The following is a 288,358-nucleotide window of genomic DNA, read 5'->3' on the forward strand; positions in this document are numbered from 1 at the left end:
AAATTCAGTGCCTTAAACCAACAGAACTGGTTATTTTTCAATCCTGTAGATCAGAAGTCCAACTTAGGCTTCCCTGGGCTAAGATCAAGGTGTCAGCACTGAGTAAATAGTAAGGTGTTGGCAAGGCTACATTCTTTTCTGGAGGCTCTCTGGGAGAATCCATTTCCTTGTCTTCTCAAGCTGCTATAGGCCACCTGCATTTCATGGTTTATGGCCTCTTTCCTTGTCTCAAAGTCAATAACTATGGGTCAAGTCCTTCTCAGACTACAGCTTTGACCACAGCTGGGACAGCTCCCTGCTTTTAAGGGCTCATGTGATTAGACTGAGTTCACCAGGCTAATCAGAATCATCTCGCCAGATCAAAGTCTGTAATTTTAATCACACCTGCAATGTCCGTTTTGTCATGTAAGGTACCATATTCACAGGTTCCAGGGATTAGGACATTGACATCTTTGGGGCACGGGGGGCATTATTCTGTTTACCATACCAATTTATGGCATGGATCGCCTGATCAAGAACTTTAAATGATTGCCTATTACCCATTAATATGAAGTTTATCTTCTCAGTATGGCTTTGAAGATCCTTCAAACTAAATTCTAAACTATTCCCAAATAGAGATCCTATACTATTGTCAGGGTAGTCTCCCTTACATACCTTCAACATGCTATGATTGTCCTGATTATTCTTCCATTTGAAATGTCCTACCGTCCCTCCTTTGCTTATCAAAGTCCTGTCAATCTTTCAAGTCAAGTTAAAGTCTCACTTCCTCAATAAAAGCTTCCCCATTGACATCACCTTTCTCTAAATTGTTTGATCTGATACTATTTAGTATCTATGGTGGACTTCTGTTGTTTGCCTGTTCAGAATTCATTTATTCTTCCTCTAGTAATAGCTCTCTGATTTTCCCCTGTGGGAAAAATTTCTCCCATTAGATACAAACTTGGTGGCTTTTCAACTACAATGTACTGGTCGCCTGGCCAAGAGGTGAGCCTGTGATCCCAGCTGAGTAATCAGACGCTGTCTCCCTTGACCACATGCAGCCAAGAACTAAAAATAGTTGGAGTTCACACCTTCTAGAAGCAGTGCACTGCTAACTAAATCATTAGAACTTCTCTGATTCTTTGGCTTTTAATTCTATCGAACCCCCTATAGCTTTCTCACAAATTTCTTCTTGGTTAAGCGAGAGTTGTTTTTGGTCCCTAAAAACCAAAGAACTCTAACTACTAAAGCCTTGCGTTATTCTTTATATGTCCCCATAACTTCAAATTCCTCTTCTAAGTTTCTTGAAAACCACAGTACATTTTATACTTCTTTTGAATACTCTATACCCCTTATACATTACTAGATACAAAAAAAAAGATTTTCAATAAATATTGACTGATTCATAAACTATTAAATTTTATCATTTTTTCCCATAATGTGAATTACTCCTGATGGCAAGTTGAGGGCCAGGAATATGACATATATTTCCTTGCTATCTATCCTGCCATCCAGAGGAAAAGAGAGTAAATAGAAAATCATTGCTCCCTTCTGATAGATTGACTGGAAAAGTCACCATTCCACTGATCTTTTAATGTATATTTTCTGTATTTCCAATGAGTATAACCACGCCCTTACCCAAAGCTTTGTATCATCCTGTCACATGGCCTCCATTTCGCATGTGTTGGATCCATTAACAATACCTGCATTATATTAGCTTTGGCTGTGCTTATTTCTTAATAGGCACATGGCACTAAAGGCTCATACAAAATTTTTGGAAGACTTTTCCAAAATATTTCTCTGAATTCAAATAAACTGAATGTCGTACCTGTGTTTGGTTTTATATGATGGGTAGTTACCATTAGCTGGTTATCAGACAGGATATTTTTAAAAGATCCATATTTTAGGGCTTCCCTGGTGGCGCAGTGGTTGAGAGTCCGCCTGCCGATGCAGGGGACACGGGTTCGTGCCCCGGTCCGGGAGGATCCCACGTGCCGCGGAGCGCCTGGGCCCGTGAGCCATGGCCGCTGAGCCTGCGCATCTGGAGCCTGTGCTCTGCAACGGGAGAGGCCACAACAGTGACAGGCCCACGTACCGAAGAAAAAAAAAAAAAGATCCATATTTTATGTCTCCTCCTTAATGAATCCATGTTTGGATCCTAATGAACAGCACTTATGTTTTATAATGTCTTGTGACCATTTGGGGAGAAATATGTTCTAGAATTGACCAAATTCAGTGCCTACAGTTTCTTCTTTTTAAAAAGTTGTGATAATCGAAGTCTGGTTTTCTGGAATTTTTTTTCCTTCTGCATAATGCCTTCAAAATGGCCAATTCTGTCACTGTTGTAAAAAGTTTAGGGTAATCCTCTCTGAAATCACTTGAAAGTGAGCCATTCTGCACCTTCCAGAGGATGACACCAGATTTTTGGCCTGAGATACAAGAAGGATGGAGTTGAATTTAATTGAATGGAAACATTGTGGAAGGAAAGACTTTTTAGGGGACTGTCAGTTATTGAACATGTTATGTTTTAATGTCCAGTGTATATCCAAGTGGATGGGTAGTTTGATAGGTCATTGGATAATGAAGTTTGGAAATCAGGGAAAGTATCTAGCTTAGGAATAATCAGTATATAGTTGGCTATTAAAGGCAGAAGACTGTATGAAATAAAGAAGGGAGTGGATACACAGAGAAAAAGTTCTGAATTTGAGATCTGCGGGCACTCCAGCATTTACAAATGAGTGGTGGGGGATGGAAGATATTAAGGAAGATCCAGCATGAGACTGAAAACAGGTGGAAAACCAGAAGAGTGTGACATCCTGTAAGCCGAGTGAGAAGTGTTTCAAGGAGTTCTTTTCCTTAATTAACCCTCCGGGTGCTCAGACTTCAAATAGAGTCAGTCTGATGGTTGTGAGATCCCAAGAATTTCATTTTACAGGAATTTCTGTTTCTCCCCCACAAAATTCCAAACTAAATCTCAGACTAACTCCACATGATGGTTTGTTCTGCTGCCCTGACATGGCCAGGGCTGTGGTAGAATCGGGGATCAGAAGACCCTGTTTCTCATGCCAACTTCATCTTTTACTACCACTGTGACCCTGGACAAATTGGTTTACCTCCTTGGAAAATGGTCATAGCTATGCCTCCCTGCCCTATCCACAGGCTAATGAAGTGGTCCAAGGAGCTAATAAATGGGCAAAGTACTCTATAGGTTTTGAAGTATGTACTTCGGAAGCCATTACTGTGATGGCGGTTCAGAGGAATGATGTTTCCTGCTCTGAAGGCTTGGGAAAGCCAAGCCTCTTGGTTGGCAGATGCTGAGGGAACCATGGGACATGCTTCTGGCTGATGTGTCCTTCCAAAAGTTATTTCTCAATACAATATTTATTCTTTTTAGAAATATATATATATATATATATTGTGTGTGTGTGTGTGTGTGTGTGTGTGTGTGTGTGTGTGTGTGGTACGCGGGCCTCTCACTGTTGTGGCCTCTCCCGTTGCGGAGCACAGGCTCCGGACGCGCAGGCTCAGCGGCCATGGCTCACGGGCCCAGCCGCTCCGCGGCATGTGGGATCTTCCCGGACTGGGGCACGAACCCGTGTCCCCTGCATTGGCAGGCGGACTCTCAACCACTGCGCCACCAGGGAAGCCCCTAGAAATATTTTTTAAAATACTCTTTAAAAATATTCTTTTAAAAAAATACTAACCCCCAGAATTTTATAATTAATGTGACTCCTTATATTTCAAAGAGATTCTTCACTATGGTAGGCCATAAAATATGATAAATTTATATAATGCTTTCCCAAACTAAAACCATATGTCTTTATGTCTAAACACATTATAGTCCTGTCACTGCTTTTAACCCTTTAATGTAGTATGGAAAAAAAGAAAAACAAAACAAAAAAAAGAAAGAAAGAGACTAAACTTATCAGTGACATTTTTAATGCAAGGTGTTTCATTTTTATTTTTCAATTTTGTTTTTTTCCAGTTTCCAACAAAAATAAATAAAAATTAACATCCTGTAAAGTATCTATATTCTCCTTCAATATCTTAAGGTACACTATTATCAAAGCTGATATTGAACACAAACAAATTGATACAATTCAGTACTCTGATAAAATTCATTGTCAAATAAGTTACTTTAAACTGCATGTGATACAACTTTATGTTCCATGGCATCTTTCACATAAACTCTATACCAAAATGGCTCATCAAAGTGCAATTACAGAGTGCAAAAAAAGCAGAGAGAAATTCACTATCTTACATTTAACCTCATCCAGTTTGAACAACAGGTATGTTTTAGATAAAATTATTCTTCAGTCAAAACATTAAAACGTACTCCAGCAGCACTGCATATACCAGTTGTTACTCCCCCTTTTCCCATACAAATAAGAGTAGAAAAAAATCAGAAAGTATTGGGCAGCAAATTAAACACATTTTTTCCAAAAGTCTACTGACAGACTATTGCAGCAAAAATGGCAAAATGGATCAGACATAAGTTTTTTAACTAAATTCAACAGAAATTAGAAGCTAGTATCATGTACTTGCTACATAAAAATTGATTTGATACCTCACAGCAGTTGAATTTAGCTAATTCTCTTCTCAAGGACTCAAAAATAAAAATCTGTCCTACCAGTGCACCATTTCTCCCCTTGCATTGACTTTGGCAGAGAGATAAGAGCAAAAGAATGTCCAAAAGAATAGTAGCATTTGACTGTATTTTAAATATTTAATATATTACACAAATCTTAATTATGAGGTTCTATCTTTAGTACCACTATTAGAACTTTACCTATTTGGTTATAGAGTATGTCTACTGGGTTACTTTGTGGCCTTGGTGGGAAGCCACAAACTATGGATTTATGCATTGGATTTGCATTTATTCTCAATACGGAGGGTATAGATAGCCCTTTCTAGGAATATATACAGTGAGAAATCTGTAAAATAAGGAAGATAGACTAAATATGAGCCAAAATGTTTCCATTGTTTGCAGGAAACATGAGTTGCTAGCAATCTTTTTTTTTTTTTTAGCAATCATTTTTTTATGTTTGTTCAGCATCAACCTCATTAAAACAATAATTGTTTTACTAATTTTCTCCCATAAAAGCAATCTGTGTCATACCTTTTTTATTATTTAATATGCATTTATAAATAAAAATTTAACTTTTACAGGGGTTAGTTTTTAAATAAAGATTAAAAAGCACCCCAAACTATTATCTACAATTAGTTATGTAATATGAATTGAGATGCTTAAGATAAACCAATATGACTCCATTTTGTAACAAAATCAATGGATTGCAGCTGATTTCTTGGTTAGTCAATACATTTTCTTTGAAGCACTCAAGGTCACTCAAAATATGCAGACCTCCTTTACATACAGTAGATATCAATAAGTATGTGTAGGATTTAAAATGTATTTTTACACAGCACATTTGACTTCAGCTGTATTAGTGGGAAACAGAAATATCCTTTTAGATCTCTTTAGACCATATATAGACTTATTGTCTTATATCACACTTTAAAATAATAATTAGTCCATCAAATTTTGGACTACAATTTAATCTTAGAATTCTTCAGCCAAGTCCCTACAGAAATAAATAATCTTGAAAAGAAGCACAAATTTTGGCTTCACGTGTGGATTTCTGTAATTGCCTCATGAGCAGTTACCTAGCATAAATGTCATACTAAAAAAAAGAACATTGTGAAGCTATAAATTATCTACTATTTACATAAAAGATGGTATAAAATTAAGTTCTCAATTCATTTTCTTAAGGAGACTCTGTTAGATGGATGACAAATAACGTAGGAGTTGTGGTTGGGAATAGGGAATCATGCACCTTCTCTCCAGGCAGACAAACAGCGAGTTATAGCTAAGGATGTGTGTGGAGGGAGCAGAGCCCTCCAGGTTTTAGTTTGTTTCAAATATGTAGTGTTTAGCACGTGACCTATATTTGCTTCTCCCCAATTTCCACAGCATTACCGTTTTGACACATGGCACAGTGGTGCCAACTCATACATCAGACTATGATATAGTCAAACCAACTATCATTGATTCGAGGAGTAGAAATATATACTTATTAAATTGATTTGACCATATATTTAGGCTTACAGAAACCTGTCACTTGCTGACACTTCCTGAACAATGAACTGGGCATTGCTCACTCCTATGCATTGTACAGCAGGCAAAAAAGCTTTCAATAAAGCACTTAGCCCAGGAAATGATTTCTTACAAAAATATCCATTTTCTTTCTACAGTAAATATTTTGTGTACATTATACATTAGCAAACAGTCTGTCAAAAAAAAACAAAAATAAAAACTCTTCTTAGTATATTAAAATACATCATTGTTGACTTAACACATGACCCCACATAAATATTATTAATAAAATAGGAGTATTAACATAACCAGGTATGCAGTTCATCCCTGCCCATAAGCTTAATGGCGCCATTCAGACTTGTGGCAATGCTGGATCCCCTGAGGTCACTCTTTCATATTCCTTCTTTGGTTCTTTACTTTTTCGATATCTGTACCTAGAAATATTCAGAAATTAAACCGTTAACACTGAAGTTAACAGTAATAGGATCAAAGTATGTTAACAAAAGAAACAAATATATGGACGCTAAAGGTACATTAGCATAGTGTTTCCAAAATGACAGAGGTGAATAGGTTTAGGTTGGATGCTAGAGAAGAAGGAGGGAGGAAGGGGTAGTTTCTCTGAACAAATAATTTTGGGAGGAAATGGTGAAATGCTGTTAAAGGACTTCTCAAAGGCTTTCACATGATCATGCAAATTGTAAAATTCCAGGAGAGCATGTGACCACGTTTAATCCTGGTCTGTTTTATCCTTTTTTTTTCCTCTGGCTTTTCTTCCTTCCTTCCTTCCTTCCTTCCTTTCTTTCTTTCATTCTACCCATCACATTGATATAATGCTATCACCAATAATAATGAAAATAAATCGGGCACTTATTAAGTGACTGACAATGTTCTAAATGCTATATATCCATTATTTATTTTATCCTCACACTTACCATTATCATCCTCATTTTACAGATGAAGAAAATGAAGTACAAATGGGTTACATAACCTGGTCAAGTTCTCCCAGCTAGGATTCATAAATCTATCGCGATTCAGAATCTTCATTCACTCATTCATTAAAGCTATCTTCCTAATATTTTGAGTTCATTTTCTACCCATTTTGAAGATGAAGCATGTAGCCTTAAGGAAACTGCATAATGTTTTCGCTTAGTGGAAGAATATGATTAGAAAACCTTTGTTTAGCCTTGATTTAGCTACTTGTCAACTAGATGAGCCAGGACATGTCAATTTACTTCTCTGGATCTTACTTTCCCATCTTTATAAAAGAAAGGATTGTAGTCAAAGACCTTTCAGGTGCATTTCAGTTTTAATAATATTCAGTTATGTGATCATAACCAATTAAAAAGGCATTATAATTTGGTGAATACTTAAGACTCAAGCATGGACCAAATAAATTTAATCTTATAAAAGTAACACTTTTGGAGCTTCAAAAGTTGGAGTGCATTACTGTCAGCAAAAATAAAATGAAATTCACTCAAATCTACACTGAAAAATCTGCACCACTTCCAAAATAAGAAGGGTTTCATGGAGGCATTTTAAAGGCAGCTATTATTAACTAAGTCATTCTATTCCTATACCCTGGTCCTAAGCCTAAAAAATGGCCAATCTGATATACTGTCAGTAGTTTGGTGCCCACTCTATATTTTCTCAGTTATTAGCATATATCAGTACAGCATAGTACATGAAGATGGAGTGTTGAAGATGGAACTTTGGGGGACTGACATGAACCAGTTTTTAAAAGTCAGCTCTTATAATTATCTGGACACTCATTTCTACTAGTCCAGATGTTCCACTGCTAAAACTTCTTTATAAATATCATTAGTGCAGAGTCTATCTTATCCCACTAAATAATACTTTGCCATATTTTTACCCAGTTTGTAAGTGTGGATTGTATAAAGGTAATTTACAAAAGCAGAGTGTTAAAAACAAAAACAGTGGCTTACCATCTGCAGAAATAGTATACAGAGCCAGCAACTACGACGAGGAACAAGATAACAAGAATCACAGTCAAAGCCACATATTCTTTGCTCAGAGGCTTTTGGACGGTTAAAAAGAAGTGCTCACATCGGACACCAGTGTAACCCACTTCACACCTAAAGGACAATGCAAGAGAAAGGTCAGTTATTTAAGAAAGAAATCATGGTTCTGAATTAGTTTTGTAAGAGCTAATCTTACAATGTAATGCAAGATACTGACAAGGTTTGCCAAAAGTTGTAAAGATGAATTCAAAGACTGACCTTAAAGCTGGCCCAACTTGGATAAAAGAGGCCCACACTGCTCTCAAGCTCAACTGCTGTATTAGAATGATAGTCTGGTTCACCTGCCAGGGTGGCTGACAGTGGTGGTTTTTAAGTCTGAAGTGCTTTTTGTCTAAGTCAGTGGAATCGATTCTTATAACAATGGCTGACATATAAGTCCAGATTCAAGGCTAAGCTACTACTGCGGTAAGTATGAGAGGAAGGCATGTGAAGCCCTGCCCATTCTGCAGCCCTGAAGCATCCGTACAATTTGATAACTGCTGTTTGTTCTACTATTCATTCCCTAACTTTAAAAAAACTCACTCAATAAAGTTTCTAATAGTACATATAAACTGCATGCTGATAGTACATATAAACGGCAGCCCATGGAAACAATAGAGTAATTATTACAAAAATAAAAAAGAGAAGGCGGGTTTTTAAAAAACTGTTTTTGTTTGCTTGTATTTGGCATATTACCTGCAGTGATTTTCACTCATGTCTACCAGGTAGATGCACTGTCCATGAAAACAGTAGCCGTTCATGTCAGAGCTACACTTTGATATTGACACTTGAGCCACACGCGGATTATCTTCTGTCTGAACTGTGAAAGAAATAGAAAGTGGAATATAGTCTGTTGCTTTCTTTGAAGAATCAATCACCCTTTCATAATAGTAACTACTGAGCTACTGGAACAAAGCAGGTCAGGTATTTTCAGGACAAAAAGTCACTCTAGTTGTCACGCTCCCTAGACCAATAAACAAACACTGAACCCCCAAAGGAAAACGGCCAACAGGCTACACAAAACAAAACAAAATAAAACCTGGGGGTAAAATTCTCAAACGACAATGTTTAAGATAGAAAAGGTAAGCTGAACACACACACACGCAATCATGATCCTTCACAGTTATTCACTTATCCAAACAAAGTGTGTATAATTTTTTCAAATCTCAAAATAATTCTGACATTCATTACTCCCAAAGCAATTGCAAATTGAATCCATTGATTAATTTAAGAGAGCTTAAATCTATAGTGGGTTTTAAGCCAGCAAGGCTTGTTTTGGTGTGCATTCCCAAACTTCCGGGTTCGGGGAAATCAATCACAGTCGCTAACGATGAGACCTGGACATGAACTAGACAAACCTTGAGTTATAAATGCCTCGGTTACACAAATACAACAATGAAAATAGTAGTCTCTTTAGAATAGTGTTGCAACCTACAGATAAAATTCACTTTAGAACGTTTTAATTACTAAAATGTGACGGATCTTTATGAAATAACCAAACAAATCATCTTGATTCTAACACTCTTGTTCGAATAGCCAGAAATAGGGAGTGAAGCACACCAAACCTCTAGAGAGCACAAAGAGGAAGGACAAGAAACGAGGTGAAGTTGTTGCAGGAAATGCTCCAGGGAAGCCCGCACCACTTATCTTTGTAACCCTATGCCTAAGCACGGTGTTTAGCATGTATTAAGTACTCCGTAGATTTTTCTGAATGAATGTTGTAACTCAAAATAAAAGACATCATTTGCTCCTTTTACAAAAAATAACAACAGGGGCTTCCCTGGTGGCGCAGTGGTTGAGAGTCCGCCTGCCGATGCAGGGGACACGGGTTCGAGCCCTGGTCTGGGAAGATCCCACATGCCGCAGAGCAACTGGGCCCGTGAGCCACAACTACTGAGCCTGCGCGGCTGGAGCCTGTGCTCCGCAACAAGAGAGGCCACGACAGTGAGAGGCCCGCGCACCGCGATGAAGAGTGGCCCCCGCTTGCCACAACTAGAGAAAGCCCTCGCACAGAAACGAAGACCCAACACAGCCATAAATAAATAAATATATTAAAAACAAAACAAAACAAAACAAAATATGTTGACTGTCTACTGTGTAAAAAGTTTAAATTTTCCTGTTTTGCCTGGGATCCAACTCCTCACAATGGTTTCTCAGCGACGCTCTGAAATGACCAAAGGGAATCTGATTTTCTTTGTTCTCTATCTCTTTAAGATCAAATCTTTATATATATAACTAGGTGCTCAGTCCCTCTGCCTCCAGTTATTCCTTTATATAATTTTTCCAGATCCCTAGTTCACTGGGTTCTTTTGTTAATACAGCAGCTATTTCCCCCCCTTTTTTTCCACTATCACATATTTATAGTCTTTGAGTTACATTTCTGTTAAGAATGTATAATTCTTTGATGCAACATTGACAAAGTTGGGCTTACCTAAAGCTGTGCAGTTATCTTCGGACTCTCCTGGGATACATGAAGGAATCACAGTTGTACTGAGAACTGCTTGTAGAAGATGGAAACCTATTTATGGAGAAAAATCAAATATATAACTAATGCTTCAAGGAAAGAAACCTTAGTCAGATTTCCACATAATTACAGTATTTATAAAGTTCTTTTAATTATTTCAAGAATTTGATCCATCGAAACCATAAAAAAAATAATTCATGGAAACAGGCATATCATTGAAAATAAATGAACCCCCAGCTCTTCTGTCCAAGGGTAAAAGCCCTGGCATTACATTCAGAGTTACAGATTTGACCTACTCTAAACATTTCACAGTAACCTTTTCAGAGACCTGATTTTAAAGATTGATTTCTTAAGAAGCTTAGCCAATGGAAAATTGGAAAATTTCCACAGTTTTACATCATGATGTGTTCAGAGCAATGCTCCAAGGTAGAAACTATCACAAAGAAGGCTTCAAATAAAACTCAGCTTCTATTTACGGTCACAACTAAACAGGACTCTCAACCTAAGATACATCAGTTGTTGATTTAAGTACCTAAGTTACTCTTTGCATTACACATTCAAATCCATTTTAATGAATGAAATGTAATCTAAGTAAAGTCGGAATATATCTTATCTAATATGGAAAGGAACACACATGCTAGATGAACCACACTGTGCCCAAGAATCCGGTTTCTGTCAGCCCAGTAAGAGTTTAAACAAGGCGTTTCGTGGTGTTTCGCCACTGAAAAGATAAATGTTGGGAAACAGGCACCAGAATGATTCAAGGAGTTTTCTGAATTGCGTAGTAAGAATAAGAGAAACCTTTTAATTGCACGGATGTTGACTGAAGAGAGTTCTACTCTCCTTAGGAGTCATGTAGTTGCTCTTCACTCTTCCAGGCTATAGGAGTAACTGTTATATAAGAAACATTACTCGTGATGGTGAGAGTAGTAGGTAGCAGTTAACATTTCTTGCCCACGTACTGTATGTGGGCATGGTTCTACCCTCCTTACCTATACTATCTAATTTAATCCACTCACTGACTCTTTGAAGAAGATACTACTGTTCTCCCCATTAGACATAGGAGAAAAGTGAGTTAAGTAACTTTCCCAAGAGTACATAGCAATGTTGTTAATGGGCTGCATTACAGAATCTGGCAACAGGCAATAACACTCGAGTATAATGGACATCACAGGGAACAAACTCAGATAAATGTAACTGAAGCAGAGTATTTAACCCCATAGGGAGGCAACAAAGTATGCGGAAAGGCAATCTGGGAGAAAACTTGAGCTATGTAATTTTGGACAAATTAATTAAATTCTCTGGATCTCCATTTTCCCTAGTTTATAGAGTTTTGGGGAGAATTAAATGAAATTATATTTTTCTGAAACATCTAACATACCAGAGACTCATGAATGTTCCATGCCACTCAACATCTAGCCTCTGGTTTTAGCAGTAGTATATGTGGGTAGTGCCCTCTACTGGTCTATAACAATGTTATAAATCTCTCTGTACTTTGGTATTTTAAAGGATAATTAATCCATGTAATAGAGAATTTTATTTTTTCACAATCAGAGGAGTATGTGTATGTTAAGCAAATTGCATATGATTTGGGTAAAACTGAAATTAAAAACTAAACTACACATAAGCATCAGAATTTGCAATTTCTTAATGTTTCAAACTTGACACATAACAATCCTGTGAAGTAGTTATTAGCCCCAAACAACCTCAGTGTTAAATTACATGTCTGGTCCAAGACCAATTATCTAGTGACCATAGAAGATAAGAGTTAAGAGTCCATCTTTGGACATCAAGCCTCATAACCTTTCAGTGATTTGAAAATGTCTTTTGAAAAGTTTAGAACTATCTCCTCCCCACTCCATAGTTCTCCTACAATATAAATGACGTGTCAATTGCGCTTATTGGGAAACAAAAAGCTTCTTTCTTTCTTTTTTTTTTTTTTTGCTGTACGCGGGCCTCTCACTGTTGTGGCCTCTCCCGTTGCGGAGCACAGGCTCCGGACGCGCAGGCTCAGCGGCCATGGCTCACGGGCCCAGCCGCTCCGCGGCATGTGGGATCTTCCCGGACCGGGGCACGAACCCATGTCCCCTGCATCGGCAGACGGACTATCAACCACTGAGCCACCAGGGAAGCCCAAAAAGCTTCTTTCTTAAATGACAAAAAAGTGGCTAAAGTTTGGATTCCATCGTCAGTTGGACAGAGATGGAAAAGGATAACTTTGTCCACATAGCTTTCTAGGGTGAATTAGCTAGATTCTCATCCAAGCCAATTTTGTTCTACTTCTCAATATAATTTTGCCATACACATTCACTGCTGAAGAATTACCCCCTTTAATTTATACAGTCTGCTCAACACAAAGTGGAGTTCTAGATGTGTGTTTTTATATCCCTGACACTCCTATGCCTCCATACTTCTTCAACTAATGGGAAGAGATATTATCGATTCTCCCACTGCAAAAGGGCCATTGTGCAAATGCACATTTCTCTCTTTGCAAAGGATCGTTTCTTCATCCTTTCCAGAAATCAGATACTAGCCTTTCCTGTTCAGAATTGCTTACAAATGCAACCTGCGACTATTACAGAATCCAGCTAATTGCTTTGAGGTGTTGTTTATTAGGCTTTTTTTTTTTTTCTCAAAGATTTTTCGTATTGTTAGTTTTTCCACTGTTGGAAACTTTGTTCCAGTTAGTCAGGCCATAAGTGAAATATTTGCCTTTGTGAATTAAAGAATATTCAGGGCAGGGCGTGCCTCCACAAAAACTGGGCTGTCCTAACCTATGACACTCTCTTGGACATAGTCCATCGCTCAGGATGGTTTCTGTGAGACTTGGTACATTAATCCAACATTTGGGTATTTTACAGATGGAATTGTAAATAATTTTAAATGCTATTCTCAAATGAAAGTGTTTACACTACAGTTCCATCAAAGATGCATGTAGCCAATAAACTATCAAAATTGGTTCTAAATCGTGTATCCAGCTGCAAAGCTCTATTGCCTAAAAGCAGTGGTCCTCAGGTTTTTCTCAACCTCACCTCTGGCCCAGGGCTTTGCAAAATCGGGTAGAGGAGTAAGCGGGAATGATCAAAAGATTGAAAAAGTCCACCCAAGGAGAATTTTGATATCCAGCACCCTGTCACCCTTATAAATCTCTACTCATTACAGTCATACAGGGAAGGAATAGATGCTAAAGTCCTATCCATTTATTTCCTTAATCTTTCAGTTGTTCATGACTTTAGTGTTATTTGAACATAATGATCTCTCAGTAATTCAAATGCAAATCTTATATTTGAGTTTTCACTCTTGACCATGGGTCCCTGCTAAGAAAATAATTCCCTGTGATATTAAAGATTTTAGACAGGGTCAGTGTGTCAGAAAACAGATCTGGTAGCAAGCTCTACATTGGTAACTAAGATACAGAGGAATTCCGTGCTAAATGATAATCTGTAAACTCAAAACTGGCCATTGGAACTTCTGTTTCAATAATGTTATGAAAACAAAACTCCCTTTGGAGGCCATTATTCCTGTCAAATTTCCAGATGGGTTTCAGTAATGTAAAGCTCACCTGTTCATCTCTCTACCTTCATCTTTCAGAGATTTGTTTCCATGAAACCTCAAATATGCCAGCAGGAAGTGACACCGGTGACTCACAGCACACATACCACCTCTACTCCGCGGGTCAGGGCCGAGCCTACACCTCCCACGATACTGGGGACAGCGCGTGGGAACGGTGGAGTACCATCACCCCAGTGGGGGGAGCACTAAGTAAGAAGTGCTCGCCTGAGAGTCAGGAGGAATGCCAGATGTAGAAAGCACCCATTTTATTGTATATGGTTTCTTTTGTCCTTGCTTCCTTATGGCCACACTGAGGGGCCATCTCGAAGGAGGCTGAGATTTGGTGACTGGCTGACCAAGCCTATTCCTCAATAATCAACTGCTATTCTCAGAGATAAAACGGCTTTCCTGAATAACAATCACGTAAATAAAAACGACCCGAAATAAAATGAGATAGGTTACAGAATGAAAAGAATGCACCTTATTTTCCCAATTGCACCTTTTAGGCTATTTGGACTGGAACAGCAAATCATAATGAATCGTAGTATTTGCCCAACCCCCAAACAGGCAGCAAAATCTGCTTTGTTCACACTTCTGCTGTGGTCACATGCCTACCTATTTATGGACTGTTAGTTTTCTACCTTCTTCCAGGGCAGTCTGTAATTCTAGGATTTGTCTGTAACATAGTAGGCTTGTTAGGTCTTGTATACTTTCAAGGAGTGAATATGCCTTTACCACTTCCAGATGCCTTTTTGTCTCAAATCCACTATTAGATAACGTCCTGCTTCACTTCATTAAAATAACTGTAAACTATCACATCAGACACTGAAAATAACTATTGTCAGTACTTTCTAGTAACAGCCTATGTTTTCAGAGAATAGAATATATATATATATGTGTGTGTGTGTATACATATATATCATAATATATATCTATATATCACAAATCTTGCTTCCTACCAGCAATCATTTTCTTCCTACAGTTTTTCAACATTAACCTTATCACTAAGCTTCATTAAAGTAAAAGCCAACAACTATTTGAGATAAAAACAGGATAACAGGATGAAACCAGAGGTTGATGTGATAATGGGTTACTAATAAGTCTTTAAGTTTGAGTTTCAAATATAGCCATAAGATCTTCCTTGTCAAGTGTCAAGAAAAGATTTAATACGCCGTGTTTTTCAGTTCAGAGACATTAAACTAAACTCTTCAATTCTGGTAGTAATTTCTAAATCATACTTCAAAGTGCTCATATATTTTAGTGATCATACAATACTTAATGCTCTCATAATGCAGGAGAAATCGTATCAACTATTGTATAAAGGATACACTTTGTACTAATCTGGGTGTTTTGGAATTTTGTGACTAAAAGCTCTAAATATGGAACTTGCCCCTCCTAAAACCAAAGATTCATCTCTATAGTATTATTTCAAATGATCTATTGAAACTGTATTTTTTTTTCTTTAAGATAATGTTACACAGGAAGGTCTTTTTAGAACCTTTTCTGTCTTCACTCCCTTCCATCATGCTTCTCACACTATCCCTATTGATCCAATTCAGAAATTTAAATGACTATTACATTATTGTCTCAAAAAAATCTTCTAAAGGAGCAACAGTTTAGATTATAAGCGTTTGTCATTTGCCTTTTTTTCATTATGGTCATATTGTGTACTACAGCTTTGAAAACTTAACGACATTTTTAGAAGCATATTGCCTATCATATCATTCATTCTTTATAGAAGCCTATTGCCAAAAACGAATTTGCAAAAGGATAGAGTTTTAATCGGTAAGCATCAAAAAAGAGGAGAAAATTAGTACATAAAAGATGATTTTAAAAGCCTTAAAGTTAATTACACTTCATTCCGAGAATCTATGTAATGCACCTAGCATAATGGAAGGTGCTAAGAAACTTTATTTTGTGAAAATATATAGTTTTTTGGTTAACAGTGGAGACTCCAACTTTCGTGAGAAGCACAAGTTCATCTGTAGTATGATGGTAGGGTGGGAATGGCTTAATTATGCTTGATAGATGGGAAAGGAGGAGAGCAGCTTAGCTCTCTTATACTTACTTTTAGTAACTACATGTCTCTAAGAATATTTGTTCAATAAATATCTACTGAGATTTTTCTATATGCAAGATACTGAACGAGCTGCTGAAAGGAAAACTGATGCAAAGGACATAGCTCCTGTTCTAGCTAGAGTTAATGAGGCTAGATTCCAGGTGGTGGCGAGAGAAAGAGAGAATTCATAGATGACACCAAGTTTCTGGCCAGAAAATACCAAGGAAGGTGGTGTCATTAAAAGAGTCAACAACATAGGCAGGGCAGCAGGTTTGTGGTGGCATCTGCAGCTAGTAGACATGAAGGAGGACATAATGAGAGAAGGAATTTGAGTTTTTAGTTCATATATCATCTGTTTATATTTATGAGGCACTTGGGAAAACACATCTGGAGTAAAACAATAAGAATGGAGTTGATGGAGTCTATTTGAAAATCAAATGAGGAAATATCACCTTTAAAGGCACAGGAGTCATTCAAATGTTCCACGGGAAATAGTACGCAATGGAAAATAATGAACTTTGGGAAATAGGTGATAAGGAGTGGATAGAAATGGCCAAGGAATTTGGGGAAAAAAGGAAGTTCAGTCTTGCGGGAGCCAAGAGAGCAGGGTTACAAAAGGAGGCATGGAGATATACAGACTGCCAACAAACACATGAAAGAATGTTCAACATCATTAATCATTAGAGAAATGTAAACCAAAACTACAATGAGATATCATCTCACCCCAGTCAGAATGGCCATGATCAAAATATCTAGAAACAATAAATGCTGGAGAGGGTGTGGAAAAAAGGGAACACTCTTGCACTGCTGGTGGGAATGTGAATTGATATAGCCACTATGGAGAACAGTATGGAGGGTCCTTAAAAAACTACAAGTAGAACTACCATATGACCCAGCAATCCCACTACTGGGCATATACCCTGAGAAAACCATAATTCAAAAAGAGTCATGTACCAAAATGTTCATTGCAGCTCTATTTACAATAGCCCGGAGATGGAGACAACCTAAGTGCCCATCATCGGATGAATGGATAAAGAAGATGTGGCACATATATACAATGGAATATTACTCAGCCATAAAAAGAAACGAAATTGAGCTATTTGTAATGAGGTGGATAGACCTAGAGTCTGTCATACAGAGTGAAGTAAGTCAGAAAGAGAAAGACAAATACCGTATGCTAACACATATATATGGAATTTAAGGGAAAAAATGTCATGAAGAACCTAGGGGTAAGACAGGAATAAAGACACAGAACTACTAGAGAACGGACTTGAGGATATGGGGAGGGGGAAGGGTGAGCTGTGACAAAGCGAGAGAGAGGCATGGACATATATACACTACCAAAAGTAAGGTAGATAGCTAGTGGGAAGCAGCCGCATAGCACAGGGAGATCAGCTGGGTGCTTTGTGACCACCTGGAGGGGTGGGATAGGGAGGGTGGGAGGGAGGGAGACGCAAGAGGGAAGAGATATGGGAACATATGTATATGTATAACTGATTCACTTTGTTATAAAGCAGAAACTAACACACCATTGTAAAGCAATTATACCCCAATAAAGATGTTAAAAAAAAAATAGATAGATAGATAAAGGAGGCATGGGGTGGTCAGCAATGCAATGATTGAAGAAAGTATGAGTGACTCCATCATAAATAAGATTCATCATTATTCAGGGAAAATAGTGTTAAAATCAGCAATAAAAATTGCTAAGTTGATTTTTTTAACACTAGAATTGGTTTTATATTTGCATACAGCTTACCATTAATATGAATTTTATTTGTCTTGGTAACTCAAGCACTGATTATTCAAACTGTGAATTATGAGTGGCAATGTGTTATAGCAATGGAAAACACATTAGCTAATGCTTCTCACCCTGGAGTAATTTTGTTAACCAGGGACACTAAAGCAATGTCTGGAGACATTTTTGTTTGTCACAACTCAGGGTGGGTGGGGTGCTACTGACATCTAGTGGGTAGAGACCAGGATTGCTGCTAAACACCCTGCAATGCATAGGACAGTCCACAACAAAGAATCATCCAGTCTGTAATGTAAATAGACCCAAGGCTGAAAAACCCGGCAGTAGACCCGTGAGGTATGGAGTACAGTTCTAGCTCAGATACTAAGTTTATCCCTCTGAAGCTAGGTTTCCTTATCTCTGAAAATGTCACCTAGGCTTGGGGTGGAGTGGAGGCGGAGATGGAATTTAGATTAGATTACTCTAAGGTTCCATTCATTTCTAAAACAATACTTTTCTTTTCCTTACTGACTATCCATCATTTAGTCATATCACTGCCCGACCTCTCTCTCTCTCTCTCTCCCCCTCTCTCTCTCTCTCTTTCACACACACACACACATACACACGTACACACACACTGTGATATACTTAAATTTTGTTAGGCATACCATCAGTGAATACAGACTACATTAAAGATAGAAATGGGAAAAATAAGGAAGAAAAGGTATTCAACTTTATTATTATTATTTTTTAACATCTTTATTGGGGTATAATTGCTTTACAATGGTGTGTTAGTTTCTGCTTTATAACAAAGTGAATCAGTTATACATATACATATGTTCCCATATCTCTTCCCTCTTGCGTCTCCCTCCCTCCCACCCTCCCTATCCCACCCCTCCAGGCTGTCACAAAGCACCAAGCCAATATCCCTGTGCCATGCGGCTGCTTCCAACTAGCTATCTACCTTACTACGTTTGTTAGTGTGTATATGTCCATGACTCTCTCTCGCCCTGTCACAGCTCACCCTTCCCCCTCCCCATAACCTCAAGTCCGTTCTCTAGGAGGTCTGCGTCTTTATTCCTGCCTTACCCCTAGGTTCTTCATGACATTTTTTTTTCTTAAATTCCATATATATGTGTTAGCATACGGTATTTGTCTTTTTCTTTCTGACTTACTTCACTCTGTATGACAGACTCAACTTTATTATTAAATAGAACTGAATTTTCAAAAACTATTGCTCAGTCATAATATTTTGCTTCTCAAGCATGTTTTCAAAGAACAGCTGGTTGAGTCAAAACATAGTGCTGAGAACTCTAAATAAAATACCATTCTAATCACCCATCCAACAACATTTATTGAGTGATTAACGTAAGTCTGTTACAATGTGAATGATAAAAGATAAGTACAGCACCAGTTAGGAGAGACAGGGCCAGATACACACTTACAGGGTGACGTGAAAAGGGTAGGACCGAAGGATTCAGAGGGATGCAAAGGGGTGGGGGGAAGACTGCACATTGATTTTCCAGTGGTGAGGGAAAGATGAAAGGGGCTATCAGAGAAGGCTTGATACTTTTCTTCAGTCTTAAAGGATGGGGGGAACTTTCACCGAAAGTGAAGAGTGAGTTGGGAGCATCCCAGTAGACGATACAGCATATTCATAAATGGAGACTTACACTCTGGGTAACTCACTTCTTTTTAAGTCTGTTTTCTCATTTGTAAACTGGGAATAGTAACACTTTTCCTGGCTAAAAGAGAGTTATTATAAAGATCAAATGAGGCATTTGTCTAAAAAAGCACTTGCTGCTACTGATAACAGCTCTAATTTCAAAAGTGTTTTTTAGTATTTTAATATTATGATATTTAAAATGTCCGTATATAATAACCTGATGACATAGTTATTATGATCTCCATTTTACAGATGACAAAACTGAGGCCCAAAGAGGAATAAATCCTTCCAAAAGTATGAAATAAAAGAACTGGGGTGTGAAATCTATATTCTGTATACTATGTCTCTTGATTCAAAACTATACAGTTTGACTAACACACCATAGTTAAGCAATTATACTCCAATAAAAACGTTTAAAAAATATACAGTTTGACACACATACGTGTGCGTGTGTGTATATATAAACATATACATATATGTGTGTGTGTATATATATATATACACACACACATATATATTTATACATATATATGAGGAAGAGAGGCTTTTCCCCTTATCCTGAGGACTTTTAAGAGGATTTGTATTTAACTCACTTTCAAGCCTCAAATTTAAAATTCAGGATTTTTGACCTAAGTAATTAAGGGTTAACATTTTTTTCTGGACAATTATCAAGTTGTCTTGTGTGTTATAAATATAATTCTAGTTAATTAAATCATTAACCTAGAATATCACTGAAGCTTTATTTGCCCTATAACCAGACAGGCACTCTTACATAAACTGCATTGCCAGAGGACACTGAGTCTGTCGCATTACTTCATTTTTCCAAAGGTTCCAGAATTGCCATACCAAGGCAATCGTTTTCAGGGTGCTTCTCCTTGAGGACCTCTCCTATTACAGCTCTACGGAGTCTTCCTATTGTCTTCTGAAGGAATGTTCTCAACAGTAGTTACAGCCATATGAATTAGACAATTTGCATAGGCCTATATTCAGGGCGAAGACTGACAGATGAGGAAGCCACACCTTAATTTTTTTTTTTTTTTTTTTTTTTTTTGCGGTACGCAGGCCTCTCACTGTTGTGGTCTCTCCCGTTGCGGAGCACAGGCTCCGGACGCGCAGGTTCAGCGGCCATGGCTCACGGGCCCAGCCGCTCCGCGGCATGTGGGATCTTCCCGGACCGGGGCACGAACCCGTGTCCCCTGCATCAGCAGGCGGACTCTCAACCACTGCGCCACCAGGGAAGCCCAGCCACACCTTAATTTACAGTCTTTTTAAAAAGAATTCCTTACTTGACATTTGCATCTCCTGGGTGATTATTAACCAGGAAATGGGAGATTCTTGGGCAAAAATGAACAGAAGACATTCAAATTCAATTTTTCCAAAGTGATTATGTGAATATTACACTTTTTTTTAACCAAAGAACTATGTCTATTTCCTCACTGTTAATAGAAGTGTGCTGTAGATTCCAACTTGACCCCTTATCAATACTACATTCAATTCACAATGTTGTGAATGATCCAGGGAACAAAAAGGATGTGGGTTTCCTTCTCCTTGATTTCTTTACTTACTATACATCTAGGAAAGTATAAAAATAGAAACAAAGGCCTCAGTCAACTGATGTCAATGATGGCTTCATAATAAAAGTCATTTCCTGGGTATTAAAAATGCTGAAATAGGTTAAGTAAAAATTTAACATATTTCAGCTGAGCTTAAGGAAATAATTGTATCTTTTCTGTGCTTGATTTTGAGTGATACCATAAAGTACCATTTTTGCACAAATACCAGTCCCCATAACAGATTCTAAGCCCTGGGGCAGTCCCCAGACTACTCTGGAACTTCTCTACTAGAACCTGTTACTTTTATTATGCTTCTGATAACTCTGAGAACCTCTGGCTCTTTACACATTGCTCCAGAGTGACCTTGACATTTGCCATCTCTAAATCCTTGTAAGGTACCTGATTCACTGAGCCTCAGTTTCTTCATTTGTCAAACTGGTCTAATCATACCTACCTCCTATAGTGTTTTAAGGAGCAAAGGAGATGCTAACGTGGAGAACACCTAACACACGACATGGTCGGCTCACAGGAGGCATTTGGTAACTGTTAGCTCCCTTCCCAGCTCCTGGATTTGGGCCTCAGTGCTGAACCACACACCCCAATTGCCCAAGTTGTTCATGTGGCAAGACGATGCGGAAGGCAGCTAGAATACCTAGACCAAAACCCAGACCGGAGAGGCCTGTCATCCTGTTTCTACCTATGATGTGTCATCTCAGGCTGTGCCAGCACCAGACAGCTCATAAACTCTCAGGGTCAAAGGAAAAGATCTGAGGTGAGCCATTGCCTCATTGAGATCCACGCTTCTCAGGTTTCAAGAAAGAATGTTTATTCTGCTCAATTCTCTGTCATTGTGCAATGAAGTGGACATCAGTTGTCTTGGATCTGTCATTCAGGAACACGCTCAAAAGCCCGTTTGGTTAAATGAACATGTCTGACTTTTAGATCAAGAGCCCCTAAACGTTAATTGCAGAACTCAAGAGAAAAATTTCTCCTCTTCATCCTGCAACAATCAAAGATTAGAAGTGATAATTTAGGGCTTCCCTGGTGGTGCAAGTGGTTGAGAGTCCGCCTGTCGATGCAGGGGACACGAGTGCGTGCCCCGGCCCGGGAGGATCCCACATACCGCGGAGCGGCTGGGCAAGAGAGCCATGGCCGCTGAGCCTGCGCGTCCGGAGCCTGTGCTCCGCAACGGGAGAGGCCACAGCAGTGAGAGGCCCGCGTACCACAAAAAAAAAAAAAAGATAATTTAACTCTAAAATTATATATTATTTAGAATGCATTATCTAGTTTGAGGTATCTCAACCCTTTTACTTAACGTTGAGTAAGCTAAAAGTGCCAGCAAACCTGGGTGCGAACTTTTTCAGCGTAGCTTTGCTTTTCTATGGGACACCGGGTAACAGTTTCCCCATATATAAAGCAAGAACATCAATATCAAATATTTATAAAATGTAAAGGTAACCAAATGATTGTGGGGTGTGTGTAGCAATTTAAATCTGCATGTGTTGGAGATAGAGGATGGAAATGAAAGTGTCTGTATTTTTTCCACAGATATAAATACATGTGAATTCCACAAAAAAAAGCGAAAATAAAATGCTGAAATCTAAACTGTTTCCTTCTTCTGAAGGCTAGACATTTGGGAAAAGTATTTCTAGGTAATATTTTGTCTGGGGGGAAAATGGCAATTTCACAAGTAACCGGTGGCCTTGCCTTTTTTCCATGTGCTTTGGAAAAAGACTATTGAACTTGCATACCTGAATAGAGTACAGAGATATGATATAGAACTTCAAACAGGAACTTTCTAGTGGCAGGGAAATATCTAAACAAACTGGGAAAACAGAAACTGACCTAGCTCATTTGGAAATGGGCTTGGCCGCTTATGAAATAGGTGAACTATAATTAAGTAATGCAATAAAGGAGTTAAGCACTTTTATGGCAACAAAAACACACACGACACATATGCTAGGTAGGTAGTAACCAGGTTATTCAGAGGCTCTTGCTGTCTCAAATTAGCATATTCAATGAGTGGCCCAGAACAGACACTCACTTGCATTGTTCAGAGCAACCTTACAGGTGGAAAAAAAAAGCGCTAAGCTATTCTGATCTCTAGGTTAATTTCTAACTTTAGGAAGACTGTCACCTTTGTAAATTCATTCTTTTCACGGAGACTTCAAAACAAAGATAGCAAAGCCACATTATTTACTGAGAACCTTCTAGCACGTCGTTCTTAGTACAGTTTTGGTAGAAACCGCAGATCCAGTTTCCACCTATGTCCTTGAAGTTGGACGACTATGCATAGTTGTTACAACTATGCATAGTATGCATTTCATTAGGTTTCCCAACCCGTTAACATAAGGCGTGTCGAAATAATAATTGAACAGTCACATCCTGCACAGGTAGCGTGAGTTAGGGGAATTCGCCTCATTGCAACTCCAGAAAAAAAGCGAGATTGACAACCTTTATTTCCTTATTAAAATTTTCATATACAGCTCCAAATTCCTCTTGACGTTTAGGAATTCACAATATATATTTTTAAACCAGTTAAGTTAAAGATTTTTTTTCCCTGTCCACAAGAACTAAATTATCTCAAATAAGAAGCATTAAAAGTACGCTCAGCCACTACAGAATACAAGGGTGCAAGTAGCAGCGAGCGAAAAGAGCCCGACCAGCCCGCGGGGGGAAACCGGAAGCAGCAGGTGTTGGCGTCCAAGGGCCTCCAGGAGCACCCGGACCTGCGGTGTCCCTCCCGCTCCGGGTACGCAAACAGCCTTTTCATTCTCTGGAGCTTCAGCGAAGCTGGCACCGCCGCACGCCAGCGCCCCCAGACGCTTAACCAGCCTTGATTTAGAAAACCTAAGGCAAGACAGGCGGAACAGCGCTTCTCTCCAAAAGGTCTTTCCTAGGCGCGGGTCTTGTCCATACTCCCGCCTCCTGTCCCCGCCCCCAGCCCGGTTTTCCCCCGTCTTTTGGATTTCTAGAACCGTCAGATTTTCAAAAGGAAACAACGAACCCGAAATCTTTTCAACTTTTTATTTCGCCTAATACGGAGCTATATTACTTCATGCAGAACACACAGACCAAGTTCATCTATCCGTGCAAGGTATTTTAACACCAGCCCCTTCCCCTACCCCACCCTCTTCCATCGCCTGCTGGAGGGAAAGACGGGCTTGCCTAACGAGAGACGTCGTTCGAAACGGAGTACACCTGAGTCTGGTGAAAAGCGCGGTACTTGTGAAAGGACAGCTGCCCCGGGGCCGCGCAGTCTCGTCTTCCGCGGCGGGAAGGGGCGGGGGACTCACCCAGGCAGAGCAGCGGCGCGGGGACCCAGGGGGCACGGCGCGGCTCCATCCTCCTCCCCGCGTCAGCGTGTGCGGGGCGCGGGCGTGGCCTGGGCGGCGGGCGGGCGGGGACCGGAGGGGCTGCGGCGGAGGCGGCAGTGGCGGTGGCGGCGGCGGGCGCTGTGGGAGCTGCGGCGGCCACGCGTCACTTAAGCAGCTTTTCCCTCCGACACCCGGTCTGTAGGGCAAGTGAACTCCACAGCCCGCGCCGAGACCTTTATAAGTACGGGGCGGGGCCTGGCGACTGAGGACTAACTGCGTGTCCGGAGTTTCATAATCGCCCCCGGGGGAGGAGTGGCCGGAGGACTGTCCGGATGTCATCCTCCCTCTCTGAACACCTGCGAGTGGCTGAGGAATGAAACAATGCTCTTCGGGTGAGCCGGGGACTACTCCCCACACTTTTGCAGCTCCCTCTCGGGCTCCTGCGGGCGGAGGTAGGGAGCGTGGACCAGAAGGGTTGGTTTGCGCTGTGGGACCACCTGCTGGATAGTGGGCGGTTTTAGTTGCTCTGGGTGACAGGCGTAACTTGAGTCAGCCAGTCTTCCTGCCAGGGCTGGAGTTCCCAGTACGTGCATTTGGAGAGCTGTGTGTGTGTGAGTGACTTACGGAAGTTCTTGAAACTTGTCAGTGGCTCAAGGACTTTCTTTGTGTTCACACCCACCGCTGCCCAGAGTTGCTTTTTGTGTCTACACCTTCTTTCGAAGCCCCTCGGCTTCCTACGTGGTACAGGCATTTATGGCTTCAAAATCTAGTGATTATGAAGAAATAATCATAATTATTTCTTCATAATCATCATTTCTTCCCCTAAATGATTTAACTTCCCTGAACTTTGCCTTAATCCTGTCACTCCGCTGTACAGAATCTTTCAGTAACTTCCCCGTTGCCTTTTGGACAAGGCCAGACACAAACGTAAAGCCAACAGTCTTTTCAGCCTCAGCTCCCACTAGTTCACCGGACAAAGTTTCGCACCCCAGCCAGGCTGGGAAACTCACTCTGCCTTTGCTTATTCCCACTTTCCTCCCTGTGCTGGTGGAGTGACAGTTTGGGGAAATGGCTGCGTTTTACTGGAGCTGGTCAAATCCTACTCACTTTCCTGGTTCTCCTCAAGGGCCTGGATTTCTTGACCCTACAGGGATCTCTCTCCATTCTGATCTCTTACAGCTTGTATTGTTTATCTTTCCCCTAGGCTCAGAATTCTAGATCTGGTACTTCATACCTGATGAAACTACTTTGATTTGTTTAACTTTTCTTGTTTGTCAGTCATATGTTCAGATCTGCATGAATACATAAATTGCCTTACTTGTTGTTGTATTTCCCCTGTAGGGCCTGAAAACAGTGTGTCAATACAGCAGTACTGACAGCATAGTTGAATGGAAAATGGAATCTAATGGATGTTGGTTAACTCCTTACCTTTCTACTTTTTGTTTTCTTCTTATTATTCCTTTCCTTTTCCTCCCTCCCTCTCTCTCTCTTCTTCCTTCCTTTCTTTCCTTCTTTCTCTCTTTCCTTCTTTCTTTCTTTCTTTTTCTCTTTCTTTCCCTCTTTCTTTTCTTTTTCTTTCTTTTCTTTTTCTTTCTTTCTCCTTCCCTCCCTCCCTTTGTTTCTTCCTTCCTTCCTTCCTTCCTTCCTTCCTCCCTTCCTTTCTTCCTTTCTTTCTCCCTCTTTCTCCTTCACCAGAACTCTCATGTTGGAAACAAACACTTTGTCTTTCCCTCAGTGGTTAAGATCATGGGTTCTGGATTTAGATTGTCTGCATGTGAATCCTTGGACAAGTTGTTTAACCTCTCTCCATTTCCTCATATGTAAAATAGGGATAATAATAGTATCTAACTCATCGGAAGATAATGAAGGTGCTTTCTGTAATGCCTAGTACAGAGCTGGCACTCGTTAGAAATACCTGTTGTGATATGTAAACACATGTTAGGATGATGGTACTTAATAGGTTGGCAGTATTCATGAGCTAAATGAATGAATGCATGGTAAGGTAGAGGTAGGATTATGGGTTCCTAAGTCTTAACTTCTGAATCCAGAGGGAAAACAAGCAGTAAGTAACTTGTCACTTAATTGCTCCTTTGTAAAAGAATAAATGGAACCAAGAAAGATGATCCTGGCAATGGGTTAGTTTTATGGAACATTGACAGGGATCCCAAATTTGGTAAATTAGAATTAGGAAAAGGGACTGCTGGCTCGTAATAGTTTTTGTTTTACAAACTGGATCTGGAAAAGAAATAACTCAAGTGTCTGAAAAATTAAAGCCGAATTCATTGGAAAGAATGAGGGGTCAACTGGGAGCATTTCCTTATTTTGCACGATGGCCTGTCATTGACCTACGAGGAGTGACAGGAAGAAGAATGTCTTAGTCCTAATTAGTGTCTTATTTCAATAAATACAGTGTTGTGGTTTGTGCTCAAAAGAAGGATGGTGTGGGAACACCTTGGGGAAAATGGGGTCATGCAGCAACAGTCAACTCTTTGGTATCGATATGTGAAGAGGAATTTTTTGGTGCTTCGTAGCTAATGCCTGCAAGCATGAAATATCATCATCGTGAAAAAAATCCTTGTGCTTATCCCAAAATTTTCCACAGCAAGGACCTCCTCTACGGGTTAAGTTCACATGGTGTGAAGAAATCTTTTCTTTATTGGTTCTATGTTTACTCAATTTTCTAGCCATCAGTTTTCAAGAATGACTCCATCATGATACATCAGGGAAGATTTGCCACTGCCTGTGCGAAATAGCCGTCTTCTTCTTTTTTCTTTTTTTTAATAATTGGAAACAGTTTTCATTAATCTTTCATTTAAACGTATCATTGTATGAAGTACAATCATAATTCCTCTTAAAGGCACAAAATATATTTGAAGATAGGACAGTTTGGGAAGAAAATAATCAAGTCATAGAGAATTTTCCAACTAGGAAGTGACTTAAAGACATCAACCAGATCAGCAATTCCCAATCTGAGAGGTTTGGGGATCTTCTTTGTCAAATGGTTAGTAAATATAAATAATATTTATAGTCTAAATATCTATCTAGTACATTGAGTATTGTGATTATTAAAATGTATTCATTTTAAATTGATAATGAATTTAAGGTGGCTTGGTGGCACCTGTAGGTTAATTGATACATAACAAACATGTAACCTCTGTCAGGTGGGGAGATGTGGCAAAATAATCTTTTTACATTATAAGAGGTCTTCTTAGGGGACTTAGGAAACCCTGGGCTGGCAGCATCCACATACAGGCCTGAATGGGTATCAGCAATAAACCTATTACAGACCATAGCCAAATCCAGCCCTGGGCCAGACCTAAAAAACTAGCATCTAGCCTCAGACAAGAATGGATAAAACCTCACAATTCTTCTTCCATCTCTTGCTTTTCTCCTCAAGTCAGTCCTTGGGACTGCAACGGGCATTTGTTTATTATGAAATTACTGCTTTTCAAACTGACAACAGATAATACCTGCTTTGGTGAATTAGCTTTTATATAACACAAAATGTTTAAAGTCTTTTATTAGCTAATCCTTAGCAAGAACTGCTACAGTGGAGTGGTGCCGGATTACTTTTTTTTACAATGAAGGTGTTGAAAAATATAGGAAGGTGTTCAAGATCAAGTTATTAAATTTGATATTCAAAATATGAGTCCTAGAACATGAATTCTGTTCTATCAGATGCTAACTTCTGAAAAAAGAAAACTGATTTTATTCTAAATTTAGCCAAATATTAACCATATGGGAACTTTTTAGCAAGTTCCACTTGAATGAAGAATTTATGTCCTTCAGGATAATTTTTAAACTGTGTGCTAAATAGTGTCTTATAAACTACAAATAAAACACAGATTTCCAAGCAAAATTCTGGGCTCTCTCTATCCCCATATATCACCTTTATGGGAAAGTGACTGCTTTGCTTTTCTCCTTGACCAAAAATCAACAGACTGCCATGCCGTCTTTCAGTGATTTATTTATTCATATCATATACAGTTAGAGACAAAAATAAAGAAGGGAGGAATATATATTGAATGTAGTGATCCTCCCTTTTTTTAAATAACCTTTACCATAGACTTTTTTTAAAAAGTCATTTTCCTCTGGACTAATCCATTCTTAATTGAGAATTAGTATAAGAATTCAAAAAGGAAAATTTCCTTGTTTTTCTTTCAGTATATACAGAGGTAGAGGAAAGTAAAAATTTAGAAAGCTTTGAAGTCTAATAAATAGTAAGTTATTCTTATTGATTGACTTGATAATTTGAGGAGTTTTCTGAAACCAAAAATGATTCCAAAACATTTAAAAATTTACGTACCATTTGAATGTTGACTGAATGGTGTGGATGGCCGATTAACTGATTAGATCAGTGAATTCACTCAAAGACACTATCTTCTGTTTGTGGTTCTGTTTAGATTCAGAACCATAGGTGGAAAGGGACATGAAAGTAGTGGATATTTGTTCTTAAATCTAAATGTGGATGGATGTGCCTAATAATAATAATAATAATGACAACTACTATTTATACCTAACATTTTTAACTCACTAGGTAGTTTAAAATATAATGGCTTACTTATTCCTCTAAATAACCCTGTGAGGTCAGTACATTTTTATTTCCGTTTTACAGATGAGACTAAGGCAAAATAGTAAGGAATTTGTTCAAGGCCCTTCAGCTCATAAACAACAGAGACGGGATTCAAACCAGGCAACCTGACTCCAGGTGATACCAGACTCTTTCACCATCACACTGTATTGCTTTGACCCATAGCAACACCTGGTTCACTGAAAGTGCAGTGCTTGTTATATGTGCGACGCTCTCACATATTTTCATTAAAATCCACGTTTCTGGAGTTTTCTACTCTCAGTTTCTTTGCAAAGAGCATTCACATCCCTTTGCAGATAGTTTTTATACTCCTTCCTTAAGACGAATGTCCTATGTTGCTGTTATCCTATTAAGAAGAAAATCAGGTGTGTCAGCCTTCCAGCTTCCATTGCCAAAGCATTTGTTAATCTTACTATTTTATGGTTCATTGTGCCTATGTAAAACATTTTATTCTACAAATGTCCCATCAGAAATGTCACCTGTGAATTTCATCAGCAGAATCCTCTGAAAAAATCATTCGGTAATCGCAAAATGTAAGAAAAAGACAGATACTACGTGATATTAGGAACCGGATATCTGACGCTGCTGCTGCTTGTACTTGCCGTGAACTGTACCCTAGTAATAGAAGAGCCTCCCCTTCCGTCACTTATACCCACAGAGCATTAATTACACACGTAGTGATGATGAATTAGGAATGCAGCTATCCCTATTTAAAGCACTGCTATTTCATGTTTAGCTAACTCCTAGTAGGATGTGATCATACATTGCCTACGTTGGTGCTTCTACTCCTTAAGCAACATTTTACAGTTAAAAGGTTAACTTTCAGAGTCACTGATTCAACAATCATTCCATAAGCATTTTATGTCTCATACAACCACACATCACCCTTTGAGAAACTTTGCAATTCATTTCTAAATCATCTGCATGATTATTGCATGATTGCTTATGGATTTATGTAGTTTCGTAAATATTTAATGTTAATGTCATTATCAGGTGTGGGAAAAGGACAAAACATACACAATAGATACTTAAGCTTGAAACTTTCTTGTCTGTCAGTCTCTTCAAAGATATCTGAATTACTTTCTAAATCTATGTCTCAATAAACATTACCTAGGATTGCTTAATTGATGCAGACCCTGGGGGTAAAAATATCTAGAAGATAGACTGCCACAAAAATCCTAGGAATTGTTTTATGATTAATATTTTTTCTCAGTTTAGCACTACCACTAACAGGTTAAAAACCTGCTAGTGAGAGCAATAAAACAATAGCTATTAAAGCCTTCATTTTTATTGCATTGGCTATCGCTGGTAATATCTATTTGACTTAGAAATTATCCCCAATAAAATTACACACAAATGAGATTGTATTCTATCTTGCAATGCATCTTACTCTGTAAGAAATGATTTGTGTAATTGCTAATAATTTATTGTACGGCTGGCTAGACACCAATTCTCACCCATGGCTGCACTTTAAACTCACTTAGTCAGTTTCGGAAAAAATTCCTGAAGTCTGGGCCTTACTTTCCCAAAGGTTGTGATTCATTTGGTTTGGGAAGGGCTTCAAATGAATGTATCCTTGTAAGCAGAAAGCTTGATGTTTTAACTAAAACATGGAAAAAAGAAAGAATACTGAGTCACATGGTTTAGATCCAAGTTCTAGTGCTGACTGAACATAGACTTTTGTGTGATCTTGTATAGGTCATTTAACAGCTCTGGGCTAGATTTTTTTCATTCTTAAAATGCAGGTTTGAACCATATGATCTCCAATGGTATAGCTTTCTATGACTTCTGAATCTGGTACTGAGAAGATGGAAGCCCAGCTTTTTATCTCTTGACTGTATGTGCTTTAAGCATTGAGCAATTTTAGGCATTGGCTAAAATATCCTAGAGTGATAGCACAGATAATGTCCTCAGGATTTGAAAAAGTAGTTTATCTTCCAAACGGGCTACTCCAGTTCTCTAAATCTTGCCTTCATCTCCCGTAGTATTTTTGCTTAGGTGTTTTGGTCATTTTCTTCCCCTGGCTTACAACTTATAAATCATAAACTCCACAAAAACTATGTGGGGTTTAGAAACTTGAAAATCTTGATCCTGTTGCAGATAAAGAGGACTGTATTGTAGTATAAACCAAATCACATTTATGACAAAAATTTCACTTTTTCTGAGAGAAAAAAGGGTATATGATAAATGTGCCAAAAATCAGGAAAAAAAATTTATGGAAAGAAAGAAGGAAGGAAGGGAGGAAAGAAGGAAAGAAAGAAAGAAAGGGAAGGAAGGAAGGAAGAGAAAGAAAGAAAAAGAAAGAAAGAAAGAAAGACACTAAATCAATAATAGTTAGAAGCACTAAGTTGCAATCCTGGCTCCTATCATTCGTGAGTCTTTTGACCTTAGGAGCTTGTTTATACTGTAGTAGCCTCATCTGTAAAACCTGGAAATAATTGTTCCTTGCATTCATCTCAGATATTTATTTAGTGCCAAGATATATAAGAGGGTCAAAAATTTAAAAGGGCAACCATGATAGTGCTGGATTCCCAAAGCAAAAGGTGGGCGTTCCAAACAGGAGGCATAGGTACCAGTAGCAGGTGGAACAATGAGGTCAAGACAATAGGAATGGAGGAAGAAGTTTGGCAAGAATGAGGTCACTGGTAACCTTTCAGGAGAAAGTTCAGTGGAATGGAGAGGACAGAAGTCAGATTACAGGCACATAATGTCCTGTATTTCTTCTGATACTAAATATTACTAGCAGAGGAGTTGTCAGTGAGCCTCAGCATGGGAATATTCATAGCACAGGCCTCCCAATAAGTCATCAAAACTACGTGTAAAACTCATGTAATAGAGATGAGTCATTCTTCCAGGCAGGCCTCTGGTATTCAAATGAACAAGATAAGGAAGCTGCGTATGGTGGGCCTTACTAGAACATGCTTTTCTTATCTTTTGCTTATTTAATTTGGAGGGAAATATCAAAAATAATTTTCTTCACCTCTACATAGCTCTAAGAAGGTATCCTTATATATTTTAATAGAGGGATTAGGGACAAAGTGATCTATACATACATATTGAGATTCTATACATACTATCTCATTCACTCCTTATTTAAATGTTTTGGTCTCTCCTCTTATTCCTTTCCTACCTATCCCTATTCCACTATTTGTATGTGAGGGTGAGGGGGTACAGGGAGATATTGGGTTGGCCAAAATGTTTGTTCAGGTTTTTCTGTAAGATGTTGTGGGAAAACCCAAATGAACTTTTTGGCCAACCCAATACATACAACAGGTACTCTCTCTATAGAGAGTATACATACATACATACACACACACACACACATATATAGTATCTGTTGTATCTGCAGTGAGGGCAAATAGCTGACTCTAGAGAAACAGACATGGATCATCATCTTCAATCTTTATATGGTGCTGTAGAACTTAAACTGATCTGGACTTCAGAATAGCATAAGATCAAAAAAATAAGGGGCTTCCCTGGTGGTGCAATGGTTAAGAATCTGCCTGCCGATGCAGGGGACACGGGTTCGAGCCCTTGTCAGGGAAGATCCCACATGCTGCGGAGCAACTAAGCCCGTGCACCACAACTACTGAGGCTGTGCTCTAGAGCCCGTGCTCCTCAACAAGAGAAACCACAGCAATGAGAAGCTCCACAATGAAGAGTAGCCCCCATTCGCCACAACTAGAGAAAGCCTGCGCACAGCAATGAACACCCAACACAACCAAAAATAAATAAAAAGTAAATGTATTTTTTAAAAAAATGACGTGAAAGGAATGCCAGTCCTACAACTCCTAGAGTCTCCTCTCAAGTTACTGTGGCTCTTGGACTGTAAATTCAGACTCAAGATTCTTCAAAACTCCCATCATCTCACCAATCAACTCCCCAAACTCCCTGTAACAGCATTAATTTTCCTTCCTCTAAAGATGCCTCTTAATACATACCTATTTGTAAAATCTAGTTATCTTTCTAGCTTTGTACCAGAGGAAATAGTTCTTCAGATCTATTGGTCCTGGGTTAGTGTAACTGCATTCCTAAGAATTTAAGAAAAATAAAGGAAACCCAAAATCTCACCAGAAGGAAACCTGAGTTTTACATGAATCTTGAACCAATTTCCTAGAGGCCTCCTGTACCCTACCTAGATGACAGAGTGTGTCTCTGGATTTGGAGAGAAGATCGCCCAGGTAGCTGTGGGGCTCCACAAGGAATGATTGTAAACTGCCCTTCCCTTTGCAGTTACCCTGTGCTGCCAGTCTTGTAATGGATATCATGGCATCCTAACAGGAAACCTTCCACTCTTTGTTCTGGTGTCTGTTGTACCAAGGTCTCTGGTGGCTCTGATAAGTCCTTGACTCTCCAAAATCACAAGTCAATAAAAGATATTCAAAATCAAGCTCAACAATGGATAGGGATAGGCTGGGATAGGCTAGGGATAGCTTTTGATGTTAGAGGATAAATTTAAGGATGGAAGCTTCGATGTTTATACATTTCTGCTTTTGTGACTTTTTAGTTCAAAATAGTTTTATGACACTTGAGCCACAGGTTCTTGGCAATTTTGTTTAATTTTTGTCCTGGCTCACATTCAAATGAGTGTCAACTTTATTATTACTTCCTCTGGGAAACTTCCCTCATCTTTCTAGACCATATTAAGGACTTCCAGTGATGGCCTTTATTACATCCTGAACTTTCTTCATCATAAAACTTATCAGTTCTTCATGTATTTGCTTCTTTGCTTCTCTCATGGAAGAATAAGCGCTATGAGGAAAGGATCCATAACTATGCTTTTGAGTAACTTGAAGTTAAAATTTTTAGAACATTGCCTGGCACATAATAAGTTACACAATAAGTATTGACTTTTATTATTGTTAGGGGTGATTTAAAAGTTGTATTCTGAATACCAGATTCTAATATTCTTGAAGCCAAAGTAATGCCTTACTTGTGTTTGGATACACTGCTATACCTAGTGTCTTGCACATAGTAGGCACTAAATACATAGTTGTTGAATGAATTTGTTGATTACCAAAGCTGAACTCCATATTATAAATTATAAGAAGAGAAGGAAATTACATTGGGACTCAGTTGTCCTATATCTGGCAGTGATCCAACATGACAATGTTAATAATTATTGCCAGTATAATCCTATTACATTAACAGTGTGCATTTTATCTCAACAAGCTCCTAGACCAGTTTTGTTAGATATATACGAATCAAATTTAGGGCCAATGGTAAGGAACACTTGCCCATTAAGCAGGCACTTAACACATTTTTGACCAGAGACGTATTATGGCCGTAGGCGTTCGTTTCTGCAAAAAATCCCCCGGTCAATTTAACAATACTTCTCTGCACTGATCAGTACCACTCACAAGTCACAGTGTCACAGGATGGTGGACAGAATCCTGTCCACACAGGATGTGGACAGCCAAAAGCCTGTTGAGCAAAAGAAATACTTGAAGCAATCTCCAGAAAATGCTGCTTGTTAAAGACTATAACATCTTGAATCATGCTGAGAACTGGTCAGAGATGAGATGAATCATTTTGAGAAAATCCTACAGCTTGAGGAGCCAAGGGACTCCTTCTGTTGGTAACCCAGCAATTAGGAGCCCAACAACACAAGACTCTTGTGTTCCACATGAAAAAGACAAATATGCTTATCATATTTGGATGCCCATCATTGTGAAAATTAATACAGGAATGATACTGAGGCCTGAAAGATAAACACATCTGCATTGTTATTAAGAGAAGTGGCATCAGCCAAGTTCATGGATTGACCAAGTTACTGCTATTGCCACTTTATACATTTGAAGTATTTGAAATACCTTTACATCTATATCCCTGATGTATGAAGAACTTAGCAACTATGATAGAAGGCATAAGACGGCCCAAGTTATTCAACAATCTTAGGTTTAACTAAACAGTTTTTGACAGACAGGAAAAAATAGCATAGTACTTATAATGAATAAATTATAAATACATAAATAAAAATAAACAGCTAAGAAGACCAAATTACTTCTTTTTATTACTAACAAAATTCATGCCTCCAGATTCTTCATTGATTGGCCTGTACGTGTGTTCAGTTGTAACTTTTTTTCTGAACGCAGTTCCATTACGTATATTAGAGTTGGCAGTTTGTCGTTTCAAAGTTATTTTAGCAAAATTTAGCAAATTTATTTTAGCAAAGTTATAATTTTCATGAGGTTTCCTCAACCTCATGAAGTAGTGTGGGGTCTGTCAGACTTTTCTTGGTTGAAGCTTAAAACCATTTTACATTCTGATGCAGCATACCCAGGAATATATAATTACATCTTTCCGAAATAAGTGTCTTAAAAGCAATATTTTATCTTGTTGAAATGTGCTGTGATCTCTTCTATTTTATCTCATATGAAAGATGGAATAGGTGAGAATCATTAAAATGTATTTAATTACACACTAATTGGTTGTGATACACAATTTAGAAAAAAGAAACACATAGATCGGTGATGCTTTAGAGCGGTGGTGAGTCCTGTGGGACTTAAAGCCATAGGGGCTATACGAGTGGATGGGGGCTCAGAGTTTCTGTCATGGTCAGAAATGGGAGCGAAAATGTGTGTTCTTGGAGTGGATGGATTCCAGGTTCTCACTCCCACTTTTGCTACATTTTGCTCTGTATACAGGTCTTCCATAGAAAATTTCATTTAAGGAAACATGTCATTGGGTAAAAAGTTTGACAACTGTCTCTGCACATAATAATTTCCTTAACTTATAGGTCAAATCCTCTTATGACAAAAACGACTATTCCTGAAGTCACTATATAAACTAAAAACTTTCTTATATGTTGTTCTGTGTATTTCAAGCAATACTTTAGGCACAAAGTTGCAGTAAAACTGAAGTATTTGTTCGGGTCCTTATATTTTCTTAGAATGCAGTTTTTCTTACATCTTTTAAAACTGACATCAGAAGTTTGGAATTTATATTACGGGCTTGTGTTAATTTGGTTAGGTAATTTACACGAATTTTAACCCCTTTGCTCAGAATTCAGTGCTAAGTTTTGAGGGATTGCTGTTTTTGTTTCTGGTAAGTGAAGACATTCTCTTCTTTAAGGGTCAAGATAGTTTATTTATTGCTTTACTCTTCGTGCCTGTTTAGATAAAGACCATTTCATTTCATTCAAAAGAAAAAATAGAATATTTCTTTAGATTTTATCAGTCTGTCAGGAATGGGAACAGATTATTCTCAGAAAGATAAGTGGTATTTCAAGCACAAAGGTGACATTCCATTGTTTTAAACTAATTAAGAAGAATTGAAAATGGTTATTAGAACTTCCTAAAATCACATTTGTGTAATATGGGGACACAAACCCAGTTTATAAAAATGACTCAAATTGGGATGTGGATGGTGGAGGGGGAGAGGAATAGGAAGCAAAAGAAGGGAGAGAATTTGTGTTTATTGAATATTTGCTGTGTGTGAAACATTAAGTCTATTACACATATTCCTCCTTTTAATCCTCACAACAGTCCACTGGTAGACGTAATGATTCCCAATTTACTGATAAGAACCTGAAGGTTAAATAACATTTACAAGGTCAAGCAGTGATGGAGTTGGGGTTTGAAACTTGGTTTGTGAGATTTTGAATCCCTGGTCTTTCCCTGTGTTCCTTTGGCTCCCAAGACGGTCTGTTTGGGCATGGTTCCTGTAAATTGCCCTTCTCACTCCTGCCCAAGCACCTGGTTCTCACTGATCAGGTCTGAATCCCCAGCCACATTCCATCCTGTTCTCCATCTCCTGAGTCCTCTAAAAGCCAATCCCTTTGTGGCTCCTCCTCCCATTTGGGGGCCCATCTCACCCTTCAGACGCAGCACTCTTTGCTCCACTTGTTCCTTGGCTTCCACTTGACCCCAGGTTAGCTTTAACCTTTAACTACACAACATTAGGCTACCTTAGGTTAATAAGCCCCTTGGTTTAAAGCAATACCAGAGCCCCACTTTTCTTTCTTGCAAGAAAGGCACATCTCCTCAGTGTAGTATGTACTTCAAAAGTATAAGATTAACACAGGTACAGACACTTTGCCTCACAGTAACTCAGGCTTTGGAGAGAAAGCCTTTAAGTTCAGGATCTGAGGGTCTATTTACATGAGAATTAGAGGAGCTGGAGAATTGAGAGGCCCAAAGGAGTAAACTATTAGAGGTCAGCAACTGGTTCCCAGACAAAGCCACTGGAGGCTTGCAGAGCCAAGAGTCAACCCTTTCCCCAGCACAAACAGCTCATCAGATAAGGAAGAGGGTCACTCAGAGGGGAAGACAGTTGAGGGTCATAAGCTTGAAGTAGAAAAGCAGTAGTGGTTGGGGACGAGAAATGACTGGGTGCGTGGAGGGCATAAAACTCGGAATGTTTTCTAGCCAAAGGCTGAACAAAAAGGCTGGAATTATGAGTAAGTCAAGCATGAAGCTGTACCATCTGGTTTTGTAGAAAATGAACAGTAGAGACACGTAGTTTTTTGTTTGTTTGTTTCTTTTTTGTTTTTGTGTGTGTGTGACAGAATGTAATGCTGTTGAGGAAAACGGGATTTCTCCTTACTGTGAAACCTGAGTAGCAGAAAACAATCAAGAGCTTTTTCTCAGGTGACTTATAGATCCTTAGGAATAGAGGTTTCTTGCACGTGGGATCCTACTGACAATCTGGAGAACTCTGGTGTAGAATTCACAAAAGACCCTCCTCTTTTGTAGGTCAGAGATGGATGTGGGAGAAGGATTGAATTTCCCCAGACGACTCTAGAAAGCTTTGAGGAACTTTTTAAGTTTCTTTCCTTTTCCCCATGGTAAACCAGGCACCATGTGTCACATTTCTTTCATATCCTCCAGCTCCTGGCTCTGTACATGGAACATAAACAGTGCTCCATTAACGTTCTTTAGGGGAATGAATGGGTTTGGCATCAAACAGGATGATATATGCAGAAGTACTGAAGAGGGTGGAAGGTAAAAAGAGTGCTTGGAGCTAGATTGCCTGGTTTCAACTCCATACAACCCAGTTTACTAATTGTGTGACTTGGGGCAAGTCACTTACGCTTTCTGTGCCTCAGTTTTTTGCCATTGATAAAGAAGAAATTATAGTATTACTATCCCTTAAGGATGCTGTGGGTCTTAAATATGCATAAAGTATTTAGAACTGTGCCTGGTCCATAGTAAGAGTTCAGTAACTTAGCAACTTGAAAATTACAAACCATACCAGGTTCTTATTGTTTTTTAAATGACCAAGATTGGATAAAAGGCTAATGCAATACAGTAAACCCATGGAATTCAAGTGTATAATATTTTAAGTTTGTTTATTCTCAGCCTTAATGGTTGTAACTTGGAGTAATTTGTAATTTTACTTATGCATGAATTTAAATTGTCAATACTGTTAGACTTGTATGCAAGATGAATCTTATCTCTGATGAATCTTATCTCTGAAGAGTGTGCCCCCCAGATATTGCACCTGACACTTCTTGAAATCACATATTCATTATCTATTTTCTTAATAAGCACTATGAGCACAAGGACTATGCCCGTCTTATTTTTAGAGCCTAACACAATAATAAATGTAGCTAACAAATATGGTACACTTACTATGTGCTAGCTACTAGGCTAAAAGCTAACATAACTTGCATCAATTAATATCTCATCCAATACAACACTTTGAAATTGGCACAATCATTGTAATAGATTATTCAAATAGATTATTATTCATAAATATTCACCCTCCTACTGCCACTCCCCTACCTCTTGATTCTGGTTTCTGCCACCTGACTTGCTTAGGCCAATGGGACGTAAGCAGATGTAGTGCAAGCTAAGGTTTAAGAAGTACCTGCGTGGATGGGCTTGCTTTCTTGCATCTCTGCCATCATCATGAAAAACACTGCCTGGACTAGCCACTGGTTCCAGGAAAAGGATGAGAAACATGTGGAGCAGAGCTAAGCCCTTAGCCCAAACCAGTCAAGATCAGCCCACCACCAGCCAAATTCCGGACTCATGAGGAAGCCCGTCCAAAATCAGCAGAGCATCCCAGCTCCTTCTAGGCACTGCTTCATCTGTATCCTACAGATTTTAATAAGATGTATTTTTATTTTCATTTAATTGAAAATATTTTAAAATTCCACTTGAGACTTCTTTGACTCAAGTGTTGTTTAGAAGTGTGTTGTCTTATTACAAAATATTTGGGGATTTTTTCCAGCTATTTTTCTGTTGTTGATTTCATGTTTAATTCCACTGTGCTCTGAAATCAGACTTTCTATGATTTCTATTCTTTTAAATTTGTTGAGGCTTAAAATATGGTCTATCTTGGTGAATGTTCCATGGGAGCTTCAGAATAATGTGTTTTCTGCTGTCGTTGGATGGAGTATTCTATAAATGTCAATTAGGGCATGTTGATTTATAGCGCACTTCAGTTCAACTATATTTTTACTTATTTCCTGCCTTCTTGATCTATTAACTACAGAAAGAGAGGAGTTGAAGTCTCCAACTTCAATGGGTTTGTCTATTTCTCCTTTCACTTCTATCAGTTTTACCTCACTTTTTTTTTTTTTTTAATGCTCTGTTACTAGGCACATACACGTTTAGGACTGTTCTGTCTTCTTGGAGAATTAAGCCCTATTCATTATGTAATGCCCCACCTTATCCTTCGTAATTGTCCTTATTCAGAAGTATGTTCTTTTGGAAATCAAAAAACTCCTCCAGTTTTCTTTTCATTAGCATTAGCATGGTATGCCTTTCTCCATCCTTTTACTTCTAACTTTCTGAGTTTTTGTATTTAAAGTGGGTTTCTTATGGGCATCATATAGTTGGGTCTTCTTATCTATGACCTCTGACAATCTCTCTTTTAGTTGCTATATTTAGAACAATTCTTATTTAAAGTGGTGTTTTTCATATAATTGGATTAATACCTACCATATTTGAAACTGTTTTCTATTCATTGCATTTGTCCTTTGTTTCCATTTTTGGCTTCAACTATTTTTCTGCCTTCTCTGGTTTTAATTGATTGTTTTATATGATTTTCTTTCACCTCCCCTTTTAGTGTATCAATTATAATACTTTTTTAAAAGTTGTAATGCTTGCTCTAGAGTTTGAAGTACACATTTTAAACTAATCTAAAGCCATCTTCAAATAACATAATACTGCTTCACACGTAGGGCAAGTATCCTATGACAGGGTATTTCCAATTTTTTCCTCCCATCCCTTATCACATTACTGTCATTTATTTCATTTACCCACATGTTACAATCATCCAATGCATTGCTATTACTGTTATTAATTTAAGCAGCTATCTTTCAGTCAGTTAACAAGAAAAATGTTTTATTATTCCTTCTTCAGTGCTTTTTCTCTTCTGTATGTAGACCCATGTCTTTGATTTATACTGTTTTCCTTCTTGAAGGACTGCTTTTAACATTCTTAACAGGGCAAGTCTGCAGGCAATTACTTCTCTGTTTTTGTTTTTCTGAGAAGTCTTTATTTCTCTTTTACTTTTGAAGGGTAATATTGCTTGATATAGAATTCTAGGTGGTCGTTTTTTCTTCCATCACTTTAATTATGTCACTCCATTCTATTATTTGCATGGTTTCAGATGTGAAGTTTACTATAATTCTTACCCTTTTTCTTCTACAAGAACATGCTTCTCCAGCTTTTTTCAAGTTTTTCCTTTTGTCTTTGGTTTTCTGCAGTTTGAATGTAATTTGCCTAGTTGTAGATTTTTTGTTATTTATCCTGCTTAATATTCTCTGACCTCCCAGGATCTGTGCTTTGGTGTCCATAATTAATTTCAGAAAATTCTCAGCCACTATTACTTCAAATATTTCTTCCGTCCTATCCCCTTTCTTTTCCTTCTGGTATTCCAACTGTGTGTGTGTGTGTTACACCTTTAAAAATTTTTCCACATTCTCGGGTACATTGTTCTACTTTTGTAATCATTTTTCTCATTACATTTCAGTTTTGAAAAGTTTTAGTTGATTTATCTTCAAGTCCAGTGATTCATTCTTCAGCTGTGTCCCCTCTATTGTTGAGCCCATCAAAAGCATTCTTCCCTTGTGTTACAGTATTATGATCTTTAGTATTCCCTTTGATTCTTTCTTGGAATTTCCATCTCTATGTTTATATTACCCATCTGTTAAAAAACAAAATTCAACCAAGTAAATTTGAAGATCTAATTGGCTTTAACCAATGATTCATGAACCAGGCAGCATCCCGTCTAATAAATTAGAAGGGCACTCCAAGGAGTTGTACAAAAGGAAGGCTTTCAAAGACGGAAAGGTGGTGGCCCAAGGAAGCTATTAGTAAAAGAAAAGAAAGGATTATTTCAGGCCAGGTCATTTCTTTTGGGGGAAGTGTGAGGATCAATCATTCGGATTACCTCTTCTTCCTTAGGGGAATGGAGAGGACTCAGGTGACAGACTACCTTATTGGTGCTGATCAGAAAATTCTAGACTGGCCAATTAAGATTACATTCCTGGGGAAGGTCAAGCAATTAAGTCAAGTGTTAAATCTAAGTTTGGTATCATGGGCTTTAGCGCATGTGATATTTTGTGCCTGTGGTTTTCTCTTTAACACATCTGTTCTTGTGTGTTGTCTACTTTTCCTATTAGTGTCCTAAATATATTAATCGTAGTTATTTTAAATTCTTTATCTGATAATTCCAACATCTGTGTCCTGTCTGAGTTCTGTCACTTGATATGTCTGTGTTTTTTCTTGCCTTTGAACATGCTTGTGATTTTTGAAAATTGGACATGACGTATCAGGTAACAGAAACTGAGGTAAATCGGCTTTTAGTGTGAGGTTTTATGTTAATCTGGCTATGAGTTGGGCTGTATTCAATGTTTGCTGCAGTTGTAGGTTTGAGAGGCTTAAAATTCCTCTAGAGTCCTTGTTTTCAGTCTTCCCTCATTACTTAGGGCTTCTCTAAGTACTCCTCCTCAAAGAGTCTGTACGACTTACAGCTCTTTCGGCTATAATCTACTCTATTATACCAGAGCCCCATGTCATGGTGATTAGGTGTGGGAAGAGAAGTGTTCTCTAATCTTATGATTAAATCTGCCTTTTAATCAGTCTGTGTCCCAGGGATGTGAGCTTCGAAAGTGTGCCTTAGCTTGTTTTTGACTCCCTTATATGAACTAAGAATAGAAGGGGCTGGAGTTGGATAAATGTCCTTCTCCTAGATGGGATAAGGCTCTGGTAAAGTATTTCCTATGGAGAATAGGCTTCTGTTATGGAGAATGCTCTGTGCATATTTTATAGGGTTATGCTTCCCCTCCTCCTGCCCGAGCCAGGAGGTTTTCTTGGGTCTTCTCCATGAGAAACTAATGGATTCCTGGACATAAAACCCATGAAAGTATGGGAGACTCCCTAAGATGACAACCCCCAGGGGTTTCTTACTTCCATACTACTCCACATTCAGCCTCTAACAATTCATCAAAATTACCATTTAAATGTGCCGACCAGTTTATAGCTCTAGCGACTTCTGCATTAGATAAGCAGGTTTCAGCAGTGACTCTCTGAATTCATCTGTCCTCTAGATTTTTGGCTGACAGTTTGTCCTGTAACCTCAGTTCTCTGATAGGTACAAGGAAATCTGTTGATTTTCAGTTTGTCAGCTTTTTTTTTATTCTAAGGATGGGAGTGATATCTTCTAAGTTCTTTGCATGTCAGAACTGGAACCGGATAGCCATCAAATCATTTTGTTACATTTTGTTACCAAGTCCAAGGTCTCTCTGCTCTCCTTACAACAGGCCAATAAATAGGAGACGAGGTGTTGAGGCAAGGAACACGACTTTATCCGGAAAGCCAGCAGACCGAGAAGATGGCAGACTAGTGTCTCAAAGCAACCATCTTATCAGGGTCTGGATGCCAGTTTCTTTTATAGAATCAGAGAGGGAAGTAAATTAAAAAGGCAGAATAGAGAGGGAGAGGCAGGGAGGAAGTAAAGTAAAAGGGGCCCTGGGTCTTACAAAACATTTCCTGGAATGGCCAGCCTCTGGGAGGGGATGTGTTAATATCTTCTTTCTTTCAGCCATTCACAGGTGGGTAGGGTTCCCTGAGGCAGGCCATTAGGTATGGTTATAATAACAAAAGCAACGAAAAGCAAAGGCTAAAGTCAAAGAAACAGATCCAACATGGAGTCAAAATTGGCTCTTCCCTGTTACAATTTTTTAAGTAGGAAGATGTCAGTCAGAAATTACATTCTTACTTCGAATAGATTAACCTCATTCTTAACAGCATTCCTCAAATAAGATCAACATATGTATTTTACAATTTGTAAAAAAAACAGTCCATAAAAATTATCATGAGATGAAACAACTTTGCCATTGAAAAGCAGAGGTTTAGTTAACCTCTATCTGTGAACTCATTTTCCCCTTGGAGTTTCTCTCATAGCCAGTACAGAACCTATGAATTTATTTGGCTTGTAGAATTGTATAGTAACATCAGAGACCTGATAAAGACAGTATCTAGCAAAGAGGTGCCTATGAATCTACTGTTTGTAACTGGAAACAAAGACAACATTGGATACACAAAAGAACCTATGTGATAACTATTATTATTATATTCATTTAAGAATGAGTAATAATTATGGCATAGATATGGTCATAGAAATGTACGTGTAAAAATATAGGTAAAACTCATTAGATTTCTTTTGTTTATCTATTTGGGAAGCTTGGAGGTATTTAATTTATCCCATTACTCCTATTGATCTCCTTGTTGAATATGCAGTTGTACAGGTACTTAAGATCGCCCGGGTAAGCCCTAGGAGATCTAGCCCAACTCAGAGCCATTCCCATTTGAAATGAAAACATGGATTAATGCTGGTGATTAGTCTGTTCATGTAAGTTACCAAATGGACTCCAGGAGTTTACTTGAACTTGTGATTTGGTGGCAGGATTGCCCTGGGAACCCAGGGTGAAACATGAGAACAGACTCAGATCAGTGTCTATGCTGGAATCTCTGGGCTGAGCAGTCAACTGAGAACAGCCACAGGAATGGGGTGTGTTGGGTAGAAAGAAAATCTTTCAGTTTTGAGTGGTGGTGAACAGACTTTCTCTCCTTTAGCTGAGATAGTGAAGCCGAATCCAGCCTCTGTACCCTGACACTGAATTAAATCTCAGAGACAGAGTTTTGGGTGAAGTAGAAAATAATAGCTTTATTGTTTTGCCAGGCAAAGGGGGCCACAGTGGGCTAATGCCCTCAGAACTGTGTGTCCCAACCTGGAGGGGGTGGTGAGAAGTTTTACAGTAATGGTTCAAAGACGGTGTGATCAGCTCGTGGACATTCTTCTGATTGGTTGGTGGTGAGGTAAGTGGGAGTCAACATCATCAACCTTCTGGTTCCAACCGGCTGGGTTCCGTTAATTTCTCCCACCTGCTGGGGGTTTCAGTATCTGCAAAACAGCTCAAAGATATTGTTGTGTATATCCCTCGAGGGGGAGCCAGGACCCTAACCTAAGGCTGCACTATTGTTTCTCTTGACTGTTTCTCCCTTGTCTCTGAATCCCCTCTGTTCCCTAACTAGCAACTGTTTGAGCCTTCCCCTTGGAACTCAAGGAACGTCCTGGAGGCTGAATGAAGCCTATTTGCTGTAATCAAGAAATGGGAGATACAGAAAGGTTTTAGTGCCCAGGAACCACAGGGGTCCTGCGTGGTATCAACAGGACAAATCAGAATGTTCTTAAAGGATTAGAGGCTTCCAGGAGGTACTCTGGCAGTTAAGACTAGAGACTGGAATGGACCACAAGGGATTGGTGTAGAGTCTGGTCCTTGAAGCTTTTAAGGGGGGGGCAGCAGAGGTGGAGGGCAGACTGCTATCTATGTTTTAAGTGCAATTTTGTCCAAAGACAGGAGAATGGACTAAGTAACTCCGTGGGGTAATGACTCTGTTAATGATGATTTTTACTATTTTTAAACTTCATTCTTGGATCCCAGCCCCTACACTTATTACCTTGAAGTGGTTTAGCAAGCTTGAATCACAGTTTTATCTGTAGAATTGAGTTAACATAACATGCATCAGGGGATACTTTTGAGGTTGAAACAATTTCACATATTCAAAATGTTGAAAATAATCCCTGGAACATAGAAGGTACTCAAGAAATAAAGTGTCAGTTCCCCCTGAACACATACGCGAATGCGCGCGTGCGCACGCGCGTACACACACACACACACACACACACACACACACACACACACACACAACTTGTGCGTGACCACAGTTAGAGATAAACCATGCCAAAATGTCAGAAAGGGTCCTTTACTTTTATTATTAAATAAATAAAAGTTTAACAGATATAAACTTCCTCAGTGAGGAGTGTTGCAATGTTGTGACAGTTTAAGCAATATTTTCATGTATGCGCAGTTGCTGGATACCTGTAGGATACTTAAATTATAAACAATGACTCTTCAAAATATAGAGTGAATAGGATCTTTGTCTTTCACAAAACAGAGTTGAGTGATAGGACATATTTTTTTGAATGTCTAAACTTTGGGAGGATAAGTAATAAAAAAAATAGGAGTACTTACCATTAGGTACAGTATGAGAACTAATTTTACTTTCAGCTGTTTATATTGTACTACATATTCAAGAATGAAGGACAAGAAGAAATAATTTAATGTGATTCCTTCCTCTAGTTTTTGTTTATTTATAAATGTGATGTCTGTCTTCATTTTGGTTCCTGAATTGATATCAATTTTATATTCTAAATGCTATAATATAAACTTGGAAAGGCTCAGCTTAATTTTTTCTTTAGAATTTTTTTCAGAAAGCATAAACATTACAACAGTTTTGAAATAGTTGCATATTTGAAGTCTTATTTTGTTCAAGGATATAGCTAAGTTATTTAACAAGACTAGATAAACTTTGGAGTAGAGGACTCTTGAAAGCATACATTTTATTGATCTAAAGTTACAAATAATCATCGTTAAACAATAGTGACATTGTAGGAAATCTGAAAGTTTCAGTAATGTATAAATTCTGTAGTTATCTATAAAAGTACAGGTTAACTGAAATTTGCTACAGATACTCATAACATTATTTATTCATTTCAGCCTTAGTCATGGACCACATGATTTTATTGCTGGCATTAAAATATAACAAATTTTACAAACAATTTTTTCTATTTACAGAATCACTATTTTTTTCATTCTTTTACCATTCCTTTAAACTAATTATGTTGATTTCACCAGTCTGAGTGAGAATAATTTTGCACTATCAAGGTAAAAAATTATCATTTGAAATAGAATGGACAATGATTTGTGTTATGGGTTGAATTATGTCCCTCCAAAACTCATATGCTGAAATCCTAACCCCCAGTACCTCAGAATGTGACTAATTGAAGATAGAGTCTTTAAAGAAGTGATTAAGTTAAAATGAGTCCATTAAGCTAGGCCTTAATCCAATCTGACTGGAGTCTTTATAAGAAGAGGAATGTTGGACACAGGCAGAGACATCAGATATATACACGTGCACAAAGAAAAGAACATGTGAGTATACAGCCATCTGCAAGCCGAGGAGAGAGACCTCAGAAGAAACCATACCTGCTAACACCTTGATCTTGGACATCCCAGCCTCCAGGGCTCTGTTATTTTAACTACCCAATCTGTGTATTTTTTTATGGTAGCCCTAGGAAACTATACAGATTTGATTCTTACAAACCCCTATGAAAAGGGTATGACTATTAGTCTCTTTTCATTTATTATTTTATACAAAAGAAAAAAGAAAAAAACTAAGGCACAAGGAACCAGGGTTTGAACCCAGCAGTAAAGAATCAGAGCTTTGCTTTTGACCTCCAAACTTTTATGCTTCCCTTATTGTATATTATATACAATGCTATTAAAACTATATTTATATTGTACATATTTCTTTTACTGTCTAATTGAGTACATTTTTAGTGAAAACAAACTTTTTTTAAAATTGAAGTATAGTTGATTTACTATAGAAATGTGTCAATTTCTGCTGTATAGCAAAGTGATTCAGTTATGCATATATATACATTCTTTTTTTAATATTCTTCTCATCATGGTTTATCACAGGGTATTGAATATAGTTCTCTGTACTGTACAGTAGGACCTTGTTGTTTATCCATCCTATATATAATAGCTTACATCTGCTAACCCCAACCTCCCACTCCATCTCTCCGTTGGTAGCCACAAGACTGTTCACTATGTCCATGAGTCTGTTTCTGTTTCATAGATAGGTTCATTTGTATCATATTTTAGATTCCACATATAAGTGATATTATATGATATTTGTCTTTCTGACTTACTTCACTTAGTATGATAATCTCTAGTTGCATCCCTGTTGCTGCAAATGGCATTATTTTGTTCTTTTTATGGCTGAGTAGTATTCCATTGTATGTATGTACCACATCTTCTTTATCCATTCATCTGTCAATGGTCATTTAGGTAGTTTCCATGTCTTGGCTATTGTGAATAGTGCTACTATGAACATATGGGTACATGTATCTTTTTGAATTATAGTTTTGTCTGGATATATGCCCAGGAGTGGGATTGATGGATCATATGATAATTCCATTTTTAGTTTTCTGAGGAATCTCCATACTGTTTTCCATAGTGGCTGCACCAACTTACATTCCCACCAACGGTGTAGGAGGGTTCCCTTTTCTGCACACCCTCTTCAGCCTTTGTTATTTGTAGACTTTTTAATGATGGCCATTCTAACCGGTGTGAGATGGTGCCTCATTGTAGCTTTCATTTGCATTTCTCTAATAATTAGTGATGTTGAGCATATTTTCATGTTCCTATTAGCCATCTTATGTCTTCTTCAGAGAAATGTCTATTTAGGTCTTCTGCCCATTTTTTGATTGAGTTGTTTTTTTGTTGTTGTTGGGTTGTATGAGCTGTTTGTATATTTAGGAAATTAAGCCCTTGTCAATCTCATCATTTGCAAATATTTTCTCCCATTCTGTAGGTTTTCTTTTCATTTTGTTTACGGTTTCCTTTGCTGTGCAAGACTTGTAAGTTTGATTCAGTACCATTTGTTTATTTTTGTTTTTATTTTTATTATCTTGGGAGAATGACCTAAGAAAACATTGGTGCAATTTATATCAGAGAATGGTTTGCCTATGTTCTCTTCTAGCAGTTTTATGGTGTCATATGTTTAAGTCTTTAAGCCTTTTTGAGTTTATTTTTGTGTATGGTGTTGGGGTGTGTTCTAAAGTCATTGGTTTACATGTGGCTGTCCAACTTTCCCAACACCACTTATAAATTATGACCAGAAAAAATGAGAAAAGAAAAAGAGAAAGCATGGCACGTTTAGAACACTTACAAGAAAGATATTTCCACTGAGCAGATACAAACCATGACAGTACATTGCCATCAACTTGCATGGTTCAGAGTATTAATCAAAGTTCTCTTAGATATCATTGAAGATCTCAGGGCCTTGTGATGAGACGGTAGAATGACCAGAGGCACACATTGTCAGATCTCAAGAAAAATATAGAAGAAAAGTAAAATTTTGTATAAATAAACACCTTTTTGAAATAGCAAAACAAGACAGTAGACATTGTTTAACACACAAGAGGGGACATAGAGGACAGAAGTAAGAAAAGCAAGTAAAATAATAGATATAAACAAAAGTAAAATAATTACTGTAGCCAAAAATCTTAGTTTGTTTAGGTTTTAGACTGATTATAAAAAGTGGGGAGACTGTGGTATTTTGGATTAACCTTTCCACTGAGAATACCTAGAAAAGATGGAGCAAAGTAAAAGAAAGCATTGATCTGAAGGCATCAGATAGGTAGCAGTAGGTATTGAGGGGTCCACATCTGGGAGAGAGTGTGGTGAGCCCCACAATTTGGACTTTGGATGATTCTCAACAAAGAAAGTAGTGGATGATGGACGGAAAAACTGAGCAGAGCTATTGACAGACTTACAAGGATGGGGACAAAAGTTAGAGTTTAAATCCTATCAAAAAGAGAGTCCTTCATGGAAAGCAAACTTATGTTTACCAAAGGAGATAGCGGGGGTGGGGGGAGAGATAAATTAGGAGTTTGGGATTAACGGATACATTCTACTATATGTAACAACAAGGACTTTTCTATAGCACAGGGAACTATATTCAATATCTCGTGATAACCTATGATGGAAAAGAATCTGAAAAAGAAATCATATAGGGCTTCCCTGGTGGCGCAGTGGTTGAGAGTCCGCCTGCTGATGCGGGGGACGCGGGTTCGTGCCCCCGTCTGGGAGGGTCCCACATGCCGCAGAGCGGCTGGGCCCGTGAGCCATGGCCGCTGGGCCTGCGCGTCCGGAGCCTGTGCTCTGCAGTGGGAGAGGCCACAACAGTGAGAGAGGCCCGCGTACTGCAAAAAAAAAAAAAAAAAAAGAAATCATATATGTGTGTGTATATATATATATATATATATATATATGTATGTATGTATAACTGAATCATTGTGCTATATACTTGAAACTAACACAACATTGTAAATTAACTATACTGCAATTTTTTTAAAAAAGGGCAAAAACATTGACCTTGCTGGCAAATAAAACGTTATACAAGAATGTCATTCATTACCCTATGTTGAAGCAAACTAAAGTGTAGGATGATGCTAAGCTGCAAATAAAGTGTAAACTTTGATATCAAGGGCATAGTAGAAATGAAAATGTAATGGCTGGACAGTGAACAAAGTTTACATAGTTATTTTTAAAAAAGGAGGGTCCTTGTTACCACATACTTAGCCTTTCATTTGGGACTTGAAGAGTTACATCCTAATAGTAAGAAAGAACTAGACATACAGAGAGGTTGGATAGTTTGCCCAAAGTCATACAGTCACTAACAGCAGAGCTGATTTGAACGTGGCTAGTCTGGCTTCAGGGTTCATGCTTTTTATCATCACAGTTCAGTATTCAGCCTCCATGATTTTGACACCCAAATCCAACAAAGCACAAATAAAAACTTTAAAACAATTTCACATATTAATTTTGACATAATAATAATCTTGAAAAAAAGAGAAAATAAAATTCAGCAGCAAATTTAAAAAAATAGAAAAAATAAGAGCAGGTGTGATTCATACCAACAGTGTAAATAGGACTTACCATGAAGAAAATTATTAATTTAATTCAACATATTAAGAGAACAAGGGCAAATCATAACAGTCTCCATAGATGATGAAATTCTTTTGATAAAATTCAATATCCATTCTTGACTTTAAAAATACTTTTACTAAAATATAAATAATAGGATTTATTTTTATTATACATAGATGGAGTCAAGAGTCCATATCATGTTAATGGAGAACACTAGATATATTCATAATAAACCTGGGAATAAGATAAATTATTATTAACTAGTATACTTGTCAGCATTAGATGAGAGAGAGAAAGAAGGGGCAAAAATATTTGAATAGTAGGAGGTAAATTATCATTCTTAATAGAAGAAATGATTTTATATCTTTAAAAAACAAGGGAAATTACCTTATAAACTATTACAATAAAATAGATACTTCAGGGTTTCCCTGGTGGCGCAGTGGTTGAGAGTCCGCCTGCCGATGCAGGAGACACGGGTTCGTGCCCTGGTCCGGGAAGGTCCCACATGCCACGGAGCGGCTGGGCCCATGAGCCATAGGCCCATGAGCCTGCGCGTCCGGAGCCTGTGCTCCGTGACGGGAGAGGCCCCAATAGTGAGAGGCCCGTGTACCGCAAAAAAAAAAAAAATAGATACTTCAGTAAGATGGCTGAAATATTTATATACAAAAATGATGGCCTTCCTATATAGAATTAACCACCAGTTAGAATTTAAAGTAGAAGTTGATCCATCTTACAGTAGTACCAGAATGAATTTTAATAGCTATGAATAAATTTAACAAGAAATGTACAAGAGTTCTATAAACAAAATATTAAAATGCTATTGTGAGAGGTAAAAGAAGACTTGAATAAGTACCTAACCTTGGACAGAAACACTGAACATCATGATAATGTAAATTCTCTCTAAAGTAAGGGTATGCACTTATTATAATAATAACAAAATAACAGCATGTCAATTTTTGAAATAGACTAGGTAAATTGATGAAACGAAACAGACTCCAAACACAGAGAGCAAAATGGGAGTAGTATATCATATTAAGGTAGTATTGCAGATCAGTGTGTAAGAACAGGTATTATTCAATAAATATTGTTGAAAAATTGGAATAGGCATTTAAAAAATAAACAACTTTATTTGCTTACTCTTTACACTAAAACAAGTTTTTAGATGGATCAAGCATTTACATTTTAAAATGAAGCTATGAAAGCATAAAAGTATTATGGAAAAGATGGTTGTATTCAACTACATGAAACGTTGTAGGCATCAAAAAGCAGCATAAATAATTCAAAAGACAATATTTGTAAAGCATCTCTAAAGCAAAGAACATTCTTTTCTTTATATAAATGGTGCCTTATTTCTAACTAATGGCATGGGCCCTTGGGTTGATAAAGAAATGGAAATATTAACATTTTAAATACAGAAAAGAGATGTGTCTTTGAAACAGCAACCCCATGTTTAGGAACTAGCAGTCCTATTTCTAAGAACTTACCCTTATAGATATATTTTCATATCTGCAACCTGATGTACATGTAACAGTGTACTCCTGACAGTCTTGTTCGTTGTAATTAGAGACTGGAAGCAATGTAAATCTACCAAGTAAAGACCAATCAATTAATATGGTGCATGGAGCAAGGCAATACAATGCAAGTCTAAAATAAATGATGCAGCCTGGATGCACTTGCATTAAAAAAACCTACAAAAATATAACATTAGGTAAAAAGCAAAAGCTAGTGTATATAGTATAATAAAGTTTTGGGGCAAACAAGCTTATAAATGATTATATTAGTTTACGTATAGAATATCTCTGAAGTGGTACAAAATAATTGTTACCTCTGAAAACTGTAAGTGGTGGTTGAGAAACAATAACGGAAAAAATAATTACTAGTCTCAATTTTTTTTAAATTCTCTATATCGTGTTTATATAAAACATTAAAAGTTGTTTTTTCAAAAGCTTAATCTGGAGAAATAAGCAAGAATAGCCAATACAATTTTGAAAAATCAGCTTTATAATGAGGTTCTAACTTTACCTGATCTTTAAGCATATTATATAGCTACAATTATTAAAAATATGTGTTATACTGGTGCTAGAAGAGGAAAAGAGATCAATGAAATAGAATTGTAGTTTGGAAATATAAATAAATATTAATTAAATATACATATAATATATAACTTTTGTATTATATACAATAACTTGATAAATGATGAAAGACTCATCACAAATTAGAAAAAGAACAACTAAGATTTTCAGCATTCTGTACCAAGAATCTCTAAAAATAAAAAGTTATTTCTTGTGTGAATGAGAAACTTTCTCAAGTGAAAACAACTTTAATGTAGAGAAGATCTTCAGATATGAAAAATCACTTTTCAAGTTCCGTATTTCAAAGAGAAATATAGACAAAATAAAAATGGAAAACAACTTGGAATAAACATTTGCAACCCAAATGATAAACGGTTAGTATTTGAACTTTTTAACATTTTCTATGTCAATAAGAAACTAAAACAGCCTAATAAAAAAAAATGGGTTATGAAGATGAATAGGAATTTCACAAAAGTAGAATTACAAATGATCAGTAAACATATAAAAATATTCAGTCTTACTCGTAATGAAAAAAGCTAATTTTGTTCCAGCCTGAGATGGCAATTTCACTTCATTTTTTCCAGTCTATAATCTTGCAACATAGATATGAAGAAACAATTCTCAGAATGTTTCGATTTTATGACGAATATTTTTCGTGGTAAATTAGCTAGTTATTACGCCCAGTGCATGCCTTGATGTAAATTCCTCCCTCTGAACCCATTTCCTCTCTGAACAGCTTGGGCTCAGGGCTGCTCTCAAGCAGTGAATTTATGTCACATATCAGCAATTTAGGGTAGGCAGGGAAAGGAAACTGGGCACATCCATGGTCACATAATCTGTGGAGGAAATTACTCAGATGGGTCAGGGTTTGCCTGCCCCAGTCCGGTTCCTGGTTTGGAATTCTTTATCTCTTCTTAGATACTGATTTTGGTAACCCAGCACATCACATATATAGCCTGGTATACTTCAGATTTTAATTTAATCTGTAATGTCTTTCACAACATTTTACCACTTGAGTAGATTTAATGAGATTCTTATTTGCAAAACCACCACACCAGTTTTTGTGGGATTCTGTTTTCCTATGTGTTTTCTTTTATTACTTGTAACCTTTACCTCTCTGTCAGGGAGATTGGCTGATTATTTTAATGTATTCTTTACTTTCACAGTAAAGTAATGGGGACTGAAATACTTTGAGTCTGCAGGATAAGTGTCTGAAGAGAGACAGAGCCCAGGGGTCCAAGTGAGCTTGGCTACAACATTTACTAATTGTCCATTGTAGACAAATTACTTCATTTCACTGGGCCTCTAAGACCTCATCTTGTAAAACGGGGTAATAACTCATACTATTATTGTAAGAATTAAATGATTAATATATGTAAATCATTTAGAACAGAACTTAGCACAGATTGAATGCTCAATAAATATTATATGTTGTAATTTCATGCAATATGCATTTTAGCAAGCATGTTCTACATCATTTCAAGTCTTTTTTTTCCTACAGTTGCAATTGTACTCTATGACTGTCTTTCATAGCAATAAGCTCACAACATGTCTGTCTCCAGGTATGAATGACTAAAATAATATACCACAAAATCTAACTTTAGATATGTTTTTCTATTTTTCAAAATTATTGATAAGTAGCAGTAAGAATATTGATTAAATATGAATTGTACCTGCATTCATAATAACACTAAGAGAAAATACCTTTTTAATGTTTGAAAAAATATATATAAATTCTTCTTAATTTTAATTTTTTTAAAGATTTATTAATTTTATTTATTTTTGGCTAAGTCAGGTATTAGTTGTGGCACGCGGGATCTTTGTTGAGGCACGCAGGCTTCTCTCTAGTTGTGGCGTGCGGGTTTTTTCTCTTTAGTTCTGGCGCACAGGCTCCAGGGTGCATGGGCTCTGTAGTTTGTGGCACGTGGGCTCTAGTTGAGGCGCGAGAGCTCAGTACTTGTGGCGCATGGGCTTAGTTGTCCCACGGCATTTGGGATCTTAGTTCCTTGACCAGGCATCAAACCCGTGTCCCTTACATTGTAAGGCAGATTCTTTACCACCAGGGAAGTCCCCTTAATTTTAATTTAAAATAATTTTAGCTTCATCTGACTAAGATACTCAACTACCTGAAATCTTTTTCTGAAACAAGGTGCAGTTTAAATAAATTCTTGAAAACAAACTCCAAATTTCTTCAAGAAATAATAACCCTGTGATACTTTCTGAAATTAAAAAGTAGCCCCTGATGATTTGTTTCAAGTTTTCCTTATAAAAATTTGAAAATTGTCTCCGTTAGAACTACGTTACTTATGCTATACTTGTAAACGGGGAAACAAATACAGTGAACTTGCTTTGAAGCCCTTGTTCATTCATTCCTTCATTTGCAAGTATTTATTGAGGTCCTACTATTTGTACCAGGCACTGTTCTAGGTGTTGAGAAGAATCAGTGAAAAAAATAGACAAAACCCCTACGCTCTGAATTTACAGTCTTGCAGAGGGAAAGATAAACAATAGACATCATAAATAATCAAATTGCATAGTATGTTTGAGTATTATAAACACTATGGAAAAAGAAAAAATATGATACAGGGTAAGGGTGATAGAGGGTGAAGACATGGGTTGAATTTTATGAATTTGAAGTGTGTTGTTGCATAACTTCCTCTGAACGAAGTGAATGGCCTGATACTTTCATTCAATTTAAGAGCAAAAGTTTTAAGAGACAGGTAACTATAATTGGACATTCCTAGGTGATTATTCTCCATTTGGCAATATTCTCCGTACAACTGTTACTTAATTATGTTAATATATTTCTATTTTATTTAAAGATAATCTGCATTTTACTAGACCGCAAGAGATTTTAGGCTACAGGGAAAAGATTATCTCCTGTCTTTTGCTCCTTCTGCCTTGCCACCTGAAGTTTTCCTTTCCCATTTTTCCTAGTCCTGTTTTCATTCTTTCTTCCTTCCTTCCTTCCTTTCTTTCTCCCTTCCCTCTTCCCTTCCTCCCTTCCTTCCTTCCTACAATTTTTTAAAATAAATCTTAAAAATTTATTATTTTTTCCCCATTTTTTTAACATCTTTATTAGAGTATAATTGCTTTGCAATGGTGTGTCAGTTTCTGCTTTATAACAAATTGAATCAGTTATACATATACATATGTCCCCATATCTCTTCCCTCTTGCATCTCCCTCCCTCCCACCCTCCCTATCCCGCCCCTCTAGGTGGTCACAGAGAACTGAACTGATCTCCCTGTGCTATGCGGCTGCTTCCCACTAGCTAGCTATTTTACGTTTGGTAGTGTATATATGTCCATGTCACTCTCTCACTTTGTCCCAGCTTACCCTTCCCCCTCCCTGAATCCTCATGTCCATTCTCTAGTAGGGCTGCATCTTTATTCCCGTCTGGCCCCTAGGTTCTTCTGACCATTTTCTTTCTTTCTTTTTTTTTTTTTTACATTCCGTATATATGTATTAGCACACGGTATTTGTTTTTCTGTTTCTGACTTACTTCACTTTGTATTGACAGTCTCTAGGACCATCCACCTCACTACAAATAACTCAGTTTCTTTCCTTTTTATGGCTGAGTAATATTCCATTGTGTATATGTGCCACATCTTCTTTATCCATGCATCTGTTGATGGACACTTAGGTTGCTTCCATGTCCTGGCTATTGTAAATAGAGCTGCAATGAACATTTTGGTACATGACTCTTTTTGACTTATGGTTTTCTCAGGGTATATGCCCAGTAGTGGGATTGCTGGGTCATATGGTAGTTCTATTTTTAGTTTTTTAAGGAACCTCCATGGTTCTCCATAGTGGCTGTATCAATTTACATTCCCACCAACAGTGCAAGAGGGTTCCCTTTTCTCCACACCCTCTCCAGCATTTATTGGTAGATTTTTTGATGGTGGCCATTTTGACTGGTGTGAGATGATATCTCATTGTAGTTTTGATTTGCATTTCCCTAATGCTTAATGATGTTGAGCATTCTTACATGTGTTTATTGGCAGTCTGTATATCTTCTTTGGAGAAATGTCTATTTAGGTCTTCTGCCCATTTTTGGATTGGGTCGTTTGTTTTTTAGATATTGAGCTGCATGAGCTGCTTGTAGGTTTTGGAGATTAATCCTTTGTCACTTGCTTCATCTGCAAATATTTTCTCCCATTCTGAGGGTTGTCTTTTCGTCTTGCTTATGGTTTCCTTTGCTGTGCAAAAGCTTTGGAGTTTCATTAGGTTCAATGTGTTTATTTTTGTTTTTATTTCCATTTCTCAAGGAGATGGGTCAAAAAGGATCTTGCTGTGATTTATGTCATGGAGTGTTTTGCCTATGTTTCCTGTAAGAGTTTGATGGTGTCTGGCCTTACATTTAGGTCTTTAATTCATTTTGAATCTATTTTTGTGTATGGTGTTTGTTAGGGAGTGTTCTAATTTCATTCTTTTACATGTAGCTGTCCAGTTCTCCAAGCAACATTTATTGAAGAGGCTGTCTTTTCTCCACTGTATATTCTTGCCTCCTTAATCAAAGATAAGGTGACCATATGTGCGTGGGTTTATCTCTGAGCTTTCTATCCTGTTCCATTGATCTATATTTCTGTTTTTGTGCCAGTACCATATTGTCTTGATTACTGTACCTTTTTAGTATAGTCTGAAGTCAGGGAGCCTGATTCCTCCAACTCTGTTTATCTTTCTCAAGATTGCTTTGGCTATTCAGCGTCTTTTGTGTTTCCATACAAATTGTGAAATTTTTTGTTCTTGTTCTGTGAAAAATGCCAGTGGTAGTTTGATAGGGATTGAATTGAATCTGTAGATTGCTTTAAGTAGTAGAGTCATTTTCACAATGTTGATTCTTCCAGTCCAAGAACATGGTATATCTCTCCAACTATTTGTATCATCTTTAATTTCTTTCATCAGTGTCTTATAATTTTCTGCATATAGGTCTTTTGTCTCCTTAGGTAGGTTTATTCCTAGATATATTATTCTTTTTGTAGCAGTGGTAAATGGGAGTGTTTTCTTAATTTCACTTTCAGATTTTTCATCATTAGTGTATAGGAATGCAAGAGATTTCTGTGCATTAATTTTGTATCCTGCTACTTTACCGAATTTATTGATTAGCTCTAGTAGTTTTCTGGTAGCATCTTTAGGATTCTCTATGTATAGCATCATGTGATCTGCAAACAGTTACAGCTTTTCTTCTTCTTTTCCTCTTTGGATTCCTTTTATTTCTTTTTCTTCTCTGATTGCTGTGGCTAAAACTTCCAAAACAATGTTGAATAAGAGTGGTGAGAGTGGGCAACCTTGTCTTTTTCCTGATCTTAGTGGAAATAGTTTTAGTTTTTTCATTGAGGATGATGTTGGCTGTGGGTTTGTCTTTTTTTTTTTCTGGTACATGGGCCTCTCACTGTTGTGGCCTCTCGCCTTGCGGAGCACAGGCTCCAGATGCGCAGGCTCAGTGGCCATGGCTCACGGGCCCAGCCGCTCCACAGCATGTGGGATCTTCCCGGACCAGGGCACAAACCTGCGTCCCCTGCATCGGCAGGTGGACTCTCAACCGCTGTGCCACCAGGGAAGCCCTGTGGCTTCCTGTGGCTTCTCTATGCCTACTTTCTGGAGGGTTTTATCATAAATGTGTGTTGAATTTTGTCAAAAGCATTCTCTGCATCTATTGAGATAATCATATGGTTTTTCTCCTTAAATTTGTTAATATTTTGTATCACATTGACTGATTTGCATATATTGAAGAATCCTTGTACTCCTGGGATAAATCTCACTTGATCATAATCTATGATCCTTTTAATGTGTTGTTGGATTCTGTTCGCTAGTATTTTGTTGAGGATTTTTGCATCTATGTTCATCAGTGATATTGGCCTGTAGTTTTCTTTCTTTGTGACATCTTGGTTTTGGTATCAGAGTGATGGTGGCCTTGTAGAATGAGTTGGGGAGTGTTCCACCCTCTGCTATATTTTGGAAGAGTTTGAGAAGGATAGGTGTTAGCTCTTCTCTAAATGTTTGATAGAATTTGCCTGTGAAGCCATCTGGTCCTGGGCTTTTGTTTGTTGGAAGATTTTTAATCACAGTTTCAATTTCAGTGCTTGTGATTGGTCTGTTCATATTTTCTATTTCTTGTGGATTCAGTATCAGAAGGTTGTGTATTTCTACGAATGTGTCCATTTCTTCCAGGTTGTCCATTTTATTGGCATAGAGTTGCTTGTAGTAATCTCTCATGATCCTTTGTATTTCTGCAGTGTCAGTTGTTACTTCTTTTTCATTTTAATTCTATTGATTTGAGTCTTTTCCCTTTTTTTCTTGATATGTCTGGCTAATGGTTTATCAATTTTGTTTATCTTCTCAAAGAATCAGCTTTTAGTTTTATTGATCTTTGCTACTGTTTCCTTCATTTCTTTTTCATTTATTTCTGATCTGATCTTTATGATTCCTTTCCTTCTGCTAACTTTGGGGGTTTTTTTGTTCTTCTTTCTCTAATTGCTTTAGGTGTAAGGTTAGGGTGTGTATTTGAGATGTTTCTTGTTTCTTGAGGTAGGATTGTATTGCTATAAACTTCCCTCTTAGAACTGCTTTTGCTGCATCCCATAGGTTTTGGATTGCTGTGTTTTCATTTTCATTTCTATATGGGCATTTTTTGATTTCCTCTTAGATTTCTTCAGTGACCTCTTGGTTATTAAGTAGTGTGTTGTTTAGCCTTCATGTGTTTATATTTCTTACAGATTTTTTCCTGTAATTGATATCTAGTCTCATAGCATTGTGATTGGAAAAGATACTTGAAACGATTTCAATTTTCTTAAATTTACCAAGGCTTGATTTGTGACCCAAGATATGATCTATCCTGTAGAATGTTCCATGAGCACTTGAGAAGAATGTGTATTCGGTTGTTTTTGGATGGAACGTCCTATAAATATCAATTAAGTCCATCTTATTCAATGTATCATTTAAAGCTTGTGTTTCCTTATTTATTTGCTTTTTGGATCATCTGTCCATTGGTGAAAGTGGGGTGTTAAAGTCCCCTACTGTGGTTGTGTTACTGTCAATGTCCACTTTTATGGCTGTTAGTATTTGCCTTATGTATTGAGGTGCTCCTATATTGGGTGCATATAACAATTATATGTTATATGCATATATAACAATATAACAATTGTTATAGCTTCTTCTTGGATTGATCCCTTGATGATTATGTAGTGTCCTTCTTTGTCTCTTGTAATAGTCTTTGTTTGAAAATCTATTTGTCTGATATGAGAATTGCTACTCCAACTTTCTTTTGATTTCCATTTGCATGGAATATCTTTTTCCGTCCCCTCACTTTCAGTCTCTAGGTGTCCCTAGGTCTGACGTGGGTCTCTTGTAGACAGCATATATACAGGTCTTGTTTATGCATCCATTCAGCAAGCCTGTGTCTTTTGGTTGGAGCATTTAATCCATTCACGTTTAAGGTAATTATTGATATGAATGTTCCTATGACCATTTTCTTAATGGTTTTGGGTTTGTTTTTGTAGGTCCTTTTCTTCTCTTGGGTTTCCCACTTTGAGAAGTTCCTTTAGCATTTGTTGTAGAGCTGGTTTGGTGGTGCTGAATTCTCTTAGCTTTTGCTTGTCTGCAACGCTTTTGATTTCTCTGTCAAATGTGAATGAGATCCTTGCCGGGTAGAGTAATCTTGTTTTTAGGTTCTTCCCTTTCATCACTTTAAGTATATCATACCACTCCCTTCTGACTTGTAGCATTTCTGCTGAGAAATCAGCTGTTAACCTTATGGGATTTCCCTTGTATGTTATTTGTAGTTTTTCCCTTGCTGCTTTCAATAAATTTTCTTTGTCTATAATTTTTGCTTATTTGATTACTGTGTGTCTCAGCATGTTTCTCCTTGGGTTTATCCCGTATTGGACTCTCTGCGCTTCCTTGACTTGGGTGGCTATTTCCTTTCTCATGTTAGGGAAATTTTCAACTATAATCTCTTCAAATATTTTCTCTGGTCCTTTCTCTCTCTCTTCTCCTTCTGGGATCCCTATAATGCAAATGTTGTTGCATTTAATGTTGTCCCAGAGGTCTCTTAGGATGTCTTCATTCTTTTCGTTCTTTTTTCTTTATTCTGTTCCACAGCAGTGAATTCCACCATTCTGTCTTCTAGGTCACTTAGCCATTCTTCTGCCTCAGTTATTCTGCTATTGATTCCTTGTAGTGTATTTTTCATTTCAGTTATTGTATTGTTCATCTCTGTTTGTTTGTTTGTTTGTTCTTTAATTCTTGTAGGTCTCTGTTAAACATTTCTTGCATCTTCTCGATCTTTGCCTCCATTCTTTTTCCACAGTCCTGGATCATCTTCACTTTCATTATTCTGAATTCTTTTTCTGGAAGGTTGCCTATCTCCACTTCATTTAGTTGTTTTTTCTGGGGTTTTATCTTATTCCTTCATCTGGTACATAGCCCTCTGTCTTTTCATCTTGTCTTTCTGTGAATGTGGTTTTTGTTCCACAGGCTGCAGGATTGTAGCTCTTCTTGCTGCTGCTGTCTGCCCTCTGGTCTGGAATTGCATAATTTTAGTATTTGCTACCAACTCTTCTTACTAAAATTAATAAGATATGATAGATAAAAATAGCTGACCTTGTTTAGCATTTCTTTTGTGTTAGATGCTGTTCAGTGTGCTTTCTGTATATTAACTCAGAATTTCTTATGTTAACTAATATGAACTCATCTGTTAACTAATCCTCACAACAATCCTATTAGTTAGCTTTTACTATTACTCCTATTTTATGGATGAAGAAACTGAGGTATAGAGGGATTACGTAGCCTGCCTAAGGTTACATAGCTGGTTACCTAAGTAACCCAGGGTGCCTGGCACTGGGGTTCATGCTCTTACCCCCAAAGCCATATGCTTTGTTTCATTCTCAGCTTTTTGCTGTTAATTTCTCATTCATTGCTTTTTAATCAAAGGACATTTGTATAATTTCCCTTTTAGGATTCTCATTGAGGAGTCCTGTTGTGGTGGACTCTTATAAACATTCCTAATGTGTTTGAAAAGAATGTCTGGACCTTCTTTATGGGATAGTGTGCATATCTTTTACATTGAATTTATTAATTGTGCTATTCAACTCTTCTTATTCATATTAAGTTTTCGTTTGCTTATACAAGAAGTTGTTGAGAGACATTTTAAATTCTCCACCTATGAGCATATACTTGTCCATTTCTCCTGGTAATTCTGCCAACTTTCATTTTATAGATTCCAGGTTATTATGTAGATATGTGTTCAGGATTATTACAGCTTTAAATGCATCATTATTTGTATCTATATCTCAATTCAAACTTTTTGCCTTAAACTTTATTCCAATTAATATTTTATGTCAGCTCTCTTTTCATGAGAGGCTTCTGTCATTTGGTTTTGTGTGTATCTTTTGAAAGTAACTGAATGCCTGCGTTTCATTTTTTATCCCAGTTTCAAAGTCTCCAACTGTTTACAATTATTATAATTCATAATATAGTCCACCTTATCATTACTATCTCATTTTGTTTTCTATTTAGTATGATTTTTTTCCATCTTTTACTTTTCCCTCTCTGACTTTTATTGGTGAAAGTTTTCTCTGGTATATTTTTATTTGTTCTCCTATTTTAAGAGTAATACATTGTGTTCATCCTTATGCTATAAATATTTAATATTATTAATGGTTTACCATATTCTTTTCCACTCATTTTTTTTGGATAGTATAATGATTCCATATATACTCATCATTCAGCTACAAAAATTACCACCATTATCAACATTTTGCCAGTATTGTTTTATCCATCCCCCCTGCTATTTGCACTGAATTCTTTTATTTTTTAACTTTTTTTAAAATTTCATTTTATTTTTTCCACTTATTCTTAATTTTTATAATTTTATAACATAGTCTCTTTTTAGTCAATATTTCTATCCTTGTTTGAACAGACGAGGACCTTAGTACAGTTTAACTTCTTTCTAAATTCCTTCTCCAATATCCTTGTTGTGCTCTAGTGTTTAAGTTTTACATCATTTTCTAACTGTTGCCCCAGGTTAATTAACCAGAACTCAACGTTTATCTCTGTTTACCAAAACATATCTCTGATTTTCTTGCTCATCATTGCTACTTGCCTGACATTTTTTCCTGTGCGATCTTTTTTCATCTTGTTAAAATATATTCATTGGCAGTTCTTTCAGTGATAATTTAGAGATAGGAAACTCTTAGTATTTTGCAGAAATAGAAAATTCTAAGCCCAATTTCTTTAATTTAGACTTTCCTAAAAAGAATGGTCATAGGTTTTAAGCCTTTATTGAGTTTAATTAGAAATCTTGAGAATGAGAAGATAGTTACCATGGTCTTTAGAATGGTAGATCTCTGATTAAATCATAGATCGCAAAAATAACAGGTTAGCAAATAATAACTGGTGAGTTACTACAAAATTGCATTAAACTTCAGTTTTTTTATCTTATCATCATAAAGTTGAGTATCTCTTTAAGTTTGTTTGCTAAAGACAGAGAAACTTGCAGCTTGACTTGTAACCTAGAAACCAAACATGTTTGTTTTAAAAAACTGTATTTGTTAAAATATTTGCTTCATCAAACTGTTCACCTGAAGTTGTAAACTATGTATGTAATAGGAAAAAAATGTGAAATGAAACCATTATGTAGGATTTCACTGAATTTCTGTAATCTCAATTATATATCAGTGGTTTGAGTACTTTTGTTGTAAAGTATTAATATCCTTTTTGGCTGAATGTCTTTATTTTGTTTTGCTCTTAAATGGAGGTAGAATTCTATAGTAACATTGACTTTATTTAAATATTTTGAAAATTATTCGTTTGTATAATAATAATGTGTTTTTGCTAAGAGGAAATATGCTGTCATTCTGACTGATTTTTTTTAGAAGATATATATTGTTTTCTTGACAAATCTTAAACGTTTTTAATCCTTCATGTTCTTCAGTGTCATTGTGATTTATTTAGGTGTAGACTTCTTTTCACTCTCTTTCTCAACACTAAGTATATATCTTCAATTTGAAGATTCATGTCTTACTTCAGTTCTGAAAGTTCTTAGCTATTATTTCTTGAATATTTCCTCTAACCTATTCTTTCCTTCTGGAACTCATATTACACTTATTTTGGAAGTTTTCATGCTTTACATCTCTTTATTTCTCTGAGCTACATTCTAGATGATTTCTTCAGATCTTCCTTTCATTTCTCTAATTCTCTCTTTGTTGTGCCTAAGCTACTGTTTAATCTATCTAGAGGATTTAGTTAATCCTAAAGCCTGTCTATTTTCCAATTCACTGCTCTTATTTTATGATTCCTTCTCTCATCACTTTGAACATTTTAAGCTACATATTTTAAAAAGTGTTTTAGATCACACTTCCTCTAATTACTTAGGTGTCAATTCCACATTTCTTGGGTCTGTGGACTCTCTCCTATCTGAAATTCTTTATGTGTTTTATAATTTTTGTTTATGAGACCATCTTCAGTGGGAAATATGTTCTCTGGAAAGCTGTCACATGCCGTTGGTTATGGAGACCTCTCTATAAGGCGTTATGGTGAACTCTGCTTACGTACAATGAGGACCATAGGTTCTGAATCTTTCTTTTGTCTTACACTCAATTTGCCAGCTTGAGATGCTTATGCAATATGAATAATGTGATTTCAGGCCCCTACGTCTTTGCTTGGTATATCTTCAAGCTCTGCTTTCTTGAAGTTGATTGTGTTTCTATTCACAGCCTGGGTTGGGTATTTTTCCATCTACTGAGATCTTGACTATCTGGTGGAGATTTTCTAGTCCTTGTGCATAAATAGAGTAGAGCTTTCCTAGTTCAGGGCTCTAAACATGTGCCCATGAGATCTTAACATCCTAAGCCCTAAGACATACATCTATTACACATCCAACCACCTATCCCTTTCTTCTCATTATAGCTTCACCTTCTGCTCTATGACTCTGGGATCACTCTTTTTGATATCTGGTGAGATCCATTTCTTTCTTCTGAGTTTAGTCATGCAGTAGCAATTTGTGACACAAAAATCATTTTCCAAGTTAAATTGTACACATTAAATGGTGCAATTATGATGACATCAGAAAGCATAGGAAAAGAACTTTGCAAAGGTATGTTTTGAACCCCATCAGATGATGGCATCTGATTCTGCTGCTGTGCTAAGCAAATCTATAGTACATAGTTTTTCTGTGACAGAGTTGTGTTAGTGGTAAGTGAACATTCTCACTGATGTGATATTATTGAATTTCAACCTGTCTCACTTTGAACTTCAAAGTTTTCAAAGTATTTCAAAATAGAACTGATAGTTGAATAGTCATTTGTACTATTGAAGATACAGCTTGGATAGCATGATAGGCAATGAAAGGCAAATTACAGAAATAACTGTGTTGAAAAGGTACTAATGCAGCATGAATGAAAGTGTAGAACATTCCTAGTGCCAGCACAAAAGGATTTGACATCAGTTGACATGTCAAAACATTTTAGACCTATACTGAAACAGACTTTTTTTTCCTCATTTATTCTGGTGAGAGTGACTCTAATCACATTTTTACTTCTGCCTGACAGTTTCACGTTAATAAGAATTAACATATGAAAAACTTTACATGGATAACACATAAGAAAAGCCATGACACATGATTTAGCAGCAATTAGATTTGTGTTTCCTGTTTTATTCATGCTGCTGCTCAACAAGCTAGAACAAATGTACTCACATAATTTTGAAGCCAAAAAAAATCTTGTGGCTAAATCCTACATCAACATCTCTATCCATGTACTCTAAATAAGAGGTTTTAAAAGCAATCTGTTTGAATATCTCTGGTGCTGAATATTTCAGGTTTTTTTCCCCATCTTTTAAAAGCATAAAGAAAAAAAACAAACAAACAGCAGAGTTAGGAGCAATATTCTCCTTGCAAAGAAAATTATTGTATTGCTTACTTTTCATCTCTGCCAAGAAAGATCTCCAATGGTGTGTTTCTATGACTTTGGGATTGGAGGAGGTGTATATTACTATTTAGAATATCAATTCCTATGCACTGACTCTTGGAATTCTGATTCTCTTGATCTGTGTTGGAGTCCAGTAATCTGCATTTTAATAAACACCCCCTCCACATGATTCCTATGCATACTAAATGTTGAGAACCATTGATACAGAGGCTAAATTAAGAGCATGGTAGTAAATACACCAAGACATGTATTCAGAGTACTGGATTTCTGTGGAAGTTGGTCATTTTCTTTGATTACTGCCAGGCCATGCTAATTTATAGAAGAACTACTGATACTAACAACTCTGCAAACAGTTCATCCAAGCTACATATAGCAAAGGCAAGTGGAATTGAAAATATGTCATCCTGTGGTTTGGAATTCATACACTAGATCTGCTGGATTAAATTAAGAAAAGACCAAGAAGAGTTTTCAGAAAGAAGTGGCACCAGAGAGAAGTGATTAAAATGTGAACAAATAAAAAGAAGAATTTTCAACCCATAGGGATTTCGATAATGGAGCCACTCTAATATATCTGATGGGAATAACTTACAATTTTCTAAGGGATTAGGTAAGAAATACGCAAATTACTAGAATTTGTAATTCAAGTAAACTGATCACTAGAATATCATTAGTAGAAATAAGCCATAAAATAATTGGCTAAAATTACACAAAATCAAATTTATTATTCCTGGCAGCATTTATATTAGTTGGTTGAGCAGTCTTAAAAATATTACTTGTTATAAGTAAGCCAACTTTTAAACTTTATGTTATTAAGATAAGCCATGGACTCATTTTCATTTTTTAATCAAAAATATCAGTGTTGCAATATTATTACTTTTTAATAATTATTTTTCGTATAGAAAACAGTTATCCAGTTCTCGGTTTGAAGCTTGATGAGCACCTATGCTTCTCTGTACTACCATATCAGTAAAACAAGTTTTTAAAGTCTTCTTATTTTTTTACTTCTTAATTACTTGTTATTTTATCACACATTTGTCTAAAACAAAACATTTCAAGCTACTGTAATTTTTATTTTGTTTTCTTTTAATAAATGTTAACATTTGTACCAACCCATATGACAGACTGAGAAAATCATGAAGCAAATTTTTGAGGTAAGGAGAACCCAAATACAGTGCACAGTAGCTCTGATGTAGGCTACACCCATTAGAAATTTTGTGTCATAAATTTTACACATACATGTAAATATTGCACTTTAAAAAATATCAGTACCAAGGATACCAAAAACTCTTTAAAATGTCTTCAGTCGTTTTACCGTAAAGCAGTTCACAAATTTATGTTATCACAAACATTGTCCATAAATTCAATAAAAACAGAATATTCAACGACAAAATTCTCTACTTTCATCCAATTTTAAGGTTAAATAAAATTGAATTGAGTTCAATCTTTCAATCATTTGTTTAATATTAAAATGTAACTTGTTTTATAAAGACACATACTTCAGCTTGGCTTCAGCTTGTGGTTGCATGAGCAATTCAGGGCTTCATAAAATATTCTCTAGTTATATCCAGTTTACCCTCTAAGATGATTCTAAAATTGACTCTGAAGGAAACTTTGAACAATTTTAATTTGGTCCTGTGATGGGGTTCTCCATTCTACCTATTTAAGACATCTCTGTTTGAAGTTGCAAAATAGACTGATGATTTTCTTTCAAATGTGTAAGATAGTTTTTAAATATACTTTAACACTGATGATTTCACGCTTTATATCTTGGCGGTTTCTCGTCAATGAAACACCACTATTTTGGATCACTTGCAGCTTCACAACAATAAAACTGATCTTTAATTAAGCATCTAAGTATCTCTGAAAATTTGTAGATCTGCTGCTCCTGTTTGCCACTCCTGGTCCACTATGTGAGGTTGAGAGCCTGCTCTCAACTGCTTTACTTTCAAGTTCAGTTCAGGGGACCTAAAGGACAATTACTTTATTTCAACACGCTTCATGATTTTAGGTTGTTCTGAATTTATCTCACCATGAACATTTTCTCTATAAGCATATGAGTAAGATTTCTTATTTTAAGTAAATGAAGAACAATATTTTTAAAAAATGGAATTTTCAATTATTTGTGTTATTTGGGAACTTATTGCAGAACAATGGAGCTGTGTATATAGAATAGGAGAATAGCTCAACTCTGATGGTGAAACTGATTTATGGAAGCCAGTGGTTTATATAATCAAAAGATATAAATTTCCACGAATTTATGAAGTTATAAACTAATTTTTCAGAAAAGCTCTCTGTGCAGGACTCCTGAATACATCTAGGAAACACACTTTCCAGCATAGCCATATGGGTTACTGGCTGTAATGTTAAAATCCAGATCCTCCCAAGCTTTAAAAAAATGTCATATTTTTCTGTCTCTCTCTGCATGCACAAATTTTTGTCTTTGAACTTTCATTTCTTAAAGAATGAGTTGGTACTGTATGGAAAAGTGAGACAACATAATGTCTTATAAAAACTAAAGGAGAAAAAATTCAGAACTTTCTACTTTAATCTTGGAGTAAATTTCATAGTTTAGGAAGATGGTCAATAATGCTTAAGCTAGCAATGACATGTATTGATTAGCTTTATTTTAAAAAGTCTAGGGACAGAGTTGGAACTCCAAACATGGCTAAAATCAGGGCCTCAAAAACTGTCATCAGGAGTTAGAATCTCTTCCATGCTTCTCATTTTTTTCTCTCTGTTGTAATTTCATTCTCAGGCAGGCTATTGTCTTGTGGTGGCATTGATGACCTTTAGAAAAATCTAAGATTTCATTGTGCTAATTTAGCAAGGCAATCTGGAAAAGAGAACTTTTCCTCCCAGACAATTCCCGTAAAAATCGCAGGGCTGATTTTTATTGGTCTGGATTAGATAGCATGCCTGCCTCTCAGTTAATAGCTAGTATTGGATGATGGAATGCTCTGATTGCCCCTGGGGTCAGAGGTGAGGTAAGTACACCTAAACCAGGTACAATGAAGGTGAAGGAGGATGATATTCCAAAGCAAAAGTGAGGTGCTATTTTCAGAAGGGGCATGGATGCTGGCAAGGCAAACAAATGAACTGTTACTGCATTTTACTACATACCATATATTTCCCTAGCCATGCAAACACAAACTGTCTGAAGGATAAATCAATTTTGATCAGGTGTGAGAAGCAGCTGAATGTGTGCTCACTCAGAGAAGGCTCCTTAGTCCCTCAAGCAAATGGACTTCAATCTATCCAAGGCACCAATCTGTAGACACACGTTTTTGTCCAGTCCACCTAGACAGGCCTGAACCCTGATGGTAACATGTGTTAGGCTCAAGCTGGGAACCCTAGTATATACCAAGTTTGACTCATCTTTCTTATTGACTTCTTTTTGCTTAATGGCCCATTTTTTCTATTAAATGCTTTGTTAATTCCTAAGTAAGTTCTTGCTGCTCAAAGGTTTGCAGTTTGGCATAATTTATTGCCTAATATAGACTGCTGAAGGAAGTCAAATTTTTTTTCTGCTGCACCACTTAAAGACTTTTGACCCTCAGAGAGTAAAAATAAGAGGAAGGGAATAAATCATGATGAAAGAAAGAAGAATTGGGACTCTTCACATTAGACGGCAAGTCGATAATATTTGGAAGAAATCCATCTTAGAGTGATTATGATTTAAGAAGGAAAATATAATCATGAGGTTTTCTGTCCATTTATAGTTTGATAAGGAAAAGAACAAACACGATGATAACAAGTCTGCCTGAGAGAACTCGAAAGCCCAGTATTGTGGGTCCTTGGAAATATGTCCTTGACACCCCTGTTAAAATTTAGACTGAGAAATAAGGGTCGTCATAACCCCCAGCCCTCAAGGTCTTGAGTGTCTAATATAATCAGAATACTTCAAGTGCCTAATAATAATAATTAAGGTTTAGGTTGAGATACAAGGGTTATGATCATTTCAAGACACAGTCAGTTTTATTTGAATGCTTGTTTTGAAAATGTGCATTTATTCCAACATAAAGGAACAGTTTGAGCATAATAAGAATTCTGTGTTTGCTTACACATGGTTTCACTTGAGAGAAGCACTAGATGAATGCACAAAGCTGTTGATCTGAACTTAGTAGACTACACCAAACACACACACATGCCCAAATCGCAAATGTGTGCCAGCTACATTGGTTCAGGTTGGTGTTAAGAGCATCTGCTGTTACAACTTTCTATCCAGTTTCTATAATCCTTCCCCTATCATTTCACAAGCAAACTTCAGGTGTTTTTTGAGATAAAGTACCCTACATACTGAACTATTTACATATTTAATTATTTCTTTGTGTATCTTTAATCATTTAAAATGTACAATAAGACTATGCTACTGTTTATATTGAAGTATAATTAACTTACAATATTATATTGGCTTCAGGTGTGCAACACAGTGATTTGATATTTTTGTACATTATGAGATGATCACTGTGATAAGTCTACTTACCATTTGTCACCATAAAAAGTAATTACAATATTATTAACTATATTCCCTATGCGCATTACATCTCTGTGACATTTATTTTGTAACTGGAAGTTTGTACCTCTTAGTTCCCTTCCCCCCCACAATGCCCATTCCCCCACCCACCTCCCCTCTGGAAACCACTCATTTGTTCTCTGTCTCTATCAGTCTGTTTCTGTTTTGTTGTTTGTTGATTTCTTTTGTTTTTAAGATTCCACATAAAAGTGAAATCATATGGTGTTTGTCTTTCTCTATCTGACTTATTTCACTTAGCATAATACCCTCTAGGTCTATTCGTGTTGTCACAGATGGCAAAATTTCATTCTTATTTATGGCTGAGTAATATTCCATTGTATGTGTGTGTGTGTGTGTGTGTGTGTGTGTGTGTGTGTGTATATATATATATATATACATATATATATATATATACACCGCATCTTCTTTATCCATTCATCTATCCATGATCACTTAGGTTACTTCCATATCTTGGCTCTTATACATAATGCTGTAGTGAACATCAGAGTTCATATATGATTTCCAATTAGTGTTTTCATTTTCTTTGGATAAATACCCAGAAGTGGAATTTCTGGATCATATCGTAGTTCTACTGTAAAATTTTGAGGAACCTCTATACTGTTTTCAATAGTGGCTGCACCAATTTACATTCCCACCGACAGTGCACAAGGGTACCCTTTTCTCCACTTTCTCGCCAACACTTGTTATTTGTTTTCTTTTTGATGGTAGCTATTCTGACAGGTGTGAGGTGATATCTCATTGTGGTTTTGATTTGCTTTTCCCTGAAGATTAATGATGTTGAGCATCTTTTCATGTGCCTGTTTGGCCATCTGTGTGTCTTCTTTGGAAAAATGCCTATTTAGATCCTCTGCCCATTTTTAATCTAATTCTTTTTCTTTTTGCTATTGAGTTGTATGTGTTCTTTATATATGTTGGATATCAGACATATCATTTGCAAGTATCTTCTCCCATTCAGTAGATTACCTTTTCGTTTTGTTAATGGTTTCCTTCCCTTTTAGTTTGATGTAGTCTCATTTGTTTATTTTTTCTTTTGTTGCTTTGCCTGAAGAGACAGATACAAAAAAAAAAAATACTGCCAAGATTGATGTCAAAGAGTGCCTATATTTTCTTCTAGGAGTTTTATGATTTTAGGTCTTACATTAAAGCATTTAATCCAGTTTTAGTTTATTTTTGTTTATGGTGTAAGAAAAATTATTTCATTCTTTTTCAGGTAATGGTCTAGTTTTCTCAACACCATTTATTGAAGAGACTGTCTTTTCCCCATAGTGTACTCTTGCCTCCTTTGTCATAGATTAACTGACCACATAAATGTGGGTTTATTTCTGGGTGCTCTATTCTGTTCCACTGATCTATGTGTCTGTTTTTGTGCCAGTACTATACTATTTTGATCACTATAGCTTTGTAGTATAGTTTGAAACCAGAGAATGTGATGCTTCAAGTCTTATTCTTCTTTCTCAAGAACACTTTGGCTATTTGGGGTCTTTTGTGGTTCATACAAATTTTAGGATTATTTGTTCTAGTTCTGTGAAAAATGCCATGGGTATTTTGATAGGGATTGCATTGAATCTGTAAATTGCTTTGGGTAGTATGGACATTTTAACCATAATTCTTCCAACCAATGAGCAAAAAATATCTTTCTATTTGTTTGTATCTTATTCAATTTTTTTTCATTAGTGTCTTATAGTTTTCAGAGTACAAGTCTTTCAACTCCTTGGTTAAATTTCTTCCTAGGTATTTTGTTCTTCTTGAGGCAATTGTAAGTAGGATTGTTTTCCTAATTTCTCTTTCTGATAGTTTGTTATTAATGTATAGAAATGCAACAGATTTCTTCATATTAATTTTGTATCCTACAACTTTAATGAATTCATTTATTATTGTTAATTGTTTTTTGGTGGAGTTTTTAGGTTTTCTATATAGAATATCATGCCATCTGCAAATAGTGACAGTTTTACTTCTTCCCTTCCATTTCAGATGGATTTATTTCGTTTTCTTGTCTGATTGTTATGGCTAGGAAATCCAGTACCACGTGAATAAAAGTGGTGAGAGTGGGCATCCTTGTCTTGTTCCTGATCTCAGAGGAAAAGGTTTCAGCATTTCACCATTGAGTATGATGTTACTTGTGGGCTTGTCATATACAGTCTTTATTATGTTTAGTTGTGTTCCCTCTACACCAACTTTGTTGAGAGTTTTTATCACATCTTGATGTTGACTTTCGTCAAATGCTTTTTCTGCATCTATGGACATAATCATATGATTTTATCCTTTGTTTTGTTAATGTGGTGTTTCACAATAACTGATATGCAGATATTAAATCATCCTTGCATCCCTGGAATAAATTCCACTTGATCATGGTGTATGATCCTTTTTATATATTGTTGAATTCGGTTTGCTGATATTTTGTTGAGGGTTTTTGCATCTATGTTCACCAGGGATATTGGCCTGTAATTTTTCTTTTGAATTTTATTTACTTATTTTTTATACAGCAGGTTCTTATTAATTATCTATTTTATATATATTAGTGTATATATGTCAATCCCAATCTCCCAATTCATCCCACCACCACCACCCTGCCAGCCTGTAATGTTCTTTCTTTCTCTTTTTCTTTCTTTTTCTTTCCTCCTTTCTTTCTTTCCTCCTTTCTTTCCTCCTTCCTTCCTTTCTTTCTTTCTTTCTTTCTTTCTTTCTTTCTTTCTTTCTTTCTTTCTTTCTTTCTTTCTTTCTTTCTTTCTTTCTTTTCTTTCCTTCCTTCCTTCCTTCCTTCCTTTCTTTCTTTCTTTCATCTTTTTTCTTTCTTCTTTTTTGTGTGTCTTTGATTTTTGTATCAGGGTAATTCTGGCCTCATAGAATGAGTTTGAAAGCACTCCCTCCTCTACAGTTTTTTGGAATAGTTGTAAAAGGGTAGATATTAACTTTTCTTTAAATGTGTGGTAGAATTTTCCTGTGAATCGATCTGATCCTAGACTTTTGTTGGGAGGTTTTGATTACTGATTCAGTATCATTACTACTAATCGTCTGTTCATATTTTCTATTTCTTCCTGATTTAATCTTTGAAAACTGTATGTTTCTAGGAATTTATTCATTTCTTCTAGCCTGTCCAATTTGTTGTTGTATAGTTGTTTGTAGTAGTCTCTTGTGATTGTTTATATTTTTGTGGTATAAGTTGTAACTTCTCTTTCATTTCTGATTTTATTTGTTTGGGCTCTTTTTTTTTCTTGATGAGTCTGGCTAAAGTCTGGCTAAAAATTTACCAATTTTGTTTATCTTTTCAAAAAACCAGCCCTTAATTTCGTTGATCTTTTCTACTGTTTTTTTATTGTCTCTATTTCTATTATCTTCACTTTGATCTTTATTATTCCATTCCTTATGCTAACTTTGGGCTTTGCTTGTTCTTCATTTTCTAGTTCCTTTAGGTGTAAAGTTAGACTGCTTGTTTGAAAATTTTCTTGTTTCTTGAGTAAACCTGTATTGCTCTGATATTGCCTCTTACAATTGCTTTTGCTGCATCCTGTAGATTTTGCAAAGTTGTATTTCCATTTTCATTTGTCTCAAAGTAGTTTTTAAATTTCTTATTTGGTTTCTTTGTTGACCCATTCGTTGTTTAGTAGCATGTGGTTTAATCTCCATGTGTTTGTGTTTTTTCCAGTTTTTTCTTGTAATTGATTTCTAGTTTCATAATGTTTTGGTTGGAAAAGAAGCTTGATATGATATTAATCTTCTTAAATTTATTGAGATTTATTTTGTGACCTAATGTGATCTATCCTGGAGAATGTTCCATGTGCACTTGAAAAGGAAGTGTATTCTGTAGTTTGGGGATGCAGTGTTCTGTATGCATCTATTAAGCTCGTCTGGTCTAATGTGTCATTTAAGGCCAGTGTTTCCTCATAGATTTTTTTGTCTGGTTTATCTATCCTTTGATGTAAGTGGGGCGTTAAAGTCCTTACTATCATTGCATTACTGTTGATTTTTCCTTTATATCTGTTAATATTTGCTTTATATATTTACATGCTCCTATGTTGGATGCATAATTATTTACAAATGTTACATCCTCTTCTTGGATTGATCGCTTTATGATTATGTAATGCCCTTCTTTGTCTTTTGCTGCAGCTTTTTTTTTTTAACTTTATCATATATGAGATTGCTGCCCCCGGCTCTCTTTTTGTTTTAATTTGCATGGAATATCTTTTTTTATCCCTTAACTTTAAGTCTGTGTGTATTTAGATCTTGTAGGCAGCATATAGGTAGGTCTTGTTTTTTAATACATTCAGCCACTCTAAGAGTTTTGATTGGAGAATTTAGTACATTTATATTTAAAGTGATCATTAATAGGTATGTTCTTATTGCCATTTTGTTAACTGCTTTCTGTTTTATAGTTTTTCTCTATTCCTCCTTCTTCTCTTTGTCTCTTCCCTTGTGGCTTGATGATTTTCTTTAGTGTTTCTTTTTTTTAATGCGTCACTGACAAAGTTTTTGAGTATTATACCCTTAGCCTTAGTTATCTCATAAGACTTGTGGTTTTTATTGCTTAAATTTGCAGTGTGATAACTTTTTTAGGAAGGCATATGTCACGTTATAAAAAGAAAAATGTGACTGTATTAAGTATCGATAAGAATTTCAACAGGAGTTTCAAATGTTTAATAATTGTAAGTAAAATTTATTGAATGAGTACTGTGTTCTAAATATTTTACATACTTAGCTATCAAATTTAACTTAATCCTAAAATGACCACATGGGTTAGATGTAATTATTATCCCCATTTTATAAGGGAGGCAACTGAGATTTAGAGGGGTTAAATAATTTATTCTCCATCGCATAGCTAACAAACAGTTGGGGCTTAAAACCCAGCCCTCTGAGATTTCAGATCCTGCTTTAGACAACATTAACCAAGTGACAGCCATGGTCAAAGTACTGTGCTAAGTGAAGTAGGCCTCAGAACTGGACAGCCTTGTGGTAAAATCCAGGTTCCACCACCTACTAGCTGCATATCACTGAACAAGTTACTTAAACTTTCTAAATTTCAGTTTCCTGATCTGAAAAATAATCATAAAATAGCTAATATTCATTAAACACTCACTATTACTCTCCAAACAGCTCTAGCAGATAAATATTATCCTTTTTCTACAAATGACAAAACTCAGGCTTAGAAAAGTTAAGAAACTTGGTCAAGGCAGCACAGCTGGTAGGGGGTGGAGCTGGGATCTAAGCCACAGACTTTTCAACTCCAAAGACTGGTATTTTTAACTGCTATTCATCACAGTTCCCAATAATACCTTCCTCCAGGCTGTCTTTGAGGACTGAAAGAGTTGCTGTATAGAAGTAACTTAGCACTGTGCCCAGTCTATGGTATGAACTTAATGAAGTCTATTATTATTATTATTATTACCACCACTGGAACTTAGCCAAGAACAAAAATCATTATAACACAAGGCAGAATGTAAGCACTATTTGAGAGGTTAAAGAAAATAATAATCAAGGAGTTCAAAGGAAAGGAGAGATATTTGTAAATAACATAATTCTTCAAGGAGAAGGCAGGATTTGAAAAAAATTGCATAGGATCTTGACACACAGAGATGGAGGAGGGTAATACATGTGGAGGAAAAAGCAGAGACCCTAACACAGAGATAGGAACTGTGAGGTCTGTTCAGAGAGCAGAGGGCAGCTGGTGGCTGCAGCTGATGGTCTGAGTAGGGAGCCTTTGGAGGGTACATGAGAAAGAGACCACCAGAGCCTCCCTGTGGAAGGCCTCACACTACTGGGAGGGGAGCCTTTGTTAAACATGGTGCGCAACGGGGAATCAGGTTTGTTCTTGAGCAGGGAGTTAACATAAGCAGGATTGAACACTGAGAAAACAAATCTGACAAAGATTGTAGCAGAGAGTGACTGAGGGCATGGGCAGGGCAGAGAGTCTGAGTCATTGGATGCTGCCCCTGCCAGCTTCCAGGTGAGTGTGGGTTCTCCTAAAGAATCTGAGATTCTTTTGTGGCTTGAGTGGTTTTCAGTACAACAAGGCCCTCTGCAGGTACTCTGATGACTAGACTCAGAGGAATTTAGATGAGGCAGGATCTTAAAATTAATCCAGTCAAAGAACCATGGAGGCAGACTTTAAGGTCTATAGGAACTCTGAATGGGAAGCATAGTGACAGAAGCAGGCTGCATGTCAAGGGCTCACTCCTTCTGATCAAAGCTATGTAAGAATACAGGGTCAGAGCTCTATCTCCTATTTTTCTAGGACATCCCCTATATCTCCTATTTTTCTAGAATCTAGAAAAGCTGGATTTTTATACTAAAACATCTTGATTTCTAAATATGGGCTTGATTTAAAACAAACATCATGAAAGCCAAAGGAAATATGCCTGTGGACTGGATCTGCCTTTTAGGCTGCACATTTTCAACATATGACTTTCGACTAGGAAGGGAGTGTGGAGGTCATCTCTAGAGTGTAACTTCTTCACTTAACAGACAAGGATAGCCTTGTCCAAAGGGCCCCAGCAAAATTAGACAATCATACAGCCAGACTAGATCACAGGTCCTTGAAGTGCCCATCCATTGCAGATTTTTTTTAATGTTGCTTCCAGTTTTTGCCCCAAGCTGGACCACTACCATTGACTGTTTTTCTCTAAGGTATATATGGCACTAGGGTAGGATTGAGAGTGATGTGTTGGAAGGAGGTTGATGAGATTTTCCTATAGATGTGAAAAACACTCACTCGTCATCTCATTACCAAACTGAACCAAGAGTGTCCCAGTTAGGATAACACTGGTACCAGCAAACCCTTGTCCACAAACAGGGATCAAGTGTTCCCAAATGACCACCTCATTCTCTATGTCCTGAGGATAAACCAGGGTTCATTTACAGTCTAAAGTCTCTCCCCAGACTGTACATTCAACTGTCAACAGGTACTTGACGCTTGTTCTGGCCCCACCCTAAGGAAGATCTGCTGCATATTTTAATAATCTGCAGATGACAGCAGGGAATTTTTGTGGTTGATCCATGACAGAGGTCATTACTTTATATATTTTAAAGAAAAGAACTTTTTTTCATTTGTATACAAATCTCTTGGGTGTATCTCCAAGCTCATCAAGAAACCAACCCCCAACACTAGTATTTCTCATAAAATATTGGGAAGCATTATCATCTAGGGTTTAGATGAGGGACTTTGGCATTAGATCTATCTGGTTCATGTCTAGGCTCTGCCACTTAAAGGCTATGTGACCTTGAAAAAGTGAATTGCCTTCTCTAAGCCTCAATTACATATAGGTGTGGATTAATTAAAACAAAGCTAGGGCTTCCCTGGTGGCGCAGTGGTTGGGAGTCCGCCTGCCGATGCAGGGGACGCGGGTTCGTGCCCCGGTCCGGGAGGATCCCACATGACGCGGAGCGGCTGGGCCCGTGAGCCATGGCCGCTGGGCCTGCGCGTCTGGAGTCTGTGCTCCGCGGTGGGAGAGGCCACAACGGTGAGAGGCCAGCGTACCGCAAAAAAAAAAAAAAACCAAAGCTAACAATGCTTTTCAAATATTATAAGTGTTTATAAATGATAGCCATATTACACTATTACTTTAACTTGCTTTGTGAAGGGACTTAATATTGAATCAATATTTTTGTGCAATTAAAAAAATCTGTATATGCCATTTTTTTCCAGAAAGATGGGAAGCCTAATTAACACTCAATCTTAACACTGCTAGTTTGATACCTGCTTGCTTATGGTCTTAACGGAATTTCAATCTAAATGACTTCTGCTCCAATATTATCTGAGACATAAAAATTACCAAGAAAGGCCATGAAGTATAGAGATAAGACCCGATTAAACAACTGAAGTCTTCTTGTTACCATATCATCACATTCCTAATCTTTAGGAGATGCTTCTCTGGAAGCTGTGGGTGTTGTCCACAATCTATAACAGCCCTCGTGTTTAGTTTTGGCAGAGGAGTGAAATGTCCAGATGGGACACATTTATTCATGTGGGTATTCTCAAGGAGTCTAGCCTTTGAATTCTTAGGATATTGACTACTTAGGCCCTTGCACTCTGAGTTGTGCATTCATTGAACATCTCACAGAAATTTGGAGCTGAAGTTGGAAGATATGCTTCTGAATATGCTACTGACTAGAGCTGTGCCAAAAGGTTGGACAGAAATGTGGACTCATGCAGATTAGCAGCACCAGGCTCACAAATTAAATTTCAACACTTCCAGCTCATCTTGGCAACTGCTAATATCCTGATGTCATGCAATCATGATGTAAGCCAGAAAGAGTGGTATTTTGCAACAGAGAGATTCTGGTAACCCTTCCCATGAGTATGAGTTGTAGGATATCAATATTTATATCATACCATAGAATGTGTTACAGTTTGTAAGACAGAGAAGTTAAATTGTTTACTCATGTCCTCTGTGGCAAATCATCCTATGTTCAACATCAAAAGGTTAAATTAGTCAGACTTTTTTTTTCAATTACGTGTAATGAATAGAAATCTTCTTGACATCATCAAAATAGATGTTTCATAATTAAGGGTTGTACTGTGCCAGGAAACACTAAAAGATGGAATGTGTTATGATTTCATCTACTTTCCAACATTATAAAAACATAATTATACAAAAAAGTAATTTGGAGAAAGAAGATACAATAACAAGCAGTTATAATTCCCTTTTTGTAAATTTACTCACTCAAGCACGACTGAAGTTATAGTGTTTGCTCCCACAGCCATTATGCTCCAAAAGGCTAACTAATGACTCACTCATGAATATCGATGACCTAAGAATGTGTTCTCAAGAACTGAAGGGCAGAAACAGGAAGGAGACAAAATGGGAAATAAAAGAAATTGATGAACCCCTTGGCCCGTTTGATTTAGTCAAAGATGCCAGAAACATGTTCTCATTTCTTTCCTAAATGACCTACCTCACCTAATAGCTGAAAATGTAGTTCTGATGCCAGGGCTTCACTGGTAGGCTTTTTTCAGGGTCTTATTGCATATAGGAAAAATTAGAAAATGAAAAATTTGCAGAACATCTTATACTTATGCATTTTCCTACTTAAGGCCTGCTTACATGTGTAAATATTACCATAGGAATGCCAGGGATTCCTTCCTGGAAAAATGAACTCTAGGAGTTTATCACAAGATTGTTTTGTATGACGGACCATAAACAGATAGCTTCTCGTTAGCTACACTGTAAATTTCCGTATACTTAGGGACTTCCCTGGTGGCGCAGTGGTTAAGAATTCACCTGCCAATGCAGGGGACACCAGTTCGAGCCCTGGCCCAGGAAGATCCCACATGCCGTGGATCAACTAAGCCCCTGAGCCACAAGTACTGAGCCTGCAGTCTAGAGCCCACGAGCCACAACTACTGAGCCCATGTGCCACAACTACTGAAGCCTGCACGCCTAGAGCCTGTGCTCTGCAACAAGAGAAGCCACTGCAATGAGAAGCCCGTGCACCTCAATGAAGAGTAGCCCCTGCTCGCTGCAACTGGAGAAAGCCTGTGGGCAGCAACGAAGACCCAACACAGCCAAAAATAAATAAATAAATTTATAAAAATAAATAAATAAATAAATTTCCATATATGTGGTCTCACTGGGTGGATTTTATAATGTTAATGTATACTCTTCCACAGGTGAAAAAAATTGAATTTCTATTGGTTTTATGTTTTGGTTTGGCATTCTGGGAATTTTAATTTGTTGATTAATATCAATTCAATTATGTTTACATTTTAGAAATATTTATAGACAGCAAATGTTATAACTTTTTAGGTTATCACCTCCCCAGACTCTACCCTTACTTCCTCTTCTTTTCATCGGGAGGCAGTCCTTAATTAAGCTTTAGTGTTTCTTCTTGGACTCTACCCAGCTTTTTAACACCTTTTTGAAATGCTCAGGAAAAGCCCAGCTTTCTAGGTGCGGTCACTGGAGTCACTGGGAGGAACCTTCATCTCCCCACTCCTTGGTATGATGTAACCTCTGCATACTTTGAGAGGTCATGCAGAAAGTGCTGACATGCAATTCATCTGCATTAAATTCCTTCTGAAGGAAAAACAAAGCAAGTGAAATGCCTTCTATTCAAAGGAAAGCAGAATATAGTTTTGTTTAGAAGTGAATGAAAAGTCACAACTTGATATAAGAGAAAGGCTTGCTACTAGGCTACCATTGTAAGAATATTCATGTTTGATCTTTTTTTAACCCATCTCATGATCAAAATTATTTTGCTTATCTACACCACAATAGAAAAAAAAGTCCATAGTCTTAGATTGAATCTAAAAGAAAAATGGTAGATATTATTATTTTTAATTTCATGTTTTACTTCCTTTAAAAACAAATTCTTAAATTATTATTTTACAAACCAAATAATAAAATATACACCTAAGATGATATCCAGTGGGGTGAGAGGTGAGATCAGGGACAGAGATGGAGTTGAGAGGTGGAAAATATTCTCTCTTCTGTCACAATCAAATTTTAGAGTTAGAAGGACATTGTACAAACTGATCAAAGCCCAAAGAAATTAAGGGACCTGAACAAGACTATTCGAATTAGGTGGAAGAAATATGATTAGAGAGGAAGGACCCTAATTCTCAAATTGTTATTTCTACCAATATTCCGTTTTCTCTCCCTCTGTGCAAATCTTCTCTCCGGTACCCAGAAATGGTAAAGAAAATGTCCACCCGCTGTTGGCTGGTGAAAAATTCTTATGTCAAGTTCTTCAGTTTCTATTTCAGAGCCAATTGTAGAATTTTATTTGTTAGTAGAATTTTAGAATTTCAGTCCAAATAGATAATCGCCAGGTAATTCCACTAACAATAGGAGAAAGTGATGAACATAAGCATTCGGGGACCAGTGAGTCCAACACAAAATTTTATAATCCATGCAGAAACAAAACCTTTTTGCCTCCTCAGGGCTCAATATCCAGGTAGCTTTCAGTCATCAGAAACTCTTTAGCTTATTCCATATTTCACAGTGTTGTCACAAGTTGGGTATCATTATGTTTGCCTTGGACATTCCGTTTCTTTTCTGTAGCTTAGACTTTAATCATAAGTTTGGTTCACTGGAGGTGCCATAATACGAATGTCATCTGAATAGCTGACATCGCATTCTTTTAGACACCATGAAAGCATCATGTTTGGGATTTGGTCCGTAGAGCAGTGGTCCAGAATCCTGGTAGCAAGCATAGTGAAGGATCCAAGCTTGGCATTGCTTTGGCTGGCTGCAAGGTTGATAATTATTCCCATGAAATTTCACATCTGACGTAGTCAGAAGCACAAAACTCAGTCTCTCTGCAGTGAGAACAATAATCACACAACAGCAACAAACCCAGAGTAGGACTGTGAACTTGACCTCTGTCACTGTACCTTGTTCCCTTGGCTCCCGTGGCACTTTAAAAATGGCAAAGCCAAAGGACCAATGTTGAAATTTATTCTCTTGTTTCATCGTGATCCCAACTTTCTAGTCAGCTTAGGAAGTTTTGTTGTTTCACTTGAAAATTTCAGTTTTGGGCCCACTGATTTTCACCAATGACTCATGAAAATTTCTTACAAAGGCCTCATAGTGGTCTTCCTCCGGAACAGACATTGTAAGGTGATTTCAGTTTTAGACACCTGAAACAGAGTATTGGTTTTCATATGAATTTGCTGTTTGTATAGCTTATTGAGGATTATATAAATGCTCTGGTGTAGCAATTGCTCTTGGTATCCCACCCATATCCTCTTTACCCACTGGTATACCCATCCCCCAGCAGTTGTGGGTGTTAGTTAATAAGGCTCACAGTACCATCCTTCTCTAGAAGATTGTCCTCAGCCAAGAGAGGACTTTGCCTGAAGATTCCTAGGAGATTCCAAGCCCCTGTCAGGAGCACTCTGACACCCATGCCTGATGATGCTGGGTACTACAACCAAGATCCCTCACCTTCTTGGGATGGGTCAGCGATGCCAGTCATGTTCTAGGTCTCCCTTTGGAATCAGGCTGAGGATAGACTTCAGCTAAACTACATCTTTGCTTACCTTCTTCCTCTGTTCTAGCTTTCCTACTTCATTACAGATTTCACCTTTGAGCATTCCCTTGACCAGTCATCACTCAGTCAGGAGTCTCTATCTTAGGTTCAGCTTTTAGGGAACCTGATCCCAGACAGCTATCTTGTTAATATTAAAAGGTCTTACTTCCTTTTTTATTTTCTTTCTTGGTCTCTTAGGCAACTGATATAACAGATTTTATATCAATTGATCCACAATTGATATTAACAGATTTTATTCTAAGATGCAATTTTTTTGTTGTTGTTGTTTTTTGTTTTTGCGGTACGCAGGCCTCACTGCTGTGGCCTTTCCCGTTGCGGAGCACAGATTCCGGACACGCAGGCTCAGCGGCCATGGCGCACAGGCTTAGTTGCTCCGCGGCGTGTGGGATCTTCCCGGACCGGGGCACGAACCCGTGTCCCCTGCATCGGCAGGCGGACTCTCAACCACTGCGCCACCAGGGAAGCCCTCTAAGATGCAATTATTAAGCAATTTTTTTTTAATGTTGTATAATAATTTTTGGTCATTTTAAAAATGACAACTTAGTTAATGGAGTACAGCAAGGGAAATGTATTTATACCTTTTCTTTAATGTATATCACATTATTTCTTGACTTTTCCCTATACATGGATTGAAGGAAAAATTGCCAGTGTGGAAAAGCCAGAAATAATGATTAATAATTAGTGCATGAGTAATTTATACTTAGTGGATCAAATTTAGCTTGTTTAGCTTTTAACAGTAGACAGTATCTCCTGAATATACCCTCAACTAATGTCTGGGAAGAAAATGGCCCACATTTATCACACATTTTCATTCATTTAACACTCATGTTTTGATTTGTCCATTCAACAAATAATTACTGAGTGTCTATGGTGTGCCAGACATGGTATTCGACACTTCATATAATTGTGCACAAAACACATTAATCTTTACCCTTGTGGGCCGACTGTCCTACACATTTATAACTTTGATGTAGGCAGACAGAGTTGGGGATGAAGGGAAACTGTAAATTGGAACTATCCTATTGCAACTGTGGGTAAATTTTTACCTCTTGTCTGGGTTTATGAGAAAAGGCATCAAAACAGATATGCAGAAACTTGCCAGATTTACAGCCATATTTTCACTAAAAAATTACATATGTCGGGCTTCCCTGGTGGCGCAGTGGTTGGGGGTCCGCCTGCCGATGCAGGGGACGCGGGTTCGTGCCCCGGTCCGGGAGGATCCCACATGCCGCGGAGCGGCTGGGCCCGTGGGCCATGGCCGCTGAGCCTGCGCGTCCGGAGCCTGTTGCTCCGCGATGGGAGAGGCCACGGCGGTGAGAGGCCCACGTACCGCAAAAAAAAAAAAAAAAAAAAATTACATATGTCAGTGCCTGGTACATTGTAGGGGCTCAGTGAATATTTCTCAAATGAATGAGTATCTAGTGACTTCATAATTTGTATTTTTTTCATACCTCTTTTTTATGTAGCAGTAAAAAATAACAAGAAAACCACTTAATAATAATCCAACGCCAATCCCAATTGCAATGTATTTTTCATAAGGATCCACAGCATATGAAGTTAAGGTCAAGTGCTCACACCTTTCTCCAGTATAACCAGCAAAACACCTTTAAAAAAAGAAAAGAATGTATAATTTTAAAACTCATGATAGAAACACAAGTGACAAATTTCGAAGAATGAAAAAATTTAATAAAAAGTGATTTTAATTAAAGAGGCCAATACCAAATGAAAGCCAATCTATTAAATGTATTGAAGAAGCCATGTATTTTACAATAATCATTTGATTAAGACCCCATATTAATGCAACTTCCCTCATTGGTAGGAGGGAAAGGTAGGACCCTTGCATGAGCTGATCTAGAAAATTGTTAACCTACTCCTTCATAGGAGGATGCTGAGCCAATCAACGATCATAAAAATGGTATCTCAGTTGATCTAGAACTTTATATTCCTGAAGTGTTTTTGCCATAGTCTGTTTCATTTTATCCTATAATCTATCCATAAAAACTTGGAAACTTCTTAGCATGTTGTTAAAAGTTGATTTGGATTCAGTAGTTTTGAGGTACGGTGTGAGCTTCTTCATTTTCAACAAGCTCCCAGGTTATACAGATGCTGCTAATCTAGGAACCATATTTTTGAGTAATGAAAACTAGGTAGGTTAGAAAAAGACCCCTTAGATATTCAAATACAAAGAGAATTGGTGAATCACGTTCAGATCATGTACCTTTTTTACTAGATAAGATGGAGGCGTGGGGAAATGTACTATGTGAAACACCATGTGAAACGAGGCATACCTTCTCCTTCTCCCATCTCTAGGGCTTGGGAAGTTCTTTGCAATTACCTGCAGATGGCTTTCTCCAGCTCATCGTGGAATGCACAAACACCATTGATGCAGTAACTATGGTGGTCTTCCAGGCAAGGATGTGAGACCCTCAACGCTATGGGTCCTTCTGTGTAGCCAGCTAGAAAAAGGAGATACAGTATTAACAGATGAGGTGGGTCACACTTCCACAGTAGATTTGTAACACATATACAGAAAGGCCTTTAATTTTAGGAATATTCTTTGAGTGCTCTGTCATTTGAACTATTGATTGATTCCTTTGACAGGTTATATTTACAAAGGTTGGGTTAATATCATCTAAGACATATTAATGAATTAGGGGCTGGAGGTAGATTGATGATCATTCCATTCTTTGGAAACTATGTAATAAGATATAGATACAAGTTTGCCAAAAGGTGGCAGCATTGATTCTAGTCTTAGCATGCTGTCCTGGGCAAGGCTTCCTAAATATATGCCTGGATACAAATATATGCCTGGAAACAAATGAAATAATACAATTTTTTTCATTCTCCCCTTTACACCTGAGAAGTAAGCACTTAGGAAGATTTGGATTTATGGTTGGGAGATAATGAACTTGATTTCTTTTCATTCCCCAGAGAAGAGTGAGATGAGAATCCCCCCTTCTTCTTATGCAGACTACCTTAAGTAGCTAATGGAAAAGGGATTGTTTTCCCTGATTTCAGAAGAGGTATTGTTATGACGTATACATGAAGCCAGAAACAACTTATGGCTCAGGCTTAACATAGCTAAGACAATAACTTCAGATGTTAATTAGAAAATTTACTCAGTTAAGAGGCATTATGAGATTGTGGGAAAAGCCATGGAGTTGGAATTAGAAAACCTGGGTTTTGATTTCTAGCTTTAACACTATGCAAATGACCACACTTGGCGAAACCTTTGTGGTCAAGTGTCCAGAAGCCTCTTTATGGGAAACTTCCCTTTGGGAAGCTGTACTGTGGCAAAATACTTAGATTTCAGGCTGCTTATCCTTCATTCCTTGATGCACTAAAGACATATACCTATACTATCCTTGAGGTTTATGCAGTGGGAATGACAAGACAGCATAAATGAGTCCTTTTTAGTATACTTTAATTACTGATTCTTAAATTCTTCTCAAGAAGAATTAGTGGCATTTTATTTTTGTCACTGTTATGAATAAACATATCTCCTCAACCTTAGTTATCATATTATATTCACCTTGCTAAGTAGATTAAGAGAATCATACTTATTTGTTTTCAGGAGAAAAAGATCTAAAAAGGCATACTTATTTATATTGAAAATACTAAATCTTTAGGTACTAAGTCACCAACAACATACTGTTATATAACTTCATTTTGGTTGAGAACACACATTACCTTAAAATTCATATTCATTTTGTTAACTGTGGTATGGTAAATCTAATTTCTCATCTTGATAATTAATTCTAAGGGAGTGGGAATTTCTCATTATAAACTGTGGTAGATTCTTCCTACTTCAAGATTAAATAAGTTCAATTAACCAAGCCTGAAGCAGGACTTACTAGAAAATGTGAGAATTGAAAGAAGACATTTCCAAAGAAAGAATATACTAGAGACTCATCTTTCCTCTAAGGAGAAGAATATTAGTTATAACTTCATGAAACTTTCCTGAGATACTGGATTCAGATTTTTAAGTTAAATGAAAAGCAGGGAACTAAAATTCACCCATCAAGAAAGCAAAGAAAAAACTACTGAAGTGATATATTCAATCCCTTTTGTCCATAATTATTACCTGTAACTTGGAGAATTTGACTTGCAGTTCACTATTAGGGAAGAGAAAAGGTGGTGATGGACACACTGTTATGTCACTGAGAGGAAACTGTACTTCTTTAATTCTCTACAGTATTATCTCTCAACAAAGATGTTTCCTCTTTGTTTAAAGGCTCAAGACATGAAGAATTTGGCTAAAAGTTATTCTAAAAGCCTCACTAATTTTATTTTGCAAATTGATATATATGCAAAAACTCAAATGAGCAAAATATTTTAAGCAAATTTTTTTTTTTTTTTTTTTTTTTTTTTGTGGTACGCGGGCCTCTCACTGTTGTGGCCTCTCCCGTTGCGGAGCACAGGCTCCGGACGCGCAGGCTCAGCGGCCATGGCTCACGGGCCCAGCCGCTCCGCGGCATGTGGGATCTTCCCGGACCGAGGCACGAACCACCAATAATTTTAAATTAAAAAAAATTTGCTTAGGGCTTCCCTGGTGGCGCAGTGGTTGACAGTGCACCTGCCGATGCAGGGGACACGGGTTCGTGCCCCGGTCCGGGAAGACCCCACATGCCGCGGAGCGGCTGGGCCCGTGAGCCATGGCCGCTGAGCCTGCGCGTCCGGAGCCTGTGCTCCGCAACGGGAGAGGCCACAACAGTGAGAGGCCCGCGTACCACAAAAAAAAAAAAAAAAAAATTATTGGTGAAATGAAGAATACTTAAATATTACTACCTTTCATATTCAGAAACAAAATATTTAACTTGATCTTCTTTTACTTGCGTGGCTCTGAGAGCAAGATATGGTGTTTCTTTGGTCCTAAGTCACAAAGCTCATCTTCACATCAGGGGGTGGTATGTGATTTGTGTGAGAATCACAACCACCTGATACACAGGTCTTGGCAGGTAAGTTTCCCAAGGTCACCTCTGAGAGTTCAAAGAGTTTGGGAAAACGCTGCTGCTCAAAAGTGGCCAGAAGCTATTTTAATAACAATAATAAAATATATCATCACCATCAACAACAAAAATTGGATACAAGTGGTTGGGAGGTATAGCATATACTAAAGCAACAACAAAAGCTCCCAATGACAAGAAGAAAGATCTTTCCAAAGATGAGGGAAAGTGGATTAAGGCTTCATCTGGTAGCCATAATTTATTTGGCTGCAAAGCTCACAATCACAGATCAAACTATAACGTCACTCATCAAGAATGCCAAAATAGGGACAAACTGCCTCTGGAAGCACATGGGTTATTGGGAATCCAGCAGGAATCAAGCAGAAAGGGTGGCATGTTTCACATCCAGAACAGTAACTGAAAACAACGTTTTCTCATCTGCTTCACTTCCTCCTTTTAAAAAGAGAATTCTTTGCTGACACATTTACCCGTCACTTCCATTTAACAACATCCTGATAAAAGATCGTCTAATGATAAAATATATATTTAAAAATTTCCAGTGTTGCTTTTATCACAATCCAAATTTCTCTCAAACATTAAAAAAAAGTCACTTAAAAAAAAAAAGTCACTTGAAATACAAAAGTGTGAAGAAAATACCTTCTGTTTTGTTAATGGTCCAGTCACTTTGCTGGGTTGTGATTGGGGGTGTTACAGTCCTGGCTGCCTCTTCAGTCAATGCTGTCACAGCTGTGTGAAGGGGGGGGAGGGAAGGCATCTTTAGCAGGTGAGCCTCCTTCTACATACCAGCAACAGATCAAAAGTTATTCTATCTAGTCCCACATCTGTTCTATTTTTAATTCATTTACATTTGAAATCCATAACCTGACAAGGGCAGTTTCTTGATAGTTTCTCATGCATATCAATTCCACTCACTACAATATAGTTAGAGAAAGTAGAAACACATTAATTATTAAGAGGAAATAAATTTTATAAACTCATAAGATAAATTTTATTACATTTTATAAACTCATTCAATCACAAGGACACTATCAATCATATGTATCAACTACTCTTCAATTGTATAGAACAAACAATATAAAGATCTCAGAAAAGGAGGTGTCAAAATATGTTAAAAGAGGAACATACATTACATAAGAAACTAAATTAATTCACAAATTCCTTGCTTGGATCTTTGTCATGAAGAACAACTGCTAAAAGCCAACTCCTCACTAATTCAGATAAAACAAATCCTATTCACATTTTACAATGACACAAAATTAACACAGCAAAAAGAAATGACCTACCATTGAATAAGATATAGACTGATATTGAAACTCCGAAAGCCATTTCCTGCACTTGTTAACAGTATCTTGCTGTTATCCTCCTAGAATGACGGGTGGAAGGCTTTTATTGAGCTCTCTCGGAGGCTTTCTTGCATTTATATTTCATGAAGCGTCATCTGGCAGTTCTTACCAATCAAAAAAATATGTCTTTCTGGCAGCAGCTTGAAGCCTTGAGGCATTCGTGTACTCGTTTAGGATACCTGTGTTATCTAGCACTGTGATCAAATTTTCTTTTGAAACACTGGTTTCCTGTTACCTGTGGGCATAATCGCGTCTGTAAACATACTGAAAACAACAAAAAAGAATCTGAATTCAGGAAAAGCCCCCTTGGTGTGAACAGAATTATCCCAGCTCCAAAGTCGATAGTGACCTATAAATGATTCCAAGAAAGGGGAGTTTTGATATTTCCAAAGTCGGAAACATCTTAACCTGTTCGTAAAAGAAATATCCCTGAAGCTGCAGTCAGTTACACTACTTTTCAGTACAGATTGGGTTCCACTGCAAATCAAGATATTTTGTAATTTATGGGCAGGAGAGAACAATTAAATGTGTGTAAAAATAAAGGTTTAATATTCCATTTTGGTTTTTGCTACTTAGTTTTACTATTTCAATTTCTGTAAAAATAATTGTTTTTAAGAGCATAAGATTTACATTTATGTCATTCTGCCATTTATTATTTTTCTGAGTAAATGGAATAGGCTACCGAGTTCTAGGAACTACAGTTCTTAAGTATATGCCCTAATGATTAGGCTCTAGAGAGAACCAGTAAAGCACTAAAATAATGATGATGATAATGATAATAATAATAGTAATAATAATAATAATGTCATCTCCATTAAGATAAAATTAAAATATTTATGTTTGGCACATCTAATGAATAGAAAGCTTTTAGTTTAATACAACATTCAAATTTTTCTTACTATTAATCTACTTATGATTATTAAAGTACCACTTTTAAGGCCAAAATATGTAATTATTGCTATTACTTTTTGTGACTATAGGAACTTCCATAAATTTTTCACTTGCCCCAAGTTATTACAAGTAATTTATAAATATGTTTTGCTGAAGTATTGCAACTTTCGACCAGTAATTTCAATTGCTAATATTTTCTGTACCTTAAAAACCTGTTTAAGTCAAGATAGGTTGTCATTTGCATCATGTCCACCCAGAAAATTCAGTTTACCGGAAAGGATCCCTTTCACTATTCAAATATGAAGTTGGCTTTAGAAATCACACAAGAATGAGCTTGTTGAACTCATTATACCTTGGGCAATCACTTGCCACAGAGTCATCCTTTTAAAGTTAAAAGACTATCCTTGGCTTCCTTTAAATGTGCCTACAGTTCATATTCCTACTTTCGTAGAGTTTTAAACAACTATTTATTATTAAGACAAGTTCTGGATACTGTTTTTCCCAAGCAAATCATATTTGAATTATAAGTCAAATAATCATCTCTGTATCACTGGTAAGAATTTAAGGAAAAATCATTTACAAAGGATTAGATAAACCACAGCCAACTGCAGTTCCAGGAGGAAGATGCTAGGTCTAATGTTAAATATGTTTATTTCTAAGACTGGGACATAGTACCACAACCATCTTTATAGTGACTGTTAACTGGCACTTGACAGTGCTTTGCATTTTGCGGAAGGTTTTCATACATATCTCAATTCTGTCTTCAGTAATCCCGGCCCCAACAAATCCAGTGCCTAATATATAGTGTAGAGTATACTCAATCAATCTGTCTTGAGTGAATAAAGAAATAAACAACAGGCCTTATTTTTATTTCCATATGACAAATAAAGAATGAAGACTCAAAAGAATTAAGTGACTTGCCAGAGGACACACCCTAGAGTCAGGACTTGAGCCCATGTTCAGATTCCAGATCATACGCCCTCTCCAGTTCCCCAGCTGTGTCCTCTGGTAGGAGTCAGTATACTGACCTTAGAGAAATTCAGATTATCTCCTAAGATCAAGATTTTAGTAAATTACCTTACCATAAGAATCTAAACAAATGAATTATGGCTTTTACACATGTTTGGGCTGAAAGAAGTAGACCACTGTCTCTCTAGATGTTTCTCCACTCTGGTGAATTAAGCCATATAATATAGAAACTCACCTACCACTTGAGCTTAAGAAAATAGCTCCAAGTCATCCCATATGCTTCTTTTCCTCTGGGACTCATGATGGATCCCACTTACACTCTATATAGGAAAACCTCCTATCTTCACATCTTCAATCCTCTCATCAGGGAGTCCTTCCGCAATCCTGAAGAATGGGAGAGGTGGGTACTGTAACATGGCCTCACGGATACTCGTATTCATTCTTGATACATGTTAGAGTCAAAAAGAAGGCTAAGAGCTGCAGCACCCCACTATCATTTTTCCCTCCGACCATTTTTCATCTTTTTAATTTATTCATCTCTCTATAGTTATAAGCATCTCTGGAAGTGTCTTCTCTTCCCTTCCCTTGCTGTTAAGTTTATTTTTTTCCTTCCCTTCTCCTACTTTCCCTTTCTTTCCCCTCCTTTCCTTTCTTCATCTCTCCTCTCTTTTCCTTCCTTTTTTCTTTTCTTTTTTTTTTTTTACTTATTTATTTTATTTATTTATTTTATTTTTGGCTGCATTGGGTCTTTGTTGCTGTGCGCAGGCTTTCTCTAGTTGCAGCGAGCGGGGGCTACTCTTCCTTGTGGTGCGCAGGCTTCTCATTGTGGTGGCTTTTCTTGTTACAGAGCATGGGCTCTGGGGCGCATGGGCTTCAGTAGTTGTGGCACGTGGGCTTAGTAGTTGTGCCTCTCGGGCTCTAGAGTGCAGGCTCAGTAGTTGTGATGCACAGGGTTAGCTGCTCTGCAGCATGTGGGATCTTCCCGGATCAGGGCTTGAACCCGTGTCCCCTGCATCGGCAGGCGGATTCTTAACCACTGCGCCACCAGGGAAGCCCCCTTTTTCTTTCTTGCTCTTTCACTAATAGCCAAAATTTGTTGCTGGACATTGGCAGGAAATGGTCATCAGCCCATTGCTTATCTCTCTCTAAACTTATTCTGTAATTCTCATGAATTCAGTTGCCTTTCATCCATTCATAAACCATTTTATGCCTGTAACATGTAATGTTTGTAAGACAAATAGAAAAGTCCTGCATAGACTCTGACCTCAAAGAACTAGAGGGGGCTAAGGAAAGTACATACATAACTACAGTGCTGGGTAGAGACGGATGACTGCCATGAATGTGTACATAAATGTGTATAAGAGTTCAGGGGTGGGACTTGGTCAAACTCTCACAGCATTTCTCATGGATGAGTTTCATTTGAAGTGAATCTTAAATAGCAAGTAGAATTTAGACATACAGTGATAAGAGAAAGGATTCTAGGTGGCAGGGGAGGTGGGCACTGAGGGAAGGTAGAGTGATAGAATGAAAAGAGAGTGGGTTCCAGTTCACATCATCCTAACAGACCTTTCTTTGAATTCCAGTTCTACCTTTGCTATCCATTTGGCCTTTGCTGAGACTTTTTAATAACCTCAAGGGTTGATTTCCTCATATAGCAAATGTGGATCGTCAGTAACAACAATAACAAAAAAGTAGAGCATTTAGCACATGATAGGTGCTCAATTAAAGATAGCTGTTACTATCAAACAAGTGTAGAAAGATGCAGGGTGTATATAGTGGTCAATCAAGGTTAGGAATTTAGCGGTTAACACATGTTGATGCATCTTAAGTTTTCATCATTAGCCATGAATTATTCTCATACCAGACTGATACTATGTCAGGACTTTTATTTATGTATTATGCCATCATCACCTCAAACTCAACATGTCAAACTGAACATATTATCTCTTCTCCAAAATAAGCTCCTCTTTACAACTTCCTCATGATAATCAGTGATAACGTCTTCTAGGCTTTAACTACAACTCTCATCACTGACTAAATATCGTCTAAATTCTGATTTATCCAGGCTTTCTCTAATCTACTTCTGCTGTTTTCCAGCTGTATTTCCACCACTCTGCAACACACACTTTTCATTTCAGTCTGACTGTAGCCCTTGCTTTCATATATATATATATATATATATGCTAAGCTCATTCTCACCTCCATATCTTCATGTTATTGTTCAATCCTCATTAATTCTTCAGGGTCCTTTTTACAGATACGTGTAGAAGAGAACTTACTTCTCCAAACCTCCTCCACAAGACAATCATATGTCTTTTATAGACCCCAAATATGCATAAGTAAAGTCATGATAACAATGAACCGACTTTATTTCCTTTATGTGTTGACAAAGGCTCCCTTCTTGACCAAACTTTAGACTTCTCCTACTCCTTTTCTCAACTAGGCATCAACTTAGCCTGTTGAGCCCAGTTTTAGCAAAGAAATCTGCTTAGTTTCTGGAGAATCCCCCTGCCCTGCTCTTTGCACCCTTGTCCCTGCCATATCTGATCAAGTTCCCTATCTCCCACCCTTGATATCTGGCCTAACTGTAACAAGAATCCTGGTAAGCTAGTTTACAAGAATCCCTCTAGTCTTGTTATCTAATCAAGTTCCTCTCAGTAATTTTCCATCTACTGATCCCCTCACTCTCTTCATTGCCTATAAATCCATTGCTGTCTCAGCTATATTTAGAGTTTTCAATCTCTTCTATTGTGATAGTCTCGACCCCATTGCAATAGTCCTGAATAAAGTTGTCCTTATATTTTTAACAAATGTTAGATAATTTTTCCTTTATAGTGTTTTAATTGGTCTCTGGAAAGGCTCACTCCTGAATTTTAGCCTCACCAAAGGGGAAAAATATTTCCAAAAAATAACTCCTCCTGCATTTGGGGGTGGGGGAGGAGGAAGCTCAGAATTACAGACTGCACCTTTTCCATGTAAATGTATTTTGGGTCATTATGTTTGTTTTGCGAACGTGGGGCACTTAAATATTAAAAAGAGGGTCTTTCTGAAATGTTTGCTTGGGAGCTTTAAATTTAAACTTTTATCAGGGTTATTAGACAAAGACTGATCTGGAATGGGCTATAGAACCTTTTCTTTCATGTTTGAGGAACTTATACATTTCCCCAGCATGCTCTGAAGAAACAGATAACAAATATATGAACAAAGAAACTTACAGATAGCTTAAAGAAAAAGAAGACAGGTATTCCTTTCCAAACTGGTTTTATTATACAGTTGAAATATTAATTATAAACATCTAGTCTATTTTCACACAAATGATCAAGAGTATACACTAATAACGACATGCATTGGGTAAGAATCATTACTGGTACATAAACAGACTGGGATTTGGACCTGAAAGCAATACAATTATATGCCCAGGGTAGTCTCAAAATAGCCTCCAACGGACAGTCACATGTTTTTTCTAATTTAAATTGTGTTAGAAACATGACATCTACTTTGAGAACCAAATGCTATAAGAGAAGAAGGAAGAACTGTGAGGAACAAAGCAATAGATTTTTAGTCATATCCTAAGGCTTAGCTTGGGCACATTGTGTCATATTTTTCTATTAGATTTCTAGATTTGTGAACAAACATAACTTCTATTCTTTAATGAAGTCCTCATTCATACTATATTGTGTTTTCCTGATATTTGTGGGAAAATACAACCTTAGTTTTGTTTTGTATATTTGTTTGGTTTTGGAGTTTCCATTATTCTTCAAGGAAGGTATTATCCAAATATTTTTCTAGAAGAACAAAGGAATTGCATGTAAACCTAACACATTCTTATTGCATTTTTACTTGGCAAGTAGTAATTCACCATTTGAAATAATCAATACCTTTCCAAGTAGCACTGCATTTTTTGCCTTCCTTGCATGTTTTTCTTTCTTCGAATGGAGCATCATTTCTCATTAGTATGCCTCGTAGGATGCATTTGGGAAGTATATGAGATCAAAATATTATTTTTAATATTTTATCTTTCCTTTAGCAAATAAACTCTTTTTCATCATATGATATAGTACATAAAATATATAAAAATTGGCCATAATTATGGCAAAACCTAAATCACATTTTACAAGGGAGCTTATTTGTCTGACAAAATGTTTGTTGAAAACACACTATTTGTGTCAAAAATATATGCATTTATTATGAGCCCTTTATTAGTTTTAACGTTATGAACAAATATTAATCACAAAATAAACAATTGTTACCAAAGTTTTCATTGCAGTTGTTTTGTTTTCTTTTCCTAAAACTCAATATCCACTCAAAATATTCAGTAATTATTAGCAGGAAATGCATAAGATTGTGTGAATCATCTGATCCACAATGATTCCATCTGTGAAAAAATAAATACAATGTAGAAATAGCTTTGTAGTAAAATATAAAGGTTTTTGCCTTTTGTCAAATAGATACGTAGCATGACTTCAGTTTGCTTTATTCTTTCATGTGATCTAGTAAATGATTTTTTTAGCTGCCAGAAGGGTGTTCTTGAGAAGCATTGCCACTGTCATGGGTCCCACGCCTCCTGGAACTGGAGTGATAAAGCTAGCCTTCTTCTTAACAGCTGATGGAGGAAACAGAAAGGATTCTTTATTTTTTTCTGAGAATTTCATATTTTTAAACATACTGAACTGTTAAACCTGAAGCATTTCAAAAATGTAAGAGTTTATCTGAGCAAAAATGGAGTCTAATCGGGCAGTGCCAAACCTGAAGTATAGCTAGGAAGGCTTCCACCGACAGGAGAGACCTACAGAGAAAAGGTGGAAGCAAAGCAAGGAAATCATTGATTGGTTATAGCTTTAAGCCTAGTTGGCTGTTTGTGATTGGTTGTCCTTGGGTTTTGATTTTGTAACCTTGAGGCAAAATCTACAAGCCAGATTTTGGTTTGCTTACATAGGCAGCCAGGGCATTAGAGCCATCTCAGTCGAATGGCTCCCTTGTTTAATTAACAGAATACAGTGGATTTTTCTGCATTACACATATAACCCTAACATCCTCAAATCATTTTTAGAATGAAGTAGACTATAACACACACACACACACACACACACACACTTCTGTGTATGATATCTAATGTGTATAGAAAGAACACAAAGAGGCCAACGCTGTAGGATGAATCTCTACGCAGCTCAGTTAGTTTTACATAATGAAAATCTATAACCCATGATTTATCCAACTACATGTAATTCCAGTTAACTACTTCTAAAATACATGATATTGGTCACAAAGGGGATACAGGATATAGATAGTTCAACACACATCATCCGTTAAATTAGAATAGTCCTGTTATAAAAGCAGTATCACGTATATGTGGATAATACATTCCACTGCAAGTCTAATAAAAATCATTAAACATATTAAAATTAACTGAGCAAATACACATAGTCCTGTTCTAAGGTATGAATGAAGACTTCGTATTCAGTGAATATACTCAAAGAAAATGGCAGAGAATTTTTATCAAGTTTTATTTAAGAATGTTCTCACACCCACAATATTACAGGTGAATGGTTTCATGAATTGACCTACTGGTTTAGTGTTCCACCGTGTGCTTAAGAATAATGAACTTTTCCCAGATAACTCTTTTAGTACAAAGTTAGCATAGACAATACTTCTTTAATGCATACTCTGACCTTATCAATCACATGCTATTTAGATGTATTGCCTTTACAAGTTTGCTCGTATACGCTTCTACATAAATGAAATCAGTAGATGTCCCCTAAATCTTAATTAAGCATTACTTTTGTACAATTTATATTGCCTTCTTGAAATATGGTTTGTAAAATTTACATTTACCTTATTTTAAGTGTATTGGTATAATGCAGTATTTTTTAATAATAGGAAAAGCAAAGGAATAATATTCTTTTACTTGAAGAAAACTCCAGATAAGCTTGAAGGCATCACACACACACAAAATCCAGCTAGTGTATATTCATGAATCTTCTCATGGCATATAACAAAGAAAAGATAAGAATGCTGTGATCTAGAAGGTAATATGTTAGTTTTCCAAAATGTGCCTCTATACATGAAGCATGTCCTTTTCCCGCCATACTTCTATCCAATGTACTCTATGCTGTAGAAACACTAGGCTAGGTCAACAGCTATTTCATAAATAGCTACAAATTATCATTCCTTTCTTCCTTTGCTCTCGTTATTCCTTCCACCTGGAATACGCTGCTACCTTATCCAAATAAGAAATTCCTTATTATTCTTTAAAAGCCAATAAAATGTTACCTGTCCATCATTTTTCTCAAAAATTCACCCCTCCAGCATTGAATTAAAAGTGCCACCATCTATGTTTCCAGTCATTTTATACCAAACTCTCTTATGGAATTTACCACACTGTGCTGTTCCTTTAATTAGACACGGGCACCAAGAAGGCAGAAACTAAGTCTCGTGGTGATTATTGTTGTCATTTTTAATCTGAGAACTTCTCCATACACAGGTGAGGCATTCAGTAAATTATGATAATGTGAACTAAATAGCCCTTGAAATTTAAAATCTAAAATCAATTTGCAGGAATGTGTCAGTGCTTTTGACTAGATACAAACAACATCAAAACAATTTAGTTCAAGTTAATTTACTGAAATTCTCAAACTACATATTTTGCATGATGGTGACAAACTGCATTTTTCATTTTCCAATAAGCTGACTTGATGGCATGAACAATGCCTTCCAGAACCTTTTCTATAGGATTAGAGAAGTAATGCCTTTAAAAATTTCAGCAGATCTCTAGAAGAAATATACTATACTACTATTATTTACACAGATAGTATGTAAAATCATATATTTGTAGAGCACTTTGAAATATTAGATAAAAATAGAATACTACTGAATAATACGGCAAATTAAGAAGTACAAACTAAATCTTCAATGAAAAATAAAATGGTTTATTTCACAATCAAAAGTTAGATAAAATTGGGAATCCATTCTGGGTGTTCCATAATTTTTTCTATAATTTGGTTTTCAACTTTGAAAAATGAAGTGGCTTGGAATTATGTATGTATGGAAAAATAGTCGTAACCATAGCCACTATCAGTTGACTACTTGCCACGAACTTTATACACATCATTTTAATAATTAATATTTAATTATTATTTCATTTTAATAGCTGAAGAAAGTGGGGGGGGAGTTCTAATATAGTAATTTTCCTACAATTTTACTGTGAGTACTCATAGTTCATCATCTTTGAATTATATCCAGCACTTCAAATTTCAGCTGGCTGAGCAGTTGTTTTTTTTTTTTTTTTTTTTGCTGTACGCGGGCCTCTCACTGTTGTGCCCTCTCCCGTTGTGGAGCACAGGCTCCGGACGCGCAGGCCCAGCGGCCACGGCCCGCGGGCCCAGCCGCTCCGCGGCACGCGGGATCCTCCCGGACCGGGGCACGAACCCATGTCCCCTGCATCGGCAAGCGGACTCTCAACAACTGCGCCACCAGGGAAGCCCTGGATGAGCAGTTTGAGTTGCTTTCTTTTTTGGGTGAGATTCAGATCAGATAAACCACTGATCCGGTATTATACCCTCCTCTTTCAAATTATGTTTTTCACAACATGCTTACTATTGCATTCTTTTGCTCAAAAAGTGAGGTTTGAGGTGGAGGAATAGGGAATGAGAATAAGCTGTTGCATGAAATAATACCTACCCGAAATTTGTAGCTCTGTGTCTGTAGTTTTGCATACTTTACTGTGGAAGCTAACACACATTTATCTTGTCCTGTCTATCACTTCATAGAATTAGACTATGTGATAGTCTTTACCTGACCTGGGCGAGGACTTCTCTGGACATTCATAAGCATTTAGTTGCATCAACAGAGCCCTGTAAATTACTCACTAGGCAGAAGTTTATGACATCACTGTGAACACACCTGGTTATATAAATACTTGTTTCAAATATTTTTATCTTTGAAATAAACTGGGCAGATGTTAAGGAGAAGTTTGTACACAGTCATGAGAGGCAGGTTGTGATGAATCTGATTTAAAAAATGTAAGATCTCTATTCCTTTTAATTTGATTTTCATTAGGTTCTACATCTGAGAAAGAAATGTTACATTTTTCTGCTGCTGGCTAGTGTTAATGTATTCTTCGTCTATTTACATAAGGACCAAGATATGGAAGTGACTTCTCAAGAGAGATGAGAAATTATCATTGGCCAATACCAACGGGTACAGATGCCAATGCTTAAAAGAAATTCTCTAGTCTAAGGATTTTGCATAACTATTTGAAGGCTGTCCTAAGTGACATGTTTATGAAGTACCAGAAGTGGCTTATGAGCTAAACTCAGTCATGTGAGAGTTAAATTCAATACATGTTTGATGCTCTGAAGAGCATCTTCCCCAGTCATGTCCGAGAGATAGTTAACAAGCATTACATCACCAGAATAACTTCTCATTGGCTGGTCTTTCCCGAGGGCAGACAAGGGTTTGCACCTGTTTGTTGAAGATGATGCTATTAAAGATTAAACCTATTATGTGTGAGGAAAAGGTGTACTACATGCTCCACTGAAAACAATTACAGAAGAATTTTTAGGCAGTAGTTTCATTCAGAAATTTATTTACTGTGAGGGAGTGTGTGTGGGTTTTAAGGAAAATACTAACAATTCTGTATATATGAGAATCAGGTATTAGATCTTGATTGATATCAATGCTTTCAAGAGAGACTCATGAACAGGTATCTCAAAACCAGAGTTAGATGAAATTTCATAAAGTCAACATGATTTTAGAGTTACTGAAACTGACAATGGAGGCAAGTAAAATAATCACCAACTCCTATTGTTACCTGTGTGGAACTTACTCTAGGGAATGAGATTTAGATGGAAATGACTTGATAATGTTTGAAGCAGTTACCTGATAATAAGAATATTTTGAGGAAAGGTGACAATTATGATAATTTATCTGAATGACCTCTCTGTAAACTCTTGACCCTGCAAAGTATATTCTATAGATTTACTTAAAAATAATGCTCTACCAGCCAGATTTAGACATTAGAGAGTGTATGTTCAATTGTATAGAAAGGAAAGAAATTACCATTTAAAATCAGTCATTTTGGACACAAGATTTGCCTTTGTACATACTATTTTCTTTGACATATACTCCCTGCACTTCTCCATCTGATGAATACTTATTCTTCCTTTTCAGATCTGGCTAAATGTCACTTTCTTAGTGGTACTTGTTAGCTCCCCAGGCTGCGTAAACTGTTCATTCATTGATCCATGAAACTTAGTAGAGTGATTTTCACTTTGTAGTCATAGAGTATGTTGGAATCTCCTGAGAACTGTAGTCAAATTAGATATGCCCCCTCCCACCACATGATTCCAGTACACACCACTGAGAATCACTGCTGAAATGAGAGATGCTTCTAACTGGTGGGGGTAGGGGGGAGTATTATACATATAAACAGCGTAGAGTAGATTTAAAACAAGGTTAAAATTCACTGCTTCAGTGAAGCTTGCTTCACATGGTGGCCACAGTTTTCCCAGTCAGGTCCCAGGCAAACCCCAGTGTGCAATACTTGAATGCCCCATTGGTCAACGCAAGTCACATGGTCAAGCTCAAATTTAAAGGCCTGGAATAGGAAGAATGGCAAAGTCACATTGCCAAGAGGATGTGCTTATGAGAACAGAAGATAGTGTAGTCATTTTTTATAATCTACTATAATCACTCTCTTGGATTTCAGTCTCTACCTTATTAGCCATATAACCTGCTGCCAGATTTATTCTTTAAAACACAGATTAGATCATTTCAGCTTATAAACATTTGATGAATCTTGACTGTCATGGCAATTAGGATCTTTTATGATATGGCCTACATCCACGTTTGCATTATTGCCTAACCCTGGCATATTTTCCTAACCTCATTATTCACTGTTCCCACACATGCTAAGAACTGCCCTGGATAAATTTACAGCAAAAGTTTCATGAGAAAGACATCCATAGTCACTGTCCCTTGGAACTTACAGTCTAGTTGGGGGCTATATATTACAAATATAATTACCTAAGTAGTAACTGAGCTAAGGCTATGAAATATCCTACAAACAAAATGTTTCCTACAGTTGTGAACGTGTTGGGAGGACCTAACTGAGCCTGAGCACATGTGGTGTATCTCTGCCAAGTCCAGAAATCAGAGGATGAACCAATCTTTTCCGCGTGAAATGGAGAGGTGAGGAGTAGACAGTGTTCTTGGCCGGGGAACAATGTTTGCAAGGAGGTGGAAATAACCTTTCCCCCAGGCAGAAAATGGCGTGAACTCCTGGAAACACTACAAGAAGGCCAGCAGGGCTGACATGTAGAAGTGAAGAGTGCAGAAGATGACGTGAGTCTAGCTCATGTAGAGCCCAGCTCATGTAGAGCCCAGAAGTGAAGAGTGCAGAAGATGACGTGAGTCTAGCTCATGTAGAGCCCAGCTCATGTAGAGCCCAGCAGTCTAGCTCATGTAGAAGAGTGCAGAAGATGACGTGAGTCTAGCTCATGTAGAGCCCAGCAGTCTAGCTCATGTAGAGTCTAGCTCATGTATGCTAAAAATTTGGGGCATTTAACCTAAGAGCAATGGTTAAAGTATTTTTATTTTTATTTATTGAAGTATAGTTGATTTACAATGTTGTATTAATTACTGCTATACAGCAATACAAAAGTGATTCAGTTATACATATATACATACTTTTAAAAAATATATTCTTGGGGCTTCCCTCGTGGCGCAGTGGTTGGGAGTCTGCCTGCCAATGCAGGGGACACGGGTTCGCGCCCTGGTCTGGGAAAGACCCCACATGCCGCGGAGTGACTGGGCCCGTGAGCCACAACTACTGAGCCTGCGCGTCTGGAGCCTGTGCTCCGCAACAAGAGAGGCCGCGGTAGTGAGAGGCCCGCGCACCGCGATGAAGAGTGGCCCCTGCTTGCCACAACTAGAGAAAGCCCTCACACAGAAACGAAGACCCAACACAGCCATAAATAAATAAATAAATAAAATTCTTTTCTATTATGGTTTATCATAGGATATTGAATATAGTTCTCTGTGCTTTACAGTAGGACCTTGTTTATAAAGTATTTTTAAAATTTGGAAAAAAAATATTCTGAGGCAGGATAAGTCAGATGGGGAAACTACCTATTCTGTGTACATTTTTCTAATGAGATCAGTTTATCACCTGGGACAGAAAAGGGAGAACACAAAAGTATCAACAGCTACATAAAGTGAGACGTGCTAAGATGGGAATAAATTCTGGTTCTTGTGGGAGCACTCCAAATCAAATGGGTGTCAGAGAAATATCTGTAAAGTGACAGAAAATCTTCAAGATTTTATGGATGTGTGAGGGGGTAAGAAAGGAGGAGAGAATGCAATGCAAACATCAGGAATAATAAAAGCGAAGGAACTTTGGACTTGACAATGAAGCTGATGCAATGGAGGAGCTCAAAGAAGTTCATTATGACCGAAGCACATGGTGGAAACAGAGAGTAGAAAGAGATGAGGATAGGAAGGTGGTCAGGGGCTGCATGACCCCGAAGTGAGGGGTCAGGAAACTTAGATTGGGTGATGGCAGCTGTAGTTACTGTGTTCAGGATGAAAGAGCTTTTAAAAAAATACCTTTTGTGAATGAACCTAGGCATTTATATATTTAAGAATAACCAGTTTTGCAAGATAAGAAATTGGAGAGAAAAATGTATGCTACTAAATAATTTTCAGAAGAAAATTTAAAGGAAAAATTTATGTTATATTTTCATAAAGTTTCAGGTTCTTGAATGCTATTAAATTATCATTCAAGAAATCCTTTTTCAACCTGGAATATATATCTAATCTGCTGTGCTCCCTTTTCTCCACTATAGAGACATCTACTTTTTATCATGTTATTGGCTTCAGATTCCTAAAGGGAAGAATTAACACAGGTTTCGCTTGACATAATTTCCAACATTTCTTACTTGAAGTCAACCATCTTTCAATGTCATGATAAGAAGAATAGGTATGGAGCAGAAGATATTCAAGTTTAAAATTTGAGGTGATGAGAGGGACGATGAAAGAAACTGTGTTCAGTGTATGTGTGTGCCTCAAAAAAATCCAGGGGTCACACAAGGTGTGGAAATATTACTAATGAAGGATACTTATAACAACATAAGACATTAAAATGCCTTTTAACAATTATGGTAGGAATAAAGGAAGAAGTATGTGATCATTAACCTTTTGGCACCAGCAACCCATGCTTCACTACAGGGTGTCTCTGGCTTGTGTGTTCTGTGTCATTATTTCCTCTGGAAAATTTACGTTCCCAGGTTCCCAGGGCCTGAGCTTAATAACGCTCATCTAAAATACTTTGTTAGGAAGACTCACTAATTCTTAGGCAGATAGTGAATTTCTGCTATAGTACATGATACACTACTCCAAAGTTCCCAAATAATGGAATCTCCATATGTACCTAAACAGAATTTAATTTTGCTAATACAGTTTGGAAATTGTATATTCTGGTAAAGTCAAAGAATATATTTGTGCTTTATAAATCTGTTTTTGGGTGGAAGAGGAGGAATTGCTATCTCAAGTTCCTGTAGTATTGTTTTATTTCCCTTTATATTTTGTCCATTTCTCTGTCTGTTTCAAGGAAGTACTCTATAGCCCATGTCAGATTTCCAACAATGCTACAACTAATTTTTAAAACCAATCCCCTTCTCCAAAAGGAAAAAGGGATGATTCCTTATCTGTGGCAACTGAGCAGCAGAAGAAAAACTCCTCATTCCTTTCATGTGAATTTCAGCCTCCTCCTATACATGTGCAATTGCCTAAATTAAATGCTTGGAGATTCCCCCTTGCGTCTAAATGCAATCCATTTAGGCATGACGTCTCAAACATATCCACTGTAATGAAGGGGAGACACGCTTCAGGAAAATGAAGTGCATGAATAACAACCAGAAAAACCTGACTGGCATAAGACTGGAGAAATAGTATGACTCAGGAGACAGTATGGAAAACACTCTACTTTCTCATATGGTTGATAAAAAAATGGCACTTGAGAGCATGATGAGCCAGACAGAGTAAAGGGCTCCTTGAGAAGTGAATGGCTCGCCACTGACTTCTTGCAAGGCAGCGAGGAATCAGGTGCCCCAGAGACAATTTACTACGCTTTCTCTTACAATTACCTAGCTGCCTGATTCCTGGGGTTTCTACAAGGTTTTTTTTTTTTTTTTTACATATATTAAGATATTCATTATCATGGCACCCAGTGGGGGTATTAATGGGACAGACAGGGTTAACGCCCTACTGGGGACAAGAATATGAGACTCTGGTCACATTTCTATAAGTTGTACTTACAAAGACTTCCTTCACCTGTTTACTGTATTACCTGAATGGGTAAGGTGGCTAAGCCTTTTCTTTCTTTTTTGTTTTTGCTTTAGTTACTTTTCTCCTTATGTTAAATCAAATCTACGTATATCCAGCTACTGTATCATAGATAGGAATATCCAAAACTGCCACTCATACAACTCGGAAGGCTTTCAATGGAGCCAAATAGCAAATCAATCACCCGATATGAAAATTTGAAATTGTTTTCTACAAACTCTGTCTATGACCCACCAGAGGAACCTCCTTTCTGACCATGAATGGTATCAGCCACCACTGCCAGTTTCTATTTTGGTGGGCAGGAGTAGGGAATCACTGCTAGGATATTTCTAGTACTCTATCAACATAACTAAAAATATCTTCCTTTCATGACTTCCTTTACAAAAGATTATCATTTACTCCTGTGATTCTCCCCAATCCTTTTACTTTCCTACCCAATCCTTTTCCTCAAGCTTCTGAACATCTGTACAATAGAGTGGCAAATCTGTAAACTAGATAGGCTGTTTGGAGTCTTCTCAAAATCTCTTGGCAGGGTCTTGATCCCAGTAGTCTGTCATGATCAACCCAAGACACTAGGAGATAAAATTTCCCTTCCATAGATATTTTTATTTTTAAAAGGTCCTGAGAAACAACTACAAAAAAAAAAAAAGAAGAAAGAAATCTCATCCTTCAGTATAAAAGAAGAAGAAAGACTTGCAGAGGCATCAGGCACTTCTCCTGTTCTGGTAGACGGCCTTTTTGTGCTTCAACTTTCACTCTTCTCTAAAAAGATAGATCATTCAATGTCAAATACGTTCTACTAAAAAGTAGGTTTCTAAAGGTTGACCTGATTTCAAAGACATAGACTTCACAGTAAGCATCTTGCCCATGTTGTAAGTAACAAGGTGGCAACTGGCTCACTGGTAGGGGTTTCATAGTGACCATCAGTGGCTCTACCTGCTTTCTGAAATGACATATGTAGCACTATCACCACAGTATTAGTAACAGTCTCTCTAACAGAGGCTTTTGCCAATTTCCATCAGCTTTTTAAAAAATGACTGGAAGAGATCACCTCTGGGCTACAGTGTTAGATCTTCTTTTATACTAAAGCTGAACTTTTGAGCTACCTTGTAATCATTTACCACAAAAAGTTGATATTTTGAGTTGGACTGATCAACCATATTGTTATTGACTGAATATTTGTGTTCCTCAAAATTCATATGTTGGAATCCTACCCTCCAGTGTGATGGTATTAGGAGGCGGGGCCTTTGGGAGATGATTAGGGGTCATGAGGGTTCCAACCTCATGAATGGAATTAATACTCTTTAAAAAAAAAAGACCCCAGAGAACTCTAGCTTTTTGTGCCATGTGAAGATACAATGAGAAATTAGCTGTCTGTAATTCAGAAGGGTTCTCACCAGAACCTGACTGTGATGACACTCTGATCTTGGACTTCCAGTGTCCAGAAGTGTAAGAAATAAATGCTTGTTGGTTATGCCACCCAGTCTATGGTCATTTGTTATAGCAGCCCAAACTGACTAAGACACATATCATCAAATTAAAATGATTAACACGGAAGCTGAGTTGGTAGAGAGCCAGTCTAATTCTGGTTCTTTACAATGTCATCACAGATTAATAGTTCTCTAAAAGTGATGTCATTCCAAAACAGTCTTACTTCCTTAGAAACTGGTAACATGCTCTTACTTTCCCATCTTGTAGAACAGCGGTCCCCAATCTTTTTGGCACCAGGGACCAGTTTTGTGGAAGACAATTTTTCCACAGGGTGGGGGATGTGTGTGGGGGTGGGGAATGGTTCAGGTGGTAACGGGGGTGATGATTCAGGTGGTAATGTGAGCAATGGGGAGCGATGGGGAGCGGCAGATGAAGCTTCGCTCCCCCGCCCGCCGCTCACCTCCTGCTGTGAGGCCCGGTTCCTAACAGGCCGGAGGACTGCTACCAGTCCACAGCCCAGGGGTTGGGACCCCTGTTGTAGAACACACATTTGGAATAAGTAGTACCAAAACCATTTCCAAAAGAAGCTTACCTTGACATATAATCTAGAGAATATACGTTCCGTGAGAGCAGGGACTTTGTCTCTCTGTGCATGGCTATATCCCTAGTACCTGGAAGGTGTGTTGAGTGAGAAATATGTGCTGACCAAATCAATGTATGACTCAATGGATGTATCACTACTGAATCTGGGTTGCTGTAGATTAATAATGTGTTGGATGCCACCTTGAGTGGGAGATTTTGTTCCCATTAGGGCAACTATAAGGAATTGCTTCTGTAATGTAAGAGTGACACAAGAGATTTATAAGTATCGAGGATGATCATACAAATGACCAATGATATGACTAAGAAGGCTGAGGCCTGGTATGGGATGGAGAGACAAAAGAAATGTAGGACAAGAAGCTTATGTTACAGAGGCATACAATTTAGTAGGGAACAACTAAATAAAAGTGCAAGGTAGTATAGGATTAAAAGCAAAAAGAATAGAGGCAGACTGAGATCTACTACAGGAGTTTGGAGAAGATGGGGATAAGCATGAGTGCTTTAAAGTTATTCATATGACTGCTGGGTGAAAACATACCTGATCAGAAGAGAGCTGAGGCCAGAAAAGTAATGAGGAGCTGGGTGATAATTGAAATGTGAAGTTACATTTTTCTGGATTAGTACTCTAGTGAAGGGGTCCCCAATCCCTGGGCCGCAGACCGGTCCATGGCCTGTTAGGAACCAGACCGCACAGCAGGAGGTGAGCGGTGGGCAAGTGAGTGAAGCTTCATCTGCCGCTCCCCATCGCTTGAGTTACCGCCTGAACCATCTTCCTCCCTTGTCCATGGAAAAACTGTCTTCTACAAAACTGGAACTGGTCCCTGGTGCCAAAAAAGTTGGGGACTGCTGCTCTAGTGGGAATGGAGAGAAAGGCTGAACAACGTGCATGTACACAAACACAAACATACACTGTTTTCTGCCAGGTATTATGCTCAGCAAGTCACATACATTAGCTCAGGTGAGGTGATTATTTCATTTGATCTTCATAACAACTCTATAAGATAGGTATTATTTATCTCAGTTTTTCAGATGATAAAATCAAGTCTCAGAGAGGTGAAGTGATTTGCCAAGATCGTAATTGTTTTAAGCAACAGAGCTAGAATTCAAACCTAAATCACCCTAACTCCAAATCATAATCTTTTATGAAAGCTTGTATATAATATAAAAACAGCATGGAGTAAAAGGTAACTCTCAGGTTTTGAATGTACAGTACTATGCATAAATAAGACACCTGCAAGCAACTGTAGTAAAAGAAGAGAAAATACAGACGAAAAGCTGCTTTAAAAGCACTCTGGGAGGGCTTCCCTGGTGGCGCAGTGGTTGAGAGTCCGCCTGCCGATGCAGGGGACACGGGTTCGTGCCCCGGTCCGGGAAGATCCCACATGCCGCAGAGCGGCTGGGCCCGTGAGCCATGGCCACGGAGCCTGCGCGTCTGGAGCCTGTGCTCCACAACGGGAGAGGCCACAACAGTGAGAGGCCCGCGTACCACAAAAAAAAAAAAAAAAAAAAAAAAAAGCACTCTGGGAGTTTTATACTAGTTTCCTTTATAGTAGTTTCTCAGAAGAATGGTACCTTCTATGTAATTCTAGATCCTCTTCTGTCCTCATATTTTGACTATTGGGTTGGAATTTTGAGGAATAATTTTGACCAGATGGAGTCCCAAATTATAGGGTTCTTTTTGCTCTAGGAGAGATTTGTCCAGTGGAGATTCTTTTGAAGAAATCATGGTAAAGCTACAGCTATTCGGGGCCAAATCACAATTATTTAGACTATCATCCCCTTAGTTTCAGTCTGTATGTGTCTCTAGGTCTGAATAGACATTTCTCCAAAGAAGATATACAGACTGCCAAAAAACACATGAAAGAATGCTCAACATCATTAATCATTAGAGAAATGCAAATCAAAACTACAATGAGATATCATCTCACACCAGTCAGAATGGCCATCATCAAAAAATCTGGAAAGAATAAATGCTGGAGAGGGTGTGGAGAAAAGGGAACACTCTTGCACTGCTGGTGGGACTGTGAATTGGTAGAGCCACTATGGAGAACAGTATGGAGGTTCCTTAAAAAACTACAAATAGAACTACCATTTGACCCAGCAATCCCACTACTGGGCATATACCCTGAGAAAACCATAATTCAAAAAGAGTCATGTACCAAAATGTTCATCGCAGCTCTATTTACGATAGCCCAGAGATGGAGACAACCTAAGTGCCCATCATCGGATGAATGGATAAAGAAGATGTGGCACATGTATACAATGGAATATTACTCAGCCATAAAAGGAAACGAAATTGAGCTATTTGTAATGAGGTGGATAGACCCAGAGTCTGTCATACAGAGTGAAGTAAGTCAGAAAGAGAAAGACAAATACCGTATACTAACACATATATATGGAATTTAAGAAAAAAAAAATGTCATGAAGAACCTAGGGGTAAGACAGGAATAAAGACACAGACCTACTGGAGAACGGACTTGAGGATATGGGGAGGGGGAAGGGTGAGCTGTGACAAAGCGAGAGAGAGGCATGGACATATATACACTACCAAAAGTAAGGTAGATAGCTAGTGGGAAGCAGCCGCATAGCACAGGGATATCAGCTCGGTGCTTTGTGACCGCCTGGAGGGGTGAGATAGGGAGGGTGGGAGGGAGGGAGACGCAAGAGGGAAGAGATATGGGAACATATGTATATGTGTAACTGATTCACTTTGTTATAAAGCAGAAACTAACACACCATTGTAAAGCAATTATACCCCAATAAAGATGTTTAAAAAAAAAGAATATCATACTTTCCTCATTCAACAATGTTGGACCTATTATTGAGTACATAAGGCCTTTTGTAATTTTTCCTCCTTGCCTTTGATCTGCTGTTCCCTCCACATGGAAAGATCCCCTTTTTCTTCTCCCACTTTCTGCCCTATATACACATAAATAGATGAAATTCATTGATCCTTTCAGACTCATCTCAAAAGGATTCTAGAACAGGTACCTTCACTCTTACCTATTTGAAAACTCTTAGAGTCATAAATAATCCTCCTCTTCCTTTTATATCTAATCATTTAGCCAACCATTCTAACTCTCCTTTTAAATTTTATCTACCATCTAACTACCTCTTAATACTTTCACCCATTACCACCATGGGCCATACCCCATCTTGGATAATTTCTTACCTGGATAATTACAATGGGCTCTTAACAGGCACCCAATTTATATCCTCACTTCTCTAAGGTCTATTTGCCATTCAGAAAACCAGGGTTATCCTGTTAAAATGCAAAAATACCATGTCTTTGGCCCAAATCCTCCAATGGCTTTCCATTGCACTTAAAGTAAAATTCAAATTCCTTTCCATGGTCTGTAAGGCCAGTCATGATGTGGCACCCCTACTGCTACCTCGTTGAGTTTATATCTGAGCATTCTTCCCCCTATTTATTCTGTCCCAGTTACAGTGGCCTTCTTCAGCTTATTAAAACCAGCAGCCACACTGCACCTCAGGGTTTTTACACGTGCTGTTCCATGCATCTGGATTGTTTCTCCCCCATATATCCACATGGCTCTCTCCCTCACTTTGTCCAGGTCAGCAGTTAGCTTTCTCTGACCACCCTTTCTAAACAATCTCACTCCATAAATCTGTAGCCCCCCTTTTCTTGTTTTATTTTTGTAACATTAAATGCTGCCTAATATAGTATATGTATAATTTGTTTATTATCTGTCTTCTCCAACCAGAATGTAAGCTACTTTTGGGGAAGGACCTGGCCTATTTCTGTCACTGTTGCATCCCGAGTGCCTATGACAATGCCTGACGCATAGCATCTCCCACCCCCTCCTGTATCCCATCCCACAGTTCCTCTCTGGCCTCCAGGAATTCCTGAGAGGACCCTGAGCAGCCCCTCCTCTTCCCACTGTCCTCCTCAGCATTTTTTAGAAAGGGTTATTGTGAGGGGCCAGAGAACCCCTAGGCCTCTACTGTGCAGGGAATTGTGGGCCAGAGAGAAATCACTGCCAGGGGTGGGCTCAGCTGTTGTCTCCCCTCCAAGGCTGGACGTGTCTCGTTCCTGGGGCAGTTTAAGAAACGAGTGGGTTATAGGCCTGGAGTAGATGGACAGACCAGCTCAAGGTTTGGCCTTCTCTTTCTTCTTACTTTCCCAGGGTGGCTGGGCTAGATACCCCCTCTTCCCTCCCTCTCTAGGACCAACCACTCTTCATCCACAAATCCCTCCCCGAGTTCAAGCACAGACTCCATCATGAAAACTGTTTTCCTTGGTAGCTTAGTGAGCTGGTGCTGGTCCTGCCTCCCTGTGAAGCTAACCCAGCCGCAGGAGGGCACTTGGCCCCACTGCCTTCCCAGACTGTTCACAGGAGGGTACCCAGCAGGGTAGCACACAGGACCCCAAAGGAGGATCTGAAGGGCGAGCAGGGCACTGAGGAGCAGAAGCCCAGGTATGAGAGTCCCTGTCCCCATCCCTGCCTGCACTGTGCCTCAGGCCGAACCTAAGATCCTGCATGCCGTGTTCTTTTAAACAAAAACGTATTGAGATATGGTTGACATTGTGTAAGTTTAATGTGTACAAACCTGTTAATTTGATACATTTATATATTGCAATATGATTACCACTGTAAGTTTAGTTAACACCTTTATCACGTCACAGAATTATAATTTCTTTTTTTGTGGCGAGAACAACTGGTCTTTTAGCAAGTTTGAAGTTTATAATGTAGTATTGTTGCCTATATCATTATGCTGTGCATTAGATCTTCAGAACTTATTTATCTTCTAGTTGCAAGTTTGTATCCTTTAACATCTCCCCAATTCTCCCACCCAGCCCCTAGTAACCACCATCCAACTCTATGTCTATGAGTTCAGCTTTTTTAGATTCCACATATAAGTGAGAGCATAGAGTAATTTTCTTTCTCTGTCTGGCTTATCTCACTAGCATAACGCCTTCAAGATCTATCCATGTTGTTGCAAATGGCCGGATTTCCTTCTTATGGTTATATAGTATTCCATTGTATATATATCACATCTTCTTTATCCATTAATCTATTAAGGGACACAGGTTATTTCCATATCTTTTGTGAATAAAACTGCAATAAACATGACATATCTTTTTGATATCTTATTTTCATTTCCTTTGGATATATACCAGAAGTGGGATTGCTCATAAAATAAACATACGGAAATCAGTTATGTTTCTATACAATAACAATGAAATATCTTAAAATGAAATAATGAAACTATTCTGCTCACAATAGCTTCATAAAACAATAAAATACTTAGGAATAAACTTAACCAAGGAAATGAAAGATCTGTACAATGAAAACTGCAAGACTTTGAGGAAAGAAATTGAAGAAGACACAAATAAACAGAAAGATATTCCATGTTCATGGACTGGAGGAATTAATATTTTTTAAATGTCCATACTACCCAAAGCCATTTATATATTTGGTTAAATCTCTACCAAAATTTCAATGGCATTTTTCACAGAAATAGAAAAAAAAATCCTAAAATTTGTATGAAAACACAGAAGACCCTGAGTAGCTAAAGCAGTGCTGAGAACAAAGATGGGGGCATCACATGCCCTGACTTCACACTATATTACAAAGCTACAGTAATGAAAGCAGTACTGTACCAGCATAAAAATAGACACACAGATCAATGGAAGAGAATTGAGAACTCGGAAATAAACCCCACATACAGGGTCAACTAATATTTGACAAGGGAGACAAGAATACTCAATGGGAAAAGGATAGTCTCTTCAACAAACAATGCTAGGAAAACGGGATAACCACATGAAGAAAAATGAAATCGGGGCCTTTCTCACAGCACTCACAAAAATTAACTTGAAATGGATTCAAGTCTATTTAAGACCTGATACCATAAAACTCCCAGAAGAAAACATAGGGAAGAAGCTCCTTAACATTGGTCTTAGCAAGAATTTTTTGGATATGACACCAAAGCACAAGCAACGAAAGTAAAAATCAACAAGTGGGACAACATTAAACTAAAAACCTCCAGTACAGAAAAAGTAACAAAATGAAAAGGCAGGGCTTCCCTGGTGGCGCAGTGGTTGAGAATCTGCCTGCTAATGCAGGGGACACGGATTCGAGCCCTGGTCTGGGAGGATCCCACATGCCGCGGAGCAACTGGGCCTGTAAGCCACAACTACTGAGCCTGCACGTCTGGAGCCTGTGCTCCACAACAAGAGAGGCCACGACAGTGAGAGGCCTGTGCACCGCGATGAAGAATGGCCCCTGCTTGCCACAACTAGAGAAAGCCCTCGCATAGAAACAAAGACCCAACACAGCAAAAATAAATAAAATAAAATTAATAAACTCCTAACCCACATCTTCTTTAAAAAAAAAATGAAAAGGCAACTTACAGAATAGGTGAAAATATTTGCAAACCACATATTGCATACGGGATTAATAACCAAAATATATAAAGAACTCATACACCTCAGTAGCAAAAAAAAACCCCAAACAACCCAATTAGAACAATGGGCCAAGGAACCAAATGGATATTTTCCCAAAGAAACCATACAAGTGGCCAATGGTACATGAAATATTGCTGAACATCACTAATCATCAGTGAAATGCAAAGCAAAACCACAGTGAGATACCACCTCACACTTGTTAGAATGGCTACTATCAAAAAGACAAGAAATAAGTTTTAGCGAAGATGTGGAGAAAAGGGAACACGTGCACTGTTAGTGAGAATGTAAACTGGTACAACCACTGTTGAAAACAGGATGGATTTCCTCAAAAAATTAAAAATAGAGGGCTTCCCTGGTGGCACAGTGGTTGAGAGTCCGCCTGCCGATGCAGGGGACACGGGTTCGTGCCCCGGTCCAGGAAGATCCCATGTGCCGCGGAGCGGCTAGGCCCGTGAGCCATGGCCGCTGAGCCTGCGTGTCTGGAGCCTGTGCTCCACAACGGGAGAGGCCACAACAGTGAGAGGCCCACGTACAGCAAAAAAAAAAAAAAAAAAAATTAAAAATAGATCCAACAATCCCACTTCTGGGTATATATGCACAGGCTGTGTTCTAACAGCAGGTATCTCACCTTGCCTGGCTGGGCATATGCAAAAAATCTTAACACGTGAACCAGGAGAAACATGGGTCTTTGGGACCCTGTGCAGCCCTGGGCCCCAGGAACAGTAGCCAAGAGCTTTCTCATAGGCTTGTCCCCAGTTCCTACAAGTATGACCCAGGCCTTCTCGACTCAGGCTGCCTTAAAGTACCATTGCCCCCACGACTGGGGTCTCTGTAGGCTATGCCCAGGCCTGGCCCTTGGTCTTCAGAAGAGCCTCGTGGCTATGGCAATAGCTCCATCTCCTGAGGCCGGGGGCCCTGAGTCTGAGTCAGACCCCTACACTGTGGCCCCCTGCCCACCTCTTGGCTGACATGGCCCAATTCAGCCTTGGCTAACCAAATCTCTGTTGCTATCCCATTTATCTGGTGTCCCAGCTTTACCCTTAACCTGGCCTGGGACACTCTGGGAGCCCTTTCTCAGTTTGTGTGCCACTGTGAGACCAGCAGGGGCAGAGGGAAGCTTGTGGACCTGAGCCACCTGGCTTTCCTCCCAGCATACCACCCTGAAGGCCTCCTGCTCTCCTGCCACATCTCACTTTGTAGGTTTCTCTTTCTTACCAGTCAAAATAAGTAGTAAGTCATGGGCCTTTCCTTCTCAGGACATGTTGGAGATGGTCCCTGGGCCAAGGACTATCTCCTGACCTGCTCCCTTTGTTATTTTTCCAACTTCTGGACATATTGCATGACATACACTTCAATAAAAAGTATAGCCTAGTGAATTAGAAGGGCTACTGAAGACATCAGTAATAATCAAGAGCCTGAAAATAAGGTCAGTAAAGGTGGAGTTATGAAAAATGGAAGCCCCAAAAGGTCTTGATATAATTTTTGACATTGCATGAAGTAGTCAAAAAGTGTCTAGTCTCTACCAATGATTGAATAATAAAAATGAGTGTAGTTAGAACCAGATAGTTTGATGAGGCTATCCTGACTATACACATTCTGTTGCAAATCTACATATCCTTTACCTACAGAGAGATCAGAGTTAATCCTGTAAGAACTGAGTCAAGACATAACTTCCTGACACTAGGCATCCACTAACCCCCTAGGGAAAAACCAAGCAGCTCATGCTTTGAAACTGACTGAAAAGCAAGCAGATGATGATGAGATTGTCCCTGAGGTTTTCATAACAGAAAGAATTTAGGATAGACTGAATGGTATATGGATGCTGGATGAAGAAATCTTTTTTTTCCCCAAGTAAGAGATTGGTCTTCAAGTTCTTATATACAGAATGGATTGTCATTCACCCAATATGGTGCCCATCTAGAGACTATAGATTCCACATCTTTTTTACTCCCACATAGGAGCAGCCATGTGACTATGTTCAGGTCAATAGGATGCTAGCAGAAATGATACGTGCATCTTCCAGTTCAATTTCCTCAAAAGTGAAGTCACTTGCCTTCGTCTCTCTTTCACCTCCATGGAAGGAACCACGGATGAGGAGGCAATTCAGCTGTGTGGATAACAATGCTCAAGTGGAATAGTGTTACGGGCTGAATGGTGTCCCCCCAAAATTCATACGTTGAAGTCAACCTCAGTACCTCAGAATGTCACTGTATTTGGAGAGAGGGTCTTTCAAGAGGTAATTAAGTTAAAACAAGGCCATTGGTGTAGGCCTTCATCCAATATGACTGGTGTCCTTATAAGAAAGGAAATTTGGACATAGGCATGTACAGAAGGAAGATGATGTGAAGATACAGGGAGAAGATGATCACCTATAAGCCAAGGAGAGAGGCATTAGAAGAAATAACCCTGGCCACACCTTGATTTCTGACTTCTAGCCTCCAGAATTATGTGAAATAAATTTCTGTCGTTTAAGCCACGCAGTCTGTGGTACTTAGTTACGGCAGTTCTGTCAAACTAATATAAAAAGTAAGATGGATGAAACCAGTATCCCTGAGTGAAGCAGAGCTGATTGTCTGCCTAACTCTGGACTTTTATGAGAATGAACTAAACTATTCTGTTGAGTTCATGTATTTTGGTGTCCCTTTGCTATAGCAGCTTAAGCTATACTCTAGTATAATACTTAGAGGGGGAAAAAAGGGAAACAAGCATTTCACAAGAGAGAAGGAGCGAGGCAAACCATGATATATTCACTGAACATAACCATGAACTAGGACCTCAGCATGGAAAATGACTGATAAAAATTTAAGTGCATAAGTCATATATTCCTCAAAGTATGTAAAATATGCATACACAAAATGTCCAGAAGCAACTGTAGTTATAAAAAAAACTATTGGTTGTGTTAGAGGATTAGACACATCAAACGTGGCTTCTTTATTCTGATAATTTAAATCAGTTCCATTAACAATATATGTACCTTTAGACTTACCTCTATAATTTCTATTTACTATCCTATAAGTTTAAGTCAGCAAAGAGAATCATGCTTAGACATTAACCCCGCCTATTCTGATTCTGAGAAAAGTGCTACACACTGTTCCTCCTGCCCATCTCTTTGCTTTCTTCTCACCAGTTCTTCCCAGCATTGTCTTACTCCCTGCTTTCTTACAGACCAGTAAGTGGAGCAGAGCGGTCAGGGATGGAAGAATTGAAGACAAGGAAGAGAGATGGGCGGAAATACAGAGCAGACATTTCAGTTCCTTTCGTTCCACCTCAGTCCCTGCAGAATTCATCACAAAACTGAAGCAAAGCTATTGAAGCTTCCACAGACATATCTGTGTGTTATCTACAAGGTGTAAATGAGGCATATGACTGTTCACCAATGTGAACAAGCTTAGCTGAAGTAACAGCATAGGAAGTCATTAATTAGATTGTTCAGCTGACCAAATCCATTCAGTGAATGGCTGTTATAAAAGCATTGTAATTATGCGCTTCTGAGTCCTGGCCCATAGACTGTTTTCCAGCTCATTATTCAGAAGAAGCAGTTTACACCTCATACCACATCATCTCTTATTTCTGTTTCATGAGAATACAGCCTTCTTTGTTAGGAATGTATGAATTTCCTTTCAAAGCTACCAACCAAAATGATTAAAAGAAATTCCAAGTGAAAGTGGGTATGCCTCATTGTTTTGTTTTGTTTTAAATCTATATTAGCAAATTTAAGGTTTTCAGAAGATTATTTATTTTATGATTGTTTGTAATGAAAAACAATTTTTCAACATACCCAGTGATCTTATCACTGATGTTTTCAAATACCGTTTCTTCTTGTAATGTCTTAAATTGAAGAGGGGAGGCATGTTCAAGTAATTGAAAGGTAGCAGTAAGCACCTGTCAGATGCTGGAAGCAATGATGAGCTATCTTGAGTTCTATAACTGAGGTTCAATACAAAACAAGATAGCACTTTAGTCATAACTTTAAGGCTTTATTAATTCCTCAGAGCACCCAGAGAGGAATGGTGTTGCACAGAGGCCTAACTTGGATCTATTTTGAGCAAAAGCACGAGTGTGGATTTCCTAGAAAAGGTGCTAAGCAAACAATGCCTCCAACACTGAATAACCTCCATGGGTAGTAATACTGAGAAACTGTAATCAAACACAATTGAATAATCGTGTAGTAGAGGTGATTATGACAGTGGATATGAATTTGAACTATATGACCACTAATTTCATGAATTTTATTGAACATAGAGATAAATGCAGGGAGGGCTCACTTTTTACAGTAATGTAAGATCATAAAAATGACTGTGCAAGCTGAAACAGTGCCATGTAATCTTAATAATCAATGGGGGGATATTACATTTGCTCAACGACCTTTAAAAATTTTTTGTCAAAACACTAAAAAACTCTCTTACTGTGGTTTGTAAATGTGTAGAGAATTGAAAATTATAGTAAAACTAGTATTTATTTATTATACCATAATTTAAACATTAGAAACATTGAGAATCCAAGTGTTTTCTTTATTTGTAAAAATCTTATGAAGAGTAGTTTGAATACTGCTTCTCTTCCCCTGGTCGTATACCTTATAACACAGAGCTAGCACCTCTTTTATGACTTGATGAATTGTCAGATTCCTTTCTAAGTTTGGATCCACTTCCAACATTTTGTCTTTGCCCTTTCTTATGTCATGAAATATCTCTGAGAGTTCCTTTAATGTAGAGTTTTATGCCAGTGTCACTTCCTCTGGGACACTGTCATCCTTTCAGTAACAACCACTTTCCTCATTTATGTCGATAAGTTCATCTGGCTGTATATCTAGAGTCTCAAATGGCAGACAGTGGCACTGTCAACATCCCATGGTCAGCTATTTCAAATTTCACTTTCAGAATTATCACTTTTCATTTCTTTGCTGGCAATTCTCTCTTTGCATGATCTATTTTTGCAAAATGTTACGTGGTTTTTCACAGTCAACAGAACTACACACTTTGCTGTCTGAACTGAATAACAGATGTGCCATGACCAATCGCCCACAGACTTTGAAAGAAGTGGTATGATTGGTCACAGATCATGATGCACATTTGTTACTGACATAATGATGTGTGCCCCAAAGAGCTAGCAGAGAAGTTTGCACTTGATGCAATTACTAACTGAAATTCACATCACTCTATTGGGGGACTGGTGTTATTTAGCTAATCCGTGGTCATTGAAATTTGTGTATATCAGAACCATGCAAAGTGAGGACTGTTGTACACCAATACTGTTGTTTAGGCACTTTAAAACCTGCTATTATACATAAGGTGGGCGGGGGATAAAAGAAATAATTCAACGTCCTGAAAGGAAAGTATTAACCAAGTGAAATATAGGATAGTCGAGAAAATAGAGGGTAAAAATGATGAGTGGCTACAAACCCACAGTGCCCCCTGTGCTATGTCCTCTCAGGCAAGATGCCCAGGCTTTGTGTGCCTCTGCAAAGTGCGGCATAATAACTGTCAACTGAAAAAAAAATAAACAACGTGAGAGTTGTGAGTTAAGTTTTATTTGGGGCAAAATGAGGACTATAGCCCAGGAGACAGAATTTCGGAAAGCTCTGAGAAACTGATTTAAAGAGGTAGGGGGGGAAGGTCAGTGATTCTGGTGAAGGGGTAGTACATGCAATCAAGCACATATTGTTTGCAGAAGGTCGCTGTCAGTCTCGTGAAGGTTACTGCTAGTCACGAGCAGGCATCACCATGAAGGGTTTTAGTGCTTCTCTAGATACGAGGAGATGCAAGAATTGGGCTCATAAAATCTTCTCCTGCAAATCTCTATCTGAAGACCTGTTCTGCCAGTTTTTCCCAGAGTACAGAGTGCCTCATTCCTGATCTCCACCCTGAACTCCTCTCAGGGGGTGTTGAAGGTCAGCAACTGCAGCAGCTCTTGATTTAATCCTTTAGAGGCAGATGGCAAGTGCCAATTTGTAGTTGGCATAACAATACCTACCTTATAGGGTTGTCATAATAACTGAATCAACATTAAACAATTATAGGGTTATCATATATAAAATGATAGGGTTATCATAGGGTTATAGGGTTATCATATGTAAAAGCCTGAGAACAATACCTAGCACACTGTAAGCACTACAGAAACACTAGCTATGAGAGCAGGAAATAAGAGCAGGAAACCCTAGCAGGTGAAGGAAGAGGTGGTCTAGAGGAAATTATATCTCAACCAAAACAAAAAACCTGTCCTTAAAGTCAAAAGGAAATATTTAGGGTGTTTTTTTATTTCCTTTTGTCAAGAACTGTAGTAAGGGTGATGTAATCTTCATGTTGTATTTGATATAAAGTATCACTCTTCTTAGAGAGAAGACTGATTTAAAATTGAAGCTAAAATATCTAATAATGAAGAAGAATACAAATAGGCATCTATATTTTCTTAGAAATAAAATAGATTAAATGACTCCTGGCTTTATAAATCATTGAATTTGTAAAATAATTTGCAGTTATTTACATATTTCCAACAGTGCCCAAATGAGGTCATGGATGAAATCTTTCTTTAAAAATCATTCCCATCAAAGTAATCTACTTGAAATAGGCCATGTTGTTTCCTTTATTAGTGAGCTAAAGATTTCTGCAAGGACAAGTTACTTCAGCACTGGATTTTACCTGTATCTGTTTTATCTGTCTTGGCTATGGTTGTAGTGAAACTTTCACTGATACTCACAAAGCAGCCACACTCCCTGTGGCAATTTACAGCCAAACACTACCTGTAAGTTTTGCATCAGAACCCACGTGAAAGCTCCTCCCTCTCAGCTGCAGGATCATCCCACACCTCAAGTTAAGTCCTGATCAACGACCTGAAGAGCAGCATGTCAAAACCTATCACTTGCGTGCTCCTCTGGGTGGCTGAGTCATGGCCTCACCGACAAGGCTTTCTTTACCAAGTCCAGGTCTTCCTTAGGGCTCTGGTTCCATAAACCAGCAGGGCAACAAGAGTAATATTATCAGTCACATGGGCGTCATTTATGATAGGGTCAGAAAAACCGGACTTTCTGAAAGTTGCTGTGTTTTTACACAATCATGTGGTAACACTCAGCTGAATGTCCAAGATGCACCAAGTGTTAGAGCTGGAAGGAGCCGTTGCCAACACTGTTATCATTTAACTGATAACAACACTGATGGCCAGAAAGGTTGCAAAATTATCAGGTGGCCATACTAGGTCTAAGAGCATCTCTTCAGTCTCCCAGCCCAATGCTCTTTCCTGCTCATCTTATATCTTTGTCTCTCGTGGTCATTTCCTTTTTTGTTTCATTATATACTTAGATACACATAACTGAAATGTAATTGAATAGATACTACCAAGAGATTGCATATCCATGTGTGACTTAGCATGTGCACCCACCCCAAAATGCTCATTTTTAATGTTTTCATAATACCCTTACAAGCAAAAAAAATTCTTAGCTAAACATAAGAATGCATGGAAATGATCTGAGACCAATGAAACATCATATAAGAGAAGGGTCTTATAAAACATTGCCAACTGCTGAGTGAGCGTACCCCACAAGCACAGTCAAGGTTGTGAGCTGTTAACATCCCTGCTTTTCTTGCCTCGAGCTGGTTATTATGTGCTGTCTGTGCCATCTGGGTGCATCATAAGTGTGTGGCGATTTTGCAATAAACCTGGTAACTAAAATGTAATCATGAAGCAGAACGACAGTGCAAAAGAATAAGAAATAAGGTCAGAAATAAAATACATTTTAAAATGAAATGTACCCTTACTCTTTCAAGTTGAGAAATTCAGATATATTATTGACATCTGACATTAGTGATTGAACATGAAAAAATGAAATAAAGAAAAAAGGTCATTTCCTAAAGAGTTCAACACGTACACATAACACACACACATACAGACAGACACGCATGTTCACTTGGAGAGCCACCCTGCCAGGCTGGCAGCGCCCTGCGAATGACAGCCTATGAGGGCAGCAGATGATAAGGTCCATCTGTACTTTGCTCTCTTCACCATTCTGTCCCCAGAGTATTTTGTTCTCAGGTTTTCTTTTTTTTTTTCTTTTCTTTTTAGCACCAGGCTCACCTTGCCTACCTGAACCTGGTCCCTGACGCACCCTGGATTCTCACATACATGGGGCCAATACCTTACTCAGAGGACACTTCTGAGTCCCTGCATATTCATTTGTATTCCACACCATGCTAGGACTCAGGCAAACCATCAGCTGATGACTAGATTCCAAGAGAAAATGTAAAATTTGAATTATTTTAGAAAGAGCACCATTGTTCCTTTCAATTTGTCTATAAAGACACACCTATAACTTAAGGAAGTTCTCGCATGGCCCTGATTTTTTGGCCAGAATGATCAATCGAATATATAAAATATTTCTAATATGAAAATATCTCCACTTTATTATATGCCTGTAGTATTAGACATCTAAGATTCCTAGACTATACTGAAAACCTGAATGCAGGTAAGTATCTGACAAAGATATTGGAAGTAAAATTGGATTGGGGGATCAGGCACCTAAAAATATATCTATCTTGCAGTTGGTTTCCTCATCTGTAGAGATACAGCATCGGGTTGGAAATTTTTTTATTACTACACAATGGGTGCTTTATCTCCTTCACTGGCCATGGAAATGTTAGCCTAGCTCCTTTTTCTCATCCTCTTTAAAACACAAGAGAAGAATGTTGACTTGAATTATCCAGGTAACTGTCTAGATCTGAAATATAGAGTTAGCAAACACATCCTAAGATGTCTTCTCGCTCCGAGAGTGAATGGCTGAGTATAGAGCATGGATGATGAAGTATAGAGACACACTCCCAAAAGTCAAAATAATGCTCACTATAAAAGGCCGGCTGAATTGTTTCATTAAAAAAATGCACTATAAGGAATTTCATCTTAAAACGAAATAATCATGGTACAATTATATTTTTCTCCCAAGGAGGGAAAGGAGGAAGGGAAGGATAGAAGCAAGGGCTGAAAGAAAGGGGGAAGGAAGATAGGAAGAAAGCAGTGAAGGAAGGAAGTCAGGCAGAAGGAAGGAAGGAAATATGTAATTGTCATTAAACTCTTTTCCCTCAGAGGAAAGATTAATGTAATCGTTGATAATAATGCCCCAATCGAAGGGAAAGTTTCTCTTTCTACTATCAAAACATGCAGCATAGAATCTTTGTTTTTCTTCACTTATCAAAAGAGATGTAGTTAAAAAAATAAAAAAATAAAAAAAATAAATTAAAAAAAAAAGAGAGATATAGTTTACTACCTTCAAAGTCCACGTCTCCAACTAATTTTGTCTTTCCTGTCATTGGGTCATGGACATAGTTGATACCCACATCAATTACAGCAGCACCTTCTTTAACCATATCAGATGTAATCAACTTTGGAATACCTGAAAGCAAAACAGAGTGGTAAAACACTGGAAAATACTTAAGCTTTGTCCTTGAGTATAACAAAATTTATACATTAGTTTATACATCTAATGTTTTTATTGTCATGGAAAGGTAGCACATGGGGGCATCTCTGGGTGAAATCCTGCCAGGATTTACCCTTTCACCTTAGAGACTGCTTACCAAAGCAATTTCTTACCAAAGCATTTCTCCAAATGGACACCCACTTGAGCAGCATCCTTTTGTATTTCACGTACTATAAATAGCATGGGAAGATTATGGAGATGAAACAGGCTCCTGCTGAGGGTGAGTGGAGTGAAAACAACTTGGAAGATGGAGGTGGAGAGAAGGAAGAGAGGGAGGGAGGAAGGATAAAAAGAAAAAAAGTGAAAATGCTAATAATTCATATTCCTCAGGGTTGTGGTAAACTGTAAAGTGCTGAATACAAAGTATTATCTCATCCACTCCAAACATGAAAGGCTATCTTGAGCTTTATATTTATTTTTTTCTTGGTTTCTTTGATTCATTATGTCTGTATATGACTTGGAATGGTGTAAGAAACAGTCAGTTCTACTCACTATTTCTCCATTCAAGTTTGAAAGATAGCTCTACAGAGATGTTATGTCATCATCTATATTTTATAACTCTTTTCAAATTTTATTTCAGGCACAACAGTACCAGCTAACAATGGCTAGTGTTCCAATTTTTTTTTGTTATAAATTAACAAACCATTCCCAAACTTCGTGTCTTAAAACAACAACTAATTATTATGTTCCACAGCTGTGTGAGTTGACTGAGCTCAGCTGGATGGATCTTCTTGTGGCTGCGGCTGAAGTCATCTAAAGCTGTGATGCAGCTGGTTGTCCCAGGTGGCGCACTCGCAGGGCTACGGCTGATGCTCATGGTGGCTGAGCTCAGCGGGGGCTGTCCAATGGAGCACGTGGGTGTGGCCTCTCCATGCAGCGTGGGCTTCTCACAACCTGGCAGCTGGCTTCCAAGAGTGAGTGTTCCAAGTGATAGGAAACAGAAGGCGCCCGTCACTTAAGACTGGAACCTGGAAACTGGCACAGTGTCACTTCTGTCATATTCTATTGGGCAGGCAGTGACAGAATCCACTTAGATTTAAAAGGAGGGATGGAGATGCCATTTCTCAGTGGGAGGAGAATCAAAGAATTTGAGTGTCCATCTTTACTCCACCAGAATGCCTCTGGTGGACATTTTGTCTGGTCGGTGATTTACTCACTTTCACTTGCTACATCCCTTGCTGGAAAAGGGTTACCTGTTGTTGTGTTGGCAGACGCTTTCTTCTAGCATCTGAATATTCATTTAAGCATTCCAGATGGTTTAAATGTCACCTTGTGGCATATGATTTTTACTACTAGTAAGAACTGAAAGGCTATAAAGAAACAGTGCCAAAATAGTTGTAGCTAGCTGATAGGTTCCTCAGCCACATAATGATACAACCAAGATGGCATCAATGTTTGAGATATATTTTTTCTCTTGCTTTCCTATCCTATCCCATAGAACTTCTTCCTTTTTACCAGTTCTAGCATCGATATTGAGTATTGCTCTAAAGATAGTCATAAAATCCTGTTTCTTCTTGGCATTCAATAGAAAAAGAAACCATAATTGATTATGACTGCAGGAAATATTTTTAAAATCAAAATGTTGATGAAATAGTTATTAAAATCCAGCTACTATGCTTTTGAGAAAGATCCAGATCTCCCTCCTAATTAGAATTGTTCAGTACAATATCTCAGAAAATATCAACTGGGAATGGTCAAGTGCACAATTTTCAGAAAAGAGGGGAATGTGAGCTTGATTTTAATTCCCAGGAAAATTACAAAACAGAAAAAACCTGAGTGCATTTTTTTCTGATGATGATGTTACATATGTCCATTGCAGAAAATCTGAAAAATATTTAAAAGTTTAAGAGTAAAACAAAAATCATTATAATCTTGCCATCCAAAGACAAGAAGTATATTTTTATTGTATTTCTTTCTAGGATTTCAAAATACTTCTACATTAGATATAAAAGCCTGTAATTTTTTTGCACCATGCTTCATTGTATATCTTACCACTTTGCATTAAAATTAAATTGTGAGCTTTTTCCTATTTTATCAATTATTTGAAATTTTAAAACTACATGAAATAATTTATTATATGAATTACCATAAGTCATTCATTCCTGCACACTCTTTCCAATATTTTGCTATTATAAATAATGCAGTGATGATCATTTATGTTCAGAAAACTATGATGATTTCTGAACTGCAGCATCACATTTGACAGAATTTTTCACTGAACCCTTATTAACATGACGGAAAAATGTGGGCTGTATAAAAGCTCTCATTGGTACAGTCATGACTGTTTAAATAACATATTCTGAAATGGTTTATCAATGCATCCGTTAAAAAGGTCTATTGAGGCCTTCCATGAAAACTATTTTTCAGTGCCATTTTCAAATTTTGTATGAAGAACTTCGAAGAACACACTGGCATTATAATGTTTGCTTTATCTTTGTCTTCCTCCAGGTCCATTTTCCACCTTTCCCTGCTTTACTTTATGGCAGAGATGGGACTGATCCTCACAGAGGTCTCGTGTGCTTCCTGTCTTTTTTGGAACCCTGTCATAGCCTGAGAACAAGTACAAGCTAACCAACTGGCAGGTTCAAATCCTGTGAAGAGAGCTGAGTTGTTTCAGTGGAGGCCATTTTCAATCAGTCAACTAGCCAACCACCAGCTGAAGGCAGATGCTTGAACAAGCCAAGTCAAGGTCAGAAGAAATGAGCCAAGGTCACCATAATTGACCAGCCGAACCAGACTCATGAGACATTTTTTTTAAAAGGTGGTTGTTTTAAAGTGACTGAGTTTGGGGTTTTTTTTGTTTTTTGTTTTTTACACAGCTAAAGCTGCATAGCCCATATTAGCAAATGACACAAAATTGGATAGAATAGCTAATAGGTAGCCACTTTGGAATAATGGACTATAAACAGCAATAAGAATTAGAAAGGGGTTACATGTACAATTCTGATCAGTTGCTTTACTTGATTAAAAACTCATTAAAAACTATTAGGCTATGCTAAGACAAATAGTGTCCAGATACAGGGATGTAATGTTTTCCACTATATTTTCAGCAGATTCTCTCTGGAAATGTTGGTTGTATTCTAGAGGCTGATCTAGAGAAGAACGATTAGAATGGATCTAGAAATCATGTCATATGGAGCCAGTGCTATCAAATTAACTGGTTCAACTGTTTACCGTCAGTCTTTGATAAGATGAAAAAGCTTGTGCCACAATGTAAAGCAACTGTTTCACTAAACAAGCTGTTGAATTCAGCTAGCTTTATTTTTTCATAGCAAGACTTTTTCAATGAAGAAAGCAGTATGTTGACTTATATTCTGCCACATTTCTTTATCTTGTTGTGGACCTATGATTATAGTTCCCAGAGGGTAAGAAAAAGTCATGGATCAGTACTGGTCCACACGCCGAATATCTCTGAAATAGAGGAATGGTTGAATAAACTCAGGCTGCCTATCTCAGGGGAAGAAAACCAAAAAAACTAAAAACAATCAAAACCCAATAATTGCGGCAATGTCTCCAATATGTTAAACTGAATAGGGAGTAGATTTACTTTGTATATTTTCAGAAGGAAGAATGAAGGGACAAAGGAAGGGAATAGATTTTAGCTCAATATAGAGAATTTTAAGAGTAATAAAATAAGCCACAAAGAGAAATACTGTCCTTATTCCTCATTAGAAATATTCACAATAGGGTAAGGAAGAGATTGAATTGGTAAGGTTAATGAGGCTTTCCAGTTCTATGATTTAAACATTCTCTTTTGTCTAGAAAAATATTAAAAAATTTTTTTCTTTCTTCTTTAACATTCATTTCTGAACCCTTGTAGACTTCTGACCTTTTATTCTACTAAAGAAAAGAAAGAAATAATGCAAATTGTACTTAGTTGAAATGATAACGAATAGGCATGTATGATGTCTACTTCAGATATGTTAAATACTCTAAGTTGTCCACTTATATTGTTGTCTTCTAGAGACAAATGCTTGGACGTGTAAAGTTGCTCATTAATTGTGTCTTTAAGGACACTGAAAAGAAATTTCTTAGACATGATGTATTTATTTCCCCAAATATACAATTGCAACATATTTAAATTATCGTTTGATAAAAGTGAAATATCATTAAAAACTATTTATATATTTGGAAAAGAAAAGACATTAGATACCAGTAGAATGTGAAGTCAGAAAAAAAATTTTTTGCTTTTTGTTAAAGTTGAAAATGAATAGTACCTTCAAGTGAACATTTCCTATGAGCTTTTTTTTTTTTGATGTGATAATTCCATAGAAACCTATCCTTAATTCTTATATAATTTGAAGGCTCAAGCATTATATGTGAGAACTGAAACCATCCACACCCACATAGCTTACTGTATACATTAATATGATTTTACTATTTCACTGTCTTCATCAACATGACTTTATTATTCCATGACTTTTATCTTGCTCAGAAAGATAAAAGTTTCAAGTAATTTTATTGTCTCAAGAACATATTGAAAGACTCATTTTAATTAACATCAAACTGTTTGACTTTTCAACAGATAGTATCAAAATTTTCAAGACTCTTGGAAATCCTTGCTTTAATTAAATTCTCTCCTTGTTGTGTCTGCCAATCCTAAACTTTTATATTATGATCCTTACCTAATCCTAATCAAACTTTCACATTAAGAGACTTGCCTTAAAACAAACTTCAACATCTCTTAAATATCCCAACTTTGCTTCCACACCCCAGATGTTACTAAGGTAAAGTGGCTCCCTGCGGGGGGCGGGGGGGGGAATCCCTGATTTGTGGAATTTGATGATCTCTGTGGTATACGTACTCCTACCATGGCTGACTTCAAGCTACTGAGGTGACATCACTGAACATAGAATTGGGAAGAGATGTTCAGGATCCTTCACAGGCTGATAGAAGCTAGCTCCAGCATACCACTGCTCCTATGCGACTGTCAAGACAGTGTTCTCCCATGCTTCTGTAACCTAAACTCAGATTTGTCTTATCAATGGATTGTTTGGGTGATATTTGGGAGAAGCCAAGTATTCAACAATACTGGGGACCTGTGAAAATCTAGTCAAGAACTTCTCTTGGCCATGGTCCAGGACCTCAACTTGGAAACCATGGTTGCCTCTGTGGTCCCTTGAGCCTCTTGCTGGTAAAGGGAGCTGCTGGCCTCTGTGACTGGGATGATGAGGTAAGTTTTGCATTGAGTCCAAACTCTGATTTCTTTTCATTAAAGCTCCTCAAATGCTGAGTTTATTTTGTCTTCTTTAAATAAGAAATTCATTTTAGGAATCCTTTGATTATTTGTTCAGTTAAATAACTTTTGTCCTTGGTGGAAATCAGTGTTATTACTTACAGCACAATTTGTCTCTGTCGCTGTCATCTTTTTCTGTATATCTATAAGGGAAGAGTTCACAGGGAGGGGATGGGAGTAAGCTGGATAAATCCATTCCTCAAAATGACCCTGAGGACTGAAAAATTGAGAAAGTGTCTCTTGAATTTTGGAAAATCCTGTGGAAAATCTTTGCCTCAGGTCACTTAGCAACATTTTATGAGAACTTGGCCTCAGTCTTCTCTTGTTTTGTTGGTGAAATCTCTCCAAATCTTTCCATCTGCAGGGAACTGTAAATTAGTCAAGTTTGCAGCTGGAAACTGGCCAGCTACTAGGCCAAGGTGGGGGCAGGGTGCTGAGGGACCAGGGAAAGAAGCAGCACTTTCAACCTCTGATGTAGACTCCTGCTTCTTACATGTATTTGCACAATATCCCAAATTCTTATACTTACCTTTGTAAATGGCATCATTTAACCAAGGATAATTTAGAATTATAATAGACATTTTGAGGAACTTCTGATGTGAACAAGTGTTCTTTTGAGAGGTGCCATAGAACATAATGGAATATTATTCCAAACATCTAATGGTCTGCATTATATATATATATATATATATATATATATATATATATATATATATTTTTTTTTTTTTTTTTTTTTTGCAGTACACAAGCCTCTCACTGTTGTGGCCTTTCCCGTTGCGGAGCACAGGCTCCGGACGCGCAGGCTCAGTGGCCATGGCTCACGGGCCCAGCCGCTCCGCAGCACGTGGGATCTTCCCGGACCGGGGCGCAAACCCGTGTCCCCCGCATAGGCAGGCGGACTCTCAACCACTGTGCAACCAGGGAAGCCACATTTTTATATTTTTGAGGAAGTATCCAAAGGCATTTAGATTCCAAAATTGTTCCCTTAAAAGATGTCTTGGCCAAGGCAAGCAAAAGGTGAAAAACTAAAAATAGTCTCTCTTTTAGATTCCTCCAAATCTCAGTACAAATCTAATAGCTTTTATCCTATTATTTCTCTTCCCCCAGCCTATGTTTCTCCATTTCCTCTGGCTTGTTCCTTTTACCTCCTGGCTAGCTAGAAAAATCCCCAAAGTGCAATTACTTCATAAAATTAACTACGCCCCCCCCACCAGAAACATGGAAAGTTGAATTGGTTTTAAGATCTAGTCTCATACTGAGCCGAAAGCTGTGTTAGATTTTTTTCAAAGCCTAGAAAGATAAAATTTGCAGAGGAATTAGGAAATTTCTAGCTTACAAATAAAATTATATACTAAAGCCCAAGGCAGGTTTATAGAGGTAGCTTGTGGTTTTTTCCTCCAAGCCAATTAATCCATCTATGAAGTTATTTCTAGCAGAAGAAAAAGGTCTTTATTAATGCAGATTTTCAAAAATAATTGGGATAACTATTTTAGAGTGAAATATTCTCATCAGAAAATTTAGTAAGAAGATTTATGATTCATCTAAGATTTCTCTGTTGTGGGTGAAATCTCTTTGATAAGTAAACTAACCAATAGATGGTCTATACAGAATCACATTACTTCAAAGGTTATGACTTTCTTGTTAAGCGGATGCAAATCTGTTATTTTGTGATTACTTATATGACAAATATGAAATAAATCACCAAAGCTGTCTTAGCAAAATATACTGAATAGACATAATATTTAAAAAACAGTATCAATACTTAAAGTACAAACAGGACATTATTCTAGACCTTGGGAGCTAAGTTTACTTTTATATGAAGGTATAACCAATACCCCCTGAGCACATAGAGGCTATATCCTTATTCTTATCATTTAGAACACCAACTAGGTATTTTCATATGCTTCTTTGACAATCTCAGAACTCAGTTCACATGAATTTTTTTTAAAAGTAATCCTTTCCCTATGAATCCTCCTATCATAGTCATCTTTCTTCATGAAATGGCTCAGTCAAGCCATCCTGATAAAAGGAAGCACCATATTTACACAACAATTTAATTAGTAGAGTTCAAAGGGCTGTGAAAACATCTAATTAAACTTCACAACAATTCAGTGAAGCAAGAGAAGGTTTACCCATTATCCTCGTTCACAGAAGGGAGATTCTGAGGTGCTGAGAGGCTAAATGATTTCTTGGTTTCACAATGATGAGTCAGAGGTGAGGCTGGGAACAAAACCAGAACTCTTGCTCAGATATAAAAGTAACACCATGGAAATGCTTTTTCAGGTGGATCACTCCTTCAGCTGGAAGTTGTCCTACTACATAAATAACAAGAGTAATTGCAATGGAATTTGTATGAATGTATATGTTTCTGTCTAGATTAGAAAAACTTTCTTCAACAGTATTTACTTTGGAGACAGTCATATGATGGCTAAATGCATCCTAGCTAAATAGAACCAACATTAGTAGTAAGAGTACTTCAGTGTCTTCCCCAAAGTGTCCTCCTGTTACTTCTAGGAATCCTGAAGAAATGTTTATAAACCAGTGAGTCAGTGGCAATGACCACAGAACATACCCTCTTTTTTCTCTTTTTCTCTGGCTTCCTTGATTCCTATCTGATACGTGTTTGACTATGATGCCTGTCATGAGAGTAATGTCTATACGTAGGACAACCTCCAGCTGCTTCCAAAGCTTGTAATCCTTGGGGTGCCAGACCAGTACTAAGTTCCTTACAGAGCTGAGGGCCAGCAGGGCCCTGCTCTGTGCCCTACTTGATCATTTAGGGGTATGGAATCCTTTGTTTTCAGAAATTCATAGGATCACTCTTGAGTAGTTCTTTCAGCTTCTTCCTTGAACCTTTTCTCTGCAAAGTCCAGTGGACCTTTGGGGCAAGATGCATGTTTCTCTTTTCTTCCTCCCATTAACAAAACTATGTTCCCTTCAAATAGACACTGGTGCACTGGGGGCATCGGTGGAGGTTGGAGGCCAGTGGGGGTAATAGGTAAGGGTCTACATTATCAATCACCATGTTATATACAGAGCATATATATACAGCATACAAATGGAATGGGATTCAAACATTTTTTCACCCTTTCTTTAAAGGAAAAACGTTTACCAAGCTCAGTATGTAAAATGATCAAAGCAAGGACAGATGTATTAGTTGAAAAGAGAAGGTAGGGTTGGGGGAGCTCTGCAGGCAGTCAACAGCTCCTTAGGTTCCCAAGAGTCCAGTTTGAAAACCAGTGAGTCTAATTCCTTTTGCTTAAAAATATAGCTCCTGAAGGCCAGAAAGTCTAAATAATGTATGCAAATAAGACCGATATTTAGGAAATACAAACTATTTTTTCATAATTCTCTTATTTCCTTTGTACTTATTCTTAGACCTTCTCTTCTTCCACCTTGTTGCCTGCTGGTCTCAGCCTATTCATAACCAATGTTGTGGCTGGACCTGCCCTGGTGATTCTTATTATGAGTGCAAGATGCTCTCAGCAATAACCATCAAGAAACTTAAAAAAAAATCCTTATTGATTACAGGACCTGGAAATTAAATGGCAAACCTGGGGCCACAGAGCAAGGTCACAGGTAGAGAGAGAGAGAGAGTGAGAGAGCATGGGACTGGGGTTCTGCTTTTTATTGGGGCTGAGGGGTGTCTAGGGTTTCAAAGGCTCACTCCTTACTGGTGAATTTAAAACATAAGAATGGGAATTAACAGCACAGGAAGAGAGAAAACAAGCAGCCCAAATCATCAGTTATCAAAATCAACCAAGATCTCTAAAACAGAGAAGTCTGTTTAGACTTCTCTAAAGTCTAAAGAGGGGATGGGTAGCTGGGGTCTTTACTGGCTGACAATGTGTTTATTCAAGATAGCCATCTTTGAAGTGGATGCCTCTTTGAAGTGGATGGTTCCACAATTTAGGCACTTGCATTATAAAAAGAAAAGCCAACTGTCAGGGCTTGCACTATGCACCTCCTTTAAGTATTCAAGCATCAGCTAAGACAACCTGTGTTTATTGACTTAGAGAAGTGACACAGACAAGAAAGAGAAGCCGAGAAGAAAGAATTTGCTCCCTGGCTCCTGGATTTCAAAAGACTAGCACTTTAGAAGTGGTGGGGAGGAAGAAATTTTCCTTTACCCTTCTAAGTTCATCTGGCTGGTCTAAGAATTAAATTTACATGAGACAGATTAGCAGAAGCAAATCACACAAAAGTTTAATAACTTGTATACATAGGAGAGACCCAGGAAAACTAAGTAACTCACGAAAATGGCAAAACCCCTCACTTAAATATCATCTTCAGCTAAAGACAAAAGTGGATGCTGGGAGTTTGGGACTTCAAAGAAAAGAAAGGCAATTCACATGGAGATGGAAAAACAAATGTTTGGTAAACAAATGTTTGCTGGGCCATGCACAGATGATGGGACAGAGTGGACTCTGATCTCTAGGTCCTGCCAAGTTTCCCCCATCACACCTAGCCCATTACTTTTTGCTGGTGATAGCTCTATTCTGGGAACAGGCCCTTCAACTAAATTCTTTTAGGCAGTTAAATAGGAGGTAACAAGAAAAACTTCTTGAATCTTCTGTTTCTTAAAAATAATCAACCTAAATTAATCCTCATGCCAGAGAAACACATTTTGGGGTGGCAAATTTTGCTCCCCTGCAGAAGAGTAGAGAGACTTAAACTAGAAAATCGGAGTGCCAAATATGAAGAGTCAGGAAATTTGGAAGAAGTGATGAGAGCTTAGACTTAAGAGGTTCCCAGGGACAGGTTGCTAGTCAAATTGCCTAGAGCTGTGTCTTGGAGAACTGGCAAAAAATCCAGCATATCCAAAAACAAAAGGACATTTTCCTCATAGCCTGTGTAGAAGTTGAGGAGGTGTCATGGCCCCAAATAATTAAATGGATGCAAGGAGGGCCTAGGAAGATGCTTTAGATACTTTTTTAGAGTTTCCTGTAGCAGAGTGATAAAGCCACTAGAAAGAAATTGACCAGCATCTGTGCAGATAGCTGGCAAGGACCAAATAAGGTGAAGGACATCTTATTGGATACCAATTTAGAAACATAATATTGAGAACTAAATACCCCCACCATGCCTTGGTACTTACATGGCAACCTCAGGAAAGAGGGAAGTGTTTAATAGATGCTTAAGTATACGGTGGTTTGGATAACTGGCCACCAAATTACAGAAATGTTTTTAGAATTAAATCAGGTCTACAAATATCAGAATCTCAAGCATAAATAACTGACTTTAACATGTTTAAGTACTTTGGAAGGACAATTTAACAGTGCTTTGCTTGCTAAAAGAAAAACAAATAATGAAGGCTCCGTATGTGCAAATTAGGCAAACTGTATTTCTTCATCTACCACACAACGTATTGCTCTAGAAATCTTGCTGTACAAATCTGGATATAGAGAATATTAAACTTAACAGATTGTACGATACACCAAATTACTATTTTACTAACTTATATATTTAGAATTATCCATAACAGAAATCCTAGCCATGGAAAATTTTAAGTGCTTGTCTAGTGTCCTCTGTTCCCTGGCCAATATCTAAGACTCGGATTCAGACTCAGGCTTTATAGTTTAGTGCCTGGGTTACCTTGAAGAATTACCTGCCTAAGCCTTAGCTTTCTTACCTACATATTTAGAATAATTATAATAGTTACTTCATAAGAATGGCTAGAAAGGTGAATGAAATAATGTATATAAAGTGCTTAGCACATTGCCTGCTGCATAGAAAATATCCAATACATACTGAGGATATACCAGTTATTCATATATTATCCTGGACAAAACATGTGGAAAAAGAGAAAGTTACTGTACATGCATATATTATGTTATAATCTACTATTTTTCAAACTGTGTGGGTTTGAAACAATGCAGTAGCAATCAGCATTTTTTTCAAAGGAGTAGCACAGCATAACGTCCATGGCATAAATCAAAGAGCAAGACATATGGTAAAGGTAAGTATTCTTCTGTAAAAATTTGTCCTAATTAAACTCAAAAGCTTTTGCACAGCAAAGAAAACCATAAACAAAACGAAAAGACAGGGAGTTCCCTGGTGGTCTACTGGTTAGGATTCAGCGCTTCCACTGCCGTGGCCTGCGTTCAATCCCTGGTCGGAGAACTGAGATCCCATAAGCTATATGGCATGGCCAAAATAAAAAACAAACAAAACTAAAAGACAGCCCACAGAATGGGAGAAAATATTTGCAAATGATGCAACTGACAAGGGACTAATCTCCAAAGTTTACAAACAGCTCATGCATCTTAAGATCAAAAAAACAAACAACCCAATCAAAAAATGGGCAGAAGACCTAAACAGATATTTCTCCAAAGAAGACACAGAGGTGGCCAAGAAGCAAACATGAAAAGATGCTCAACAGCGCTAATTATTAGAGAAATACAAATCAAACCTACAATGAGGTATCTCCTCCCACCAGTCAGAATGGCCATCATCAATCAGAAAGTCTACAAAAAATAAATGCTGGAGAGAGTGTGGAGAAAAGGGAACCCTCCTGCTGTGTTGGTGGGAATATAAATTGTTACAGCCACTATGGAGATTCCTTAAAAAACTAAAAATAGAGCTATTATATGATCCAGCAATCCCATTCCTGGGCATATATCTGGAGAAAAACATGGTTCAAAAGGATACATGCACCCCAATGTTCACTGCAGTGCTGTTTACAATGGCCAAGACATGGAAGCAATCTAAATGTCTATTGACAGATGAATGGATTAAGAAAATGTGTTACATCTATACAATGGAATATCACTCAGCCATTAAAAAGAATGAAATAATTCCATTTGCAGCAACATGGATGGACCTGGAGATTATCATACTAAGTGAAGTAAGTCTGACAGAGAAAGACAAATATTATATGATATCCTCATATGTGGAATCTAAAAAAAATTGTAAAATGAACTTATTTACAAAACAGAAACAGACTCACAGACTTAGAAAACAAACTTATGGATACCAAAGAGGAAAGGTGGGGGGAAGGAATAAATTGGGAGTTTGGTATTGACATATACACTATCATTTTTAAAAGAGATAACTAACAAGGACCTACTGTATAGCACAGGGAACTCTGCTCAATATTCTGTAATAACCTAAATGGGAAAAGAACTTGAGAAAGAATAGATATAAGTATATGAATAACTGAATCACTCTGCAGTACAACTGAAACTAACACAATACTGTAAGTCAACTATAGTCCAATATAAAATATATTTTTTTAATTTTGTCTTATTTTATGAACATATATGTAAGTATATATAGCATTATGAAATATGTTATATAATGCATTAAAGGCTAATTTTTATCCCCATTCCCCTATATTCAAACTCCTTACCATGTGACTGTAAAAAATTAATAAACAGAAACATTAAATAAATAGAGTCAGGAGACCAGAAAGGGGAGTTCCCATGCCCTATACTGATAGCAGAGTCCAACAGGAAGGGGAAAGACCTCCTCTTCTTTCCTGGCAAGAGCTCAGCCAATGAGAGACTGTCACAAATCAGTCAATATAAAGCCATTTATATTACTCAGTCTTCCCAACTTCCTTTTCCCCTCTATAAAAGAGTTCTCTCTGTTTTTTTTTGCTGGGGATTTGCACATGGCTCACCATGGTTGCAGACCCTGAATTGCAATTCTTTGCTGACCTGGAATAAATACATTTTTGCTGGAGAAATAACTGTCAGTCTATTTGTTTTAGTCAACGTGACCTTGTAGTTCCTTTATTTAAGAGGTGGAGTCTTTTTTCCAGTGCTTTGAATCTGAGCCTGGCCATGGAAATCAATCTAACCAATAGAATAGGGCAAAAATGACAGAGTGCCAGGAAAAATGGAAGAAATAGTTGTTTTCTATGTTTCATCCTTAAATTAAAGGGAATAATTCTAGTATTTAAAAATTGATTATATTTCTTCTATTTATTTTCAATTGATAACTTTCATTAGATTAAGAAAATTTCCTTTATTCGTAGCTTTTAGGATTATTCCTGATTTTTTAGAAATTTGTTTCTTTGTTGTTGTTTTATTAAATCATGAATAGGTATTGACTACTATAAATTGCTTTCTCTGCATCCATTGAGGTTATAAGAGTAATAGTTATACAGTTTTAAAAATTTGAATTCTTGTCTTCCTTTAGTACTGTTGTTTTTAATTTACTAATATTCAGAAATAAGACTAGGCTGAAGGCTTTTTATTCCCCTGTCACCTTTGTCCTGTTGTGATATCATTATAATAATCTTATAAATTAAATTGGGTAATGTTTCTTCTTCCTTTCTGTCACCCTTCCTCTACCTATCCCTCTCCTTGCCATCCCATAACTAAGTTTGTATAAAGCATAATTATTTATGTTTTAAAGAATTAATAGAAATTATCTCCAAATCATCTATTACTTATGTCTTTTAATATGAAGAACTCTGTTTACCATTTCAATTTATTTTATACTTAGTAGCTTAATCAGATTTTCTATGTCTTGGGCCAATTTGGTCATTTTTCCCCCCTGGGTTTTAAAATGTTATCCAGGTTTTAAGTTTCAATCTAGGTTTTAAAATTTAATGGCATAAAATTATTTATATAATTTTAAAGTGTTCCACTGTCTCAGTTATATTTTCTGATTTTACTTTTTGTGCCATCTCTTTTTCCTTTTTTCCCCTAATTTTGATCCTAATGACTACATACAACCATGAAAATTTTGGTGTATTCTAATACCGATTATGAATTTATCCTATTGAAAATATGAACTCCATCAAATGATCCATACCATTAACTGAGATATTCCAAATTTTAATTATAGAATTTAAAAATTAGATGTGTATACAGCTTTTGATAGCTCACATTTAATTTTTTCTATTTATTCTTTGAGTCATAAAGCTATATTTCAATAAATTAAGGTTTGTAATAAATGCAAATAAGTGCAATAAAACCTGCAGAGTCTTGGTATTCCATTCATTGAATACTTAAATTTGAAATTTCCAATTGATTTTGAATAAAATGCAAATAAAATTTAGATGATTCATTTATAAAATTTCAACTCCACTCTAGTACACTTAGTTTGACTAAAATATTATTTAAAGGTTCAAAATTTCTATAATATCAATGATGAGGAGAAAAGAAATATATACACATATATGTATGCATATGTGTATGCATATTTTTAAAAATTGCAAATTTTGACAATGACTGCTTCTGATTCAACTGATACAATATCTCATCTCATTTGGAAGAAAGTCTGAATTATGTGTGTACCACAATTAATCCCAAGTCATTTCTGTCCATAGCATTATTTTCTTAGCAGCTTTATTGATATATGATTCACCTATTTAAAAATCTACAATTCAGTGGCTTTCAGTATTCATCACCACAATCACAAAGTTGTGCATTTATCACCACAATCAATTTTTTACTATTTTCATCATCCTCAAAAGAAACCTCTTATCCATTAGCACTCCCCATTTCTCTCTTCCCCTAGTCCAAATCACTAATCTATATTTCTATATTTATGGATTTGACAAGTCTGGTCATTTTATATAAATGGAATCATACTATGGTGCTATATTTGTGTACTAGCTTTGTGTGGGGTTATGTGTTCTTTTTCTTGGGGTATATACCTAGGAATGGAATTACTGAGTCATATGGTAACTCCATGTTTAACATCCTGAACTGCAAAATAATTTTCTGAAGAAGCTGAACCATTTTATACTTCCATCAGAAACGTATGAAGATTCCAATTTTTCCACCTCCTTGCAAACACTTGATATTATTTGCAGTTTTGATTACAGCCATCCTAGTGGGTGTGAAGTGGTATCGTATTTGGTTTTGGTTTGCACTTCCCTAATGATAATGATGGTGAGAATCTTTTCATGTGATTTTATTGACTATTTGCATAACTTCTTAGAGGAACCTCTGTTCAAATCATTTGTCCATCTTTTAATTAGGTTGTTTTTTCACTGCTGAACTGTATGAGTTTTTTGTATATTCTGGATAAAAATCCCTTATCAGATATTTGATTTGCAAATATTTTCTCACATTCTTCGGGTTGTCTTTTTACTATCTTGATGATATATCCTTTGAAGCAGAGCGTTTTTAAAATTTTTTATGACCTTCAACTTATCTATTTTTTTCTTTTGTTGATTGTGCTTTTGGTGTCATAGTTAAGAAGGTTTTGCCTAGCCCAAGGTTATGAAGATTTACTGCTATATTTTCTTCAAAGAGTTTTATAACTTTAGTTCTTATGTTTGGTCTATGATCCATCTTGAGTTAAATTTTGTGTATGGTATGAGGAAGCAGTCCAACTTCATCCTTTTGCATATGTGGATATCCAGTTGTTCCAGAGCTATTGATTTAAAGAGACTTAATATCATTGAGATGGCAATACTCCTCACATGTTCTACAGATTCAGTGAAATTCTTGTCAAAACCCCAGCAGACTTTCTTCAGAAATTGACAACTTAATCCTAAAAATCATATGGAAAATTATGAACATGGGATGAATGAATATAGGACATCTTTCTTTTTATTTATGTTGCCTTTAATTTTCTTTGAAAATGTTTTGTTGTTTCTCAGAGTAGGATATTTTCTATTCTTTTTGTTAAATTTATTCCTGAGTATTTTATTATTTTTGGAATTGTTTCTTAATTGTGTTTTCAGATTATTCATTGCTAATGTATAGAAATACAATTGATTCTTATATATTGATCTTGTATCCTGAAACATTGCTAAACTCATTTATTAGTTCTAATAATTTTTAGATTCTTTAGGATTTTGTATATACAAGATAATGTCATCTGCAAATAGAGATCATTTTACTTTTTCCTTTCCATTATGAATGCTTTTTATTATTTCTTCTTGCCCTGGCTAGAACCTCCAGTATAATATTGCATAAAAGTGGTGAGAATGGTCATCTTTGTCTTGTTCTTCATCTAAGGGAAAAACATTCACTCTTTCACCAATAAGTATGATTTTAGCGATGGACTTTTTTAAAATGCCTATTATCAAACTGAGAAAGTTTCTTCTATTCCTGGTTTGTTGAGTGTTTTTATCTTGAAAGAATGTTGCATTTTGTTGAATGCTTCTTCTACATCTATGGAGATGATCACATAGCTTTTGCCCTTTATTCTCTTGATGGTGTGTATTACATTAATTGATTTTGTATGTTAATGCAACCATATATTTCTAGTATAAATCCCACTTGGTCTTGGTATGTTATCCTTTTTACTTATAGCTGGATTAAGCTTGGTAGTATTTTATTGAGGATTTTTGGATCTATATTTATAAGGAATATTGGTCTGTACTTTTTCTTTGTCTGTTTCAATATCAGAATAATATTGGCCTTGTAGAATGAGTAGGGAAATGCCCCCATCTCTTCTATTTTTGGAAAGGTTTCTGAGGAAGTGGTATGAATTTGCCTCTAAATATTTGGTAGAATTTATTAGTGAAGTTGTTTGGGCTTGGGCTTTTCTTTGTGAGAGGAAGCTTTTAAATTACTGATTCAATCTCCTTACTTGTTAAATGTCTACTCAGATTTTCTATTTCTTCTTGTGTCAGTTGTGGTAGTCTGTCTTTCTAGGAATTTGCCCATTATAGTTTTTATAGTATTCCCTTACAATTTCTTTTTATTTTGGTAAGGTTGGTAGTCATATCCTCTCTTTCATTTCTGATTTTAGTAATTTGATGTTTCCCTTTTTTTTTTTTCCTGGTCATTCTAGGTATCAATTTAGTTGATCTTTTCAAAAAAACAAATTTTGGTGTTGTTTATAATCTTTATTGTTTTGTATTCTCTATTACTTTCATTTATGCTGTAAACTTTATTATTTCCTTCCTTCTGCTTCTAGTGTTCCAAGTTGGAAGGCTAAGACATTGATTTGATACATTTTTTCTTTTTTAAATACAGACATTTGCAGCTATAAATTTCTCTCTAAGCACTGCCTTAACTGCATTCCGTAAGTTTTGCTGTGTTATGTTTTCATTTCCATTCAGTTTAAAGTAATTGCTAATTTTCCTTGTGATTCCTTTTTTGACCCATTAGTTATTGAGTGTGCTGCTTAATTTCCACACATATGTGAATTTCCCAAATTCCTTTCCATTATTGCTTTCTAGTTTCATTCCATTGTGGCCGGAGAACATACTTTATGTAATCTCAATCCTTTAAAATGTATTGAGGCTTTCCCTAAATCCTAGCATATAGTTTATCCTGGAGAATTTTCCATGTGTTCTTGAGAAGAATGTGTATTCTGTTGTTGAGTGGAGTGTTCTAAAGATGTCTGTAAAGCCTAATTAGTTTGTAGTGTTGTTCAAGTGTTATATTTTCTTGTTGCTCTTCTGACTAGTTCTGCTATCCATTGTTGAAAGTGGGATATTGAAGTCTTCAACTATTGTTGTTGAATTGTCTATTTCTCATTACAATTCCATCTGGTTTTGCTTTATAGATTTTGGGGTTCTGTTTTTAGGTACATAAATGTTTATAATTGCTATATCTTCTAGATAGGTTGACAGTTTTTTCATTATAAAATGTCCCTCTTTATCTCTAGTAACATTTTTGTTTCTTAGTTTTAAAGTCTATTTTGTCTATTAGTATAGCCACTCTTGTTTTTTTATCATTGCTTTTTGCATAATGTATCTTTTTGCATTCTTTTTACTTTTTAAACTATTTGTATTTTTGAATCTAAAGTGTGTCTCCTACAGACAACATATAGTTAAATCTTGCTTTTATACCAGTCTGACAATCCCTGCCTTTTGACTGGATTGCTTAATCAATTCATATGTAGTGTTATATTGGTAGGGCTGGACTTACGTTTGTCATTTTACATGATTTTTTGTACATATTTCATGTGTTTTGTCTTCCTCTGTTTCTCCTTTACTGCTTTACTTTTTAATTAAAGAATATTTTCTAGTGTAACATTTTAATTTCTCTATTTTTTTTCACTTTATTCTTTATTTTCTTAGTGGTTGCCCTAAAGTTTACATACTAACTTATCAGAATTGACTCTAGATTTATCTTAATTTAGTGCCAATGAGATATAGAAATATTAATCCTAGTATCTCTATTCCTTCCTCCCTTTTTTAGTTTTTTCTTTTTTCTTTTTTTTTTTTTTTGTGGTACGTGGGCCTCTCACTGTTGTGGCCTCTCCCGTTGCAGAGCACAGGCTCTGGACGCGCAGGCTCAGCGGCCATGGCCCACGGGCCCAGCTGCTCCGCAGCATGTGGGATCTTCCCGGACCGGGGCACGAACCCGTGTCCCCTGCATTGGCAGGCAGACTCTCAACCACTGCGCCACCAAGGAAGCCCCTCCGTTTTTTAGTTTATTATTATTATACATATTGTATCTTATTACATCTTTATATGTTACAAACTCAACAATATATTGTCATAAATATTATTTTATATAACTTTATGTCTTTTAGAATATATGAGAGAATATATTAGAGCAAGAACTAAATGTCACTTCTGTTTCTATTCATCTGTTCCTGTGGATTAAACTTACCACCTGGAGTCATTTCATTACAGTTTTGTTCTCATCTGCCTCCTTTGTATGCTATTATCAAATATATTACATTTGTATATGTTATAAGCCCATCAATACAATTATATACATATTTTGCATGTATTTACTATTTAAAAAAGAGAAAAAAAAGAAATATACAGTTATATGTCTTTTATAATTACCTATGTAATTACCTTATTGGAGCTCTTTGGTTTTTTGGCATGTGTGCATTTGAATTATTGTCTGGGGTCATTTGCTTTCAACCTAAAGAGGCTTCTTCAGTATTTCCTGTAAGGCAGGTCAGCTGGCAATTCTCTTAGTTTTTATTTATCTAGAAATGTTTTTTGCCTTCATTTTTGAGAGATAGTTTTACTAAATGTAAGATCCTTGTTTGACAGTTCTTCTTTCAGCATTGTAAATATGTTATCTCACTGTCATCTGGCCTCCATTGTTTCTGATGATAAATGAACTGTTAATTTTATTGAGGTTCCCTTATATGTGGTGAGTCATTTTTCTCTTGCTGTAAGGTTTTCTCTTTGCTTTTCAACATTTTAGGTGTGATATGTTTGAGGGTGTATCTATTTGGGTTTATTCTAGTTGGAGCTTGGTGAACTCCTTGCATTTGTACATCAATTTTTTTCATAAAATTTGGGGAATTTTCAGCCATTTTTTCTTCAAACATTTTTTTCTGCTCATTTCTTTCTCTCCTCTCGTCCTGGTAACTCCATCACACATATCTTGGTGTGCTTAATAGTTTTCCACATTTCTCTGAGGCCCATTCATTTTTCCTTATTCTTTTTATTATCTATTCTTCAGATGGCACAACTTTATTGATCTGTTTTCAAGTTCCCTAATTGTTTCTTCTAACAGCTCAAATCTACTATTGAACCTCTGTAGAAAATTTTTTCATTTAGTTATTTCACTTTTCAACTTCAGAATTTTCATTTAGTTCTTCTAAATAATTTATATCTCTTAACTGATATTCTTTTTTACTAAGACATTGTTATCATGGCTTCCTTTACTTCTCTAAGCATGGTTTCCTTTACTTCTTTGAATATACTTAAAATCGCTGCTTTGAAGTCTTTGTCTGCTAAATTTGACATCTGGGCCCTCTCAAAGGCATTTTCTTTTGCCTGCTTTTTTTCTCCCTCTATATATATTGCTGTCACACTTTACTGTTTCTTTGCATGTCTCAATATTTTGTTGAAAACGAGACATTTAAATAACATATTATAGCAAATCTGGATATTGATCTACTCTACTTGAATTTCTTTTGTTGTTTTTATTCTTTATTTGTTTAGTGACTTGGCTATACTACTTCAGTGAAATCTATTTTACCTGTAGTGTGCATCCTTTGATATTACTCCTCAAAGAGCACAGCCTTGGGCATAAACACAGTCACCATGGGATGACAGTGGTTTTTAACAAAGTTCTCTTTAACGATATCTTTCTCTGATCCCTCTGGTAAGCTAGTCTCTCTCTTTTAGCTACTCTTCCTCTATTGGTATCACACCCAGCTTTTAGACTCCACTAATTGTCTATTGATTGCTCTATTATTTCAACAATACCTTGGGGAATAGACTGTCCTACAGTCTGATTCAGTTAGAGTCAAGCTTCTTTACAGGGGTAGTTTTCGAGGCCAGTCTTTTGTTCCAACCACACAAGGTGTTTTCTTAGCTTTATCTTTCCTTGTTTCTCTTTGTTAAACATATAGCTGATCTGTGATTTAGCTTGTAGCTTTCATGGACTACCAGCCTCTTCTTAATTGTCTGCCACCAAAATCTTCATTGTATTTGACAGTGCCTTTAGGCTCGAACTTCCCTATACTCTCTCCAAATAAAATCATTTCCCTTAGGAAGAGTTATGGGGCTTTCTATTCTTGCAGCCTGCCTGTCCCCCTGGGTAAGAACTCTGAGCAACCTCTCTAGATCATTATTCTGCACTGATATTTATGTTCATATTATCATCACAAAACTATTTCATTTCAATGATGAACTTTTAAACCAAATTTACTATAATATTCACTATAATGTCAGATGTTTAATATTTTATAGAATAAAACTCTAAAAGCTTTACATTGATTCCATGAATTCAATAAAAAAAATCAAACCATTATTAAAATTAATTGAGTTTCTCTGCACGTCTGATATTTTTAAGCACACTTTTATTTTACTCAGCAGGTACCATGCATGCTGTTCAAAGGGAGGTGTCTTTGTGTCAGGAAAGAAGAGGGAAAAAAAGATGGCTTATCTCTGTCTTTCAAATTTAATCACGAATTAAAATAACCATTCTTTTCACTGCAAAGATGTGTCACGTTATACTAGATGAGATGATGGTTAAGTCTGGAATTACAATATGGAAGTCACCACGCCCATTCTGGATTTTCAATACAATAATAACAATGCATACTACTACTACTAAAAATAATAAAATACATGATATATATAACATTGTATATATAATGTTTTATTTATAATATATATATATATACACACATACATATATGTGTGTGTGTGTGTTTGTGTGTGCGTGTGTGTATATTCCAGCACTAAACTAAACGGAATTACAGATATGGAATAAGCTGGAACTATTCTAGGAAAACTGGAACATACAGACAATACTCTCCATGTACTGATTTGATTAAAAAGTGACATATTCACATGGTATCTCTCTCTGTTTATTTGGGTCCTCTTTAATGAGTTTCAGAGAAGAGCCAGGACTCTTGAAAATTTCAACTGATGAGGTTTTCTTGTCCCACACTTTTACTCACTCTCCATGGTCTTCCTCCCCACAAATCCAATACTATTATTGACTGGAAATTTTATTCCCAACTTACCAAACATATTAAATTGAATTATTAATATTTTATATAGTCAGCACTCAGATGATGTATAATTTTTTTGGCAGGGGGACTTACCTTTAGATCTTGTCTTCTACTTCTGTTTTAGGGACTCATTTTAAAGGAGATAAACTTTATGAGTCCTTATGTATCTGGAAATTTCTTTGTTTCATCATCACTTCTGAGTGATAGTTCAGCTAGGTACAAATTTCTAAATTAAAATGTTTTTTCCTCAAAATTTTGATGATATGACTCCATTGTCTTCTGGCACCAAAGCCATTGATAAGTAATTAATCTTCACTGCAGATTCTTATTTGTGTGTAGACACTCTCTTTTTCCATTGTATATTTTAGGATTGTCAATGTCCTGAAGTTTTCATCTTATGTACCTAAGTATAATTATTTTATTGTAATATTTCTCAGCACGTGGTAAATTTTTTCGAACTCAGGACTCATATCTCTCTTTAGCTTCTTAAAATTATCAGTGATCTTTCCTTAAAATGTTTTGTTTACATTTATCTTTAATATCTCCTTCTGGAGAAATTTCTTAATTTATCATCCATATCTCAAGCCATATATTCTAGCACTTTATCTCTTTGTGTTTAATTCTGGAATGAGTTCATTTTATTATTCCAGTGGATTTACTTTTCCTCTGTGTTAATTGTATTCAGCCTGCTTTAAAGTTTTATTTTTTTAATTTCAATAACAATTCTTCATCTATAATGTTTCTAATTAATTATTTTTCATAATTATCTGTTCTTGCTGCATAACCCCCTTTTTCTTGTTTTTAAAATTTCATTCTTCTCTCATGGTTGTAATCCCGTCTTCATCTTGCTAATGAAATCAAAATAACTTTTTAAAAAGTCCTTTCTGGTTGTACTAGTATGCTTATTTTCCTTAGTCAGCTTTTCTGTTTACTAAGTTTGTTGTTTGTCTTTTGTTAAGTGATTGTATAGTCATTTTCCACAAGATATCTCCTCCTAGAGCATCCTGGTCTCTTACAGCAAGTTTGTGGTGGCCTCAACACAGGCTCTGCTGGTGGTCTGGCTCCAGAGCAGGCCTGGCACTCAGGGTTGCACTCTTCACAGATCCACTTCCAGATTTGTTCCTGCTAAGGCACAGATCCAGACTCCCATAACTGTACAAGCTGTGCTGCAGGAACCCCAAGCTACATGGCAGGAGGTACTGCTGTTCTAAGCTCAGCCAGGAGAGTAGAAAGCAGGTGGCACCTTTCCCTGAACCCAGTTTTACTCAAGCTGTGCAGATGTGATCCTGAGCTATGTGCACAACTTGTGTGGGCATAAAGATGCCAGCACTTTTTTCCAAGCATTCACCTGAGTCTCAGCCCTCTCCTACCCGTGGGCTACTTCACAGCTTCAGACTGTTCTGAATTTTATTTGTTCCTCATTGCTTTTTTCTTTTAGCGGAATATCCTTATTCTACTCTACAGAGACCTACCTTATTTTCTAGAATAACTATGTTTATTAATTTAAAAAACGTTTTGCCATATTGTCAAATGATATACAAAACATTTTATTTCCCACTATTCACTTAGGAGAAGAGAAAGGCTGATTCAATTTCAATTGATTAACATTCCAGTTCAGGTGTATCCTGAATTTTGAAACTTGGTTTCTCCACTGAAAAGGTCAGAAACATCTAGTTTTATATTACATTCAATTCTTGGAAACACTATGGCTGGGTGTACCCAATGATGTGGAGGGATGGGCATGAAAGAAGTACCTGTGGGGAGGACAGATCTTCCAAATGTCGTGACATATCATTTTACAGTATTAAAAAATCCTATTCATTAATATCACCACTGCTCTCATGAGAAAAAACATTAAGTATTTGGCAACTGTCAAGCTCACGGTGGGGACACTGCTTTTGCAAAATTCTAAGTTTGCTTGAAATCAAACTATAGCCTAGCTCACACATCTAGTACAAGTCCACCACAACTCGCCTGGGTGCCTTTTGTACCTGCTACCAGTCTTTGCTTTCATATTTTCCTTCCCACTGACAAAAACAGACGAGTGGGCACTCTGATCCATTTCCTTCAAGCCCAACAGAAGGATCTGTCTTTAGCGCCAAGCAAAGATTTTTCCACCCCATTCACCTTTCTGATCTGAGGGTCATGCCACTTTCCAGCACATTGGGATGACTGTGGTGATGAATATAATGAATGATTTCATTTGTCACTTGAGACCCCACCCTCCACAAACAGAGAGTGTCACAACCTTAGCATATAATCATCCCATGACAACAGTTGGGACAAATAGTAACAAGAAGATTGTTCTGTCACACCTATCAACAAACCGAAATGGTGTTAGTTCTAAGTTTGGTCCTCCATAAAGCATAACATTAATGTTATTAAACAATGTTTGGAGCCAAACCTTACAGAGTCCACTACCATAGATGGGGTCAGTATGCAAGCCAAAGTCAGGAAAGAATGGGCACCTTGAAAGAACGAAAAAAACTCTCTGTTCTCTTAGGGATTTAATGGGTGGGTCTGTTACCTTGCCTACCAGCTTTGTTTTGGGAGAATAACTAGTTGTTTATATCATTATCTGTGATGCAAGGACCACAAAATTAAGGGCAACACATTCATATTCATTTGGAAACATTAAAACTATCCAGAGCATGGAACTCTGAAGAGGCTTGAGATGAAAGGCAGGAAATCAAGGGAATAAGTTTTTGAGGTTAAAAAAAAAAAAAGCTTATTAAAAACAAACAAATGAAACTAAATAATAAAACTAAATACCAAAAAAAAAAAAAATCCAATGCTTGTTATAAAAAAATGAAGAAAATCCACACAAAGGGATTTGAGAAAGCTTCTCCATTAGGAACTAGTAGTTACCCAGTAGGGTAATCAGGTTTGTCACTTGGTCTGCACAAGCATGCAGTCTGAGTCATTGGAAAGAACCTGGGCTTTGGAGGCAAACAGATCTCCACCTTGACAATTATAAACTGTGTGTTCTTACACTAATGGTAAGATTATATTCCACATTTATAAAAATAAACACAATGACACTTCCCGAAGCCCTAAATTTCTTGTAAAAATAAAATTAAGTAGATGAAAGCACAGAGCATGGTGCTTGGCATACAGTAGCATTTGATGAATGACAATTGCCTTTGGTTTCTTAGTTTTCTAACTGAAATCTCAAACACAATATGAATATTGTGTTGTATATAGCTTTAATGACATTAAGTTACCATAAGTGACCTTATTCCTAGGTAACTTAAATGTCTTTCTTTATATACGTTGCTTTCTTTATAAGTTGCTTCAAACTTTTTTTTTCAAAAAAGTCAAGGTATAATTAAATATCTTTAGATAAATGTCATTGTTAACTTCCTTTTGGCAATTTTAGCAATTCAATTTATTTTGTGAATATCCCTAGTTATTTGTTTAGGGTAAAAAACAAATATAGCTTAAAGGACCACATATAAATAAACCAAAATTGCCCCAGTTTTACCTGTTTTAGCCGCTATTGTTATGTGACTATGACCTCCAGCTGATTCCAGGAAAGCAATGTCATAATCAGTGAGGCATTATTTTTGTCTGTTTGGTCAGGGGAGGGGAGGGGAGCCTTTCCCTTACATAATTATTCTAGGATTAGTGGTGCACCAACCATTTTCCATGTAGAGTTTACAGGCCAGAATCCCTAATGAGGCACATTGGATGATGAGAGAACATTTGATGAATATATAAGAATAAACAATAGGTAAAAAAAGATTTTGATTTGAGTTCTAAATTAATTCCTTGGCCATGAAAACACACAAAAAATGTAAAAGGAGTTAAAACTTCTCCAGTTGGAGCACTTATTTTGCTAGAAACAAATATGGGTCTATGACAAAAAGAAATGGAGATGAAGGGATAATTTTTGCCCCCTCAACAGATTATTGATTCCTAAAGAATGTCAGCCTCACTCTATGAGATTACGCTCTTTAGCACTGCCATGCATGATGAATGGGACACATATGGCAGGCTGTTTTGTAAAAGCAGAACTGGAATAAAGATGTAGCAATACTCTACTCAAATAAGGAAAATGCCAAGTTTTTTGCTATTTGAATATATGAATGGGAAATATTCTTAATTGGCAGAGAGTTACAGAAGTGTAGATATAACTCTGGAAGCTTTGCAAATTTAAACTCATGCTTGTTTTTTGTCTTCCTTAAATATGCCCCTTGGGTTCTATTAAAAAGTGTTACTAATAAAATGTGGAGTGTGACCAACATAGCTGTAAATTCTTGAGAAACAGTTATGCATGCTTGATGCCTGCTCCTTCAATTATTATAACACTGGCACTTAAGAAAAAACAAATAAACAAGGAAAATAAAAGCACATCCCCACTTTCCAAAATTATGGCAACAACAGCCAAAAGCAGAATGAAGAATCAAGATCAGGGGCTTTAGTATAAGACAGGGTTCCAAGCGCTGGTTCAGCTACTTCATTATATGACCAAGGCAAATCAATTCACTATAAGCCTCAACTTTTTGCATCTATAATGTAAGGATAATAAACTTACTAACCTCATAAGGGTGTTGTGAGATTTAAATAAGATGATGTTTCAGAAATGCTCAACAACTATTAGCCCTTATTACCATAATAGATAAACATTATGAACACTAATATTTAAATAAAATGATGAAAATTCTATACTGAAACTCTCTATTCAAAGATTATTTTCAAATCTGCTTGATAACAACCACTATGTTTTAAAAAATAATGTTCCATAAAACCGCGGTGGGGTGGGGATGGTGGTGTGCTGAATTGGGCGATTGGGACTGACATGTATACACTGATGTGTATAAAATTGATGACTGATAAGAACCTGCAGTACAAACAAACAAACAAACAAACAAAACAACTAATACTAAACTTCCTTTGGGTTATTTGTATGGAAATATGTTAATATAAATGTTTCAGACATTACATGAAATTTCTAAAAATCTTATATGTTCTGGTATAATGTTATAAGTCATAATTCTAATTATTACTTTAAAATGTATATCTCAGAAATAACTAAATTTCCTTGTCAACTGCATTATTATGAACTTTCATCAAATCTTTAACCATGGTCATTTTTAAGTCTTTTGTCATTTACAGACAGTTCTGGGTGTACTCTGATGCTTTTGCAAAAATGTTCCTATAAAAGGGTTTCATCTTCAAGGAATTCATGGAAAAGACTCTGACAAGTACAGCTTTCTGGTAACTGACTATACTGCTGAACTGAATGAAGAAGCATTTTCAGAACTCTAATGGAAAACTGATGAATTCATAAAAGTGCTAACAAAAGATCAAGATGAAAAAAAGAATTAATTACATGGGACTGAGTGAACTGATGAGGATGATTATAATTTTTGTGACTTTCTGTTTGAATAAAAAAAAATCCCACAAGGACTCAGAGGCAAAAAATATACAAATCAATTTTCACTGCAAAGTAAAGAAGCTGTTACAGTGGAGGACTGAATGTCAATATCATGACATAGTATAAGTGTGTTTCGTGTTTGGTAATTGCAATCATTGTTGCTTTTGTTGTGGTCATCCATTTACAATGCTTGGTGTCAGTTTATTTATCTCTTGTAAAAATGAAATACAGTGTGTGTGTGTGAAAACAAAAAATAAAATGGTAAAAAAAAATAATGTCCCATGATACTCAAATATAAGAAGGTAATAATTATTTAATTATTTAATACCTCTCTTTTCTTCTAAGAGTTATTGTTTCAGCTAATACATTTAGGTGTTTAATGCATTTTAATTTAGTTTCTCTATATGATGTGAGGAAGGGATCCAATTTTATTTACTTGTATGTGGATATCTGCTTGTCCAAGTAAAATTTTTCAAAAACACTGTTCTTTCCCTATTGAATTATCTTAGTACATTTCTTCAAAATCAATTGACTATAAATGTAAAGGCTCATTTTTAAACTCTCAATTCTATTCCACTGAGGGAAATACACACACACACACACATATACACACACACACACCCCTATCTTTATGCTTGTACCACATAAACTATAGTACTATGGATACCATAGTTCTGTAGTAAGTTTTGAAATCATGAGTTGTAAGTCCTCCAACTTTCTTTTTGTTCTAAGATAGTTTTGGCAATTCCGGGTTTGCTGCATTTCTATATGAATTTTAAGATAAACTTGTCAAGGTCTACAAAAAAGGCAACTGCAATAGTGATAAGAATTGCATTGAATCTGTATAACAGTTTGGATAGTGTTTCCATCTTAACAATGTTAAGTCTTCTGATTTATGACTATAGGATATTTTCCCATTTATGTTGGTCTTCTTTAATTTAATACAAGTTATATCGTTATTTTGTTAGATTTATTCATAAGCATTTTATTCTTTATTGGTGTTACTGGAAATGAAATTGCTTTCTGATTTTATTTCAGATTTTCCATGCTAATACATAGAAATAAAATTGGTAATGTGCATTGATTTTTGTATTCTGCAAAAAAACCCCAATAATAATGTGCCATGATACTCAAAAATAAGAAGGTATTAATTATTTAATCACATAGAAGAAAACTTAATGTCCCTATACATGCTTTTTTTCAGAAATGTCAAGGACTAGCTAGTGCTGGAGATGAAGCAGATAAATTTGAAACTAAATAGGTTTTTCTAAGGTTTAAAATAACACAGGGGCAAAAAATGACTGTGCCTCTATTCATCGCAAAGCTTGCTTCAGTTAAAATCTGGCTTTGTCTGTGACTGACTATAGTAGAATGAGGTATTAATGACATCTGGATAGCTCTAGGGGCTTGAGGCAAGAGGAAAGACCTTCAGCAGCAAGGAACATTCAAGACAGAATGGCAAAGGTAGAAAAAAGGAACCCAAATAAGAGCAGGTACAGGTTTTCCTTTCCTACCTCTTTCCCTCATATTCTTGCCCCACTCCTTCCTCTTGGTGCTAATTGAAAACTAGATGACTTCTTTCTACTTCTTTCTACTAAATTAATTTAAAAGCCAAAATTGCCCTCAATTTCAGCATCCCTAGGCCTTTCAGTTTTCCATCTGTTTTGATAAGCTTCATTGAGATATAATTTATATCCCATATAATTTAATTATCCATTTAATTCACATGTCTTTTCATTTCTTCTTTTCTCCCAAGAAGAGTCATTTAATTAGCACTCTTGGTACTTTGCAGGAGACAAGCCATTTCAGCTTAGTACACCACTCCCACGCTCTTCTACCTTAAAAGGTTAACAGTCCCAGAAGACAACGTGGACCACAGGCAGAATCTTGCCACAGACTGGGAATGGATCATCTTAATATTTTTTATTTCATTTTATAATTGTGAAATCAGTACATCTTGAAGAATTTATTTGGAGAAATCAGAGAAAGATAAAGAATCAATATTTATCTATCACCTATTAGCCATTAGCCTGAGGTAACAACTCTTCTCAAGTTGTATTTTTTCATCTTTATTTTCTGTTGTCAATGTGTGTGTGTGTGGTTTTATTTAGATTTCTAGCATGTCTATAACCTAATATAATTATTTTTCAAAACATAATTGGTCGTAAGAATTCCTTCTTATAGCTACACCATCATTTATCAAATATTCCCATGTTGTTGGATGTTTAGGCTGTTTCCAACTTTTTGCTATGATAAATAAATCTGTGATGGAGATCTCTGAATATTTCTCTGAAAGCCTCCTTGTATTGCTCTTTAGGATAAACTCCTGGATGTAGTATTTTGAGACCTAAGATAATGTCTGTTCACAAGCTTATATCTGAAACAAGTTTTAAAGTCTATTTATTTGTGTTTGAGGAAATGTACTCAGGCTTACGATCTCATCTAATGCCCACAGTAAACTAATGCCATTTCCTAAGTTCTTTTCAAGCCATACAGAGCTTCCACTAAAAAGTCAGAAAATGTATCGTAAAGCAGAAGAGGGGGAAACTCCTTCAAGTAGTTTTTTATTCAAAAAAAAAGTAAATTTGGGGTGACATCTTAATGACCTAAAAGAACTTACGTCACTCTTAATGTACAAAGAGGAATTCTCATTCATTCTGACATGGTGTATCACATTATTTTTATGACTATCCTAAGTATCCTGTGAAAGATGTATGTTATGTGCCCTTTGGTTTTTGTGTGTGTGTGTTTTACAGAGACAAGAAGTCTTCCTGCCTATCTTTAAAATAACTGTAAGTATGAATTATGAGACACATACAACAGAAACATGATGGAAATACAACTGCCCTTTTTTTGCAACGTAATATGTGATCCCTGATATTGATTTCTATCTTGATTGAAAGGTCACAAATTAGGAAGATACTAAGAGCAGACTGGCTGCAATCTGCACACTTAGAGAAGACCTATGACTTATTTAAATTTGTTCCAACCACAGTCATAAAGCCCAGACCCATGCATAGTTACTTATTAATGCTCAAGTTTTGTAACAAAGGTACGTCATTCTAAAATAATCAATTATTAAGTAACCAAATCAGAAATAAATTAGGGAGGAAACGGAGGAAACGCACTTAGGTGAAAGATGGAGAGCCAGAGCCTGAAACATTTCTCTGAATATATACGTGGGTGAGAAGAAAGGACTTTCACAGAAACCTGCCCGAGGAGATCTACGGCAACACAGTGATTCCTTCCTTCTCGTTGCCCTCCTTCAGAACCAAAGCCACACCTAAAGCAGGTAGCTAGGTGCACAGTCAGATTCTCCATAGCCTATTTCAAACACCACCTCTGTATAGATTATTACACAAGCGTTGATGTGTGATATTTCATTCCTGAATTTTTTTAAAAAAATAGCTTCCTGAATTTTAATTAGATGTGCGGTGTTATTGCAAAGCCACAACTAGTAATGACTGACTCTAGCTCTAATGAAATAATTTCACTTTCTGCCAGTCATCACACATTTGGGAGAGACATTCATCAATACCACAAATCTGAATGTACCGCAGGAATGATGACTTCACCGAAGGGCTCATACTGCTACCCACACGAGAAAGTAAAGCAATGGTATTTTCTCATTCTTTCACTGAGGACAGTCATCACCTCTCAGCCGTTTCTCTGCCTTCTCCCTACCTTACCTTTGAATTCTGCACCTGTAAGCTCAGAGTCAATGGTGTTGATGCAATGCTATATTAAGCTTTCGGGAAGTGGAACAGCCCTAAATAAGGTGTTAAGGAGAATCTAAGTTTGAATGGATCCTGAAGAGATCATCTGCCCCGATGAAAGCTTTTTTCAAGTTTTAGGAAAAAACCTTAAACCAAGATAAGCACCTGACTTCTAAAGAAGGAAGTTTATTCATTTAACAGTGAGTTTTCTAGTTTCCAGTGTAAGGTTCTTCACGAGGTACAAGAAATACAACGATAAATAAGACATTGTCCTCTGGCCACTGGAGGTCACAATGCAGTAGGAGTAACATCAATACTATCCCCTAATGTGGTCACCTTCAGTGCTGTCCCACTTGCAATCCATACTGTTCTTTACTCATCACATATCTCATCTAGGTCCTCTGTATTGCCATTCTCCTTTTCCTCTGTCACTATCTTGTTACACTTCAAAATTTGCGATGTGATGCTTGAAAGAAGACTTTACTACTTTAAATAAGGGCACCCACTGTCACCCCATGTTAGCATCATGTATTTAAATTTTACATAATATTAAGGCGTATTTTGTGCCTTACATGTGTCATGTTAAACAGCTTTGTTACAGCTATAAACAATGACTTGATACAGTCTCATATAAAGTAAGGGCTACTAAAAAATTAATAAACTAGAAAGAGGTAAGTCCATTGAAGGCATGGTAAAAAGAAAATGCCTTAAACCTCCTCTTCAGTGTAGTCCAGATAGCATTTATTGGAGTCACTTGTTGAAGTGAGTCATAATATTCAAGGGACATATTCAAAAGGGCACAGAAGCTGTAGAGTAGATTTTAAATTATCTGCTGATAACCAAGGAAAATATCATGGCTTTAGGTACCACTCTTTATTCAATATGGATTAGATACCCTAGAACCTATTGGGTTTTAGTGCAGAGAGAATAATTTGCTAACAGAGGGGTAGAGGGCTTTTAATCCCTACTAGCATGTAGACTCTGAATGTCATACCCATGTCTGCCTTGACCAGACCCTCCAGAGAGTTGAATAGACAGCATAGGGGTAATAATAAATAGAAAAAAATAGACTGGATGACCAGGAAAAAAATAGCCTAAATGGCCAGGAAAAACTATAGAGCATATCCAAAGTATGTAGAACTTTTGTTTCAGGTCCTAGTTTTTAAAAAGCAAGAATGAATTTAAGTCAATAGATGGTTCAAGCAAAAATTAAGCAGCCCAGCCTCAGAAATCAGACCATAAAGAACTGAAAAAATAATTTGTTCTCATTTTACAAAGCATTAAAATAATTATATAATAAGCATGAGAAATACATGGTTACTATAACCAGGCTCTCCGGTGAAAAAAATTATATGAAGATACAATAGTCTGTGAGAATTGAGGCCGGAAAAAGCAAGTCAACTGGGAAACCTAGCCAAGCCATATAATGGAAATCAAATGCATTAAAGGATAAAGGATGATCATGACAAGTCCACTAGGCACATACTAGAAACACAAGCTCAAACAGAAAATACAAGCTGTGAGAAACATTTATTAATGATGCTTAAGTTTATATGTGGAAAAATTCAACATTTATGAAGTTAAGACAATCATTCTATTTTTAGAGCATAATTTTGCCTCTACTATATGGTGTATTTTGTTTTCCCAAAGATGTTTTCTCATGTTACTCAAAAAGTACTTTCAAAGATGATAAAGAGTGGAGTTACAAGGGAACAACAAATATGAAACAGCAAAGCTTCAGGAAAAAATCCACAATATTTTTCCTATACAATTATTCAAAGTGAATCCTGCAGCAAGAATAGGCCATCCTTCATTAGCACTGGTTACGCAGAGGCAAAAAGGAAACATATGGAACTTACACCAACCAATAAGCGTCAGACATGACAGGACTGCTCAATCCACACAGCTTCATTCTTAAAAAAGCTATTTAACAACACTCATGTGAGGCATAAAATATACCTTAATATTATGTAAAATTTAAATACATCATGCTTACATGGGACAATATTGGGTACCTTTATTTAAAGTAGAAAAGTCCTCTCAAGCACCACATTGTGAATTTTGAAGTGTAACAAAATAATAAAAGAGGAGGCGAATGGCATTGATTGTATGAACAATTGTTTTGTATAAACAAACTCACTCTCATGGTTCTATCCATGCCTCAGTGTCCGGTACCATTGATGCTAATGACTTCCAAACCTATCACTCCAGATTAGAGCTTTCTCCCTCACAAATCCATATATCTCAATCCTCTACTGGACTTCTCCATCTGAATATACCATGAGTGTTTCAAATTTAACAAGTTCAAATGGGATTCATCATCACCTCCCACCCTCTCATCTTCTTCCCCCACCCCCCAAACCTTGCTTCCTTTCTGTATGCTCTTCCTTGTTACTGGTAACACCATCTGCCCAGGATCCAAAGCCAGAAAGTCTTTCTAGTCTACTTTCTGTTTCTCTGTTTGATTTTCAACTATTCCTGTATTAGTTTTAGAACCACATCAATGCTACTTCCAGTCTCATCCTTGCCCAGGGGCTACCAGAGTAACCGTTCTAAAATTTAAATATTATCATGTTATTCCAACGTTTACAACTATTTAAAGGTTACCCATAACCTACAGGATAAAATCCAAATCTTTTCATTTATTTTGCTGTCTGGTCCTTCTCAGATGCTCAAATTCATTTTTCACCACTCACAGACAGGCATCTATCATTTTGAAATAGTTAAAAAATTTTTGATATATGCATAGTGTTTTATAGCTTTAATCTACCAAAAGTCCTCTTTCCTTTCATTTTTCCCAGGGAGTTTCTGTTCATTCTGTGGGATGGGATCCACTCAATCATTTCATCTTCAGAGTCAGTGAAACACAGCTGTCACTCCTCCTCAGTGGCTCTTTCTCTCTGTCTCTGTCTGTCTCTTTCTGTCTCTGTCTCTCTTGGACTCTGCCTCTCTCTCTTCTCTCTGTATTGTCTCTGTTTCTCTCTTCCTAGATGATAGATAGCCAGACATATATATATCTACACACACAAACCTCTAACACTATGTCAGTGAACTGTATTACCCTAATTTGTTTGTACTTCTTTCTCCCCTGCTAGGCTCTAAATTTCCCAAGAGCTGAAACTATAATTTATGTATCTTTGTTTTCCAGAACCTGATGTAGGCCCTAATATATGTAGTGGCAAAATTAGTATCTGTTCAAAAAATGAATGAACCCAAGGAAATGTGTACAGACTTCTATACTACAGCACTGTTTATAATAGCAATAAATTGGAAATAACATTCATATCCATCAACAGAAAATGGATACGTAGTCAACTGTGTATTATACAACTAGTGCTACATGTATTTACATGAGCAAATCTCCAAAACGTAATGCTAATCAGAACAAGTTGCAGAAATGTACAGCACGTAGAATTGAAATGTACAGCACGTAGAATACATAATATTCAGATCTAACAAATCTGGTTGATGGTTGTACAGGTGTTAACATTGTTTTCTTGCTATTTTTAGGCATATTTTAAATATTTCACAATATAAATTTCTTAAAGACTTGGCCATAAAAACATAACAGAGTAATAATAACAATGGCCAGAGACATTTCCTGAAAGGGCCTTTCCCCTTTGTGATATACATATATGTAACCAAGTAAAATTAAGTATAAACAACATATCATTTAACAATATAAAACACGGTTCAAAGGAAATCTGTATTTCTTCATAATAAAGAAAGGTCTTTGATTTAATTGCTCTTTACCTAAGAAGTTCTTTCGGACACTGCTATGGACACTTATTCATGAAAATTAGGAAGTATATATATGTGTAAGAAAAGAATCTCCAAAGAAAAAAAATCAGTCTCTGCTTATCATGTACTGATACTATCAAATGAAAACACTTGGAGATGAAAGATTGCATAAGTCCATGCAATTATAACAAGCTGAAATATATATATATATGGGTCTCAAGTAAATGAAGAAAAAGAAATTAAACCTTGGGATGCTTCCAGATGCTCATTCTGGGGGGAATGTTTTTGATTAGGATAACATGGGTCAAGGAAAAATATAAGAGTAAAAGTTTATATACACCTTTCACAGCATATATATCAAGGTACCAGCAACTTAAATAAGCCCTTTAGTGCTAGATGATAAATTTTTGTATATTTTCATTTAAAGCATACTGTAGTATTGGTCATAGAGTCATAACATGACAAACTGAAGGGAAGAGAAACTACATTCATTTAGTACCAATCATGTGCTAGGCACTTAATTCTTATAGCAGACTATACCACTAGTATTATTACCTCCATTTTATAATAGTTGAAAATGAAGTCCAGAGAGTTAAATCTGATTTTTAAGGTTAAAACTGAAATTGAACCCAGATCCTCCTTACTTTAAAGGCAAGCTTCTTCTACTACAATACCCTGCCTCATATTCTAGTCCCTTTCTCTTTACCCCACAGAATACCATCTTCTTGTATGTGTATCCTTAAAGCCTCATAGTGTACCTATTTGTAATAATAACAGGCCTAGCGAATGGGTTACAAATGATACTCATATATCAATTTTGTATATGTTAAAGCTGTTTAATTATACACATGTAAGGCATGAAATATTATATACACATATATGAATACTATATACACATATACTGCTGTTGTTATTCACAAAGGTTTAAATGTTAATTTTGGTTTTGAGAATACAAGTAACCATTCATAAGCAAAGAAAAAACTTAACTCCAATATAATAAATATTAAAGGTTCCTTTTGCAAATAATCTTAGGTATTTACAAAGATGACTACAGTTGTTTACTGCAATATTCATAATAGTAAAAAACTGGGAACAATCTAAAAGTCCAACAATCAAGAGCTGAATAAATAAATTACAGTATGCTCATCATATAGAATACTATGGAGTCATTAGAAATCATGTTTTGGGGACTTCCCTGGTGATGCAGTGGTTAAGAATCTGCCTGCCAATGCAGGGGACATGGGTTTGAGCCCTCATCCGGGAAGATCCCACATGCCGCGGAGCAGCTAAGCCCGTGTGCCACAACTACTGAGCCTGTGCTCTAGAGCCTGTGAGCCACAACTACTGAGCCCGTGAGTCTAGAGCCCATGCTCCGCAACAAGACAAGCCACCACAATGAGAAGCCTGCGCACCACAATGAAGAGTAGCCTCTGCTTGCCGCAACTAGAGAAAACCCATTCGCAGCAACGAAGACCCAACGCAGCCAAAAAGAAAGAAAGAAATCATGTTTTAGAATAATGCATTTTATGAGAAAACACAGTGCAGAGCCATAAAATACAAACTGTAACACCAGGTGAAAGAACTATTGTAAATATTTAGATTTCCATACGAATACAAAATAGCGGAAGGCCAAACAGCAAATTGTTAGCTGTCGTTGGCTTTGGCTGGGATTATGGGTCTTTCCCCTCTTATTGTCCATGCTTCCTAGGTTTTTACCTTAGGGATATGTTACTGACATCAAGGGAAAAAATCAATAAGCAAGCACCCTCTTATACATTGATGAAGCTTACTTATTGTAGACCAGGGAGGCTTTGCCTATGTGGTATCTCAATTGGGGATGGATTGTGGGGACTGGAGTGGGGACGGGGAGGAGGCAGAAGGAGAGAGAGGGAGACTGGGAGGGTGGGTAAAGGCCTGAGATAACAAACCCCTTAGCCGAAGTGCCTCCACCTCCCCCAGCTCCTTGCAAAGTCAGACTTCCAAAAGAGAGAGAGGCAACAAGGGACTCATCCAGGGACAACAGAGTACACAGCTATGAGCAAAGGCTCATGGTATCATGAGAAGCCACAAATCTTAAGTGAAAATAAAGCTTTTATGAAGTTGGTCTCATGCATAAGTCACATCTTAGATTAATTTATTTACATTTATGATGACTAGTAAACATTGATACTATATTAGTATCAAAAGTAACCAAAAAGTACATTGATTTAGTTATATAAAAGTTGTAGCTTAGGGCTTCCCTGGTGGCACAGTGGTTGAGAGTCTGTCTGCCAATGCAGGGGACACGGGTTCGTGCCCCGGTCCGGGAAGATCCCACATGCCGCGGAGCGGCCGGGCCCGTGAGCCATGGCCGCTGAGCCTGCGCGTCCAGAGCCTGTGCTCCACAACGGGAGAGGCCACGACAGTGAGAGCCCCGTGTACCGCAAAAAAAAAAGTTGTAGCTTAATAATGAACTGATTTATTATTTCTAAATTATTGTTCATATATATATATGTAATGGCCTGAGAAGGACTAGCATATAAAAATTAGCATATAACATTTATTGAGTATTTGTAATTTGCGAGTCACTGTGCTATGTTCTTTACACAAACTGGCTGGCTTAACAACACTATTGCTAGAGGTTATCATATTTTTCACACTGAAGAGATTGAGGCTCAGAGAGATGGGATAACTTGACAAGGTTATACGATTAGCAAGTGGCAAAACTGGGAGTTAAATTCTGGAATTCTTACTCTAGCAAGGCCTGTGCTTTCACACTACTCTATACCATTGAAAATAATTGACAAAAGTAAGATAAATGACAAATTTGGGAAGGCAGGAAGGAATTCTAAATGGAGAAGCAGAGGCTAAAGGTGAGAAGATGGAGAATGAGAAATAGGATATGGGAGGAACAATAGCTTTAGTGAGACCATGAAATGTGCTGGCATCCACTCAGGAAGCACCCAGGGCTGTAAGTGAGCAAGTTCCACTCCCGAGTTGCGTGAGCTGCCTATGGTGGAGTTGAGTATTTCCACGCCCCGCCCCTTGGAACTTCTCAGTGTCCTGGCATCCTGAAAATTACTAACCTGGCTCCAAGAGGAGGAAATTGATCAGAGGGAAAACTCCGAGTAGGATGATGTGTAATGGGAGTGTGTCTAAAACTTGATAATGTGATGGGAGAAGCAGTGAAAAGAAGTCGGTTGGTCACCTTGCATTTTATGACAAGTAAGTATGAATATCCCACATTACTGAATTACCCATTTATCCTGTTTTATATTACAATGTCTATCATTAAAAGTGTTGCAATAGAGACGCTTCAGTTATGATTGTGAAGGTTCATTCATCATGCTGGTAGGGAGAGCTTAGTGGACAAAACATCACCTATCACTATGACATTCTGCATTCAGAAGTTAATATGCTAGTGGCATTGACTCAGCAGCTTATCTTCTGAATGAAGCCAATTCCACAGAGTTTACTCAGATGGGTGGAGGGTCCTTTGGACAATGTCTGGGAAAAAAGTGCCTATCCTGCCTGGATAATCAAGATTCCTAGAAGTTTTACAAACTGAAGATTTCCCCCAGTTTCCTGGAAGCATGAGATATAGGCCAACCAAAGGTCTTCCACCACACTCTCAGAATTAGTGCCTTATTCTGGCTAGTTTCCCCTGCTTTACCCCTAGCCTTACACAAAGCCAATTTAGCCTTCCCCTATTTTATTTTTTTAATTTTTATTTTATATTGGAGTATAGTTGATTTCCAATGTCGTGTTAGTTCCAGGTGTACAGCAAAGTGATTCAGTTTTATATATATATATATTTTTTTCAGATTCTTTTCCCATATAGGTTATTGCAGAGTATTGAGTAGAGTTCTCTGTGCTATACAGTAGGTCCTTGTTGATTACCTATTTCATATATAGTAGTGTATATATGTTAATTCCAACCTCCTAATTTATCCCTCCCCCCACCTTTCCCCTTTCTTACTATATTTTAGATGTCTATAATAGTCTCTTTACTTTCTTCATCCTGCTCATAATTTCTTAATCTTCCAAATCAAATCAGTCCATTCATCCACTTAATGATAAGAACTATTCTTTTATAAATAAATCTTTCACTTTTATGGCTTTATCAATTTACTTTACAATGACAAAGTAGGTATGCTTAGTAGTCATAAAAATAATGCTGTCACTAAGTGAATCAACCAATATCTCAGACGAATGATTCCATCTTTATAAAATTATTCTTAAAAATTTATCGTCTAAGTTTATATCAATTTGAAGAAATCCTTGCTCCAGTTGTAATCTCAAAATGAATACAGCGCACATTTATTGAGCACCCACTGTGTGTCAGATGTTGTTCTAAGCACTTGGCTTAGAAAAAAAGCTAAAACAAAACAAACAGTCCTGCTCCTGCTATAATCTAGTGAAGGTGACCAACAACCATAAACAGGTGTTAAGTGCTATAACCGTGATACAGGAAAATGTCCTAGAAACAGATTCATGCTCTCTGTGAACTCAGAAGTAGCTATAAGTAGAGACTTGAAGCTCCTTATTTCTAAATACAGTTTGATAATCTGATTTTCAGATTCAAGCTTCTAAATAAGCCCAATTTTTGAAAGTAGATGCTTAAAAATTAAGTGATACATAGTTAAATCTATAAGCATAGGACTCTGGGAATTTGAGAAACTGAAGGGGTGAGATTAATATTAATATAAGTTAATTTTATTAATGCCCCAGGATCTTCACACAATGATTTCCTCTTTTACATCTTTCTTCTTCAAGCCCATTCTGAGATTTCGTCATTACATTCTGTACTGTCATCTGTCAGACATCATTAATCTTTCTGATACATCACGCACTGCTCCTCCTCTACTCTTCCTGACTTCTAGATGGGACTGCTTCCATATATGCTGACATCCTAGTTATGACAATGATCCAGCCCTCCCTGTTCCAGCTACCTCTGCCATTAGATCGCCATCTCCTCCTTTTTTTTTTTTTTTTTTTTTGCGTTACGCGGGCCTGTCACTGCTGTGGCCTCTCCCGTGGCGAAGCACAGGCTCCAGACGCGCAGGCTCAGCGGCCATGGCTCACGGGCCCAGCCGTTCCACGACACACGGGATCCTCCCGGACCGGGGAACGAACCCGCGTCCCCTCCATTGGCAGGCAGACTCCCAACCACTGCGCCGCCAGGGAAGCCCCCTCTTTCTCCTTCTTTAATACCCACTGCTAATTGTATTTGTTATTTCCCACACATAATGCACGATGTGATCATTTTAGTAATATGTCATTCCTATTGTCCAGTTATATAGAATTCCTTTTTTACATTAACTCCTGCTTTCTATATAATTTCACTGTAATTTACCTTTACGTATTTTACGCTTAAATTCTCCAGGTGATTATTAAGGAAGTGGAAATGTAGCAATCTTCAGTTATTTCTTATAAATTCTCAATTTTCTACCCTGAAATTTCCCATTATCCAAATATGTATTTCTTCAGCATGACAGCAGGGCTTTGTGCAGGGCTGTCCTCCAGCATTCAGAATACCTTTGTATCTAGTTAGAGGCTTTAGAGCTAGAATACAAGATGGGAGCAAGACCTGTCTGCACTACTTTTGTTCAAAATGTCTTCCAGGTCAGGATTAGGATGGTGTGCAGCCAACTGGCTGTCTGAAGTAGCTACACACCTGACTGGCGCACTCTGGTGGTAAAAGGATACTCTGAGCAGGATGGCTGCTGTACAGAGCCTCCATGCTGTCTCTACCCCTAGGGGCCTGAGTACCTCCTGACTCATTTTCTGTTCATTTTATATAGCCTTGGTCCTTCCTTTCCCTTCTCTTCCTTTATCGTCCTTTTTCTTTTCCCTGTCTTATTTTTAACACCTTGTATTCAGTGCTGATATAGGCCTTTACAAAGGAACACACAATGAGTCTACAGGAGGAACTCAAGGATGATGATAGTATTTGCATGCATACTTGGGACCTAAGGTTTGATTTAGTCACAAAAAAATGTCATTGGTTCTTGAAAGAGGATTTTAATCACCCATTTGTCATTTCTTGTCAAAGAAAATAACATGAGCATGAATGTACACTGAGGGATTTTTCCCCACTAAAAGAAAATATTCATTCAATGTTATAATTGATAAATGGGAACTAAGGTCAATTGTGAAATAGTCCTTACAAGTTGGTAACATTGAAGTCAAGTAGCACCTTTTAAAGACAGTGTAAATTTCATTCTGTCTAAAGTTAGAGATGAACAAGGATGACCACTCAAATTCCTCTCTACTCACCAAATACTGAGACGGGTGTGTGAATCCAAGTGTTTCTAAAAAGAAGTCAGCAGAGGGCAGACAGCAGAAGCAGGAAGAACTACAATCTTGCAGCCTGTGGAACAAAAACCACATTCACAGAAACATAGACAAGATGAAAAGGCAGAGGGCTATGTATCAGATGAAAGAACAAGACAGAACCTCAGAAAAACAACTAAATGAAAAGGACATAGGCAATCTTCCAGAAAAAGAATTCAGAATAACGATAGTGAAGATGAACCAGCACTTCGGAAAATGAATGGAAGCAAAGATCGAGAAGATGCAAGAAATGTTTATCAAAGATCTAGAACAATTAAAGAACAAACAGAGATGAACAATACAATAACTGAAATGCAAACTACACAAGAAGGAATCAATAGCAGAATAACTGAGGCAGAAGAACGGATAAGTGACCTGGAAGACAGAATGGTGGAATTCACTGCTGTGGAACAGAATAAAGAAAAAAGAATGAAAAGAAATGAAGACAGCCTAAGAGACCTCTGGGACAACATTAAACGCAACCACATTCGCATTATAGGGGTTCCAGAAGGAGAAGACAGAGAGAAAGGACCTGAGAAAATATATGAAGAGATTATAGTCGAAAACTTCCCTAACATGGGAAAGTAAAGAGCCACCCAAGTCCAGGAAGCACAGAGAGTCCCATACAGGATAAACCCAAGGAGAAACATGCTGAGACACATAGTAATCAAATTGGCAAAAATTAAAGACAAAGAAAACTTATTGAAAGCAGCAAGGGAAAAACTACAAATAACTTACAAGGGAACTCCCATAAGGTTAACAGCTGATTTCTCAGCAGAAACTCTACAAGCCAGAAGGGAGAGCCATGATATACTTAAAGTGATGAAAGGGAAGAACCTACAACCAAGATTACTCTATGCAGCAAGGATCTCATTCACATTCGATGGAGAAATCAAAAGCTTTAGAGACAAGCAAAAGCTAAGAGATTTCAGCACCATCAAACCAGCTCTACAACAAATGTAAGGAACTTCTCTAAGTGGGAAACACAAGACAAGAAAAGGACCTACAAAAACAAACCCAAAACAATTAAGAAAATGGTCATAGGAACATACATATCAATAATTACATTAAATGTGAATGGATTAAATGCTGTAACCAAAAGACACAGGCTTGACGAATGGAGACAAAAACAAGACCATATGTATGCTGTCTACAAGAGACCCACTTCAGACCTAGGGACACATACAGACTGAAAGTGAGGGGATGGAAAAAGATATTCCATGCAAAAGGAAATCAAAATAAAGCTGGAGTAGCAATACTCATATCAGATAAAATAGACTTTCCAATAAAGAATGTTACAAGAGACAAGGAAGGACACTACATAATGATCAAGGGATCAATCCAAGAAGAAGATATAACAATTTTAAATATGTATGCACCCAACATAGAAGTACCTCAATACATAAGGCAACTGCTAACAGCTCTAAAAGAGGAAATCGACAGTAACACAATAATAGTGGGGGACTTTAACACCTCACTTACACCAATGGACAGACCATCCAAACAGAAAATTAATAAGGAAACACAAGCTTTAAATGACACAATAGACCACATAGATTTAATTGATATTTATACGACATTCCACCCCATAACAGCAGATTACACTTTCTCTAAAGTGCACATGGAACATTCTCCAGGATAGATCACATCTTGGGTTACAAATCAAGCCTCAGTAAATTTAAGAAAATTGAAATCATATCAAGCATCTTTTCTGACCACTACGCTATGAGATTAGAAATCAATTATAGGGAAAAAAACATGAAAAACACAAACACATGGAGGCTAAACAATACGTTACTAAATAACCAAGAGATCACTAAACAAGTCAAACAGGAAATCAAAAAATACCTAGAGACAAATGACAATAAAAACACGATGATCCAAAACCTATGGGATACAGCAAAAGCAGTTCTAAGAGGGAAGTTTATAGCTATACAAGCCTACCTCAAGAAACAAGAAATATCTCAAATAAACAATCTAACGTTACACCTAAAGGATCTAGAGAAAGAAGAAAAAACAAAACACAAAGTTAGCAGAAGGAAAGAAATCATAAAGATCAGAGCAGAAATAAATGAACTACAAACAAAGAAAACAATAGCAAAGATCAATAAAACTAAAAGCTGGTTCTCTGAGAAGATAAGCAAAATTGATAAACCATTAGCCAGACTCATCAAAAAAAAGAGGGAGGGCATCCCTGGTGGTGCAGTGGTTGAGAGTCCGCCTGCCGACGCAGGGGACACAGGTTTGTGCCCATGTCTGGGAAGATCTCATATGCCACGGAGTGGCTAGGCCCGTGAGCCATGGCTGCTGAGCCTGCACGTCTGGAACCTGTGCTCCACAATGGGAGAGGCCACAAGAGTGAGAGGCCGGCGTACTGCAAAAAAAAAAAAAAAGAAAAAGAAAAAGAGGGAGAGGAGTCAAATCAATAAAATTTGACATGTAAAAGGAGAAGTTACAACAGACAACACAGAAATACAAAGCATCCTAAGAGACTACTACAAGCACTCTGTGGAAATAAAATGGACAACCTGGAAGAAAGGTACAAATTCTTAGAATGATATAACCTTCCAAGACTGAACCAGGAAGGAATAGAAAATATGAAGAGAGGCAATCACAAGTAATGAAATTGAAACTGTGATTAAAAATCTTCCAACAAACAAAAGTCCAGGACCAGATGGCTACACAGGTGAATTCTATCAGAAATGTAGAGAAGAGATAACACCCATCCTTCTCAAACTCTTCCAAAAAATTGCAGAGGAAGGAACACTCCCAAACTCATTCTATGAGGTCACCATCACCCTGATACCAAAACCAGACAAAGATACTACAAAAAAAGAAAATTACAGACCAATATCACTGATGAATATAGATGCAAAAATCCTCAACAAAATACTAGCAAACAGAATCCAACTACACGTTAAAAGGATCATACTCCATGATCATCATCCCAGGGATGCAAGGATTCTTCAATATATGCAAATCACTCAATGTGATACACCATATTGACAAACTGAAGAATAAAAACCATAAGATCATCTCAATAGATGCACAGAAAGCTCTGGACAAAATTCAACACCCATTTATGATAAAAACTCTCCAAAAAGTGGGTATAGAGGGAACCTACCTCAACATAATAAAGGCCATTTACGACAAGCACACAGCAAACATCATTCTCAAGGGTGAAAAACTGAAAGCATTTCCTCTAAGATCAGGAACAAGACAAGGATGTCCACTCTCCCCACTATTATTCAACATAGTTTTGGAAGCCCTAGCCACAGCAATTAGAGAAGAAAAAGAAATAAAAGGAATAAAAATTGGAGAAGAAGATGTAAAACTGTCACTGTTTGCAGATGACGTGACTCCATACATTAGAGAATCCTAAAAATTCCACCAGAAAACTACTAGAGCTAATCAATGAATTTGGTAAAGTTGCAGGATACAAAATTAATGCACAGAAATCTCTTGAATTCCTATGCACTAAAGATGAAAAATCTGAAAGAGAAATTAAGGAAACACTCCCATTTACCATTGCAACAAAAAGAGTAAAATACCTAGGAATAAACCTACCTAGGGAGACAAAAGACCTGTATGCAGAAAACTATAAGACAGTGATGAAAGAAATTAAAGATGATACAAACAGATGGAGAGATATAACATGTTCTTAGATTGGAAGAATACTGTGAAAATCACTATACTATCCAAAGCAATCTACATATTCAGTGCAATCCCTATCAAATTACCAATGGCAATTTTTACAGAACTAGAACAAAAAAATCTTAAAATTTGTATGGAGACACAAAAGACCCCGAATATACAAAGCAGTCTTGAGGGAAAAAAAAGGAGCTGGAGGAATCAGACTCCCTGACTTCAGACTATACTACAAAGCTACAGTAATCAAGACAATATGGTACTGGCACAAAAGCACAAACAGAGATCAATGGAACAGGATAGAAAGCCCAGAGATAAACCCACACACCTATGGTCAACTAATCTATGACAGAGGAGGCAAGGATATACAGTGGAGAAAAGACAGTCTCTTCAATAAGTGGTGCTGGGAAAACTGGATGGGTCCATGTAAAGGAATGAAATTAGAACACCTCCTAACACCATACACAAAAATAAACTCAAAATGGATTAGAGACCTAAATGTACAACCGGACGCTATAAAACTCTTAGAGGAAAACATAGGAAGAACACTCTTTGACATAAATCACAGCAAGATCTTTTTTGATCCACCTCCTAGAGTAATGGAAATAAAAACAAATATAAACAAATGGGACCTAATGAAACTTCAAAGCTTTTGCACAGCAAAGGAAACCATAAACAAGACCAAAAGACAACCCTCAGAATGGGAGAGAATATTTGTAAACGAATCTACGGACAAAGGATTAATCTCCAAAATATATAAACAGCTTATGCAGCTCAATATTTTTTTTTTTAACATCTTCATTGGAGTATAATTGCTTTACAATGGTATGTTAGCTTCAGCTTCACAACAAAATGAATCAGTTATATACATACATATATTCCCATATCTCTTCCCGCTTGCGTCTCCCTCCCTCCCACCCTCCCTATCCCACCCCTCCAGGCGGTCACAAAGCACCGAGCTGATCTCCCTGTGCTATGCGGCTGCTTCCCACTAGCTATTTACCTTACGTTTGGTAGTGTATATATGTCCATGCCTCTTTATCGCTTTGTCACCGTTTACCCTTCCCCCTCCCCATAACCTCAAGTCCATTCTCTAGTAAGTCTGTGTCTTTATTCCTGTTTCACCCCTAGGTTTTTCATGACATTTTTTTTTTAATTCCATATATATGTGTTAGCATATGGTATTTGTCTCTCTCTTTCTGACTTACTTCACTCTGTATGACAGACTCTAGGTCTATCCACCTCATTACAAATAGCTCAATTTCGTCTCTTTTTATGGCTGAGTAATATTCCATTGTATATATGTGCCACATCTTCTTTATCCATTCATCCGATGATGGACACTTAGGTTGTTTCCATCTCCGGGCTATTGTAAATAGAGCTGCAATGAACATTTTGGTACATGACTCTTTTTGAATTATGGTTTTCTCAGGATATATGCCCAGTAGTGGGATTGCTGGGTCATATGGTAGTTCTATTTGTAGCTTTTTAAGGAACCTCCATACTGTTCTCCACAGTGGCTGTATCAATTTACATTCCCACCAACAGTGTAAGAGGGTTCCCTTTTCTCCACACCCTCTCCAGCATTTATTGTTTCTAGATTTTTTGATGATGGCCATTCTGACTGGTGTGAGATGATATCTCATTGTAGTTTTGATTTGCATTTCTCTCATGATTAGTGATGTTGAGCACTCTTTCATGTGTTTGTTGGCACTCTGTATATCTTCTTTGGAGAAATGTCTATTTAGGTCTTCTGCCCATTTTTGGATTGGGTTGTTTGTTTTTTTGTTATTAAGCTGCATGAGCTGCTTATAAATTTTGGAGATCAATCCTTTGTCAGTTGCTTCATTTGCAAATATTTTCTCCCATTCTGAGGGTTGTCTTTTGGTCTTCTTTATGGTTTCCTTTGCTGCGCAAAAGTTTTAAGTTTCATTAGGTCCCATTTGTTTACTCTTGTTTTTATTTCCATTTCTCTAGGAGGTGGGTCAAAAAGGACCTTGCTGTGATTTATGTCATAGAGTGTTCTGCCTATGTTTTCCTCTAAGAGTTTAATAGTTTCTGGCCTTACATTTAGGTCTTTAATCCATTTTGAGCTTATTTTTGTGTATGGTGTTAGGGAGTGATCTAATTTCATACCTTTACATGTAGCTGTCCAGTTTTCCCAGCACCACTTATTGAATAGGCTGTCCTTTCTCCACTGTACATTTCTGCCTCCTTTGTCAAAGATAAGGTGACCATATGTGCGTGGGTTTATCTCTGGGCTTTCTATCCTGTTCCATTGATCTATCTTTCTGTTTTTGTGCCAGTACCATACCGTCTTGATAACTGTAGCTTTGTAGTATAGTCTGAAGTCTGGGAGCCTGATTCCTCCAGTTCCTTCTTTCGTTCTCAAAATTGCTTTGGCTATTCGGGGTCTTTTGTGTTTCCATACAAATTGCAAAATTTTTTGTTCTAGTTCTGTGAAAAATGCCAGTGGTAGTTTGATAGGGATTGCATTGAATCTATAGATTGCTTTCGGTAGTAGAGTCATTTTCACAATGTTGATTCTTCCAATCCAAGAACATGGTATATCTCTCCATCTATTTGTATCGTCTTCAATTTCTTTCATCAGTGTCTTATAATTTTCTGCATACAGATCTTTTGTCTCCTTAGGTAGGTTTATTCCTAGATACTTTATTCTTTTTGTTGCAATGGTAAATGGGAGTGTTTTCTTGATTTCACTTTCAGATTTTTCATCATTAGTATATAGGAATGCCAGAGATTTCTGTGCATTAATTTTGTATCCTGCCACTTTACCAAATTCATTGATTAGCTCTAGTAGTTTTCTGGTAGCATCTTTAGGGTTCTCTATGTATAGGATCATGTCATCTGCAAACAGTGACAGCTTTACTTCTTCTTTTCCGATTTGGATTCCTTTTATTTCCTTTTCTTCTCTGATTGCTGTGGCTAAAACTTCCAAAACTATGTGAATAAGAGTGGTGAGAGTGGGCAACCTTGTCTTGTTCCTGATCTTAGTGGAAATGCTTTCAGTTTTTCACCATTGAGGATGATGTTTGCTGTGGGCTTGTCATATATGGCCTTTATTATGTTGAGGAAAGTTCCCTCTATGCCTACTTTCTGGAGGGTTTTTATCATAAATGGGTGTTGAATTTTGTCGAAAGCTTTTTCTGCATCTATTGAGATGATCATATGGTTTTTCTCCTTCAGTTTGTTAATATGGTTTATCACATTGATAGATTTGCGTATATTGAAGAATCCTTGCATTCCTGGAATAAACCCCACTTGATCATGGTGTATGATCCTTTTAATGTGCTGTTGGATTCTGTTTGCTAGTATTTTGTTGAGGATTTTTGCATCTATGTTCATCAGTGATATTGGCCTGTAGTTTTCTTTCTTTGTGACATCCTTGTCTGGTTTTGGTATCAAGGTGATGGTGGCCTCGTAGAAGGAGTTTGGGAGTGTTCCTCCCTCTGCTATATTTTGGAAGAGTTTGAGAAGGATAGGTGTTAGCTCTTCTCTAAATGTTTGATAGAATTCGCCTGTGAAGCCATCTGGTCCTGGGCTTTTCTTTGTTGGAAGATTTTTAATCACAGTTTCTATTTCAGTGCTTGTGATTGGTCTGTTCATATTTTCTATTTCTTCCTGATTCAGTCTTGGCAGGTTGTGCATTTCCAAGAATTTGTCCATTTCTTCCAGATTGTCCATTTTATTGGCATAGAATTGCTTGTAGTAATCTCTCATGATCTCTTTTATTTCTGCAGTGTCAGTTGTTACCTCTCCTTTTTCATTTCTAATTCTATTGATTTGAGTCTTCTCCCTTTTTTTCTTGATGAGTCTGGCTAGTGGTTTATCTATTTTGTTTATCTTCTCAAAGAACCAGCTTTTAGTTTTATTGATCTTTGCTATTGTTTCCTTCATTTCTTTTTCATTTATTTCTGATCTGATTTTTATGATTTCTTTCCTTCTGCTAGCTTTGGGGTTTTTTTGTTCTTCTTTCTCTAATTGCTTGAGGTGCAAGGTTAGGTTGTTTATTCGAGATGTTTCCTGCTTCTTAAGGTGGGCTTGTATTGCTATAAACTTCCCCCTTAGAACTGCTTTTGCTGCATCCCACAGGTTTTGGGTCGTTGTGTCTCCATTGTCATTTGTTTCTAGGTATTTTTTGAGTTCCTCTTTGATTTCTTCAGTGGTCACTTCATTATTAAGTAGTGTATTGTTTAGCCTCCATGTGTTTGTATTTTTTACAGATCTTTTCCTGTAATTGATATCTAGTCTCATGGCGTTGTGGTCAGAAAAGATACTTGATACAATTTCAATTTTCTTAAATTTACCAAGGCTTGATTTGTGACCCAAGATATGATCTATCCTGGAGAATGTTCCATGAGCACTTGAGAAAAATGTGTATTCTGTTGTTTTTGGATGGAATGTCCTGTAAATATCAATTAACTCCATCTCATTTAATGTATCATTTAAAGCTTGTGTTTCCTTATTTATTTTCATTTTGGATGATCTGTCCATTGGTGAAAGTGGGGTGTTAAAGTCCCCTACTATGAATGTGTTACTGTCGATTTCCCCTTTTATGGTTGTCAGTATTTGCCTTATGTATTGAGGTGCACCTAAGTTGGGTGCATAAATATTTACAATTGTTATATCTTCCTCTTGGATCGATCCCTTGATCATTATGTAGTGTCCTTCTTTGTCTCTTCTAATAGTCTTTGTTTTAAAGTCTATTTTGTCTGATATGAGAATTGCTACTCCAGCTTTCTTTTGGTTTCCATTTGCATGAAATACCTTTTTCCATCCCCTTACTTTCAGTCTGTATGTGTCTCTAGGTCTGAAGTGGGTCTCTTGTAGACAGCAAATATATGGGTCTTGTTTTTGTATCCATTCAGCCAATCTGTGTCTTTTGGTGGGAGCATTTAGTCCATTTACATTTAAGGTAATTATCGATATGTGTGTTCCTATTCCCATTTTCTTAATTGTTTTGGGTTCATTATTGTAGGTCCTTTCCTTCTTTTGTGTTTCTTGCCTAGAGAAGTTCCTTTAGCAGTTGTTGTAGAGCTGGTTTGGTGGTGCTGAACTCTCTCAGCTTTTGCTTGTCTGTAAAGGTTTTAATTTCTCCATCAAATCTGAATGAGATCCTTGCTGGGTAAAGTAATCTTGGTTGCAGGTTTTTCTCCTTCAACACTTTCAATATGTCCTGCCACTCCCTTCTGGCTTGCAGAGTTTCTGCTGAAAGATCAGCTGTTAACCTTATGGGGATTCCCTTGTGTGTTATTTGTTGTTTTTCCCTTGCTGCTTTTAATATGTTTTCTTTGTATTTAATTTTTGACAGTTTGATTAATATGTGTCTTGGCGTATTTCTCCTTGGATTTATCCTGTATGGGACTCTCTGTGCTTCCTGGACTTGATTAACTATTTCTTTTCCCATATTAGGGAAGTTTTCAACTATAATCTCTTCAAATATTTTCTCAGTCCCTTTCTTTTTCTCTTCTTCTTCTGGAACCCCTATAATTCGAATGTTGGTGCGTTTAATGTTGTCCCAGAGGTCTCTGAGACTGTCCTCAGTTCTTTTCATTCTTTTTTCTTTTTTCTGCTCTGCAGTAGTTATTTCCACTATTTTATCTTCCAGGTCACTTATCCGTTCTTCTGCCTCAGTTATTCTGCTATTGATCCCATCTAGAGTACTTTTAATTTCATTTATTGTGTTGTTCATCGTTGCTTGTTTCATCTTTAGTTCTTCTAGGTCCTTGTTAACTGATTCTTGCAATTTGTCCATTCTATTGTCCATTCCATCTCCAAGATTTCGGATCAACCTTACTATCATTATTCTGAATTCTTTTTCAGGTAGACTGCCTATTTCCTCTTCATTTGTTAGGTCTGGTGGGTTTTTATCTTGCTCCTTCATCTGCTGTGTGTTTTTCTGTCTTTTCATTTTGCTTATCTTACTGTGTTTGGGGTCTCCTTTTTTGCAGGCTGAAGGTTCGTAGTTCCTGTTGTTTTTTGTGTCTGTCCCCAGTGGCTAAGGTTGGTTCAGTGGGTTGTGTAGGCTTCCTGGTGGAGGGTACTAGTGCCTGTGTTCTGGTGTATGAGGCTGGATCTTGTCTTTCTGGTGGGCAGGTCCACGTCTGGTGGTGTGTTTTGGGGTGTCTGTAGACTTACTATGATTTTGGGCAGCCTCTCTGCTAATGGGTGGGGTTGTGTTCCTGTCTTGCTAGTTGTTTGGCATAGGATGTCCAGCACTGTAACTTGCTGGTCGTTGAGTGAAGCTGGGTGCTGGCGTTGAGATGGAGATCTCTCGGAGATTTTTGCTGTTTGATATTATGTGCAGCTGGGAGGCCTCTTGTGGACCAGTGTCCTGAAGTTGGCTCTCCCACCTCAGAGGCACAGCACTGACTCCTGGCTGCACCACCAAGAGCCTTTCATCCACAGGGCTCCTTAATTTGGGATGATTCGTTGTCTATTCAGGTATTCCACAGATGCAGGGTATATCAAGTTGATTGTGGAGCTTTAATCCGCTGCTTCTGAGGCTGCTGGGAGAGATTTCCCTTTCTCTTCTTTGTTCTGACAGTTCCCAGGGGCTCAGCTTTGGATTTGGCCCCGCCTGTGCGTGTAGGTCGCCGGAGGCCGTCTGTTCTTTGCTCAGACAGGACGGGGTTAAAGGAGCCGCTGATTCGGAGGCTCTGGCTCACCCAGGCCTGGGGGTAGGGAGGGTCACGGAGTGCGGGGCGGGCCTGCAGCGGAAGAGGCCGGCGTGACGCTGCAGCCTGAGGGCGCCGTGCGCTCTCCCGGGGGAGCCGTCCCTGGATCCCGGGACCCTGGCAGTGGCGGGCTGCACAGGCTCCCCGGAAGGGCGTGTGGCTAGTGACCTGTGCTCGCACACAGGCCTCCTGGCGGCAGCAGCAGCGGCCTCAGCGTCCCATGTCCGTCTCTGGGCTCCGCAATCTTAGCCGCGGCTCGCGCCCGTCCCTGGAGCCCTCTCAAGCAGCGCTCTTAATCCCCTCTCCTCGTGCACCAGGAAACAAAGAGGGACGTAAAAGTCTCTTGCCTCTTCGGCAGGTCCAGACCCCTCCCCGGACTCTCTCCCGGCCAGCCGCAGCGCACCAACGCCCTGCAGGCTGTGTTCACGCCGCCAACCTCAGTCCTCTCCCGGCGCTCCGACAAAAGCCAGAGCCTCAGCTCCCAGCCCCACCCGCCCCGGCGGGCGAGCAGACAAGCCTCTCGGCTGGTGAGTGCCGGTCGGCCTGATCCTCTGCGCTGGAATCTGTCCGCTTTGCCCTCCGCACCCCTGTTGCTGTGTTCTCCTCCGCGGCTCCCAAGCTCCCCCACTCCGCCTCCCGAAGTCTCCACCCACGAAGGGGCTTCCTAGTGTGTGGACACTTTTCCTCCTTCACAGCTCTCTCCTGCTGGTGCAGGACCCGTCCCTATCCTTTTGTCTCTGTTTAGTTTTTTCTTTTGCCCTAACCAGGTACGTGGGGGGTTCCTTGCCTTTTGGGAGGTCTGAGGTCTTCTGCCAGCGTTCAGTAGGTGCTCCGTAGGAGTTGTTCCACGCGTAGATGTACTTCTGGTGTATCTGTGGAGAGGAAGGTGATCTCCGCGTCTTACTCTTCCGCCATCTTCCCGCAGGACTCGCAGCTCAATATTAAAGAAACAAACAACCCAATCCAAAAATGGGCAGAAGACCTAAATAGAGATTTCTCCAAAGAAGACATACAGATGGCCAAGAAGCACATGAAAAGCTTCTCAACATCACTAATTATTAGAGAAATGGAAATCAAAACTACAATGAGGTATCACCTCACACCAGTTAGAATGGGTATCATCAGAAAGTCTACAAACAACAAATGCTGGGGAGGGTGTGGAGAAAAGGAAACCCTCCTGCACTGTTGGTGGGAATGTAAATTGATACAGCCACTATGGAGGTTCCTTAAAGAACTAAAAATAGAACTACTGTATGACCCAGCAATCCCACTACTGGGCATATATCCTGAGAAAACCATAATTCAAAGAAATACATGCACCCCAATGTTCATTGCAGCACTATTTACAATAGCCAGGTCATGGAAGCAAACTAAATGCCCATCAAGAGACGAATGGATGAAGAAGATGTGGTATATATATATAATGGAATATTACTCTGCCCTAAAAAGGAACGAAGTCAGGTCATTTGTAGAGATGGGGATGAATCTAGAGACTGTCATACAGAGTGAAGTAATTCAGAAAGGGAAAAAAATATATCGTATATTAACACATATATGTGGAACCTAGAAAATGGTACAGATGAACCGGTTTGCAGGGCAGAAATTGAGACACAGATGTAGAGAACAAACGTATGGACACCAAGGGGGGAAAGCGGCAGTGGGTTGGGGGAGTTGGTGTGATGAATTGGGAGATTGGGATTGACATGTATACACTGATGTGTGTAAAATGGATGACTAATAAGAAAATAAATAAATAAACATTAAAAAATAATATAATACATAAATAAATAAATAAAAAGAAGTCAACATAACATTGGGTTTGCCAAAATGTTCGTTAGGCTTTGCCGTAATGAACATTTTGGCCAACCCAATATTTGTCTTCTGTGAATATTTCAGCTGCTGCAGCAGTATTTTACTTAATGTTGACCTGTGGTCTGAAAAATTGTATTGCTTCTCTAAACATCTGATGTCTTACTTATGTCAACCCGGTTCAAAAATTTGCACTTAATATCATCTGAATATAATTTCTCAGAAAAATGGGAAATGTGCTTAGCCTTACCAGCTTACTGGTGACTTCTTGAAAAGGGAATATTTCTATTTTTACTCTATGAAGAGGCAAATTACTCCACCTGGAATCATCACATATATATTCTAACTTTCAGAGAAGGGCCTATATTATAATAAAAAGTGAATTAAACTTGGTTGAAACTAATTTAAACTATTATTATTCTCTTCATCAAACTCAATTTCTTCTGGAACTTTTACCCTCCCTTCATAGTTTGTAAATACTCAGCAAATCAAGTGTAAAGCCTAGAAATTACCAATAACATCTAATTGATAAACAAAATGAAAAACGCTCCCATTCTAGTCTTGGATAAAACAAGAAGAGTCACAATTGTCTGCAATGTAGAAATGCTATGTGGCAAGAGTAAAGATAGAAATGAAGGGTAGAATTACTTTGTATGTTTGATTATAAAACAAATTAAGGAAAAACCTAGATCCATTAAGTAGAAGTGCAATAACTGTTCTCTCTGTTTCTACTCCTGCTCTTCTAGACTCAATTCCCCTTGACACAGTATGAATAACATTTTAAAAACATAAGCCAGATTATGTCAATCTCCTGCTCACAGCCATCTTTGGCTTATATGAAAGTCCTTACAGGGTCTACAAGGTCCTATGTGAGCTAGCCCTGGCTACTCTTTCAACAGCATTTCCTATCAGTCTCCCCATAACTTATTCATGTTTAGAACCAATCATGTCTGTCAAAGTAATTGTAAAAGTACACATTTATTCTTGTGCTTAATCTGTCATTCCAAAGGCTGTTTTGTTTTTCCACAATGAAGTGATGAATGCTAACATAGGTATAATGGACCAATACGATGATTGCCAAGAGACAGAATGGAAGTCAGTCCTACGTATACCTAAGTCTCCCAAGAAGCTGTTCTTATAGACATGTCAGCAATTAGGGCAGGAATTAGTCTGCTGATGACATTTCACCAAATAACAGCCACTAAAGACTTACCTGCAGCTACTACGATAACATCTGCCAGCAGAGTATGGATCTTCAGTTGTTCTTTGGGAGTATATCTGTGAGCTATTGTCACAGTTGCATCACCTGGAATGCAGAATAACTTCCATTAATGATTACTGAGGTTTTTTTTTTTTTTTTTTAATTTGTGAATGCTCCAATTCTAGAGGACTTCCAGTTACATCCTAAGAATAGGAGAACTGCTTTGAAATTATCAAGTCACTTAGCAAGCAAAAGCTAGATAATCTAGAGGACTCAAAATATTGTACCCCTCAACTGAACAGTGGAAAATCAAATGAGATAAATGAAGGTATGTGCTGACCATCATAGGAGAGTTGTAAGTAGAGTCCTAGAAACCCAGGATTTGAAAGTTCTGTATTGACAGGTCAATACATAGATGCAGGGGATACTCACTGGCTTGATTATATGTAAATATTGAAAACAACAAAATACGTGCACTAAAAATGGCACAATGTACTGTGGAAGCATAGGTGAGAGATTAATTCTGCTTCATCCTGAGGTGTCAAGGAAGGTTTCCTGAAGGAGTTAATATACATTTTTAGGTCATAAAGTATGAACAAGACTATACTAATCAGGGAAAGAATAAAAGAGCATTCTAAGCCAAAAGGATAGCAGGAAAAAATGGACCAACTTTGAAATTATATGTTTAGAAATTGATGACGAGGTCTAGGATATAACAGGAAGTATTCATACATGATTTAATTAAGAGATGTAGGAATAAGAGAGGTTAGCAGTATGAGGGATTCCAGTGCTTAATGTATGAGCCAAGGAAGGGGAATAAGGGAAAGGCAGTGATGAGGGAAGTCAAAGGAAGGACTTGCAGCAAGAACAGGGCCGTGTGAGACAGTATTGTCTCTCTTCTCCTCCCAGATAACATGCAAATGCTACACAGTTAACAACAAAAACTGCACAATTTTTAGCAAAACTAGAAGACATATTGTACACAGACTCCAAAAACATGGAAGAGTTACCCAGGATCAGCAGAGTTAGTAGATACCACACAGGGAGAAAGGCAGAAAGAAGTTCAGAGAATAACAAGATGGCCAGCAGTGGCAGATCTCTGGAAATGACTACAAAAATATACATCCTGAAGGTGAAGGGATCACATAAAATGCAATATATATCCCTCTTATTTGTAGCAGAAAATGTGGGAATAAGGGCAGAAGAAGCCCTCTTGGACCTAGCATAGTTCACAGTGGGTAGTAACACAAAGACTCAGAGGAGCCATTCAAACAGGAAGCAGTTTGACTCTGTGAAAGTGGTGAAGGAAGAATCTGAAGGCTGCTCAGCATGTCCTCCCCAAACCCTAACAGAAGCACCCTGCAAAGATAAGATCCAAGAAAATCCAGCTCATTCCATGATAAGCAATTTTAAAAAGAATTTTACACAGCATCAATAAAAGGATATTATACAAGAATCAGCCCAGGGGAACTTTGATTCTAGTGGTAGTTACATGACTATATGCATTTGTCTAAAGTTATGGAACTATACACCAAAAAAGAGTAAATTTTACTATATGCAAATTTTTAAGTAAATAAAAGGATACATTTTAAAAGTGGCAGACCCAAAGAAAAAAAAACAAAGAAAATTTTAAATTTAACAACAAAGTAATAAACTCAACAGAAAAATGCTGTTATGGAAAAGTTGAACATTATGGCCAAACACTATGCCAAACACTTTAAAAGTAAGAACTTAGAGTCATACAAAATGGAGAAAAAAGACTTGAGTCCATACAAATTGACCTATAATAGTCAACAGTGAGACACATATCAGTAAAGTTGCTGGATTTTAAAGACTAAAAAAGGAATCCTATGAGCAACCAGGCAAAAATTCAGATTTTTACATTCAATTCCAGAAAACAGCAGAGCAATACCTACAAGAGACCCATGTAAAGAAACTGGGAGCAAGGATTTCATATCCAGTCAAATTGTCTTCCAAGATTAAAGTTTGCAAACAATTTTGAAATTGTAAGAACACAGGAAATATTGTTCCCATGAGTTTTTCCGGAGGAATGAGCTAAAAGATGAACTTTAATGAATCAAAATGTATCTGAGGAAACTGGCAAAAGGACTATTGGAGTGTTTTGAATATATTTAATAACAAAATTAAGGCAAAAAAGTGTGAGGATTGGGGTGATAGACAAAATGTTAAATGCTATTTGCTCTGATTAGGTAGAATTAGTGCAACTAACAAAATTAGAATAGGAAGGACAAAACTGAGAAAGTTTGCTGATTGCCTTATATTTAATGACTAGAATGAACAGATATAATTTAAAGCTGACCAATCAAATAATAGAAATATGAGAATATTTAAAAGTATAAGGTAAACACACTACAAAGATAATTTTTATTGGCAAATATCAGGTAGGAGACAAAAGAAATGGAATCATGGAAGGAAAAGGAAACATTTTATCATTTATTCTAATAGAGTATCAATAGATACCGTATAAAGAAATAGAGAACTAAGAGTACTGTATAAATTTATAATTATTAACTTCCTAAATCTTCCTAAATAATAAAACAACTATATGCAAAAAAGAAAAAATATAAAAAGTAAACAAAAACTGTAAAAACAACAAAACAGAAGATAATATGACATTTCAGACTGCATATATTTACCATAATAATAAATATAAATTTTTCTGTTATCTATTAAAAGAATAATATATTAAAATTGACTCACAAAGTAAAGTCTAGTTCTACACTTTATATAAAACACATCTAAAACAAAGCTGTTCAGAAATGTTGAAAATAAAAGGTGGGCAAACATATAACAGGAAAATGACTAATCCAAAAAAAATGATGCTCTTATTATCAAATAAGGAGAAGTTCAGCAAATTTATCAAATAGGATAAAAAGGTACATATTATAATGCAAAGGTGTGATTTAAATGAAGACACGACAATGATAAATATATAAGTAACAAATAAAAAAGAAATCAGTTCATAAAACAGAAATTACAGGAGATACACGGAGAAATAGAAACACATTGAATTTGTTGAATTCAATTAACCTTTCTCAATCCATTACAGATCAAAGGTATAGAAAATATAAGCAATATAATTAATGATATATATCTGATTATAATATATTAAACTCTGAAAGTAGATCATATATTTTCCTTTCAGGTGCCCAAAGAATATATTTTTAATGATATGACTTTGGCAACAGCAAAAAAAGTAATTAATACCAAAAAGTAGATAACTAGGTAAACTATAGATATTTTCTCTGATCACAAATCAATAAAGTTATAAGTATTGACAAAATCAGAAACTGAAAAACCCTTCCATTGGAAAAAATTTTTAATACTGTTTTGAACAATCCTTGAGGCAAAAGGAAAACACAAAACAACATTGCAGAATTTCTAGAAACATTTATAATAATAGTACTACAGATTAGATCCTATAAAATATAAATAAAACAAAGCTTAGAGGAAAATTCACAGACTTAAATTATTATATAAATAAAATAGAAATTAAAAAATGAGTGAATCAATCATTTAACTTAAAATGTTAGATAAAGAATAAAATAAATAAAAGATATTAGAAAAGAATTAATAAACATAAATGTTAAAATGTTTATAATAACTAAGCCTAAAAACTGTAACATTATAAGGAGAGAATTCAATAAATTAGCCAAGTAAAAATGAATATATAGAAATAAATATGAAAATTAAAGAAAACCTCAACTAAAATTGGAGTTGAGAGGGCCTGTAGAAGGTGCTCTCACTACTATCACTTTCCATTGTTTGCATGCACTGGCCTCTATTTTCATGCCGCGTGGGAAGAACTGTATCTTGCTTTACCAAACAAGAGGAAGTCTTCTATTTCAGGAAGGAAGATTTTCCTTGCCCAGCAACAGACCAGCCAATGAGAAGCCATTGTCACCCTGAACTCTTACTTTCCTCCAGTAAACTTTTGTTTAGAACAGTCCCTCCAAACTATCCCCCCCCTTTTCTCTATAAAAGTAAGCTCCCCTCCTTTGTTCTCTGGATTTGCCTATGGTCCACCATAGCTTGCATCTCCCAAACTGTAATTCCTCTGGCTATTCCCAAATAAACTCATCTTGCAGGTATGGTAACTGGCTATTTTATTTTTAAAGTTGATATAAATACTATCATATACAACAACATGTAAGATGATATAATGAAAGAAAAGACCCCATTATAATAGCAATACAAAAATAAAGTACTCAGAAGTAAACTTAACAAGAAGTGTGTAAAATTTATGTGGTAAAAGAAAATCTCTAGAACAACACCAAAAGATTTAAGACTGAGGAACTAGTCATGGTTTTAAGACAAACCATATTCTTGAGTAGGATTCAACGTCATAAAGATGACAGTTCCCCCATATTCATTATACATTGAATACAACTACAAAAAAATGGTATTTTGCTTTTTTCTAGATGAATATAATTTTATTCTAAAGTTAATATGGAAAAATAAAAGAGAAAACCAGGAAATCTTTGAATACGAAGAACAATGAGAGGGAACTCTTTGTACTTGATACAGCAGTCTTTTTCATTTCAGATAATGGTACCACCTTCTCCCCAGATACTTAGAGTAAAAGTCTGAGTTCCCCTTGTTTTTTCTCTTTCTTTCATTTGCTATAAACAATCAACAAATGTAGAGTATATGTTTAGAACCAGCCCAAGCCACCAAAATTATGAAGCATCCTCCCATCTCTATCTTAATACAATTCTCCTATATTTAGAAGGTTCCCCTTATACATTAGCAGCCCACTCAAGCATTCTCTTGTTCCAAATGAGAGCCTCCCAAATCCCTGCAAAAACCGAAATTAAAACCAAACCTTCCCACTTCATCACTACTGATGATTTCATCAAGGAACTGAGTGATACATAATCCAGTGAGTTATATACACATATAATTAACAATCTGTAAAGCTTCAAGCAAAAGAAAAAATATTGAGATGAATTTCAATCAGCATGGAAAGATCTTTCAGATAACTCCACTCCTTCAATAATAATATCTAGTTAAACTGTTTTTACTCCTAAGTGAGTTTGGCTAGGAATACCCATGGAAATACCAAAGTCTTATTTAGACTTGATTGATCAGTTTCTGACTATTGTGCTATCAAACAATGGGAAGGTTTTTAGCCTGCTATTCATTAAAATGGATGATGATAGCAAAAGAGAGTTGAGCCAAGGGAGTTAAGAGCAAATGTGTTCAAATAATGCCTCAGACGCTTCTGCCTTTTCCCCTTGATACCTGTTCCTGGTTCTGAGAACTAGATATCCTAACTGTCTTACTTGGCGTTGTGAAAATTCTTGTCATTTCTGTTTTCAATTCTTGCGCCCCATTACTTTTGTTCAATGAATCCTATGACTTGCTGCACCTAGTCATTTCTAGCACCTCAAATTTTTCCCTAGGGTAATCAGAACCAACAGGTTACAGCAGCTACTCCATAAAATGATGTATATCTCTGACCCTCAGATGACTTTTTCCCTCACTCAGTTTTATCCTCATATTGTGAGTATGATAAGAGCCTGGGCTCAGGCTTAATTTTTCTATCACACAAACCCAGATAAAAATGCTTTGTGACCACCTACAAGGGTGGGATAGGGAGGGAGACGCAAGAGGGAGGAGATGTGGGGATATATGTATATGTATAGCTGATTCACTTTGTTATAAAGCAGAAACTAACACACCACTGTAAGGCGATTATACTCTGATAAAGATGTTAAGAAAATGTTTTATAAGAAGTATTAAGCAACTTCACTGTGCCCAGTGCTTTACATCATGTTTGTAAGATATAATAAGAATAAAAGACTTAGAACCTACCTCCCAGAATCATAGAGTTCTGTTAGAACTTAATAAATTAGCTGCTGGGCAAGATATGCTTCTTACTATATAAAAGTCCACAGTCAATCAAGACTTGTTCACTGGGAGCCACCTGCACAGTTTTCTAGGCTATCATTACCTCTGTAATTTATGCAAAACTGCAGATTGTAGCAAAGAGTTGTTGGCAATTAAAATTTGAGGAAATTAATATTTTCTATTTAAAAATGTTAAGACAAACAACACAATATGATTCATTTTAGAGTATCATGTTTTTGTTAAAATTACCTAAATGAGGGATTTACTTTTGTCAGACATTTCCAGCCATTCCCTACATTCATTTATTCGACAATCAAGAAATAATCCCAGGACCATGCCAAGTGATGGAGATACACAATTCCCTCCTCTCACATGGAAAACAGATCTGTGAATCAGAATTATAATACAATGTGATAACTCCACACTAAAAGGAGGTATAAGTTACAGTGTTGGCACAGAGAACCATTATCTACTCTAGCTAAGAACAGCACAGGGGCACTTAAAGGTCTAAGAGAGAGGTTCTTGATGTGAGTAGGAATTTGGTTTGCTTCTGCTTCAATTCCCTTATGCTTTTCCTATCCCTTCCAACTGATAAATCATTTTCCATAAAAATAATTAGAGGCATATTATTTTGCCCAGACTTTTGGAAAGTTCTTTCTTACAAGAGCTAAAGTCTCCCTTTTGGCAAATTTTACTAGGATCCTAGATCTATCTTCCACAGCAACGCAGGACAAGTCTCATCTTCCTTTCCCATGAGGCAAATCTTCAAATACATACTTGCTTGTGCCTGTATAAGCAGATGAAGCCAAATGGCAAATCCAACAGGAGCTTGAATCTCACATGTAGGGTTTTGCTTTGTTACTTTTTAAAGGGAAAAATGAGTCACTCCCAATATATTAACTCATACCATGGTCTGTTTGAAAGGGAAAATCACCAGGGAAATCGCAAGAAGGAAGACTCAGTATTTGTCAACAAAATAGCACTAGATGGATAAGAGAAGCCTGAGTTCTGTTTTTGGACAAATGCCTCGAGAGGCCTAAAGATTCTGAATTTGAACATGTATTTCTTTCTCTCTCCATAGCTGCAATTACATCTTTAAGCATAAAACAGACAAAAACAAAATGCACAGAGCCAAAACATATGTGATGAAAATAGCTCTTATATAAGAACTTACTACACGTCTAGCACTGTTCTAGTACTTTACATGTATTAACTCACACAATCTTCACCAAACACTGTAAGTGTATTTTTTATGAGGTAGAAACTAATATTATTTACATTTTTATAAATAAGAAAACCGAGAAAATACAAAAAGCCCATAATTTGTCCAAGGTCATAAAACTATAGAAGAGTCAGAATTCAAATTTATTTAGTTCAGCTCTAGTGGCCAAGCTGCTAGTCACTTCACTACACAGCCTCCGCCCTAAGCAGAAAGGAAAGGAACCATTGGAGTTCACAGTTGTAAAATCAGAGCTGAGAAACACTATGTGTTCACTTTGGTCAGCAGAATAGCATTTCTGGGATTATCATCCTGACTCTTTCAGGAGGCCAGTGGGGGATCTTGGATGACACTTCTTTTTCCTTAGGGATAAAGTCTGCCTTTAGATCTCACCTGGAACACACTGGTAGTACTAATAAGACAGCATCTGACAGAAAACACATGTGTCTCTAACACAAAAAGGACATTTTCAGCTTTAATTTTTACCACTTGTAAAATAATCAAGAGCTAATTTCCCCAGATCTTAAAACAATACTGTACTCTCTTGGCTCCTGAATTCCATCTACTATAAGTTTTCTGTTTCAACTTCAGCTGTTTTTTCTTTGTTTAAATAACTTTAGATACAGTTACAGAGTACTCAGATCTAAGCCTTCTTTTCATGCTTAAAATGGGCCAGACTTTAATCTGGTATCTGGTCAAGACCTGGCTGGTTTGATTTGCTGTTTATCAGTCTTTCAGTTATCTTCCACACACCTTGGGTCACTAGGTGGATGACAACTAAGGAATATGGTTTCACGTTTAGTTACTCAAATACCGTTTCAATTCCACTCCTTTTAAACATCTATCTCAATCTATCTCTTTTGTGAGAAAGAGTATTAGGAAGGACTTACTGAATCTTGACCACCATTGTCTCTAGATAGTTAAAAGATCTTCCCCTGGTTTCAGCCAAAAATTATTGAATCGAAATCATGGATTCATTCATTTAACATAGACAATATATAAATGAGCAAATGCATATATAATAAAAAATTTGCATAGAAATAAGTGCTATGAAGAAAAAAGCACAGAGTAAGTAAACAGAGTAATAGCATAGGTGCTACTTTGATAAGGTGGTCAGGGACAGCCTGGGGAGGTAACATTTGGACAGAAACCCGAAGGAAGTGAGGAAATAATTATGTAAATAACTTCCAAAAAGAGCATGCTAGGCCGAAGGAAAACCAAGGGCAAAGATCCTGACACGTGAGCATGTATGACATGTTCTAGGAAAGCAAAATGCAGGTGTGGCTTGGAGGGCAGTGATGAAGGTGAGAATGGTAAAAATTGAGTAAGGAGAGGCAGCCCAGGTAGGATCATGTAAGATCTTGCATATCATAGTAAGGAATTTGGATGTTATTCTGGTGTTTTATTGTTTTGAGTGTTATGGGAAGCCACAGATGATTGAGACACACCAGTTAGAAAACAGACTGCACGCGGGAGATGAGACAAGGGTGGAGGCGGGAAACTGGTTTGTAAATTTTATAGTGTGAGATAATGGCTGTCTGAACTAAGGTCTTATTAGTGAAGATGGTGAGATCATGGGTATATTTGACACAGACTGTTAATGGATAAGACATGGGGTGTGAGAGAGAGAAGTCAAGGATGGCCTGAGCAACTGGGTGAATTGATGGTGACATTTACTAAGACAGGGAAGACTAAGGGAGTAAAATTAAGAGTGAAGGTTTGTATATGGTAATTTTGAGATGCCTACTGACCATCCAAGTGGAGTTGTCAAGTGGACAGTGGTTATATGGGTCCAGAGTAAGAGGTGACACAGGCGGTATTTAAAGCTATGAGGTCGGAAAAGATTGACTAGGGAATGACTCTGGAAGAGGAAGTGAAGCCCTGGGCTCATTCCCATGCTTTGAGTAGTCTTCCTCAGTTACCCTCCCTGTATACATTCTTCTGTGGAGCTTCCTAAAAAATACCGATATTCAGATCCAACTCATAAAGACTCTGATATGATTGTTCTGTGTTGGGCTTAGGTGGCTACATTTTTAAAAGCCCCCAGATGATTACAGTGGACAGCTAAGTTTGAGAAACACTGGTTTAGAATTTGGGAAGAAGGCAATGACTCAAAAACTGAGAATGAGAAGAAATGTCTAAGTGAGGTCAGAGAAATGTATGCCAATGGTAGCTTTGATCTATGCTAAACAATAAGAGAAACAACCCTATAAAATATGGCTGTTTCATTATATTAAAAAGCATGTTATAAATATTACTCAGTCCATTACATAGTTCCCTGCTTATAAGTAATTTTAGGAGAAAATATTTTTTGGTCTTAATATCAGAAAATATTTTATTTATCCTGAGCATGTGTTTCCTTTTTATTAATCTTTATTGGAGTGTAGTTGATTTACAACATTGTAGTTATAGTTTCAGGTGTACAGCAAAGTGAATCAATTATACATATACATATACCTACTCTTTTTTTTTAGATTCTTTTCCACATAGGCCATTACAGAGTACTGAGTAGAGTTCCCTGTGCTAGCAGGTTCTTACTAGTTATCTATTTTATATATAGTAGTATGTATATGTCAGTCCCAATCTCCCAATTTATCCCTCCCCATCTTATCCCCTGGTAACCGTAAGTTTGTTTTCTACATCCATGACTCTATTTCTGTTTTGTAGCATGTGTTTATTTTTAACTCTAAAGATACTTACTTGGGTCATCTTTCTTTCCTGCCTAAAAGCTCACAGGATGAAATTAGTAACCCTATCACAGAAAGTATAGTTTAGACTCAATTAAATAAATGTACCAAACACATATTCAGTGTGCTTGGCAGGGGAAAATATCCATGAAGATTTAATGATATGCCTATTTTTAATAGTAGCTTTATTCTTGGCTCCATTTTAGTTCCAGGCCTTGCTTCCCCTTTTTCTTAACTAGTTCTCATTTGCATTGTGCTTCATATATTGTTGTGGACCGCCTTAAATACTTTTTAGAATAAATGCAGTATAATAGCTTATATGAACTGAACACTGAGTTCTAGGGAAATGCAGGAACAGAGTGTGCACTCGGGCAATATGATAAAGAGCCTATTCTCATTAACACTAGGCTCTCCTGCTCCAGCAGTCAATCTTCACCCATCAAGACTGCAACTATGGTGTAAACAAGTTGCCAGTTATAAAGGAAAATATTGGCTTTGGAGTCTTATATTTTTAGGATTATTTTCCTATTAATAGTGATAAAATGTGTTAAATCATCCACATGAATCAATTCCCAGGTGACGAAATTCCTCATGGTACCAAACAGCTAGGTCAGTATTCCTGACTGTGAAACAGATTTTAAGCTATATATATATATATATATATATATATATATATATATATATATATATATAAAACTAACTAAATTTTAAAGCGATCAGACCCTCCCAAATCTTGGCCAAAATAAGGTAGTCAGCTCAGTCATGGGATAAGGGGCATGAGCCAAAGTATTGCCCTTTCCTTTCTAGTTGTTTTGGCTGGGAGATGTATGTATGAGATCTATTTGTTAAAGCTTTATATAATTTTTACATTTATTTTCTTCTTTCCAAGATTAACAGATGAAAAGAAACTCAGGAATCTTATTACAAAGTCTTATTCTGCAAACTTGCTTAAAAGACCATAGACTAAGGCTAAATAAGTATTCTCAAGGCTCTGAATTCATTCTCTGTGTGGAAAAAGGCTAGACCTCTGGGGTGTATTAGTACAAATTTAGCAAATATATAGATACAAATATGGCAACTATAAATACAAATATATATACACACACACACATATATATATGTATATGTGTGTGTGTGTGTATATATGTATATAATAGTTTTAGGGGGGATAAAAACAACTTTCAGGGTTAAAGACTTTTACTCTCACAGATTCACAGTACTTACTATATTAAAGGTTATATTATATTACTATATTCACAGTCAAGATATATGTTTGATTTTGTTTAACCCAGATTTCCCAGACTTATTTGACTAATTTTTGTCCCTTTAAAAAAAAAACTAAACCCATTTAGAGAAACACACTCCACAGGGTGTGGGTCATCTCACAAGAGGTGAGAGGCCCCGAAATACGGGGTGGTTAGTTTTTATGGGCTGGGTAATTTCATAGGCTAATGAGTGGGAGGATTATTCCAACTATTTTGGGGAAGGGGTGGAGATTTCCAGAAATTGGGCCACCTCCCACTTTTTGGTCTTTTTAGCTGGCCTCAGAACCATTTAAAATCTTGTGGTACATCCGTGCTCCTAAGAATACAGCTTATGAATAGCCATATTAAAACTTACATGATACTCTTGGTCTACAAATAAAGAGAATTTATTCATTCATTTATTGAACAAAGACTTTTTGGAGAGCTATTATGCTAGATGCTGGAAATAAAATGGGAAGATAAAGAGATATGGTTTTCGCTCTTGTGGAGTTAATAGTCCAGTGAGTATGATGAAAATTAATCAGATAGTGACACAACTAAATGACAATCACAAACTGATAAATGTTGTGAAGGAAAAGTTCTTCAATGTGTCTTTGGTGGTGTGTGTGAGGGGGTGGGAGAGATTTTCAGAAGTTCTATCTGATGTACTTACTATATATGTATAATAACACTGCTTGGCATTGACCTGATTTTTTTTTAAATCATCAAATCATCATTTACTATTATGGTATGAATGATTTATTTTGTGCAGAGTGAACTTTTTCCTTCTAGAGATTTTAGAAATTTTTAATAACTTCAAGTAGAATATAGTTTTAGTTTTGTCTGTGAGGTGGGATTGTTTAGTTTGAAGTGAAGAACAGTGACAGAAGGTAGACAATAAAAACATTCCATTGCAATAGTACAAAAGATAGGCATAAAAAGGTACAACATTAATGTATAACTATAGCTAGAAATCATCCACTCCTTCCCACAACCAAGCTTTTTATTATAGAAAGCTCTCCTCCTTTGCAGCATTTTGCACAATTATAATGATTAATCATTCATACCTAATTGTTTGATCACTGTCTTTCCTACTAAACTGTAAGCTCAAGAGGACAGGGCAATATCTGATTTATTCACTATCATATTCCCATGCTTAGTGACAAAGAAATCAGCTCCTCTGTAAGAAGGCAGCATTACATGCCAGCAGCTCAAGAAAAAAAAAAAAGTCTAAACAAAATGATAGATTTTAAATGTTTTACTGGAAAAATGCTGTGACCTCTTTCAATTAATGCTGTCAGCAATAATTTTCCTTCCCTTCCCAGTATCCTTAGGTCTCCTCTCCCCTTCCTGATGGTCATGAGGCATTCTCCTCTCCTGTGATCTGACTCTTGGGCAAAAGGGGAGTCATAAGTTATACTTTTATGTAAATGCCTATAATGTTAAAATATGAAGGAGTTAGTTTATAGTAAGTACCTAGCTACTTCTGTCCCCTCCTCCCCACTATATAGGGATTTTTTTTTCCATAAACAGCAGTATTTTATTTTAAATCCCTAGCCTGCAGTCTTATTTTCTACAATACAGGCACACAGGAAACACTAAATAAACTGTTACTGATTCACTGACTAGTTGCATTATTACATGCCAAGCCCTGTGCTAAATTTCAGAGATACAAAAAGCCTAAGACAAAATATTTGTCATTGAGTAGTTCATATTTACTATGTCTGTGTAGAAAAGGGGACCAGGTAGACAATCAATATGCAACAGGATTAGTACTGGGATGGCAGCACATATAACATGTAAAAGTTAGATTTGCTGCACATCTTGAAAGGTGGGCTGGAGGTGAGAGGAAAGCAGGCGAGTGAGGGGAAACAGCATTCCCTGCAGAGGGAACAGGGTATGTAATGGAAAGGAGGCCTGGAAGAGATGGTGTGTTTGGGGAACAATGTGCAGTTCTATGAAGCTTCAGCATAAGGTACCAGGGGGAACTCGATGGGATGAATGGCTGAAAAGGCTGGTGGGGCAGAAATGAATATCCTAACAGGTGATGCTTTGAATAATCGGGCTTATAGACATCAGAAAAGGGATGCTTTGTGCTGATAATTATGAAAAAAAAAGATGCCTGGTACTTTGAGGTCATGAGGAAAGAGGGAAAATGAAAGGGGAAAAAAAAAGATTTGGACTTCACTTTATATTTTAAATAGTGTTTAATGTTATTTTCAACAGGGCAACTAATAGTTCCAGCTGCCTGATGTGAGAATATGTGACATTTTTCCAAGTACATTGCTTTCCAGATACTAGCTGGCTGAATTTCAGAGATGTTGAAAATGAAACAGTACTCCGACTATTCAACTTAGAAAATGAGACTACGACAAGCATTTGTTCTTTTCTATTGCTTTCCACTATGCAAACTCAAAGCTGTAATTCAGTAAAGTTTAGTCAACACAGAGGCGTCATAAAACATAATACCCCCAATATCTTACCATGAGTACGTCTACCTTAGGAATAGCGGAATGGGAGGAGAAAAGACTATAAATGCCTGCCGTCCCCCTGCCCCCATTTGACAATGGTTCATTCCACAGTGGCAGCAAAAGTCCCACTCCATTCCACTGGCAACAAGACTAAGAATCTCCGTCTGGGAGGCGTGATTGCTTTGCATGACTCCTCTCTCCTTAGGTGTTCCTTTTTGTCTCCTCTCTTTGAAACTTGAGAGCACCTGGTCCATCCTGGCACTGTGTTGAGCTTAATCACACATAACCACTCATATTACACTGCACTGCCTGGAACATCCATTCCTGTGTTACTACCTGAAGGCCCCTCCTGTAGGTGAGAGAGAATGCTCCCAGGCTAGCAAAAATGTTCATTTTCACAACTGGAGCCAATTTGCACAAAGGAAAGGCATCACACTGACAAAATATCTTGTGGTTTTCCATTTAGATAGGATGTCCCCTTGAATGAAAAATACCTGATATATAGAAGTTGCAGCAGGTGGGCAGCTTGAGTGCAAAAGCTGAACACCAATGCGGAAGCTGTGCTTTGAGAAACACAGTGTCCTGAAGATGCAGTCTGTCATCTTCTGGAAACAGGGGGCCAAGTCTTCTTCACCCCGTACCACACCCCTACCCCAGTGTTTCACAGAGAACACGCACTGAACGCCTATTACCTGAATGAAGTCAAGAATATCCCAAAGGACTCTAAGCAAAATCAGCTTAGTTGCTGACTCTTCCAAAATGCTCTTTTAAAAAGTCCCAGCAACCAATGCCACTGCAATAGTACCCCAACCTTTTAGTTAAAAGGAGGAGCATGTTGTGACCATTTAGGGGGATCTATTTAGATGACATGCCCTATGTAAGAATATAAAATAGGCAGAAATGAATTTACTCTAAAAGAATTTGAAATAAAATCAGACTATGTATTCCTTTGGTTATAATTAATACACATAATGCCTGGTCATTATGGCACTTTGTTATCTTAAAGGAAAAAAAAAACTGTTTCAGAGAAATTGGAGAACTCTGTTTTACTCCATCAGGGTAAGCTAAACATAAAGACATTGTGCTAAAGCCAATAGTATTCAGTTTTCATTCTGAAAACTGAAAGGTTAAGTTACCTGGGTAGGTTACTACATACAAAGAAGTTAAAAGAATACCAGTGAATTATAGGTGATCACAATGATATTAAAACATCCTAACAAGTAGTGGGGCTCATGAGAAGAGACTCCACTGTCAATCTCTTTACGTTTCCTCAATTAACCAAGGGCTTCCCTTAGCAAATTGAATGCTTTCTTAGGGATGCTGAATTTTATTTTGTGCCACTAAATATTTATCATTTAAATCACCCATACTTGCATATCATGCCCCCTCTGTACTCTGTCCCCCCACCCTACCACCACCAAGACTATAAGCTCTTGGAAGACAGGAACTATCTCTCACTCTCTATAAAGTACACAGTGGCTTGAATGTCATGTCATCTTTAAAGCCTCCTGTGATGACATGTCCTCAGCAGAAGGTTATCTCCCTGCAGCATCCTGCTGTGTTGAGTATCAGCACTAATTCTTTCCCTCAAGATTTTAGCACATTCTCAGTCCTCTAAATATTTTAAGCCCTTGAAAAATTAAAAGAAGCTCTTTCTCACAAAACAGCCGGGATCCACGTCCTAAATAATCAAGACTAAAAGCCAGCCCTGTGTAGACACATATTAATCAAGCTAAATTACAGTATCGCCATTTTTCTTCTAGTGCAATTATCTTTGGCTTTAAGACACAAATGAATCATTTGGGCTCTGAATCTTTTATGGCAAAGAAGTACAGTGTGAGCTAAATGCTCAACATTCTGAGTGTCACAGAACAAGTTCTATAGATATGAATTTGCCCAGTTAATCCTCCTTCATTATGTCCATAAGCTAACAGTGCACATGTAGTCACTGCACATCATTACGGCTCTAGCAGACATGGACATTTGAAATATTAACTTTCCCACAGACTGCAAATCTTCAGTAAGCAGCTCTCAACAATTCATTATACTAATCATATATGTCACCATACTCCTATTAAATATGCATGAGATTAATAAACACCACCCATGTTGCGAACTATCCAACATCATTTTTAATACAATTTATTACCTTTTAGATACTGTAATTATAACGGCACCTGTATGCCACTATAACTGTAAATTTAACCACCTGGCGTTTAAGTAACTAGTACTATATCTAATTCCAATTTTGTTCAATTTCTAACATGCATTCAAGTGAAAATATTTTGTAACACAAAGTATAAAATATTTATAAAGTAAATGTGTTTTATGACATAGGACTATCTAATTTAAAATTGCATAAATAAGAGGTAAATTAACTTACTTAGACTTAGGTATTTTATAGACAAATAATTCAAAATTGAAATTTATCAAGAAATTAGCACACAATATATTAATATCCACAAGAAAAAGTGCAATGTAAAGTAAACTTTGGAATATGATGTCATATTTATAATCTAATATTTTATTAACTTTATAAATTCTATGTTTATGCAAGTTATTACAACAAAGATTAGATTTGATCCAAATAAAAGTAAATATAAAACCTACAGAAAAAGAAAATAAAATTTCAAATGAAGGTGAAAAATACATCATTGACCTTGGATTATGTTATTCTAAACTTTTTAGTTAGTATGGCCACAGATTATTATTTAAGCATAATAATGGAAATAACAGTAATAGTCACAGTTCACATGCACCAAGGGCTTACTTAACTTACTGTGTCAGGCACTGTGAAGAGTGCTTTACATACAAGTCTCATTCAATTTTCATAATAACCCAGTGAAGGAGATATTAATATTATCTGCACTTTACAAATGAGGGAAGTGGAGACTTATACAGATTAAATGACTTACCCAAGGATACAGGGCTTGGCAGGGGAGGGGTCTGACTTCAAGTCTATCCTCCTAACCAGACAGTCAGCACCCAGCTCCCAGCTTTGTACACCACTTCCTTGAATGGCCTTGGGTAAGTCACTGAAGTCTCTAAAGCTCACTTCCTTTAGCTGCAAAATGTGAATATGAATATATTCCAGAATTATTGAGAATGAAATAAGATAGTTCATGAGAAAGTGCTGTGCAATTAATAGAGCTGCATAGTGCTGCTTGTTATGTTATTGATGAAATAAGAAAATAATATGTTGAAAATGAAGAAAAAACTGCCTATTTTGGCTCTTGGTCAAAATCTTCCAACAAAAATGGTACACCTAGGTAAATTTTCCTGGTTGTTTTTCCTTGCTTAACAGAACCTATTAAATAAAGGTAAATATGAATCAATATCTTTATTATACCCTAAGAGATAGATGAGCATTAACAGATTAAGTTAGAAGTGAATAGTTAAGCTAGAGATGCAACTTTGTAGATGGTTACCATGAAAACTATGTTGATATTACCAGATTTGGCCTTTCAAAAAGCTCTTCAAAACTAAGGCTTTTTAAAGTTTCTTTGAGTCATTATCAGGCCCTAGTTTACTATGATCCACATACACATTTTGATTTGTTGCAATATTTAAGTCCTTAAGTCCAGGCAGGCAAAAACAATTCAAACTCTAATAATTTATAATTTTATATAAGTGATATGTTATCATTGGGCTTCTTTTTCCTAAGGGCTTCGTGGCTTAAAAAAATATTTCATATGCATTATGTCAACCAAGATCATAAAATTAGTACAGTTGACCCTTGAACAACGCGGAGGTCTGGGACACCCACCCTCTGCACAGTCAAAAATCCTCCTGTAACTTTACAGTCAGCCCCTGGATTTATGATTCCACATCCATTGATTCAACTAACCACAGATTATATAGTACTGCAGTATGTATTTAGTGAAAAAAAATCTATGTATATGTGGACTTGCGCAGTTCAAACCCGTGTTGTTCAACAGTCAACTGTATTTGAAAATTTGAGATCAGGAAACTGGAATTCACCAAGGTTAATAATGGTAAAAAAAAAAAAAAAAAAAAACACCAAACGTATCTATATATTGGTGGTGTGTTTTAGGGGGGTAGTGTGTATGGGTATACAGATATCTATCAACATGTGATTTTTATGTATCTAGTATGTATCTAGCCTTTCTACCCTTCTTAATGTCTATATTTTTAATGATATAAAGGAAGTATATATAGCCAAAGGATAAAGTAGGAACAAAGGGGCCACATTTTTCCAGTAATTCTGTTATTCATTGTCAAGGTGCTCATGTCATTAGATAGGGAATAAAGGGAAACCTTTATTTGCAGAAGCCCATAAATATTCTATGTCACATTTTCAAACACATTTATTTGATGATTGTAAGTGAGAAAACTGTAAGAGTACATAGAATCTCCAGGTTGCCCCTACCTCCTGGCCGTTCGTGCTCTCCATCAGTGTGTAAGAGCATGGCGATGGGCATCCCTGCATTCTTGGATCTTCCAGCCACAACCACATTTTTTCCAAATGTTTCAATTCCTTAAAACACAGAGTTTGGTTTAAATGAAGAATAAGCAACAAGAAGCAAAGTAAACATCTCAACAGCCAACTGCAGTATTCTTTAAAAACTTCTAATTTAATTTGAATTATTTTGTGGCTTTTCTATAATGTTCCCACATTCACTATTTATAAATATTTCTTTTTATAATTCTTGGATCTGTCATGTTCCCTCTCATTATGGCCTCATTAAAAAACCACAGACATTTTCAAGCTTCCATTAAATTAGTTTTAAACATTAAAATTCATATGAAGTGTTAGAAGAGTGGAGACAAAATATTAACTACTAATCACAAAGCAAGCAAAGTGCAAGGTCAAGATTAATTGGCAATCAAACTTGGAGCAAATCTAGGACAAAATGAAGTGGGGGAAAAAGTATTTTTCACAAAACTCATGCACTTTATTCTATAGGAGAGAAGCACTAAATTTATGGACTTAGAAATTTCTCAAAGATAAAGCTTACAGATTTAACACACTTAATCTCTTTGGGGCATAGTATCTTCATAAGTAAAATGAAAAAATTAGAATTAAGGCTTTTCTAAGTACTAACATTCTAAGAGTATAATTCTAGGATCTGCTTGCCCTTGGAAGTTCTCTCCCTCAGTTAGAAAAGAGAAGATTAGCAGGAGGAGATGCTGCCAAAAATGTAAGAGACAGTGATGAAGGCAGGAGAACTATCGAGGGTCTTTGAGAGCATTATTGAATTTAGAGCACAATTCAAGGGCAAGTGTTTATAATGAAAACCTGGCTCATTAGAGATGGTGCAAAATGTTCGGCACATTTTTTTAAAAATAAACTTATTTTATTTATTTGTTTATAAATTTATTTGGTTGCGTTGGATCTTCGTTGTGGTGCAGGGGCTTCTCATTGCAGTGGCTTCTCTTGTTGCGGAGCACGGGCTCTTAGAGCACAGGCTTCAGTAGTTGTGGCTCGCGGGCTATAGAGCGCAGGCTCAGTAGTTGTGGTGCACAGGCTTAATTGCTCCACGGCATGTGGGATCTTCCCGGACCAGGGCTAGAACCCGAGTCGCCTGCATTGGCAGGCGGATTCTTAACCATTGCACCACCAAGGAAGCCCAGCATATTTTGTTTTTAAAGGTAAGGAAAAACATAATACATTTTGAAAAATGTACATGAAAATACCTTCAGCTTATAGTTTTAGAGTAGGGAGATAAACTTTCTATTTGGAAAATTCACTCCCTGAAAGGTGAAACAGCAGTTTCTTGTAACCTGGCATGTGTTCTTCATTTTATCTTATTTCAAATTATTCTTTGACTTCTGTAACTTTGTATATTCCTGTAGATTGAAGTTTAATGTTTATTTTCTTTCACTCTCTTTCAAGACAATGTGAAAATGCTCATTTTGGTACTTAGCACCCATGTCCCATAGACCAACCTGTTCGTTTGATAATTTCCCAAACAGCACTAGCAGTGGCAGGTATGAGAGAATGCTGATCCAGGCATAGTCTTCCAATGTTAATAATATGAAATCCATCTACGTCTTTTTCCGGGGCAATTCCATTGCATACTGTCCGCTCATCCACGTGGTCTGAAAAGTAAATAAAATTGATTTAGTTTTACAATTGTTATCTATTTGCAAGTCTGGAAAATTAAATTGGAGGGCCTACAGTCACATCACTTATGGTTCAGCTTTAGTTAAGATATAAAATCACTACTCTATTGCTTTTATTGCCATGAAAATAGTAAGCCAAACTGCTCTTGCAATGGCTGTAATTAACTGCTGTAGGAGTATATGCAAGTACAGGGCCAGAAGTGGCTGGCCTGGTAAAAGGGAAAAATCTGTGAAATCAAACAATACCAATGAGATCTGGGAACACTCAGATGATAAGGCTTTGCCTCTATAAGTCTGCATATTTAAATGTATGTTTTTCCTATACAAGATAGTTCCACGAATAGGCTTCTGTTGAATATTGTTAGCATTACAGATTAAAAGGGCTTTGTTAGTGTTAAAAATAGCCATAACATCATTAATGCTTAGCTTCCTCCCAAATGACATAATAGAAAAGCAAACACACACACACACACACACACACACACACACACACACACACACGTACCACACACATCATTTCCCTGAAGCATTATTACATTGAAATCCAAAATATCATTATGGTTTCCTTTATGAAAGGAAAAGAACATAACTTGAGTAATGAACTAATCAAATGAGATACGAGATGCCAATCATCTCATTTTGAAAAGTAATAAGTATAGAAATATAAAATAGGCTCTTAATACTACTCTATGCAGAGTAGCTTAGGGTATCCTAAATCCAACAATTAACCCACATTCCTAAAATACTAAAATAAAGGTATATTTGCTACAGAAAAGTTTCCTTATGTATTATACAATGAATGCCATTTAGAAATAATTTTTTAAAACATTATCAAAGCCCAAGTTCAAACAGTTTTCAAAAGAGACACGTCTTATGTCTCAGATATTTTATATCCTAAAAGTGACACTACTGCCATCTTACTTTAAATAGATCCAATTTGCCATTACTAGGCTACCAAATCATTTACATATATAAAAGTCATAATATGAATCATATTCAATTAGAAATTGGGTCTTTGGAATATCTCTCCAATGACTAGTTTGTCACTTTCAATAATTGTATTCATTCTATAATGTCCTACCAGAGTAAGCCTCCATCTGTTTTCTCTGAAGATAGAAGATGATTATACAAGTTCTAGCAAAATTTTTTTTTAGAATTACATATTTAACTTACTATTTGAGGACAAAAATAGTGGTTCCTTTTTAAATCTGGTTGATTATGATGATGATGATGGTGATGATTCAGTTTTTAGACACCTACCACTCATGCAGACGCTTCATGCCATGGATATTTCTTACAACAAAATCAAAAGCTTTGTAAATAAAAAAAGAAATAACTGTAATTGAACACTCCATTATTGAGTTATGGCTTAAATTAGTTCATTTCTAAATTCAAAATTGGCTACTGTATGTATGGGACAATAATGTATTGAAAGAATTCAACAAAGGTTCTTTTGTAGATTTTGAGAGCCATCCTCTTACCAAATAAGTCTGAACTATATTGAATTTCGCAGTCTACTGGTCTGTGCTGTTTTACTCACTAAAAATAACATTAACTTGTAATGAACAATTCATCTCACACAATAGCTGAAATACTCAGGAAGAAATGTAAGCATCTGAAAATTTGGGGGCAAGCACTAGAAACTGGCAACTATAGACCTGTCCTCTAATGTATTTCTTAAAACTTCAACCCAGATCTTCATTTCAGAACAATTTTATCTTAAGTTAATTATGTAATTTTTGTTTAAAAGACAGATGTGTGGACATATAAAAGGTGTGATGTAGTGAACACATGAAAACTGATTATTAATGTGCTTACTATTTAATCTAAAAGGAAAAAACCTATATGAGTAGATTAAAAATGTTAGGATCATAAAAATCAAGGACACCAATTCATACATCACTTTTATGTAACTCTATGTTATCTCAGGAGTGGATTAAATCTCACATACATCCTTTGCCAGGAAAGATGTACCTTTCATTATGTAATCTACAGTGTATGGAAATAATAGGAGTTAGTATATCTTACATTCAAAGAGTGCTTTATAATGTTCATGTTACCATCACATAGGTTTCCCCTTTGGTCTTCATAGTTACTGAGGGCTAAGATAGAAAAGGTATTATCTTCATTTTAAAGATGAAACTGAAAGATTTTGAGACTCAGCCAATCTCAAACTACTACTTAGAAGAGGGATCCAGAATTAAAATCCACATCCGTTTGTCCTAAAACCAGTTTTTCTTTCTGTGTTATACAGAAATCATAAATATTAATCAGTCTTAAATACCACTCAACAATTAATATCAGCAAGGGCCCCTGCCTCTTCTAATCAAGACATTTTGATCATCCTAAAATATCCCAAGGAATGCACTGTTTCTTCTAGACCTCCAAAAACAACAGTATTTTTGGATTAACTAACATGTATCTAAATACATGCAAAACAGCATCAAACGTTTTATAGCACCTTTTGTTAAATGAGTAAGAGAAATAAATACATTTCATGCTTTTAACTGACTGCTACTGAAAGTCCCCTGATGTCTCATCCCTGGGGCCCATGACTTGAAAAGAAGAAACAATCATGAGCCTCAAAAGCATTAATTTTTTTACAATGGTTATAAAACATTTTTGATTCATAGAATACATTGGCAAACAACTAATCACTTAATACCTTACCCAAATGAACGGGAAAACTGGCATTATTCACTTTGTGAGTGTGTGTTTTTCCCATCTATTTAATATTATGAGAAGTCATTAAATCATGCCAGGAAAAAAAATCATCAAATTGAATTCATAATAATGCAATAGAACAGCTCAGGGAATGTCTTTAGGTACCACACTTTAGAACTACAACGTTGAATATATATTTCTGTGATTTATTTATAACATGTTTAATTGTCTTTGGATAAGTAACAACAACAACAACAAAAAGAAAACAAACAAATTACTGGTTTATTTTCCATCCAAGGTTTTTCACGTTACTGTTCAAAAGTACCTCTTTCCACTTCCCCAATGCCTGTTGGATAAGGGCAAGCTCATGAGCAAATATGTTCTTTAGCTTGATTATATCTTTTGTCCTATACTTCCCTCCCTCCAAGTGCCCCATCCCTTTCCCTACCATCATTATGACACATCCTTACCTCAATTCACACCAATCTGCCCCATCCCCAAGCCCTTAACATTAATTTTTGCATTTCTACGTTCTCGCTCATGATTATTTTTCCATTACTAATTCCTTCCTCCCTGTTGTTTCACATCCTATTTATTCTTCAATATATTGATCCCTTCTCAGCTGTTCCCTCATCACAAAGTGAAATGATAATTTTTATCTCTTCTGGTCCCCACAGAACTACTGTAAAAAGCACTTACCACATTACTTCAGTTAGTTGATCACGTTGGTTAAGTATCTCTCTTACTTACGAGTGTGAGCCTTTTAGGGCACAGACTTTGTCTTATTAAACTGATTCACCCATAGCCTTCTCCAACTCAGTTGATGGCAATTCCATCCTTCTGTGTTATACAGAAATCATCCTTACTTGCCAGAAAAACCTGGAGACATTCTGAACACCTCACTTTCTTTCACACGCAACATCCGATCAATTGAAAAATCTTTTGGTTCTTCCTTCATAACATATCTAGCCCTTCACTATCCTCACCATGTCCACTCTGGTTTGAGTGGCCATTATCTCTCCTGTGAACTCTTGCAACAACTAATTCTCCTAGCTAATTATTTGCTTCTATGTTTGTATCCATATAATCTATTCACAAAATAGCAGAGGTTATTTTTTTCCCACATCTTTATTGGTGTATAATTGCTTTACAATGTTGTGTTAGTTTCTGCTGTACAATAAAGTGAATCAGCTATATGTGTACACATATCCCCATATCTCCTCCCTCTTGCGCTTCCCTCCCACCCTCCCTATTCCATCCCTCTGGGTCATCACAAAGCATCGAGTTGATCTCCCCGTGCTCTGCAGCAGCTTTCCACTAGCCATCCATTTTACAGCTGGTAGTGTATATATGTCCATGCCACTCTCTCACCTCATCCCAGCTTCCCCTTCCCCGCTCCCCCCGCCCATGTCTTCAAGTCTGTGTTCTCTACGTCTGTGTCTTTATTCCTGTCCTGCCACTAGGTTCATCAGTACCACTTTTTTAGATTCCATATATATGCATCAGCATACGGTATTTGTTTTTCTCTTTCTGACTTACTTCACTCTGTATGACATAAGCTAGGTCCATCCAACTCACTACAAATAACTCAATTTCATTCCTTTTTATGGCTGAATAATATTCCATCGAATATGTGTACCACATCTTCTTTATCCATACATCTGTTGAGGGACATTTAGGTTGATTCCATGTCCTGGCTATTGTAAACAGTGCTGCAATGAACATTGGGGTACATGTCTCTTTTTGAATTACGGTTTTCTCAGGGTATATGCCCAGTAGTGGAATTGCTGGGTCATATGGTAGTTCTATTTTTAGGGTTTTATTTTTTTTTTTGCGGTATGCGGGCCTCTCACTGTTGTGGCCTCTCCCATTGCGGAGCACAGGCTCCGGATGCGCAGGCTCAGTGGCCATGGCTCACGGGCCCAGCCGCTCCACGGCATGTGGGATCCTCCCAGACCGGGGCACAAACTTGCATCCCCTGCATCGGCAGGCGGACTCTCAACCACTGCGCCACCAGGGAAGCCCTATTTTTAGTTTTTTAAGGAACCTCCATACTGTTCTCAAATGCATGTCTGCTTACACCACTCTTTTCCTGAAAACCCTGCTCTTCTTGCTATTCCTCTAACATATCAGGTATTTCCCACCTTGGTTATTGCTCTTGTGTCTGCCTGGAGGCTTTTTAAAAAAACCTGCCACTTTGGCTAAATCCCTCTCTTCTTTCAAATCTTTGCTTAATTTCCACATTCTCTGTAAGGACTATTTCGACCACATTATTTTAAAATGTAAGTTCCATGTCTGATAATGTTGAAGTTGTTTACATTGGACCAAACTTCTCACAGGAAACAACTGTAAACATTGGAGAAATTATATTAAAATAGAAGTATCAAGAATGTATCATACAATACAGAGAATATAGCCAATATTTTGTAATAACTGTAAATGGAATGTAAAATTTTTAAATTAAAAAATAAAAACACAGCTATCTGACACTGGAGAGTTACTAGAAGCAGAGAGATTTGGAAGAGAATGGACATCTGAAAGGAATATCACTGTAAGTGTTTCCATTTTGGAGGTTTTTCTAGACAAAGGACAGTTAGAATTTGGATAGAAATCTGCAGTCTTACTTGCTTGAGGAATCAAAGGACAAAGTTTGGGGCTACTACAGAAACTGGAAATTGAAGGGATATACCCAGGAAAAGAGAAAACCACAGAGGGGAGACTCAACTAGTGTCTATAAATTCTTCCCAAATCTCTGACTGACCCCTGAACAACACACACAAGAGGCAAACTCCAAGCAGCCCATCTAACACTAAGAGAACTAAACAGAATGCAGTTGTGGCTCACCAAGGGCAAAGCAAAGCTTGAAGTCCTCAATATGACAGGCATTCACACACACACAAAAAATTTACAGTTAACATTATACTTAATAATGGAATACTGAACCTTTTCCCCAAGATCAGAAGGTGGCAAGGGTGTCCACCCCCACCATTTCTATTCAGCATTTTATTGGAGATCCTAGCTGGTGTAATAAGGAAAATAAAGAGTTCTAAAGATCAGAAAGGAAGAAGTAAAACTCTCTAGCCACTCTAATGGTTGTTTATGCAGAATATTCTAAAGAATATACAAAACAACAAAACAAAAAATAAATAAAGTGAATTTAGCAAAATCACAGAATACCAAGTCAATATACAAAAGAAATCAATTGTATTTCCGTATAGAAGCAGCAAATACTAAAAAATGAAATTTAAATAATTCTATTTACAAAAACTCACAGATCAGAAAATTCTTAGGAGTAAATTTTAAAATTGGGGGCATGATTTTTATAATGAAAACTACAAAATGTTGCTGACAGATGACCTAAATAAATGGAGGGTGTACCATATTCATGGATTGGAAGACTCAATAATATTTAAGATGTCAATTCTTCCAATTTGACCTATAGATTCAATGTAATCTCAACCACAGTCCTATGAGGTATTTTTGGTAGAAGTTGACAAACTGATTCTAAAATTTATATGGCTATGCAAAGGACTTAGAATATCTAAAGAAATCTTGAAAATGAGCAAAAAGGACTTACAATACCTGACTTTAAGACTTGCTACAAAGCTACAGTAATCAAGACAGTGTAGTGCTAGTGTACGGATAGACAAGTAGATCAATGGAACAGAATAGAAAGCCCAACTTTAGACTAACACTTATACAGTTATTTGACTTTTTACAAAGTTGCCAAAAGCAATTCAATGGGAAAAAGAAAGTCTTTTCAGCAATTAATACTTGAACAATTTGATAGCCATATAGAAAAAAACCAAACTGAGCCACAATCCCTACTTCATACTGTGAAGGAGAAAATTTGCCACACAAAAATGTATCTCTTTGGCATGAGGATTTCATTTTACCTCCCCCTTAGCTGCCTAAAGAATTTAGATAAAAGAACTGTTCCCAGAATAGAGATATCACCAGAGATAATCTGCAAAGAATATGCGCTAGGTTGCTGGGGGAAACTCTAGGCAGGACCTAGAAATCAGAATCCACTCTGTGCCCCATTATCTCTTCATGGCCCAGCAAATATTTGTCTACTAAACATTTGCTTTTCCATCTCCAGGTGAATTGCCTGCCCCCCCTTTGAAGTCCGAAGCCTAGCTGCTAAAAGAAGACGGGGAATGTAAGGAAAAATGTGCATGTTTGGAGTACTTTATTTGTCTGTCACAGAAAAAAGCAGATCTAAAATAGGGATTAACAGAATTTTAAAAATTTCAGAAGGGCTGGGAAGGGCTCTCTGAGCCAGTGGCATTTAAGCTAAGACATGAAGGTTGGGAAGAAGTCAGCCCCCGTATGTTTGAAAGATAACCAATGTAGTTAAGAGGTCAAAGGCTAAACCCTATTCAAGTGATAAAATGTGCATTATTCTAGCATGTCCTTTGTATAATAAATACTATAAAATAAAAATATAACATCCCTGAATATCCCCCGAACATCCCAATCCTCTTTACCATGCTCTACTTTTTCTTTTTTCCCATAGCATATCAACTTCTAATAGATATACAGTAATTACTTACTTATTGTGTTTATTTTTTGTTGTCTGTCTCTCCTACTACTCAGCAAGGGCAGAACTTTCTGTCTTCTTTTTTTTTTCATTGATGTATTCCTAGCACAAAGTACAGTGCTTGGAAATTTGTTGAATAAATGACTACAATTACCTTTGATTTATAAATGAAGAAGCTGAGACAAATTAGTGGAAACCTGCAGACAATTAGAATAGACTAATATGAGGAAAAGATGTCTGATCTTTCTACAACCTCTGACATCCATCTTTTTCAAATACAATGAAAACCAAAATGGCTTTCATTAAAATTTTGATTTGTCAATAGCTGCATCTACATTATTAGATATTTGGCACTTTTATATCCTCTGATATAAATTTAATGTAAACGATTCATGTCTGTTTGTTTTTCATTTATTTCTTCCTTTCAAGACTTGAAAAATAAGAAATCTCAGGCAAAGCTTTAGGCTGATACATTAAAGTCCACACTCTGAACAAGTGTAGACAAGGCCTCTGAAAATTCACTCATTTATTCACTCAATAAATATTTATGTATTTATAATATTTAAATATTTATTGTCTACCATGTGCTTTGCACTGTTCTAAGGATTTAGGATATATAAGCTAACCAAACAAACAAAACTATTAACCTCTGGAGCTTACATTCTAAAGAAATAAAGATCTGCCTAATCAAATTATTTAGCTGCAGCCTCTTAATGAGTTAATTATTTTCTAGGAGTAAATGAGAGATATACTTTTGGAAGCTGTGTTCACTGTTCTCAACTCAATACATAAGTTACACCCTCTGGGTTCTACATCAATGTTTCAAGACAGAAAATACTTATTAGGTCTTACCACTTACCCAATATCATTTTAGAACTGTTTCATCATCAAGGACAAAAAGGGAATGGGAAGTGACTATTATCTCACTGTATTACTCTACCCCCAAACCTGAGAAAACAGAGCTTGGAGGTGGAGTGGGAGGTGTTCTCTAGGTCAGAAAGGGGTGGATCTGGCCCTTTACCCTTCCTTAGCCTCTTTCTCCTATAGCCACGAAACTACAAGGACATCCCTAGGCAGGCTTACTTCATAGGCTATTAAAAAAAGTTAATGAAGTGGGAACCTACACATCACGTGAAGGTTGCTACCTTTGGCCCTTAGAGTTTCTTGAGTCATATGAAGAGTACATGGAGATCCAAAAATTGCCTTATTTTTCAGAAGTAGTGTTGAAGACACCCTGTTTATTAAGCCCTTGGATTCCCAGACACTATACACTGTGACTTCTGTCAAATACATTGTACTAAACTTGAAGCAGTGTCTATTCCATAGAGGAAACAGTTGGATAAGTGAGCATGTCTATTCTGATGAGCTTCTTTTACACAAAAGGGAAAAGAAGAGATGCTGTGTTTTAGGGACTTGCTTGCAAACTTCTCAAGGACAATGAGTCTCAAATTGTTTTCTAACTACCCCTTTCCCCTAGTGACTATCACAGACACATATATAGGAATAGATTGGATTCTAGGTAAATATTTTTTGAACTGGTAAATAAACAAAGAGCGTCAGAGAGCAATAATACAAATACTTCTCTTGAAAGACTTTCTACAAAGAAATACCCAGATGTTTCAAAGGGCCTTTTGATTTTGGTAAATTCTTTATCAAAGCTGAACGCACTCAAAAATACATGAAGATATCATGATAAAGAAAAGAGAAAAATATGAAAAAGAAAAGAAGTAACTATTGTTGATCCAAGAAATTCCAGATTTTGAAGATACTTTGAAAAGTAAATAATCTCAAGTTACATGATATAGTATGTTTATGATAGCAACTGCTCAAAAAGACGTAATTATATAGATCTGAGTGACTAAAATAACTCTTGGGATGGTTTCCATCTGGAAATGAATAGGAAGAGACACATATGGTTACAGGGACCTACCAATCCCACTGATAGGTAAATCATATCAAAATGATTTACCCAGCTTTCAGTATAAATCATTAAACTTTTTTTTTTTTTTAATCACTGCTTGCCTGAGGCTGCCATCATGTGGTTTTCATAAACCACAGCAGGAGAATTTTCCATTTTGTTCCCCCACATCCCCACATAAATTCTCTGATAGAAATGTTACCAATGAGAAAATTTTTTAAGTAGATAAATGATATTGTGGGGATGCCTTTGTAACTATGTTAACACTAAAATGTTAGAAAGGATTTGAATAAAATATTGTTTAAAATCTGGACCTTTTTCTCTGCATAAACCCTAAATGCATAAATTGGTTGAATGGATTGTGACACAATCTCAATGTTAGTCCAAGCACAATCGAATTTTAAATTATTAATTAGTTATTTTTCATAATAAGCTAGATATATGCAAATCCACCACCCCAAACAAAAGTTATGGACTTGACAATAGTCTATATTTAATCATATATTTCGCCCATGAACCCACCTCATTTCCTGCTCCAGCCTTAGGTAAACTTCATCCTGCATCCTGTGCTTATCATTCCCTTGACTTCCTTTCCATATAGTTTTATTGCATTTATTTGTATTCCTAATAGATTTTTTTAAACAGCTTTAGTTAAGAATATTTGAATGTAATAGACTGCACGTATTTAAAGTGTACAATTTGATAGGCTTTGACATATGTATATACTTGTGAAACCATCACCACAATCAACATAATGAACATATACACCACCCTGAAATTTCCACAGGCCCCTTTTCCTCATCCTTTCCTCTCTCCCTTTCCTGTCCCCTCACCTCCAACTACTTGTAACCACTTGCTATGGGCTGAATTGTGTCCCCCCAAAATTCATATGTTGAATCCCCCAACCCCTAATGTAATGATATGTAATTAGGTTTACATGAAGTCATCAGGGTGGGGCCCTCATGACGGGATTAGTGCCCTTATAAGAAGAGACACCAGAGAGCTTGCTCTCTTTGCCATGTGCAGACACAGAAAGAAGGGGTTGTCTGTCTGAAAGCCAGGAAGAAAGCTCTCACCAACCCGACCATGCTGGCACCCTGATCTCAGACAGGCTCCAGAACTGTGAGAAAATAAATTTTTGTTATTTAAGGCAGCCAGTCTATGATATTTTGGTATAGCAGCCCAAGCAGACTAATAACCACTGATCTGCTTTCTGTCACTATACATCGGTTTGTATTACATAAAATTTTATATAAATAGAACCACAGAGTACGTACTCTTATTTGTATGGATAATTTCACTCAGCATAATTATCTTGATATTCACCCAAGCTGGAGTTCGCATCAATATTTCATTCCTTTTTTTACTGCTGGGTAATAGTCCATTGTATAGATAAACCACAGTTAATATCTATTCACCTGTTGATGCCTATTTGAGTTGTTTATAGCTTTTGGCTATTGCAAATCATACTTCTATGAACATGCATATACAAGTCTTTATATTGACACATATATCTTTTTTCTTTAAGTAAATACATAGACATGGAATGGATGGACCATATAATAAATATATATATGTAAATTGTTAGGACACTGCCAAACTATTTTTCAAAGTGTACCATTTTGCATTCCTACTGGCAACACATCCTCACCAATATATGGTATTGTCAGTTGTAGTTCTAATATCAGCCATTCTAATAGGTGTGTAGTAGTATCTTATTATAGTTTCCCTAATGACTACAGATGTTGAGTATCTACTTATGTCCTTATTTATCATTTGTATTTCTTCTTTGGTTAAGTATCTGTTCAAATCTTTTAATGATTTTTGGTATTTATCCTGTTTGGTGTTCTTTATGGTTTGGTGTCTGTTATTAATTTTGAAAAGTTTTAGCCATTATTACTTCAAATATCTCTTTTGCCCTGTTCTCTCTTCTCCTGGTATTCCAACTGTGTGTATGTTACACCTTTTGAAAATGTCCTATAGTTCTTGGAAGTTTTCTTCTGTCTTTTTTGTTTTCCTCTCTGCATTTCAATTTGAGAAGTTTCTACTTATATATTCTCAAGCTTACTGATTCTTTTCTTGGCCATGTCCAGTCTACAATTGAGACCATCAATGCAATTTCCATTTTTGTTAAAGTGCTTTTGATTTCAGCATTTTTTGAATCTTTCTTAGAATTTCCATCTCTCTGCTTTCATTACCCATCTGTTCTTGCATATTGTCTACTTTTTCCACCAGAGCCCTTAATATATTAATCATAGTTATCTTAAATTTCCTAATAACTCCAAAATCTGTGTCAGATATGAATCTGGTTCTGATGCTTTTTGGTTTCTTCAGACTGTTTTTCTTTGCCTTTTGGCATGTCTTGTCATTTTTTTGTTGAAAGCTACATCCAAGACTAGGGCCCCCAGGAGTTTCTCATTCTTATGCTAGTACACACTTTACTTCCAGAAATTCATCAAAATTCCCAATTCCATTGTTTCCATCAGTTTATGGTTCCAGTAGCTTCTGTACAGGTAAATAGACCTTGGTTGCAACTTTCTGGATATTCTTATCTCTCCAGATATTGGTATGGTGGTTTGCCCTGCAACCTCAGTTCTCTGATGGGTCAAGAAAAGTATTGATTTTGTTTGTTCAGTTTTTTCTTGCTTTAAGGACAAGAGGATTTATGTTATTCTGGCTAGAGTTGGGCTTTGTTTAATTGGGTTGTTTTCATTTTCTTGATCTTGATTTTTGAGAGCGCTTCATATATTCCACATATACATATGTTATCAAATATATGCTCTGCAAATATTTTCTTGTCTGCCTTATCTTCTCATTCTTTTAATAGTATCTTTTGAAGAGCAGAAGTTGTATTTTATTTTTTTTAACATCTTTATTGAAGTATAATGCCTTTACAATGGTGTGTTAGTTTCTGCTTTATAACAAAGTGAATCAGCTATATATATACATATATCCCCATATCCCCTCCCTCTTGTGTCTCCCTCCCACCTTCCCTATCCCACCCCTCTAGGTGGTCACAAAGCACCCAGCTGATCTCCCTGTGCTATGCGGCTGCTTCCCACTAGCTATTTTACATTTGGTAGTGTACATATGTCCATGCCACTCTCTCACTTCTTCCCAGCTTACCCTTCCCCCTCCCCGTGTCCTCAAGACCGTTCTCTACCTCTGTGTCTTTATTCCTGTCCTGCCCCTAGGTTCTTCAGAACCTTTTTGTTTTTTTTTAGATTCCATATATATGTGTTAGCATACAGTATTTGTTTTTCTCCTTCTGACTTACTTCACTCTGTATAATAGTTTCTAGGTCCATCCACCTCACTACAAATAACTCAATTTCATTTCTTTTTATGGTTGAGTAATATTCCATTGTATACATGTGCCATATCTTCTTTAGTCATTCATCTGTCAATGGATGCTTAGATTGCTTCCATGTCCTGGCTATTGTAAATAGTGCTGCAATGAACATTGTGGTACATGACTCTTTTTGAGCTATCATTTTCTCAGCATATATGCCCAGTAGTGGGATTGTTGTGTCATGTGGTTTTAAATTTTGATGAAATCTAATTTATCAAGTTCTTGTTTCGTATCCATATGCAATCCAATTGTTCCAGCACCATTATTGAAAAGCACATCATTTCTGCACTAATTTGTCTTTCCACCTTTGTCAAAAATTAGTTGTTAATATAGGTGTGGATCTATTTGTAGACTTCCAATTTTTGCCCATTGATGTTTCTCTATCCTGATTCCAATACCACTCTGTCTTGATTACTGTAGCTTTATAATTAGTCTTTTTAACAAATTTTAATTGAGGTATAAATGACATATAACATTATATTAGTTTTAGATGTACAACATAATGATTCAATATTTATATATATTACAAAATAATCACCACAATAAGTCTAGTTAACATCCCTCACCACATATGGTCACAATTTTTTTTTCTTATGATGAGGACTTTTAAGATGTACTTTCTTAAGAACTTTCAAATATGCCATACAGTACTATTAATCTTAGTCACTGTGCTGTGCATTGCATTGCCATGACATTTATTTGATAACTGAAAGTTTGTATCCTTTGATTTTGAGACGTTTGATTAGTCTTAAAATCAGGAAGTATTACTCTTTCAACAATATTACTCATTTTCAAAGCTGTTTTAATTATTCTAGGTACTTTGCATTTCAATAGGAATTTGACAATCAGTTTATCAACTGCTACAAAAAAGTATGCTGGGATTTTAATTGGGACTGCCTTGAATCTTCAAATTAATTTGAAGATAACTGACATCTTAACAATATTTAGTCTTCCAACCCATGAACACAATATATTGATTTATTTAGGTCTTCTTTAATTTCTCTCAGGAATGTTCTGTAGTTTTCAATGCACAGGTTCTCACATCTTTTGTCAAATTTATGCCTGAAGATTTCACATTTTTGATGCTATTTTAAAAGTCTCTTTTCATCTTAGTATCTGATATTTGATGCTAATACATAGAATGGAGATTGATATTTGCATATTAATCTTGTATCTTCCAACCTTGTTAAACTCATTTATTAGTATTAGTAGCTTTTTATTTTTCTAGATTCCATTGGATTTTCTACACAGACAATCATGTTATCTGCTTTTTATTTTCTTTTCCTTGCCTTGCCTTCTGTGTTGGTTAGAATCTCCAAGAATAGACATGATAAGAATGGACATTCTTGATTTCTTCCTGATCATAAGAGGAAAATATTGTCTTTCATAATGAACTATGATGTTATCTGTGAATTTTTTATATGTGTCCCTTATCAGCTTGAGGAAGTTCCCTTTTATTATTATTATATGACAGCTTTTTATCAGGAATCAATGAACTTTACCAAAAAATTAATCTATTTATTGAGATAATCATATGATTTTCCATTTTTAGTTTGTTAATGTGGTGAAATACATTGTTTGATTTTCTAATGTTAAACCAATGTTGCATTCCTGTAATAAAAGTCATGATGAATTTTGGTCACGATGAATGATACTTTTTACATATTGTTGGATTTTATTTGTTAAATTTTGTTAATACCTTTTTAATTTATGTTCATGAAAGATTCTGTTCTGTGGTTTTCCTTTCTTGTAATGTCTTTGCCTGTTTTTTGGTATCAGAGTAATGGTGGTCTCATATAATGACTTAGGAAGTATTTCTTCCTCTTTAATATTATTTTTTCTTTAAATATTTGGTAGACTTCGCTAGTAAAGCCATCTGAACATGGAGCTTTCTTTGTTGAATAGATTTTCACTACAAAGTCAATTTTTTAATAAGAGTTATTCAGGTTATCTATTTCTTTTCTTTCTTTCTTTCTTTTTTTTTTGTGGTACACAGGCCTCTCACTGTTGTGGCTTCTCCCGTAGTGGAACACAGGCTCCGGATGCATAGGCTCAGCGGCCATGGCTCACGGGCCTAGCTGCTCCGCGGCATGTGGGATCTTCCCAGACCGGGGCACGAACCTGTGTCCCCTGCATCGGCAGGCGGACTCCCAACCACTGCGCCACGAGGGGAGCCCCCTATTTCTTTTTGAGTGCACTTTGGCAGTGTGTATCTTTCAAGAAAGTAGTCCATTTCCTCTAATTTGCCAAATTAACTGGCATAAAGTTGTCTGACATATTCCCTTTTATCCTTTTAATATTTGTAAAATCTATAGTGATGTTATTTTTCTCATTCCTGATATTGGTAATTTGTATCTTCCTTTTTCCCTGATAATCTAGCTTTCATTATTTTCTTCATTATTTTTTTGTTTTCTATTTCATTAATTTCTGCCCTGATCTTTATTATTTCCTTTCTTGTCCTTACTTTGTCTTTAACTTGCTCTTCTTTTTCTAGTATCTTAAGGTGGGAGCTGAGGTTATTGATGTGGGACCTTTCTTCTTTTCTAAGATAGGTGTTTAGTGCTATATATTTCCTCCTAAGTAATTTTTAGTGGCATACCATAAATTTTGGTATGTTTTATTTTCATTGAAAAGTTAAAAGTGATTTCTAACTTCCCTTTTATTTTCTTACTTGACACATGGGTTATTTAGATGTTCTTTAGTTTCCAAATATTTGGGAATTTTCCAGATATTTTTCTGCTAGTGATTTTTAATCTAACTCCATTGTGGTGAGGGAAAATGCTTTAGGTAATGTAAATCCTTCTATATTTGAGATTTGTTTTATAGCCTAGAATATGTTATCTCTTGGTAAATGTTCTATGTGAACTTGAAAAAAAATGTGTATTCTGTTGTTTGCAGGTAGAGTGTTCTGTAAATGTCGATTAGATCAAATTGGATGACATTCTACTTCAAATCTTTGTTCTTACTGATTTTCTCTCCACTTGTTCTCTCAGTTATTGAGAAAGAGGTACTAAAATCTATTATTATAATTTTGGATTTGTCTATTTTCCTTACAATTCTATTAGTTTTGTTAATGCTTTCTTCTTAGGTATGTAAACAATTGAGGTTGCTATTTCTGCTTGATAAACTGACTCCTTTATTGCTGTGGAATGACCTTCTTTATTCCTGGTAGTATCCATTGCTCTGAAATATACTTTGCCTGCTATTAACATAACCACTCCAGCTTTCTTTTGATTTATGTTAATATAGTGTGTCTTTTACATCCTTTTTCCTTTAACCTCTCTGGATCCTTATACTTAAAATTTATTTTCTGTAGGCACCATATAGTTGGGTCTTGTTTTTCATTCAATCTGACAACCTCTGACATCTAATTGGATTATATACAACGTTACATTTATGTGATTAAATCTATCATTTCCCCATTTTCTTTCTTCCTTTAGAATAATTTGAACATTTTTAATTATTGGATGTTATCTCTTTTACTGGCTTATTATCTATAACTCTTTGCTGTGTGGGTTTTTTTTTAGCAGTTGCTTGTGATTTTATAGTACGCAGCTTTAACTTATTTCAGTCTACCCTCAAGTGATATATCACTTCACATACAGCATAAGAATCTAACAATGATGTCCTATCATTTCTTCCTTTCTGACTTTTGTGCTATTGTTGTACATGTTGCAAACCACACATTAAATTGTTTTTTATTTTGGGATAAATACCAATTATATTCTAAAATTATATGACTAATAAGAAAAATGTCAGATATACTTACTCATGTAGCTACCATTTCCATTGTTCTTCATTCCTTTCGCTAGATACATATTTTCATTTGGTATCATTTCTTTCGGCCTGAAGGACTTCCATTTTTTATAGTGTGGGTGTGCTGTTGATTGTTTTCAGCTCTGTCTGGATTCTACTCTTCCTAAATGTCTAAAAAATGCTTTTTTGCCTTTGGTTTTTAAAGATATTTTCACTGAGTATAGAATTCATGATCAATAGTTTTTTTTTCCTTCAGTACTTTAAAAATCAAGGTGTTCCACTGTCTTCTTGCTTACATTGTTTTTGACAAGAAATCTATTTCCTTCCTTTTGTTTCTCTGTATATAATGTGACATTTTCCCCCCTCTTGTTCCTTGAAAAATTTTTTCTATCACACTGCTTTGAACAATTTGATTTTTGTGTTTTAGGTATAGTTTTTTCATATTTTATGGGCTTGGAGTTCGTTGAGCTTCTTAGATCTGTGTGTTTATAGTTTTCATCACATTTGTGTTTGTGTGTGTGTGTGTCTTTTAATCTGAAATCCCAATCATTTATGAAAGGATACTTATTTCTTACTCACGTAAGCCTCTGTTAAGAATCCCACTTCCTTTCTTCTCATAACTGGCAATCATCTATAACACGTAGCTTTCATGATAACTGCAACAAAAGGGGGAGAGGGGATGGGGGCCACATAGCTTTTAACCATCTCAGTCCAGAAGTGGCTCAAAAAAGTCACTTTCCCTCACAGTCCAGTAACCAGAAGTGACATGGCCCCAACCTAGGAGAAGTTGGGAAATGTAAGGGAATATGTGGATATTTGGAGTACTTTGTTTGTCTGCCATAGAAAAAAGCAGATCTAACATAGGAATTGACAGAATTAAAGTAATTTTAGAAGGTATGAGCTGGGAAAGGCTCTCTGAGCCAGTGGCATTTAAGCTAAGGCCTAAAAGTTGGAAAGAAGTCAGTCCCAGTATGTTTGAAAGATAATCAACGTAGTTAAGAGGTCAGAGGCTAAAGTCCTATTCAAGTAATAAAATGTACATTATCCTAGCCTGTCCTTTGTATAGTAAATACTATCACTTAGGAAGCCTTCAAGGGTATGGGGGTATAAGATCCTCACCAAATCCTGATCAGTGACAGAACTTACACACTACTCTCTTAGATGTAGAAGAATAGGTAGAAGGATGAACCTTCAATGACACACATACACACAAAGCAATAGCTGTGAAACTATAGGGTTCATTCATTCCAGCAATAACATTCACTAAGAGTCTACCATGATGCAAGGTGGAATAAAAATGTTGACTCCAATTCCCCCTGCTTTGATGTAACTAATAGCCTAGTGGAAGAAACATATTACTAAAAAGCAATGAAATACTCTATGTGGAATCATTTTTCTCCATAAAGAAAGGGGGGGAGCTATAACAAAGGTCAAGTCTAATTTAGAAATTATTTAGAAATAAACAGAAAAGAAGCTCTACAAAAACTGAGGAGTCCAGAGTGATGAAAATTTCCCATTCTGGTCAAGAACATTAAAAATAGAGTAAAAAGTATTCTGCATACATAAATTCCATAAGCTCTCAAGAAGAGCAATTATAGCAAGACCTTTTTTCTCCAAATGAAGAATCAAGTTTTAGACAAATATACATATCTACATGCACTAGTTAGGTCAATACCCACATTTTTATGCCTACTAAATTCTAGAAAATTTTGTCTTTGTTGTATCTACACTGTGAATTCTCACTTTTCTTATTCGCCCTCTCCATATTTAATCCTTTAATCCTGTATTTCATTCTGATTTCTCTGTTCAATCCTCTTACATAAATTGGAAGATGTTAATCCTCAAAGGCTTCAAACTAGATAGATGAAGAGAAATATTTGAAAAACTATTTTAGAAAAAGATAAGATAGAATAAGTTTTCCCATTCTACCTAATAATTTTGTTCCCAGAAATAGATGAGAGGTCGATTTCTTAGAAAGCAAGAAAATACAAAAAGGTGATTAAGCACCTCTCTTGGTGCTTGACTTGCAGTCTCAGTTGTGGGACTGTGATTATGATTGAAAGAATACTATAATTGGGTCTCCTGGTTTTTCTCTGCTACTCACTTGTTGTGACCTTACACAAGTTTCTCAGTTCAGTTTCCTTAACTATAAACCACAGATCAAAAAAAATGTACCTACTGTTAAGGGTTGTTCTGAGTGTTAAACGATTTCTTGTATATAAAGCACTTTATAACAATGTCTGGCAATAATACATGATAAAAATCGCCATTACTAATACTAGTAATAGTTATCATGGAGCAGTTGTAAAAAACCACATTAAAATTTAATTGAGTGATTGCTGTTTTCTAGACTTACATCTGAATGCTTTCATATAATTCATATAATTTAAACCCTTTTAAACCAAATTCACCCTGTACCAAGTACCACCCTACAACAAACATTTATAGCAAATTTCCAGTGTGCTTCAAGCTTGTGGACATTATCATTTCCCTGTCATTGCTTTAGTCCAAAAAGAATGTCACTGGTTCCCAAGTTTTAAAGACCATTATTCCACCTTATTTTTAACACTACAAACTGACACATACTTGTGGAAAGGGAATGTTGCCTGCCATTCCAGTCAACAACAAATGTTGCCCACCATCAAGCTATCAACCACTGTAGTCACACCACCCCCTGCCTGACAGTGTACCCTGAGGGTAATTCAGGATGGAGAAAACCAGGAAATATTCTGTGTTCTGGATACTGACCCTAGATAGTTAAGATGCATATCTAAGGAATAATTTCAATGAGCCCAGACTCTTGCATCTTCCCATACATAGAAAATCACTAAAATCATTAACTTGAGATGTCTGTTTTTTGTGATTAGTAGTAATCTTCTGATGTTCAACTACCTTTTTTTTTTTTTTTTTTCAGAAAAAACTCCTAGATATCCTAGCTCCTTCCTTACTTCTTTGGAGTAGTTTCTCAGAGCTACAGTCCTCAGTAATATCCCCAAATAAAACTTAACTCTCAACTTTTAGAGTGTGCATTTTTCTTCAGTTGACATACTCTACAAATGATATTTAATATAAGTTTAATAGATGTACCTCAATAAAAGCTAAGAGCAAATAATACGTAATTAGGAGAAAAATATGTACAACACAAATAGCAGACATCATTCTGGCCTTGACAAAACGATCACTTATTGATACTGATAGAATCTATGCACAGTTAGGAAAGGAGTAGGGAAGCATCCACATATGATTGTTTCATCTCTCCCTAGATGTAGGACCAGTTGCAGGACAAACAGTCAGACCATGTGACTGTGGACACACAATTTTATCCTGAGTACTTTCAATCTGGACCAAAGTCACACAGCTCCTGAACAAAAGCATGGGCTTAAGCCTGTGATAGATTCATTACCATCAAATAGGACAGAATTCTCTCTCATTTCTTTGCTTTCTTACCCAAATGAGATGCATGAAAACTGCTTGCACATTCTGTTTAATCCTTATGCAAGCTTGTATTCCAACACCAGAATTATAATTCTAATTTGGAATTTCTTTTGCTCAACATAGTGCCCTAATTGTGAAAAATAATTTCCGACTTCGAATCATGAAATAACTTGGAATCCAGATTATTAACAAAATGATGGAAAATTGGAGATGTAATTGACTAGAATCATTTCATTAGTTCATTTGCTCATTGTTTCATTATAACAATCTTATAAGACATGTACCAGAGAGAGGCTATTTCAATCCACTTGCACATAGCCAACTGTTGGGGCTCAGGGCAGGCCATGCCAAAATACGCTTCAATGGCATACTAATTGTTTTGAATTGGTTACTTAAGAAAGAGCCATTGTAAGAGGGACACTCTGACCCTCCTCTCTGTCTCCTTGAAAGTAGGAAATAAATCTCTCATGAAAGATGCACTCCTTGCATCTGAAGGTAGGACACCCTGATTTCCAAAGATAGGGAATTTGGGGCGAGAAACTTATATAAACAAAACTTGTTACTCCTTTAGTTTACCATCCCAAACTCAAACTCTGCTTAGATTCTTCACTAATTAAGCACCCAAAGCCTAATTTTCTTTGTCCTGTGAATTCCTCACAAATTTATTGTTTGTTTGTCTAAAAAGTATAAAAGCTTCCTGCTTTGGCCACTTCCTAGGTCCCATGACTGTGGGACCTCCATGTGCATAGGTTAAAGTTTATTTCTTTTTCTCCTGTTAATCTGTCTTGTGTAGTAGTCCAGTCACAGAACTCAAGAGAGATAGAGGGGAAATTTGCCCTTCCCCAACACAACCTATCAAAATGACTAATGAGTTCCACGTCTTCTTAAAGCATGCAGGTTGATGCCCAGGGCTTGCTGAAAGAATATCAGAATGTAATTAATAAACTACTCCTGCACCTACCAGTAGAGTTTAATGATAATCAAGAGACAAGTGTGTGTATTTCTCAACCTGTTTTTGCCAGTTCTTTCACAGTAAATTATGTGATTTAATTAAAACAGTACAAACAAACAGTTGTTATGTCTATGAAGACTAAGTTGAATGTTCTCAAAAGACTTGAGAATTAAAAAGAATTAGTAATGACTTAGATAAGGACAAGACAACCATGAACACTGGGAAACACTTTAAAAATATAGATGGGGGGCTTCCTTGGTGGTGCAGTGGTTAAGAATCCGCCTGCCAATGTAGGGGACACGGGTTCAAGCCTTGGTCCAGGAAGATCCCACATGCCGCGGACCAACTAATCCCGTGAGCCACAACTACTGAAGCCCACACGCCTAGAGCCCTTGCTCTGCAACAAGAGAAGCCACTGCAATGAGAAGTCTGCACACTGCAACAAAGAGTAGCCCCCGCTCGCTGCAATTAGAGAAAGTCTGCGCTCAGCAGTGAAGACCCAATGCAGCCAAAAATAAATAAAAATAAATTAAAAAATATATATAGATAGATGAATTTTCACTTAGTTTTATCTCAAACTGAAAATTATAGGCAGTGATTCATAGGTATTATTAATGCCAGAAGATAACACAAAATTCCAAACAGTAGGTTCAATAGAGACTTGGATCTTGTAGGGAAGCACAATTTGCCACCCCAAAATGTCTCTTTGGCATGAGGATTATTTTAGGCTGATTATTTTTAAGAAACAGAAGACTCAGTAAGTCTGTGTTTTTACCTCCCCATTAGCTGCCTGAAGAATTTAGATAAAGGACCTATTCCTAGAACAGAGGTATCTCCAGAAATATCTGCAAAGAAAATGGACTAGTTGTGTTGGGGGAAACCCAGCAGCGCCTAGACATCAAAGTCCACTCTGTGTCCCAATGCCCCTGCATGGCCCAGCAAACATCTGCTTTTGCATCTCCAGGTGAATTGCTTTCCTCCCCTTTGAAGTCCCAAACCACTACGCCCAACATCTTCTTTTGTCTTTAGCTGAATCTTTTGTCTTTAGCTGAAGATCGTATTTAAGGTGAAAGCTTCAGCCATTTTGGCGAGTCACTCAGTTTTCCTGGGTCTCTCCCAAGTACACATGTTATTAAACTTTTGTTTGTTTTTCTCCTGTGAATCTATCTCAGGTCACCAGCCAGAAGAACCTAGAAGGGAAGAGGAAACTTTCCTCCCCAACAACCTACATCAAAAGATTGATGAATTAATATATACATACTTCATGTCATAATACAATGTTTAAGGTAAAATGCATTGTTTTATGATTTCCTACTTTATCCAACTTTTTCTAGTAACCAACAAACTATATGTCCCAGTATAATGTAGGTTAAGGAAAATAGAGTCTCCTGATCTGTAAAATGAAGAAGGTAATTCTTACTCATAAGACTGTTTTGAGGACTAAATAAAATCATCCATATAAAAGAATACCTGTCACCTAGTAAGCACACATTACCCACTAGCTAACACGGCATGCTGGTGGGGGTGGTAACATAACGGTAATGGCATGAGGGACCAGTCTGCCTGGATTCCCATCCCAGCTCAGTTACCAGCTCTGTGATCTTAGAGGAAGTTACCTAACCTCTCTGTACCTTAAATCCATCATCAGTAAAATGTACATAATAATAGCTCCGCCACCATTGGATTATTGTGAGGATCCAACGAATCAACTAATGTGAAGTGCCTAAGACATAATACGTGCTTAACGTAACACATTTTAGTCACTGTTATTTTGTATATTATTGGCTTTTCTTTTCAGCTAGATAGAAAATTGCCCTCTCTCAAAGCATCCAAATATTTGTTATCATTCCTTTGGCTCTAGGCTTCTCACCTTCTAAAATGAACACAGGACTCAATTTATTTTAGTACAGACAGATCACTAGTGCCATCTAGTGGCAAACTGCTAATAAATTTAACAAAAAGGAATATTGCCCATAAAGGGGTAAAATTTCTACAGACACGAATTTAATTTTTGAAGACAAACTAGATATTTGGAAATGTGATATGTTTTCTATAATGATTTGAATGTAATACAAATATAAGCGGGGGAAATTTAAAAACTGCACACCACAAGAAGATTTCTTGGCAAACACAGTACAAAAAAAAAAAAAAGATTCTTGCTTTGCATGAGCCAAACAACTGGGTTTAAACCCAATGTCAAAATTTTTGGACAGGGCTTTCCTCGTGGCGCAGTGGTTGAGAGTCCGCCTGCCGATGCAGAGGACACGGGTTCGTGTCCCGGTCCGGGAAGATCCCACATGCCGCGGAGTGGCTGGCCCCGTGGGCCATGGCCGCTGAGCCTGCGCATCCGGAGCCTGTGCTCCGCAACGGGAGAGGCCACAACAGTGAGAGGCCCGCGTACGGCAAAAAAACAAACAAAAAAAACAGATTTGTGATGTTAATATACCCCTGATATTTTCTAGACCTTAATTTCCTATGATATCAAATGAGTATGCTATATGTGTTGAATTCGTTTTGTAGTTATAAAAGTAAGGGATAAATCACTATGCTAATTTTAACATGATGAATCTATAATATTATCTGTCAGAAGCATTTTGAGGGGAACCTTGATAACTTCTAACATCCTTTCCAACATTTTGATTTTTTTTTAAATGCAGCCATATTGGAAGAAAAGAATTAGAAATGTGAATTTTGGGTGTAATTTAAACAGCATAAATGTTATAACATATACTAAGATATTAAGTTATATCATTGGATAAATTAAAAATTAATACCATACAAAGATCCCAGGTGATAGCATCATACAGCTTTACTTTCTGCAAGTCAGAACTTACAGAAGAACTCAAAACTGCACAAAACTACTGTAATCTATAATATTCAGGCAGTCCTTGCCTTGCTCATTGAAATATGTACAAATTTCAGAGCCACAATTTAGTCAAATAACAGCAGCCTTCCAACAACACAGTTCAAATTTCAGTTATCATGGCATATTAACTGTGACTAATTATATAAGAGCTGCTAGCTCTTTGGTCCAAAAATCACTATGTAAATAACAGATGAGCATCATGATCAGTGACTAACATGTCACTTCTTTCAAAGTCTGTCAGTGCTTGGTCACTGCACATCTGTTATTCAGTTCAAACGCAGACAGCAAATCATGTTGCTTCCTTGTGTTCCAGTGATAAACTCACTTGACATTTCACAAAAGTGAGTAATCAAAAGAGGCTATTAGGGCTTCCCTGATGGCGCAGTGGTTGAGAGTCTGCCTGCCGATGCAGGGGACGCGGGTTCGTGCCCTGGTCCGGGAAGATCCCGCATGCCGCGGAGCGGCTGGGCCCGTGAGCCATGGCCGCTGAGCCTGTGCGTCTGGAGCCTGTGCTCCGCAACGGAAGAGGCCACAACAGTGAGAGGCCCATGTACCGCAAAAAAAAAAAAAAAAAAAGAGGCTATTAGCCCATAAAGATGAAAGTGCAACAAAGAAATAAAACGTGATGATGCTGGAAATGAAATTGGATGTGAATAGAAGATCTGAAGATGATGAGAGCAAAGCAAGGATAGAAGAGACCTAGGCCAGCAAGAAGGTAAGAGCCATGAATGTAAAAAACAAGATAAAGTCGCTTCAACAGGATTCTAACTGAATGTAAATGGGTTGTACGAGAAATAGGGGATGACCCAGGAATGTTGACACCGTGCCCTTTGGAGCAATGTAGCTATGCAGCCATAAGAACTTAGTGAAGGCAAACTGATCAAAATAAATGAGGAATGTGATTGTGACAAAAAGGATGACAACGCCCCAGAGGAAGTGACACCAGAACAAAACTTCACATTAAAGAAACTCTCAGAGATATCTCATGACTTTGAAAGGACAAAGGACAAGATGGAAGTTGATCCAAACTTAGAAAGAATTTGACAGTTCAATTCACCAAGGCATAGAAAAGATGCCTGCTCCATATAATAAGTCGTATGATGAGAAGAAGGCAAGTAACTGTTCAAACTCCTCTTGAAAAGATTTTGGCAATGAAGTAATACTTTAATTCTCAATGTTTCTAATGTTTTAAATTACAGTGTACTGAATAAATATTAATTTTACTATTTTTCATTTCCTTATATATTTATAAACCACAGTAAGAGAGTTTTTAATGTTTTGAGAAAACATTTTAAAGGTCACAGAACAATTGTTATTCTCTTATTGATTTGCTTTGTCCAGTTTCAACTTAGTCATTTTCATGGTTTTGCACTATTGTGCAAAACAAGAACTGGATGTATTGCCAAAGCCTAAATTTTTCTTTCACAGTTTTCAGTCATTGTAAACGTCATTCAGAAATTGCCACCTACTGCATGCTAATATAATAGCTAGTTCCCTTCTGAACATATTTTATAAATTATTTGCAGTGTCATGATATAATGTTGAAAAGATGTCCTTGCTCCTAACCAAACCAGGCATATAGAAGAGCATATACAGAGCATTATATAGGCATATATAGAAGAGCATTATGTACCTGGCAGTGGCAACTGAACTAATATACCACTGACTCTTGGGTCCATGTTCAATTGATTGGTTATATCCAAAAGTTCTTCCTGAGAAACATCCTTAGGTTTTAGAATGATCTCACTACAGATACCTGGAAGAAAAACAAGTACAGAAAGTCACTTTAACAAAGATGTGTTTTTTCATTGATGGTGTCTTACACAATGTGTGATTGGTTCCCTCTGCTCCTATCCCACTGGAAGAAAAGGCCCTTCTACAAAAATGATGTTCTAAGCACCATCCGGAGGGAATTTTCAAATAGTACAGATGCTTTCTTGTGATTCACATGCATCCTTTGGCCCAGTAACCCATTTAGCAAATCACGCTCATCTGTGATAAGCTACCGTTAGCGGATTTGAAGAGAGTAAGAACACCAATACCACCACCACCACTATTAGGCCAAGTTCGGCAGAGTGAACTAGCCAGGTTTATCATGTGATTAAAGCAAAAAAACAGGCCCTTTAAATGTAACATGTTGCTCTCACATCTCACCATAAGATCTGAAATCACACTGAATTGATTCAATAAGAAATTTGAAGAAAAAGAGTAAGAAATGAATATAAACTTCGGTAACTAAATAATCTATAATAAATAATAATAATAATACATGTCATTCAAATAGCACTTAGTTGACAATTATCATTCATAATTATCACACTTTGAAGTAAAACCAGAAAACGTTATCTAGTAACAAGTACAACTAACACACGTCCCCACCTACGGCAGCAGCAGCTTTGATCTTCTTCCTGACGTATGTGTGGCTTGCTGGGTTATCACCCACTAAAATGATACTGAGGTGAGGTCTTCCATTCCCAAGAGAAATCCAAGATTCCACACCTCGCTGTATTTCTTTCTGGATTTGTTTGGCCATTTCAGTTCCTGAGATAATAATTGCGTCATGTCTGTGGAAAACAAAGGAATAAAGGTAGTACTAAAAAGGCAATAAGGAATATTCAACCACAAAAATTTAAAGTACAAGAGTGAACAAAACATTTATGATTCCCCAAGTGAGCAACCAAAATTTGACTTCTTTCAGGTATATTTGACACTCATTCTTCAGGTTCAAAAATATATTTATAATTTTTTAAAGGAGTCCAACTCTGCTTTTTAGTTCTGCATAACAATCTATCTATAGTATACATAACTTTTACATATATATATTTCAATTATCAAACCACATACTAAAGTTCTAGAATATTGGCTCTATAATATTGGCTGTATTAAAAGCTCTGCTATTTTTTTTCAGAAGAGACAGATCAGCACAGTCTAGTTAAAACTAGCACCCATCTTCAAAGCTCCAGGCCATGGTGTATACACGTGGCCCCATAGCCTTTTGACCCAAAGGCAAAGTCAGTTCACTCTTAATAGAATATCCTGTACAAGACCCTGAAGTCATGAGCTCCGTACTACACAACTCTTCTCACTTACTAAAGGAAAAATTTTATCCCTCAGCTCCAGGACAAGGACAACTGTGATGACAGCTGCCAGTCTTGCCATGCTTGTCATTGATTACTGTGGGGACCAGGCCAGTAAGTAAGGCTCAGTTGCCCCCCTACCCAAACACCCACACCACGGCATCATTTCTAATAGAAAAACTGCACAAAACATTACTTCCTGGCAGTTTTTAAGTGCTTAAGTAGGTAAGAAGTACTATACTTTGATAGATGACATAAATCTCTCTCTGGAAAGGCACAAAAAATGCCTTATGGGAAGGTTTTCCTGCTCTCCATGATCTCAAACTTAAAAGTGGTGAATTAATGTTGCTCCTACTGCATGTTTAGTTTTTAAAGGTACCTGATAAAGTAAAAGATGGTTCCTTCTTCCTGGGGCCCCTGTCCTTTCACTATTGAAAGGCCTGGTGAAAGCATGATCTATAGCACATGAATATTACACAAAATATCAAAAGCAGGTCAATGAATATTGTGAAGGAGAAGAAAAGGAGGAAAGAAAAACCTTATAGCAACTTAATTTTTTCAAGCACCTGTACATTTTCTATGTTCTAGTGAGAGCCGTCATCATGAATATCAGCCAGCACAAACAAAATGCAAACTTGCTGCCCCTTCCAAATAAGTCAACCCCCTCTCTAATAGGTTGACGTACATATACATAGACCAGATCAAGAATATTCCATATCAACCTGGCACCAGTGGTCCACAGAGTTCATCCAGATTCAAACAATTTTGATGTAAACAATGTTCTGCTAAGAAGTGATTCTGAAATATGGTCTATGGAGACATACGTCAAAATTGCCTGGGAACCTTACTGAACTTGCATATTCCTAGACCCCAAGACCACACCCATGATTTGCAATCCCTGGGAGAGGGGAGAGAGCCTGGGAATCTGCACATCTAACGGGTCCCCACAGGTATTCTTGCGCATGATCGTGTTTGAAAACCACTTCTTCAGTTCAACACAAAAGTATATTTCAATAATAATCATATCCATGGGTAAACAATTAACTGAGCAAATACACATTGGTTAGATAATACAATTATAAGTAAAGTCTACTTTTGATTCTAATTTTGTCTACTTTCCACTTTCAAGACATGGAAGGTCATGGTAAATGCAGTGTATCAATCTTGCTCCACTGTCTTAATTTTGTAATAGTTTTATTACAGTATAATTGATATACAATAAACTGCATATATTTAAAGCGAAAGTTTGACGTTTTAGTATATGTGTATATCTGAGAAACCATCACCACAATCAAGAATATGAAAATATCCATCCCCCTCAGAAGTTCCCTGGTAACCCTTTGTAATCTCACCATTCTATCTGTCCCTGCCATGCCTCCAGACAACACTGGTCTGCTTTCTGTCACTATATGTTAGTTGGTATTATCACGAGTTTTATAAAAATGGAATCACGCACTACATGCTCCTTCTCATCTAGCTACTTTCACTTAGCACAATTAAAATTCATTCATGCTGTTGTATGTAACAATAGTGCATCTCCTTTTATTGCTGAGTTTTCCATTGTAAGGATATATCAAATTGTGTATATCCATTTAATTGTTGATGGATATACGTGTGTTGTTTCCAGTTTTTAGTCATGACAAATAAAGCTGCTACAATCATTCATGTACAGGTCACTGTATGCACATATACTTTCATGTCTCGAGCAAATATCTAGGACTAGAATGGCTGGATCGTATGGTATATGTTTAAATGTGTAAGAAACTGTCAATCCGCTTTCCAAACTGGTTGTACCATTCTACATTTCTGCAAGAAGTATATGTGAGTTCCAGTTGTTCCACATAGTTGCTATCCCTTGATATGGTCGGTCTTTTAAATTTTAGATATTCTAGTGGATATATGATAGTATCTGACTGTGCTTTTAATTTGCATTCCCCTAATGAATGATGATGTTGAGCATTTTTTTTTCATGTGCATATTTTTTTCATATGCCTATCTTCTTTGGTGAATTGTGTAATTTAATTTTTTGCCCTTTGTTTAATAGGTCATTTCCTTATTGAGTTTTGAGAGTTCTTCATATATCCTAGATTCAAGTCCTTTATCAGATATATAATTTGAAATACTTTCTCCAAGTCTATGCTTTGCCTTTTCATTCTCTTAACTGTGTCTTTGTATGATAAGTTCTCAATTTTGATGTATTTTAATCAATTTTCCATTTATGGATCATGCTTGTGGTATTGTGCGTAAGAAATATTTGCTTAACTCAAGGTAACAAAGGTTTTCTCCCATGTTTCCTTCTAGAAGTTTTATGGGTTTAGGTTATGCATTTAGTTTTATGGCTTAGTTCTATCTTAGTTTGAAGAGACTTTATATCAGGATACTGCTGAATGCTTTTTCTGTGTCAATGGAGATGATCATATGATCAAATGTTTTTTTTGGTTTTAGACTCTTTTCAAATGTTAAACCAACCTTGCATTCCTGGGATAAACCTCCCACATATCCTTTCCAGATACTGTGGATTTCATCAGTTGTTAAAAAAATGTTTTGCAGCTATGTACCTGGCAGATATTTGTAGTTTTCTTTTCTTGTACTGTCTTTGTATGGTTTTGGTATATGGTTACTGCCCTCATAGAATGAGTTAGGAAGTATCCCATCCTCTTCACATTGCCAGAAGAGTTTGTATAGAATCGGTATTATTTCTTCCTTAAATGTTTGTAGAATTCACTTGTGAAGCCATCTGATCCTGGAGCTTTCTTTGTGGTGAGGTTTAAAACTCTAAATTTAATTTTTTTTAATACAAAGAGGGCTCTTCAGGTTACCTAGCATTTCTTGAGTGAGCTTTTGTAATTTGTGTCTTTGTACATTCTAATAATTAGTACATAATTATTAGACTAAATCAAGTTAAGATAAAATACATTCACTTTTGAGTTTAAATTTTATTTTTCAGGATTAAATAATGAACTGTTTTCACTATCTACTTTGAATTCCTGTTGCTCATTTGTTATTGATTCATTTAAGTGGACTTTTAGTACTAAGAAAACAAGGACCTCCTATGTTAACAAGTACTAAGGGCTGCAGATATGGCAAACAATTTCAGGTAGTAAAAAAAAAAAATACTTTCCAAAAATTAAATTGTGTCAGCAATATTCAGATAGGTAAAATACTCTGCTATAGAAGCAAGTTTATCTGCTAATAGACCAGAAGTCACTCTTATAGTAAAGAACATACATTTGTATTTTAAAATATAAAACCATCTGAGCTCCAAGTTGCATTCTATAGCATATGAATAGCAATACAGCTGCTTACATGTTTTATTAGCTGATTCTCTGTTAAACACAATGATTTAGTCATAAGTTATTGTGAAACTGGCAACAACTGAACATAATCCAGGATAATTATGGCCTAGATACTACAAGCTGTGTGACCCTGAGAATGTCAGATGACAATGGCATAAACTGATTCCTGACTTCCAAAAAGACAATCTACCTACAGATTAAACCTGACTGCACATTTTTTGTTGGGGTCTGAGGTGGCAGGGCTTACTTTACATTATAGTACCGATGTGCTAATTCAGCTTGCTAATTATAGCTGACATGATATGGCCTGGCCTAGTTGGTATTTATGGGTAAACACCCAAAAGACTGCCACCCAATTATGAATAGGGACTTAAAGCATTTTCAGTAGCAGCTGGCCCATCCCACTGATTCCCTCAGTCACTGCAGAGCCTCAGCAAGCCCGGCTCTATGGGAGACACAATATAAAGATAAATGAAGCAACCCGGACTTAGTGGAGGCCCAATGGGAGAATGCCTGTATCAGTCCATATGCTGGAAGAAATGGTAAACACACACATTAATAGCTCATATAGACTTCAGTGAATAAAGAAATGAGGTTTTTTTCAACATGCATATTGTTGAAAAATGTTACATATCAGCAACCACTCAAATGTTCAGCCACAGAAGCACACAACTCCTAAGAATTCACCCTGGCTCAAGTCTCGATCTCTGCCAGTCCATTTTCCACACTGCAGCCAGAGTGATTTTCCAAATGGAATCATATCAGTTCCCTTGTTAAAACTGCACTACATGTCCAGTTTTTATTAATTTAATAAATACATATTGAAAACCATTTATGTGCCAGGCAGTATTCTATGATATTTAACATATCATGTGTGAAACATGGAAAAAAAAAAGGCACATCTGGAAGCCACAGTTACCATTTTACATAGGTTGGTTAAGGTGTCACTTCTCTGATTAATCGAGTAACATCTGAGCATAAATGAAGGAAATGAAGGAATATGTTATGTGGTTATCTGGAGAAAAGAATTTAGGCTAAGGAAAATACACCGCAAGTACAAAGAACGTTAGGCAAGAATGTGCCTGGTATGTTTGATGAATAGAAAGGCCAGTGGCTACAGTAGAAAGAACAAATGGACCAGAACAGGACATAAAGTCAGAGAAGTAGTGTGACATCAGATCACATAGGGTCCTACGGGCATTCAGAAGGACGTTGGCTTTTATTACGAGAAAGAAAGCCATTTAGAAATTTTGACCTGATTTTCATGACCTGATTTTCATTATTCAGTGATAACTGGTTAAAATGTGGAGGAGAGACTATGGGAGGAAGGGGCAAGTGGGGACACCAGTTAAGAGGCTAGTGTGGTATCCCAGGCAAGAGATGAGGGTGGCTTGGGCAAGGGGGGTAGCAGTGGAGATGCTAAGTAGTCTGATTCTGAATCTATCTGGAGGGTGGAGCCACTGGAATTTACTGAGATTGGGTATAGGGTGTGAGAAAAAGAAGTCAAATATGACTCCCAAATTTTTGACATGAAAAACTAAGGAAAGGAAGTTTTAACTCAAATCCAAACATCCTGCAGCTTACACGCCCCTGCATGAGCTTTCTTTAGCTTCCCTGTGCTCACCAAGTCCCACACTACACATAGCTGCATTTAAATTTATCACCTGTGCTAGGTTCTCACTTCTGGGCCTTCACATACACTATTCCCTCGATCTGAAACACTCTTCATCCTCCTTCTCACTTCTCTAACATCCCTACCAAATCTGTTCCTCCTTCACTCCCACACAGTCCTCAAGTCTCAGCTTGGAAAGGACTCTGGGAAATGTTCTCTGACCCCTTCAACCTGGGGATCTGCCTCTTATATGAGTGCCCACAGCACCCAGCTTTTACCCTCATGTAGTATCTTAAGGCCTTGTTAAAATTACTGTCTCCCCCACTATACTCTAAGCTGTGTAGGACAGGAAGCTTATATTTACGATGACATCCTTAATACCTAAGAGTATTTTGCACATTGTGTTTATCAAATATTTGTGGAATTATCAGAGTTAAACTGTTTATTGTATTATAATTTGTTGGAGTTACCATGCAGCCACTGAAAATAATAATTATAAAAATAGCAATATGTGAAAATGCTCATTGCATAAAATTAAGTGAAGAAATTAAATGAAAAATTGTAGGTACGTAACTGTAACTTAAAATATGCATGCATATGGCTAAAGATTAAAAAGAAATATAAATAAAATAAAATAAAATGGTGAGATAGGTTAGTATTCTGGATATTTGTCTTTCTATCTTAGAATATTTTAAAGCGCTATCAAAACAGATCTTGAATTATATTAAAAGTGAGTAGATGCAAAATATGTATAAAACACATGAAAAGAAAAAATAATAGTAAAATTAACAAACTTACCACCCAGTTTAAGAAAGATATTACCATTGTCATTGAAATTGTCTTTGTGATCCTCCTCTACCAAAATCTGATCCTCTCCCATAGAGTTAAACACAATCCTGAAATTTGGGTTTATAATTGCATTGCTTTCCTTTCCATTCCTTTCTTTTATCATTTAACCTAATGTTTATATCTATAAATATTAAAAATATAATAATATACATTATTTATAATATAATGTAATATAATAATATACATATGTATACTATATATAGTAATGTATAATATATATGATATATATCACATTTACATATGATATAAATATAAAATAACATGCAATATTATAATATTTCTCTAAGGTTTACACCCAGGGATGGAATTGCTATGTTATAAGATACATTTATGTGTGTTCAATTTATGCCAACCTGTTTCCAAAGTGGTTGCACTAATTTATAAGTCCACCAGTAGTGTTTAAGAATTTCTATTGTTCTACTTCCTTGATATTGTCAAAGTTTTTAAATTAACCAATTAGCTAAATGTCATTTTGTTGTGGTTTTACTATGCATTTCCCTAATTACTAGAGGTTGGATGTCTTATAGGTTAATTGGCCATTTGGAGTTCCTCTTCTATGGGATGCCTGTTCCTCTTCATTGACCATTTTTCTAATGGATTATTAACTTGTGCCTAATTTTTAGTAGTTATTTATGCATTCTGAACACTAATCTTGTATCAAGTATACCTATGTATCAAGTATCACAAGTATGTGGCTTGTGTTTTCACTTATTATATGGTTACTTTTGATGAAAAGTTCTTAATTCTAATGTGAAAACCATCTTTGCCTCTAGAGTTTGTACTTTTGTCTCTTAAGAAAATCTTCATCTCTGACAAAATTTCTTTTACAGAGCACAACAGTACTCACAGTTGATGAGACAGACTGGCTAAGGAACTGCCAGCAACTTTTTGAGGCTCTCTACAGGCTAGATCTAAAAATCTCAGGGTTTAACAAAAAGATCTAAAAAGTGGTTCTGCCAAGCCTCAGTTAAGAACCACTGATTTATGCCCCCATCATTCTCAAAGCAGGAGTCCCCACTCTAGTATTCTTTTTTGTGTGTGTGTATGGTACGCGGGCCTCTCACCGTTGCGGCCTGTCCCGTCGCGGAGCACAGGCTCCGGACGTGCAGGCTGAGCGGCCATGGCCCACAGGCCCAGCCGCCCCGCGGCATGTGGGATCCTCCCGGACCGGGGCACGAACCCGCGTCCCCTGCATCGGCAGGCGGACTCTCAACCACTGCGCCACTAGGGAAGCCCCACACTCTAGTATTCTTGATAGGTGGTCAGCTACTTTCAATATAAAGAAACCTATGAAGCATATGTGCTTGAAACTGGTCATGGAGCAAGATATCCATAATTGTATGCAAACAAGCTATAATCTACCAACTAAAGTATAAATTGATAAATTAAAAAATATTGTACACATAAACTCACTTATTGTAACTAAATTACAAAGCTATTGTGAAGTTTATATTGAACACAAAAACTTGAATGTACTCTCTCTTCATTGCCTACATCAGATTTTAGAAATAAGTGTTTAAAAATCTATTTTGTAAATGAGCCAAAAAGACCTAAAAGTGTTGCATTTTTTTCAAACTCTGTTGGAAATTGTTAACATATTCAAAAAATAGGCCAAGACATGGTGGGGGGGGGCTTCAGATTTGAAACTTTTAGTGAATTGCAAATACTGAAACCAAAGCTTACAAACAGAAATGCACCCCTTCAAAAGCAAGGGAAGTACTGAGCTAATTAAACAATGATGCCTCAAACAATATACAAGCAATTTTGAAGTTCTACTGTTGTGGGTTGAATTGTGTCCCCAAAAAGATATGTTCAAATCCTAATCCCTGGTACCTGTGCTGTGACCTTATTTGGAAATAAGGTATTTGCTGATGTAATTATGATGTAGATAAAGTCATACTGCAGTGGAGTGGACCATAAATCCAATATGACTGCTGTCCTTAGAAGAAGAGAAGACAGAACTCCACGTGAAGACACAGAGGCAAGATGGCCATATGACCACAGAGGCAGAGTTGGGGTTATGCAGCTATAAGTGAAGGAAAACCAAGGATTGCCAGCAACAAGACGCTAGGAGAGCATGGCTCTGCAGATTCCTTGATTTCAGACTTCTAGCCTCCACGGGTGTGAGGATAAGTTTCTGTTGCTTTAAACTGATGGGGTCGCGAGCCACAACTACTGAGCCCGTGGCGCCTAGAGCCCGTGCTCCACAACAAGAGAAGCCACTGCAATGAGAAGCCCACGCACCGCAACGAAGAGTAGCCCCCACTTGCAGCAACCAGAGAAAGCCCACACACAGCAACGAAGACCCAATGCAGCCAAAAAATAAATTTAATTAATTAATTAAACTGATGGGGTTCAGGGCAAGCTGCCCCAAGTTGTGCCACTCTGGCATGCAGATTATTTCCAGCTGAAAATAACCAAGGCCTAATACACTCCAGAAGAAACCTCTGAACTTCCCCCTAAATGCCCAAAAGAACTTAAGATAGAAGGCTGGTTCCAGGAAGGAGCTATCACAACAGATAACCATTCTAAAGTATGAACTAGGTGTGGTAGACAAGCAGGAAACTAGCAAGGCCTGTTTTTGATCAAAGTCCTCTCTGAGTCCCACTGTCTCTAGATGATCCAGCAAACGTTTGTTCACCGAACATTAACTCTTTTCATCTTCCTGTGAATTACCTTACTTTTAAGTCCCAGACCCTTACCTTCTTCTCCTTAGTCCAGAATAACATATATACCTCATCTTGCCTTACTATCTTTGGAATTCTTCATGTTTATGTGAATTCCCTTATGTACTTAATAAATTTGGTTTTCTCTGGTTAATCTGCTTATGTCATTTTAATTGCCAGCTAAAAGAACTAAGAGGAAAAAAAGGAGAGTATCCCCTCCTTCACAAAGCCATCTAGTTTGTGGTACTTTATGACAGACTTAGTAAACAAATACATCTATAATCCCAATTTAAAATATCCCAATTTGTGGGAAGAACTTTTGATGACTCTATTTTTCACTGAATAAATTTATATTTTGTAATGTAATGGAACATAATTGAGAAGACCTATCATTTTACTGCATCTAAATATGGCAAAATATTTTAAAAATCATAAATAGATACAACTTATTTGATGACTTTTATCTTAAATATTTGTCAAAGAAAGGTACTTTGAAATGAGACATGAAAATAGCACTTGTGAAAATATTTAGGCTGAAACATCTTCATGAAAAAAACTAGAACTGAGACTATGTTCAATTTAGAAGAGTTTGCTCTGAGTTTACCAGGTGCTTTAGCATCTGTAGAGAAAGTATTTTTCAAACTAAAAATACTACTGTCTAAAGAAAAGAGTAATTTGCAACTTATAAGAAAACACAGCAAATTTAATTTTTAAATTAAGCATAAGTTTGGGTTTTTTTCCCAGAAAATTATCAGTATCAAGGCATTAAATGAAGATATGGCTAAGAAACTGATTCAAATTCAGTTGCCCTTGAACAACATGGGTTTGAACAGTATGGGTCCACTTATACATAGATTTTTCTTATTAACTGGGTACCGTAGTACAACACGATTCTCAGTTGGTTGAAACTGAGAAGGCAGAACTGCAAATACAGAGGGCCTGTGAAGATTTTTAACTCTCTGGAGGGTCAGCATCCCGAACCCCTGCATTGTTCAAGGGTCAACTGTATGTATATGTACCAAGAATGGGTCATATGTTAAAAGTTAACAGTCACATAATTAACATAAAAATGTAAATGTGTTAATATAAAATTAATATTAAAAATTTAAATTGTTTTAATGTATAAGAGTATAAATTATATTTTAAAATGTTAATTTTGAAAATAGTTTTCAATAGAACTCTTATAGGTCGATAATATAAGTCAATAAATAATCTAAATATGTAATTTTCATTATTTTAATGGGGTTTTTCTACTCTTAAAAATGTGGTTTCATCAAAAAATTATATACTGACATTGCCATTAATACACATCAAAAGTGAAGTCAATTTGACCCCTTAGATATCTTTCACACAATGCACCCTGTCATTACTTGCTCAGGTGACATCTCCTGCAAGCAGAAATGTTGCAAGTCACCCCCAAAGAAGGCAGAACAAGGAGCTCTCCCTTTCAGCACTTTATTCTCCCCTCCATTTCTGGGCTAGCACTAAATATGGCTTCATTAGGAAAGAATAAATCATAATCAAGGGGCTAGGGAGGAGAGTTAGCAGTAGAGCAGCACAATGCAGTACAAATTACTCACCCAAAGACAGTAGTACCGAGTGTCAGCCCTGGTTCACCCTTACCAGCTATAATGAAGTTGGACAAGTCTCGTAACTGCTTTCAAAGGCATGCAATTTCCTCATCTATAAAATGGGAATGGTTGGCTAAGAGTTGATTGGCTGATTTGTAAAAATGGCTCTCCTAGTTTCTGTTAAGTAACAGATGGAGACATATTCAGAAAACCAGAAGTAATATGTGACTAAAAAGCCATCAACATTTAGTGTTGTTTCTATGAGCTTATTTACCTATTTACTTTCCAGAAAATAAACTGCAACCATCCAACTGGAATCTACAGTTCCAAGAATTAATTAAATTTGTAATTCCTAGAATTAAATGAAGTTAATTTAGTTTAACTAACTAAAACAAAGTAGTAAACAGGAGGGAAAAAAATCACTACTTTTCTTGTGTATCTAAATACTCCTTCACAAAACAGTAAAATAACAAAATCTGCTCAAGATCAACAGTGTATTTAATTTGTATACTTCACATCTTGCTTCTGCATCTATGTTTCAATCTCATTTTCAACCACAACTTTAATTAGAGATGCAATAAACTGTTTTATGATCTATAAAGATGAAAAAGCCAAATACAGTCATTAGCAATTCAAATATCTCTGCAAGTCCTTAGCATAGTTTAATCGCTTTGTATCTTAGAGCATAATTTTAAGATTTTGAGTTCAAATTAACTATACAATAGAAATGAAACAAACTCAAGGGAACCAGGGCAAAATTACATATGGAATAAAACCAACCAATCAGTAGTACTAGGGAGCTATTCGAAGTAAGTGAATTTTTTTTAAAGTAAATTAATACTTAGAAGTGTTAAGTTTATGGCCTTTTAAAAACATTTCATTTCACATCCTAGATACTATCTTACACCGTGAAGTAATTTTATCAGAAATTATACTTTTATAAGTCAAAAAAACTAAAGCAAGTTCTTTTCATGATGTGTGATTCTGTTATTCAATTTTGTAAGTTAACTCTTTCAGGACCCTAACCTGTAACTTAGAACATAAGCAGCAACCTATACATCCATGATTTTTGCAGAAAACATCTTAGATGCTAAAGTTTGTACCACGAGAACCCTTGGGCAGTCTGTTGAATCCGATGTACATCTTCTCAGAATAATCTTTTTTAAATGTTTAACATAAAATACACAGGTTTACAAGGAAACCAATTTTATTAAAATATTGTTATCACTTTTTTTAAAGCGTTAAATAAAAGGATCTAGTGGCAAGTCTAATTACTACCATAATATCAAAGTAGTGGTGAGTGTATATGATGTTTTGAGATCTCTGCATCAACTGTTATTAAAATATCTATGTTTTCACTGGCAATATCATAAGTACTACTAATATTACTGTGGTTTAAGGCCAACATTCAACATTGAAGAAAATGCTAAGTTTATTAGAGGTCAGTGACCTCCCATCTAAGTTTAGGGATCCCCTAAATTCTATCCATTAAGTCCCAGGCTAAGAAACACCCTGTATTAAGGAAATCTAACTAGATAATTTTTAAGATTTATATGCAAAATCAGTTTTCTTGATTCACAAAAGTTCTACAGGATTTAATAAGAGTTTTCAGAAGGAGGAAAAGCAAGAGGGAGATATGTCAACAATTATAAATTGCTTGTAGAGTAAAGCACTGGATAGATCATGCAGGTTCAAATCCTGTCTTCACCATTTATTTATTGTGTTATCTTGGACAAGTTATTTAATGTTCCCTTAAATATTAATAAGAATTTATTTTTCAACAATACAACTGGATTATTCAAAGGCAAGATGATATTCATTGCAGAGTTAATGATAAAGAGCTGAAGTGGGAAGAGGAAACATATATTTTAAACTATAATATGCCCTCACTTTAGAATTATGAATCTTTGAATAGTCTCTTGGCTCTAGGCACATTCTTTAATGAAAGTAATTATAGAAATCCAAGTAGAGTTCAGATCATTAAGTGAACAAACCTGACTGGTATGATGTTGACAAGAACATGACGTGAATCTGAGAGTAAATTATTTCATGTTTCAAGGACTAGACAGTAAACAACAGCAAGATGGTTAGGTAAGTTAATGGCCACTTGACTTAATATGATGCAGTCAATAAAATGTTAACAGAAACAATGGTAAGGGCTTCCCTGGTGGCGCAGTGGTTGAGAGTCCGCCTGCCGATGCAGGGGACACGGTGCCGACGCAGTGCCCCGGTCTGGGAAGATCCCACATGCCGCGAAGCGGCTGGTCCCGTGAGCCACGGCCACTGAGCCTGCGCGTCCGGAGCCTGTGCTCTGCAACGGGAGAGGCCACATAGGCCTTCTTGGATACTATCCAACCCTGGGTTCTCCTTTGACACTAATTTAGGTTTGGATTATATTGCATACACAAATTAGGTGGGGTTTTTCTGGTCCAAATTGCACTTCTTAATAGTAAAACTCACTTATTACTAATCATTGATTTATCCTAAATTAATCATTGACAGTTCAGATTTCACCCAAGCTCCTATGTCTTTAAGCATCCTTTCACAACTTAATCGCCCCTAAGCCAAACTATTTTAAAAAATCTTCATTGAGCTCCATTGAATTCCATTAAGAGTATGTAACCATGGAAGATAATCTGGTGGGTTTCTTTCCTGCTATTTTTATCATCCCATCAGGGTATTAACATGAAAGGATAATATAATTTCAAAACGTGAAAAACAAAGATATGGGTCATTAAAGAAACTGCTAAATTACTACTAAAACCATGACTGAGTAACAAGATCTGAGATTAGTATTAGTCTCCTTTGTTCATCTATTGATCCATTTTAATCAGAAAACTTGATTTTGGAGACATTACGTTAGAACACATTATCTCTGAACAGCTGGGACACAGGAATAAAACTAATATATAAGACACTAAATGGTGAAACTTTTAGTTCTAAATTTAAAATGACAAAAGAACTGCTTAGAAATAAAAACTATCATATCTCATTTTCATTAGAATAGGTAAGGCATTAAGATAGGAAAATCACACTATATTTGCCAGCAAAATAAAATATGTCTTTGAGAAACTGCCTTTGCTAGTCACTGGGACTAACTCTATCTTCGTTGATATAATGCTAAAGAAAATCAGCTTTACTAATGGTCCTAACTGGAGTCTGGGTCCTTCGAGCTTCACATGAGGATAAAAGGATCTTTAAACCAAATAATTATATAGCAGAGAGAGAAACTGAGTAAGTACTAGAGGAGAGAGTCTGAAGAAAAATGAACAGCCTTATAAATAAAATTTGTCTTTTTAAAATTATTAAACTCTCCACTCTACAAGACATTATTATTTAAATAACATAAACCGCTTATCTCTTACTAGCTCCAAAAATTTAGTTTTTTAAAATGCTGGCCTAGCTGCAAAAATGATAAAGCCATTGGCAGTGAGACACGAAGAAAAGGTGAGGCTTCCAAAAACAGCTGTACGTCAGTACACAAAATTTTGCAAATGCTGAAAGGAATCATAGTAAGACAGGGAAAAAAGGGGAAATCTGCCAAGTTAATTTTTTTTGGAATACTGAGCAATAGCATAAATATGGAACAAATGCTTGGGATATCCATTTAGTTACTAAAAATGAGTTCAGGCAGTAAAGCAGCATTTAGGGAAGTCCCCGCTGTAGAACACCTGCAAATCTGATTTGAACATAGCATTAATGTACAAAGTTTGTTAACCTTGCCTCCAAAAGGGACAGACTGCTGCCCAGCTCAAAACACTGAAAAACACAGGGCCGGACTCATGCGATGTTTACAACCCAAGTACATTTTGATTTGTAAACTCCTCACACAGTGAGGCAAAATTGGAAAATTTAATCAACAAGAATTTTTTATTTGTAACTTTCTGGCTGTTTAGGTAATGCATTTTAAGAAACAATAAGCTGCAACAAATAGAAGGGCTATTTATTTGACATTAAATATATTTTAATGTCATGAGTAAATGACATTTTTTCATGAGTAAATGGGAAAAAAAACTCACGGCAAATTTTAAAGGGAAACCATTGAGATATAAATATTCTCAAGGTTTTGTAACTTTCAAATTCTGTCAAACATTATTTCTTGAAATTCTGCTTATTTAAAAAGAAACTTCTCTACTAAAAAAGTATTTATATATTCCATTACTACAGGTGTCTAATTAGCCAAAAATATAAAAAATAATCAAAAATACTTTTTCATTTAAGGCTCTGTACCAGAAACTGGTAATAAATCTGTTAATTGAGAACAGTCAATATCATTGTGGAAAGAGTTTATCAAACTCAAAGACACTTTTCAGAAAGAATAACACTAAGGCTCAAATTTTAAGTCAATAGGATGATGTCAGACTTAAACCACATTCACTATGAAGAACTAGACAACTAATGAGTCACTACATATTAAAAGAGATGACTGAGGATGGGGACAAGTGGGGAGGCAGACAGTGGCGACCTCTGGAACATGGAATCTCTTCTCTCTGCTGGTCCTAGAAGAGAAAAGAGACACCAATGAGCATCGACACACTGTCTGCATTCCTCCCCACCCGAGACCCACCAGTCCACAGGTGTTTCTCAACCTTACAGCCAACCTCACCTTCATATATGGTACTCAGTGCCAAGAGGATGTCAAAAACACCACCCTATCCTAACCTAATTAGTACTGCCTTGAAAAAATTAAAACCTATCAAAGGTATTATTTATTTTTATACAGATATAATCTGCATCAAATGGAGCTGAAAGCAGCTGGGTTGAAAGCAATACTTCTTTATATTAAAATAGCTTTCCAAAATTATTGCACTCAATTACTTTAAATTATAGAGGTCATTAATTCAATTTTAAAAGATCTCAATTATCCGTATGTGTGGCACATGTGTGTAGCAAGTGGCTTCAAAAGATGCTGGGGTTTTAACTGTCCGTGGCTCTCATTCAATGTCCTTGGAGAAGATAGGGTGATGAGGTTGTCTATTTACATCAGCTGACAAAGGGAAATTAACCAAGTCATACAATTTGTAAAAGGTTACCTTCACTCCGGAAAGAAGCCGTAAAATAACTGAAATTCCAAAAATAGTTATCTAAAAAAGGTGACTAGAGTGCATAATTCCTTCAAACCTGTAATACAAATAGGATTCTACAGAATCTGCTTTTCCTAGGTTGTAGAGTCGATAATTCCAAACCAACTGGCAACTTTTTTTTCAGACACCATGAGAGCTTCTACAATCAGAACTCTGAGTCACTGTTATTTTTTCACATATCCTCGTAGAGGACAAGTAGTCCACAGAAACCTCGTCCAAAGTAAACCCGATAGGGAATATTTTTTTAAATTTCAGTCACTCAAGACTAAGGTCCAAATATACAATGAAGAGTTAATCAATTTAAGTTAAAACAGCAGTAGCTATGTTTCCACATTGCCGATCTTTACTTTCTTCCAGGTACAGTGCTGGGCATTGGGGATACAAAAAGACGAGTAAGACACAATCTCTGGTCACATGAAACCACAGTGAAAGCACGTTACTGGAAGCCCTTAAAGTCTGAAAACAGAATCTCTTCTGGACTCACTGGCTCTGGGTCAAGGGAATATACTTTTAGCTTCTTAGATTTGAGTTTGTAGCTACAAGTAGATGACGGACGGGTGAAGTGTTCCTGGGCACTATTTGTGCAGAAGAGTTAAACCCATACTCACAATCTGCCAGCCAGCAACAAGGTCCAAAGAGATCCAGTGAATCTAAGACTGAGCACGTCAATCTAAGACTACAGAGATTCGAGAAGCGCCATACAGAAAAAGACTGAGAAGTCAAGATTAATGCCTTATTTTGTGAACTCATTAAGAATTTTAGAGCTGGAAAAGACCTCAGTATTACCACCAACAAAGAAAGTCAGAAACTCAAACACTACTAAACCATCTGGTCATCGCCCACTCCTTTGTTTACGAAACACAACAATAACCCAAACCAAAACAAATGCTTCAAACAAGCAGACCACGTGTTTCTAGGGCCTCTCTCCTCTGGGCCTCAAAGGTCTTCCTCAGTCACTCAACCGCACCTGCTGCAGTTCCAGGGAGCGCAGAGCACGTCCAAGTTGCCTGACTTGAGGACGACGCTACCCGCCCGCAGCCAAGTTCGGGGCCAAGGCCGGCCTAGCCCCCAGCCCCGCCGCGCCGCACGGCTGCCCGGAGCCCCCGGCCTCACGCGTTAGGGCCTCGCCCGCGCCAGCGGCCGCCGCCCCTCCCACAGCCAGCGGCTTCGCACCCGGGAGCGCCCCGACCCGAAGAGGTCGAGCGTCCGGGAGCGCTCGTACCTCAAGCCGCTGCTCCGAAAGCCCCGGAACGCGCGCCCGGCCGTTCCCGGCGCCGCCAAGAGCGACGCCGCGTTCCGGCCCAACGCCGACACTCGGCCCAGGCGGCCGCGGAGCAGCCAGAAGGCGCGGGCCGACACTGTCATGGCCGCGAATCCCGGCTCCAGAACAGAGGCGCCACCTCCCGCCGCTCCGGTCCTCGCAGCTGCAGACCGGGCTCTGCCCCGACCGGGCTCGGCTGGAGAGCGAGTCCCTCCAGCCGAGGGTTCCCGAGGGCACCACGCACGGGTGGGGCCCGGAGCCGAATGAGGGCTGGAGGCGGGGCCGAAGGAATCCCTGGACCGTCAGGGGGCGGGGCCGAAGGACCCCTGGACCGTCAGGGGGCGGGGCCGGGACGCAAACCCTAAGCTGAGAAGAGTACTGGCAGGTGGGTCTAGAGACTGTTGGCTTGCGATGTCGCCTGGCGGCGACTAGGCTTCTCACCCACTGGGCACGCTGCTGATGTGCCCATAGCGAGGACACACGGAAAGCGTCTAATCAGTTCAAGCAGCATTCCCCCTTTCTCCCAAACCAGAGCTCCGCCCCACAATCGGCTACCTGGAATTTCATTAAAAGCAAGAAGGGTGTTACAGGTTCTCTGTTTCCCTTGGTGAGACCTTGGGATACCTTGAGAGCAGGAGAAAGAAAGAAAAGTGTGTGTGTGGAGGGAGAAGGAGGACCTAGCTGAGCAAGGCCTGCACCTAAGGATTTCTGTAGCTCTACCTTATCATCTCCACTTCGGAGGGGAAAAATTGGCCAATGTCTATTATTTTCTAGAGTCTATGATCAAGGTTACACAACCTAGGAACCTGTGTTATGTGGTGAATTTGTAGTGAGAAAACAGAACATCAGCTCCCTTTGAAAAAGTAAGAATCAGAATGGCCATTCATTATGCTGGGATATGTTGAGATGAAGTGAGGCATGTTTTCAAATTTTAAGAGTTTATTGGAGCAAAAACAAATTTGAATCAGGCAGCATCCAACCTAGCAGATAGAAAGGAGTTCTAAGGAGCATGTCTTTCACAAAATGAAAGACTTGTAGGCAGAAGGGAGCAGGAACAAGGAAGTTATACTAGACAAATAAGCGGTTTGGGCATTGCAAGGTTACTTTCCTTTAGGGATGGCAGGGGTCAATCAAATATCTTATCTAACTAGTGATAATAATGAAGAAGGAAACAGACAGAAGTATCTTTATGCCCTTGAATTAAGTATTTTTTTTAATTTTTCCTGTAGTCCAGCCTAAAGGGATAATGCAAAATATAGAAAAAAGTGTGCACAAAATACATAATTGAGAAAATTAAAAATAATTTACATATTAAAAATACAGAATTATTGGGACTTCCCTGGCGGTCCAGTGGTTAAGACTTTGCCTTCCAATGCAGTGGGTGTGGGTTCAATCCCTAGTCAAGGAGGTAAGATCCCACATGCCTCGTGGCCAAAACACCAGAACATAAAACAGAAGCAATATTGTAACAAATTCAATAAAGACTCTAAAAATGGTCCACATCAAAAAAAATCTTAAAAAAAAATACAGGAGTATTTTTGTGAACTGTTCTATTCATTAAAATAAAAGTTATAAAAATATCAATAGTAATAGCTAGCAGTTTCTGTAGGCTTATTCTGTTCCAGGCACTCTTCTATGTCCTTTACATAGATTGCTTCATTTAATCTTCACAATAGTTCTGGGAGGTAGAGTCTCTTATTGTTCCCATTTTACATATTATAAATTTGAATTTCAAAGAAATTAAGGAACTTGCACAAAGCTACAACTCTAGTAAGTGGTACATCCAGGAATCAAAGAAAATCACTTTGATTCTGTAGGTAAAAAGATAACAAACTTCTAATAATCCATGGGACAAAGAAAACATGAAAAGGAAAATGAAAAGAGAACATATCAAAATTGAGCAATGTAGCTAAAGCAGTACTTTTGGAGAAATTGGAAGCCTTAAATGCTTATTTTAGAAAAAAGTAAAGGTCTAAAATCAATGGTCTAATAATCTCTAGGTCCATCCATGTTGCTACAAATGGCATTATTTCATTCCTTTTTTTATGGCTGAGTAATATTCCATTGTATATACGTACCACATCTTCTTTATCCATTCACCTGTCGATGGACATTTAGGTTGCTTCCACATCTTGGCTATTGTAAACAACGCTGCAATGAACGTTGAGGTGCATGTATCTTTTCCAATTATGGTTTTCTCTGGATATATGTCCAGGAGTGGGATTGCTGGATTATATGGTAGTCCTATTTCTAGTTTTTTAAGGAACCTGTTCTCCATAGGGGTTGTACCAATCTACATTCCCACCAACAGTGTAGGAGGGTTCCATTTTCTGCACACCCTCTCTGGCACTAATTTGTAGAGTTTTTGATGATGGCCATTCTGACTGGTGTGAGGAGATACCTAGACTCACCGACTCCGAAAACAAACTTATGGTTACCAAAGGGGAAAGTTGGTGGGGGAAGGCAAATTAGGAGTTTGGGATTAATATATAAATACTACTATATATAAAATAGATAATCGACAAGGACCTATGTATAGCACAGGGAACTCTAATCAATATTCTGTAATAATCTATATGGAAAAGAATCTGAAAAAGAATGGATATATGTATAACTTTGCTTTACACCTGAAACTAACACAATATTGTAAATCAACTATACTCCAATATAAAATAAAAATTACATTAAAAATAAAATAAAATAAAATCAATGGCCTAAGCTTCTATCTTAACAAATTAGAAAAATAAGAACAGTTGAACTAAAGATAAGAGCTAAATTATAGAAAACAGAAAAACAGCAGAGGAAGTTAATGAAATAAAAAGCAAATTTTTGTTAAAGAACAATACAATTGATAAACTTTCAGTTAGACTAATTAGAGAAAAAGAGACTGTAGGGAGGCAGTGCATTCCTACATGTATTCGCATTCCTACTTCTCTTGCTGAGTGTTAAGACTAGACCTTGACCACTTTTTACCTGGGCCATTTCTCAGGGGTCTTCAAGTTAATTCTGAGAGATGAGGTAAATTCTCCCTGTGTACAAAGAGAATATTTGCTTACTGCTTGCCAAAAAAATTGATGGGCTCCTTAAGCTCAGAGTTCCTCTTCTGTGGTACAACCCACTACCCATGCAGGCTTCATCTGGTCTTCCACATCACCCTGTGGTATGTGGGGCTTGGGAAAATGGAACGATGATGTTAATACTCCAGCAACTATGTTTTTTGGTCAATATCATTTGATCACACATGTAAGGGTTTATTCCCGAGCTCTCTATTCTATTCCATTGCTCTATATGTCTGCTTTTTGCCAGCACCATATCTTTTGATAAATGTGGCTCTGTAATAAATTTTTAAATCAGAGAGTGTGAGACCTCCAACTTTGTTCTTCTTTTTCAAGATTGTTTTGAGTATTCGAGGCCCCTTAAGATTCCATATTAATTTTAGAATGGATTTTTCTACTTCTTCCAAAAATGGCATTGGGACTTTGATAGGTATTTCATTAACTCTGTAGATTGCTTGGAGTTATTGGCATTTTAGCAATAATACGTCTTCCAATCCATGATCACAGAATGTCTTTCCATCTATTTATGTCTCCTCTGATTTCTTTCAACAACATTTTTCAAATTTCAGTGTAAAAGTCCTCCTTGGTTAAGTTTGTTTTTAAGAAATTTATACTTTTTGGTGCTATTGTAAATGGAAATATTTTCTTCATTTTCTTTTTGGAATGGTCATTTTTGGCAACTACTTTTGCTGTAACAAATTTCTTTGTCTCCATCCAGAAGTCTCATGTCTTCTGTAAGTCTTCATAAAACTGTAGAGGGCTAACTTATTAGACTGTAGATAGGGCACAGTTAATTCCCTCATAAAGACACAAATTATCAACATAGGGAATGAAAGAGGAGATATCACTACAGATATAAAGGCATTAAAATGTTAATAAAGTAATAATATAAAAATATTTAATGAGACGGCGGTGTGGGAAGATACGGAGCTACTGTCTCCCCACAACTAGGGCGCCTGCCAGCCGCTGGTGGGGAACTTTGACCCCCAAGGAGATGGGAGGAACCCCAGAGTGAACCAGTAGGATGTAGGGGGACTCAGGGGGTAGGAGAAGTGGAGCCCAGACAAGATTGGTGCCCCTGAGGCAGGGAGATCGGGAGAGGCAGGTGAGAGGGACTCTCTGGGAAGAGAGGGAGAGGAGTGGCGGATAATTGCCTGGACCACTTGGGCTGGGGAGCCTGCTGAGCTCCCAGGTGGGTCCCCTGCCCTCCAAGCCCCCCCCTCCTCTCCTCTGCCCACATTGGTCCTGGGGGCATAGGAGGGAGGCCGGGAAGATCAGGAGAGGCAGGTGGAAGGGGCCCTCCCAGACCCCAGGAGCAGGAGAGGAGAGGAGAGCATTTGCCCCACCCACTCGAGCCCAGGAAGCCTGCTGGGCTCCCAGGTGAAGTCCCTTGCCTTCTGAGACAGGGGTGGGGGCAGGCCTGGGCCCCTTCTGTTTCTTGAGCCTAAGCCCCACCCTCCACAGCCCCCAGGGTCTTTTTCAGCCCTGTGGGTATTGAGCATTGGCCCCACCCACTGCCCAAACCTCGCCCTTGTTTAGGCCCCACTATCCACAGCCAAGGCCTTCCCCCGCTACCTTTTTTTTTTCTCTTCCCTCCACTTTTTTTACTGTTGTGGTACTGATGTACTTTCCGGTTGTTGATTCATCTATATTTTTATTTTTACATTCTTTCTAACATATCTGTTAGTTTCCTAGTCTAATTTTATTTTTTACTTTATTGTCTTCTCTTTTTTTTTTTTTTCCTGCCCCCAGCAGCTTGTGGAATCTTAATTCGCGAGCCCAAGGTTGGGCAGAAGCTGCTGTGGTGAGAGCTCCAAGTCCAACCCACTGGACTAAGAGAGAACCTCAGATCCCAGGATATATTCATTGGAATGAGGTCTCACAGAGCTCCTCATCTCAACACCAAGGTCCAGCTCTGCCCAATAGCTGACAAACTCCAGTGTTGGAAGTCTCAGGCCAAACAACCAGTAAAAGAGGAACACGATCTCACTTAAAAATAAAAAAAAAGGAGACAGCAAAAAAACATGTCACAGATGAAGGAGTAATGTAAAAACCTACAGGACCAAATAAATGAAGAGGAAATAGGCAATCTACCTGAAAAAGAATTCAGAGTAATGATAGTAAAGATGATCCAGAATCTTTGAAATAGAATGGAAGCATGGATTGAGCAAATACAAGAAATGTTTAACAAAGATCTAGAAGAACTAAAGAACAAACAAACAGAGATGAACAACACAATCATTGAAATGAAAAATACACTAGAAGGAATCAATAACAGAATAACTGAGGCAGAAGAACGAATAAGTGAGCTGGAGGACAAAATGGTGGAAATAACTGCTGAGGAGCAGAATAAAGAAAAAAGAATGAAAAGAATTTAAGACAATCTCAGAGACCTCTAGGACAACACTAAATGCACCAACATTTGAATTATAGGGGTCCCAGAAGAAGAAGAGAAAAGGAAAGGGTCTGAGAAAATATTTAAAGAGATTATAGTGGAAACCTTCCCTAACATGGGAAAGGAAATAGTCACCCAAGCCCAGGAAGCACAGAGAGTCCCATACAGGATAAACCCTAGGAGAAACACACCAAGATACATATTAATCAAACTAACAAAAATTAAATTCAAAGAAAAAAATATTAAAAGCAGCAAGGGAAAAACAAAAAATAACATACAAAGGAATCCCCATAATGTTATCAGCAGGTTTTTCAGTGGAAACTCTGCAGGCCAGAAGGGAGTTGCAGGATATACTTAAAGTGATGAAAGACAAAAACCTACAACCCAGATTACTCTACCCAGCAAGGATCTCATTCAGATTTGATGGAGAAGTCAAAAGCTTTTCAGACAAGCAAAAGCTAAGAGAATTCAGCACCACCAAACCAGCTTTACAACAAATGCTAAAGAAACTTCTCTAGGCGGGACACACAAGAGAAGAAAAAGACCCACAAAAACAAACCCAAAACAATTAAGAAAATGGTAATAGGAACATACATATCGAAAATAACCTTGAATGTAAATGGATTAAATGCCCCAACCAAAGGACACAGACTGGCTGAATGGATGCAAAAACAAGACCCATATATACGCTGTCTACAACAGACACACTTCAGACCTAGGGACACATACAAACTGAAAGTGAAGGGATGGAAAAAGATATTCCATGCAAATGGAAATCAAAAGAAAGCTGGAGTAGCAATACTTGTGTCACATAAAATAGACTTTAAAATAAAGACTGTTATAAGAGATAAGGAGGGACACTACATAGTGATCAAAGGATCAATCCAAGAAGGTATAACAATTATAAATGTTTAGGCACGCAACATAGGAACACCTCAATACATAAGGCAAATGCTAACAACCATGAAATGAGAAATCGACAATAACACAATAATAGTAGGGGACTTTGACACCCCACTTACACCAATGGACAGATCATCCAAACAGAAAGTAAATAAGGAAACACAAGCTTTAAATGACACAATAGACCAGATAGATCTAACTGATATTTATAGAACATTCCACCCCAAAGTGGCAGAATACACTTTCTTCTCAAGTGCACATGGAACGTTCTCCAGGATAGATCACATCTTGGGTCACAAATCAAGCCTTGGAAAATTTAAGAAAATTGAAATCGTATCAAGCATCTTTTCTGACCTCAATGCTATGAGACTGGAAATCAATTATAGGAAAAAAACTGTAAAAAGCACAAATACATGGAGGCTAAGCAGTGTGCTACTAAGTAACCAAGAGATCACTGAAGAAATCAAAGAAGAAATAAAAAATTACATAGAAACAAATGACAATGAAAACCCAATGACCACCCAAAATCTATGGGACACAGCAAAAGCAGTTCTAAGAGGGAAGTTTATAGCAATTCAATCTCACCTCAAGAAACAAGAAAAGTCTCAAATAAACAATCTAACCCTATACTTAAAACAACTAGAGAAAGAAGAACAAAGAAAACCCAAAGTCAGTGGAAGGAAAGAAATCATAAATATCAGAGCAGAAATAAATGAAATAGAAACAAAGAAAACAATAGCAAAGATCAATAAAACTAAAAGCTTGTTCTTTGAGAAGATAAACAAAATTGATAAACCACACTCATCAAGAAAAAAAGGGAGAGGACGCAAATCAATACAATTAGAAATGAAAAAGGAGAAATCACAACTGACACCACAGAAATACAAAGGATTATAAGAGACTACTACAAACAACTATATACCAATAAAATGGACAATGATGAAGAAATTGACAAATTTTTGGAAAGGTACAATTTTCCAAGATTGACCAGGAAGAACTGGAAAATATAAATAGATCTATCACAAGTAATGAAGTTGAAACCGTAATTAAAAATCTTCCAACAAACAGAAGTCCAGGACCAGATGGCTTCACAGGCAAATTCTATCAAACATTTAGAGAAGAGTTAACACTGATCCTTCTCAAACTCTTCCAAAAAATTGCGAGGGAGAAACACTCCCAAATTCATTCTATGAAGCCACCATCACCCTGATACCAAAACCAGAAAAAGATATCACAAAAAAAAGAATATTATAGACCAATATCACTGATCAACATAGATGCAAAAATCCTGAAAAAAATACTAGCAAACAGAATCCAACAGCACATTAAAAGGATCATACACCATGATCAAGTGGGATTTATCCCAGAGATGCAAGGATTCTTAAATATATGCAAATCAATCAGTGTGATACACCACATTAACAGATTAAGGAATAAAAACCATATGATCATCTCAATAGATGCAGGAAAAGCTTTCAACAAAATTCAACACCAATTTTATGATAAAAACTCTCCAGAAAATGGGCGTAGAGGGAACCTGCCTCAACATAAATAAAGGCTATATATGACAAGCCCACAGCAAGCATCATACTCATTGGTGAAAAACTGAAAGCATTTCCGCTAGGGTCAGGAAAAAGACAAAGATGTCCACTCTCACCACTCTTATTCAACATAGTTTTGGAAGTCCTAGCCACAGCAATAGGAGAAGAAAAAGAAATAAAAGAAATACAAATTGGAAAAGAAGAAGTAAAAATGTCATTATTTGCTGATGACATGATATTATACATAGAAAATCCTAAAGATGCCACCAGAAAACTACTAGAACTAATCAATGAATTTGGTAAGGTTGCAGGACACAAAACTAATGCACAGAAATCTCTGGCATTCCTAGACACCAACAACAAGAAATCAGAAAGAAATTAAGGAAACACTCCCATTTACCTTGCAACAAAAAGAACGAAATACCTAGAAATCAACCTGCCTAAGGAGGCGAAAGACTTGTACTCAGAAAACTATAAAACACTGATAAATGAAATGAAAGATGGAGACACGGGCCAGCCATGTGCCCAGGGCAGCCATCAGCCAGCCTCCACCAGGGGCACGCACTCCACATGAGGTGAGCAGGGCTGTAGTACAGGAACACTGTTCAAGAGGAAGCAGGTAGCCTTTTGAGTAGAAAGCCTGGAAACTCCAAAAGCATGTCAGGTATTGTAATGAGGAGAAAGGGATGTGTCACTCTGGGGAGAACATGTTTTAGTTCTTGCTGCCCTTTGCACTTATAGGCTTTGTTACCCACTAGTTAGTTCATTTTAAAACAATGTAGTGGGAGGGGGTGGGAGGCACAAACTATTAAGATAAGCTCAGAGATGTATTGCACAACACAGGGAATATAGCCAGTATTTTTTAATAACTGTAAATGGAAAGTAACCTTTAAACATTGTATAAAAATTAACCAAAAAAATTAAATTTAAAAAATAAAAAATGAAAAAGTACAGTGAAAAAAATTTTAATAAAATATATTTGGCAACCTAAATAAAACAGACAAATTTACTTAAAAACACAAATCATCAAAAGTTGACCCAAAAAGAAATTTAAAAATTGAATAATTCCATGAAAGTTTTAAAAATCAAATTATTAATTATCTTCTGACCAAGAATCTCCAGGTTTAGTGGGCTTCAGAGATGATTTCTCTCAAACATTTAATAAAGCAATAATAACAATATTATGTGAATCTCTCAGAAAATAGAAGAGGCAGGAACCTTCCCAACTCATTTATAAGGCCACTATTGTCCTGATACAAAAGCATTACAAGAGAAGACACTATAGACCAATATCCCTCAAAAACAAAGTAACAGAAATCTTCAAAAAAACTAGCAAATTTAATAAAACAATATATAAAAAGGGCAATATATCATGATCAACTGAGGTTTATCCTGGGAATGTAAATCTGGTTCAACATTCAAAAATCAATCAATGTAATTCACCATAGCAAGAGATCGAAAACGAAAAAAACAATGATGATCTCAATAGATGTAGAAAAAGTATTTGACATAATTCAACATTCATCCATGAAAAAAATTTAAAACTTGCAGAAAACTATAAGTAGAGGAATATTCATCAAGCTTATAAAGGACGTCTATGAAAACCCACAGCTAACGACGGGTTCACTTCGCGGTGAAAGAGGCCTAAGATTAATAGAAGACAAGGATGTCTGTTTCCACCATTACTATTCCATACTCCTTGCCTGGGGCTGACTCCAAAAGGGTACAAAAGAACTTTTGGGGGTGATGAAAATTTTCTATATTTTGCTTGTGGAATTGTACATGGTCTATACACTTGTCAAAACTCAACAAGTTACACACTTAAAATGGAAAATTTCATTGCATGTAAATTTTACCTCAATTAAAATTGATTAAATACAGGGCTTAAGCATTTGTTGATTCTCTTCAGAAGTAATCCACACATGTAAGGGTTTATATATCTTTTCTAGATATCTAGAAAAGAGGTCTCAATAAGAAGCCTCTCTTCTAGCTAGCTAGCTAGCTAGATATGAATAAATAGATAGATCTACTAGATAGATCCATAGTATAGTCTATCTATATATGTCTGTCTATCTATCTATATCTGTCTATCATCTATCTATCCATCCATCTCACGTTGACTTTCCATAATTAATTTGGCCACTAGAGGGAGCCCATATTTCATGAGCACAAAAGTTTGGCAATGATTTTAAAAAGCACTGGATGTAAATGCGTAGAAAAGAATAATGATATAAAAAGTTTTCAGGGGCTTCCCTGGTGGCACAGTGGTTGAGAGTCCGCCTGCCGATGCAGGGGACACGGGTTCGTGTCCCGGTCCGGGAAGATCCCACATGCCGCGGAGTGGCTGGGCCCGTGATCCATGGCCGCTGAGCCTGCGCGTCCAGAGCCTGTGCTCCGCAACGGGAGAGGCCACAACAGTGAGAGGCCCGCGGTAAAAAGACTAACACATTCCAAATTGGGGTTGGGGGGGAGAAACAGAAAATAACAAAACCAAATAAGGATAGGTGTATCATTTAAAGGGGCTTCCCTAGTGGCGCAGTGGTTGAGAGCCCACCTGCCAATGCGGGGGACACGGGTTCGCGCCCTGGTCCGGGAAGATCCCACATGCCGCAGAACAGTTGGGCCCGTGAGCCATGGCCACTGAGCCTGCGCGTCCAGAGCCTGTGCTCCGCAACGGGAGAGGCCACAGCAGTGAGAGGCTCACGTACCGCAAAAAAAAAAAAAAAAAGTTTTCATGAGCATATTTGTAAGAAATTTTAATAAAACTTGGTAAAACCTTTTCTGGTCATAATAATGAAGAAAATTAAAATGTTACTTGTGGAAGAGATGAAGCTTCTTTCGCTAGTATGTTTAAATAGTAGACCTGATCTTGACTTTCATCTAGATGTTGTGGGTCGTTTAAACATAACCTTGGAATTTTTTTTTTAAATAAAGGTTATGAAGTTATACATGTTCATTACAGAAAATTTGAAAGTTACAGAAAATCTGAATGAAAGAAGAGAAAAAGGAAGAGAAAAATCAAAAGTACGGTTGTCACTATATTCACAATCTGAAAATAAGAATGCTATCAAAATTTGAGTGTATTGCCCCAGAGGTTTTAGTGTACATATTACTTTTACTTGATTGCAATCACAAATAACACAAAGTTAAAATTTAACCACTATTTGGTATCTTAACCATGAAAATGAAGTATAAATGAAATAATTGTACAGAATGTAGAATGCTCATAATTACATTAACTAATGCTCTTTGAAGTGTTTTTAAACAGTACTCAATTCAAAAAGTCATAATAGAGGCTTATTAATATTTAGTAGTCACATTAAAATGTCCTTTGGTTTCTCTAACTTTCTTTTTTTTTTTTTTTGCTGTACGCGGGCCTTTCACGGTTGTGACCTCCCCCACCGTGGAGCACAGGCTCCGGACGCGCAGGCCCAGCGGCCATGGCTCACGGGCCCAGCCCATCCGTGGCACGTGGGATCCTCCCGGACCAGGGCACGAACCCGCGTCCCCTGCATCGGCAGGCGGACCCCCAACCACCGCTCCACCAGGGAAGCCCTCTAACTTTCTTATACAGGAAATCTGAGTCATTACAACGGGAAAGGGGCAGGTAGTGGATGACAAAATCCTTTTTCCTTATCCTAAATAATCTCCACTTAACTTGTTAGAGGGAAAAAAATGTAATTTATGAGCAAGGAAAAGTCTCGGATAAAAAGCACATTTTTTGACTTATTTACATATTGGTCATATGGTGCATTGCCAAAGAAAAGGAAACTGTACATGCATGCATTCCAACTCAGCTTTACCTTGCCACATAACAATAATTTATTCATGCTTAAGTAGAGGGGACAATGAAATGGATGATTAAACAATAGGTTTTGAGCTTTGTTGGAACTACCTGTAATTTTATTAAGATGCATTTGTCACAAAAGAGTTATATGTAGATTTTAAGTGATGGAGGGGATAAAAGGAAGAGAACTAATATAAATATTAACAATTATATTAAAATAAACAGTATCTACTAATGTTTATTGTAAACTTAATATATTCCTGGTATGTTAGGTACTGTGTTACATGCATTACCTTTTCTTCGTTTAATACTTACAACAGCTCTATAAGGGTTTAAGTGGAACTCCTATTTTCCTTCTCATTTTACAAATATAGAATCTGAGGTTCTGAGAGGGTAAGTAACTGTTTCAAAGTCACAACTAGTATGTGCTAAAGTTGGGGTTCACACATAAGTCAGGTCTGGCTATAACAGAAATACCTTTAACCTACACATTCCTATTTCCAGGAACTTTACACATAAAGCCCTTTCAAAACAGAACTTTTTGCCACTTTAATGTGTATCACCATCAACATGTTGTATTCAAAGAAACCTAAAGAAATAATTTAAAATAATTGATATTTACTTCAGTCCTTGAAAACAAACCCAAAGTACAATTTCTTTCCTAACACAAAAGAAAGATGAGGGTCTTGGTTTAAATCTACTACTTTATCAAATAACGATATAGGGAATGATTTACTCTTGTAATTATGATTGTTATTGTCTCCATTGTCCAGAGGCTATTATATTTTGGTAGCTATAACATTATATATATACACAGATAATTGTAGTATATTAATTTGTTCTATAAGACACCTTTCTGGTACCATATCTGAGTGGAAATGAAACTCTTTCTTAGCCTCTAAAATTAGAAAAAAATAAAACACATCCCCATGGTATTCTTTATTGATGGTTTTTAACTGATATGGTGTGAAAATGAGTAAATTCAGGAATCATACCTTAAAGCACAAAACTGTAAAGGCTGTGTTGTATTTATTTATGAATATACAAATACAGTGATTTAAAAATTTTATTTGATAACTATTCAGCTCATACTATGTGCCTATATTAACAAACTGACAATGAATTAAATTTTCTGTAGTTATTGCTAAAGATAGATTAAACACCCATTCTAGATTTTTAAAGCTCTTAAAAAAATAAGATTGCAGGGGCTTCCCTGGTGGCGCAGTGGTTGAGAGTTCGCCTGCCGATGCAGGGGACACAGGTTCGTGCCCTGGTCCGGGAAGATCCCACGTGCTGCAGAGTGGCTGGGCCCGTGAGCCATGGCCGCTGACCTGCGCGTCCAGAGCCTGTGCTCTGCAACGGGAGAGGCCACAACAGTGAGAGGCCCGTGTACCACAAAAAAAAGAAGAAGAAGTTGAGTAAGCCACTTATTTATATACTGAAGTTGTCCCCCCTAAAATTCAGATGTTGAAACCCTAATCCTCATTACCTCAGAATGTGACCTTATTTGAAGATAGCCTATTTTAAAAGGTAATTAAGACAAAATGAGGTCATTAGGGTGGGACTTGATGCACTGTGACTGGTGTTCTTATAAGAAAAGGAGATTAGGACACAGATGCATACAGAGAGAAGACCATGTGAACATACAAGGAGAAGAAGAGAGTCTGCAAGCCAAGGAGAAAGGCTTTAGAGGAAATCAGTCCTAATGACACTTTGATCTTGGACTTCTAGCCTCCAGAACTATGAGAAAATATATTTCTGTTGTTTAAGCCACTCAGTCTATGGTATGGTACTTTGTTACGGCAGCCTGAGGAAATTAATAAACAACTAAGCCCAGTGATATTGGTTGCAGGTGATAGGCAGCCACTGAAGAATTTCAGATAAAAGAATGAGCAGAAGAGACCTGCTCTTTTGAACAATCACTTTGCAGTCCATAAGACTGACTGGACAGGCCAGCCTGGGAGACCAATTAGGAAGTTACGTCAACGGTCCAGTGAAAGTGGATGAAAGGCATAATTAAGGCAATTTCACAAGGGAGGGAGAGGAGGAGTTTCATATAAGAGTTGTTAAGGGGATGGAAATGGCAGGACCTAGAGCCCAGTCGGATGCAAAGCAAAAGCAGAGAAGTCAGTCTGTGACGAAACCAGGGCCCCTGGTTTCGACAACTGAGTGAATTGTTTATAAAGCAAAATGGACAAACAGAGGAGCAGTGTGTTCCCCATGTAAAATCTCAGAAGAGCTAAGTAAATTGCCGTGGTTACATGTTAACACTGGCAGCAAGGAGGAAATGCAGGAGATAGGCCTCGGTCCAGATTAAGATCACAGCACCTGATGATCCAGTGAAGGGAGGCTGGTAGAGCTGGCAAGGAGTAGCAGTCAGGATGTCTTAGATGGTCTGATGAATTACCATCTCATGGGAAAGAAATGTGCCTCACCCAGAAATACACAGAGGGTCTCTTTCTGGAAGTTTTTTCTCAGCATTCCATAGAATCTGGGTGCAACCATGGTGAAGCTGACCTCCCTAAGGCAGAAGTAATGAAAGAAAAGGGAGATAATGATCCTGGCATCATGCTTTGCCTCTGCCCTTAACAGGCTTTATAACCTTGAGCAAGTCAGTTGACTTCCCTTTGCCTCACTTCCTTTCACTAGCAAATCAGGGTGAAAATAAAATGATTGGCAACTTCACTAACTAATTAACACTTGAAGGGCTCAGGAAGAGCCTCCTCCAGAAGGTGATTTATAAACTAAGAGCTGAAAAATAAGTAAAAATTAACCAGATGAACGAGCTAGGAGGTGGGGAGGAGATGAAAGATGTTTCAGTTAGAACAGCATTTATAAGACCCTGACCCAAACAGAAATGGTGTTTTCAGAGAACCAAGAAGTGATCTGATACACTAGAGCATAGAGTTTCAAAGGGATGAAGTGAGGAAACCTAACCTGTAAGCAGTTAATAATTTGTTCAAGGTCACATAGCTAGTTAAGAGTCTGATCTCTGAATTGAGCATGTCTGCACCAGGACTTGCATTTAAACTATGAATCGTGTACAACCTCCCTACAGCACCATACGAACAGGAGAAGACCACGACTGAGGGTAATACAGGCCTAATATTTCCCAGTGTGTCTAAGAGATTATAGAGTGAATAGTCACATGAGATTAAATAGAAAAATAAAGGTGAGAATGTTAGAGAAACCATCTCAAAGTGAATTTTGTGACTAACAAAAAATGAAATTTTATTTTATTTATTTTTGATTTACAATGTTGTGTTAATTTCTGCTGTACAGAAAAGTGATTCAGTTATATACATATACATTCTTTTAAAAATTCTCTTGTATTATGGTTAATCACAGGATATTGAATATAGTTCTCTGTGCTATACAGTACAGCCTTGTTGTTTATCCATTCTATATATAATGGTTTGCATCTGCTAACCCCAAACTCCCAATCCATCCCTCCCCCACAAAAAAATTTTCATAATTAGTTTTCTATTGTAAACTTGCTTACCACTCACTAAACAGTCACTAAACGCTGAAAATCCATGATAATTGCATTTATTTTACAAACAAAACAAAACCCAGATCCAGATCAATTCAGTTTCATATGGACTTAGCAGCAGGGTGAACTGTGTTATATACTACCCAGAAACTGGATAACCTGGTCTGTCTATGCCTCTTCCCTGGAGCACTGACCCATGAAGATTACACTGATTTATTATAAAAATCTTCTTTTTGTCCTCTGTGTTCTATTGTTTTACTGTGACGTGACAAGGTGTGGAATTATTTCTGTTCATCCTGTATGTACTTTGTTGGGTTCCTGAATCTGAGGCTTATTGTCTCTGATGGCCATGGAGGTACATCACTCAGACCCTCCTCCAATAGAACCTGCTGCAGGAGCTCAGCTGATGTCCCGGTGTGGCAGCTGGCTTAACACTGCCCCCTTTACTGGTGTTGCTCCCATTTGGATACTGTTTCTGTACACTTCTCTGCTGGCCTTCCCTGCACCTCACCAATGCATACTTGCTCTTCAATCCTTGTCTCAAAATTTGTTCTCATTATTCCATTTCTACCCAATGATTTGTCAAGTGTGCTGGAAGTTGAACCTTTAGCAACACTGTGTTGGAGTTCAAGGATTTCCTCCAAAGGGAGAAGAGAAGGGAGGAAGTTTTGCTCAAAATGTTTCCTAGTCAATATACCTATGTTTTGATCTGCATAAGACAACTTATAACCATTGTAATCACTTGGCAGGGATAACAGGTCCCACACTCCATAAAATGTAGAGTTGTAATTCAAATCTATAGCATAACTTTTGTTTAAATATCAATCTATTTAAGAAGAAAAGATTTTGCCTCAAGACACCTTGGCATGTACTGTACCTGTCTTTCTCTTTTTGATAATGATCATCCCCCATACACCCTCAGGAACCAAGCAAATTTTCTATCTTTCACTGTGACTCTAAAATGAGACTATTTGGATTACTAAAACTGGGAGCACTGCCTTTAAAAAGTGGTTGATTTAAAATTCTAAGGTATATTAATGTTATTTATTGAGCTTTCAAAAACAACTACAAAATATATGTATTTCAAAACAAATTTGTCTCAGATCTCACACTAACCACATATTTAAGATACAGTGTTCCGTATGTACTACCACAGTTTTCTACCACTGACTAGAAATAATGTCAGTCAAAATGTAATGTAGGGGCTTCCCTGGTGGCGCAGTGGTTGAGAATCCACCTGCCAATGCAGGGGACATGGGTTCGAGCCCTGGTCTGGGAATATCCCACATGCCGCGGAGCAACTAGGTCCGTGAGCCACAACTACTGAGCCTGCGTGTCTGGAGCCTGTGCTCCGCAACAAGAGAGGCCGTGATAGTGAGAGGCCCGCGCATCGCGATGAAGAGTGGCTCCCACTTGCCACAACTAGAGAAAGCCCTCGCACAGAAGACCCAACACAGCCAAAAATAAATAAATAAATAAATAATTTTTTTAAAAATGTAACAAATGTTCAAGTACAATTGGTGTCTTTAAAGAAAAATGTAATGTAGGCTTTTTCAACAATAAGCAAGTCAGAAAGCATTTATTATTATGTAGGTAATATGTACATAATACAAGTAATTCTATGTACAAAGTTCTGTGTTAAGTTTGGTAATCTACACATGTATCTTCCAAGCTGCCACGATAGAATATTTACCATATATAATTTAACATTGTATTTCTGGCAGTCTCTCTGGTCTATTTTTGTTTGTTTGTTTGTTCTGCTTTTAAAATCTAAGATCTCACTTATTATTGGGAAGGGAGAGCATACGTTGCCCAAATCACAAGAAAGTGTTCTGTGTCCTATTTAAGTTCCCATTAAATTAATTCTGAAGTTGTCAACTGCTGTTCATAGGACCACAGGTCTCTACCTGCATCTCTAGGCGTCCTCAGAGTTCATTAGGTTCAGATGTGACCATGTCACCATAGTTTGAACTCAGAGTAGAAATTCCAGGATTTAAAGATAATATAATTCAATATTAACTTGTGACTTAAAAATAAACTCTTAAGAAATCATTAATAGCAGGTTGATTCTTTAACCTCATAAAGCTATAAAACATCTATAATAAATATTATACTTAGTGATGTAAGAGGTTTACTGAGAACAAAACATGAGAACCTGCTATAATCACTTACATTCAAGCTTGTGTGGAAAATTTTAACCTGTGCAGGAAGGCTAGAAAAAGACAAAACTGCCATTAGTAGCAGATGACATAATTGTCTATATAGAAAATGCAAAATAGTTTACAGATACGTAAGTAGAAGGCTGATGGATACAAAAATAATAAACAAACATCAGCAAATGCAGTTTTAAAGACACCATTTACAATAGCACCTATATTTAAAAAAGTCTCTAGAAAGAAGTTTAACAAATAATGTGCAAGAAGAAAAAAAATTTAAATGTTGTTTTATGGACCATATTAAGGTCACAAAACATAAGATTTACTGTTTTAAATGTGCATCAATTACCCCTACCCAAACTGATCTATTAATTCAATGTACTTTTTTTTTCTTTTATCCTATTTGCGGCACGCGGGCCTCTCACTGTTGTGGCCTCTCCCATTGCGGAACACAGGCTCCGGACGCGCAGGCTCAGCGGCCATGGCTCATGGGCCCAGCCGCTCCATGGCATGTGGGATCTTCCCGGACCGGGCACGAACGCGTGTCCCCTGCATCGGCAGGCGGACACTCAACCACTGCACCACCAGGGAAGCCCAATTCAGTGTACTTTTATTCAAAATTCCCATATTGACAAGCTGACTCTAAGATGTATATGAAAGAACTAAGAGGAGCTAAGACATTCCTAAAGAAGAACAATAATGTTGGGGGCTTGTCTTTCCACTTATCAAGAATTTTTATAATGCTATAGTCATTACAATGGTATGGCACTTGTGTACGTATAAACATATTGACCCATGAGGAAAACAACAGGGTCTGGAAACAAACCCTTACATGTACTTATCTTGATTTATGACAGAGACTGGAAAATGGTGGACTTTTCTATAAATGATGCTGGGCAATTGGTTATCTATATGTGAAAAGTAAAATTGAATTTCTACTTCACATTGTAGAGGATAATCAATTCTGAGTTCTAAATATAAAAGACAAAACTACCCAATTTTTAGAAGGTAACACAAAAGAATATTTTTTACGATTTTAAGAAGAGACTAGCCATAAGAAAGAAAGTTGCATTATAAAAAATTATTTAAAAAAACCCACAGATACACCTTTTTGCCACACATATGAGGGACAAATGGTTAGTACACAAAAATGTATGTTTTTTCAAAATGTTGTGTGAAATAGCAAAGGGAATAACAGAAAAAAATGGACAAAAGAAATAAAATTTCACAGAGGATCAAATGCAAATAACCTGTAAACATGAGAAAAGACATTCAATTTCATTTGTAATAAGAGAAATGCAAATTGAAACCACAATAAGAAACCATTATATAATAATTTGATTGTCAATAGTTTAAGAAGTCTGACAATTCCAAGTGCTGGCCAGTAGGTAGAGGAAGAGGAGCTTTCATGAATTGCTTGTGGGTGGAATAAATCAGTACAACCATTAGGAAAAATGGTTTTGGGGTTGGCCAAAAAGTCCGTTTGGGTTTTTCTGTAACATCTTACAGAAAAACCCGAACGGATTGTTTGGCCAACCCAATAGTATTATTTGGTGAAGCTGAAGATGTGTATACTTTCTGGGCCAGTAATCTCCCTCCTACATATATATCCTAGAGTATCTCTTACACATGTGTAGCTAGAGACCAGCACAAAAATGTTGAGAGCTGCGTTGTTCATAATAGCAAAACTGTAAGCAACCCAAATTTGATATTGTCATGAAGTGCAACAGCAGTCATCTGTAAAAATAAATTAGCCTGGATTAAACTCACAAACATATTGCCAAGTGAGAGAATTAAGTCATATTTACACATTATCTCATTTATTAAAAGTTCAAAACCCAACAAATCTAAAGAATTGTTTAGGATTTCACTCATAGGTGGTAAACTTATAAAAATAAGTGACGAATTATTGACGCTGAGCTCAAGACGAGGGTTACGGTGTGTCTGAGGGGCAGAGCAAACACAGAGGGAGAGGGATGAGATTTGAGGTGGGTACACAGAGGGCTTCCAGTATCCTGGTAACGTTTCATGTCTTGGACTTGGAAATGAGCACCGTTGTTCATTTTGTTACTCTTCCTAAAGCTGTACATGTATGTATGTATACACAAACACACTGATACATATGGATACACTTATATTATTTTATATAATCTTTTATATTGTATATATAAAAATGTATAGATATGTTTTATAAAATGTTTTTATACAACCTTTTATATCTACAATATATTGTACAATTTAAAAAAACTTATAAAACCTGTTAAGTCATACTGCATCTTTTGAATGTCCCAAGTATGTAAGGCACTTCCAAATTATCTAGAATTATCCATGTATCCTTTACTACTAACTATGTATCTTTGCTTAATGAGGATATTCTTCCCTTTCAAAATTAAATCTACACACCCTAGTTCATACCTTACTCATGTTCCCATGTTAGATATTTGGGGTTTTTGGAGAAGGTACATGGCAATTTCTAGAATGGGACCTTAAATGACTGAGCAGTTTCTTCCTGCACCTTATATGAATAATGCCCAAAGCTCTGATCGCCTATATTCTCAGTCTAGCTCATTTTGTAAGCATTTCAGCTCTGAAAATCCCACTCTCAGAGGTTCTTATTTTCCCCCTCATGATTCCTACTTATATGATTTCTTTTCAGCTACAGCAAGAGGCTTCAGGTATTAACTGGACATGTTCAACAACTTCAGGAGAAATTCCTGAATGTCAATATATGACATTGCAACTTGGCTTTCACAGGCATTAGCTATGCGAGATAAGTATAGCAAAACTCTGAGTGAAAAAAAAAAAAAAAAAAAAAAAACTCTGAGTGAAGATAAAGGCAGTCATGCTTCCTAACTCTTGGTTTAATATTTTAAATCAATGTAGCAGGCCACAATATTGGATTAAGAATTCAACATTGATAGAAATAATTAAGGAGAAATTAAAAAAACCCAATCATTTGCCAATATCATAATAAACATTGCATTATTGAGCAGCTACTATGGAACTGTGTTAGGCAGAATAGATCAAAAATCCATTCCTTAGGCCTTTATTATCACCGCGATAACCAATATAAGCAGAAAATGAACTTTTTCACTCAATGAAAATTTATTAACGTGATAATTAGATGTGAGATAGTTGAATGTAGTAACTCCATTTGCTAACCAATATTAAAATAAACATCCTAGATTGATTTGCAGTAATATTACTACTATCACCCCTTATAAGAGAAGTAGAGACCATTGTAGTCAGTATGTCAAGGTAATTAACAGATTTTGTTCCGCCTCTACATGGATTTCTTTGACATGACAACCTGCATGTACGTCTAGTTTAATTTTAGATATGTCACAGTTTTTGTTTTGCTGAAAGCCAAAAGAAAAATCTCTTTAGATCTAGTTTCTCTTTTGCGAAACTTTCCAATAGATAAAAGGATAAGATAAAAATGTTTATGAGATCACAGTAGAAACCTCTGATTTCAGACCTTGGTGGACTTAACACTATAGTGTTCTTTATGCACCACGGTCTTGAGATTAATTTTTATTGCTTTCTCTCTCCTTGCTGAAGTATGAAAGGAGAAGCTTATCAAAGGGGTATTTATCAGTCACAAGCCAATAAGGAAGTGAAATTTATTTTTCCAGTTTATTTTATTCGGGAAGGTTGGGGAGTTCAGAATATAGTAGATTTGTTAAAAGAGATGTGAACTTTTTGCCTTGTTATTTCCTGGAGGTGGAACTATGCTACTCTGAAGGATCCAATGCTGTTTTCGGTTAATGATGATTTAAAGAATACTGTCATGAAAAAAATCTGTGCATCTTTTTAAAAACCATGTTTGTACAAAGCATAAAATTAAAATGTTTTAATGTGTCTTTGCCTTTTATGTCTGTGTGCATGATCATATTTAAAGTCTTAATTAAATCTGTCATCTATTGATAAATTAATCATTCTTGTGCTGTCAAGAGTATGCTAAGGTTCAAAGCTCCAAAAACTGAATTACTAACAGTGACTTATGAGCTCAAGTTCTGTTAACTGTTCTATTAAATGGCCTTGGTTATATCATATTTAACACATTTTTTTCTGCATCAATAAATCAAACCATTTAACTATGAATAATTAATATAATTATTGATACACTGCCACTTTACACATGACCTCAATAGAATATCTCATTTGCCTTCACCAGGGGAGAAATCATTGAATTGTGTCTAGAAAGATGAAGAAAAGCTCAGCACACAGAGAAAACACTGATAAACATTGTAGACAGAATCATGCTCCACGAGGCACAGCCTTGTGACAGGGAATGGCATATTAGGAATTAAGTTCCACACGCAAGAATATTGAATGACTTTGTAACACTCAACTGATTGATGCGTTCTTGGCCTTCATGCCAGGCAAAAAGCTTCCACAATGAATCAGAAACCCTATTCAGACACAATCTTAAATTCCTTGAGTCTCAATTCTCTATGTTCCAAGTGGAGGTGATCAAACTATATATTATCAGTGTTTGTAGCCAACGATGATAATAAAGAAATACATATACAAACATAAGATTAAAACGTTTGAAGAATCAAAATAAAGGAGGAGCTTCTAACTTGGAATTACAGTTTAGGATTTAATGGAATTTAAATGTTATTATGGAATTTGTCAAAGCAATTGTTTAGGTCTTCAGGGAGCTTCACTTTCAAATATGGGTCTGTAATTTGAGAGCTTTGACTCAATGCCAGATTGATAGCATATTTAATTTGTAGTAATTTCTAAATTCTTAATGTTCTAAGATGATCAAATTCTCAGGTTTCTAAGATAATTTATTATAATACCATGATCTTCCAGCTGCTCTGAGGGCTGTATGTATAAGTTTGTAAGTCACATTAACTACTCCAATTTGAATTGTATCCTGTATTTCTCTCCTCAAAAATAATTGCTTATTCTGACACAGATACCATATACTGTACTAAAAATAACAACCATTAGTTGAGTATTGCTTTATGCCAGTACTACTCTACATGCTTTTGGTGTATATTCTTGAAACCTTACAACGATGTTACAAGGCTTGTTTTTATTTTATGGATGAGGAAATTGAAACTCAGAGAAGGTAAGTAATTTGGCAAGGTCACAGAAAGAGGAAGATAATTTTTTTTCTTTCAAGTGTGTTTGGCCACAATACCCATAACTTTATTTTGGTCCACCCTGCGGTGGCTCATAGTGAGAAGGAGCTTGAGAAGCAGAGGGAAACGGTGATCCCACAACTTGTTCCAGACAATGCTAGGGTCAGAGGTCAAACCACAGGCCTTTGAAGGTGTGTGAACTGGGCTAACGTTCAAAAGCCTTGGTTCTCTCTCTTGTTCTGTGTTTAGGCAGCTCTACAAGGGCACTGGCTGGGGGGTTCTATGCACTCCTTGCCGGTTTTGTGGCCCATTGAGGAGATTTCTCTGAGCTCTAACCCACTGCTATGGGTGCAGGTCCACTTCATCTGTTCACAATTGCCCAGACCATCTCATTTTCTTTTCACGGGACTGCTAAAAGTAAAAGGCACAATTCAGGAGTCCTGCTGCTATCACTCTGAAAGCAGAGGATAAAATGTTTCCACGGGGTCCCACACACATAGATGAAGATTAGTCCCAAATGTGAGCTGGTGAACTTAACAAGACACTAGACTTTACCTCCGACTGCTTTATGGGAAACTTAGAATAAAACAAGACCCTTACCTTCTAATTTTCCTGTTGTAGCATAGAAAACATTGCCCCACCTTGCTTTCTAAAATCTCTTTCTCTCCTATCTCTCACATCCTGTCAATTTTTTTTTTAATTTTTTTTTAACATCTTTATTGGGGCATAATTGCTTTACAATCGTGTGTTAGTTTCTGCTTTATAACAAAGTGAATCAGTCATACATAAACATATGTTCCCATATGTCTTCCCTCTTGCGTCTCCCTCCCTCCCACCCTACCTGTCAATTTTTGAAAGTCTCCTGAGGATATCTCAAGAGAACTCTCAAGTAAGTAGTCATAATCAGTGAGTGGGATCACCCATCATTCCTCTTCTTCTGCTCTGGCTTCTTTGCCCAGGAAACCTCAGGCAGTGCTGGCATTACTGTTTCCTGGTGGCTTCTCAAGGTTACATGGTCCTACTGTGTCATACTGTTCTAAGACTGATACGCTCATGCAGCGAACATTTCTTTCCTGAGCTCATCAATCTTTGACCATCCTCTCAAATACCCCTGTTCTCCACTTCCTAGCTTGATGTTCCCAGTGGAGGGCTGCCTTGTACTCCAAACTCTCCCAGACAATTTAATGGGATACCCACTCTTGCCATTTCTGCTTGCTCTAGGGTATGTGTTGATATCTGCGAGAGCAAGCCAGAAGACCAATGATAAATGTAGACCCAGAATTTCCTCCTGCTCTTCCAGTCATTCACATCTTCCCTCCAGATATATGATAAATATATTTTGGTTCACTCTGAAGCTTTGCAGTAGCAGCCTGGAGAAAATACCTATATCTGCTTCTCCTTAACTTATAGACATGAACAGTAGTTGCATTTATTGAACATTAGCCAGTGCTGATACCATTCTGGTTTCTCCCAGAATCTCCAACACCGCTCCTATAATATGTATAAATACATTTTATTAAACAAATCAAAAATACTTTTAACACTGAAATTCAAGCACCCTGAATTCAGAAGGCTGAATAATAAGTCCCCAAATATATCCTTGTCCGAATCTGCAGAACCTGTGAATATGTTACCTTACATTGTTAAAGCAACTTTGCAGATGGGATTAAATTAAGGATCTTGCAATGGAAAGATGATCTTGTATTATCCTGGGTGGCCTGATATAATCACAAAGATTCTTATAAAAAGGATGTAGGAAGAGTCAGAATCAGTAGAAGATAATGTGACAGAGCAGATGGACAGAAAGAAAATGTCAGGGAGGAAGAAATTTTCCTCTGCCCTTCTAAATTCTTCTGGCTGGTCTAATAATTAAATTGATGTGAGATAGATTAAGAGGAGAAAGTCAAACAAAAGTTTAATAGCATGTCTACATGGGAGAGACCCAGGAAAACTGAATTATTTCACCAAAATAGCCAAAGCCCTCACCTTAAATACCACCTTCAGGTAAGGACAAGAGAGGATGTTGGGGGTAATGGTAATGGGACTTCAAAGGGGAGGAAAGCAATTTACCTGGAGATGGAAAAGCAAATGTTTGGCAAACAATATTTGCTGGCCCAGGCAGAGACAATCGGGCACAAAGTAGACTCTGATTTTTAGGCCCTGCTTAAAGAGTTTCCCTCACCACCCCTGGCTCACATTGTTTATAGATATCTCTGGTGATACCTCTATTCTAGGAGCAGGTCCTTTATCTAAATTCTTTTAGGCAGTTAAGAGAGAGGTTACAAGAAAAACTTTTTGAATCTTCTGTTTGTTAAAAATAATCAGCAAAGAGACACATTTGTTGGGGTAGGGATAAAATTTGCTGCCCTAGAAAGAGATCTGAAGAGGTTAGGTTGATGGCTTTGCTATGTTGATGGCTTTGAAGACACAGGAAGATGGCCATGAGCTATGATATACAGATGCCCTCCAGAAGCTAAAAGGATCAAGGCAATGACTTCTCCATTGACTCCAGAAGAACCTCCTAGGGCATCCAGAAGGAGACAGCCCTGCGGACACCTTGACCTTAGTCCAGTGGAACTAATTTTGGTCTTCTGACTTCCAGAACCGTGAGAGAATAAGTTTGTATGCTTTTAAATTACTGAATTTGTAATAATTTGTTACAGCAGCAATAGAAAATCCAAGTGCTGGGTACGCAGGAGGGGAATAAAAGTTCAAGAAGTACAAAAGAGAGCTTCCCTGGTGGCGCAGTGGTTGAGAGTCCGCCTGCCGATGCAGGGGACACGGGTTTGTGCCCCGGTCCGGGAGGATCCCACATGCCGCAGAGCGGCTGGGTCCGTGAACCATGGCCGCTGGGCCTGTGCGTCTGGAGCCTGTGCTCCGCAATGGGAGAGGCCACAGCAGTGAGAGGCCTGTGTACCGCAGAAAAAAAAAAAAAAGAAGTACAAAAGAAACCTAAGCAAAAAATTTTTGTAAAGGGCTTTATTTTCATGATATTTATAAAAATACGTTAATAAATATTTAAACTTCTCTATTCCAAGACAAAGAAAAATACTGCATAATTAACACGAAACAAGGCATTATGCCTAACAAGGAAGACATAAAATGTCCAAGGGATATTTAGAACATTGTCATTTTTAAAGTTTCAGCATCAGAAATGTTGACCACAGATGGTGAAACGATTTCCGTAAATAGATCGTCAGCAACTGACCATCTTCTCATCAGTGCACAAAGTAAATGTACACATACATTCCCCTACCTTAACAGTGATCTATTTATTTGGATCCCCCGCTACTGTCTCCAGCTTTTATCACCATGGATGGTACAATGTGGTATCCGGCCAAAAATAAACCACAATAGTTTTATGAATGAAAAACATTTAAAACACATCACCTTCAAATAAATAATAGTCAGCACTGAATTAACTTTGATTTAATGTAAAAATGACCTTTTAAAATAACAGTACAGAGAATTGCCAAACACATTCATACCTTTTAGATAGAACAGTAATATACAGGCTTTGAAAAATAGATAAATAAATAAATACATATGTAAATAAATAGAAGAACTCTCATAAGAAACAGGCAAAAACATTAGACGCAGTCCAGGTGGCCCCAGGAGCTATTTGTTTCTCTTCTTTCACTTTGATTCCACTAAGGCTGCAGTAGTAGCCAGTAAGCTCTCTCCAGCTCTCTAGATCAGTTGGCACTGTCCCTGTGATGAGAAAATGGGTAGTTAGTAGGACCCAAAACGTTGACCTCACAGCCCTGCACCAAGTGGTTGCTACCTAAACCACTGCTGCCCTGTGTGGCAGAAAATGCCAGGCTCTTAGGTGCTGTTTAATTAGGAATAAGGAGCCTGTGGTCACAATCTTATTATTATCTTCAAAACGCCACAACATAATGCCACATTGGGCTGAAAAAAGTACATGCATGACATCACTTAAGCCTCATGGCAAACTCCATGAAGTAGCTATTATTATTTTCCCCATGTTATTGAGACTTAAAGAGATTAAGTACTTTCCCCGAGGTTATAGGAATATAAAGGGTGGAATCTAGATTCGCATTGGGGAGGAAGGGGTTGGTCTCACTACAAATTCCCTGCTCTTCACCACTAAGCCTCAGAGGCGCGCATTGTCCAAAACCAAGGGTTCTATTTTCAGGGCTGAAGGCCATGAGAGACTGAGGTAAACAATACCTGTTCCTTAACAGGTAGGAAGCTTTTTCGCATCGTTGGCTAAATCTACTTCATCTTTTAGGAACATACATTTACCCAGACTCATGACAGGCGGATGAGGATGGAAGGCACTAGAAATATCCTTCTGACCTTAACAGCAAATTTAATGGTGAAATTATAATGACTTTCAGTCCTGCAGCTAAACCGTGGGTTTCTCTGATAGAAAAAAAAGGAGGCAGATGACTGACTCTAGTCACACGTGTGAATAAAACCCATAACTCACTTGTTTAGCATCTTGTTGATGATTTTTTTAACCATGGGGGCTTCAGGGTTGAGACAAACTTCCTGACCAGCCTTGAGAGTGGCTCTGCAGAGAGAAGGGAGAATCCACGTGAGGTCGGGCTGGGGGTCGGGGTGGGGTCGTCGGGAAGGCGGGGGTGACAAGCACAGCAACAGCGGCGGCACTTACACGACTTCCGTTTGGCCGCAGTGGGGTCCCGGGGGCGTCACCTTCACGCTCTGGATGTTCTTGAGGTGAATCCCCTGCACGGTCTGCAGGCACTGGCAGCGCAGTTCGGTGACCACAGGCGCCCCTGCGGGGAGGACAGACTCGGTCAGGGGGCTGTCCCGGGATGGGCCCCCACCCGCCCCCGTCCCGCCCTGGGGGTGCCGGGCGCCGGGTCGCACCTGCTGCGCGCCGGCCGGCGGCCACCAGGACCAGAAGCAGTAGCGCGGCGCGGAGGAGCCGGGCGGCGGCGGGGTTCGCGGCGCGGGCCATGGGGTTCAGCTCGGAGGGTCGCTGCCTGCGGCGGGAAGGCGGGCTGGAGGGCTGGCGGAGCGGATTCTGTGGCTCCCCGAGCCGGGCGAAGCCCTTTTATGCCGATCGGACAGGGGCTGGCAGCCCAGGGCCAGGGAAATTCCCCGACGCACTGGCGTTCCCGGGTCCGGAAGGAGGGTGCGGCCCCGCGGGCCTCCCGCGTAATCCGCGCCCTTGAGGAGGACGTGGGGTGTCGTCTCTGCGCCGAAATCCCTGCAGGGGGAGTGAGTCGCCTTGCAGGTGGTGGTGTCACATCTTAGAGGAGAACAGGCATCATGAGGGAAGGTAGTTAAGACTGAGGGGATTAAGGCGACGGAGGAGGGAAGCGGAGAGAACTGGTTTTTCTTTTTTTTTTTTTAAGTTATTTGTGAGATATACATTTCAAAGTCAGAACTGATTTTTCATGTGTTACGCATACGTATCTTGGGGCTTGATGATTTTATTTACGTCTGCATAAATACACTCTGTTAAAACACGTCGTCTCAAATTATTCATAAGAATGTTCCCTTATTTCCTGGTATTTACACACAAATCAATCAAACTTGGTGTCATATCATCCCGCAGTGGTGAGGGGATGACCAGGATCAAAAGTTTAATTCAGTGTTTAAATTAGAACAAAGTGTCACAATGCTACAAAGCTGCTTTCCCCTGTGAAAATTTGGAACTTCCAGAGCTCGAGTAAATCCATGAATACCACCTTTTTTTGTGTAGAGGGTGTTAATTAATCCATGAAATAAGGAGCGGGTGGTCATTTGGAGCTGTGGCAGGGAGGGAAAGCTGCGTGGGGCTCACAGGTACACAGTTTCTAGTTTTATCCAAGAACAAAATAGGTCATAGGAATCAGGAGGGGATGCCTAGTGTGAGTCGCACCCTTTGCTCATCTAAGCACCAAAAAACATGTGTTCCTGTGAAGTATCTAAGAGCTAGATCGTGAATTTAATACCATTTACTTGTTTTACGATCACAAATCTCATTTCATTTCCATGTTATATGGACTTTTCTGCTTCCAGCGATTTGATTTCCCTCTAGAGAAGTAATTGCTGTCATATTTTATTTTTTTCTAATTTCTAATAAGACATTTCAACCTGTTAACTGGAGAGTTTATTATTGTGTAGTTTATTTTTCACCCTTAGTTTTAATGCCCTTAGTTGGATTATACTCAGGTAGGTTTCATATGTGAGAGGTGTTGGGGATACCCAGTGGGAAGCAAGAGCAGGGAGGGGATGCTCCAGGGGTGGGTAGAGGCACAAAGCAGAACTCTGCTCCAGACTGCCTGGTGCATGACATTTAAACTGCCTGTGCCTCAGTTTCTCATCTGTAAAATGGAGATTAAGGGTAGTATCTACTTCAGCGGGTTGTTATGAATAAATGTGTTAGCATTTGAACACACCAGTACATATTAAATGCTATAAATAATTTTTAAATAAATAAAATAGAAATTGCTTTTTCTGTATTACTAAGCTGAAACTAACCTAGGGATAAAATCTTTGTACAAAGAGAAAAGAATTATTGAAAAAAACAAAACAAAAACTCCTCCAATATAAAAGGTTGTTTTTTTCTTTTTGTTTTTCTTAAGAGAAAAGTTAGAATGAATTTTTTTGTGTCATCTAGTTTAATTGCTGGGTAATTTCATAATTCTAGTTTTAGTCATTTCAACTACAAAATGTGAATAAAAGTAAAGATGTCCCATCTTGATTATTAGAAAAGAATATGAACAAGTAGATTATAAATAAAGATTTGTCTTTACATTTATTTTTTGTCAGTAATCATCTGTACAGTCCTGAGAAAAAGGACAGGAAATTAAAAAATATTTTTTTAAAGAGTAGGGAATGAAAGATGATCTAAAGTTTATAAAATATGAGTAACTCAACAATAATTGAGAATCTGTTTAGATATTATTGTTATTTTTTATTTTCTGGGATTCTAATTGGAATACAGTTGACGCTTGAACAACATGGGCTTGAACTGCACAGGTCCACTTATATGCAGATGTTTTTCAATAAATATATTGGAAACATTTTTGGAGATTTGTGACAATTTGAAAAAAACTTGCAGGCTAACCGCATAGCCTAGAAATGTCAAAAAAATTAAGAAAAAGTTTGGTATGTCAAGAAAGTATAGAATATATGTACATGTTAGTCTATTCCTACATAGGCATAAGGTGAGTGATATTTAATATAAAGTTAATGTGTTAGTTTTCTTCCTGTTTTATAACTTTGCTTTCATTACATTACCTTCATTGCATTACCATACAGTATGTCTTTCTCTTTCTTAATTGGGGAAACTATGTATAAGGCTATCATCACAGGTAAATTTTTTTTTAATTTAACAATATTTCTAATACTATGTTATGAATATGACTGTAATACTGTAGGCCATAAGATTGTTATAATGGTTCATTCATTAGTATATAGGCTAGGCAACTGTGAAGCAATTGTAACAATTACACTAGGCTACCACAAAGCAATCACATTGCTTCTTCATTATTAGTGAATTAATTATTATATCTGAAATAAATATGAATTTCTTTTTTACATTATCTTTCATTTTTGATGAATCATGTTAGTAATACGTATAACATCTATAGTGTTTTGTATTAAATAAGACAATATTGATGGAGGTACTGACAGATGATTCATCTTATAAACATGACTTAAACTTACAGTATCAATAAATACAGTACAATAATGTAAATGTATTTTCTCTTCATTATGATTTTCCTAGTAATATTTTCTTTACGGTAGCTTACTTTATTTTAAGATACAGTATATAATACATATACAAAATATGTGTTAATTGACTGTTAACACACTTTCCGCACTTTCACTGCCAAGGGCGCGGGTTTGATCTCTGCTTGGGGAATTAAGATCCCACAAACAGCAGGGTGTGGCCAAAACAAAACAAAACAAAATTTAAAAATTAAAAAATAAAAAGCAATAGTGTTCTGAAACCTACTAAAATAATCCAGTTCTTTCTTGTTTTAACAAGCATCTTCCCTAACTACTTGTTTTATAAGCTGAATGGCAGATGTATATGCCCAAACTTTCAACTAATACAATCACCAATTTAAAAAATATAGAGCCAACCCTAAAATAAAAACACAGGTTGCTAAATTTTATTTTGAGCTACCGTATTTACCGCATTTTGCAGATTTGATTGGCAGTATATAATCTGCCTTTAAAATCCAGAGTTGCTGCTGTATCCCGAGATGATGGAGCAGCAGGAATGGGCAGTACCGTCCTGCTCTCCCCACGCTGGCCTTGGGAAGTTGTGCCTACAACTGCTAACGCTATTTTGTCACAATTACTACTTTGAGTAGAATGAGTCTGGCTCCGAGGGGAGAAGAGGGAAGATGTTGGAGCAGTAAATCCCTGGATCCATCCCTTCTTCACTCCAGAGCGTTTCACCCAATGTCAATGTCATCCACCTGGTCCAGTCTCTAGTGCATTTGTCACTTCTGCCTGCCTTGAGCCCCTTCCCACTGCTCCTGGTTACAAAACCTTGGCTTTCCTGTGGGAAACATCTTTTCTTCCTCCCAATCTGGGTAGCTCAGGTAGGGTGACCCTGCTCCAAAGCTCCAGAAGTGAGCTGATGACTGAAAGTAGTATTGGTCAGTCCTTCCAGTTTGGGTCCAGCCCCCAGCCACTCTATAGGTGCAGGGGTGGGTGAGTGACCTAAGCCTAGTCAAGTCGGAAAAATCACTGGGGGACTTCCCTGGTGACACAGTGGTTAAGAATCTGCCTGCCAATGCAGGGGACACGGGTTCGAACCCTGGTCTGGAAAGATCCCACATGCCACAGAGCAATTAAGCCCGTGCGCCACAACTACTGAGCCTGTGCTCTAGAGCCCGCAAGCCACAACTACTGAGCCCATGTGCTGCAACTACCGAAGCCCCCACACCTAGAGCCCATGCTCCGCAACAAAGAGAAGCCAACGTAATGAGAAGCCCGCGCACCACAATGAAGAGTAGCCCCTGCTCGCCGCAACTAGAGAAAGCCCGTGCGCAGCAATGAAAACTCAACGCAGCCATAAATAAATAAATAAATTAGAAAAATCCCTGGGGTCCTTTTTGTCAAGAAATTGCTTTAAAAAAAAAAAAAGCGCTTGCTTCCTGTTGGGTTATATTTAGTAGAACAGAAGCTTAGAGCTTTGCCAGTGGTTGAGAACAGGTTGCCTAAAATGAAGCCAGCATAGAGAAAAGCAGCCTGATCTGGAGTGAGATTGTTACTGAAGAGAATTTTTGAACTGCAACACCAAGCTTTATCGCATCTACTCATCAGTCTTTTAGTTTCGTAGGTCAAATGCTTCTCCTCTTCATTAAGCTAATTTGAGCTAGGTTTTTGTTACTGACTCCACTTATGCTAGTTATCTTACTTATCTTACACCTAGGAGGGTGTTTCAACTCACATTTAATGTCTTTCTTTCTCCATTTGTTTCAGCATTTTCAACAATAATTTTCTCAGCATTTATAAGGTGGGAATGAAGTTTGGTGCTGGGGATATAAAGAGGAATAGGAGACTCTGCCACCCTCTAACTCTCAATGCAATAAGGGAAATGAATGTACAAATAGAATTTTTTTTTTTGGCCCCGCAGCTTAGTTCCCTGGGAGAGGGATTGAATTCGTGCCCCCTGCAGTGGAAGTGCAGAGTCCTAACCACTGGACCACCAGGGAAGTCCCAACAGATAGAAAATTTTTAGGAACGCTTGATAAATACCATGGCAAACCATTCCCAAGGTATCAGGAGTGAGACCCAGTGCAACTCTTATATAGAGTGGCTTTATGAGAGACATCAGACAAGTTTTCCTAAAAGAAGTGCTCACTCACATTAGTCTTAAGGATAAGGAGTTTTCCAGGTAAAGGGGGAACACTGAGGGGTGGAAAACATTCCAGGACAGGGCCAAATGGGCAAAGGCATGGCTATTAAAAAGAGCATGGGAATACTGGGAGAGCAAGTGGCTCATGCAGATGGAGCTCACTCTGCGAGCAAGGAGAGGGGAGAGACTGAGGCAGGAGCAGGTGGGAGGGCTCAGACACTGGAGGCCACGTGCCCATAGGATTCTGCTTGTCCATCAAGACCCAGTTTGGTGTTGCCTCCATCGGGAAGTCTCTACATGCACCTCAAGGTGTTTCCATAGCCCTCTTGCACGGACTACACCATGACCTTTATCAGCTCTCTACCACGGGGAGGGGGAAAGGCTAGGGTAACCTAAAGCTTCACAGAGTGTGTGGAAAATGAGGGGTGGTAGATACTGGAAAAGATTAATAAGCAGAAACCTCAGTTAAATAGAGTTGAGAGACCAGAAGGAGGAGCTCTCACACCCTGGGACAAGAGCAGAGCCCAAGAGGAAGAAGAAAGACTCCTTTCCTGGCAAGGACATGATCAATGACAATCCGTGGACTCTGTTTACCATAGCCCCCCAACTTCCTTCTCCTATCTATAAAAGTGTTCCTTTTTTTTTTTTTTTTTTGCCGTACGCGGGCCTCTCACTGTTGCGGCCTCTCCCGTTGCGGAGCACAGGCTCCGGACGCGCAGGCTCAGCGGCCATGGCCCACGGGCCCAGCCGCTCCGCGGCATGTGGGATCCTCCTGGACCGGGGCACGAACCGTGTCACCTGCATCGGCAGGTGGACTCTCAACCACTGCGCCACCAGGGAAGCCCAAAAGTGTTCTTCTTTTGCCACGTGGGGACTTGCACGCAGCTTGCCGTGGTTACAGATCCCCAATTTGCAGTTCTCTGCTAATCTCAAGTAAACCCATCTTAGCTGAAGAAATATCTGACAGTCTATTTGTGACGTCAAAAATATTAAATCAAAAGACATTTATGAAGCACACACAATATATAAGAGACTGTGGTCAGTTTTGCAAAAGACATGTAGTGGGTAAAGCTGAAATATGAACTTCACGCATACTTTCTTCTGCAATAGAGCTAGTCTTACCGTCTGTTCCTATAGTAAAGACAGCCTGGTGGTTTCAAAGTCTATGATTATTTAAATTCATTTCAACTAACTCTGAATACCAACTAATATATTAGATTTGGGCGTTATTCCAAGACTTCTAAAGAATCAATTTCAATATAAGCTTTGTATTTCCATTTTCTTAAGATTGCTTTTTAAACTTTTAGAGAAGTAATTAAATTCCATTACATGTAGTATAAGCCAAAGAAAGACAGAAATGCCAAAATTACCAAAGAATACGTCAAGAAATAGATATAGGAAATGAGGAAATGTCTCTGCGGAAATGTTTTTTATCACACTTGGCTGTGATGGGCATGAAACAGCATGATGACCCTGCTTTGATGCTTCCTGTATTGTGGAAGCAAAATTTAGGAAGTTGAGAAATTAGTTATAAACCACAGCACGCACATCAAGTACAATGATATGTTACATATTTCAGCTAGGAAAGTTACAGTCTTCATAAAAATCTTGATGATCGGAGAATATCTTCTGTAACCTTTCAGAATTTAAAAATCTGTTGATACATTCTTTATGGCTCATATATGCGCCCTTTTAGAAAATGTTATCTGTGTGTTGGAAAAACAAATGTGATTTATGCAATTGTTAGGTGAAGCATTCCTATGTGTTTTCTTCAGGCCAATTTGGTTGGTCATGTTGTTTAACTCTTCTATACTGTTACTGATTCTTTACTGCTTTGTCTATTAAGTACTGACAGAGATTTGTTAGAATTTTTAACTATGACTGTGGTTTCATCTATTGCTTCTTTTAGTGTTTCTCTATTTTGCTTTATATATTTTGATAATATGATATTAAGTTCATAAAATTTTAGAATTATTTTTGTCCCTTGTAAAATTGCCACCTTTTTATTTTATATTTTTGGCCATGCCACAAGGCATGTGGGATCTTACTTCCCCAGCCAGGGATCAAACCTGTGTCCCCTGCTTTGGAAGCACACAGTCTTAACCACTGGACCACCAGAGAAGTCCCACCATCTTTTTATTTTAAATCAACCTTCTTTGTCTCTGACTACCTCTTTCCTTAAGTCTTAACGTATTAATTTGGTCTTAAGTATTCATTCATTAAGTATGTATTCATGCCAAGTTTCTTTCAGTTGGTTTTTACATGATATAATACTTTCAATTATTTTCATTTCAAGCAATCTGGGTCTTGATATTTAAAGTATGCCTCTTTTAAGCAACATAGATTTTTTTTGTCTTAATTACACAGCCTGGTAATTTTTGACTTTTAATTGGAGTGTTTATTCCATTTAAATTTACTATAATTCTTAATATAGTTGGATTTAAGTCTACTATCTTGCTATTCTAGTTGTCCTATCTTTTTAAAAATAAACTTTCAATTTGGAATAATTTTAGATTTACAAAATATTTGTATGGATAGTACAAGGAGTTCCTGTGGACCTTTTGCCCAGTATTTCCTAATGTTGATATCTTACATGATTATAGTACACTTGTCAAAACTAAGAAATTAACATTGGTACATTACTGTTGACTAAACTCCAGTCTTCCTTCAAATCTCATCAATTTCCATTAGTGTCTTTTTCCTATTCCTGGATCCAGTCCAGCACACCACATTGCATTTAGTCCTCATGTCTCTTTTTTCTCCTCTGACCTGTGGCAGATTCTCAGTCTTGTCTTGTCTTTCATGACTTCTGACGGTTTTGAAGAATACTCATTAGTTATTTTGTAGAATGTTCCTCATTTGGATTTTTAGGATGATTTTTTTCACGATTATACTGGGGTTGTGGGTTTGGGGTGAGAATATCATGGAGATGAAGTGCCCTTCTCATCAAATCATATGGGGGAGGGGTAACATGATATTCACATGATATAAGCGGTCATAATAACCTTGAGCTCTTGGTTAAGGTCTGTCTGCCAGATTCTCCACTGAAAGGATATTGTTTTTCCCTTTTCCTTATCTCTTTTTTGGAGGTAAGTCACAAAGTCCAGCCCAAACTCACGTGGGGAGGGGAATTAAACCCCACCTTCAAGAGACTTTACTTATATTATTAGGCATTCTTCTGAAAGGAAGCCATCTCTCCCTGTGCCATCTGTTGTTTTGTTCCTTTATTCCTTAATTTTTGTCTACTTTTGTATTATTCAGGTATTTTCTTTTATCCCATTTTATCCCCTTTTCAGAGTTTTAATCCAAAATTTTGCATTCCCTTTTAATGGTTGCCCTAAAAAATTACTATATGCTTGCCACAGTATAATTTTCCTTAATACTTTCTCTAACAGTTGAAGAGATGTATCATATTCTAATTCCATTTATCTCCCTACCTATCATTTGTTATTTTTGTCATGTATTTTACTGTACAGTATGTATTTATCTCCATTGGTCATTATTATTGTTCTATAGCACAAATTGTTTGAGTTCTTAGGAAGAATCCATTTTTCTATCCTTTGCTCCCAGCTTCATTAAAAGGAAAAGAATTGCATAATTGTTTGAAAAACCACTACCATAACCATTTAATAGGCGCTCTTGTTGAAATATTGATAAAAATTTAACAGTTTATGAAGAAGTAGTTTTGAATAACAAATTGGTCAGTGTGAAAAACAGCAATATTTTATATAAAACTAGGATTCTCAAGGTGGTTGGGGAGGGTAGAGTGCCAAATACTCTTTCCTGAGTAACAGAAAAGTAAGGGAAGTAACAGCCAGAAGCAGGCATAAAGTTAGGTAGAACCTAAGTCTAACTGTATAATACCTTGGGGGCACCTAGGAGGAACCAAAGATCAAGATGAATAAAACAAAACCTAAGCATGTTATTTTTTTTTGCAAAACCTTTATTTTCGTGGCATTTTAAAAAATGTAACAATAGTTTTAACTTCTCTGTTCCAAAACAAAGAGAAACACTATATAATGAACATTAAACAAGGCATTATGCCCTACAAGAAGGACATAAAATGTCCAAGGGAAGCTTCAACATAAAAATGTTGACCACATAAAGTGAGATCATTTCAATAAATAATAACTGACATTGTTTTAAACAAGTACAAACATAGATGTGCACACACTTTCCCTGATTCTCATAGTGATCTCACTGTCCAATTGCGTGGATCCCCTCTCCCACCCACCCCCTCCACCTCTATCACAGTGCCTGGCACTTTATCGTCTCCCAATAAATATCAGTTTAATGAGGCATTTAGAACCCGTCATCCTCATATTAAATAACAATCAGGACTGAGTTAAGTTTGATTAAACACATTGAAATCTTTAAATACTAACATGTAAAATATTAAAATATGAGCTATAAAAATAAATAAATACATGTATAAATAAATAGAACTCATAAAAAATAGTCCAGCACATCAAGTCCCTTCTTGGTGTCCCCAGAAGCCAGCTGTTCTCGTCTTCATTTTCAGTTCCTACAAGAGCAGAGACCGCTCTTCAGGAAATGCCCTATGAGCTTCTTACTTCTCTCTAGGTCAGTTGGTGCTGCCCCTGTGATGAGAAAAGGGTTAGTGTTCAGGTGCTGAAGAAAGCTGCTTTTCTCTTTCAGGCCCTTGAGGCTCGAGGGACTTCTGCATGTAGACCCTGGCCCAGCTCTGCACTCAGAAAAGGTTCCTGCTCAAAAGGGGTTAAAGACCTTTCACAGGTATCCTAGACTTGACCTCAGGGAGGTCTCACTGAAAAGTCCCTGCTCTTCACTAGTAAGCTTCAGAGGCCCATGTTGCCCAAAACCAGAGGTTCCACATTCAGGTAGAAAACATTGAGGAATGGAGGTAAACAATGTTTGTTCCGTAATGGGTCAGAAGCATTTTACCATCCCTGGCTAAATCTACTTTATCTTTTAGGAACATACCCACGCTCATTTGAATAGGGATGGAGAGGGGGATAAGGACAGAGAGCCCTGGAAATACCCTTCTGACACAGAGCAGATCAAATTTAATGGGGAAATAATAATGATTTTCAGTCCTGCAACTAAACCATAGGTTATCTAATAATATTTTCAGGAGGTAGATGCCAGTATTTGTGACCAATGGCTCTAGTTGCAAGTGGGAATAAAATCCATAACTCACTTGTTTAGCATCTTGTTGATGATTTTTTTAACCATGGGAGCTTCAGGGTTGAGGCAAACTTCCTGACCAGCCTTGAGAGTGGCTCTACAGAGAGAAGGGAGAATCCACATGAGGTCGGGCTGGGGATGGGGTGAGGTCGTCGGGAAGGCGGGGGTGACAAGCACAGCAACAGCGGCGGCACTTACACGACTTCCGTTTGGCCGCAGTGGGGTCCCGGGGGCGTCATCTTCACGCTCTGGATGTTCTTGAGGTGAATCCCCTGCACGGTCTGCAGGCACTGGCAGCGCAGTTCGGTGACCACAGGCGCCCCTGCGGGGAGGACAGACTCGGTCAGGGGGCTGTCCCGGGATGGGCCCCCACCCGCCCCCGTCCCGCCCTGGGGGTGCCGGGAGCCGGGTCTCACCTGCTGCGCGCCGGCCGGCGGCCACCAGGACCAGAAGCAGTAGCGCGGCGCGGAGGAGCCGGGCGGCGGCGGGGTTCGCGGCGCGGGCCATGGGGTTCAGCTCGGAGGGTCGCTGCCTGCGGCGGGAAGGCGGGCTGGAGGGCTGGCGGAGCGGATTCTGTGGCTCCCCGAGCCGGGCGAAGCCCTTTTATGCCGATCGGACAGGGGCTGGCAGCCCAGGGCCAGAGAAATTCCCCGACGCACGTGGAGTTCCCGGGTCCGGAAGGAGGGCGCGGCCCCGCGGGCCTCCCGCGTAATCCGCGCTCTCGGGGAGGGGGTGGGGTGTCGTCTCTGCGCCGAAATCCCCGCAGGGGGAGTGAGTCGCCGGCATCCCTGGGGTACCGCCTGCGAGGGCGGCCGTGGGCTCCTGGCCACCCCTGGTCGCGGGCGGTGAGTGTCAGACTGGTTAGACCAATATAGGGACTGCAGCACAACTTTAGGGCGAGAGTTAACTTCTTTTTTTTTTTTTCTAAATTTATTTATTTATGGCTGTGTTGGGTCTTGGTTGCTGTGCACGGGCTTTCCCTAGTTGCGGCCAGCGGGGGCTACTCTTTGTTGCGGTGCGTGGGTTTCTCATTGCGGTGGCTTCTCTTGTTGAGGAACTTGGGCTCTAGGTGCGCGGGCTTCAGTAGTTGTGGCATGTGGGCTCAGTAGTTGTGGCTCACGGGCTGTAGAGCGCAGGCTCAGTAGTTGTGGCGCACGGGCTTAGTTGCTCCGCGGCATGTGGGATCTTCCTGGACCAGGGCTCGAACCTGTGGTCCCTGCATCCGCAGGCAGATTCTTAACCACTGTGCCACCAGGGAAGTCCAAGAGTTAACTTCTTCTAAAGACACTTCTGTTTTGGAGAGTGGAAGAGTTGACGCTGGAATGGCAGCCTTGTTTTGTCTCTCTTCTTCCTCTTTAAGTTGGGTTTTGTAGATTTTATTTATCCCTGGAATAAACGCACTCTTTAAAATTACATCTGTCATCTCAGTTTGTGTGTAAGAACGTTTGTCGAATTCTCGGTGTTTTAGGATCTCAAATAAATCACACTTAATGCCATTGTTTTTACCAGGTTGGGCCTGGGGGTAGGCCATTGAACAGGTTAATTCACTGTTTATTTTAAGATACAGTGTTGTAATCTCTTATCTGCCCTCTCTTTGAATTTCTGGAATTTAGTCATTACAGGAGCACCACTTTTTGTTCTAAAGGAGGCTGTGTTTTCACTCATGACAGTTACTCGGGTGTTGAAAGGAGCCGTGCGGGGCTCAGGAGGTCCATTCCCCTTTTCTAGGCTTGTCCGTGGACAGAAAAGATCATAAACATCAGAAAGCTAGTACCTAGTGATTCCTGACTTTACTATTGATACAAGCAGCAAACAGATATGGTTTTCGACATACATAAGCACTAGCTTACTAGTATATTTCACTCCAGGTTGCCTGAATTTGCCTGTTTCCTGGGATTGATTCTCTCTTGAGTATCAGCTATCAATGTACTTACATTTCAGATTCTATGTAACTGAGGCCTTCTCACTTTCACCATCAGTTCCAATATCCCTTTTGGATTAAACAGCAGATGGTTTAAGTTGATCCTCCTGGATCGATTAGGACCTCGGGGATGTGTGTGACATTCTGTGGTTGCTGTGAGAAGGACTGGGGAGCTGAGGGAGTGGGTCTGCCTCAGGAAGAGCTGAGAGTTTGTCAGGCAGTCAGGGCTGAAGTCTCAGCTGCACACTTACTTGCCACATGGCCATGGGACCACGGGGAATTATTTAATCTCTCTCTGCTCTCGCTTTCCCTCTGTTTAAGAGAGCTAATGATAGTGCCTGCCTCACAGAGTTGTTATGAGTATTAAATGTGTTAACGTTTGTAGAAGAGTAGCACATACTAAATGCTGTATAAATATTTATTAAATAAACAAAATAGAAGTGTTTTACAACCTTAATGTTATAGACTAGATGTTTGGGTCCTCCAAAATTCATATGCTGAAGCACTATATTTCATTGTGATGGTACAAGAAGTTGGGGCCTTTGGGAGGTAATTCAGTTTATATGAGGCCATCAGGGTGGGGTTCTTATGATGGGATTAGTGCCTTTATAAGAAAAGACACCTGGAGAGCTTATCGTCTCTTTCTCTCTGCAATGTGAGGCTACAGCAAGAAGGCAACTATCACTATGTGCAAACCAGGAAGAGGGTTCTCATCAGATACTGAATCTGCAGACACTTTGATCTTGTTTCCCAGCCTCCAGAACTGTGAGAAATAAGTGCTTGTTATTTCAGTCACCTAGTGTATGATATTTTGTTATAGCACCCGACCTGATTAAGATACTTACATGAACAGCAGTGGTCTATGATGAATCCTTATGTAAGCAGAAAAAATATTTTTTTTTTCAAAGAAACATCTGTTAATTTATCTTTAAAATTTTTCAGCATTAGAAATTTTGTAAGAGGGATGCATCTGTATTCTTTGGGAATCTTGGAATAGATTTTTAAAATCCATTGTTTGAAATTTTGCTTTCAATTACTTCCCACATAAAATAGGAATAAGAGTAAAATTCTTCCCAATTCATTTACGGGAAAATATTTAAGAAATGACTCTCTGCCTTGGGCATTAATAGCTAGCTCCTCAAACAATGAAAAGTATTAGCTGTAATGATTCCCAGACCCAACCCAAAGACGTGAGTAAACACCCAGGAAGAGTAGAATTTCAGCTTATTTACAGTAGCAGCCAAAATGATGAGATACTTCAACTCACTATCTGTAGAATTATCTATAATGTGACTCCTAGAACTTGTTAAATTAAAATCATTTGCTTTCAGGAAGGAATAAGAAAGACTTTTTTTTCTTTTATAATGTACCTCTTTCCATTATTTAATTCATGACAGCCCCATAGTAAGTTTCAGAAAATTTTAAGAGCACCAGTGTTATGAAGTCTATCATGATAAGCAAATTTCTTCTTGTGTTAACATGTCCCGAATGCCTCTTTTATAGGCACAAGCTATAAACCAATGCAATCACTAACTCAATGAAGTCATCTCTAAGATAGGAGCTCAGCTTCCTAAATTCCATTCTACCCTGTAATTTTTATTGTATCCTTGAGATTTGACTAATACAATGTACTATGCCTGCAAAATCTGGGGTCGTTGTTCCATGCTGAAAACTGACCTTGCTAATTGGCCAGCAAGAATGAGTGGTGTGGCTCTGCTTTATCCTAGCTTGCCTTGAGAGCTTTGCCATTGACACTACCACCCCTCCCATTTCCTAACAGCTATAGTTTGTGTATAACGTTTCTGGTTCTACACTGAAGGGAGAAAATGAAGGTGACTGAACATGCTACTATTGATAGATCCCAAGATTTCCCATCCCTCTAAGAGCACTTAGTTGAACATCATTGTTAACCTCCCCTTCCAAGCTCTACTACAACTGCTATTTCTATCTGTCTCCTTCCTGGCACCGACCTTCCTTTTTTTTTTTTTTTTTTGGCCACTCCGGAGCAGTGTGTATCTTAGTTCACTGACCAAAGGTCCAACCGGCACCCTAGGGAGTGAAAGCGTAGTCCTAATCACTGGACTGCCAGGGAATTCCCCTTCCTTCTTCTTAAAACAGAGCCCTCGTTTTCCTTTGGAAATCCTCACCTCTGCCCTTGTCAGTCCATGTGATTAAGGTGTGGTGACTTCAATTCTGAGCTGAAGACGGGGAGCTTGTGACCCTACGGCAGTGTTGTTCCCTGCTTCCTACCTATGCCCTTGCCCAAGCCAATATGGGTTCACAATGGAGCCAATGAGTTAAGATTGACCAATGAGACAATGCCACTTGTGCAGGAACAGAGGGAACTGAGATGCTCTTGCTTCTTGCTGGGATTGCTAAACTGGTAAAATGGAAACCCAAGGTCTTGCCATGACTGGGGAAAGCTTGCCTGAGAGTAGACTGCCACAGAGGAAAACACAGACCTGGCCTGCACAGACAAGATTTTTGAAGATGCTTGAGCACCTAAGTCTAGCATTGTCCTATCTAATCCTTTGACTTTCACTGTTATATAGCAATAGATTCTCTTCTCTTGTTCAGCCAGTTTGAGTTGTAATTCCATCACTCGCAGTGAAAGAGTTCTGAAAAATACCTCCGTCTTTCATATTGCTTCTAAAGTTATCTTTCTAACAGACTGATTTCTTCACTATTTAAATCCTTCCTTCCCTTCTTTTCTCCATCTATTCATTTTAAAGTTAGCACTTATGAGTTTGGAAACATGCTATGTTCAAGGACTACAAAAAGTTTAAGATTCATTCCATTATCACAAAACTTTCAGTCTAACAGGAGAAGCAGACATACATACAGAAAATTATGAAGCAGCCTGGTAAATCCCATGAAGAGTATGCCCAGGATATGATAGGAGCATAGCGGTGGGATACCTGACCTTTTTTCTGAAGGGGGTGGGCCAAACTCTCAGAGAAGAACTTCAGAGAACCTTCTCTGGAGGGAAGGTGCCTCTTGAGTTGAGTCTTAAAGGATGGATGAATTTTTCCCAGGTGAACTGGGAGATCAAAGGATAGAGGATACATTCCAGAAAGAGATGACCAGATGAACAAAGCCATCAAGGCTAGAATGAGTATCATGTCTACTGGGAGCAGCCAGCAATTCATGTATCTGGAGCTAAACCTGTGAGGCAGGGAGAGGGGGGAGAGATGGAGGCAAGACCTGGTCACTGAAGGCTGTGTGTAGCCCCTATCTGTTGTTCAGAAACCAGTTCATATGTTACCTCCATTAGAATGCTCTTAAATCCATCTCAAGGTGTTTCCATGACCTATGTGCACAAATTCACCAAGTACTAAGTGGTGTGTGGGAAGGTCAGAGTAAATAAAAGGTTCAGGATAAGACAGAAAATGAGGAGATAGTTGATATTCAATTCAGTAGACCTTTATTAACACCTACTGTCTATAAGGTGCTAGGACAGGATTTATAAGAGATGCAAACTTGGATAGACTCCAAACTCTTAACTTGACATTCATTAATATCTATCCAATATACTCCCCTCTGCATGTTAGGTAACTTCAGTTGTTGTTATATTTATAGTAAAGATTTGGATGATTTGAGCAATTTGCAACAATTTAAAATGATTTCAAGTTACACTAAGTACCCTTCAAAAATATTGGCTTTGGGCAATTTTTTAAAGATTTTAAAAAATTGCTTCAAATTAGGTTTTCATCTTTATTTTCTTAAAATTGTTTCCTAAATGTTTATGGAAGTAGTCCTGATTAAATAAATGCTACCATGTTCAGATAACGTAACATGAAGAAACAGTGCTATGACAACTTTAGAAAAGGGAACTCAGCACAGAGAAAAGGGAAACTTCTCCATGGAAATACATAGTTTACGTTATAAGATGTTTTTGGAGAATAAAATCATGATGACTATGGTTTTATGGAAGCAAAATTTAGGAAGTCAATAGATGAGTGTATAAATCACAAATAAAAGTATCACACACGTGGTGTCACAATATGGGTTTTAGCCAGAAGAATTATGAATAAAGAATCAAAAACTTGATTTTTAAATGTTGTCAATAGTATATTTTCCAATGATTTTTTTACTGCATTCCACATATTTTTTTCATCAGAAATACTTTTATTTTTGATTTTAGTCTTCTTGACTCTGTCCATTTGTACATGCATTGTTTTTAAAGAGGCACACAGAACATATGTCACAAGTAACTGAAGCCTTATAAAAAAAAAATAAGCAAAATAAAAGCTCTGTGTGAGGGGATGGCAATGGTATTAGCATTTATTTGGTACTTGCAGAAGCCCAGGAAAGAAGACAATACATGGCCAGGGCAGGAAATAGCCACACTTATTACTTGAGGCTGGAATGGATAAATAGAAAATCAGGAATAGATCTTATTCTCTGTTTTTCCTGTACCATGAGATCTCTTGTTACAGCTTTTCTCATGGTATCTGCTTCATTTTTATCCATTCTGCATTCCACCAGCTTATAGCCAACCTAAACATTTTTACTTCTTTCAAAGTCCTGAAAACAGTTCTCATATGATTATTATGAAAATCAAATAAGTTCACATTTGCAAAATGTGCTTGAAAGTAAATTCTATATAAAATATTGTTAAATAAAGGAAAATAATAAAATGACAAAAATTAAGAATAGCTTTTAAAAGCAAACGGAAAATAAGTCATGCATGAATTTCTACTTCCATAGTTGAGGTTAAGTGATCAGTTTTATTGATTGCTTAAATTTAGCAAATGCGATCAGGCTGGGGTAATTATTTCTCAATATCAACAAAGTAAAAGGAGAAAAAGGGGAAGATACAGAGATTTTGAGGATGAAGGGAGATGAGTTTAGATGTCATCACAGTAAAGTAGGAGGACAGAGCAGGCTGAGTGATCAGGGCTAACAACAGAGCTGGGTGTTTGAGGGAAATTGTGAGGATTTGGAACAACAGTTTCTGAAAGTGCAAAGGTAGTTGATCTTTTAATTTTTTTCGATTTTTGACCACTATTTTATGTTTTTTTTTCTTTAACATCTTTATTGGAGCATAATTGCTTTACAATGGTGTGTTACTTTCTGCTTTATAACAAAGTGAATCAACTATACATATACATATTTCCCCATATCTCCTCCCTCTTGCGTCTCCCTCCCACCCTCCCTATCCCACCCCTCTAGGTGGTCACAAAGCACAGAGCTCATCTCCCTGTGCTATGCAGCTGCTTCCCACTAGCTATCTATTTTACATTTGGTAGTGTATATATGTCCATGCCACTCTCTCACTTCGTCCCAGTTTACCCCTCCCTCTCCCCGTGTCCTCAAGCCCATTTTCTACGTCTGCGACTTTATTCCTGTCCTGCCCCTAGGTTCTTCAGAACCTTTTTTTTTCTTTTTTTGGCTCCATATATATCTGTTAGCATAGGTATTTGTTTTTCTCTTTCTCACTTACTTCACTCTGTAGGACAGACTCCAGGTCCATCCACCTCAGTACAAATAACTCAATTTCGTTTCTTTTTATGGCTGAGTAATATTCCATTGTATATATGTGCCACATCTTCTTTATCCATTCATCTGTTGATGGACACGTAGGTTGATTCCATGTCCTGGCTATTGTAAACAGAGTTGCAAAGAACATTATGGTACATGACACTTTTTGAATTATGGTTTTCTCAGGGTATATGCCCAGTAGTGGGATTGCTGGGTAATATGGTCGTTTTATTTTTAGTTTTTTAAGGAACCTCCATACTGTTCTCCATAGTGGCTGTATCAATTTACATCCCCACCAACAGTGCAAGAGGGTTCCCTTTTCTCCACACCCTCTCCAGCATTTATTGTTTGTAGACTTTTTGATGATGGCCATTCTGACTGGTGTGAGGTGACACCTCATTGCAGTTTTGATTTGCATTTCTCTAATAATTAGTGATGTTGAGCATCATTTCATGGGTTTGTTGGCAATCTGTATATCTTCTTTGGAGAAATGTCTATTTAGGTCTTCTGCCCATTTTTGGATTGAGTTGTTTGTTTTTTTGATATTGAGCTGCATGAGCTGCTTGTAAATTTTGGAGATTAATCCTTTGTCAGTTGCTTCATTTGAAAATATTTTGTCCCATTCTGAGAGTTGTCTTTTCATCTTGTTTATGTTTTCCTTTGCTGTGCAAAAGCTTTTAAGTTTCATTAGGTCCCATTTGTTTATTTTTGTTTTCATTTCCATTTCTGTAAGAGGTAGGTCAAAAAGGATCTTGCTGTGACTTATGTCATAGAGTGTTCTGACTGTGTTTTCCTCTAAGAGTTTTATATAGTGTCTGGCCTTCAACTTAGGTCTTTAATCAACTTTGAGTTTATTTTTGTGTATGGTGTGAGGGAGTGTTCTAATTTCCTTCTTTTACATGTAGCTGTCCAGTTTTCCCAGCACCACTTATTGAAGAGGCTGTCTTTTCTCCACTGTATATTCTTGTCTCCTTTATCAAAGATAAGATGACCATATATGTGTGGGTTTATCTCTGCGTTCTCTATCCTGTTTCATTGATCTATATTTGTTTTTGTGCCAGTACCATGCTGTCTTGATTACTGTAGCTTTGTAGTATAGCCTGAAGTCAGGGAGCCTGATTCCTTCAGCTCCGTTTTTCTTTCTTAAGATTGCTTTGGCTTTTCGGGATCTTTTGTGTTTCCATACAAATTGTGAAATTTTTTGTTCTAGTTCTGTGAAAAATGCCATTGGTAGTTTGATAGGGATTGCATTGAATCTATAGATTGCTTTGGGTAGTAGAGTCCTTTTCACAATGTTGATTCTTCCAATCCAAGAACATGGTATATCTCTCCATCTGTTTGTATCATCTTTAATTTGTTTCATCACTGTCTTATAGTTTTCTGCATACAGGTTTTGTGTCTCCTTAAGTAGGTTTATTCCTAGGTATTTTTTCTTTTTGTTGCAGTGGTAAATGGGACTGTTTCCTTAATTTCTCGTTCAGATTTTTCATCATTAGTGTATGGGAATGCAAGAGATTTCTGTGCATTACTTTTGTATCCTGCTACTTTATCAGATTCATTGATTAGATCTAGTAGTTTTCTGGTAGCATCTTTAGGATTCTCTATGTATAGTATCATGTCAAACAGTGACAACTTTACTTCTTCTTTTCCAATTTGGATTCCTTTTGTTTCTTTTTCTTCTCTAATTGCTGTGGCTAAAACTTCCAAAACTATGTTGAGTAATAGTGGTGAGAGTAGACAACCTTGTCTTGTTCCTGATCTTAGAGGAAATGTTTTCAGTTTTTCACCATTGAGAACCATGTTGGCTGTGGATTTGTCCTATATGGCCTTTATTATGTTGAGGTAAGTTCCCTCTATGCCTACTTTCTGGAGAGTTTTTATCATAAATGGGTGTTGAATTTTTTTGAAAGCGTTTTCTGCATCTATTGAGATGACCATATGGTTTTCTCCTTCAATTTGTTAATATAATGTATCACCTTGACTCATTTGCATATATTGAAGAATCCTTGCATTCCTGTGATAAACCCCACTTGATCATGGTATATGATCCTTTTTAATGTGCTGTTCTATTATTTTTGCTAGTATTTGGTTGAGGATTTTTGCATCTATGTTCATCAATGATATTGGCCTGTAGTTTTCTTTTTGTGACACCTTTGTCTGGTTTTGGTATCAGGGTGATGGTGGCCTCATAGAATGAGTTTGGGAGTGTTCCTCCCTCTGCTATATTTTGGAAGAGTTTGAGAAGTATAGGTGTTAGCTCTTCTCTAAATGTTTGATAGAATTTGCCTGTGAAGCCATCTGGTCCTGGGCTTTTGTTTGTTGGAAGATTTTGAATCACAGTCTCAATTTCAGTGCTTGTGATTGGTTCATATTTTCTATTTCTTCCTGGTTCAGTCTCAGAAAGTTGTGCTTTTCTAAGAATTTGTCCATCTCTTCCATTTTGTCCATTTTATTGCCATATACTTGTTTGTAGTAATCTCTCATGATCCTTTGTATTTCTGCAGTGTCAGTTGTTACTTCTCCTTTTTCATTTCTAATTCTATTGATATGAGTCTTCTCCTTTTTTTTCTTGAAGAATCTGGCTAATGGTTTATCAATTTTGTTTATCTTCTCAAAGAACCAGCCTTTAGTTTTATTGATCTTTGCTATCGTTTCCTTCATTTCTTTTTCATTTTTTCCTGATCTGATCTTTATGATTTCTTTCCTTCTGCTAACTTTGGGATCTTTTGTTCTTTCTCTAGTTCCTTTAGGTGTAAGGTTAGGTTGTTTATTTGAGATGTTTCTTGTTTCTTGAGGTAGGATTGTATTGCTATAAACTTCCCTCTTAGAACTGCTTTTGCTGCATCCCATAGGTTTTGGGTCATCGTGTTTTCATTGTCATTCGTTTCTAGGTATTTTTTTATTTCCTCTTTGATTTCTTCAGTGATCTCTTGGTTATTTAGAACTGTATTGTTTAGCTTCCATGTGTTTGTATTTTTTACAGATTTTTTCCTGTAATTGATACCTAGTCTCATAGCATTGTGGTCAGAAAAGACACTTGATATGATTTCAATTTTCCTAACTTTACCAAGGCTTGATTTGTGACCCAAGATATGGTCTATCTTGGAAAACGTTCCATGAGCACTCGAAAAGAAAGTGTATTCTGTTGTTTTTGGATGGAATGTCCTATAAATATCAATTAAGTTCATCTTGTTTAACGTATCATTTAAAGCTTGTGTTTCCTTATTTATTTTCCTTTTGGATGATGTGTGCATTGGTGAAAGTGGGGTGTTAACGTCCCCTACTATGATTGTGTTACTGTCGATTTCCCCTTTTATGGCTGTTAGCATTTGCCTTATGTACTGAGGTGCTCCTATGTTGGGTGCATAAATATTTACAATTTTTATATCTTCTTCTTGGATTGATCCGTATTCTCCAAGTACCTTGAAAGGCACTAATAAGGACATAGACTCTATCATGGACTGTCAAAGCTTGGCTCTGTCATGAGACACTAGAGCAATGCTTTTAGACTACAAGTTGTGATGCATTAGTAGATCATAAAAGCAATTTTGTGGGTTATAACTATTATTTTATTATATAACAGAATCGAATACAATAGGATAGAATAAAAAAAGGAAAATACTATAATACATCACATATAATTAGTTATCTTGTGAAAAAAATTTTCTTATATACATGAGTAACCGTGTGAAATTAAGCCCTTGATGCACAAAATGTAGAAAACGAATTTCCATGGGCCAAAATATTCTTTCAGTGATTTTGTTTCATTGATCAAAGTTGTGACTATAAGTTCCTGGTTTGTAGACATTACCTGCTGAGAATTTCCAGTCAGAAAAAAACCTTGAAGTAATGCCATTTCAATTTCATCACTCCTTTAAACTTTGCACAACAGGTAACCACAGTGAATTATCGTACAACCTGTGCTTTTCCTGACAGGAATGCCTGCTTCTAATGTTCTTGCAGATAAGGGTGACAGCTTCACAATGTTCTCAGCAAAGTTAATCTAAAAGGTTAACATGGAGCAAAATTTGTTTTGGTTCTTTGGCCTGTTGGGTCATATTTGCTAATTATTATATCCAACTAAGGAAATTGTTTGTGGCTGGCATAAAAAGGGAAATAAAGAAAAAAGTAAAACAATAAGATCTTACCACCTGCACTCCACTTTCTAACGTGTTAATTTTTCAAAAAAAAATTGAAGTACTTGTATTTCAGTTTCAACATTCTTTTTTTTCACCAAAACATTTCTGCTAAATGTCTGATTTGACTCACTATACTATGATAGCACAAAGAATAGCAATAATAATTATTATTATTATTAATAATCACTAACATTTAGTAAAAACATACCATTTTATATGTTATAAAAAACAGGGCTGAGACTGTATGTGTGTGTGTATAAAATCTCCTTATAGTAACTGAGGAAATAGATATTCAAAACATACCCATTTCGAAGATTAGAAAAACAAGGCGCATGTGCCATCAGTGCTAAGAAATATGGACCTTAAGCTGGAGAAAAAAAGAGAAACCTTAAATGCTTATACATAGGTGACTGACATCATTCTATTTTAGCAGGATAATTCTTCTGGCATTGAAGGTGAAATATGAGGGCGAAATTCAAAAAGGGAGCAAAACTCTTTGAGAAATGACTATCTACTCTCTGTCCAATGTATCTCTGCCCCACCCTTCTGTATTCTACTTGTTTAGAACAATAAACTCTTCTCTAAATGTGCAATGATCATTCTGGTTTTAATGTTTTTGTACCCATTTTTCCTTCTTTTTTCAGTTTAGTTCTTCCCTTGACCATTAGTAAATTCTCTTTTTTATTTTTCAAGATCAAGCTCATCTATTGGTACCTCCAGAAAGCAATTACTTACATGTTATTTCCCTTTGAAAATAGCATGATATGGTAGAAAAATCAAGGGGTTGGGAATCAGCCAGGTTTTCTCTGCCTCTTAACCTTGAGCAAGTTCCTTAAGGTTTTTGAGATTGTTTCAGTTGTAAAATGGGAATATTACCTGCCTTGAAGAGTTACTGGGAGGATTAGAAATGATCCTTGACATTTAGTAGGGACCTATGAGATGGTACCATTTAGAATTATGTTTTTTCCACAGTCCCCCAGACATTCTTTTCTACATCTTCTTATGGTACTTCATTTAATCTGTATAAACATTTGCTACATTAGATTGGAATTATCTTAGTTTGTGAGCAAGGGCAGAGACTCATTTTTGAATCCCAATAAATAACACAATTTCTGGCCCAAAGCAAGATGCCCTTCATAGAATATTTGTTGACATGAAGGATGTGGGGCTATCCTGGGGGTAATGATAGAGAGAATATATATCTGAAAGTTATACAGGGAGAACTATGGGAGTTGATGATTGCAACACTCATTATCCAATCAGCAGTAAGTAGTCTGATGCTCAGAATGAAAATCAAACTGATGAGACGCAGTACTGAGATGGAGTGCCTATATTTAGTAATTGTTGATTGGATGTCAAATATTATGAATTTCATGTTGGTTATAAATGTAATTATATATTTTATATCACTTTAAATATTTTTTCATTTTGTTCTGGAATGCAGTTAGGTTATTTGGAATCAATTTGACTTTCGAGGCTTGATTTTAAACTTTCTTAGTGTGTGTTCAAAATACCCTTTAGGGGAATTCTCTGGCGGTCCAGTGGTTAGGACTGTGCTTTCACTGCAGTGGGCCTGGGTTCAATCCCTGGTAGAGGAACTAAGACGCCACAAGCCATGCGGTTCAGCCAAAAACAAACAAACAAAAAACAAAAAAACAAAATTCCCTTTAGGCAAGGATTAATTTGACCCCACTACTGACACAATACCCTCCTGAGAATTCTACCTTTTCGCTTGAAGTGTGCTTTGAATCAGGACAATTTTCAATCCCATAACAGATTGATGATACTCTTTATTTTTGTAATAGAATTTGGTTAAATCCAATATAATTATACATTAGCTGGTCATTAAACAAATTGAAAAATCTTTAAATTGCAAAGGAATTT

General features: G+C 37.3%; 5 protein-coding genes across 14 annotated transcripts; all 5 read right to left on the reverse strand.

Annotated features, from left to right (window-relative positions):
- Positions 1-3,965: 3,965 nt before the first annotated feature.
- EREG (epiregulin) lies at positions 3,966-24,490 on the reverse strand. The gene is made up of 5 exons (XM_060147221.1): positions 24,414-24,490; positions 10,523-10,609; positions 8,788-8,911; positions 8,017-8,166; positions 3,966-6,507 (listed from the first exon to the last, which is right to left on the reverse strand). Exons 1-5 carry the CDS (start codon positions 24,460-24,462, stop codon positions 6,426-6,428), a joined length of 492 nt encoding a protein of 163 aa, XP_060003204.1. The 5' UTR covers positions 24,463-24,490; the 3' UTR covers positions 3,966-6,425.
- Positions 24,491-79,929: 55,439 nt separating this feature from the next.
- Positions 79,930-88,043, reverse strand: EPGN (epithelial mitogen). 2 transcript variants are annotated; one of them, XM_060147222.1, is made up of 6 exons: positions 87,816-88,043; positions 87,169-87,258; positions 83,901-84,021; positions 83,018-83,169; positions 82,699-82,895; positions 79,930-81,152 (listed from the first exon to the last, which is right to left on the reverse strand). In XM_060147222.1, exons 1-6 carry the CDS (start codon positions 87,856-87,858, stop codon positions 81,087-81,089), a joined length of 669 nt encoding a protein of 222 aa, XP_060003205.1. In that variant the 5' UTR covers positions 87,859-88,043; the 3' UTR covers positions 79,930-81,086. The 2 variants fall into 2 exon arrangements, with proteins under 2 accessions (XP_060003205.1, XP_060003206.1); XM_060147223.1 differs by lacking the exon at positions 82,699-82,895 and having other exon boundaries at positions 83,017-83,169.
- Positions 88,044-90,079: 2,036 nt separating this feature from the next.
- MTHFD2L (methylenetetrahydrofolate dehydrogenase (NADP+ dependent) 2 like) lies at positions 90,080-237,780 on the reverse strand. Of its 8 annotated transcripts, none has more exons than XR_009540296.1 (9): positions 237,491-237,780; positions 220,493-220,677; positions 219,747-219,869; positions 194,452-194,604; positions 192,932-193,039; positions 175,059-175,151; positions 120,785-120,910; positions 93,986-94,338; positions 90,080-90,119 (listed from the first exon to the last, which is right to left on the reverse strand). XR_009540296.1 is itself a non-coding variant. In XM_060148036.1 (8 exons), the coding sequence occupies exons 1-8, from the start codon at positions 237,631-237,633 to the stop codon at positions 94,226-94,228; spliced, it is 1,044 nt and encodes a 347-aa protein (XP_060004019.1). In that variant the 5' UTR covers positions 237,634-237,780; the 3' UTR covers positions 92,980-94,225. The 8 variants fall into 8 exon arrangements, 6 of the variants coding, with proteins under 6 accessions (XP_060004019.1, XP_060004023.1, XP_060004020.1 ...); XR_009540297.1 differs by lacking the exon at positions 90,080-90,119 and adding an exon at positions 128,363-128,450 and having other exon boundaries at positions 92,980-94,338; XM_060148036.1 differs by lacking the exon at positions 90,080-90,119 and having other exon boundaries at positions 92,980-94,338.
- A 25,593-nt stretch (positions 237,781-263,373) lies between these two features.
- Positions 263,374-264,991, reverse strand: LOC132519790 (growth-regulated alpha protein). Its single transcript, XM_060148022.1, has 4 exons — positions 264,820-264,991; positions 264,602-264,725; positions 264,416-264,499; positions 263,374-263,670 (listed from the first exon to the last, which is right to left on the reverse strand). The coding sequence occupies exons 1-4, from the start codon at positions 264,908-264,910 to the stop codon at positions 263,655-263,657; spliced, it is 315 nt and encodes a 104-aa protein (XP_060004005.1). The 5' UTR covers positions 264,911-264,991; the 3' UTR covers positions 263,374-263,654.
- On the reverse strand, positions 263,374-275,517 carry LOC132519789 (growth-regulated alpha protein-like). Of its 2 annotated transcripts, none has more exons than XM_060148021.1 (4): positions 275,347-275,517; positions 275,129-275,252; positions 274,944-275,027; positions 263,374-263,670 (listed from the first exon to the last, which is right to left on the reverse strand). In XM_060148021.1, the coding sequence occupies exons 1-4, from the start codon at positions 275,435-275,437 to the stop codon at positions 263,655-263,657; spliced, it is 315 nt and encodes a 104-aa protein (XP_060004004.1). In that variant the 5' UTR covers positions 275,438-275,517; the 3' UTR covers positions 263,374-263,654. The 2 variants fall into 2 exon arrangements, with proteins under 2 accessions (XP_060004004.1, XP_060004002.1); XM_060148019.1 differs by lacking the exon at positions 263,374-263,670 and adding an exon at positions 273,693-274,365 and having other exon boundaries at positions 275,347-275,513.
- Between the last annotated feature and the right edge of the window lie 12,841 nt (positions 275,518-288,358).

This window comes from Lagenorhynchus albirostris, chromosome 4 (assembly GCF_949774975.1).
Source record: "Lagenorhynchus albirostris chromosome 4, mLagAlb1.1, whole genome shotgun sequence".
Lineage (NCBI taxonomy): Eukaryota > Metazoa > Chordata > Mammalia > Artiodactyla > Delphinidae > Lagenorhynchus > Lagenorhynchus albirostris.

What these genes read in the sequence shown, in the direction of transcription:
- EREG (XM_060147221.1), bottom strand. Translation starts at nt 24,462, where the DNA reads ATGGAGCCGCGCCGTGCCCCCTGGGTCCCCGCGCCGCTGCTCTGCCTG. An exon ending in AGATAACTGCACAGCTTTAG is followed by an intron (nt 8,912 to 10,522) that starts GTAAGCCCAACT and finishes TTTCTTTCACAG; the next exon opens with TTCAGACAGAAGATAATCCG. An exon ending in ATGAGTGAAAATCACTGCAG is followed by an intron (nt 8,167 to 8,787) that starts GTAATATGCCAA and finishes ATTGTCCTTTAG; the next exon opens with GTGTGAAGTGGGTTACACTG.
- EPGN (XM_060147222.1), bottom strand. Translation starts at nt 87,858, where the DNA reads ATGGCTTTCGGAGTTTCAATATCAGTCTATATCTTATTCAATG. An exon ending in AGTCTATATCTTATTCAATG is followed by an intron (nt 87,259 to 87,815) that starts GTAGGTCATTTC and finishes CCCTTCACACAG; the next exon opens with CTGTGACAGCATTGACTGAA. An exon ending in GACCATTAACAAAACAGAAG is followed by an intron (nt 84,022 to 87,168) that starts GTATTTTCTTCA and finishes TCCTTTTTCTAG; the next exon opens with CTGGCTACACAGAAGGACCC.
- MTHFD2L (XM_060148036.1), bottom strand. Translation starts at nt 237,633, where the DNA reads ATGACAGTGTCGGCCCGCGCCTTCTGGCTGCTCCGCGGCCGCCTGGGC. An exon ending in AGAGCACGAACGGCCAGGAG is followed by an intron (nt 175,152 to 192,931) that starts GTAGGGGCAACC and finishes TCTGCATTCCAG; the next exon opens with GTGATGCAACTGTGACAATA. An exon ending in TGGAGACGTGGACTTTGAAG is followed by an intron (nt 94,339 to 120,784) that starts GTAGTAAACTAT and finishes TTCCTCCATCAG; the next exon opens with CTGTTAAGAAGAAGGCTAGC.
- LOC132519790 (XM_060148022.1), bottom strand. Translation starts at nt 264,910, where the DNA reads ATGGCCCGCGCCGCGAACCCCGCCGCCGCCCGGCTCCTCCGCGCCGCG. An exon ending in CGCCGGCCGGCGCGCAGCAG is followed by an intron (nt 264,726 to 264,819) that starts GTGCGACCCGGC and finishes TCCTCCCCGCAG; the next exon opens with GGGCGCCTGTGGTCACCGAA. An exon ending in TGCGGCCAAACGGAAGTCGT is followed by an intron (nt 264,500 to 264,601) that starts GTAAGTGCCGCC and finishes TTCTCTCTGCAG; the next exon opens with AGCCACTCTCAAGGCTGGTC.
- LOC132519789 (XM_060148021.1), bottom strand. Translation starts at nt 275,437, where the DNA reads ATGGCCCGCGCCGCGAACCCCGCCGCCGCCCGGCTCCTCCGCGCCGCG. An exon ending in CGCCGGCCGGCGCGCAGCAG is followed by an intron (nt 275,253 to 275,346) that starts GTGAGACCCGGC and finishes TCCTCCCCGCAG; the next exon opens with GGGCGCCTGTGGTCACCGAA. An exon ending in TGCGGCCAAACGGAAGTCGT is followed by an intron (nt 275,028 to 275,128) that starts GTAAGTGCCGCC and finishes TTCTCTCTGTAG; the next exon opens with AGCCACTCTCAAGGCTGGTC.